The 288358-nt window shown below is 46.6% G+C and overlaps 1 protein-coding gene across 3 annotated transcripts; it reads right to left on the minus strand.

The window, feature by feature from the left end:
• Positions 1 to 27963: 27963 nt before the first annotated feature.
• On the minus strand, positions 27964 to 190612 carry TICRR (TOPBP1 interacting checkpoint and replication regulator). 3 transcript variants are annotated; one of them, XM_077263474.1, is made up of 22 exons: positions 190465 to 190612; positions 188366 to 188612; positions 167987 to 168219; positions 159033 to 159264; positions 148407 to 148536; positions 139344 to 139477; positions 138033 to 138218; positions 137565 to 137716; positions 137381 to 137478; positions 137209 to 137302; positions 136863 to 136942; positions 134547 to 134780; positions 134376 to 134460; positions 133980 to 134061; positions 107546 to 107686; positions 99439 to 99529; positions 92585 to 92646; positions 92154 to 92288; positions 91937 to 92067; positions 62201 to 64268; positions 61995 to 62114; positions 27964 to 28570 (listed from the first exon to the last, which is right to left on the minus strand). In XM_077263474.1, the coding sequence occupies exons 2-22, from the start codon at positions 188610 to 188612 to the stop codon at positions 28428 to 28430; spliced, it is 4878 nt and encodes a 1625-aa protein (XP_077119589.1). In that variant the 5' UTR covers positions 190465 to 190612; the 3' UTR covers positions 27964 to 28427. The 3 variants fall into 3 exon arrangements, with proteins under 3 accessions (XP_077119589.1, XP_077119588.1, XP_077119587.1); XM_077263473.1 differs by having other exon boundaries at positions 148407 to 148533; positions 189750 to 190509; XM_077263472.1 differs by having other exon boundaries at positions 189750 to 190509.
• Positions 190613 to 288358: the final 97746 nt, after the last annotated feature.

Below are 288358 nucleotides of genomic sequence, written 5' to 3' on the forward strand. Positions count from 1 at the left end.
TCCGCTTTGCACTGACGAGGGGCAGCACCCCAAAACACAGTGTCTGCAAATTGAGATTCTGGTTTGGCTATTATTCTAAGTCATGTGACAAGGCTCGTTAAAGGGTCGACATTGACTGTTCGGATTGCTACTTCCAATAGGTGGCACTAGAGTTCTAGTCCTCTTCCTCTCTGAAGAGATAATTTGCTATCTGGATTCTGAAACTGAAAACCTTCTGCAAAGTGAATGAAAGTGTCTGAAACCTCATACACACAATGTAAAAAGAAAAATGTAATGCACAACCTGTAGGGTAAAGAAAATCACAGAAATGAAAAGCTTGTCAACATTTCTGCTTGCCCTCAGTGAAGGAATAGGTTTGAAAACAAGAATCTGTCAAGTGATCAGGTCCATCTGAGATATCTCTTGCAGCCATCATCAGGACCAGTCGTAACCATTCAAAACCATAAAAGAAAGTTTTCTTTCACTGACAGTTGAAAGGTACATAACTTGTATTAGTGTTTGCAATAAATTAAAATTAAAAATTCTAAAAATACTTTCCAGTCTTGCAATCTAAGCCCAGGACTGAGGTTCAATCCAGATCACCCATGATGCCATTTCTCCATGGTCTTTAATGATGACACATCACAACCCGTTTTCCTCCAGTCATCTATTATGTTCTCACAAACAGTATGCCTATCTAAATTCACATCTTCTGTGTACTGTGTGAGGGAGCTGTATCTTCCAAATTATAATAACACATTGGTGGACATAATGGAAGAGCTATATAAAAAGTAGACTAATGATATATTAATGCTAAAAACCAGTACTACTGCACCACTTCCACTGGCAAAGGGCAATAAAATGGATAGTAAGTCAAATCTTCATAGAGGAAAGAGTATAAAGTTACAGAACTTCTATAGCTTACCTTTGCACAATAACATTGAGGTACCCAACAAGTGTTTGCCCCCTCCAGATGTCCCCTAACTATATATATTCACTACATTTTAGTGGTTTCTGATTTTATCACCTTGACAGGAGTCTTGCACATGCAGGGTCAGGACTATCAGTGTTTTCGTTTTGTTACAGAATTTGATTAAAGGGTTGTTACCATCTTAGTACACTATCACTATCACCTCTCCACAGGATCGGTCATAACTTGCTGATCACTAGAGGTTCTCCCATCGCTGCAATCACTGCTAATCCCATATATGGTACTTTCATGAGTCCAATTTAAATGGAAATATGGCCAAGCATGTGTGCAACTACTCCATTGTGCAGTAGCATGTTTTCTGTTAAAATAAGGGAGTTATAGGATACTAAAAACTGCTTTTCCCCCACACCCCCAGCATCTCCTGTGATGTGTGTGCCCAAGTGATATACACTCACCGGCCACTTTATTAGGTACACCATGCTAGTAACGGGTTGGACCCCTTTTGCCTTCAGAACTGCCTCAATTCTTCGTGGCATAGATTCAACAAGGTGCTGGAAGCATTCCTCAGAGATTTTGGTCCATACTGACATGATGGCATCACACAGTTGCCGCAGATTTGTCGGCTGCACATCCCAAAGATGCTCCATACAAGGCAGGATGGATCCATGCTTTCATGTTGTTTACGCCAAATTCTGACCCTACCATCCGAATGTCGCAGCAGAAATCGAGACTCATCAGACCAAGCAACGTTTTTCCAATCTTCTACTGTCCAATTTCGATGAGCTTGTACAAATTGTAGCCTCAGTTTCCTGTTCTTAGCTGAAAGGAGTGGTACCCGGTGTGGTCTTCTGCTGCTGTAGCCCATCTGCCTCAAAGTTCGACGCACTGTGCGTTCAGAGATGCTCTTAGGCCTACCTTGGTTGTAACGGGTGGCGATTTGAGTCACTGTTGCCTTTCTATCAGCTCGAACCAGTCTGCCCATTCTCCTCTGACCTCTGGCATCAACAAGGCATTTCCGCCCACAGAACTGCCGCTCACTGGATTTTTTTTCTTTTTCGGACCATTCTCTGTAAACCCTAGAGATGGTTGTGCGTGAAAATCCCAGTAGATCAGCAGTTTCTGAAATACTCAGACCAGCCCTTATGGCACCAACAACCATGCCACGTTCAAAGGCACTGAAATCACCTTTCTTCCCCATACTGATGCTCGGTTTGAACTGCAGGAGATTGTCTTGACCATGTCTACATGCCTAAATGCACTGAGTTGCCGCCATGTGATTGGCTGATTAGAAATTAAGTGTTAACAAGAAGTTGGACAGGTGTACCTAATAAAGTGGCCAGTGAGTGTATGTGCCCTAACTTATCCTGTGATGTATGTGCCCTATCCCCTCTGTGATGTATATGTCCCCAGTGTCTAATGTGATGTGTGTACCCCAGCTTATCCTGTGATGTATGTTCCTCAGCATCTCCTGGTGTGCATATGTCCCAGTGTCTCCTGTGATGTACAGTGGATAAGGAAAGTATTCAGACCCATTTAAAATTTTCACTCTTTGTTTCATTGAAGCCATTTGGTAAATTAAAAAAATTCATTTTTTCTCATTAATGTACTCTGCACCCCATCTTCCTTGCAGATCCTCTCCAGTTCCATTAGGTTGGATGGTGAACGTTGGTGGACAACCATTTTCAGATCTCTCCAGAGATGCACAATCGAGTTTAGGTCAGGCCTCTGGCTGGGCCAGTAAAGAATTGTCACAGAGTTGTTCTGAAGTCACTCCTTTGCTATTTTAGCTGTGTGCTTAGCGTCATTGTCTTGTTGGAAGGTGAACCTTCGGCCAAGTCTGAGGTCCAGAACACTCTGGAAGAGGTTTTCATCCAGGATATCTCTGTACTTGGCCGCATTCATGTTTCCTTCAATGGCAACCTGTCGTCCTGTCCCTGCAGCTGAAAAACACCCCCATAGCATAATGCTGCCACCACCATATTTCACTGTTGGGATTGTATTGGGCAGATGATGAGCAGTGCCTAGTTTTCTCCACACATACCGCTTAGAATTATCACCAAAAAGTTCTATCTTTGTCTCATCAGACCAGAGACTCTTATTTCTCATAGTCTGGGAGTCCTTCATGTGTTTATAGCAAATTTTATGCGGCCTTTCATATGTCTTGCACTGAGCAGAGGCTTCCATTGGGCCTCTCTGCCATAAAGACCTGACTGGCTGAGGGCTGCAGTGATAGTTGACTTTGTGAAACTTTCTTCCATCTCCCTACTGTATCTCTGGAGCTCAGCCACAGTGATCTTGGGGTTCTTCTTTACCTCTCTCAGAAAGGCTCTTTTACCACAACTGCTCAGTTTGGCTGGACAGCCAGGTCTAGGAAGACTTCTGGTGGTACCAAACTTCATCCATTTTAGGATTATGGAGGCCACTGTGCTCTTAGGAGCCATGAGTACTGCAGAAATTCTGTTGTAACCTTGGCCAGATCTGTGCCTTGCCACAATTCTGTCTCTGAGCTTCTTGGCCAGTTCTTTTGCCCTCATGATTCTCATTTGGTCTGACATGCACTGTGAGCTCTTAGGCTAGGGTCACATTGCGTTAGGGCAATCCGTTAAGCGCATAGCGCTAGCGGGTTGCGCTAACGCAATGCTTCCCTAGGGTCCGCGTTCGGTGTCCCCGCTAGCGCAGATCCCCAATCTGCACTAGCGAGGAACGGACCTCGAGCGCGCCGCGGACGCTGCAAGCAGCGTCCGAGGTCCGTCACTCAAATGACGCGACTTCGCTAGCGCCCGCCCAATGTGGGCGGGCGCTAGCGACGCGCTCACCATTACAGGCTATGGCGGCGTTAACGGACTACGTTAACACCGCGTTATGCCGCGGTGTAACGTAGTCCGTTAAACGCGGTCACATAACGCAATGTGACCCTAGCCTTATATAGACAGGTGTGTGCCTTTCCAAATCAAGTCATATTAGTTTAATTAAACCCAGCTGGACTCCAATGAAGGAGTAGAACCATCTCAAGGAGGATCACAAGGAAATGGACAGCATGTGACTTAAATATGAGTGCCTGAGCAAAGGGTCTGAATACTTATGACCATGTGATATTTCAGAGTGTACATTAATGTGAAAAAATTAACTTTTTTTAATTTACCAAATGGCTGCAATGAAACAAAGAGTGAAAAATTTAAATTGGTCTGAATACTTCCCGTACCCCCTGTATATGCTCCAGTGTCTCCTGTGATGTATACACTCCAAACATCTTCTGTGATGTATATACTGCAGCCCAGTGTCTCCTACGTGCTGTATATGCTGCAGTCCCCCAGTGTTTCCTTATCACATCACAAGTTCTGTAAAGAGAAGCAGCTCCAGCCGTCACATTAGGTGTGAGTTAATTAAATGTTTGACCAAATGCAGCTGGATAAATTTCAAGTTGATCATTTTGTACGACCCTGAATATAAATATCCAAATTGTCTTTGGCTGTAAAAAGGTTCCCCATCCCTGCACTAAAAGATCCTCTAGTAAATAATGGTTTATACTCCTATTCATCTACTTTGGGCAGCACGGCGGCTCAGCGGTTAGCACTGTTGTTTTGCAGCTCTGGGGTACTAGGTTCAAATCCCACCAAAGACATCATATGCAAGGAGTTTGTATGTTCTCCCCGTGTTTGTGTGGGTTTCCTCTCGGTACCCTAGTGCTCTCCCACGATTTAATGACATAATGGGGACAGTGATGATAGTATCTGTAAAACACTGCAGAATATGATGGTGCTAAGCATAATAAATTATACCTGTCAGTGTAAGCAGTCTGCGTCAATAACATATTTTGCACGTTTTTATAAAAAAAATTCCTGTGTAAAAATTGGTTATCCTTGTTTTAAAGAGAAGTGATGTACATGGCTTACTTCCGGAATGGTGTTAGATATACAGTGGTATACAGTGATTCTAGTGTTTAGTTTCTCAATGGCGAAGCTTCACTTTTACTAGACCTCAATTCAGATATTAAAAACAAATCCCAAGCTCCTTAGACACTGGCTGTAAATCAGCTCTGTTAATAAAAGGTCCCTCTTGTTCACCAGAATTAACCTTTGTTTCTTTTCGTGTAAGTAGTTTATGGAAAACTGTTACCCAAGAAACATGTGAGCTTTAAACCATAGGCCGGTGAGTGCTCCGCACTGTGCTTAACCCTGTACTGGATGTGATGTAACTGTAATAGCACACTAATCAGCACTGCCCTCCGCGGGGGTCCTAGACACGTTTTATTGCTGTGGTCCACTGACACTATCACTATAGAAAACATCCTAATGGGATCTGAGGTATAATGTTGAATGGCCACTGAAGGGTCCGCTAACTTTGCAAAAGTTGATAGAATAGGCAAATATAAGAGAACTTTATTAAATATCTTATGAAAAAACAATGTTTTTCTTCATTTAACTTCAATTATTAGCCACTTCTCCAACCTGCCACCATCCACTCCAAAAAAATGCTAGGTTCTGTTTTGCGCAAAACAACATGAACTGACAGTTCACTGAGGTATCAGATTACTGCTGCCTATTGAAGCCAATAGAGAGGGAAATGTGGAGGAGGAGGAAGGATGGAGGAGGAAGGCAGGAGCACAGTAACAGTATTGATGTGTAGTATCCTCTATGCTGCTGGTACTTCTGAACATATAATGCATAGAGGCAGTGTCAGATTGGGGTACCAAGGGCCCACCAGTAACATTGACTTTGGGGGGGGCTCACTTTTCACCTGCATACGTATATTACACTATATTCATAAATTTACCTATATCTCTATGTAATAATAAACTGGGTAGTTTGGTTAATTAATGATGAGATGCTGCTTTTTTTCTGTACAGAGAGAATCAAGTGAATTATACCAAGTACTTACTATACAGTGGGGTTGGGGCCCACATCTGCACAGGGGCCCACCAGGGATTTCCCCTGTTACCCTGTGGGCCAGTCCGAGCCTGCATAGAGGCAGGAGAGGAAGCTCCGAGGCCAGGTATGATAACAAACTTCTACCCTGCTATAGTTGCTCCTCTGAAGGGGATATTTGTATACCAGCACATACATGTTAGTTATTCCCTACCAATAACGGCAAATATCTCCCAGTTCTCTGCACTGTATAGTACGATGTGTACTATTGATATCATATAGCTATATTGTATATAGTGTATGAGGTTGTGAACACTAGATCTCCGACAACGCTATACATAAGTGAATCATTGTGCTAGTTGCAGGATAGATCTAGTGTTTGCCATCATATGGCATGATCGGTTCCTGAAAAAATGATTGAAGTGAAATACTGCATTAAATATGGCTAAGACTTGTAATGACGCAGATGTAATTTTCACTGGGGTAAAGCCCATGGAGCTGGGGACATTCAAATTAAATATGTAAATGCTCCAATCATGCATACAATTTGGAACAGGCAGGCGTCCAACAAAATGATCTGCTTATTCAGGGACAACAGCCGGCAGCGTCATGTAATTAAAGGGCAAAGTCGGGAATCTTGTTCTGTGATTTCACAGAGATTTGAAAACAAAATGGAGCATTGAGCAGCACAGAGCGGCTTTGTTTCTTGTCCGCTTCTCTGGGATTTGTCTGCTTTTGTTCAGGCCTCTCTTGTCTATTTGCTTAACCTCTGAAGGAGTGACACAAATCAGCAGCTCATTGAGTTCTTCAGGAATAGACTGAAGAACTCACTGATTGGGCAATGAAAATCTAGAGAAGCCTTCTAGAAGCACAGGAGATCGGGGGTAAATCATATGTGCATTATTGGGGAGGTGTGATATAATGGTGTGTGATAAAATATGGAACTGAGCGGCTCAGCAATCTACTAAAAGAGGAAGCAGTAAACACATACAGCTGGGAAAATTAGTATTTGATACACTGCCGATTTTGCAAGTATTCCCACCTACAAAGAATGGAGAGGTCTGTAATTTTTATCGTAGGTACACTTCAACTGTGAGAGACAGAATCTAAAAATAAAAACCAGAAATCACATTGAATGATTTTTAAATAATTAATTTGCATTTATTGCATGAAATAAGTATTTGATCATCTACCAACCAACAAGAATTCTGGCTCTCACAGACCTGTTAGCTTTTCTTTTAGAAGCCCTCCTACTCTGCACTCATTACCTCTATTAATTGCACCTGTTTGAACTCATTACCTATATAAGAGACACCTGTCCACACATTCAATCACACTCCAACCTCTCCACCATGGCCAAGACCAAAGAGCTGTCTAAGGACGCCAGAGACAAAATTGTAGACCTGCACAAGGCTGGGATGGGCTACAGGACAATAGGCAAGCAGCTTGGTGAGAAGGCAACAACTGTTGGCGCAATTATTAGAAACGGAAGAAACACAAGATGGCTGTCAATCTTCCTCGGTCTGGGGCTCCATGCATGATTGTGGGGCAAGGAGGATTATAAGAAAGATCAGGAATCAGCTAAGAACTGCATGGGAGGACCTGGTCAGTGCCTGAAGAGAGCCGGGACCACAGTCTCAAATATTACCGTTAGGCCGGGCTCACACTTGGGAGTGCAATGAGAAAAACTCGCACGAGTCTCTCGCATCAATACCCGGCACTGCCGCCGGCACTTTGAATGGAGCGTTCAGCTGCATAGAACTACATGCAGCCGCACGCTCTCGTCTCGAGTGCCGGCGGCAGCGCCTGGTGTTGATGCGCGAGTTTCTCGCATTGCACACACAAGTGTGACCCTTAGTAATACACAACGTCATAGATTAAAATAGCAAGTCACACCTGCTCACAACAGCAAATGTCCAGACCTATTTGAATTCGCCAATGACCATCGGGATAATCAGGAAGAGGCATGGGAGTAGGTTATGTGGTCAGATGATACCAAAATAGAATCGTGAATCCTGGTGGGGGAAACATCATACTTTTGGGGGTGCTTTTCTGCAAAGGGGACAGGACGACTGCACCATATTTATTGAAGGGAGGATGGATGGGGTCATACAGTGGGTACGAAAAGTATTCAGACCCCTTTCAATTTTTCACTCTTTGTTTCATTGCAGCCATTTGGTAAATTCAAAAAAGTTCATTTTTCTCATTAATGTACTCCCTGCACCCCATCTTGACTGAAAAAAACAGAAATGTAGTAATTTTTTGCAAATTTATTAAAAAAGAAAAACTGAAATATCACATGGTCATAAGTATTCAGACCCTTTGCTCAGTATTGAGTAGAAGCACCCTTTTGAGCTAGTACAGCCCTGAGTCTTCTTGGGAATGATACAAGTTTTTCACACCTGGATTTGGGGATCCTCTGCCATTCTTCCTTGCATTTCCTCTCCAGTTCCGTCAGGTTGGATGGTGAACATTGGTGGACAGCCATTTTCAGGTCTCACCAGAGATGCTCAATTGGGTTTAGGTCAGGGCTCTGGCTGGACCAGTCAAAAATGGTCAGAGTTGTTCTGAAGCCAGTCCTTTGTTCTTTAAGCTGTGTGCTTAGGGTCATTGTCTTGTTGAAAAGTGAACCTTCAGCCAAGTCTGAAGTCCAGAGCACTCTGGAAGTGGTTTTCATGCAGGATATCCCTGTACTTGGCCGCATTTATGTTTCCTTCAATGACAACCAGTCGACCTGTCCCTGCAGCTGAAAAACACCCCCATAGCATGATGCTACCACCACATTTCACTGTTGGGATTGTGTTGGGAAGGTGATGAGCAGTGCCTGGCATTCTCTAAACATACCGCTTAGAATTATCACCAAAAAGGTCTATTTTCGTCTCTCATAACAATCTCTGGTCTGGGAGTCCTTCATGTGTTTTTTAGCAAACTCTATGCAGGCTTTCATATGTCTTGCACTGAGGAGAGGCCTGACTGGTGTAGGGCTGCATTGATAGTTGACTTTGTGGAACTTTCTCCCATCTCCCTACTGGATCTCTGGAACTCAGCCACAGTGATCTTGGGGTTCTTCTTTACCTGTCTCACCAAGGCTCTTCTCCCACGATTGCTTAGTTTGGCTGGACAGCCGGGTCTAGGAAGACTTCTGGTGGTCCCAAACTTCTTCCTTTTAAGGATTATGGAGGCCATATGTGCTTTTTGGGATTGTATTGGGCAGGTGATGAGCAGTGCCTAGTTTTCTCCACACATACCGCTTAGAATTATCACCAAAAAGTTCTATCTTTGTCTCATCAGACTCTTATTTCTCATAGTCTGGGAGTCCTTCATGTGTTTATAGCAAATTTTATGCGGCCTTTCATATGTCTTCCACTGAGCAGAGGCTTCCATTGGGCCTCTCTGCCATAAAGACCTGACTGGCTGAGGGCTGCAGTCATAGTTGACTTTGTGGAACTTTCTCCCATCTCCCTACTGTATCTCTGGAGCTCAGCCACAGTGATCTTGGGGTTCTTCTTTACCTCTCTCAGAAAGGCTCTTTTACCACAACTGCTCAGTTTGGCTGGACAGCCAGGTCTAGGAAGACTTCTGGTGGTACCAAACTTCATCCATTTTAGGATTATGGAGGCCACTGTGCTCTTAGGAACCTTGAGTACTGCAGAAATTCTGTTGTAACCTTGGCCAGATCTGTGCCTTGCCACAATTCTGTCTCTCAGCAAATTGGCCAGTTCCTTTGACCTCATGATTCTCATTTGGTCTGACATGCACTGTGAGCTGTGGTCTTAGGCTACTTTCACACTAGCGTCGGGAAAGACCCGTCGCTGTGCGTCGGGCCGACGTTCCCGACGCTAGCGTGGTCTCCGCCGCACAACGGGGGCAGCGGATGTATTTTTCCAACGCATCCGCTGCCCCATTGTGAGGTGCGGGGAAGTGCGGGGAGGTGGGGGCGGAGTTCCGGCCGCGCATGCGCGGTCGGAAAAAGCGGACCGTCGGGAGCAAAAAACGTTACATGTAAGGTTTTTTTCTCCCGACGGTCCGCTAACACACGCCCAAGCGTCGCAAAACGGACGTGACGTTTGGCAATGCGTCGCTAATGTTAGTCTATGACGAAAAAACGTATCCAGCAAGAACTTTTGCTGGATGCGTATTTTCGGCAAAACGACGCATTTGCGACGTATTGCAGTTAACGCTAGTGTGAAAGTAGCCTTACATAGACAGGTGTGTGCCTTTCCAAATCAAGTCCTATCAGTTTAATTAAATACAGCTGGACTCCAATGAAGGAGAAGAACCATCTCAAGGAGGATCACAAGGAAATGGACAGTATGTGACAAATGAGTTTCTGAGCAAAGGGTCTGAATACTTATGACCATGTGATATTCCAGTTTTTCTTTTTTATTACATTTCCAAAAATTCTACATTTCTGTTTTTTCAGTCAAGGTGAGGTGCAGAGTGTACATTAATGTGACAAAAATGAACTTTTTTGAATTTACCAAATGGCTGCAATAAAACAAAGAATGAAAAATTTAAAGGGGTATGAATACTTTCCGTACCCACTGTATATTGCAAGATTTTGGCCAACAACCTCCTTTCCTCAGTAAGAGCATTGAAGATGGGTCGTTGATGGGTCTTCCAGCTTGACAATGACCCGAAACACACAGCCGAGTCTCCATGCCTAGAGTCGCACAAGTGTTCTCTGTATGGTCATCCGTGTGTAATGCGTTTGCAATGTGATGATGCGATTTTCTCGCACCTATGCATCTGTATGACATCCGTATGGCTTTATATTTCTCACTGCTTTTCCCCATTGAATTTAATGGCTCAATGGGCTGAAATGAAGAAAATGTGTGCGTATTTCTCGCAAGTCACATGGATGGTCTGTGTGGTTGTTCAATTTTTTTCTCGCACCCATAGACTTGCATTGGTGAGACTCGGATGATATACGTGTAAAATCGCAGCATGCCTAAGAAAAAATATGGTGATGTGAGCTTCCCCCATAGATTAAGACTGGTCCGAGTGCTATGCAATGTTTTCTTGCACTCGTCTATATTCTACGGTAGTGTGACCCTGGCCTAAGAAGCATTTCAAGGTCCTGGAGTAGCCTAGCTAGGCTCCAGACAGGAAACCAATAAAAAAATCTTTGGATGTACTGTACAACTCCTGGCAAAAATTATGGAATCACCGGCCTTGGAGGATGTTCATTCAGTTGTTTAATTTTGTAGAAAAAAGCAGATCACAGACATGGCACAAAACTAAAGTAATTTCAAATGGCAACTTTCTGGCTTTAAGAAACACTAAAGAAATCAAGAACAAAAAATGTGGTAGTCACTAATGGTTACTTTTTTTAACTAAGCATAGGGAAAAAATTATGGAATCACGAAAAACAAACAAACAAAAATCCAAAACATCACTAGTATTTTGATATAGTGAATACACCGGCGCTCCGGAAGATGTTAAGCGTAGAGATAAGGGAAGCTGCTCGTGCCTAGACGGCTACTGTGCCAAGCCTGTCGCATATAAAGGGAAAACTTAATGTTATAAGAATTAGGTCACCGCGCTACCCTACTACTGGATAGTGGGCTGAATAAACTGAAACAATAAATAATTCCCACATAAAAAATGGAATAAGCACTTACTGTGTAGCTGTGGTGCCGGTGCTATGTCTGTGGGGGCGTTGTAACGTGGTGGAGTGCTGGGTAGAATGGAACAGCTGCTCCTCTGTGTGACCAAAGATGAAGGTCCGATCGGCGGCATGGAATGGCAGGGCTGCGGGGAGCGTCCTCCCCTGTAGGTGCCTTAGCCACCACGCACGCCGGAGAATTGAACAAGCGGCGTCCCAGCCAAGGGCGCCGCTACGCTGCAGCGGGGAGTAGGGGGGCGTGGTCTGGGTGACGTCACCCGGAGCTGCGAGGAGTGAGCAGGAGACGGATGCCGTGCAGGGCCTCTTTTGCCTACGCGTTTCGAAGGTCGCTGGACGTTCTTCGTCAGGGCTAGAGGTCCCAGCTGTCTGCTGCTCTATATATAGAAAGAGCCCCGCCCATTGTTAATAGAAAAAATGCGTGTGTGTGTCTCTGAACGTGTCTGAATGTAAGTGTGTCACAGAAAAGCCCCCAAAGAGAGAGGCTACAGAATTATTTGAAACTAGTAAAGTGCCTTAGAAATAGGTTGCCTGTACTCCTTTGGATAAATATGGGCATAATAATAGCCTTAAAAAATATCTTTTATTAAATTACTTTAAAAAAGGGAAGAATGTTATAAAAACCAATTAGATGAGAAGCAAATAATTTTGTACATATGTATGTCTAATTATTTAAAAAAAAAATTATTATTTCTAAAAAGTTTTATTTATATATAAGACCCTAATAGTAAAAAAAGGGGGAAATGGTGACCACAGACTCATAGTGGCCACCCAGGGGCAAATTAGGAAGGGAAATAAGGGAAAAAAAGGGGGAAAGAAGGAGGGGGGAAAGGAAAGAGACGTTACTAAAATTTCATACATAAATAAATGGCTATTTAAAAGCATAAAGCTCTAATTCATGGTTAAGACCCCTAGGGGCCAAGCTATCCAACATAGCGGTGGATTTTTATGTTGGATAGCTTGGCTATCTTCATCTTTGGTCACACGGAGGAGCAGCTGATCCATTCTACCCAGCGCTACACCACGTTACAACGCCCCCACAGACATAGCACCGGCACCACAGCTACACAGTAAGTGCTTATTCCATTTTTTATGTGGGAATTATTCATTGTTTCAGTTTATTCAGCCCACTATCCAGTAGTAGGGTAGCGCGGTGACCTAATTCTTATATCACTAGTATTTTGATGTACCACCTCTGGCTTTTATAACAGCTTGCAGTCTCTGAGGCATGGACTTAATGAGTGTCAAACAGTACTCTTCATCAATCTGGCTCCAGCTTTCTCTGATTGCTGTTGCCAGATCAGCTTTGCAGGTTGGAGCCTTGTCATGGACCATTTTCTTCAACTTCCACCAAAGATTTTCAATTGGATTGAGATCCAGACTATTTGCAGGCCATGACATTGACCTTACGTGTCTTTTTTTCAAGGAATGTTTTCACAGTTTTTGCTCTATGGCAGGATGCATTATCATCTTGAAAAAGGTTTTCATCATCCCCAAACATCCTTTCAATTGATGGGATAAGAAAAGTGTCCAAAATATCAACATAAATTTGTGCATTTATTGAAGATGTAATGACAGCCATCTCTGTTGTGAATTCCGTTCTCGGGCTCCCTCCTGTGGTCGTGAATGGTACTTTGGTGAGTTCTGTCCTTGGACACCCTCTGGTGGCTTTGAGTGGAACTGCTGATCTTTGAGGTTGGCTTTCTCAGCTGCCCTCGTTTATTGCTGCTGCTGGCTTCCCTATTTAACTCTGCCCAGGTCGTTAGTCCATGCCAGCTGTCAATGTCTCAGTACTGGTTCAGATCTCTCTTGGAATTCTCAGATGACCTGACTACTCCAGCAGAAGCTAAGTCCTTGCTAGTCATTTGCTGTGCATTGGTTTTTTGAATATATTTTTCAGTACATGTTATGTTTCAGTCCAGACTGCTATTATGATATTTCCTTGCTAGCTGGAAGCTCTGGGGGTGCAGAGCTGCACCTCCACACCGTGAGTCGGTGTGGAGGTCTTTTTGCACACTCTGCGTGGTTTTTGTAGTTTTTTGTACTGACCGCATAGTTCCCTTTCCTATCCTCTGTCTTTCTAGAGAAGATTCGGCCTCCTTTGCTAAAATCTGTTTCATTCCTTTGTTTGTCACTTCCCTCTTAACTCACAGTTAATATTTGTGGGGGTCTACCTTTACTTTGGGGAATTTCTCTGAGGCAAGGTAGGCTGCTATTTCTATCTTTAGGGGTAGTTAGCTCTTAGGCTGTGAAGAGGCGTCTAGGGAGTGTTAGGTACGCTCCACGGCTATTTCTAGTGTGTTTGATAGGATTAGGGATTGCGGTCAGTAGAGTTACCACTTCCTCAGAGCTTGTCCCAGGTTTTCTGTTTTAACCATCAGTTCACTTCGGGTGCTCCTAACCACCAGGTCATAACACATCTCCCCAGTGCCTTTACCTGACATGCAGCCCCATATCATCAATGACTGTGGAAATTTGCATGTTCTCTTCAGGCAGTCATCTTTATAAATCTCATTGGAACGGCACCAAACAAAAGTTCCAGCATCATCACCTTGCCCAATACAGATTCGTGATTCTTCACTGAATATGACTTTCATCCAGTCATCCACAGTCCACAATTGCTTTTCCTTAGCCCATTGTAACCTTGGTTTTTTTCTGTTTAGGTGTTAATGATGGCTTTCGTTTAGCTTTTCTGTATGTAAATCCCATTTCCTTTAGGCGATTTCTTATAGTTAGGTCACAGACGTTGACTCCAGTTTCCACCCATTCGTTCCTCCACTTGTTTTGTTGTGCATTTCCTGTTTTGGAGACATATTGCTTTAAGTTTCCGGTCTTGACGCTTTGAAGCCTTCCTTGGCCTACCAGTATGTTTGCCTTTAACAACCTTCCCATGTTGTTTATATTTGGTCCAGATTTTAGACACAACTGACTGAACAACCAACATCTTTTGCAACATTGCGTGAAGATTTAAATTTTTGCCGCCTCAGCTGCATGATTTTCGGCTGCTGGACAGCCTGAATATATGTGGGGATTCGCTAACAAACAGGCATTTCGCACATGTATTCAGACTGTCCAGCAGCTGCAAATCAAGCAGCTGAGGCAACGAATACTAAATCTCCGAGCACGCCAAAACACTCGGTGGACACCCGGGAAAACCCAAGCAACGAGTATACTCGCTCATCACTAGTAGGAAGTTATAAGGGTTAAAAGTTGACCAGCAATTTCTCATTTTTAAAATAATAAGATCGATTCGCACTTAAACCTCTTGTTCTACTATGAGAACGTATAGAATCTCCACATGGTTTGATTTTTGGTAGGGTTTTTTTTTTTTTTTAACGGTAGGGGCAATGATGTTTTTCCCAGATTGCTTGCTTTTTTTTTTTATACGCGAACCTAGGGACTGTAGGAATCTACTCGCCTAGGATTTTATCATCTTTTAATATGTCCCAATTTTTTTTTACTATTTTGGATAAAATGTAGGAATTGGAGTTGGACGGCAATTCTAACTAATGCTTGCACCTTTACATGCTGATTCTTTATGTGAACTGTGACATATGGGACATTAACTAACTAACATCCACTTTTGGCAGTTCATTGACTGTTACTAACTTTGGGACTATTTACGGCATGCTATCTCTGAGTCTTTTAACCTTATGTGGATAACTTACTGCACTCTGCATATAATCATTTAATTTATTTATTTATACATTACCACCCTGGTTGCTACTTCTAAAGGTCCACAAGTTTAGTCTAACCATGTTGTGTTTCTAAACGTTCTCCTAGTAGGTCAAGAGGTTTAAGCGCAAATCTATCTTATTATTTTAATCACTTCAAAGTGACAATTGTGTGGCAATTGTCTTTTTTTTTGCTGCTAGACCCTTGTGCATATCAGTGCCACTGTATTTAGCCAAATTTCTCATTTTTCAAACAAAATTTACAAAACCATTTTTTTTTTTAGAGACCACATCCCATTTGAAGTGACTTTGAGGGGCCTATATGACAGAAAATATCCAACAACGACACTATTCTAAAAACGGCACCCCTCAAGGTGTTCAAAACCACATTCAGGAAGTTTTTTAACCCTTCAGGTGCTTCATAGGAACTGAAGCAATGTGGAAAGAAAAAATGAATATTTAACTTTTAACCCACAAAATTTTACTTTAGACCCAATTTTTTTAATATATTTACAAGGGTCACAGGAGAAAATGGACCACAACATTTTTCATGCAATTTATCTTAAGCCCCAAATTTTGCATTTTCACAAAGGTAACAGGAGAAACGGCACAGTACAATTTGTTGTACAATTTCTCCTGAGTATGCGGATACCCAACATATAGAGGAAAACTACTTTTTGTGCACATGGCAGGGCTCTGAAGGGAAGGATCACCATTTCACTTTTGAATGCAAAATTTGGTATAGTTAGCAAACTCCATAGAAAAACAAAATGGAGCAACCAACAGCTAACCAGGTTGGGAAATTCCCAGAATAGCAGTGCGGTGCACGGAGAGTTCAGGCTGGTTTCCTGAGTAAATGAACAGTGAAAAAAAAAGGGAAAATCCAGCAACTGCAAAAGCCATATAAAACATCACATTTATTAGTGGATTTAAAACATGAAAAGGAAAAATTTAAAAAATTGATTAGAGCTAGTGTAGCTGAAAACGCGTCGACCGTTATGTTTTTATTTTCCTTTTCATGTTTTAAATCTAATAAATGTGATGTTTTATGACTTTTGCGATTGCTAAGTGGAAAAAATGGGAAAATCCAGCAAACTCCATGTCAGGTTTGGAAACTAAACACCGGAAATCCAACACAAGTGATGCCATTTTGGAAGCTAGACCCCTCAAGGAATTTATCTAGACATCTGGCGAGTACTTTGATCCCTCAGAAGTTTATAACGTTGATTTGCGAAAATGAAAAAATACATTTTCCCGCAAAAATGTCCTAAATTTTTCATTTTCACAAAAGTAACAAGAGCAAAGTGGACCCTACAATTTGTTGTACAATTTCTCCTAAATTCTTGGATACCCTATATGTGGTTGAAAACTACTTTTGAAGCACAGTACTAAACTCAGAAGGTAAGAAGCGCCATATTGGAGATCAGATATTGCTGGAGTGGTTTGAGGGTCTTATGTCACATTGGCAGAGTCCCTAAGGTATCAAATCAGCAGAAACCCCTCATAAGTCCTTTTACAAACTATACCTCTCAATGAATTCATCTAGTGGTTCAGTGAGCATGTTGACACCACATGTGCCTCACAGAAATGTATACCATTGGGTGGTAAAGAAAGAATAATTACATTTTTACAGCTAAAATGTTGTTGTAGCCCCAAACAATTCAATTTTAAAAAGGCTAGTAGGAAAAAATGGAACTCTCAGTTTGTTGCGCAATTTCTCATGATTACAAACAATACCCTACATGTAATCGGCAACTACTTTTGAGGCACAGTGCAAAACTCAGGTGAAGGAGCACCATAATTTAGTGCAGATTTTACTGTTATGGTTTGTAGGTACCATGGCTCACTGGGAGAATCCATGAGGTACCAGTACACAAACAGCATTGGGCAGTCATGAAAAAAATATTACATTTTTACCCCCCAAATTTTGCTTTAGTCCCTGATTTTACATTTTCATAAGGAAAAATGGGTAAAAATAGCACCAAAATTTGTCCCACAATTTCTGCTGAACATAGAAATACCCTATATGTGGCTGTACAGTACTATTTATCCACATGCTGAATCTTGGGAGGGACGGAGTGCTATTTGAGATTTTCCCAGAATAGTTTACAGACTCTTTATACAGAGCCCCTAAGTCCTAGAAGAGCCGAATCCCCCAAGTTACCCCATTTTGGAAAGTATACCCCTTTGAGAAATTATTATGAAACCTCTGGGGGATCCTTTCACTATAATGAGGCAGCAGAGTTAGGCTGAAGTCACACTAGAGAGGAATACGGACGTATGAGAGGTGCAAAAACAACACATTGCACACGGACCGATGTTTCTCTATGGGACAGCTCCTATCTGCTGTATATTTCTTGGCCGTATTTTACAAGCTGAGAAAATTGCAGCATGCTGCGTTTGTCAGCATATTGCGCAAAAAGTCCACCAATGACTGTCTATGGGGGCGAGAAAAATACGGATGACACACGGACCATGCATGTGACTTGCGAGAAATACGCACCGGTGTTCTATAGAAAAGCTGGCAATTCAGTGCGGTGTACAGTAAAATCATACTGACAGGTTAGAATAGAATAGATAGAATAAATGTCTACACATAGAATAGGTATATACCTCAGCACCGGAGCCCGCATCTAATACAGGGACACTGGAGATATTGGGTTAATCTGCACCTAAATACCATTACAATGCTGCATGGGTACCTTGCTGAAAGTCTTAGTTACTTACCGTTAATGGTATTGTTCGGAGACCATGACAGCACCAATGAGAGAGGATCCGCTCTTCAGGAACAGGAAATCTACAGATACAAAAGGGCGGCACCTCTCCCACGCATCAGTTGGATTACAGAGCTCTAGAGGACCACCAAGGTTAATGGCAAATTATGTACAATACTCTAACGACTGACTATTTCTCACAAGTGAACCATATAAGATTAAGAAGTGCACATCCAAAGTGAAAAAAGGGAGGGAATCTAAGGGTGCTGCCATGGGCTCCAAAAAATACCGTTAACAGTACGTAACAGACTTTATTTGGTTGCCCATGACAGCACCAACGAGAGAATTACAGAGAAGTATTAACTACTTAGGGAGGGATTACAGCCTGCAGTACCCTTATACTGAAGGAGAGGTCTGAAGAAGCACCCAAGTCTAACTTATAATAGGGTTGGGGAGGAAAGAAGGAAGGAGTATTTCCTGTGACCTGTGAAAACTGGTAGCTAACTTAGGCAAGTTGGCTGGCTCCGGCCTAAGTACTACCCTATCATCTTGGAACTGTGTATATGGCGGGAGTCTAGATAGCGCATGGATGTCACTTACCCTCCGCACTGATGTTAATGCCACCAGGAAGGCTACCTTAAGGGAGAGTATCTTCACAGAGGCTGATGAAATGGGCTCAAAAGGGGCTTCCCTCATGACCGTGAGTACTAAGTTTAAATCCCACAGCATGAACCTTTCTCTACGTATGGGCCTGGGCCTACCTACTGCTTTAACAAACCTGCTGACCCAGGAGTTACTAGCGATATCGCAACAAAATAGGGCCCCCAGCGCTGACACTTGTACCTTAAGGGTACTGGTGGAAAGACCCATGTCTAGACCTTTCTGAAGAAACTCCAAGATTTGAGCTATTGGAACCCCCTCCTTGGCTCTAAATTCTGTGGTATATAAAAATCTTTTCCAGGTCCTAGCATAGATCCTGGTTGTAATCTCCTTTCTACTTTTAAGAAGGGTAGTTATCAAGTTTGGGGAAAAGCCTCTATCCCTCAGTAATGTCCTTTCAAACTCCACGCCGTCAGATGGAAACCCGCCACCTGTTTATGGTAAACTAGGCCCTGGGAGAGGAGATCCAGAACCTCCGGCAGCACCCATGGATCGGACACAGACATGGTCCGGAGACATGAGAACCATGCCCTCCTGGGCCAAAAAGGGGTGATCACTATTACTCTTGCTTTGTCCTTCCCGATTTTCCTCACCACTAGATGTAGCAGAAATAAGGGGGAAAGGCATAAGCCAGACTGAAGTCCCACTTTATCAGGAAGGCATCTACTGCCAGTGGGCCTTCTCTGGGATCCAGAGAACAGAATTGTCTCACTTTCCTATTCCTCCTTGTAGCAAAGAGGTCTATGTCAGGCCGACACCACCTCCACACAATCTGGTCAAAGATGGTATTCTTTAGTGACCATTTCCTCTGCCTTAGCAGGTTGCGGTTTAAAATGTCTGCTCTGGCATTGTCTTTTGCTTTTATGTGTAGTGCTGTCAAAGATAGAAAATGCTGTTCTGCTAACTGGAATAGATGTTCTGTTGCTTCCAATCGAGGTCTGGAACGAGTCCCACCTTGGTGGTTGATATAGGCCACTGCCACCTAAATTTTTGGAAAGGACTCTCACGTGATGACCCTGCAGATATACAAGGAGTCTTTTAACTGCCAGTTCTACTGCTGTTAATTCCTTCAGGTTAGAAGAACCCTCTATCTCATGGTGATCCCATAGACCCTGGACCATGACTTCACCCATATGAACCCCTCCCAATCAAAAGAGCTTGTGTCCATGGTGGCTACACGGGTTATGTTATTCTCCCAAGGAATCCCCCTGGACAGGTTACCACGGTCTAGCCACCATCTAAGGGATTTTATAGAAGCCCAGGGCTTCTATCATTCAATAAGAAGTCTCTTTGCAAAGTTCTTGTATAAAACTGTGGCCACTGGACCGCAGGGATGCAAGATGATAGGGAACCCAACAGGGACATGGCCTTTCTGAGGGACATGGTAAGGTTGTTAAAAGCCTTCAGAACCTGTTGACGAAGACGAAACAACTTGTCGGGTGGCAGACGACAGTCCTGTTTTCCGGAGTCCAAAATTAGGCCCAAAAACTGCTGCACTCTCAAGGGCAATAACCGCGATTTTTCATTATTCAGTAGCCACCCCAAGCGTTCAAGAACGGACATTGCCCTCTCTAACTGAAATAGACAATGGTCTGCTGATCTACCTATAATAAGGAAGTCATCTAGGTAGGGAATGATGAGGATGTTGGATTCACGTAGGTAGGACATAACTTCAGCTAAAATTTTGTAAATACACGAGGAGCAACAGCAAGGCCAAAGGGAAGGGCCTTAAACTGGAAGTGACGGACTGAACCTCCCATGGAAATTGCCACTTTAAGGAAACGCTGATGAGCTACATGAATGGGTACATGATAGCAAGCATCCCTTAGATCTAATACTACCATAAAACAGTTTTCAAACATCAATTTTATTGCTGAACCAATTGATTCCATCTTAAAGGGACGTATTATCAGAAATGTATTGAGGGCTTTAAGATTAATGATGGTTCTGAAGGAACCGTCCGTCTTACGAACCAAAATTAGTGGGGAGTAGAATCCTCCACCTTTCTCTGCCTCTGGAATCTCTATCAGGACCTCTTTATGACATAGCTCACGGATCGCTGGCTCCAGGGCAATCTGCTCTGAGGAAGAAGACCGGAAGGGAGTAATCCTGAACTTATCCTGTGGGATACAAGGAAATTCTAACTGGAGTCCCAATGATATCAGACTCAGAATCCAATTACTATTAGAGATTTGTGACCAGGCTGGGTAGAAGGCCTCTAGCCTACCCCCCACGGGCACCGATAGTCATTGGGATGGCTTCTTATGCTCCCGTGAAGAGCCTCCAAACATAAACCACGTACCTTTTCTCTTTCTTTCATCCCACTTAACTTGTTCCCTGGAAGGTCTCCTACGATTGAACCTTCTCCTACTGAAAGGATGTCTGTAGGAAGGCGTCGGTAAGCTGGGGAACTTATCATCCCCTGCTTTCTCTAAAAGCTCATCTAGGACTTGACCAAAAAGGTACTCTCCCTCACATGGGATGGAGCAGAGTCTGGACATGGCCTGGGTATACTCGGCCAGCATTTTAACCATAATGCCCTCTGAGCCACGTTGGACAGTCCTGCTGCCCTAGTTGCCATCCTTACAGAGTCTGCTGAGGCGTCAGCTAGGAAAGCTGCAGCCCCCTGAATTATTGGTAAGGCATTCAAGATAAACTCCCGCAGGTCTCCTTTCCTTCAACTGAGACTCCAGTTGATCCAGCCAGACCATCATGGACCTAGCTGTACAAGTGGAGGACACTGCCGGCCTCAGGTAGCCAGCTTACATTTCCCATGCCCCTTTACGGAAAGTTTCCGCTTTTTTGTCTAGAGGGTCCTTCAAGGAACCCTGGTCCTCAAAAGGTAGGGAACATTTTTTTGAAGCCTTAGCCACTGCCGCATCAAGCTTTGGGGCCTTATCCCATCTATTCACCATGGGATCCTCAAAGGGATACCTTCGTTAAAATGCCGGAGGGAAGGAGCCCCTTTTTTCCACCGTTTTCCATTCTCGATTGACCGGGCTCTGACTTTTACTATTCAGCGGAAAGGACCTGGGCTTCCTTGGATCCAATCCACCAAACATTAAGTCCTGCACAGAATGCTCCGGCCTGGAATCTGCCACCCCCATAGTGGACCTGACCGCTTTTATCAATTTGTTCATGCGGTCTAAGGGAATGCAGAAACAGCCAGAGTCCTCCTCTGAAGAAGAAGGAGAAGGCCCCGAGGAATATTTATCCCTCCTAAGGCCAGCAGAGGAATCTGAATCAGTAAAACTTGCTCTACTTCCACTCCCCTTCCTCTTGGAACTCTCTCCCTGAGATAGGGACTTTGAGGACTCCTTCACCTCCATCCTAATAATCTCCCTCAGGCTTGTGGTGAAGTCAGGAGGTTTTTTCCGCTACCTGTAGGAAGGGGAAACATGAGGCACTGCTGCTGTACACCGTGTGCTGTACACAAGGCTGACAATCTTTTCGGGTAAGAGTCTGGCTGGGAGGATCTGCAGAGGGCACATTCCTTGTGTAGATTATCATCTCTAGAGGACTAGTAAACCTCCTGCCAGGTAGTCCTCCATATTTATGAGTTCTGTATAACTCCGCCCCCACCACTGATTGTGCATATGCAGAAATCTGCCAGTGTACAGAAAAAGTTGCCAATCATTGGTGGGGGCGGGATTATATAGAGCTCAGAATTTAGGGAACTGCTAGCTGTGAAGCAGATAAATCAAGGATTTTATCATAATGACAGCAAACAGCTCAGTAAATAGCACATCGTTGGAATCAGGGTCTCTGCCACTACATCATTCTGCTCTCAGAAGCAAAAACCTGTTGACCGATTCCCTTTAACAGTGGATGCAATTCAAAAATAGGTAATCAGATAAAGATATGATGAAACAATTCTTACAGATTTTTTAAAGAGATATAGAGATTTGTGGGATTTATTCTATCAAGAGTATGGATCTTAGAGTAAGTTGTAAATGTTCAGGGCAGACATATCAAAATGTAAAAAAAGAAAGTATTTAATTAGTAAGCCTCTAAACAAATAGCCACACTGCCCCCTAGTGGCATACAAAATACCTGCTGTTTTAAAGTAACAAGACTGCAATTCATGGCATCTACAGTGGTTAATCTAGGAAAAAAAATGTATGTAATATATCCCCAAAAAATGCATGGATTAAGAACAGAACAATCTTTCAGAATAGAATATAGAGAAGTTTTCAGGACTGGCAGGCTGGCTCCAAAAGGAAACCCCAACTATGTCTGCAATCCAGAGGTTTCAAATTGCTTGGCGTCTCTGACCTGGAACAGTCAGTGCAAAATCTGGATACAGAATTTCAGAAATGGTCTTGGCTAAATAAGAGTGTGTGTTTCCCTCACAACGTACATCTGTAACACTGGTCCTTAATATATGCAAAGAGAAAAGTGTGATAGATGGAAGCGCTCCAGTCCACAAAGATGAATTCATACCTAGACCAGACCACAGAGTACTTCAAGCCTCCTAGAAAATATTTGGCCAAAGGGCTCAAGAAAGCGCTTTTACAAGGCCTATTACTGGCATTACCATAGACTCAGACATGACCTGTACATTTATATCAAACTTCCAGATCTACTCGACTAGCAATGAAACACTGCACACGGTTACGTCTCTTCTGCTGACAGGGAAAAGGAAGACAAAATATACAGAATTATGCCCTCCTATAGGGTCCAGCTGTACAAACGGCAGCAGCTCTTTACAGCTCCGTGGGGTGATGTAACAAATATGGACACTTTCCATTTAAACAACTGTAAAATATAAAAAATTACTAATTATTTTATAATGATTAGACTTCGAACACTTATTGAGGTATTTAATAGGTTATCAAGGATTAGAAACTCAGGAAAGTAACACCATTCTATATTGTAGAAAAAAAAAAAAAAAAAAAAGGGCATAGCCAATATTTAAAAAACTAAAGAAAAAGCCTTGGGACTTAATTATACACCTACAATTACCCAAGCACAAAACACATGGCCAAATAAAAATAAAAAATATATTTCATTACTAGTACAGTCTCTGGAACAGCTCGGTATGCAAAATAGTAGAGTGGTCAACTAGTAGCCTACAGGATGTGATCGCAGAACAGTGCCCACAGGGCAAATTCCCAGCAGATTATATTGTATTAAAGGGTTTGGCCACTACTGGACAACCCCTTAACTCCCATAGCCCCCCCCCCCCCCCCACATATACAGATACACCCCTTTGAAAAGTAAGATTTTAATCCCACATGACACAAGAACATTAATCTTGACCATATTCCCAACTCCATTAGATGAAGTTCAACCACAAACTTGGCAGAAACCTCCCACCATGCTTCACTGTTGTCAGCATTCATCAGCGAATAAACTGTTTGAACCTGTTGCTGTTGCTAGTTCCTATATTTTTCATGCATACAGTAGTTGAGTCATTTGGTGGGGTTTCAATTTCAAAGGCATAGCTTTGACTGCAATTCCTCCACGAAGACCATTTCTGGTCTGGTGTGGCCCGACTTCTTCAAACAATAGATGGGTGTAGCTGGGAACCAATAGGTTGCTGCCATTTCTGAGACGATGTCACTGCAGCACATCTGATTTTGAAGGGAAGTATAAAGTATGACATCTGCTGAACCAAGTTTCCTTGTTCGCCCACGTGTATGGTCTTCAATGTTGCCCATTTTATCGATTCTTCTTCAAAAGAGCTTTAACAGTGCATCCTAAAACTCCAGATTGCTTTAAAAATCTTTGTAAGGAAGACATTTCTGATGCATCTTGTTGATTGACTCAGTCATTCCATGGTGTATGACCTATGACATGAAACGGTCTTTTACAACCTCGCCTTTGTAGCAGAGTTTGACTGTTCTTCGCCCAGTTTTAATCCTCTAACAGCTGTTTGTGTTAATTACTGTTTCAACCTTTATATACAAATGTTGATCATTATCACCAACTTGGTATAATTGACTGTAGTCCTACAAAATCCCTGACTTTGGGTAATTGTACCTAGAATTGATGCTGTTTTGAAGGCAAATTGATATTATTGATTTAGATTTTTCTTTTTGTTCATTCACTTTACATTTTGGTAATAAATAAAAACTATTACAACTTATAGTTTTTAAAATATTCTAACTTTTCCACAATTCACAAATTTTGCAAAGTACAGTATATGAACCTCTTCCGTTACAGATGGCGAACAGAAATGGCATTAGTGAAGAGGAAAAACAAACAAAAAACCTCAGGAGATCATGCAAACCAAAAACAACAAAATGCATTTACGAAAAAGGTGCCTAAAACATGTAGATTACAGACAGATTGACGACTGATCGTTTCCAGCTCCTAGGTTGATGTCAAATAAAATGTTGTTTGTGCCGACCTTGAATGTATTGAACCATGTACCTCTGCTCTGTATGGTGTTAAGGCTGCATTAAACCGTATAGGAGAACTATAACAGTGTTTCTCAACTCCAGTCCTCAAGACCCACCAACAGGTCATGTTTTCAGCATTTCCTTACTACTGCATAGGTGATGGAATTAATGCTTGAGCAGGTGATGAAATTGTCACCTGTGCAATACTAAGGAAATCCTGAAAACATGACCTGTTGGAGGGTCTTGAGTTGAGAAACACTGCACTATAAGAACATACCAACTCCTGGCCAGGGGCTGAAGCTTATGATAAGAGTATACAGATGAAATAGCAGGATCTCACAGAGGAACTTACCACACGAAAGGCACTAAAGGATGCAAGTTAATTATACCGTATGTAGGGGGCTTGTGAAATTCTACATCTGCAGGATATCTATCCATTCATCTCCCCTCAGGGCTCTGGCTAGGAACTTCCTGTGCTTGGCCGATGCAAGTTCTTGGTTCCTTTTGAGTTGTGTAAAAAAAAAAAAAAAAAAAATCAGATAGCTGACATACGCATGTTCTGTGTGCAGTTTGTTTATTTTCTTGCTTTTCTTATTAGCTTAGATTGGCAAGTCTCGTCCGATATACATGGCCACTCGCAGTATGCGGAGATTCTTTCCTTAGCCCAATCACAGCTGAGTAAAAACTTGCAGTTCAGCACTGGCTCATAGAATAACATTGGTCAGAGTGAAATGCAATTTTTTTTCTGCATTGCACTCATCCGCTTTATACGTCAATGTTAACAAACCCTTATGTTAAGATTATACAGAAGAAACAGCAGGGGCTCACGTCCGATACCGGAGGTAACACAGGAAGTCCAGTGCTTCCTCCAACGTTGCGGATTCCATCATTAAACGCCTTTGGAGACTTGTTCGGAGTCTTGATAGGCTTTCAGCAGCAGCCACTCCTGACCTGCGCTGCACTCCACGAGACCCAGTAGCTCTCCACAGCGGTGACATCAGTAACACTCGGTCACCGAGTCACGTTTTTTTGCCTGTTTTTTTCTATTATTATTACTGGGTCAGTAATGAAGGGGGGGGGGGGGGGGGGGGATGTCTGATCGACACCTCTCCATTAGTGATGAGCGCGTATACTCTTTGCCCGGGTTTTCCGGAGCACGCTCGGGTGATCTCCGAGTATTGGTTAGTGTGACTTTTGACAAATCACAGCAGACATCAACCCAAAGCCCCACTGCAATTGGTAAGAGGTGGGCAAAGCGCCAGAATTGGTGCATCTAATCTGAGGGCCAGTATTTTTAGGCTGGTAAGGGCCCAATAACCAGGGACCTTCCCTGCCTTATAATTTCATCTGCTTTATCTTCCCTGGTTTCATAAAATGTTACTTCATTTATTTGGTTAAATAAGCCTAAAAAAACCCCCTATAAAATAAACTCCACGTGAAAGGCACTAAAGGGTGCAAGATTATAATATGTAGAGGGCTTGGGAATCTGCAGGATATCTATATCTAATATCTTTATAGAAGATTGATTTATTAGTTTTGTAAACTAGCTTTAAAGCACGACTCAAGTGGTTTTATTTTTTACAGCGCCGTAGTGGTGCCTTAAAAGTAAGCCCCCTACCCCGTTCTTTCACTCACCTTCTGGTGACTTCACCTTTTACTGTCGCTGCACCAGTCTCGTGACGCCATCTTGTGCCTGTAAGTTCTGACCGGCCGCAAGTCAGAAGTTACATCACAAGAGATCAATGTAACTCAAAGAACCAGGGTCTCCTAGATTTGTATTGAAAAGTGACCTCCGATGGACTCCATGAAACACTAGAGCTGCCCGCAGGTCACAATTCGCCGGAGACCGACACTGAAGGTGGCAGCAGGGAATTACATTTAAAACACCACTCTGACGGTGCAATTAGAAAAAAGAAAATGCACACTCGCATGACATATGGAATGACATACGCAAGACCCTCGTCTAACTTTTCAGGATGAATTCAGCTTTATGCAAATTTTCAGCTGCGTTTTCCAGTACCAGCAAAGTCTGAGATTAGAAAAATCTCATGCACACAGCTTGATTTTTTGTCATCAGTATCTTGTGCTTTCCTTGTTTTTTTGCACAATGGATATTGTCACTTTCAGCGTTTTTCACCCATTGAAATTAATAGGTGGTGAAAAAACGCAGAAAAATCCCGCAAAATAGGACTTATTTTTCTTCAACACTAAACCTTATCAGGATGCACAAGAGACATCTAGCATGCCAAAAATCAAAGCAAAAAATACACCCAAAAAATGCAAGGAAAACATGCTTTTTTCTGTATCTTTCCTGCAGAGAGATCAGGTTTTGCTGCAGAAAAAAAGGCTGAAAAAAATGCCTATTATGAACTTACCCTAAAGAACTCTGCATTTTTGATACAACATATGATATAAGTAATGGGATTCTCAACAGCAAAGTATTACACCAAATCATCAACAAACCCTCCAGACACTCCATATCTTTTAAACAATGTCAGACTTGAGAACCGTAATAGCTTGTCTATGTACCTCAGAACCAGATGTCACAATCTCAGACATATTTACCAGGATGTGTCCATGATGACGATCGCTCCACCTGTCCGCTGGTTTGATGGTGATGTCGCCATCAGAGACATTTTTGAGTTTTTGCATGAAAGAGGTTTTAGTGATCACCTTGGGGGATTTGCACACATCTTTCAGAGATAAATAGATATATTAAAGAACATCTTCAAGCGCCTAGAACAACATGTATGGAAAAAAAGAAAAAATGATTCTGGCTCGATTTTGAATTGGTCAACATAGCCTAACAATCTATAGTTTTTTTTAATTTTATTGGTCTTTCATAAATAGTTTGTTTCTGCACAATCCAGTGTCTTGCCTGATGCCATATGCCCAATTTCTGACCCACTCTCTATTGCAGTGTATTATAGTACCATTTTCATGGTTCGGCAGCATCACCTGAAAAAGCAAAGCCAGTTCCAACTCTGTTTTATGTCTCAGCCCTCAATATTCTCCCAAATAAGGGATCATAAGTAGAGCCATAAAAGTGTTATGATAACTGTGTGACCAAAAGTTGTTTTTTCATTATCAGTAACAGTGTATGTGACAGCAACATTACAAAATCAGCATTTTTCCACATTTACTCGATATAGAAGGAGAAGACAGCATTATTGAAATGATAGTTTATTGTTACAAAAGTACCTTGTTAAAAGTATTTTCATCCCAAAAGGGTACTGTTACCATATGAACACTGCTTTATACAACCTACAGATTTGACAAAAAACACAACAGAAAAGTCCACATACATACACACACATACATATATACAAGTACTCAGTAAACGCTATGGTTTAAAAAAGTGTAAACAGAAGAGAAAGAAGCCTCTGCAAAAAGGAGGGCGTTATTCCTGAGCATTAGATTGCATTCTTGTATGATGACTGGTCATGTGCAGGTTAACTTCCAGTGAGTTCTGGCACCATATACCTGGCCCTCTGAGTGATCATTTGGTCAGTAGCCATTGCATACTCATGGCCAACCTATCTACCTAGTCTAACCTCTGAAGTCCCCCATTTTATGACTTAATGCCCACTATTAAATAACGCTGAAGATTTACTGGGAAAATAAATGCATGTCAAGTTATGAGCTTTTTCCTTGTATATGCTCGGCTGACGGGACGCTTTGCAGATACTTGGCTGAAAGGAGAAGAGTCCTCCATGTTGATAGAGAGATAGTCTGGTGTTTTAACTTCTGGGGTACTATTTTGGGAGTCACAATCTGTAGAAACAAAACAAATATGATACAGAGTTAGAATTAAAGAAGCTGGAAAGACAAGGGGTACAATGTGAAAAAACATGCAGAAAAAGAGGTCTTCCCATAGTGTGGGAAGGCTCTCCAGGCCCCAATCTCAAATACTGGCACTCCCAAATCTTGGTACAACTGCGAAGCCAAGCCACTCCCAGGCTAGACTTCATAGGAGACCAACACTTATATGACACTGTAGTATTGAAGTTTACAAATCAAGTGATCAAAGGTTCAAGTCCCTGAAAGATCTAAAAAAAATAAAAGCAAAAAATAACATTTTTAAAAAAATTTAATCACACTATTTTCTCCAGCTTAAAAATACAACAATACAATTTAGTATTGTAACATCTGTAAACGTCCAATCAATATACAAACGTAATTTGTCAGGGTGAGCAGACTTTAATTATACCAATTTGGGGTACATGCAAAAGCTTGGTTCACTTTTTATTGAATTTTTACGAAGGTGAGATTTGAAAAAAATATTCTGGTAATTTTTTTCTCTTTAGAAGGTGTTCACCATATGGATTAATTAATTAGTTATATATTTTGATGTATCTGACTTTTACTTGAACCAGTGATCATCTAATAGCTTGTACTATAAATGGGAAAAGTATCGATCTCCAATGGAGTTCACAACCTGCGCTACACATCAGTATCAAAATACAATGATTGAGGCTTTCAGCAAACCCTCAGCCACCATAGAAACCCACTGGTGACCTACTATTATATGAAGGGAGGCCATGGGAGAAAGTGTGTGAGACATAGCAACTGCTCCATTTAACCCCTTCCCGACCTTTGACGCCACGTAGGCGTCATGAAAGTCGGTGCCAATCCGACCCATGACGCCTATGTGGCGTCATGGAATGATCGCGTCCCTGCAGTTAGGGTGAAAGGGTTAACTCCAATTTCACCCGATCTGCAGGGACAGGGGGAGTGGTACTTCAGCCCAGGGGGGGTGGCTTCACCCCCTCGTGGCTACGATCGCTCTGATTGGCTGTTGAAAGTGAAACAGCCAATCAGAGCGATTTGTAATATTTCACTATGAAAACTGGTGAAATATTACAATCCAGCGATGGCCGATGCTGCAATATCATCGGCCATGGCTGGAAACACTGGTCTGCACCCCCCCACCGCCACCTCCCCAGTCCTCCATCCTGTGCTCCGCTCCCCTCCGTCCTCCTGTCCGCTCCCTCGTCCTCCTGTCCGCTCCCCCCCCTCATACTTACCGAGCTTCCCGGTGTCCGTCCGTCTTCTCCACGGGCGCCGCCATCTTCCAAAATGGCGAGCGCATGCGCAGTGCGCCCGCCGAATCTGCCGGCCGATTCGTTCCAGCTACATTTTGATCACTGTGATAAAACCTATCACAGTGATCAAAATAAAAAAAAATAGTAAATGACCCCCCCCTTTATCACCCCCATACGTAGGGACAATAATAAAATAAAGAAAATATTTTTTTTTTCCACTAGGGTTAGAACTAGGGTAAGAACTAGGGGTAGGGTTAGGGTTAGAACTAGGGTTAGCGTTAGAATTAGGCTATGTGCACACGGTGCGGATTTGGCTGCGGATTCGTAGCAGTGTTCCATCAGGTTTACAGTACCTTCCGCTGTGCCCATGGCGCGGAAAATACAGCGCGGAAATGCTGCGTTGTATTTTCCGCAGCATGTTAATTCTTTGTGCGGATTCCGCAGCGTTTTACACCTGTTCCTCAATAGGAATCCGCAGGTGAAATCTGCATAAAAAACACTGGAAATCCGTGGTAAATCCGCAGGTAAAACGCAGTGCCTTTTACCTGCGGATTTTTCAAAAATGGTGCGGAAAAATCTCACACGAATCCGCAACGTGGGCACATAGCCTTAGGGTTGGAATTAGAGTTAGGGTTGGGATTAGGGCTAGGGTTGGAAATAGGGTTAAGAATAGGCTTGTCGTTAGGGTTATGGTTAGGGGTGTGTTGGGGTTAAAGTTGTGGTTAGGGTTGGGGTTAGAGTTAGGGTTGTGGTTAGAAGTGTGTTGGGGTTAGGGTTGTGATTAGGGTTATGGCTAGAGTTGGGATTAGGGTTAGGGGTGTGTTGGGGTTAGTGTTGGAGTTAGAATTGAGGGGTTTCCACTGTTTAGGCACATCAGGGGTCTCCAAACGCAACATGGCGCCACTATTGATTCCAGCCAATCTTGCGTTCAAAAAGTCAAATGGTGCTCCCTCCCTTCCGAGCCCTGACGTGCACCCAAACAGTGGTTTACCCCCACATATGGGGTACCAGCATACTCAGGACAAACTGGGCAACAACTATTGGGGTCCAATTTCTCCTGTTACCCTTGCGAAAATAAAAAATTGCTTGCTAATACATAATTTTTGAGGAAAAAAATTATTTTTTATTTTCACGGCTCTGCGTTATAAACTTCTGTGAAGCACTTGGGGGTTCAAAGTGCTCACCACACATCTAGATAAGTTTCTTGGGGGGTCTAGTTTCCAAAATAGGGTCACTTTGGGGGGGGTTTCTACTGTTTAGGCACATCAGGGGCTCCGCAAACGCAACATGGCACCCATAGACCATTCCATCAAAGTCTGCATTTCAAAACGTCACTACTTCCTTTCCGAGCCCCGACGTGTGCCCAAGCAGTGGTTTACCCCCACATATGGGGTATCAGTGTACTCAAGACAAACTGGGTAACAACTATTGGGGTCCAATTTCTCCTGTTACCCTTGTGAAAATAAAAAATTGCTTGCTAAAACATCATTTTTGAGGAAAGAAAAATGATTTTTTATTTTCACGGCTCTGCGTTATAAACTTCTGTGAAGCACTTGGGGGTTCAAAGTGCTCACCACACATCTAGATAAGTTCCTTTGGGGGTCTAGTTTCCAAAATGGGGTCATTTGTGGGGAGTTTCTACTGTTTAGGCACATCAGGGGGCTCTGCAAACGCAACGTGACGCCCGCAGAGCATTCCATCAAAGTCTGCATTTCAAAACGTCACTACTTCTCTTCCGAACCCCGACGTGTGCCCAAACAGTGGTTCACCCCCACATATGGGGTATCAGCGTACTCAGGAGAAACTGGACAACAACTTTTGGGGTCCAATTTCTCCTGTTACCCTTGGGAAAATAAAAAATTTGTGAGCTAAAAAATCATTCTTGAGAAAAGAAAAATTATTTTTTATTTTCATGGCTCTGCGTTATAAACGTCTGTGAAGCACGTGGGGGTTCAAAGTGCTCACCACACATCTAGATTAGTTCCTTGGGAGGTCTAGTTTCCAAAATGGGGTCACTTGTGGGGGAGCTCCAATGTTTAGGCACACAGGGGCTCTCCAAACGTGACATGGTGTCCGCTAATGATTGGAGCTAATTTTCCATTCAAAAAGCCAAATGGCGTGCCTTCCCTTCCGAGCCCTGCCGTGCACCCAAACAGTGGTTTACCCCCACATATGGGGTATTATCGTACTCAGGACAAACTGGACAACAACATTTGTGGTCCAATTTCTCCTGTTACCCTTGGGAAAATAAAAAATTCCAGGCTAAAAATCATTTTTGAGGAAAGAAAAATTATTTTTTATTTTCACGGCTCTGCGTTATAAACGTCTGTGAAGCACGTGGGGGTTCAAAGTGCTCACCACACATCTAGATTAGTTCCTTGGGAGGTCTAGTTTCCAAAATGGGGTCACTTGTGGGGGAGCTCCAATGTTTAGGCACACAGGGGCTCTCCAAACGCGACATGGTGTCCGCCAACGATTAGAGCTAATTTTCCATTCAAAAAGTCAAATGGCGCGCCTTCCCTTCCGAGCCTTGCCGTGCACCCAAACAGTGGTTTACCCCCACATATGAGATATCGGCATACTCAGGAGAAATTGCCCAACAAATTTTAGGATCCATTTTATCCTGTTGCCCATGTGAAAATGAAAAAATTTATATGTGGGGTTTACCCCCACATATGAGGTATCATTGTACTCAGGACAAATTGGACAACAACGTTCTTGGTCCAGTTTCTCCTTTTACCCTTGGGAAAATAAAAAAATTGTTGCAAAAATTTCATTTTTGTGACTAAAAAGTTAAATGTTCATTTTTTCCTTCCATGTTGCTTCTGCTGCTGGGAAACACCTGAAGGGTTAATAAACTTCTTTAATGTGGTTTTGAGCACCTTGAGGGGTGCAGTTTTTAGAATGGTGTCACTTTTGGGTATTTTCAGCTATATAGAACCCTCAAACTGACTTCAAATGTGAGGTGGTCCCTTAAAAAAAAAATGGTTTTGTAAATTTTGTTGTAAAAATGAGAAATCACTGGTCAAATTTTAACCCTTGCAACTTCCTAGCAAAAAAAAAAATTTGTTTCCAAAATTGTGCTGATGTTAAGTAGACATGTGGGAAATGTTATTTATTAACTATTTTGTGTCACATAACTCTCTGGTTTAACAGAATAAAAATTAAAAATGTGAAAATTGCAAAATTTTCAAAATTTTCGTTTTTTTTCACAAATAAACTCAGAAATTATCGACCTAAATTTACCACTAACATGAAGCCCAATAAGTCACGAAAAAACAATCTCAGAACCGCTAGGATCCGTTGAAGCGTTCCTGAGTTATTACCTCAAAGGGACACTGGTCAGAATTGCAAAAAACGGCCAGGTCATTAAGATCAAAATAGGCTGGGTCATGAAGGGGTTAAATGCCGCAGTCAGTGATTGCCACAGCCACGGCTGTTTAACGCCGGGCAACATAGCCGGCCTCTACAACATATGGGGGGAGCCCAGCTCATGAGACTCTTTATACTTACACCACCTCATCCTCAAGTTGTGGTATATACCGTACATGAACTGGGGCAGCTCTGCATGGTGAGACACAGCCATTACACAATACACAGCAGGGGAACAGTTGTAAAGATCATCTCAGAAAGGGAACATTTTTTTTTTTTTTAAATCACATCCAATTGTAAAAGAGGGATTTTTGGCACTCACTGTAAAATCTCTTTCTTGGAGCATTCATGGGAAGGGGGGGAGGGGGAGGAGAACACAGGTAACCATGGGTGTACTGAGTGTGAGACCACAGTCAAGGCCTGCTTGGTGAAAACCCAGGATGGAAGCAAGGTAAAAAGACATAGGGACAGAACAGTTGTCTTCACTCCACCAAAAAAAAGGCCTGATCTGAATGACCTGATGGGAAAAAACAGCCTCCTTCAGGACTGCAGCCTCAACGGCCATGTCATTAAGGTCAGAGACTGAACTCTGGTGGAAGAGGGGGCCTTGTGAGAGAAGATCTAACATAGTAACAGTTATTAAGGTTGAAGGAAGACTTTAAAGGGAACCTGTCACCACGTTTTTGGAAGATGGGATAAAAATAGCGTTAAATAGGGGCAGAGGTGGGCGTTACATTAGTGTGTGTGTTATGCGTTTATTACCCACCTAAGTTGCCGAAATAACTTTGCAAAGTCTCCGTTTTCGCCTGTCAATCAGGCTGGTCAGGTCGCATGGGCGTTGTCTTCCCCCAGATTTGGCGTAGTTTTCCGTTGGTGGCGTAGTGGTGTGCGCATGCCCAAAGTCCGGAATCCTCTTCCAGGGGATTTAAAAAAGCGCGGTGTTCGTTATTGCATTGGTGATCGGTGGGCGCGGCCATCTTCCTTTGGCCGCGCGTGCGCAGAAGCGGCGCTCTGCTGGCCGCGGCTTCAGGAAAATGGCCGCCGCGATATCCATCTGCGCACGCGCGGCATCCCGCGGCCATTTTCCTGAAGCCGCGGCCAGCAGAGCGCCGCTTCTGCGCACGCGCGGCCAAAGGAAGATGGCCGCGCCCACCGATCACCAATGCAATAACGAACACCGCGCTATTTTAAATCCCCTGGAAGAGGATTCCGGACTTTGGGCATGCGCACACCACTACGCCACCAACGGAAAACTACGCCAAATCTGGGTGAAGACACCACGCCCATGTGACCTGACCAGCCTGATTGACAGGCGAAAACGGAGACTTTGCAAAGTTATTTCGGCAACTTAGGTGGGTAATAAACGCATAACACACACACTAATGTAACGCCCACCTCTGCCCCTATTTAACGCTATTTTTATCCCATCTTCCAAAAACGTGGTGACAGGTTCCCTTTAAGTCCATCTAGTTCAACCCATATCCTAACCTAACATGCCCTAACATGTTGATCCAGAGGAAGGCAAAAAAAAAAAACCATGCGGCAAAGAGTAAGCTCCACACTGGGGGAAAAAAATTCCTTCCCAACACCACATACGGCAATCAGACTAATTCCCTGGATCAACGCCCTAACAAGGAATCTAGTATATATAACCTGTAACATTATACTTTTCAAGAAAGGCATCCAGTCCCCTCTTAAATTTAAGTAATGAATCACTCATTACAACATCATATGGCAGAGAGTTCCATAGTCTCACTGCTCTTACAGTAAAGAATCCGCGTCTGTTATGCTTAAACCTTCTTTCCTCCAGACGTAGAGGATGCCCCCTTGTCCCTGTCTCATGTCTACGATTAAAAAGATCATCAGAAAGGTCTTTGTACTGTCCCCTCATATATTTATACAATAACATAAGATCACCCCTTAGCCTTCGTTTTTCCAAACTAAATAGCCCCAAGTGTAATAATCTATCTTGGTATTGCAGACCCCCCAGTCCTCTAATAACCTTGGTCGCTCTTCTCTGCACCCGCTCCAGTTCAGCTATGTCTTTCTTATACACCGGAGACCAGAACTGTGCACAGTATTCTAAGTGTGGTCGAACTAGTGACTTGTATAGAGGCAAAATTATGTTCTCCTCATGAGCATCTATGCCTCTTTTAATGCATCTCATTATTTTATTTGCCTTTGTAGCAGCTGCCTGACACTGGCCACTGAATATGAGTTTGTCATCCACCCATACACCCAGGTCCTTTTCATTGACGGTTTTACCCAGAGTTTTAGAATTAAGCACATAATTATACATCTTATTACTTCTACCCAAGTGCATGACCTTACATTTATCCCCATTAAAGCTCATTTGCCATTTATCAGCCCAAGCTTCTAGTCCATCCCTGAGCCAGCTCTTAACCCACTTACACATATTTTCCTCTATCCCCATTATTCTCATTTTATGTATCAACAAATTTTGAAAAGTCCATATACACTACGTCCACTGGGCTCCCTTGGTCCAGTCCGGAACTTACCTCTTCATAGAAGCTGATCAAATTAGTCTGACAGGAACGGTCCCTAGTAAACCCGTGCTGATACTGGGTCATGAGGTTATTCCTCTTCAGATACTCCAGCATAGCATCCCTTAGAACGCCCTCCAGGTTTTTACCCACAGTAGTGGTTAAGCTTACTGGTCTATAATTTCCGAGTTCAGTTTTTGTCCCCTTTTTGAATATTGGCACCACATTTGCTATACGCCAGTCCAGTGGTACAGACCCTATTATGGACTCTTTATAGATTAAAAATAATGGTCTATCAATGACTGTACTTAATTCCTGCAGTACTCTGGGGTGTATCCCATCCGGGCCCAGAGATTTGTCAATTTTAGTGATTTTTAGATGCCGACGTAACTCCTGCTGGGTTAAGCAGGTGACATTTAGGCCATGTGCACACGTTCAGTATTTTTCGAGTTTTTTTCGCGGTTTTTCACTATAAAAATGTGATAAAAACGCGAAAAAAAACGCTAACATATGCCTCCTATTATTAACAGTGTATTCCGCATTGCAGAAAAAAAAGCAACATGTTCATTAAAAATGCGGAATTGCGGTGATTCCGCACACCTAGGAGTGCATTGATCTGCTTACATCCCGCACGGGGCTGTGCACACCATGCGGGAAGTAAGCAGATTATATGCGGTTGGTACCCAGGGTGGAGGAGAGGAGACTCTCCTCCACGGACTGGGCACCATATAATTGGTCAAAAAAAAAAAGAATTAAAATAAAAAATAGTCATATACTCACCTTCGATGGCCCCCGGAGTGTTCCCGCCTCTCACCGCTGCATGCTGTCGCTTCGGTTCCTATAGATGGTGTGGGTCAGGACCTGCGATGACGTCGCTGTCTTGTGATTGGTCATGTGACCGCTCACGTGACCGCGACGTCATCGAAGGTCCTGAACCACACCATCTATAGGAATGGACGCCGCTGAGGATATCGGCTGTCTGCAGAGGGTGAGTATAACCATTTTTTAATTTTTTTTATTATTTTTAAACATTCTATCTTTTACTATAGATGCTGCATAAGCAGCATCTATAGTAAAAAGTTGGTCACACTTGTCAAACACTATGTTTGACAAGTGTGACCAACCTGTCAGTCAGTTTTCCAAGCGATGCTACAGATCGCTTGAAAAACTTAGCATTCTGCAAGCTAATTACGCTTGCAAAATGCTAAAAAAGACGCGAAAAAAACGGGAAAAAAAACGCAAAAAAAAAAATGCGGATTTCTTGCAGAAAATTTCCGGTTTTCTTCAGGAAATTTCTGCAAGAAATCCTGACGTGTGCACATACCCTCAATGGGGAATTTTTGTTATCACTAGTCATTTTGTCTGCCATGGAATTTTCTTGTGTAAATACTGATGAAAAAAGTCATTTAGCATATTGGCTTTTTCCTCATCCACCATTTCACCCAGACTATTTTTAAGGGGGCCAACACTATCATTTTTTAGTTTCTTATTATTTACGTAGTTAAAGAATATTTTGGGATTATTTTTACTCTCTCTAGCAATGAGTCTCTCTGTCTCAATCTTTGCTGCCTTGATTTGCTTTTTACAGAATTTATTTAATTTTTTGTATTTATTTAATGCCTCATCACTACCTACTTCCTTTAATTCTCTAAATGCTGTCACTTATTGTGCCCCTTACAGCTCTATTTAGCCATATTGGTTTCCTCCTGTTTCTAGTATGTTTATTCCCATACAGTATATACTGTGCACAGGTCCTATCCAGGATGCTTATAAACGTCTCCCATTTTCTTTGTGTAATTTTATGTCTCAGGATATCGTCCCAGTTAATTGCACTAAGATCATCTCTCATCCGTTGGAAATTTGCCCTCCTGAAGTTTAGGGTCCTTGTAACCCCTCTACTACACATCTTATTAAAGGAGACATGAAAACTTATTATTTTGTGATCACTATTCCCCAAGTGACCCCCAATCCTTATATTTGATATGCGGTCTGACCTGTTGGTCGGAATAGTACATCAGCTGGCAGATCCCCCGCTTTGAGGTGGGCTCCGGCGGTGAACCCACCTCAAAGCCGCGACATGTCAGCTGTTTTGTACAGCTGACATGTGCGCGCAATGAGTGCGAGCGGAATCGCGATCCGCCCGCGCCCATTAACTAGTTAAATGCCGCCGTCAAGCGCTGACAGCGGCATTTAACTAGCGCTCCCGGCCGCACGGTCAGAAGTGCTCGCACCGCTGACCCCCGTCACATGATCGGGGGTCAGCGGTGCATTGCCATAACAACCAGAGGTCTCCTTGAGACCTCTATGGTTGTTGATGGCCGATTGCTTTGAGCGCCACCCTGTGGTCGGCGCTCAAAGTACACCTGCCTTTCTGCTATATAGAGGTGATCTGTACTTCACCTCTATGTAGCAGAGGCGATCGTGTAGTGCATGCTTCTAGCCTCCTATGGAGGCTATTGAAGGATGCCAAAATTTAAAAAAAAAAAGTGTTTAAAAATATAAAAAAAATAAAAATATATTAAAGTTCAAATCACCCCCCTTTCGCCCCAATCAAAATAAAACAATAAAAAATAAATCAAACCTACACATATTTGGTATTGCCGCGTTCAGAATCGCCCGATCTATCAATAAAAACAAAGGATTAACCTGATCGCTAAATGGCGTAGCGAGAAAAAAAATCAAAACGCCAAAATACGTTTTTTGGTCGCCGCGACATTGCATTAAAATGTAATAACGGGCGATCAAAAAAACGTATCTGCAAAATGGTATCAATAAAAACGCCAGCTTGGCACGCAAAAAATAAGCCCTCACTCAACCCCAGATCACAAAAATTGGAGACGCTACAGGTATCGGAAAATCACGCTTTTTTTTTCTTTCTTTTTTTAGCAAAGTTTGGAATTTTTCTTTACCACTTAGATAAAAAATAACCTAGACATGTTTGGTGTCTATGAACTCAAAATGACCTGGAGAATCATGATGGCATGTTAGTTTTAGCATTTGGTGAACTTAGCAAAAAAGCCAAACAAAAAACAAGTGTGAGATTGCACTTTTTTGCAATTCCATCACACTTGGAATTTTTTTCCCGTTTTCTGTTACAGGGCATGGTAAAACCAATGTTATCGTTCAAAAGTACAACTTATTCCGCAAAAAATAAGCCCTCACATGGCCATATTGACAGAAAAATAAAAAAGTTATGGCTCTGGGAAGGAGGGGAGCAAAAACCGAAAACGAAAAAAGCTCCGTGGGTGAAGGGGTTAATATTAGGTCTAGCAGTGCCCCCCTTCTTGTTGGGTCCTGAACCAGTTGTGAAAGGTAATTGTCTCTCATAGTTGTCAAAAACTGATTACCTTTGCTGGAACTGCAGATTTCTGTTCACCAATCTATTTCAGGGTAGTTGAAGTCCCCCATAATAATGACTTCTCCTTGAGTCGCAGCCCCATCTATTTGCTTTATGAGGATATTCTCCGTTGCTTCCATTATTTTTGGAGACTTAAGGTACCGTTACACTAAACGACTTACCAAAGATCACGACCAGAGATACGACCTGGCCGTGATCGTTGGTAAGTCGTTGTGTGGTCGCTGGGGAGCTGTCACACAGACAGCTCTCTCCAGCGACCAACGATCAGGGGAACGACTTCGGCATCGTTGAAACTGTCTTCAACGATGCCGAAGTCCCCCTGCAGCACCCGGGTAAACATCGGGTTACTAAGTGCAGGGCCGCGGTTGATAACCCGATATTTACCCTGGTTACCATTGTAAAAGTAAAAAAAAAAACAAAAAACACTACATACTCACATTCTGATGTCGGTCACGTCCCCCACAGGGTTAATGCACGGCTTATGCACGCGCTGCTGCCGAGAGCTTCCCTGCACTGAATGTCTCAGCGCCGGCAGTAACAGCGGTGACGTCACCGCTGTGCTCTGCTTTACGGCCGGCGCTGACAGTCAACCCTGTGGACGCCGGGGGACGTGACAGACATCAGAATGTGAGTATGTAGTGGTTTTTTTTTTTTAACTTTTACAATGGTAACCAGGGTAAATATCGGGTTACTAAGCGCGGCCCTGCACTTAGTAACCAGATATTTACCCTGGTTACAAGTGAACACATCGCTGGACCGGCGTCACACACGCCGATCCAGCGATGACAGCGGGTGATCAGTGACCAAAAAAAGGTCCTGATCATTCCCATCGACCAACGGTCTCCCAGCAGGGGCCTGATCGTTGGTCGCTGTCACACATAACGAGATCGTTAGCGGGATCGTTGCTTACGTCACCAAAAGCGTGACGTTGCAACGATGATCGTTAACGATATCGTTATGTGTGACTCAGCCTTTATAACAAACCCCTATCAGTAATTTATTATTTTTTCCCCCTCCCCTTATCTCCACTCACAGGGACTCTACATTTTCATTAGATTCACCTATATTATCACGCCGGATGGGTTTTAAGGATGATTTTACATATAGACACACACCTCCCCCAAACTTATCCGTTCGGTCATTTCTGAACAGACTATAGCTCTGCAAGTTAACAGCCCAGTCAAGGCTCTCATCCAGCCATGTCTCAGATATCCTCACCATGTCATAATTATGCTCCAACAACATTAATTCTAATTCGTCCATTTTGTTGGCAAAGCTTCTGGCATTAGTATACATACATTTTATGTATCTCTCTGTACCTCTATTCTTTCTTAAATTATTAATTGATCTAACCCCACCCCCCATGCCACCGCTACCCCCAACTTCCTTATTTGTGCCCAGGTCTCTATCTGCACTATCTTCCCCTTCTATAAAATGAATACCCTCCTTCCATTCCTTAGTTTAAACACTCCTCCAACCTTCTAGCCATTTTCTCCCCTAGCACAGCTGCACCTTCCTCATTGAGGTGCAGCCCGTCCCTAGCGTAGAGCCTGTAGCCAACTGAGAAGTCGGCCCAGGAACCCAAACCCCTCCTTCCTACACCAATTTTTGAGCCACTTATTAACCTCCCTAATCTCCCGTTACCTCTCTGGCGTGGCACGTGGTACAGACAGAATTTCGGAAAATACCACGTTGGAGGTCCTTGCTTTCAGCTTGCAGCCTAATTCCCTGAAATCATCTTTAAGGACCTTCCACCTACCTCTAACTTTGTCATTTGTGCCAATGTGCACCATGACCGCTGGGTCCTCACCAGCCCCTCCCAGTAATCTGTCCACCCGATCAGCGATGTGTCGGACTCGAGCGCCAGGTAGGCAGCACACCGTCCGACGATCCCTGTCTTTGTGACAGATTGCCCTATCTGTTCCCCTAATAATTGAGTCCCCCACTACCAGCACCTGTCTGGCCTGCCCTGCTCTCCTATTTCCCTCCTTACTGGAGCAGTCACTCCTCCGGCTTTCAGAGGACATGCCTGGCTGCAGCAGTGCTACCCCTGTACTGGCACCCCCCTCATCTGCCAACTTAGCAAACTTATTGGGGTGTGCCAGATCAGGACTAGCCTCCCTGGCACTCTTCCCTCTACCCGGCCTTCTGTCACCCAGCTAGCTGCCTCAGTGTCCTGCAGTTCCATCCTACCATCCCCCCCCCTCATCTATCCCATTGAGCGTCTGCTCAGTGAGCAGAAGACTCCTCTCCATATTGTCAATGGATCTCAGTGTTGCCAGCTGCACATTTAGATTCAAAATCTGGGTTTCCAAATGCACAACGTGCTCACATCTCGCACAGCAGTATGCACCCTCGACCGGCTGATCAAGGACTGCATACATGAGGCAAGATGTGCACTGGATGTCATTAACAATAGTGGAGCACATTTTCTAATGGGGATTGCCCCAGACAGAAACGTTAAATAAAAAATAAATACAAAGTATTAATAAAACACAGACAGCAATTCCTCCCTTGGAAACTCCCTGAATCCAAAGTCACTGAATCACAAGTCACACTTACCGCCGTTCACACTTAAGGTACCGTCACATTAAGCGACGCTGCAGCGATATAGGCAACGATGCCGATCGCTGCAGCGTCGCTGTGTGGTCGCTGGAGAGCTGTCACACAGACAGCTCTCCAACGACCAATGATGCCGAAGTCCCCGGGTAACCAGGGTAAACATCGGGTTACTAAGCGCAGGGCCGCGCTTAGTAACCCGATGTTTACCCTGGTTACCAGTGTAAATGTAAAAAAAACCAAACAGTACATACTTACATTCCGGTGTCTGTCCCCTCGCCGTCAGCTTCCCGCACTGTCTCAGCGCCGGCCGGCCGTAAAGCAGAGCGGTGACGTCACCGCTGTGCTTTACGGCCGGCCGGCGCACACAGTCGCACTGTGGGAAGCTGACGGCGAGGGGACAGACACCGGAACGTAAGTATGTACTGTTTTTTTTTTTTTTTTATATATTTACAATGGTAACCAGGGTAAACATCGGGTTACTAAGCGCGGCCATGCGCTTAGTAACCCGATGTTTACCCTGGTTACCAGTGAAGACATCGCTGGATTGGTGTCACACACACCGATCCAGCGATGTCAGCGGGTGATCCAGCGACGAAATAAAGTTCTGGCCTTTCTGCTCCGACCAGCGATGTCACAGCGGGATCCTGATCGCGGCTGCGTGTCAAACACAACGATATTGCTATCCAGGACGCTGCAACGTCATGAATCGCTATCGTTATCGTTGTTAAGTCGCTCAGTGTGAAGGTACCTTTACCCTTAGGTCACACACTCAGCTCGTTCACACTCGCTAAGCTGAAGATTTTAAGATTTTTTTTTCTCTATCCCCTCAGCAGCAATCCACCTTGCTGTTCAATGCACTTCCAAAAAGGACTTGAGCCTCAACCAGCTGCCCCTTATAAACCCTTGATTATGAGCCCCCACCCTAAATTTACCTTGCGAATATAGCTACTCCCAATTCAGCAACTCACACCAATTCACACAGGTATTTGTTAAAGGTTTTCCAAATACCTCTTCACTGAATCACAAGTCACATTTACCACCGTTCACACTTACGCTCAAGGTCACACTCGGCTCGTTCACACTCGCTAAGCTGAAGATTTAAAGATTTTTTTTTTTTCCCCCTCTTTCCCCTCAGCAGCAATCCACCTTGCTGTTCAATGCACTTCTGGACGGTCTGGAAGCCTCCAGGGGGCGTCAATGAGCATATTCACTAGCTCCGTATACCAGGCCCTTCTCGGCCAGTCTGGAGCTACCAGGATTATGGGAATCCGTTCCGCCTTTATCTTTTTCACGACTCTCAGGGTACCGTCACACAGTGGCATTTTTATCGCTACGACGGCACAATTCGTCACGTTCTAGCGATATCGTTACGATCTCGCAGTGTCTGACACGCTACTGCGATCAGACACCCTGCTGAGAATCGTACGTCGTAGCACATCGTTTGAAACTTTCTTTCGTCGCTGGATCTCCCGCTGTCATCGCTGGATCGTTGTGTGTGACAGCGATCCAGCGATGCGTTCGCTGGTAACCAGGGTAAACATCGGGTTACTAAGCGCAGGGCCGCGCTTAGTAACCCGATGTTTACCCTGGTTACCAGCGTAAAAGTAAAAAAAAAAAAAAACGTACATACTCACCATCTGATGTCCGTCAGGTCCCTTGCCGTCTGCTTCCCGCACTGACTGACTGCCGGCCGGAAAGTGAGAGCAGATCACAGCGGTGACGTCACTGCTGCGCTCTGCTCTCACTGTACGGCTGCACTCAGTCAGAGCAGGAAGCAGACGGCAAGGGACCTGACGGACATCAGATGGTCAGTATGTACTGTTTGTTTTTTTTTACTTTTACTCTGGTAACCACGGTAAACATCGGGTTACTAAGCGTGGCCCTGCGCTTAGTAACCCGATGTTTACCCTGGTTACCAGCGAACCTCGGCATCGTTGGTCGCTGGAGAGCGGTCTGTGTGACAGCTCCCCAGCGACCACACGACTTACCAACGATCACGGCCAGGTCGTATCGCAGGTCGTGATCGTTGGTAAATCGTATAGTGAGACGGTACCCTTAGAATCAAGGGGAGAGGCGGAAAAAGATAAAGCAGCTGGAATTGGGACCATGGGATTACTAGGGCATAGTAACCGATGGCTAGTGGATCTCGGGACCTGGTAACGAACTGAGGCACCTTGTGGTTCATTCGTGACGCCATCAGGTCGACGTCCGGAATACCCCATCTTTGGCATATCTGCTCGAAGACAGCGGAACTTAGAGACCACTCGCCCGATGTGAGACCCTGATGACTCAGAAAATCGGCTGCCCAATTGTCCACCCCCCGGTATATGCACGGCTGATATGGCGGGAACGTGACGCTGCATGTCCCACCTTGATGGTTTATGTAAGCCACGGACTTGACTGGATACGGACCGGATGACCTGCGAGGCAGGTGTGCCATTGGCGAAGGGCAAAGAAAATTGCCCTGATCTCCAGGAGACTGATGGGGGGAGCGGCTTCTTGGGAGTTCCAGCGACCCTGTGCTGTGAGATGAAGAAAAACTGCTCCCCATCCGAGGAGACTGGCGTCGGTGGTGATGACCCACCAGAAGAGATGTGGAGATAAGCATCCTGAATCTCCAGAGTAGAGAAATTCCCCTGGCTCCATGGAGGCGATTCACGAAGGCAGGGACTCCATCTTGAAATGACAGATCCAAATGTGACTGTTCAATCACTTGAGGTCCAGAATCGGATGGAGAGACTCGTCTTTCTTCGGGACTATGAAGAGATTCGAGTAGAACCCTGATAAACGCTTGTGAAAGGGAACGGGTATGATTACTCCTGTGCGTAGCAGGGAAGAGATGACTTGCTACGCAAGGACCTGAGCTGGGAGTCTTGGCAGATGAGACTGGAAGAAACGTCTTTCTGGGGGTTAAGAAAAGTCAATTTTGTAACCTGAAGTCACAATCTTCCTGAGCCAGGCGTAGTCAACCACCGAAAACCAGACATCCCGGAAGAGAAGAAGCTGGTCTCCCACTCTGGAGAGATTCCCGGGTGGGGGTGACCCATCACGTCGAGGAAAACCTGTTCGAGCGAGACCCTGAGGGCTTGGAAAAGCGACCCTTCAGACCAGGGGGGGGGGGAAATCTTTTCTGCCAAGGGCCATTTGGATATTTATACCATCCTTTGGGGGCTGTACAAACTCTGCCCACAAAGTACATTCTGACTCTGGCACTGGTGTCAGGACGTAATCTTTCATTGCATGCCCTTCAGTGTTCAGTAGTGAACACTGTGTGTGTGCGCTAACAGAGCAAGAAGAAATTAATGAGCTGGTGACAATTAAAATACAGCTCCCTGCCCAAGAATGGAGCCCCTGAAAATCTGCTTGTGGGCCTGATAAAAGGTCAACGAGGGCTGTAAATGGTCCTGAGCTTCCCCACCCCTGCTTTAGATGCCAGTGAGGAGCTGGTTTGAAGGATGGATTCCTCCTGTCACTTTGGGCAGAAGAGAAGTCCTGCTGGGAGGAAGTCCCTGAAGGAGAGAAGGGCCAAAAGTAATGAAATTTGAGCAATCTCTTACTATTGAAAGGACGTTTAGGTTTAGACTGGGAAAGGGAAGTGCTCATGCCACCGGTAGCATCAGATTATTTAATCCAGCTTGGATCGAAACAGTCTAGAGCCTTGGAAGGAGAGGTTAGTGAGGGACTTTTTAGATGGTAAATCTGCATTCCAGGCTTTCAACCAGAGAATGTGGCGTATGGCAACAATGTTTCTGGTAGCCCGGGTGGAACAACTGGCCTCGTCCAAGGAAGCGGTCAGGAGATATTTGCCAGCATGGACAATCTGGTCTGCCAACTCATCCGGTGACGCTGCCGCTAGGATACCCTGACTAAGCATTCTTGCCCAGGCAGGACTTTGCTATCCAGGTGGAGGCAAGAATGGGACAGAGGGAGGCGCCGGATGTTTTAAAGGCTGACTTAGGCAGATTGAATCCTATCAGAGGAGTCCTTGAGAGATGCTGCGTCCGGCAGACAAAACTGTCTTGAAAGACAGACGTGAAACCGGCGGATCAACATAAGGGGACTGTCCATTTACTGTCAAGGTCCGGACTAAAAGGATAAAGAAGGTCTGTTTCCTTCCCGGGAAGCGCTTTTCAGGGTGTGCCAAGTGCTTCAAATTCCCTGTGGTTGGAAAAGGTCCGTGAAGGACGTTTCACTAATTTGAAGGAAACTGAGTGCTCCTGGGCAGGGGCCTCGTCCTCTTGCAGATTAAGAGTTTGGCAAATCGCCAAGATAAGGCTATTGACCATATTCGGCAATTTTGAGTTCTGGGCCGAATCAGACTCAGACACTGAATGGGAATCCACATCAGACCCAAAAGATGCCTCAGAAGAGGGGGTATGGGATAAGGAAGGCATCCTAGAGGATGCAGAAGGGCCCGGGGAACTGGAAAGAGCCAGCTTCCTTGACTTTGTACCCAATGGGTACCTGTGAATGTCGTGGTCAGGTGCACGCAAATCACCTTGAGAGGCGTACGGAACACAGATGGTGGTGGACAGGTGTGGCGGTCGCTCTAGGATCTGGACCAGGGACTGTGACATATTTGACCGATTGGGACATAGCAACAGTCCACTCTAAAGGAAGGGGTGTGCTCTCATCCTGGGTGGTTCCTCTGGTAAAGACATGGTAGAAGGACTGCAGGACTGAGAAAGGAGAGGGTTGGCCTGAAGACCATTTCTTCTTGCAGAAGACATAGGCGTAATGAATAATAGTAGGCTTAGAAGGACAAAATGAAACCTCTCTTGGGTTGGGCATAAGTTGAGCGCCTTAGTGATACTGCTGTGGAGGGCTATATAGGAGAGCGCATAAAAGGAGAAGGCTAAGCCTACCCGAAGTCAGCAACAACCAGCAGATGACTGTTTGGCTGGCTGTGTTCCTCTGTTTGCAGGTGTCCGCAGGTCAGATGCAGAGAGCGCAGGATATGGCAGTGTATCAGACAGGCACTTCAAGCCACTGAGGCACAAGCCCTGATAGAGCATCGGCTGTGCTCTGTTACAGCAAGTAGTATGCACTGCGGTGGGCGTGGCTGATCTGCCGGCAGGTGAAAAATGAAAGTAAGCCTCCGACTGGCTGACCCGCCAGGGGCGTGTACAGCCAGGAAGAGGAAGCTCCATGATAGGAGCAAAAGCATGCCGAGAAGATGTGTGCTGAGATTTGGGGGGCGTGGCCCGGTCTGAGCAGAAATAGAGTAAAGAAGCGAGTTCTATCGGGCCGAAAGGGCATGCGATTTGAAAAGACCAGCTGAATTGCTGGGAAGAGCTGAGAAAAAAGGGGTGTGGCCACAAAGACTGAGACTGGCCAGGAAAATGTCTACTGCTGTACAGGATCACCCTATGCACTAAAAGCCACCCTGTCCTGTGCGGTGGGAGTTGGAAGGATTGTAATCCCTCCTAGCCCAGTAAAGTGCAGCTGCAGGGAAAAGGGGGAACATACATGCAAGGTGAGACCTGATCCCTCTTCACCGATGAGGATGCTTTCAGGAGCCCTCGGGTGGATGAGGGTCACTGGGATGAAAGATTCTCTTTCCTGCATCATCCCCAGATGGTGCCGAAGACAGCGTCAACCCCTTACAAGGGGGAAGGCCACCACCAGTGACCACCGTCTTCCTCCCAGCCCTCTCTGAGGAGAGGGGTGGGGTGGGGAAAAGGCCAGGACCAGCCACTGGTAATCACCATGAAGTACCTATGAAAGGTGACAGGGGATCAGGTCCTGCCTTACAGGTCCAAGAGTGGGCGATGTGGGTGACACCACAGTGCTCTCTGTCGCATAAGTACAGGAAAACAAGGTGAGAAATTACACCTCATTACCCTAAGGAAGAAGAACCTGAAAAACAAAGATAAAAAGATTAATAAAACACAACAGGTGACCTGAAAGAGAAAATGCGGATCTGGGATCAGATCCACGTCTGCCTCCTACTGACACCAAGCTAAAACTGAGGCGCTTTGTGCCAGTTGGTGGGTGCATACTGCTGAGAAGGAGCTATTTTCCTTTTTTGCCTGGTGTCAGCTTCCTAGCAACAGCACCATACACCCATGGTTACCTGTGGTCCCCAATGAAGCGCTAAAGAAAAGGAGATTTTTGTGTACTCACCGTAAAATCCTTTTCTCCGAGACGATCATTGGGGGACACAGGACCATGGGTGTTATGCTGCTGCCACTAGGAGGACACTAAGTAAACACAGAAAGAATAGCTCCTCCCCTGCAGTATACACCCTCCTGCTGGCTCTCAGTGAACCAGTTCGGTAACAAAGCAGTAGGAGCTTAATATTTAACAAGAATGAACTATGTAAAAAACCAAGTTAACTTAACAAAAACCAAAGCCAATAGGCTAACAGGGTGGGTGCTGTGTCCCCCAATGATTGGCTCGGAGAAAAGGATTTTATGGCGAGTACACAAAAATCTCCTTTTCTCCTACGCCTCATTGGGGGACACAGGACCATGGGACGTCCTAAAGCAGTCCCTGGGTGGGAAACAACTGCAATTGCTACTTGCACCCACAAGTTACAGATGCGTCACAGCCGCCTGCAAAATTCGTCTGCGGACGGTAGCATCTGCCGAGTCCTGAGAGTGAATATGGTAATGTTTTGTAAAGGTATGCAGGCTGGACCAAGTCGCAGCCTTACAAACTTGTGCTGCCTAAGCTTGGTGCCGGATGGCCCAAGACGCACCCACTGACCGAGTGGAGTGAGCCTTAGTCCCTGCTGGGACAGGAAGACCTCTGACTCGGTAGGACTCCTGAATAGCCGAACGGATCCATTTGGCTATTGTCGACTTGGAAGCGGGAAACCCTTTCCTCGGTCCTTCCGGGGGCACGAATAGGGCATCTGACTTGCGGAAAGACGCTGTCCGCGAGATGTATCTCCTAAGAGCTCTCACTAAATCCAGTGTGAAGGGCCTTCTCGATGCGATGGACTGGTGCCGGACAGAGTGAGGGTACGACAATCTGCTCATTGAGATGAAAAGAGGATACAACTTTTGGTAGAAAAGACGGGGATGTCCTCAAAACCACCTTATCCTGATGAAAATTCAGGAACAAACTTGAGAGGACAGAGCCGCCAGCTCGGAGACTCATCCGATAGAGGTGACCGCAACTAGAAAAGCAACTTTCCATGAAAGGAGAGACAGGGAAACCTCCTGTAGAGGTTCGAAAGGAGCCTGTTGCAAAACTCCGAGGACCAGATTGAGATCCCATGGTTCCAACGGCATCCTATAGGGGGGCGCCCGATGGGAGACTCCCTGAATAAACATCTTGACCTGTAATCTGTTGGCAATCCTGCGTTGGAAGAGAACAGACAGGGCTGAGATCTGCTCCTTGAGAGAACTAAGGGCGAGACCCAAGTCCAACCCGTTTGTAAGAACTCGAGAATGGAAGGGATGGAAAAATGTAGAGAACGTCCTCGGTCGCTACACCATGAAAAGAAAATCTTCCAAGTGCGATGATAGATACGCATAGACGTAGGCTTTCTAGCGTTGATCATGGTAGCTATGACTTCTGGAGAGAAACCTGCCTGGGTTAGGACCCAGGACTCAACAGCCATGCCGTCAAACACAGGGCCTCTGAGTTCTGGTGGTAAAAGGGGCCTTGAGATAGCGGTAATCGCCAGGGAATGTCGGCAACTAGTTGAACTAGTTCCACGTACCACGCCCGGCGCAGCCAATCTGGCGCAATCAGGATTACCGGTACCCTCTCCGCTCTGATTTTCTTGATGACTCTCGGTGAGGGAGGAAGCGGGGGAAATATGTACGGAAGCCGAAAATGATGCCACGGGAGTACAAGAGCGTCTGCCCCGATGGCTGCCGGATCGTGGGACCGAGCCATGAAGTCGGGAACCTTGGAATTCAGCCGTGAGGCCATCAGATCCACGTCCAGGGTTCCCCAAAGACAGCAGATCTGGTGGAAGATCTCCGGATGGAGAGACCACTCCCCGGAGTCGAGGCATTGCCGACTGAGGAAGTCTGCCTCCCAATTATCCACTCCCGGGATGTGAACCGCAGAGATCATTGAGCGTTTTTCCTCGGCCCATCGGAGGATGTGGCCTACCTCTGTCATGGCCGCTCTGCTGGGGGTTCCCCCTTGGCTGTTGATGTATGCCACTGCAGTGGCGTTGTCGGACTGAATCCTGATTGGGCGACCTGCTAGGAAGGGATGAAACTGGAGAAGTGCCAGCCTGATCGCCCGGATTTCCAAGATGTTGATTGGAAGGCGTGATTCCTGGGGGGGACCAGCGGCCCTGAGCAGTGTGATGAAGGACCAGCGGCCCTGAGCAGTGTGATGAAGGAACACCGCTCCCCAGCCTAGAAGACTGGCGTCTGTCGTCACAACCAGCCAGTGTACTGGAAGAAAAGACTTCCCTTGATTCAGGGAGGAGTTCAATGTCCACCACCTGAGAGACTGACTCGCTGGAGATGGAGGAACCGACGGTCTAGGGAGAACGGGTTCCTGTCCCAAACAGCCAGGAGGGCATGCTGTAGAGGATGGAGGTGTAGTTGGGCAAATGGAACCGCCTCCATAGCTGCTACCATCCTGCCGAGGACTCTCATACTGAAGCGCAGAGAGTGAGAGCGAGGCTGAGAGAGCTTCTCGCTGTAAGACAGATCTTTTCCGGGGGAAGAAGGACCAATCCTCGGGACGAGTCGAATATCATTCCTAGAAAGGAAATTCGCTGAGCCAGTACTGGGGAAGATCTTTTTAAGTTTATCTTCCAACCCAGGTGAGAAAGGGTATCTATTGTGATGGCCACGGCTTCCTTGCAGGAGCGGAAAGAGGGGCCTTTGTTGAGGATATCGTCTAAATACGGGAGCGCCACCACTCCTCGGGTGTGGAGTATGGCCACGGCAGCCGCCATGACCGTGGTGAATACCCTGGGAGCGGTGGCGAGGCCGAAGGGCAGAGCAACGAATTGGAAGTGATCTTCCTGAACTGCGAAGCGAAGAAACCTTTGGTGAGAAGGTAAAATAGGAATGTGGAGGTATGCATCGTGGATGTCTATAGACGCCAGGAACTCGCCTTTTTCCATGGAGGCGATGACAGAACGAAGCGATTCCATCCGGAACCGTCATACCCTGACAAACCTGTTCAGCAGTTTTAGGTCCAGTATGGGCCGTACTGTACCGTCGTTCTTTGGAACAATGAAGAGGTTTGAATAAAAACCTTGAAACCTTTCAATTTGAGGGACCGGAATAATAACTCCGTCTTTTCTCAGAGAGCTTATAGCTTTGAAGAACTCTGGGATATTTGGACTCGATGGGCTTCTGCCCTGTGAATCGTTTATCTGGACGGATCCTGTGAGTTTCAACAATTTGCTTAAACTCGGGATGAGTGGCGAACACTGTGAGCTCGTTTGGTCCTCTTAAAGGACACGGCATGATCCGTTTTAGATACGAGTTCCTCCTCAAGTCTCAAAGCCTTATTCACTGACTCAATTATAGAGTCGAGAGTCTCCTGATCGTGATGAAATTCCTGATCTAGGGACGTATCAGAATCGTCCTCTGAAACAGGTTCTCTACTAGCCCCAATGGAAGGGGAGCGAGAAATGGAGCTCTCAGAACCCGAAAACTGTTGATGGTCTGGGGATATGGCATGAGTCCTTTTCCTGGAAGAGTGAGAACTCCTTGGCAAGGTACGACCCCTGGAGTACGAGGGGTTCTGACCATCGGAAGCGTCGTCCGTATTAGTGCCCTGGTTAGAGGAAGGGTATCGGAACGAGTCTAACACTTTTGCCAGGGATGCCATAGACCGGGCAAGGGAGGTAGCCCACTCAGGGGGACTAGGCTCACTGGGTTCAGTAGCAGCAACAGGTGGTTCTTGAGCCGTCACCGGTTTACAAGCTGTCCATAATGCAGAAAAATACAGTGTGGGTTTTCCCAGACTTTTTGTGAGGCTTTGGTTGAGACATAGTAAAGCCTGGAGGAAAGCGCTTACTAGCAGGGGAAGGGTTAAGCTATGTGTCTGCAGCTTACCCAGGTCCTGTGTCTTGAGTCCCCAGGGCAGGTCCGCAGTGTAGGCAGAGAAAAACGCTAGTCCTGAGGGCTGTGATAGGAAACGCTGGAGCAGTGCTGCAGCATGAGGGCTGTGGGTGTCCCTAGATGGCCACCGAGACCAGGAAGTGGGAGCTCATCACAGGGAACGAGAAGCGCCAGATAAAGTGGGTGGGGCTAACTGCCGGTGGGCGTGGCCAAAACTCCGGCCTGAATTGAGGGACATTTTTTTTTCTCTGTGGTTGCGGCCTGCAGCGCCGCGACCGCTATTAGCGCCATCATTAGCTGCACTCCTTCGTTGGGTTGCCGCACTAAGGACCACCCACGGACACAGGCTTAAGGTGCAGACCTCCCATACCCCGGGGACCAGGACCCCCCAGCGCCTCGGCCCCCGCAGTGTACTCACGGTAGATGCGGTGGGCCGGTGCTCAATCCACCGTCGCCATAGTCAGGGAGGGGGTGGACAGCTTCTGCCGCCATGCGTCATCCGCTGTATCAGTGGTGATATATAAAACCAAAAAACGGAGTAAACCAGTCTCACAGAACATGATAAAATATACAAAATACTTTATTACAAAAAATCACAACAACAAAAATAAACACATTTCCAGTAAGCGGTATCATAGCAAATACAAAAGGAGATTTCAAGGAGAAGACATGCAGGAAAACTGAGCAGTCTCCAGGGAAGCTAGTACATCCAAAAGAGGTTGCATGGGAATAGTGAATAATTATTTTTCGAAAAAGCTAGGCGGCGAAACGCGCGTCAAGGGGCAGCTGAGCACCTCGGGGAGCCATCCGTTCATATTATGAGTAAGCTCATGGGAATGATTGTTTAACCTTTCTGATTTGAGGTAACAATGGAGTGTTTTATCTCCATATGTTGGTATTGACATGAATATTTATTCACTATTCCCATGCAACCTCTTTTGGATGTACTAGCTTCCCTGGAGACTGCTCAGTTTTCCTGCATGTCTTCTCCTTGAAATCTCCTTTTGTATTTGCTATGATACCGCTTACTGGAAATATGTGTTTATTTTTGTTGTTGTGATTTTTTGTAATAATAAAGCATTTTGTATATTTTATCACGTTCTGTGAGACTGGTTTACTCCATTTTTTGGTTTTATATGTTCTTTGGAGTTGTCCTTATAACCCGGGATATTTGGGTAATATTAGGAAGGGGGTGATACGAGTGTTCTCTCGACCCCATCTGTTTAATACGCTTATTGGTTATTGTTTGGATATATCAGTGGTGATGCAGAGGTGGGCTGCACGGACCCCATATATATCATGTCCGGCTATGCACCTGGCTCCAGGAGAGGTAGATGGAGGGCTACTCCATGTGGTCGCCTGCTATGGAGGGGGAGATCGGAACGCGAAGGAACCGTCGCCCGTAAGGTGAGCTCAGGGCTGGCATCCAACGTTGCAGGAAAGGATACGAGAGGAACGCTCCACGTACTTGCTTGTTGATGGTTCGGGGGAGATCGGAGCCTAGAAAGGTCGTCCCCATTCGCTCCGTTAAAGGAAAAAATAGAACAAAAAATCAAAAATTACAATAAAAATGGTGGGGTCTGAAACAGACCCAAGTGCCTCCTACAGAAACTAAGCAAGAACTGGTTCACTGAGAGCCAGCAGGAGGGTGTATACTGCAGGGGAGGAGCTATTCTTTCTGTGTTTACTTAGTGTCCTCCTAGTGGCAGCAGCATAACACCCATGGTCCTGTGTCCCCCAATGAGGCGTAGGAGAAACTTAATTTTGTTCCAAGATCTATAAAAGTCTACTTTGAGATGCATCAATGAAGATACCTGCTGCCAAGTATGTGGTCTCCAAAGACTGTTCCTTGGTCTCTGGCAACATTCACTTCTCTGATGAAGTGTTACCTTTTGCATGCAACACATTTACGGGAGATTCTGCTGTCTATCTGTGCAGGTGCTGGATGCATGTAGTTATGGTTCAGTACATTCAGAGGTGGATGTAACCAAAAACAGCAGATTGTCGATCATATGCTCGCCACACGTTAAGGTGCATTTACAATACATGATTATGGTGAATGAAGGATCTCATGATAATTGTGCAGTCTTTCCTCGTTTATCAGGCGATTGGCAAATTCTCATTCTTTGCAGGAAATAATATTTTGGTTTTCCTAAAAAGGAGATTTTTGTGTACTCACCGTAAAATCTTTCTCTTAGCCTCTAATTGGGGGACACAGGACCATGGGTGTTTTGCTGCTGTCCACTAGGAGGCGACACTATGCATAATCTGAAAAAGATTAACTGTGGCTCCTCCTCTGCAGTATACACCCCTGGACGGCATCAGCCTTCTCCAGTTTTGTGCAAAAGCAGTGTGCAAAAGCAGTAGGAGGAACGTAACATGAATAACATAATTATGCCTGTAAGAAGGCAACTATGTACGAGCTCAAGAAAACAATATGAGAACTCAACAGTTACAACGGCCCGGAAAGGGCAACAGGGTGGGAGCTGTGTCCCCCAATTAGAGGCTAAGAGAAAGATTTTACGGTGAGTACACAAAAATCTCCTTTACTCTGTCGCCTCATTGGGGGACACAGGACCATGGGACATCCTAAAGCAGTCCCTGGGTGGGAAGCAATGTACGAATATTGTGCAGACAGGCCCCTATATTTAGGGCACCGCCGGCTGCAGGACACATCTACCCAGGCTCGCGTCCGCTGAGGACTGGGTATGAACCCTGTAGTGTTTAGTAAACGTGTGTAGGCTAGTCCAAGTGGCCGCCTTACACACCCAGGAGGCCGTGTAGAGTGTGCCGTAATACCGGCTAGAAGAGGAGAATTCTTAAGGCGGTAGGCCTCTTGTATGGTGGATTTGATCCACCTGGCAAGGGTAGCTTTTGGAAGCTGGCAGACCCTTGTGGCCGCCTTCCGGAAGGAGGAAAAAGAGAATCAGACCTCCGGAAGGACGCAGTCCTAGACACGTATATACGCAATCAAGCGTATGCAGAGCCTTCTCCACTCTATGAACCGGGACCGGACAAAGGGATGGTAGTGAAATTTCCTCATTGAGGTGGAAGTTGGACACAACCTTCGGAAGGAAGGATGGGACCGTACGAAGAACTACCTTGTCCTGGTGAAAAACCATGAAGGGCTGTCTGCAGGAGAGTGCTGTCAGTTCAGACACCCTGCGTAGCGAGGTGATTGCCACCAGGAAAACCACCTTCTGGGAGAGAAGGCGGATCGGGACCTCCTTAAGGGGTTCGAAGGGTGGTTCCTGCAATGCTGTCAGGACCAGGTTGAGGTCCCACGTTTCTAGTGGTCGTCTGTAGGGGGGAACCAATCGGGAAACCCCCTGAAGAAAAGTCCTTACTTGCAGCTTGGTAGCAATGCGCCTTTGAAGAAGCACTGAGAAGGCTGACACCTGGCTCTTAAGCGAGCATAATGACAGCCTGGCCTCCAGACCCGACTGGAGAAAACCAAGTACTTTGGGTAGGGAATAAGGGAGTGGGATCTGGCCACGAGATTCGCACCAGGTAAAGAAAGCTTTCCAGGTACGGTAATAAATCTTGGCAGACGCTGGCTTCCGTGCCCTGATCATGGTTCCAATGACGTCCGGCGAGAGCCCTGCCTGGGTTAGAACCCAGGTCTCAAGAGCCACGCAGTCAAATTGAGAGCCCCTGAGTTCTGGTGGTAGAACGGGCCTTGTGATAGAAGGTCGTGGCGGTCGGGGAGACGCCAAGGGGCGTCTGCTGTAAGTTGTACGATGTCGGCGTACCATGTACGTCTGGGCCAGTCCGGTGCAATTAGGATGGTTGGAACTCCCTCTTGTTTGATCTTCCTCACCACTCTGGATATCAGGGGGAGAGGTGGAAAAATGTACAGAAGCAGGACTGGACTGGGTCCAGTCCTGAACCAGAGCATCTGCTCCGAGCGACCGCGGGTCGTGTGTTCTGGCCATGAAGTTGGAGACCTTGGCATTGAAGTGGGATGCCATTAGGTCCACATCCGGGGTCCCCCAGCGATGGCAGATCTGGCAAAAAAATTTGGGATGGAGAGACCACTCTCCTGAGTCTATTTCTTGTCGGCTGAGGAAGTCTGCTTCCCAATTGTCCCCACCCGGAATGTGGACCGCCGAGAGAACCGAGCCTGTGTCCCCCACCCAGTGGAGGATGAGTGACACTTCTCGCATCACCTGGGTACTGCGGGTCCCCCCTTGGTGATTCACATATGCCACAGTGGTGGCATTGTCCGATTGTATTCTGATGTGAGGCTGCCAGTAAGTGATGGAAGGCCTTCAATGCCAGGAGGATGGCACGAAATACCAGGATGTTGATGGGCATGGTCGCTTCCACTGGGGACCACTTGCCCTGTGCCCTGTGGTGTACGTGCACTGCACCCCAACCCGTCAGGCTCGCATCGGTGGTCAGAACCTTCCGCTGACCTGTGAGAAAAGGAATTCCCCTTTGCTAGCGAGGTTGGCTTGAGCCACCAGTGCAGGGACCTCTTGGTTGACGTTAGCCGAAACTCCCTTTCGAAAGGGATTACTGTCCCAGGACTTGGGAATGGCTAGTTGGAGAGGCCTGAGGTGAAACTGGGCCAAATTGGGACCGCTTCTATTGATTGCTGCCCCCATCCTGCCGAGGACTCATGGCAAACCAGAGAAATCGAGGGGGTTTGCAGAGAAGGATGCGAACTCCTAGGCCGAGAGCCAGTGCCTTGTTCCTGGGAAAGAGCACTAGACCCCTGGAGGTGTTGTATAGCATTCCCAGGAAGGTCAGAGACTGACTCAGGGTTGGTGATGACCTTTGTAGGTTGACTAACCAGCCCATGCGACTCAGTGTCGATTGTGATTGAGACGCTGAGCTCGCAGTCCTTGAAGGTAGGAGCCTTGATGAGTAGATCATCCAGGTATGGAACGACTACTATGCCTCTGGAGTGCAGGACGTCCATGGTGGCTGCCATGACCTTGGTAAACACCCTTGGAGCCGTGGCGAGTCCGAACGGAGGAGCCGCGAACTGGTAGTGGTCCTGGTCGATTGCGAACCTGAGAAAACTCTGACGAGCAGGTGCAATTGGTATATGCAGGTATGCGTCTTGTATTTCTATGAAGGCGAGATATTCTCCCTTCTCCATGGACGCAATGATGGACCGAAGAGGACTCCAGCAGAAGTGACGAACCCGTACATATTTGTTGAGTTGTTTTAGGTCCAGTATGGGCCGTACGCTGCCTCCTTTCTTGTGGACTTCGAATAGATGGGAGTAGAACCCTCGGAAGTGCCCGGCCGTGGGAACCGGTACTATGACTCCTGCTTGAAGAAGCGAGGGAACCGCTTGGTGGAAGGCACGAGCCTTGGCTGGCGGTTTTGGGGGAACAGAGAGGAAGACTCGGTTCGGTGGGTTGGAGGTTGAACTCTATCTTGTATCCGGAAGACACTAGTTCCCTGACCCACCTGTCTTCTATAGTAGGCATCAAGACTTGCTGGAAGAGCAAAGTCGGCCACCTACGGGTGGGATGTCTTCCAGGGTCCGTGAGTCATTAGGAGGAAAAAAGAAAAAAAAAATCTGAAGTTTACCTCCTTTGGGCTTTGACTGGCCTGCTTTTAACTGCCAGGTCTCGTCCGACCTTTGCGTCGACCATGAGTTGTCCCTGTGTGGTGAACGGTTACGATTTTGTGTTGGACGTGAGACGGGCCAGCCCGAGGAATTCTGAAGGAGTCGGAATCGGTTTTGTTACACTTCTTGTAAGTGCGTATAGGTTTCAGTTGAGGGAGAGAGGTACTCTTACCCCCGGTGGCATTGGATATCATTGTGTCCACCTTTTCACCGAAAAGTCACCCACTGAGATACGGGAGGTGCGTGAGGGACTTCTTTGAGGCTGCATCCGCTTTCCATTCCGCAGCCAGAGGATACACTGAATCGTGATGGTGTTTGATGCTATCCCAGCTATGCCCCTTGCTGAATCCAGAGCTGCATGAAGCATGTAATCTGCTACAACTGCTATTTGAACCGCTTGGTCCGACAGCTCAGGAGCAGATGCTTGGAGGCCAGCTTGTAAATTTTTTAGGCCCAAGCCAGTATGGCCTTGGCAGCCCAAACTGAAGCGAACACGGGAGTCAGGGAGGCCCCTGCCGCCTCGAAAATTGAACGAGCCATGCGTTCTAACTGCCGGTCTGCTGCGTCCCTGAGGGTTGACCTATCTGGCAGTGAAAAGGAGAGTCTGTGCTAGTCTAGAGACTGGGGGGTCCACTTCGGGTGGATCTGTCCATTCCTGGGTGTCCTTCTGTGGGAAAGCGTACCTTGCCTCCAGATATTTGCGATTAGCGTATTTCTCAGGTTGTGAGAGCCGCTCTATAAGGATCGCTTTAAACTCTGGGTGGTTAGAGAAAACCTTAGGCGGTTTCAGAGGTCCTACAAAGGAAATCCTCTGGTGGCAGATTAGAAATGTCCAGCACCTGATGGATGGAAGAGATTATGTCCTCGACTAGCGCTGTATTGCTAGGGGGGGATTGGGATCAGGGACTCCTCCGTTTCCCTGTCTGAGTCAGAGTCGCAGATGCCTTCCGAATCCTGTGTATCACTGAGGCGTCCCCTGCTGGGTGAGCTGGGGAGGAGGCCTTCTCTGGTTGGGGATTGCGGAGATCTGCATTGTCTGCCCCTGGAAGGGGACGGTCTAGATGACTTGGAACTACGGTGTCTCTCCCTAGAAGGGGATGACCGTGTGCTATGGGATGACGCAGATGGACTTGACCTATGGGTCCGCTTGCGTGCTGACCTAGACGTGGATGTGCCAGGTCGTTCTGTTCCTCAAGCTCTCCCTCTGCTGGGTAACGGTCATAGCCGAGGCATGACTCTGCAGAGCCTGAAGCAATGTGGAGGTTAGGTTATCTATAGACTGCGTCATAGATTGCGACCTCTGGGTGACCCATTCCGGCGTTAGACACCGAGGCATTGGCAGGGGCTTCTTGGGGCTCTGACGCAGTAGTCTGGATGCAGTCCTGGCAGTGCGTTACGTGCTGCCACTGGGGAGAGCGGTCCTGCAGGCTGTACAGAATGCATAATAGCAGTCCTGCCTGGTTCTCTTGGACCTTGAGCCCGGCATAGTGCACAGGGTGCAGAAGGGCTGGCTGCAAAGGACCTTACAGGGGTAGAGAAACCTATAGAGGAGCCTTATAGGTAATATGGATTCACAGCCTGAGTAAAACAACCCAGCTGTGATCTTACCCCACCAGTATGCCCCTAGGTCCAGCGCCGAAGATTCACAGTCTTGTGCCCCCGGAGACTGGCTGGCCAGGTCCTGCTGACCGGGAGATGCAGGGTTAATCCTTGCTGCAGTAGAAATGGCCGCCGAGGAGAAGAGGCAGGGGGAGAAGGGGGCGGAGAGCTGAGAAAAAGGCGGCAAAGCTGTGTAAAAACGCGCCCTTTCTGTCTCGATCCGCCCCCTCTATGACACTGTAGAGTGTCATGTTCGTCATCGGGGGGGCGGGCCGGGGGGTGGTGAGGAGGCGGTGGCTTCAGCTAGGCGGAAGCCGGGGCCTAAATTAGATGCCTGATGCCCAGAAGGGCTCCAGGCCGGCGCGAAAGTCCGGGAGGGGGTCGCATCTGAACCGGACCCCCCCGGATTTAAAGGCAGGATAGCGGTGGGGCTGTAAGCGGAAGGGGGGGCCTGGTGAGGGGTCCCCCTGAGGCAGTATAGAGCTGGTGCTGCCGCAGAGACAGGGGCACAGGGAGCCCTGTGTCTGTATGTGCCATGCCTGCCTGCACTCCCCCCGGCCCCAACAGGAGCCTGCAGCTGGGCTGGGGTCCCTGGATGCAGGCACAGAGTGCTGGCCCATTGCTGGGAGCTGTAGAATGCTGCCTGTACAGGCCCTACCTGAGGCGTCTCAACCTAATACCGCCAGAGGGGGATTAGGGAGGGTGCTGTTGTCACCTTCAGGGGCCTTTATCCTCGCCTCGACCTCAACCCAGAAACCAAAAGGAATTGGGGAAGGAGGGGGGGTCTCGACTTCGAACCAGCACCCCAGGGACTGGGGAAGGAGCAACATGGGGAATAGCCATCTCTACTTCAACCGGGCACCCCGTAATAGGGGGCCGAAGAAGGAGCCATTCCGGGAGTCTTGCAGGAGACCCTCTTTTCTTAATCTGTAATCCGTCGGAAAAAAACGGAGTAAAAGAAAAAATCTTAGGTGTGCCTCCTTTGCGACACTAAGCAAAAACTGGAGAAGGCTGATGCGGAACAGGGGTATATACTGCAGAGGAGGAGCCACAGTTAATCTTTTTCAGATTATGCATAGTGTCGCCTCCTAGTGGACAGCAGCATAACACCCATGGTCCTGTGTACCCCAATGAGGCGACAGAGTAAGATAATAGTTCTTGGCAGCAGATCGTTCTGTGTACACAGAACTTGTGATGCTGAGAACAATAGCCGCCTGTACACATTGAGCAATTACATATCGTTTAGGGAATATCTAAGTCAGAGCTCACATTTGCGTTCGGGGGCTTTGCGTAGGGCTGGGCATGTCCTCCATTAAGCCCCGCCTACTTCTGCATGCGTACCTATCTTAACACTGGGTTTTGACACGCCACCCGTCCGCACAAAACGCAACTTGTTGCGTTCCTTTGTGGTCGGGTCAAAACAACGCATCTGCAAGTCCTGAATACCCAATGTTAAAGTTAGGTACGCAGGACACATGCAAAAGTATGCGGAGATAGGCGGGGCTTAACGGAGGACGTACGCAGCCCTCCGCAAAGCCCCCGAACGCTAATGTGAACTTAGCCTAAATCGTGGTTGGCCTTGTAAACAACCTATTAAAACGACTGCTGACCGGCAAAAATGTTACGCTTAACACTGCACATTGCACAGTAAAAATGCAGCTTTAGATCTTACAGATAGAGACCGACTTGTGTAATGTTAACCAGACCAAAGGCGGCCAGCAGAGGCCTTATATTTCACAGCATCAAAAGAAAACAATATTTCCATAAGGGACAGTTACACGCTACCTTGATAAAAAAATACTTAATTTTATTTTTTATATACGCCCTATACAGTAACAAAAAAAAAAAAAAATAGTCGAAAAATTGCAGTTTTTGATGTGGTTTATTAGTCAAAAACGAATAGTGGATCCTAAAAGTAAACACAAATTATACAAATTATATATATATTTATTTAAACCTCATCGATTTAGCAAAAATACACATCAAAACTTCAGTGTCAGAATAGTCTCATTGATCCATATAGATAGATAAAAATACGAACGGCTACTCATCAGGGTTTTGGACCAGTGTTTGGTCAGTGTCAGTTTTTACAGCAGAAAAAAACAAACAAAACTAAAAATGTCCACAGCTCCATCTATCTATATAATCGTCTAAGGGTCACTTCCATCTGTTTGTCTGTTACGGAAATCCTGCGTTGCTGATTGGTCGCGGCAGCCCGCGACCAATCAGCGACGGGCACAGTCTGGCCGCGAATTCTCCCTTCCCTACTCCCGTCCAGTCAGTGCCCCCTCCATACTGCCCTCCAGTCAGTGCCCCCTCCATACTGCCCTCCAGTCAGTGCCCCCATAGCGGTTTAGCAGTCCATTAAACGGACTGCATTACACCGCGGCATAACGCAGTCCGTTAACGCTGCTATTAACCCCGTGTGACCAACTTTTTACTATTGATGCTGCCTATGCAGCATCAATAGTAAAAAGATCTAATGTTAAAAAATAATTAAAAAAAAAATTAAAAATCATTATATTCTCACCTTCCGGCGCCTTTCCAGCTCCTCGCGACGCTCCGGTCCCAAGAATGCATTGCGGCAGTGACCGGAGATGACGTAGGGGTCTCGCGAGACCGCTACATCATCACGTGTTATTGCTGCAATGCATTCTTGGGACCGGAGCGTCACGAGGAGCATCGCTAAATGCCTGGGCTGGATCCGGGGGCTGCAGGAAGGTGAGTATACAACTATTTTTTACTTTAATTCTTTTTTTTTTTTAACAGGAATATGGTGCCCACATTGCTATATACTGCGCTGCGGGCTGCGCTATTTACTGCGCGGGCTGCGCTATATGCTGCGCGGGCTGCGCTATATGCTGCGCTATATACTGCGCTATATACTGCGCGGGCTGCGCTATATACTGCGCGGGCTGCGCTATATACTGCGTGAGCTGCGCTATATATTGCGTGAGCTGCGCTATATACTACTATACATATTCTAGAATACAAGATGCGTTCGAATCGGGCCACCATCTAGTAGATTATAATAGATAAGTGGTCTATCCATAAAAAACCCTGATACAACACGTGACTCAAGGATGTCTGAATGAAGCCTAAAGCAAATATGAAACCACGTCCCATTCTTGTGCCAGCCATGTCTCAGGGAACCAATTAATGCTCACCTTGCTTCTCTCTCTTGGATAAGGGCGTTTTCCCCTTAAACAACATTGGTGACTGTGTTAGGGCCAAAAGTCCACTTGAAGACAAAGAATTTCTCACTACCTTGTTTGGTGAGGTGAAAGCTGAAAAACAATCAAATTGCAACAAATTATAATTTTTTTTTTTATATCCAAAAAGTGCAGTAGATGGGACTAGAACAATAATTTACCAGCAATATTGAAGACATCATCTTCACAAGAACTTTCCTGCGACAGGCTCATATCGGATGACGGCACACATTCTTCCATGTTCTCACAGGGAGCACTCAATGTGCAGGATCGCTTAGAACTTGGTTCTTCTTTTGTGGGAGACATGAAATTGAAGCTCCGCTTTCTGGATTTAAATGACATAGCCCCAATATCAGTCCTACCTTTCCATTCTAAGACCGGGGACTGCTCGAGAAGCCTGGAAACGCCATCTACTATGAGGTCTCCAAAGGGGGAGGCCTTATTTATGTCATGTTCTTGGCTACCTTCATCTCTGGATGGAGCACTGCATGAATAATCCGGATTCTTCTCTTGCCTGAGTAGATGCGACTTCATAGGAAAAGCTTTTTTCTTCCGGGGCCAATTATTAATTACATCACTGCCATTTTTATCCTTGTACTTTGGTGATGGAGTCCATGGGCTTACAGCTTCTGCCTGTGAAGGAGAAGCAGTACTCGATGAGCTCCTTTTTGGTGTGTAAGTATGGCAGATTAATGTCTGCAGTCCACTTTTTCCAGGTGTATTGTGGGAAGATCTTAGGCAAGGGGAGGAACAAGCAGGTTCCAACTTCATAGCATGCTTATTACACCACATCTCCCCAAAAGGGCTTTCATTTCCTTTTTTACTCTGAGATCTATTTGGAGATTTTGGTAAGGTACCCAAATCAACCGTAGAACTGGAGTCAGTCCTTTTAAAACGCAGCTTGGGTAACCCAGACGCTTGCATCTCAAGTTCAACTTCATATACAGGAGGAGGGTTGAGCTTCCTCTGACTTTTTGGAGTTGTAAACTTTGCAGGAATTTGCGGGGTTCCAAGACGTGCTGCCGCTTCTCTTTGTCTCCTATCCACAGTACATCGGAGTCCATATGGTGATGTACACGTTAGATCTCCCCCACCCTTAGGTGTCGTTGGCAAGTGGTTCATTAAACCCCCATCAGAAGATTTTCTCTTGTATAAGACCTTCATTTTTAGGTCACAGCTTTCGGATGGCACAACCTTCGCTTCAGTTATATCAATACTTTCATCTGTTTGAGAGCTATTTATAACAGACTCTGTGCCCTCAGAGCTCTCCAAAGACGACATGTCTAACCTTTCACACAAAACAATAGGTTCACGTTTGCCACCAGGCGACAGGATTTTGTGTATAGAAGAGCGGGTTATACTTGGAGACATGATCTTGGAAACATTATATGTTTTATCCAATATGGATGTAGAAGGTGATTCTAGTTTCACTCGACCTTTATCTGCTTCCTTAGGGGGTTTACTGTTTGAGTGACAAAGGAATTGGCAAGGATCTGAATTTTCCTGAGCACAACCAAGTCCATCATCATTAAGGATGGATTTCCTGGGAGTTTTTAGTGTTGGTAGACAAGGGATCATAGACTGAATACCTGAAGTTTTTCTTGGGGAGAAGAAAGTTACCTTTTTAGGAGTACATTCTACTGCAAGAGCTAACAGGTCTGCACCATTTTTTAATCGTTTCTTTGGTGTTTCAGACACTTTTTGTGGAGTTTGAAGTAAATACCTGGATGGTGCAACACACTGCATGCTTGACATCTGTAACCTGGGAGATTTCCTGGGTGTGCAAGTTGAATGTGATACCCTTGTCGGTGTGTTAGCGCTTGCACTTGGAGTTTTCTGTGGGCTTCTTAAAAATTCATCCTGATATACAGCTGCTACCTCCTTCCGAGGTGTAAACGGATGCCTTATAGATTTTACTGGTGAAATCACACACATACTTGGCGAGCCTCTCCTGCTAGGGGTTGTCTGAGCTAAACACTCGCTTCTTCTTTCAACAGATTTAGAAGGGGTCTTTTCCTCCATTTTAGATGGTGAGAAAAACACGCTTAAGTCTTTAGCTGTGCTTTTTTTCTCGGCCGACGATTTGGAAGGAGTTTTAGGTGTGCACGCTGGAGAGCGGGGTGTTCGAGGAGACCTTCGCAGCAATATGTTGGCTTCATTAAGCTGCTCACAACCTGGTACAGATTTCTGCCTTTTCTTTGGAGTAAACATCTTAGACTTTTCGAATATCTAGAAAAACAATAAATAGGTAAGTACTTGTTTGCAGCAACATTAAAAAAAGATGTGAAAAGTAAAAACTTGCATCTTTTGGCAGATAACTATTGTGTCAATTCTTGATATCTAATCTGGTCCTCTGATTAAATTGTGGATACTTATGTTTAAAATTAGCTGTGTTTTATAGTTGATTTTACGTTCATTAAATAAGGATTTTTTACTCCCTGTAAAATACCTTTCTCATTTTCATTGGAGGACACTGTAATCATTGCATAGTCTTCTGCCACTATTAGGGCTCCTACTCATTTGCGCGAGACTCGGAGGAGTCTCGCATGTTAATACTCGGCGCTGCTGCTGGCACTCAGATTGGAGCGTGCGGCCGCATAGGAATACATGCAGCCACACGCTCCGCTCCTGAGTGTGGGGTGCAGTGCCGGGTATTGACGTGGGAGACTCATCCGAGTCTTGCGCAAGTGAGTAGGAGCCCTTAACGGAACTAACTGAAAATTGGCTCCTCCCTGGCAGACTGTACTTCACATGCTAGCACCAGTCTCCTCAGTTTAGGCAAACAGTGAGAGAAAGTCACAGAAATTAAAACATTTAAAGAAAAATTATGCACGCCCGACAGGGCAACTAAGGGTCGGAGCTGTGTCCCCCATTGAAGACTACGAGAAAGTGATTTTACAATGACTAAAAAATAAAAATACTTATTTCTCCTTATTTAGAGACACCACAACTGTGGGGCATCCCAAAACTGTCCTTAAGGTATTAAAAACGTAAACATTATACAGTTAGAGAACGTTTTCCACCGTTACTCAAGCATTTGCTGCCAGCAGTATCTTCCACCCCAGATTTTCATCTGCTGAAGAAAAGGTGTGGACCCTGTAAAACTTGAAAAGGAATACATTGATGAGCAAATGGCTGCTTTACAGAGCTGAAAGGTCAATACCTGGTGAAGAACTGCCTGGGAAGCTCTTGCAGTCCACACAGAGTGCAACCTAACAATGAAAGGGGGAGCAAAGCTGCCAGAGCTTACCGGGATGACCTGAAGGCATCCGAGAAGAGCTTTGAGAGACAGGTAGAGCTGCACAGCTTCTAGCTACATCCACTTATGTGAGAACCTCTCACAAAGTATCTAAAGAAGAGAGTAATCATCTCACGAAAGTGAAAAAAGCAGAGAGTTCCACTAAAGCGAAAGGAGAGAGCAGAACACACAAATGTTCTGTCCTCAAAAAAGAGAAAAATCCCCCCCCCCCCCAAAACTGGGGAAATCTGTCTGCGTAGAGCAAAAGGGAGAGGAGCGAAAAATGGATGGACCCTTAGAGGTTTCACCGGCTCCCAGGGAATAATATGGGAGCCAAGAGCTTTCCCAGCCCGGGTAGGCAGTCATGACCTCTGGCCTATAAGATAAAATAGGCTAGACCAGGGAAGCCAAGGCAGGAACTTGGAGTCTGTCTTAGTTCAATCCAGACCTGCAAAAAGTAAAAAAGTATATTGCTTTATGAGCACTGCCCATAGGTTCTTATCTATGAAACAGGTGCTAAATTAAATGGCAGTATAGCGACCTTATAGGGCCCTTAAACCTAGTCAGACAACCCTAATGTGAAAGTAAACTAAATGACCAAAAACTAAATTGGGTATAAGAACAAGCCTGGGAAAGATCTGTCTGGATAATATGGGAGGTGTGTGTGGGCATCTATCACAATGAACAGGAGTTCTGGACTCATACTAGAGAACCCTAAGCAAACCAGCATTCAAAATACTCACTCCAGGCTGGGAAAGAAGATTACTCTTATTATGGAAAGGCCAAGATTCCTCAGATGTGGAAAGGCACCTACTGGGGAAAACTATTGTAGGCGGTAGGCTACTTGGGAGACCCTTAGAAGCCCCAGATCTCCACATGCCCTGGAGATCCAGAAAATGTATCAGAAGTCGATCATTTGAAGGACTTGCCTTAACCTCCAAATGAGACAGAGGAGCCAGACTTAGCCAGTGCACCCCTAGAGGTGAAAAGATGCTAACACCGCTAGACTTTGTCACCCAGACTTCAAGGACTATAGGTGAAAAAGGCATGGATAAGGTGGAGACCGAGACAGCATAAAGTATGAAAAAAAAAAAAGTACTGAACTAACAGTTTCAAAAGGAGGACTCAAAAGCCACTCAATACATCTAAAAAGTACCGCCCTACTCAGGAAGAAGCCATCCTGGTGTATCCTGATTAATGGTCTATCGGCTGAAAAAGGCTAGATGAATGTAAGCCACCTGTACCCCACACTGCCCAAGAAAGAGATTTGTTGGGTAAGTCCGTAACCCCCGATTCTAGAATTAGAAGTTAATGTCCCTTATAAAGGCTGAAATCAATAAAAAGGGAGCCCCCGTGCTTCATTGTAAGGACTGGAGCTAGGCTATTTGGACTGCTTAAAGGGGGTTGTCTGGTCCAAATCGATGTTTGCAGTCACTCAGCAGTGTGGGTGCAGACTTACAGTGGGTACTGAAAGTATTCAGACCCCTTTAAATTTTTCACTCTGTTTCATTGCAGCCATTTGGTAAATTCAAAAAAGTTCATTTTTTTCCCGTTACTGTACACTCTGCACTCCATCTTGACTGAAAAAAACAAATGTAGAAATTTTTGCAAATTTATTAAAAAAGAAAAACTGAAATATCACATGGTCATAAGTATTCAGATCCTTTGCTCAGACACTCCTATTTAAGTCACATGCTGTCCATTTCCTTGTGATCCTCCTTGAAATGGTTCTACTCCTTCATTGGAGTCCAGCTGTGTTTAATTAAACTGATAGGACTTGATTTGTAAAGGTACACACCTGTCTATATAAGACCTCACAGCTCACAGTGCATGTCAGACCAAATGAGAATCATGAGGTCAAAGGAACTGGCGAAGGGGGGCGTGGCTATGGAGTGAGAAGAAGAACGCGTTCTGGGAGAGCTCCCTAATATCCTATCACCATCCTGCCCATTAGACCCCTTTATAATCTATATCCTACTGCTGCCGAGACCCCTGGAGGCATAGAGGCTGCTGGCCCCTGGAGAGGGCTGAGGCGGTGACAGGAGAGTGCCGGCGAGGGAAGAAGATGAGCGGTGCGTTGAGCCCCGCGTCTGGCGGCAGCCATCTTCCGGGAGGACGCTCCACTTACAGACAGCGCGGTGCTGTGGATAACTGCGGCTGGAATCCCTCCCTGATCCCCCGGGAAGCACTGGGCGCCTGCAGGTGAGAGCTGCGGGACCCTGGCCCGACGGGAAAGAAGAGGAACGTATAACGGCGGTTGGGGCGGCGGCCATTACTGAAGCGCGCGCTCCTGCAGCAGAGGGCGCGGCGCAGCTCCTCATTATCACAGCTCGGCTGAGAAACAAATACCTGCTCTCCACAGACTAAGGGGCAGCGCGGTGTGAGCTCTGAAAAATTGAGCCCCGCGCTCCCCTATTAGCCATAGCTCGGCCAGCTGTACCTCCAATTAGAGATTTCTTAGGCCCCCTCACTGCTATCACCGCTGCTTAAGATATTCCCTACTGCAGGGACTACGATTAAACTTTCAGCCTACACTTCCTGATAGTACATCAGTGCGTCTCCTGGTCATAGAGGCTCTCAACAACGCCGTATACTATATACAACAGCCCTGGTGTGGCCGCGGGACACTGTTGCAGATCTGATTTAGACCACCTTGCTGTGTCACTTACCTGTTAATCATGCAACGTGCAAAAAATACGTCTGCAGCTGACAAGCTAAAAGAGTTTGCTAGGAGTGATGCCCAGGACAGTACAAGATCTCTTAGGAATAACTCTTCACAAGCCCAGCGGGGGAAAAATCGTCTTTCTGATAATATTGATGAGGTTGAGCAAGATGAACTGACTCTTAAGCAAGCATCTGCACAATTAATGCAAGCTATATCTCTGACTAGAACGTCCCTATCTGAACAAATAGAGGACGTGAACACTGAGGTGGGGCGTCTGAGGCTAGACATGCAAGCTATGAAGGGACGTATGGCGGAAGTGGAGACAAGGGTGTCTCAGGTAGAAGACACCATTAAACCTATGGAGGCCAAATTGGCAAAAGTTGCTGGCTCCACGAACGCCTGGAAACAAAAGGCTGATGACCTAGAAAACAGAATGAGTCGAAACAACATTCGCATCATAGGCCTGCCGGAACGTACAGAAGGCCAGCAGCCTGAAAAATTCCTGGAGGATTGGCTTAAATCCTCGTTGGGAGATACATTTTCTCCAATGTTATCGGTGGAAAGAGCCAATAGAGTCCCCACCAAGTCTCTTCCTCCTGGAGCTCCACCCAGACCTTTCCTGGCACGTATCCTTAACTGTAAGGACAGAGATGCTATCCTGCGGCTGGCACGACAAAAGAGTCCCATCAAGTTCAACGATGCTACAATCTAGATATTCCCAGACTTCTCCGTTGAGCTCCAGAAACAACGAGCAAGATTTGTAGATGTTAAGAAGCAACTCAGAGATAAGAACATTATCTACTCCATGATTTACCCGGCGCGCCTCCGGGTTGTCAGCAACGGCTCCTCCCTGTTCTTCACTGACCCGTCAGAGGCAGCAGACTGGCTGCGTTCCCGTGGGATGTCTAATGGAACAGAACCCTGATGTGTTCCCGGCTAATTTACGGCTACTCAATTGTTAAATTGGAGCTCTCCCTGCGAGCGCTCAACATACCAACAATACCGGACGCTGGAGTCAGCGGGGGTATCCCCAGGCTTACTTGAGGATGGGAGCGTTGAATTATGCTCCTGGATTGTTCAGTTCTTGTTAAGTTTTTTCTTCTTCTTGCTAGAATTAACTAGTCTCAGTAGGTATTTAGGTAAAAGCCGCCTCTGAAACTGCTATAACTTCCTATGCGTAATCAGTGGACATCTCTTACCATCAATGCATACCATGTCTTTAATGGGTGAATATGGGATCTGAGTTGATATGTATGACATGGAACATACGGGGTATTAAATCACCCCGGAATAAAATTAAGGTGTTTTCTCAAATCAGGCGATATCATCCTCATATCGTGGCCCTGGTGGAGACGCATCTGACCAGGGATACGGCCAGAGGTGTACAGAAACCGTGGGTACAATGGTATGCTCACGCGTTTCACACTAGCTACTCGAGAGGGGTATCATTATTAATACACAGAGATGTCCGATGGGAGGCCCGGACGACTCGGCGGGATATGGAGGGACGTTTTGTTTTTGTCCATGCATTAACTCCCGCGAATGTGTCATATTATGTATCTATAACCCCCCTCCGGCTAATACTTCAATACATAAGATGGCAATGAGCTTTGCGTTAAATTACCCAGACGCGAATGTGATTTGTATGGGTGACTTCAACTTAGTTATGGACAGTGGTCTTGATAGAATGAGATTGGGAGATGGGTCGCCTGGGGAACCTTTGTCCTCTCTCCCTTCCTCGGCCCCGACTCAGCTGGCACTATTCATGGAAAATAGCGGCTGGATAGACCTATAGAGGATGCGTCTGGGGAGAGGGTATACACCTGCCACTAATCCACTAGAAGCTCCCTCTCTCGCATAGATTATATCTTCGGGTCCGGCGACTTAGTGTAGTGGGTGGATAGTGTGGAACACGGCAATAGAGGAACCTCAGACCACAGCCCGATTACACTTAAACTCGTGTTTGGGAAATTGAATAATGGTAGAGTATGGAAATTGAATCCCTTTTGGCTTAAACTAATAGATTCAGATGATAGGACAGTTGATCAGTTGAACTGCTACATTCAGTCCCACTCAGAACTTCAAAATATTAATTTATTTTGGGATACACTTAAGGCATATCTAAGGGGCTGTCTGTCTTCTACGATCTCTTATATCAAAAGGGTAACATCAAGGGAGGACGATGAGGTTGAGCAACGTTTGAGAAATGCTGAGGCCGCATATACATCTGACCAGACTAATGATAATATGGTTGAGTGGTTGACTCTGCAAAGATTATACACCCAACACTTAGACACCAAGTCTAAGCGTAAGCTGTTTTTTACGCGACAATCGTACTTTGAAATGGGGAATCAGGCGGGAAAATTTTTGGCCTACTTGGTGCGTCAACACAACACATCTAACATGATAATACAAATTCGCTCACCAGACGGCTCACTAAACTCCACCACTGAGGAAATACTTCAATGTTTTTATAACTATTATAAAGGGTTGTATGAATCTAAGAGCGGTTTCAGTGTTTCCGATTGTTTAGGATATTTGTCCGATATAACATTCCCTACACGGAGTTCCACCCAGCAGGCCTTTATGGACGCTGAATTTACCCTGGAAGAAGTGGAGCAAGCTATAACAGATATGGCCTCTGGAAGAGCCCCTGGGCCGGATGGCTTTCCTGTGGAGTTGTATAGGAGATACCGGGAGTAACTGTCTCCGCTTTTATTGAAAGTATTTAAAAAGATATGGAAGGGAGGGTGTTTACCCGATACTTTTTATGAGGCACATATTATCGTACTTAAAAAGGAGGGGAAAAATCCCTTGGAGTGCAGATCCTATCGTACCATATCGCTGGTAAACGTGGATTATAAGATCTTTGCTAAGATACTGGCTACCAGGTTGAACTCCATCATATTAGATATTGTACATCCAGATCAAACTGGCTTTATGCCTGGTAAGGGCACCTCTATAAATATTAGGCGGGTTCAGTCGGTGATTCAATATAGCTCTTTATTGCCAGATAATAGCTGGGCACTAGCATCGCTAGACGCAGCCAAGGCGTTCGACTCTCTTGAATGGCCCTTTCTGTCCGCTTGCCTGCAGAAATATGGCTTTGGGGAAAATTTTTTGAAATTGGTTGGTGTGTTGTATTTGAAACCTAAGGCCCGTATAATTGTTAACGGCTCCATTTCTGAACCATTTTCACTATATAGGGGAACCCGTCAAGGGTGCCCCCTCTCCCCAGCCTTATTTGCTCTAGCAATAGAGGCATTAGCTGTACGTTTACGTTCTACCCCCGGTATTGATGGTATTAAAATAGCGGACCGCACTGACATCATTGGTTTATATGCTGATGACATGATAGTATTCATGGATAGGGCAGAAGAAACGTTGCCATGGGTAATTGCTACCAGATAAATTTAGTGGGTTCTCAGGCCTATATATTAATTGGGATAAATCTGCCCTATTACCTCTAACTCAGCTCCCAGCACCTAATCTTAATACTCTCTCTTCATTGCCCATAGTGTCTAAATTCAAGTACTTGGGTATTTATATGTCCCAATGCAGTGGGTGGGATCTGCAACTCAATGTTCTCCCCCTGCTGGAATACGCTAAATTGAAATTTACATCTTGGAGTAAACTTCCATTGTCTGTAGCAGGCCGCATTAATCTCATAAAAATGATTTTGCTCCCTAAATTCAACTACTGTCTTCAACATAGTGCAGTAATTGTACCAAAATTCTTTTTCACCAACTTAAATTCCCATGTTGCCTCATTCGTGTGGGGGAAAAGCAGGCCCAAGCTTAAACTGACTACTTTGCAAAGACCTAAACAAGGGGGAGGAGCGGCATTGCCAGATTTCTTTTTATATTATCTGGCGGGACAGGCTAAAGCATTATGTAAATGGATGCCTCATAATTATCTCCCTAACTCTGAAAGCCACTTAGTTAGCTCTGTCGGTGCTAAATGTCTGCTGGGTCTTCTGGAATTGGAAAAAATAAATGCTCCCCGTCTATTACCTATGATCCGATTGGTGCGATCCACTTGGAAGAAAATTAAAAAAGTTACTGGATTTGGGGACATTGTAGCCGAGATGCCCCTATGGGATAATGGTTATTTCCCGATGTTTGTGAATCACCCATCTACAAATTTTTGGGTTTCCTACGGGGTCCTTTTGGTGGGAGATTTATATGATCAAGGGGTTTTTATGTCCTTTGAGCAGCTGCAAGCTAAATATGATCTTCCAAGGTCTCAATTTTTTCGATACCTGCATCTCAGATCTGCCATTCAGTCATTTGTCAGGAATGTGTGAATAAACCGTAACATCTCATCTTTACCCCTGATAGGTATTCTTAAGTCGCAGGGACCTCAGGGTCTTATCTCGTCCCTATACACGTATCTGCTATCAACGGGAACGAACTCGGTTATAGATTCGATGAGAGGCAAATGGGAGGGGCTTATCCCTGATATGCAAAACGAGGAATGGGAGGATATTTTGGAATCCCCCCTCAAAGTTTCCCCATCGGTCAATAATAAGATGACCCAGTTATATATAATCCACCAGTCATACTTGACTCCATTGAGACTTTTCCGGATGGGTCGATACTCATCATCAGAATGTTTGCATTGCCACTCACCCGACGCTGATTTTATACACATGATATGGCAGTGCCCCATTGTTTTTCACTAATGGAGGGGGGTAACGTCACTATTAACTTCAATACTGTCAATTCCGATTCCTCTTGAACCCTTAGTTTGCCTGTTTGGAGTGTGGGACGAGGAGGCTTGGGAACATTATGCGGGGATTTTTCTGCGAGAAACACTTTTTTTTAGCACGAAAGTTGTTAACTTTGCGGTGGATGGGGAACTCACCCCCCTCCGTTAGGTCCTGGATCGAGTTGGTGAATGCAGTTGTCCCCTATGAGTGCACTCTTTATCAAAACAGGGGTTGCCCGGGTAAGTTCAACAAAATCTGGGATAGATGGAACGCCTCCCATCTCACTCTGTGACTTGACTAATTGATAGTGACGTGGTCTATCTGATCCTTGGTTCTGCAAGTATTGCACAATGGGAAAAAAATATTCAGCTATTGTTAAAGGGCGGCTTAGTAGTTCTGGAGGCTTAGTTTGTTTGTAGTTTAAGAACCTTATGAAAAGCAACTTTCCATGAAAGGAAAGACAGGGAAACCTCCTGTAGAGGTTCGAAAGGAGCCTGTTGCAAAACTCCGAGGACCAGATTAAGATCCCATGGTTCCAAAGGCATCTTATAGGGCGGCGCCCGATGGGAGACTCCCTGAATAAACGTCTTGACCTGTAATCTGTTGGCAATCCCGCTGTCATGTCGGATGCTGTTCAGACCAGGTCGTTCGACAGACAGCGGTAATTCCGCTTTTGACCACTATTCTATCTAGCTGTTCCGGTGTTAATTTACCTGATCCTCGGATTGGAAGCTGGGCCATGCCCATTGCCTTTAAATAGTTCTCCTGATCATTGGGCGTCGCCGTTTATAGCTTCTGTCTTGTGCATTGTTATCTCGGTCTGGAGTGGAGAGCTGGTTGTTGGAGATTCGTTGCTGGTGGTGTATTTTCCTTAGTCTTATTTACTCCTACCTATATTTGTATTTATTTTATATTTATTTATAGTGTATTCCTGAGTGACTGCGGCGTGGTGTATATTTTCCTTTATCCTTGTCTGTGCTAACTGTGGGTATTGGTGTATTACCTCTTCACTGGGTGGTGGGCGGAGGTTTCAGCCTAGGGTTGAAACAGGAGACAGGGTGAGGTTCGAGGCCTGGACATGCACACCATCAGTATAAACTCCAGGTAGAGGGTCAGTCAGGATTTCCCTAGTCTGAGGGAAATTGCAGGGGCCCGGGTTATTAGCTCTCGCTCACCTAGTCTCCCCGTGACACCTGCGTTGGAAGAGAACAGACAGGGCTGAGATTTGCCCCTTGAGAGAACTAAGGGCGAGACCCAAGTCCAAACTCGTTTGTAAGAACTCGAGAATGGAAGGGATGGAAAAATGTAGGAGAACGTCCTCGGTCGCTACACCATGAAAAGAAAATCTTCCAAGTGTGATGATAGATACGCATAGACGTAGGCTTTCTAGCGTTGATCATGGTAGCTATGACTTCTGGAGAGAAACCTGCCTGGGTTAGGACCCAGGACTCAACGGCCATGCCGTCAAACACAGGGCCTCTGAGTTCTGGTGGTAAAAGGGGCCTTGAGTTAGCGGTAATCGCCAGGGAACGTCGGCAACTAGATGAACTAGTTCCGCGTACCACGCCCGGCGCGGCCAATCTGGCGCAATCAGGATTACCGGTACCCTCTCTGCTCTGATTTTCTTGATGACTCTCGGTAGGAAAGGAAGCGGGGGAAATATGTACGGAAGCCGAAAATGATGCCACGGGAGTACAAGAGCGTCTGTCCCGATGGCTGCCGGATCGTGGGACCGAGCCATGAAGTCGGGAACCTTGGAATTCAGCCGTGAGGCTATCAGATCCACGTCCAGGGTTCCCCAAAGACAGCAGATCTGGTGGAAGATCTCCGGATGGAGAGACCACGCCCCGAAGTCGAGGCATTGCCGACTGAGGAAGTCTGCCTTCCAATTGTCCACTCCCGGGATGTGAACCGCAGAGATCATTGAGCGGTTTTCCTCGGCCCATCAGAGGATGTGGCCTACCTCGGTCATGGCCGCCCTGCTGCGGGTTCCCCCTTGGCGGTTGATGTATGCCACTGCAGTGGCGTTGTCGGACTGAATCCTGATTGGGCGACCTGCTAGGAAGGGATGGAACTGGAGAAGTGCCAGCCTGATAGCCCGGATTTCCAAGATGTTGATTGGAAGGCGTGATTCCTGGGGGGACCAGCGGCCCTGAGCAGTGTGATGTAGGAACACCGATCCCCAGCCTAGAAGACTGGTGTCTGTCGTCACAACCAGCCAGTGTACTGGAAGAAAAGACTTCCCTTGATTCAGGGATGATTTCAATGTCCACCACCTGAGACACTGTCTGACTCGCTGGGGAAGGAGGAACCGACTGTCTAGGGAGAACGGGTTCCTGTCCCAAACAGCCAGGAGGGCATGCTGTAGAGGACGGAGGTGTAGTTGGGCAAATGGAACCGCCTCCATAGCTGCTACCATCCTGCCGAGGACTCTCATACTGAAGCGCAGAGAGTGAGAGCGAGGCTGAGAGAGCTTCTGAGCTTCTCGCTATAAGACAGATCTTTTCCGGGGTAAGAAGAACCAACCCCCGGGAAGAGTCTAGCATCATTCCTAGAAAGGAAATTCGCTGAGCCGGTACTAGGGAAGATTTTTTGAAGTTTATCTTCCAACCCAGGCAAGAAAGGGTATCTAATGTGATGGCCACGGCTTCCTTGCAGAAGCGGAAAGAGGGGCCTTTGATGAGTATATCGTCTAAATACGGGAGCGCCACCACTCCTCGGGTGTGGAGTATGGCAACGGCAGCCGCCATGATCTTGGTGAATACCCTGGGAGCGGTGGCGAGGCCGAAGGGCAGAGCAACGAATTGGAAGTGATCTTCCTGAACTGCGAAGAAAAGAAACCTTTGGTGAGAAGGTAAAATAGGAATGTGGATGTATGCATCCTGGATGTCTATAGACGCCAGGAACTCGCCTTTTTCCATGGAGGCGATGACAGAACGAAGCGATTCCATCCGGAACCGTCTTACCCGGACAAACCTGTTCAGCAGTTTTAGGTCCAGAATGGGCCGTTCTGTACCGTCCTTCTTTGGAACAATGAAGAGGTTTGAATAAAAACCTTGAAACCTTTCGCTTTGAGGGACCGGAATAATAATTCCGTCTTTTCTCAGAGAGCTTATAGCTTTGAAGAACTGATGCTTTTGCCCTGGGAGGAGAAGACAGGAAAAAAAGGTTTGGAGGATGAGATAAGAGATCTATCTTGGATCTGGAGGACACTAGATCGCGGACCCACTCGTCGTGAACGACCGAGAGCCACGCGGCACTGAAGGAAAGCAGGCGGCCGCCTACTTTGAGGGTGTCCCCCGGATACCGCAGGGAGTCATTGTGTGGAAGGTCTGCCCGTTCTGGCGCCTCTGGATCCCGGCTGCCTTGGCCTGCCTCTCCATGAAGGGAAAGGCTTAAAAGAGGCCTGTGAACCTCTGTCTCCACTTTGTGCCCGGCCGGAACCGGGAGATGTGGAAGTGGAGGACCAGCTTGAGTTGTAAGAAAAAAAAATAAAAATAATAAAAAAAAAAAAAAAAAATATCGGGAACGAGCCTGTGGTTGCAGGTTCCGAAAGGGCTGAGAGGGTCTCTGTTGTGGAAGAAATTTACTCTTCCCTCCAGTGGCGTCAGAAATTAACTGGTCGAGCTTTTCGCCAAAAAGGCGACCGCTCTGATATGGGAGAGAAGTCAATTGACTTTTTGGAAGTAGAATCCGCACGCCAGTCCCTGAGTCATAAGGACCTCCGGATGGTGATGGCATTTGCTGCTGCTTGAGAAGCGCAGTCAGCGGCATCCAGGGACGCGGTCACTACAAAATCTCCAGCTCTGGCTATCTGAGTAGCGAGGTCTGCTATCTCGGGGGGAAGATTGGTATCCAGTACTGCTGAAGACAAGACCTCAGCCCAGTGGGTCATGGCCTTAGCCACCCACGTAGCGGCAAAAGATGGAAAGAGTGCGGCCGCTGAGACTTCAAAGGCTGAACGCGCCATATTGTCAATCTGACGATCGGTTGGATTTGTGATAGAGGCGCCCTCCGAGGAGGATAAAACAGATTTGGTAGCCAGGCGCGATACCGGATGATCTACTGGGGGAGATTGTGACCAATCTTTTCTTAGATCCTGGGCAAAGGGACTCCATGGGCTTCTGCCCTGTGAATCATTTATCTGGACGGATCCTGTGAGATTCAACAATTTGCTTAAACTCAGGATGAGTGACGAACACTGTGAGCTCGTTTGGTCCTCTTAAAGGACACGGCATGAACCGTATTAGATAAGGGTTCCTTCTCAAGTATCAAAGCCTTATTCACTGACTCAATTATAGAGTCGAGAGTCTCCTGATCGTGATGAAATTCCTGATCTAGGGACGTATCAGAATCGTCCTCTGAAACAGGTTCTCTACTAGCCCCAATGGAAGGGGAGCGAGAAATGGAGCTCTCAGAACCCGAAAACCGTTGATGGTCTGGGGATATGGCATGAGTCCTTTTCCTGGAAGAGTAAGAACTCCTTGACAAGGTATGACCCCTGGAGTGCGAGGGGTTCTGACCATCGGAAGCATCGTCTGTATTAGTGCCCTGGTTAGAGGAAGGGTCTCGGAACGAGTCTAACGCTTTTGCCAGGGATGCCATAGACCGGGTAAGGGAGGTAGCCCACTCAGGGGGACTAGGCTCACTGGGTTCAGTAGCAGCAACAGGTGGTTCCTGAGCCGTCACAGGTTCACAAGCTGTGCATAATGCAGTATTGTGACCCCGGGGTAATGATACCTTACAAGAGGTACATGCAGCGAAAAATACAGTGTGGGTTTTCCCAGACTTTTTGTGAGGCTTTGGTTGAGACATAGTAAAGCCTGGAGGAAATCGCTTATGTTACGTGTTACGAAACCACTCACCACCCAGAATATATTGTGCAGTTATATGTATGAATAATAGGTTCCATGTGAGATGCATCAGCCCACAGGCTGCGCCCCTGGGCAGAGGGGACAAGATATCCCCCTTCTGTCCTCCCCCCACCTTTGTAATTCCCACAGTAAATATCGGCAGGCTCCGGCCCCCTGCAGCTATTGTAATGTATGTCTGGCCTGCTGCTTTTCTATTGGCCTGCCCTCTGTATCTGTGTAATATATTTTGTGTCCTGTGAAAAAAGTGTTGAGACTGAAAATACGTGGAGAAGCCGTCAGCTTTTATATGCTCTCATGTAATCAAGGAATTCCAGCCAGCGTCCTTCATTCAGACTCCAGCCAAAGCAAAGTGGACCTCCTGAAAAACGGGGTGGTACTGAAAGAGGTACGCCAGCTTGGTAGACCCCGTTACAGCTTACTAGCAGGGGAAGGGTTAAGCTATGTGTCTGCAGCTTACCCAGGTCCTGTGTCTTGAGTCCCCAGGGCAGGTCCGCAGTGTAGGCAGAGAAAAACGCTAGTCCTGAGGGCTGTGATAGGAAACGCTGGAGCAGTGCTGCAGCATGAGGGCTGTGGGTGTCCTAAGATGGCCGCCGAGACCAGGAAGTGGGAGCTCATCACAGGGAACGAGAAGCGCCAGAAAAAGTGGGTGGGGCTAACTGCCGGTGGGTGTGGCCAAAACTCCGGCCTGAATTGAGGGAAAATTATTTTTTTTTTCTTCTGCGGTTGCGGCCTGGAGCGCCGTGACCGCTATTAGCGCCATCATTAGCTGCACTCCTTTGTGGGGTTGCCGCACTAAGGACCACCCACGGACACAGGCTTAAGGTGCGGACCTCCCATACCCCGGGGACCAGGATCCCCCAGCGCCTCGGCCCCCACAGTGTACTCACGGTAGATGCGGTGGGTCGGTGCTCAATCCACCGTCGCCATAGTCAGGGAGGGGGTGGACAGCTTCTGCCGCCATGCGTCATCCGCTATATCAGTGGTGATGCAGAGGGGGGCTGCACGGACGCCATATATATCATGTCTGGCTATGCACCTGGCTCCAGGAGAGGTAGATGGAGGGCTACTCCATGTGGTCGCCTGCTATGGAGGGGGGAGATCGGAACGCGAAGGAACCATCGCCCGTAAGGTGAGCTCAGGGCTGGCATCCAACGTTGCAGGAAAGGATACGGGAGGAATGCTCCACGTACTTGCCTGTTGATGGTTCGGGGGAGGTCGGAGCCTAGGAAGGATCCGTTGCCCCCATTCGCTCCGTTAAAGGAAAAAATAGAACAAAAAATCAAAAATTTAAATAAAAACGGTGGTGTCTGAAACAGACCCAAGTGCCTCCTACAGACACTAAGCAAGAACTGGTTCACTGAGAGCCAGCAGGAGGGTGTATACTGCAGGGGAGGAGGTATTCTTTCTGTGTTTACTTAGTGTCCTCCTAGTGGCACCAGCATAACACCATGGTCCTGTGTCCCCCAATGAGGCGTAGGAGAAATTAACTTTTTTTTTCTTTTTTAGATTTATTTATAACCGTCTGCAAACAAGATAAGAATCAGTAACATACATAGCATATAAAGACAGACAAAGAAGGGCATAACAATATCCAGAAAGTGTAGCTTGAAAGATTCAAAAGAAGACAGGGTTATTCAGTATTATCAATCCCGACCCCCCCCCCCAGGCACGTTTGAAACCCTGCAGGTTTAATTAAGTAAGCCTAATAGATGTGTTACCAGATATAAGCTCTCTCATATACCAATAGGTGAATTGAAAGCAACCATGAAATGCTTGAGGAACTGATAGTGGCTGCAGATCAATAAAGGAGGAACATGTGAGGAAAAAATGTTCCGTATGACTTTCTTTATGAACTATGGACTCAATCCAATCCATTTTAAACAAATATGTTACCTTTGAAGATATTAGATTTAGTGAAGGGGTTGCGTCCAGTGCCCACAGATGCAGAATACTCTTGGGGGTAGGCACCGCCAAATAGTTAAAACACGTCGTTGTGGAGCAGAGAGTCCGAGTAGTTGATCCCGTGGGAAAATATTAAATAACGCCCATTCCGGAGAAAATGTAGAGCGAATGCTGAAGATGTTTGTGAGATGGCGAAGAAGCATATCCCAAACCTCCTGTATCTTCGGACAATCCCAGAGACAATGAAAGAGGTCAGCTGGAGAGTGTAAACATTTGGAACAAGAGGAATTAGCCGATAGAGACATCCTAGATTTGACCTCTGGGGAAATGTAAGCCCTATGGAAAATCATGAGGGCCATAGTTGAGTAGCTGTCATATGGCAATAAAGAGTTTAAACGTAGAGTGGCTTTCAAAAGATCAGTCAGTCTATAATTAGATAGTTGTGATACCCATCTGCCTGGGCCTGGTGAAGAATCTGACCATGAAATAGAAGGTTTGATTGATTTATAGATAAGATTTAGCGAATAAATTCCTGCACGAGCGCCAAGGGAGATCAGATGGAGAGGACAAGTTCTGACACTGTCTGGTATGCCTCGGAAGACAGAGTCAACGTAATGCTTAATCTGAGTGGCAATAAAAATATTACCCACTAAGATTGGATATTTGGAGAAAATACCCTCCGGAGAAAGAAGACATTGAGTAGTTGTCAGAAGATCACAGACCAGTCTGCACCCTCTCTCCTCAGCACTCGGTAAATTGGGGGTGGTCTGCCTTGTAGAAAGAAAGGGTTACCTTGAAAGGGAAGGAAAACTGAGGTATAAGGGTCTAGTCCACTGATCCTTCTAGCATGACGCCATGCAAATACCACGGATCATAGCAGAGGATTATCCCTGATTGCAGCGGGAACTCTATTTTGTTGTAAATGGAGCAAGGCAGGAAGACTGATCGGTCTAGACATTGCTTCATCTAATGGGGTGTTTGTAAATTTAGTATGGGCCCAAATCCAATCAAGAGAATGTCTGAAAATGACTGCAACGCTATACAATCTTAAATTTGGAAAATGGAGGCCCCCCCCAAAGATTTAGCCTGTTGCAATTTAAAAATACTGATCCTAGATCTCCCCCTCGAACCCCATATAAATTGTCGAAAAATCTTAGTTAGGAGTTGAACATCAGCTTTAGATAAAATAGGTAGCATTTGTAAAGGGAAGAGTATTTTAGGGAAGAGTATTTTAGGGAAGGAAACCATTTTAGTAAGGTGAGCTTTACCCGCGAAAGATAATTTAAAAGACGTCCAAGATTGTATTTCCCGAGTAATGGCAGATATTAAGGGTCGGATATTAAGTTGGTAAATAGTATGTTGGTTGGAGGGTAGAAGAATACTAAGATATCGTAAAGAGCCATGCCCCCACTGAAATGGAAAAGGAAAGGGCCTCCTTTGTCGAACATCCCTGAAGATCGCTAAAGCCTTGGATTTGTTAAAATTTATGAAGAATCCCGAGATTTCTCCAAACTCATGGAAAGCCTCCATTATGAAAGGAATGGACTCCTTAGGATTGGCTATCATGAGTAATATGTCGGCGAATGCCAAGAACTTGAGTGTAAGGTGGCCTATAACAATTCCCTCAAAGGAAGGAATCATCTCCAGATATCTAAGTAGAGGGTCTAGAGCAATATTGAACAATAAGGGGGATAAAGGACATCCCTGCCTCGTACCTCTGAAAATTGAGAAAGGGGATGACTGAATACCATGGAGCCAAATTGAGGACCGAGGAATGGTGTAAATCGTCCAGATAAAATTGAAACCGGAAAATCCAAACATTCTGTATTTAAGAGTTCGGATGAGGTGGGACCAAGATACCCGGTCAAAAGCCTTATCGGCGTCAAGGCCAACTAAGATGTTTCTTTTAGCTTTGGTTTGATGACTATGAATAACAGCGGCTAATGCCATGATGGATCGGCCATGGACAAAGCCCGTTTGGGATGTGGTGAGAATATTAGGAAGTACAGTTTGTAATCTGTTGGCCATAATGTTGGTGAGTAATTTGAAATCTACGTTTAAAAGTGAGATTGGGCGGTACGAGGCAGGGAGAAGGAGGTCTTTACCCGGCTTTGGTAGTAATGAAAGGCTCGCTTCATTGAAGCGGTCAGGCAGGGAACTTGAATCTATATGATTAAAAAGAGAGGTAAGGTGGTGTATGAGTAATGGTCGGAATATTTTATAGAATTCTGCTAAGTAACCGTCTGGGCCAGGGGCTTTAAGCAATTTAAGAGACTGGATGACCAATCCAACTTCCCCAGGAGAGATAGGTTTATTTAAAATTTCTCTTTGAGAGATGGAAAGTTTTGGTGGATCAACCTTGTGAAGGAAATTATAGCCTTCTTCCTGAGAATCGTTGGGTGGGCCATAGAGATCTGCATAAAAATCTCTGAAAACCGCGCATATTTGAACTGGGTCACAGATAATGAGACCATTAGGATGTTTGATGTTGGTGATTTTAGTAGCCATTTTGAAGGGTTTCGTTAGTGATGCCAAAAAGGCACCCAGGTTTATTGCCCCAACGAAAGAAGTGGTTACGTTGGTAGGCAAGTTGGTTATGAGCTTGTTCATGCAGTAAGGTGTCTAGATTATGTTTAGCAGTGAGGTAAGCCTCCTTGGATGAGGAGGTATTGTGTAGCTGAAAATCTCTATAGATTTGAGAAAATGAACTTTTTTGAACTTACCAAATGGCTGCAATGAAATGAAGAGTGAACAATTTAAAGGGGTCTGAATACTTTCAGAACCCACTGTATGAATCCCCCCACCCTCAGCGAACGCACTATGCGCTGCATGGATTTGCCGGTTTCTGAGCCGGACTGGAGGGTACATATAAGGTGTACATATTCCTGGCTATTGGGCATGGTCTCAACCCCGGTCCTGGTATGCATGGCCCCCATCAGAAAACATAAAAAAACAAACCATTACACTTACCTTCCCGGTGCTCCCTCACAGCGTCTTGCTCCGAATGCCAGCAGCTGCTTTATGCTTGTAAGCAGCGCATGGCAGGGACAGCACGCGTTGCTTGCAAGCTGAAGAGCAGCTGTCGGAATACTGCTCTGCACTCCGGGACTGTGTGCACAGAGAGCGGTGAGTCTTCATTGCTCTTCAGTAGTAGTGCGCACAGTGTCAGCCGCCAGCTTCCTGCTGCTGCCAGCAGTCATGTGTGCCGCTACTTAAAAGAAATTAATATTCACCTCTCTCCATACCCAGAGAGGTAAATATTCATTTGTCTTAAGAACCGGCACACGTGACAGCCGGCAGCTGCAGGAAGGCTCTCTGCCATGCGCTGCTTACAAGCATAAAACAGCTGCTGGCATCGGAGCAGGACGTTGCGAGGGAGCCCCGGGAAAGTAAGTGTAATGTTTTTGCTTTTTTTAAAATGTTTTTTGATGGGGACATGCATACCAGGACCGGGCTGGGGGCCAATCATACCAGAATAGGGATGGGGCCATGTATATTAGGAGAAGATGGGGGCTATACATACTAGGAGAAGATGGGGGCCATGCATACTAGGAGAAGGGGGCCATAAATACTAGGACAAGATGGGGGCCACGCACACTAGGACAAGATGGGGGCCACGCACACTAGGACAAGATGGGGGCCACGCACACTAGGACAAGATGGGGGCCACGCACACTAGGACAAGATGGGGGCCACGCACACTAGGACAAGATGGGGGCCACGCACACTAGGACAAGATGGGGGCCACGCACACTAGGACAAGATGGGGGCCACGCACACTAGAACAAGATGGGGGCCACGCACACTAGGACAAGATGGGGGCCACGCACACTAGGACAAGATGGGGGCCACGCACACTAGGACAAGATGGGGGCCACGCACACTAGGACAAGATGGGGGCCACGCACACTAGGACAAGATGGGGGCCACGCACACTAGGACAAGATGGGGGCCACGCACACTAGGACAAGATGGGGGCCACGCACACTAGGACAAGATGGGGGCCACGCACACTAGGACAAGATGGGGGCCACGCACACTAGGACAAGATGGGGGCCACGCACACTAGGACAAGATGGGGGCCACGCACACTAGGACAAGATGGGGGCCACGCACACTAGGACAAGATGGGGGCCACGCACACTAGGACAAGATGGGGGCCACGCACACTAGGACAAGATGGGGGCCACGCACACTAGGACAAGATGGGGGCCACGCACACTAGGACAAGATGGGGGCCACGCACACTAGGACAAGATGGGGGCCACGCACACTAGGACAAGATGGGGGCCACGCACACTAGGACAAGATGGGGGCCACGCACACTAGGACAAGATGGGGGCCATGCATACCAGGATAGGGATGGGGCGGCCATACATAATGGGACAAGATGGGGGCATGCATACTAAGATAGAGAGGAGGGGGCCATGCACATCAGGATAGGGATGAGGAGGCCATGCATACCAAGGATAGGGATGAGTAGGCCATGCATACCAGAATAGGGATGAGGAGGCCATGCATACCAGGATAGGGATGAGGAGGCCATGGATACCAGGATAGGGATGAAGGATCCATGCATACCAGGGTAGGTATGAGGGGGCCATGTATACCAGGGTGGGGAAGAGGGGGCAATATGTATCAGGATGGGGATGCAGGGACCATATAAACCAGGATAGAGAGGTTGGGGCCATTCATACCAGGGTAGGGATGAGGGGTCCATGTGCATCAAGAGAATTGTTTTTGCATCACCAAATTTTGAGAGATATAATTTTCCATATTCTGGCCCACAGTTATGTGAGGTCTTGTTTTTTGCAGGACGAGTTGACGTTTTTATTGGTACCATTTTCGGGCACATGACATTTTTTGATCGCTTTTAATTCCGATTTTTGGGAGGGAGAATAAACAAAAACCAGCAACTCATAAATTTCTTTTTTTGGAGGGGGAATTTACACCGTTCCACGTGCAGTAAAATTGATAAAGCAGTTTTATTATTCGGGTCAGAATGATGACAGCGATACCTCATTTATATCATTTTATATGTTTTGGTGCTTTTATACAATAAAAACTTTTATAAAAAAATAATTATTTTTGCATCCCTGTATTCTAAGAGCGATAACTATTTTTCCAGTGATGGAGCTATATGGCGGCTTGTTTTTTTGAGGGACAAGATGACGTTTTCAGCGGTACCACGTTTATTTATATCCGTCCTTTTGATCGCGTGTTATTCCACTTTTTGTTCGGCGGTATGATAAAGCATTTTTTTTTGGCTTTTTTTAAAATGGTGTTCACTAAAGGGGTTAACTAGTGGGACAGTTTTATAGGTCTGGTCGTTACAGACGCGGCGATACCAAATATGTGTACTTTTATTATTAAATTTTTTTTATTCAAATATTTATTTATTGATGGAATAAATATTGAATTTTCATTATTTTTTTTATATTTTTACAATTATTTAAAAACATTTTACATTTCATTCTTATTTTTACACTTTGTCTCACTATGGGACAATCATTTTCTGCAGGATGATCGCTTCTATAGCATGCATAACTGCATGCCATAGAAGCTGTCAGCTCTGCAGCTTCTGTACACTGACGCAGAGACTTCCTCAGGTGTGGAGACCCGGATGTCTCCATGGCAGTGATCAGGACCCCACAGCATGTCGCGGTGTCTCTGATCCAAAGGCAGAGGGACTGTCATGTTTGATCGCAGTGTTCCAGGGATTAAAGTGACGGGAGCGGTCCGTGATCCTGGCAATTCGTGCCTGATGTCAGCTGTGAGAATCAGCTGACACCCGGCCGAGATCAGCCGTGCTCCCCCCCGCGAGCGAGGCTGATTGCCTGTGACGTACTATCCCGTCCATGGGCAAACGGGCCCAGGGCACATGGACAGGTTAGTACATCTGATGTCAGAAAGGGGTTAAGTACAGAATTGACAACATTTTTTGCTTCAATTTTATTTCCCCAATTTCCTTCTCTAAAACCTAGGTGCGTCTTATGGTCCGGTGCGTCTTATGGTCTGAAAAAAAATACAGTAGTTCACTCTGCTTGCAATGTCAATATATGAGTTTAACTTTTTGCATTAAAACACAGAAATAAATTAACTTTTTGATATTCTAATTTTGTGAGAAGCACTTGTACGTAGCTAAACTATCTTGAAGAAGCTTGAGACTGTAGCTGGAAGTTGGGCATTCCTAGACTCAATCTTCTGCTCCATGCAAACACACGCTAAGGTGAGCAGGAGTCCACAAAGCTAAAAGATCAACGTCCCGGTACCTGATCGCTGACTTTGTCAAGGTAAATGGTCTAGCTGTACAAGCGTGAGAGGATACTGACTGAACAATACAGCCTGCACTCTCTGCTGTTAACTGGGTGAAACAGTGCATAATTACACCCTGAAGAGCCTGGTGCTAGCAGGCAAGGTACAGTTTGTTGGGGAGGAGGCAATATTCAATTAATAACATAATTAGTGTCAGCTCCCAGGTGGAAGCAGACTATGCCACGGTTACTGTGTTCCCCAATAAGACGAATGAGAAAACAGGATTTTCGGTTGCTTACCGTAAAATCTGTTTCTCGGAGCCTTCATTGGGGGACACAGGAACCATGGGTGTATGCTGCTGCCACTAGGAGGCTGACACTATGCAAATAAAAAAGCTAGCTCCTCCTCTGCAGTGTACACCCTACCGACAGAAAGTAGGATATTCAGTTAGTGAGAAAGCAGTAGGAGAAGCAACGTGTAAACGAGAAAGAATAATATTATAATAATAATAATCTTCATTTATACAGCGCCAACAAACTTAAGCAGCGCTTTACAGTCTAAAAGTTTCAAACACTCAGAGCGTTCAAAGAACACAAACGTTAACTGTATAACACAATAAACAGAGCTGTTCAACTTGGGAGGGTGCTGTGTCCCCCAATAAAGGCTCCGAGAAACAGATTTTACGGTAAGCAACCAAAAATCCTGTTTTCTCTATCGCCTCTCATTGGGGGACACAGGAAACATGGGACGTCCCAAAGCAGTCCCTGGGGTGGGAACAGCAGAAAAAAAACTCCATTCAGGTCGGAGGAATCACCACTGCCGCCTGCAAGATCCTTCCGCCTAGGCTGGTAACTGTCGAAGCGCAGGTATGGAGTTTATATCCCTTTGGAAAAGAGTGAACGGAACACCAGGTTGCCGCCTAGCAAAGTTGTAGGGCGGATGTCCTATGGTGTACTGCCCAGGAGGCGCCCATTGCCCGGGGCAGAGTGAGTCTTAATACCAGGAGGAATCACTCTGTTCTTGACCCGGTGAGCCTCCAGAATGGCAGGTCTGATCCAGAGAACAGTCGTAACCTTGGAGGCCGGCAGGCCTCTTGGCGTATCGTCTGGAATGACAAAAAGACAGTCAGTCTTCCTAAAGAAGGCGGTCCTAGACAAATAGATCCTCACCGCCAAGACCAGGTCTAGCCTGTTCAGCGAACGCCCCAGAGCAGGACAAAGGTGGGAAGGACGATCTAATTGAAGAAAAAGGAGGACACCGTCCTGAGAAGAAAAGGCGGCGAAGGCCGTAAAACTACCTTATCCTGGTGAAGAACCAAGAAATGGGGAGACAGGAGAGAGCCACCAACTCCGAGGCGCGCCTAATGGAGGTGATGGTCACCAGAAACGCCACCTTGCGGGACAGGACAGTGAGGCCTCATGGGGAGGTTCAAGGGGGGAACCCCACTGAGCCTCCAGAACAAGACCGAGGTCCCAGGGCTCCGCGGGAGTCTGGTACGGGAGAGCCGCATGCGCCACTCCTTGAAGAAAAGTAATGATCTGAGAACGGGACGTATGTAAATCTTTGTACCGTGATAGCCAGTAGCTAAGGACCTCTGAAAGGGACTTCAGAAAAAGGATGGAAAAGGTTGCTATCTGACCTTTCAGAGAACTAAGGGCAAGACCAGCATCAAGTTCTGCCTAGAGAAAACAGCCAAAATGGAAGGTTTCAACAACAAAGCTGTTAACTTGAGCCACCAAGAACTCTGCGGCAGATGGGTCCCTGGTACAGAAGATCCGACCAGACTGGGGGCCTCCAGTGGGAGTCCACGAGACGATGGACGATCTCAGCGAACCAGAACCTTCTGGGCCAATGTGGTGCGGTCAGAATGACCGGCACCCCCTCCGCATTGATCTTCAACAGCCAGGGAAGAACAAATTGCGACCCAGGAATGGTCAAAGTATCGGTATCCACAACAAGAGGATCACGGACTTGGAAACAAACGGTGGAACTTTCCTACGGAAACGGGCCGCCAGGAGATCCGTGTCCGGAGTTCCTCATCAAAGGAAAAATTGAAGGAAGACCTCCTGAAGCAGGAACCCCTGTCCTGCCGCAAGGCCGTCGCGGCAGAGAAAACACTGCGGCCTAGTAATCAACGCCAAAGATATGCACTGCAGATAGTGCAGAAACCGTCGCCTCTGCCCAGAGGAGGATATTGGATACCTCCGCCATTGCCAAGAGACTGATTCCCTCCCTGGCGATTGACATAAGCCACAGCTGAGGCATTGGACGTCTGGATTCTGACTGGCAGACCTCTGAGAAGCCTTTCCCAGAGACTCAGGGATAGAAGAAAGGCCCCTATCTCAAGGGTATCGATCGGCGGAGAGGACTCTTGCTCTGACCAACGCCCCCTTCAATGACAGATGGTGAGAAACGCACCCCAGCGGGAAGGCTGGTAACCGTCGTCACCACCTGCCTTGGGAGGACCGGACCTGGGGAATGAGAGGGGATGACAGCCACCAGTTGAGAGGCTATTAGAATCCGTCGAATTGGAGGATCCAGAGACAGTACAGACGTGTCCCACTGAGGAATGGGCTGCTGAATTGGTCTCAAGTGGAACAGCGCAAAAGAGAACGCTTACGGAGCTGTCACCATGCATCACAGGAACGTCGTAGCTGAACGGAAGGAAGGCAGCCGAGGACCCTGCAGAGAGCGAACTCCGTATGGAGAATTGCCCGCTTCTCAAGAAGAAAAAAAAACCCCGGCGGTGTCGAACAACATGCCTAAGAGGACGAGACGCTGACTCGGAACAAGACAAGACTTTGTTCTGTTGGCCAGCCACCAGAAACAGGACCGGGAGTCGAGGATGATGGTCAGACTCTTCTGGGCCTGAGACTTGATGAGGATGACTTCAAGGTATTGAATGAGCACTAGGCCCCTGATCCTAAAGGAAAATCAGGACATGGAGCAAGGCATCTAGGATATCCATGGAGCACAGGAATTCCTGTGGATCCATGGAAGCCAGGACTGAACAGAGGAACTTCATCCTGAAATGCCGCAGGCGGAGCCTTCTGTTCACTAACTTCAGAGACAAAAATGGGCCGAACAGCGCCGCTCTTCTTCGGCACTACAAGCAGGTTTGAATAGAAACCTGTGAAGCGTACCTGCTCTGGAACGGAAACAATAACCTCCGAACAAAGAAAGAAGGCAATGGACGCAAAGAAACCTGAGATCAGAGGAGGATTTTTAGAGGTCGGGAGCAATTCCGGGACGCGAAGCGAACCGTATCTTGTATCCGGAGGATACCACCTCCTTGATCTAAGCGTCCTCCACCGAAGCCAGCCAAACATCCCTCAAAAAAAACAGGAGATACCCGCCCAAACTGGAAGAAACGCTGGGCCGTTGGCACGAGTTATGCCGAGGAAGATCTGCCAGGTCTAGGCCTGGTGGACCAACCATGGGAGTTGCGGGAACGCCGGGAAGGGATAGGCGTAACGGAAGCCTTTTCTCTAGCCAGACGAGATCGCAGTCTGTGTTAGCTAGAGGAATCTTCCGACGCCACAAAACAGCGAATTAATCATTTGTTCCAGCATGTAGAGAGACAGGCCCCCTGGAAGGGGAGGCCGGTAAGCGACTTCTTGAAGACAAGTCCGCCTGCTGCGTCAGATGGCCACCATATTGCTGGACACGTGCACAAGCCGCGCATCTAGGGAGGCAGATACCAAATATTTCCCTGCATAGGAAATTTGGTCCGTCAGGTCAGCTAGCTCCCCCGGAGGGGCTCCAGCCAGGGTGCTCTTACAAGGCTGTTTGGTCCATCTATCTATGGTCCCTGAGGCCCAGGTAGAGGCAATGACCGAAGCACAAAGTAGAAGCAGCCGTTTCAAAGGCTAATTTATCCAGCGGATCTATAATTGTATCCTTTGAACCTATGCCAAGTTGGCAGACAGTCTGGGAGCTGAATTGCCGAGGAATCAGTCCAGTTAGCGATGAGCTCAGGAGAGAAGGAATATAGGATGCCGAGACGCTTCCCTGTCTGAAAGCATCTGGTATGGCTCGCATTTCCCCTGGTAAGTACCACTACAAATTCAGTGTGTGGGGCAAAGACCTTGGAAGGTGGTTTGACCGTCTAAACGAAAACCGCCTATTCTGCGGGTTCCGTAGAGGTATCCATGATGCTTAGGGTCTGGTTGATCGCATCTGAAACTTCCTCTGCAAACTTGACCAAGGAAGTCCGTTTCTCTCTCTCTCTAGAGAGAGAGAGAGAGAGAGAGAGAGAGAGAGAGAGAGAGAGAGAGAGAGGAGGGTCAGGAAGAGGGATCTCACTGGTCCAGACCAGAGAGCAAGATGGAGCGGGAAAGAAAGTTGTCAGACGTCCATGGGGCTGATGGTGGACGTCCTGGTCTCCTCCAACCGACAGGCTCTGGAGGGCGAGTGGGTGGGGAATGGAGCTGGGACCGAACCTCTAAGCACGCTTGTGTGCTAGGATCATGGTCCTGCTGTCGGATCAATGAGGATACGGGGTGGCGGTACATGCCGTACTCATAGTCCATAATGTGGGACTACAGGTGTGACTGTTCACCTGTATCCCTTCTTGTGGCCTGAGATGAACAAGGCTAGTCGGAAAATCCTGTGACCCACTAGCCATCGCGGTCAGTCACGGACACCAAGGGCGTGACATCCTGGTGAGGTCTGCCCCAGACTGAGACAGAAGGAAAGCCCACCCAGGGATAATCAAGGGTCTCGGTCTCACCCTTGGTAGGGACTCCTGGACAGGGAGTTGCTGCAGCTGACAAGAGGAAGCAGGAGGACGGGAATGCTCTCCTTATAGGATTAGGCCTGGGAGCAGACCCACTAAATGATGCCTGAAGGTTAGGGGAACAGGAGAGGGGAGTAATAGACTGCATAGCAGAGTTACTCACAGTAATACTAGAGTCCTGTAGACTGCTCCCGGCTGTAGCTGCGACCGGCATCATGGCACAGGTCCAGGGCACCAGCGATGAGACGGCAACCTAAGGGGGATGCAGGGGACCCCGCACGGAGAAAGCGTGTGCTGGCCGATGGTAACCGTTGAAAGGGCGCTGGAACGTGCGCCCTGCTGCGATATAGCGGCAAGCAGCGGCATAGAAGTCATGTGCCCGGGAGCACCAAGATGGCGCCGGTGGGCGGGGAGTAAAGAGATTGTCGGGCGGGAGAAAGTCCGCCCGAAAAAAAAAAAAACGGAAGTGGAGGAGCGCGGTACCGGAAGTAGGCCCCGGCAGAAGCCGGGACCTAAATTAGAGGACGGTGCCGCCGGAAAAGAGACTGCGGCTCCGGAGCAGTGCGCCGCAGAGCAGCGCGGAAGCCTGCCAGGGCCGCCAGAGGGAACGCAATTGCCAGGGTCGCCGCCAGATATAGGAGGAGACGCCGCCTTGCAGCGCCGAAGCCCGTAGGAAGTAAGTAGCGCGGCAGCCTGCCAAGGCCGCCGCGCAGGCACTGCATTGCAGCCGCAGGGGGAAGTGGTGCCCCTGTAAGAGGTGACATTGCGGCCGAACAGAGCGGCCTCAGGGATGAAGGGGATAGGAAGAGGGAAGCGCGGCAGCCTTTACCGCGCGAGATAAGCTAGACTAGGGGCCCCTAGGATCCCTATTAAAATTATTTCAGCGCCGCCATAGAGGGTCGTGCAGCGCGCCTGTAGGAACTTCTACTCCCCCACACTGTGAGGGTGGGCAGGGAAGGATCTGGGGGATATAGGGAAATACTCACCTAAACATCCCACGTCGTCCGCTACTAACCTGAGGGGAATGAGACGTCCACGGAGCTGTGATGGACGTCCTCGTCTCCTCCAACCGAAAGGCTCTGGTGGGCGAGTGGGGTGGGGGACGGAGCCAGGACCGGACTTCTAAGCACGCTTGTGTGCTAGGCTCTTGGTCCTGGAGAGGGATCTATGAGGATACGGGGTGGCAGTACACGCCGTACTCATAGTTCGCATTGTGGGACTACAGGTGTGACTGTTCACCCTGTATCCCTCCGGAAAATCTGAAAAGAAACGACGCACATTAAGGTAGATAAGGGTCTAGTGAAAGCCCCGTTGTCCACCTCCTACTGACACTAAACGAAACTGAATATCCTACTTCCTGTCGGTAGGGTGTACACTGCAGAGGAGAAGCTAGCTTTTTTATTTGCATAGTGTCAGCCTCCTAGTGGCAGCAGCATACACCCATGGTTCCTGTGTCCCCCAATGAGAGGCGATAGAGAAACTGTATTTTTTTTTAGAATTAAAAAAAACACTACCTCATTGGTACTAGGAACGGTTTCAGCCAACAGTTTTCTTCTTGCTCGACGTGTTGGCAGACTAGTGAGCCCATAAACTTCTCCAAACAGCAAACGTTTAGGGGTTTTAGCCTCCGGCTGAGTTGCATTGCCTACAAATAAAATGTTGCATCCATAGACTTAGTGCATTTCATCAAACGCACACACCATACAACCAAAAATTGTCCACCATTCTGACCTCCAATGTGCGTTTGCTGGGTGGCAGAGTGGACCCTCTCCAGATTACGGGATATTAGCTGTGATGAGTAGAAAGAAGAGTTTCTCCTTGTTATTGTCAGCTGCTTAATACGCGGGCTTCTCCGTACTTCAAGCTCTAAAGACATTAAGTCAACAATTAGCAAAGTCTATACAGATTTTATTCCTTTTGTTTAGAATTCTCATTAGTTTCTCATCTACCATTTTAAAAAATGAACACTGCACACAAGTCACAAATTGAAAACTATATAAAACATATCTGCTACCGGAGTTCACTAGTTTAAAAAATCAATAGCTTTAGATATTACAGCTCCAGATCCGCCCTGAAAGCACATTAGTAATGGCTAGTCTTATTGCATGTAATAGCTCACACCAGTACTGTGGTACTGAGGATGGTCGCAGAACAACACTTACCTCCTAAATCCTTTTGCGGAGATTCTTCAACAATACTAACATTTGATGGAGATTCACGGCATCTGAAAATATAAGGACAAGCTTCAAAAAACTTGGGGTCAAAAAAGAGGGATTTTTGTGTACTCACCGTAAAATCCTTTTCTCCGAGCCAATCATTGGGGGACACAGACCGTGGGTGTTATGCTGCTTGCCACTAGGACGACACTAAGTGATACAAAGAAAGTTAGCTCCTCCCCTGCAGTATACACCCTCCTGCTGGCCCTCAGCTAACCAGTTCGGTGCAAAAAGCAGTAGGAGATCAGTAACATATTAGCTTACAGCATGTCATTATTATATATGAGAGTATAGCATATCGGATTATAAAAACAAGCATAAGCCAATACCAGGGTGGGAGCTGTGTCCCCCAATGATTGGCTCGGAGAAAAGGATTTTACGGTGAGTACACAAAAATCCCTCTTTCTCCTTCGCCTCATTGGGGGACACAGACCGTGGGACGTACCAAAGCAGTCCCTGGGTGGGGACAACGTCAGATCAGGCCCTGTGTAACTGCTACTTACAAGTGCGCCACCGCGGCCTGCAGAGTCCGCCTGCCCAGAGTCACATCTGTGGAAGTCTGGGAATTATAATGCTTCAAGAATGCATGCGGACTGGACGAATCCGCAAGCTTACAGGCGTGTCTTGTCGACGCCTGGTGCCTAGAACCCACGATAGGCTGTCATCTAACACGGAAGGACTCCTGGATGGTGAAAGGAATACACCAGGCTAAATGACCGATGAAGACGGCCAAACCCTTCCTGTAAACGTCAGGAAGCCTTCCTCTTGCCGTTAGGAAACCCAAGATACAGTGTCCAACCTTCGGAAGGACGCCGTCCTCAAGACGTACCTACTCAAAGCACTCGCTTCGTTCGGAATATGGGGAACTCATTCCATTTTGTGGACTGGTGCCAAAAGAGATGAGGGAAGAACTATGCCCTCATGACAGTAGTAATACAATACCACCTTGGTAACTAGGGACGGGGAAGACCTGAGGACAACCTTGCCTTGAAGGAAGTAAGGGAAAAAAGTCTGAAAAGACCCGTTAGCACCGAAGACTCGTCAGGATGAGGATATCGCCGAGAAAAAAGGGGGGGACCTTCCTTAATAGAATAGATCCCAATGATCTAACGGTATGCAATAGGGAAAAACTACATGTGAAAACATCCTGCGAGGTGGTCCCTACTTGCAGTTTTGTTGCAGAAAGACAGAAAGCTATCAGCTCCGCAAGCGAACTGACGTGGTCAGTGCGGATTTCCGAGGATCACTGGGGCCCTTTCTGCTTCTGAAAAGCTTTCGGAAGTGGAAACTGGTACCACGGAATAACCAGAGCATGCAGTGCGATGGCTCTTGGATCTCGAGGCCGAACAACAAACTCGAGTACACAGGCGGTCAGGACGCCATCCGAACTACAACTGTAGAGCTCCAGTGAAGGCGGGTCTGATGGAAGACTTCCGGGTGAAGTTGCCACTCACTTGAGGTGAAACCCTGACGGCTAAATATGTTCGCAGCCCAGAATTCTACTCCTGGGATATGTACTGCCAAGATCACCGAGTGATAGATCTCGGCCCATGTGAGGTACCTTGGCCATGGTGCTTGAACGTGGGTACTCGCTAGATGATTGACGTATGACACAGCCGTGGGTTGTCCAATTGAAATCGGATGGGTTGACCCGCCATAAGGTAGTGGACCTACTATAGGACTACCTTTGAGATCTCCAGAGCAATGATCGGGAGAAGAGGACTGGCATTGGAAGTTACTAGTAACCATGGAACTGGGAGAAAAAACCCTGGATGAAGAAGGAGCTCAGAGACTATCGTCTGAAAGGCTGCTTGACTTGCTGAAAACTAACGGAGCGAAGGAAACTGCTTCCATTGTCGTCTCCGTTTTTTTTTAACCCTCCCAGCAAATCGAATGAAATGAGGGGATGAGTGAGCAAGAGCGCGAGCTCCCTGTTGAAAAACCATGACCTTGTCTGGAGGGAAAAAAGTACCGGATCATCCTCAAAAAGGATATCTGCTGGGCTGGAAATGAGAAGTTGTCTAAGTCTAGCCACCAGCCCAGGTGAGAGGGTATCACAAGTGATATAGACGACTTAGCGTAGTCCTGCAAGGGCGGGTAAACAGTCGGCCAAACAGGGCAGGACGGCCACGCCTCTAGGTGCAAGATGACAGCCGCCATGACCCCTGCGAACACTCTGGGTGCGGTAGCAAGGCCGAAGGACAAGGTCGTGACTTAAATGCTGTTCACAAATGGAAAAGCATAGGAATTTTTGAAGAGGTTAGGCATCCCGATGTCGATGGATGCCAGAAACTGCACCTTTTTTGTTGGAAGTAATGGCTGAGCGGAGGAACTCCATTCGAAGAACCACCTTGTGAAAAAATTGTTAGAAGTTTGAGGTCCGGGATCGGTCCTACTTCTCGTTCCCCTTTTAGGAACCAAGATCCCTTAGATCTAGACTGTCCTGGACAACCCTTTCACTGTTGGTCGGGGCTGTAGGAACGTACGATCCTTCGTTAGTCTCCCGCTCAAAAATTTGATTGACCAGCTGAACTGTCTTCAGGAAAGGGGTACTGGTGTGAATCAAAGTAGTTAAGGTCTCCAGGCAGGAGATCGTTGCTCTAGCAATCCATGCGGCGGCTAGGGAGGGTAGAGGGCTGGACCCGTAGCCGCAAAACGGAACAAACCAGATTTGCTATTTGACAGATCGTGGCATTTTTAATTGAGGACATATCGGGCAGGGATACTGGTAGGTAAACCACAGGAGATTGTACCCGGTTAATCTGCCGAGTGGAAGAATGCGCCGCTGCTTCCAGCAGGTCATTGCAGAGTTAAAAATTAGGAGCCTCGATCCACCATCCTCTTAACAGGGAAGTGGAGAGGGAACATTCGCCTTCTTGCATCTTCTGTTAAATAGTGGTGATGCAGAGGGGGGTGCTCAGACGCCCGAAAAAGGGTGCCTCTGTACATCCACAGAGTTCAGGTCTCCGGGTGGACAGGACAGGTTGTCTGGCGTTAGGCCTGGATGCAGAAAAGGATACCTGGAAGCGACCTTCATGTGCCCGTCTGTTGATGGTGTGGGGAGACCGGCGCCCTTTAAAGTGCCTGTCACCCTTAAAAATCAGACCAGGCATAGCGTCCCACGTAGAGGCTTCTATCCAGTGAATCGCATATCCGGACTGGATGGCAAAAGCTCTACGAGGGAGTTTAGACTGAGGGAACTAGTTACACTGGGATAAACTTCAGCGGAAGAGGGCTCCTCATTTATGACCAGTTTCGGATTGGTCATGTGCCTTTAAGACCAGGGAATACTGGTCGTGTGCCTTTAAGACCAGGAAATACTGGTCCCGTGCCTTTAAGACCAGGAAATACTGGTCCCGTGCCTTTAAGACCCCGGAATTCTGGTCACGCACCTTTAAGACCAGGGAATTCTGGTCACGCTCCTTTAAAAACAGGGAATACTGGTCACGCGCCTTTAAGACCAGGGAATACTGGTCACACGCCTTTAAGACCAGGGAATACTGGTCATGTACCCTTAAGACCAGGGAATACTGGTCACGTGCCTTTAAGACCAGGGAATACTGGTCACGTGCCTTTAAGACCAGAGAATACTGGTCACGTGCCTTTAAGACCAGGAATACTGGTCATGCGGGTGTAGGTAAAATCTCGCAGCGAGCGAGAAGCGCCAATTTAGGGGGCGGAGCCACAGGCACGACGTGGGCGGAGCCTCGAGACTTCCATGAATAGGCCCAAGCCGGGGCGGAAATTTCTGCAGCCGGCGCCAGCGTAGAAGTGAGGGGTGGTCACGCCCGTTGCTCGAGAAAATTGAGAGCTTTCGTGCCAGGCGAAAAACGCCAGGAAAAAAGGCAGAGCCGCCTTAAGGCGCCACAGTGTGCTTCTGGGGTGCGGCCTACACATCGGCCGAAGCCGGGAGCTAAATTTTGTAGCCGGCTGGAGCGTTACCTCAAGGAGGTGGGCCACAGGGAAGCCTGAGACTGTCTGTGAATATCCCACTGCAGAAGCCCATCGCTGCCAGGATCTACTCACCAACGGTGCGCGTCCCGGCATGGAGCCGCCGCGGATGTCGGGTATTGCAGCATGGATGGGCGTTACCTCAGGTGCAGAGAGAGGGGATAAACCTCAATCCATCATCCCTTTTGTTAGGGTGGTGGAGAGGAACCGTCCGCCTCCTTGTGCCATCCGGAGAGGGGCTTCTGTACATCCACGAAGTTCAGCCCATCGGGACCGTGGAGGCACCTTCGCCCCTGAAGGGGATTTCAACTGCGGCCTAGTCCGGCTGAAAAAGCCGGGGACTAAATTTATGGAGCCTGCCGGTGGAGCGCGTCGGCGGGCCGCGCGCCGAATGATTGCCGCTGGCGTACCGGCCAGTGGCACTCCCAGGACCGCATCTTCCACGCAGGCAGCGTGAGGAAGAATGGCCCCCGAGAACTGCAGGGTGCCTCTCGTCCCAGACGAGAAGCGCCGATATAGGGGGCGGGGTTACGGCCATGGGAGGGATCTGCCCACTGCGGCCTACTCCAGCTGAAAAAGCCGGGGACTAAATTTCCGGCCTGCCTGGCGATGCGCGGCGGCCGCAACGGAGCGACGCTAACCGCCTCAGTTCCCCGACCGCCGGCGCCTCTCCCCAGGGACTCTGCCGCAAGTACCGCCGGCGCCTGCCCCATAGAGGCCACTGCGGCCTACTCCGGCTGAAAAGCCGGGGAATAAATTTCTGGCCTGCCCGGCGGTGTGCGGCGGCGCGGCCGCAAAGCGATCCGGAGCGCAGGAGGGGAACTCCTGATGTACTCACAGTCCGGTAATGCAGGTCCCCCTGTCCCTGCGCGCTCCATCCAAACTGTCATCCTCTTCTTTAATCCCTTTTGTGCAACGCCATGTGATGTGGGCCTTGTATGTGAGGCCCCCGGAGAGGAACATTAGAGCAGGCTCCAAGTACTCGCCGTCTTGCAGGGGGAAGGGAGATCGGGACCAAAGGTGGAAGCCCGTCGCCCCAGTAAAAATTGGCGTGCTCCAGCGTCGCAGGAGAGGGACGGGGAGGTATACTCACCGTGCTCGCCTGTTGCTGGTTTGGGGGAGAGCGGGCCCTATAAAAGGGATCCGTCGCCCCCTTCACTCCGTTGAATAAAAAATAAAAATTTACAGAAAAATAAAAATTAAAATAAGAAAGTTGGGGTCTGAAAACAGACCCAAGTGCCTCCTACAGACACTAAGCAAGAACTGGTTAGCTGAGGGCCAGCAGGAGGGTGTATACTGCAGGGGAGGAGCAAACTTTCTTTGTATCACTTAGTGTCCTCCTAGTGGCAGCAGCATAACACCCACGGTCTGTGTCCCCCAATGAGGCGAAGGAGAAAAGAAATGGATATAAACTATTGTTTGTTTTTTTTTACTTTGCAGAAGGCTTTCTAGAAGAGTTTGGAGAGAGTGTGGGATTTTTCTCCCATTCATCCAGAACAGCATTTATGGGTCAAACACCGATGTTATAATTGGGGGCTTGGCTCACAAACTCTTTTATAGTTCATCACAAAGGTTTCTGAGGGGTTTGAAGTCAGGGCCCTAAGTTTGATGATGAAAAACTGGTCTGTCCGCACAAGCCCAACTATGTCTTTATGAATCTTGCTTTGTGCACTCGGAATTCAGGAATGCTGGACCTGAAAAGGGTGTTCCTTAAACTAGGGGTTATTTCCACAATTGCATTAATTTTCGCAAAGTAACAAATAAATACTCCTCATTAGCTCCAGGATAGGTAATCAGTAGCAGATCATTGGTAGTCCTTCTCCCAGCCCCTACAGTGGCAGACCTCCATTGATCTACTGTTGATGATCTATCCTGTAGAGAGGGTAATAAAATGCCTATGCCAGGACAACCCCTAAAATTTATACTGGCACAAATGAGTAAATATATGCGTGTACATTATTATAGGATCACACAGATTTTGGGAATAACCCTTTAAATTTTCTCTTTAATGGAACTAAGGCCTAAATAGCATCATTCCTCCTCCACTAAGCTTTACAGGTGGCACAATGCAGATAGCCAGGCAACATTCTACTGGCATTCACTGAACTGGGCAGCCCGTGGAAGAAGCCCATGTGATACACGCATCGGGGCAGCGTGTGCGGCATCACAGGGCAGCGGATGGGTAACAGCAACCATGATGTGTGATTCTTGTACTACTTCAGTCAGTGACACGTTTGTATACTTTAACCTTACACTAGAGATAGAGATGACAATATCTACACTGACAGTCTCAGGAGCCTCACTGGTCTACTTTATATACTATTGTCACTTTACGGGTTTGACTATTGAGCTCTAATCTTATATGCTGTACCTGTGGTGTTACACATGACTTTCTTGTTGCACCTGTTTCCCTACTTGAATAACTCATAACTTGTTATTGACAAGGATATTATTGTTATAGAAATCCCTTTTATATATTGAGCTAAATAAAAATACTTGTTTTTTTATGTGAACTTTTGATCAGGGTCATTTGGATGTTTTGGGTTGTCATGATTTACAAAAAAGAAAAACAGTAGTTTGACAATAAATGGCTTCACCCAACCACTAACCATGAGTGGAGAAAAAATGTTGGTGTTATTCACATTCTCTGAAAAAAAGCCAAGAAAGCAGACGTTCTGCTAGGGTTCTCATGTACAGCACCATGGAATCAATGGTGCTATATAAATAAATAATAATAAGTATGTAAGCTTTTGAGCACAACTGTATAAAAGAAGGAACTGGGAAAATACCTACTGATGAAAACAAGAAAGAAGGGGGTGGGAGAAAAACATGTACCACCCAACACTCACCGGCCTTTAATCTGCTTGTAAAGAAGTCTGTTGGACATTTGCTTGTGTGCAGGCGTTTCTGTCACTTTCTTTGTCAGTAGCTTATAATGATCTAGTAAATGGGAAAGCAGCAATCACACAGTTATGGAATCTGCTTATTGTTAAGGGGAGAACAACAAACAAAACTAAGCTCAATTGAAGTGGTTGTCCAGGATTTGGGAGACTTGGCCAGTTACTTCTAGAGTCAGCATCACATCTGTCCAAGAGTTCTGTTGGGTATTACTGCTCAGCTCCACTGAAATTAACGGGGCTGCTGACTTTTGGACATTTGTGGTGTGCTTGGAGAAGAAAGTGGTCATGTTTTTCCTACCTTGGACAACTCCTTTCTCTAGAGCAGTGATTTTCAACCAGTGTTCCGCGGCACACTAGTGTGCGGGACACATGGTCGGGTGTGCCGTGGGGAAAGTTCCCCAAACTATGCTTTAACCCTTTCTACCCTTTCAATTTGCGCTGCCTGGCACAAGCATCTCAGTCAGTGCAGGGCCAGGCACACATAGGGGTTAAAGACACAGCCAGCCAGCGTGACATTGTGGGCGGAGAGTTCTCCTGCTCTACTCTCCTGGCTGCAAGCAGTGCTGAACTTATCAGGCACAGGCAGATTCCCAGAGCTGCTACCGGCACCTGAGTGACTGCCATGCTATCATTATCGTTGTATGTTCTGACAGTCTACTCTGGGTGACCTGGGGCGGCTGCAGCTGAGATATATATATATATATATATATATATATATATATATATATATATATATATATATATATATATATATATATATATATATATATATATATATATATATATATATATATATATATATATATATAGTTAGGTCCATATATATTTGGACAGACACAACCTTTTTCTAATTTTGGTTATAGACATTACCACAATGAATTTTAAACAAAACAATTCAGATGCAGTTGAAGTTCAGACTTTCAGCTTTCATTTGAGGGTATCCACATTAAAATTGGATGAAGGGTTTAGGAGCTTCCGCTCCTTAACATGTGCCACCCTGTTTTTAAAGGGACCAAAAGTAATTGGACAATTGACTCCAAGGCTATTTCATGGACAGTTGTGGGCAATCCCTTCATTATGTCATTCTGAATTAAGCAGATAAAAGGCCTGGAGTTGATTTGAGGTGTGGTGCTTGCATTTGGAAGGTTTTGCTGTGAAGAAAACATGCGGTCAAAGGAGCTCTCCATGCAGGTGAAACAAGCCATCCTTAAGCTGCGAAAACAGAAAAAAACCCATCTGAAAAATTGCTACAATATTAGGAGTGGCAAAATCTACAGTTTGGTACATCCTGAGAAAGAAAGAAAGCACTGGTGAACTCATCAATGCAAAAAGACCTGGGTGCCCACGGAAGACAACAGCGGTGGATGATCGCAGAATAATCTCCATGGTGAAGAGAAACCCCTTCACAACAGCCAACCAAGTGACCAACACTCTCCCGGAGGTCGGCGTATCAATATCCAAATCTACCATAAAAAGAAGACTGCATGAAAGTAAATACAGAGGGTTCACTGCACGGTGCAAGCCACTCATAAGCATCAAGAATAAAAAAGGCTCTTCTGGACTTTGCTAAAAAACATCTAAAAAAGCCAGCACAGTTCTGGAAGAACATTCTTTGGACAGATGAAACCAAGATCAACCTCTACCAGAATGATGGAAAGAGAAAAGTATGGCGAAGGCGTGGTACAGCTCATGATCCAAAGCATACCACATCATCTGTAAAACACTGCAGAGGCAATGTGATGGCTTGGGCATGCATGGCTGCCAGTGGCACTGGGTCACTAGTGTTTATTGATGATGTGACACAGGACAGAAGCAGCCGAATGTATTCTGAGGTATTCAGAGACTTACTGTGTGCTCAGATCCAGCCAAATGCAGCCAAACTGGTTGGTTGTCGTTTCATACTACAGATGGACAATGACCCAAAACATAAAGCCAATGCAACTCAGGAGTTTATTAAAGCAAAGAAGTGGAATATTCTTGAATGGCCAAGTCAGTCACCTGATCTGAACCCAATTGAGCATGCATTTCACTTGTTATAGACTAAACTTCAGACAGAAAGGCCCATAAACAAACAGCAACTGAAAACCACTGCAGTGAAGGCCTGGCAGAGCATCAAAAAGGAGGAAACACAGCGTCTGGTGATGTCCATGAGTTCAAGACTTCAGGCAGTCATTGCCAACAAAGGATTTTCAACCAAGTACTAGAAATGAACATTTTATTTACAATTATTTAATCTGTCCAATTACTTTTGGTCCCTTTAAAAACAGGGTGGCACATATTAAGGAGCTGAAACTCCTAAACCCTTCATCCAATTTTAATGTGGATACCCTCAAATGAAAGCTGAAAGTCTGAACTTCAACTGCATCTGAATCGTTTTGTTTAAAATTTATTGTGGTAATGTCTAGAACCAAAATTAGAATAATGTTGTCTCTGTCCAAATATATATGGACCTAACTGTATATATATATATATATATACATACACTACAGCAGCCGCCCAGCCCAGGCCCCCAGCACAGCCTGTATAGATACAGTGTATATAATATATATACAGGACAGGTGCTGGGGGCCTGTTCTGGGCGGCTGTTGAAGTATATACACTGCACAGTACCTCTCCTCCTGTATATATACACAGCACAGTACCACTCCTCCTGTCCTGTATATATACACTGCACAGTACCACTCCTTCTGTCCTGTATATATACACTGCACAGTACCACTCCTTCTGTCCTGTATATATACACTGCACAGTACCACTCCTCCTGTCCTGTATATATACACTGCACAGTACCACTCCTCCTGTCCTGTATATATACACTGAACAGTACCACTCCTTCTGTCCTGTATATATACACTGCACAGTACCACTCCTCCTGTCCTGTATATATACACTGCACAGTACCACTCCTTCTGTCCTGTATATATACACTGCACAGTACCACTCCTCCTGTCCTGTATATATACACTGCACAGTACCACTCCTCCTGTCCTGTATATATACACTGCACAGTACCACTCCTCCTGTCCTGTATATATACACTGCACAGTACCTCTCCCCCTGTATATATACACCGCACAGTACCTCTCCCCTGTATATATACACCGCACAGTACCTCTCCCCTGTATATATACACCGCACAGTACCTCTCCCCCTGTATATATACACTGCACAGTACCTCTCCCCTGTATATATACACCGCACAGTACCTCTCCCCTGTATATATACACCGCACAATACCTCTCCCCCTGTATATATACACCGCACAGTACCTCTCCCCTGTATATATACACCGCACAGTACCTCTCCCCTGTATATATACACTGCACAGTACCTCTCCCCTGTATATATACACTGCACAGTACCTCTCCCCTGTATATATACACTGCACAGTACCTCTCCTCCTGTATATATACACCGCACAGTACCTCTCCCCTGTATATATACCACACAGTACCTCTCCTCCTGTATATATACACTGCACAGCACCTCTCCCCTGTATATATACACAGCACAGTACCTCTCCCCTGTATATATACACCGCACAGTACCTCTCCTCTGTATATATACACTGCACAGTACCACTCCAAGGAGTTCCCCATTCTGGCCAACAAAGCTATTTTGACATTGCTCCCATTTTCGACCACATATCTATGTGAGCTGGGCTTCTCAAGCTTGACTGCGATAAAAACTAAAAACAAGGAGAGACTGAGAACTGTTGAGGAAGAGCTTTGTGTGTGTCAATCCACCATTCCTGCCAGGATATCCCTTTTGTGTTTATCGAAACAGGCCCAGGTTTCACACTGAGTGAGTATAAATACATTTAGAATCTATATTATTAACTATATGTAGAATATGTACTGTTTTAGTGTCATTTTGTGCCATTTTGGTTGGTGGTGTGCCCCGGGATTTTTTAAGTATAAAAAGTGTGCCGCGGCTCAAAAAAGGTTGAAAATCACTGCTGTATATATACACTGCACAGTACCACTCCTCCTGTATATATACACTGCACAGTACCACTCCTCCTGCCCTGTATATATACACTGCACAGTACCACTCCTCCTGCCCTGTATATATACACTGCACAGTACCTCTCCCCTGTATATATACACTGCACAGTACCACTCCTCCTGTCCTGTATATATACACTGCACAGTACCACTCCTCCTGTACTGTATATATACACTGCACAGTACCACTCCTCCTGTCCTGTATATATACACTGCACAGTACCACTCCTCCTGTCCTGTATATATACACTGCACAGTACCACTCCTCCTGTCCTGTATATATACACTGCACAGTACCACTCCTCCTGTCCTGTATATATACACTGCACAGTACCACTCCTCCTGCCCTGTATATATACACTGCACAGTACCACTCCTCCTGCCCTGTATATATACACTGCACAGTACCACTCCTCCTGCCCTGTATATATACACTGCACAGTACCTCTCCTCCTGTCCTGTATATATACACTGCACAGTACCTCTCCCCTGTATATATACACTGCACAGTACCACTCCTCCTGTCCTGTATATATACACTGCACAGTACAACTCCTCCTGTCCTGTATATATACACTCACCGGCCACTTTATTAGGTACACCATGCTAGTAACGGGTTGGACCCCCTTTTGCCTTCAGAACTGCCTCAATTCTTCGTGGCATAGATTCAACAAGGTGCTGGAAGCATTCCTCAGAGATTTTGGTCCATATTGACATGATGGCATCACACAGTTGCCGCAGATTTGTCGGTTGCACATCCCAAAGATGCTCCATACAAGGCAGGATGGCTCCATGCTTTCATGTTGTTTACGTCAAATTCTGACCCTACCATCCGAATGTCGCAGCAGAAATCGAGACTCATCAGACCAAGCAACGTTTTTCCAATCTTCTACTGTCCAATTTCGATGAGCTTGTGCAAATTGTAGCCTCAGTTTCCTGTTCTTAGCTGAAAGGAGTGGTACCCGGTGTGGTCTTCTGCTGCTGTAGCCCATCTGCCTCAAAGTTCGACGCACTGTGCGTTCAGAGATGCTCTTAGGCCTACCTTGGTTGTAACGGGTGGCGATTTGAGTCACTGTTGCCTTTCTATCAGCTCGAACCAGTCTGCCCATTCTCCTCTGACCTCTGGCATCAACAAGGCATTTCCGCCCACAGAACTGCCACTCACTGAATTTTTTTTCTTTTTCGGACCATTCTCTGTAAACCCTAGAGATGGTTGTGCGTGAAAATCCCAGTAGATCAGCAGTTTCTGAAATACTCAGACCAGCCCTTCTGGCACCAACAACCATGCCACGTTCAAAGGCACTCAAATCACCTTTCTTCCCCATACTGATGCTCGGTTTGAACTGCAGGAGATTGTCTTGACCATGTCTACATGCCTAAATGCACTGAGTTGCCGCCATGTGATTGGCTGATTAGAAATTAAGTGTTAACAAGAAGTTGGACAGGTGTACCTAATAAAGTGGCCAGTGAGTGTACACTGCACAGTACCTCTCCTCCTGTCCTGTATATATACACTGCACAGTACCACTCCTCCTGCCCTGTATATATACACTGCACAGTACCACTCCTCCTGCCCTGTATATATACACTGCACAGTACCTCTCCTCCTGTCCTGTATATATACACTGCACAGTACCTCTCCCCTGTATATATACACTGCACAGTACCACTCCTCCTGTCCTGTATATATACACTGCACAGTACAACTCCTCCTGTCCTGTATATATACACTGCACAGTACCTCTCCTCCTGTCCTGTATATATACACTGCACAGTACCTCTCCCCTGTATATATACACTGCACAGTACCACTCCTCCTGTCCTGTATATATACACTGCACAGTACCACTCCTCCTGTCCTGTATATATACACTACACAGTACCACTCCTGTCCTGTATATATACACTGCACAGTACCTCTCCTCCTGTCCTGTATATATACACTGCACAGTACCACTCTTCCTGTCCTGTATATATACACTGCACAGTACCACTCCTCCTGCCCTGTATATATACACTGCACAGTACCACTCCTCCTGCCCTGTATATACACTGCACAGTACCTCTCCTCCTGTCCTATATATATATATACACTGCACAGTACCACTTCTCCTGTCCTGTATATATACACTGCACAGTACCACTCCTCCTGTCCTGTATATATACACTGCACAGTACCTCTCCTCCTGTCCTGTATATATACACTGCACAGTACCTCTCCCCTGTATATATACACTGCACAGCACCTCTCCCCTGTATATATACACCGCACAGTACCTCTCCCCTGTATATATACACCGCACAGTACCACTCCCCTGTATATATACACTGCACAGTACCTCTCCTCTGTATATATATACCACACAGTACCTCTCCCCTGTATATATACCACACAGTACCTCTCCTCCTGTATATATACACTGCACAGCACCTCTCCCCTGTATATATACACCGCACAGTACCTCTCCCCCTGTATATATACACTGCACAGTACCTCTCCCCTGTATATATACACCGCACAGTACCTCTCCCCTGTATATATACACACCGCACAATACCTCTCCCCCTGTATATATACACCGCACAGTACCTCTCCCCTGTATATATACACCGCACAGTACCTCTCCCCTGTATATATACACTGCACAGTACCTCTCCCCTGTATATATACACTGCACAGTACCTCTCCTCCTGTATATATACACCGCACAGTACCTCTCCCCTGTATATATACCACACAGTACCTCTCCTCCTGTATATATACACTGCACAGCACCTCTCCCCTGTATATATACACAGCACAGTACCTCTCCCCTGTATATATACACCGCACAGTACCTCTCCTCTGTATATATACACTGCACAGTACCACTCCAAGGAGTTCCCCATTCTGGCCAACAAAGCAATTTTGACATTGCTCCCATTTTCGACCACATATCTATGTGAGCTGGGCTTCTCAAGCTTGACTGCGATAAAAACAAAACAGGGAGAGACGGAGAACTGTTGAGGAAGAGCTTTGTGTGTGTCTTTCCACCATTCCTGCCAGGATATCCCTTTTGTGTTTATCGAAACAGGCCCAGGTTTCACACTGAGTGAGTATAAATACATTTAGAATCTATATTATTAACTATATGTAGAATATGTACTGTTTTAGTGTCATTTTGTGCCATTTTGGTTGGTGGTGTGCCCCGGGATTTTTTAAGTATAAAAAGTGTGCCGCGGCTCAAAAAAGGTTGAAAATCACTGAACTAGAGTATATTTACACTACATTATTTGCACTTCTACTTGAAATTTTTATTGTTCAATTGTTATTTTATAAAGGAGGAATAAAGCAGCAGCCAATTGTCACCTACGGTGCCAATACAGCGATGTTGGAGCCTGGTCTCTCAGGGCTTGTGTGACGTTCTTGTGGCAGAAGAGTACTGCAGCCAATCAGCGACTGCTTCACTCAGGTCCTTTGGGCAGAACTGACCTTTGGCGGAAGACAGAGCAGCTCTCACTTCTTCTGGGTGTCAGTTTCATCAGAAGGAAGTGCGAGTGAAGCGGCCACTGATTGGCATAGGAACGTGAGCCCAGAGATCGCAGGAGCAGTTCCGGCACCCGAGGCGAGTATAGACTGTTCTTTTACACAGGGGAATATAGCAATCAAGGTGTTGTTTCAGTGATGAACATCCCTTTTAACCAGTATCAGGAATTCATGTGTTTTCAATCCTTGATTATTCATGCCGTACATTGTTCACATAAATAACCGTTGTAGGCTAGATTGTGAAAAGGAGAAAGCTCAGCCATGGTTTAGGACCAAATTTTGACAGCATGCATTCCTATCACTATCTCAGTAAGGCCATGTACACACACTGAGAAATATGACAGGACTTTGGTGCAGAATCAATGCTAATCTAATTTGGCTAATGCATGTATGCATGCACATGATAATGTTTAGTCGAAAAGCAAGTTCAGCAGCAGATTATAAAAGTCTACGGTTTATTTTCCATGTAAACATACCCTTAATTAATTATAACAGAAATGACACAAATATCTTGTAAAGTCACCTGTAGTGCCATCATGACTTTTGCTTCGCTTATGCTTCAGACCCTCCACTGCAGATACAGACTGACTTCGTGGCATCTTACTGCCTCTCCTTGTGGAAGAGCGATTCTCTTGAACAAATAAATTTCTTCTTGCTTTTGTGGCTAACACAGGTGAAAAAATAAATTGCACATAGAACATTGTGTATGTATATAAATATATACAACATATACATACACTAAAATATATTCACAGACACGGCCCAAAGTGTGGGCACTCTTGAAATTGTTCCAGAAAATGAAGTATTTCTCCCAGAAAATTATTGCAATTACACAGGGTTTTGTTATACACATTTATTTTCTGTGTGTATTGGAACACAAAAAAGCAGAGGAAACAAAATGCAAATTGGACACCATTTCACACAAAACCCCCATAATGGGCCAGGCAAAATTGTTGGCACCTTTCCAAAATTGTGGTTGTTTCAAGCATGTGATGCTCATTGAAACTCACCTGTGCCAAGTGACAGGTGTGGACAATATGAAATAGGGATTTTTGTGTACTCACTGTAAAATCCTTTTCTCTGAGCCAATCATTGGGGAACACAGGACCATGGGTGTTATGCTGCTGCCACAAGGAGGATACTAAGTGAACATAGAAAGATTAGCTCCTCCCCTGCAGTATACACCCTCCTGCTGGCTCTAATTGAACCAGTTCGGAAACAAAGCAGTAGAAGCTTAACCATTAACAAGAATAAAGTATGACAAAAACAGGTTTGCCCCTGACACGGTAGGACTCCTGAATAGCCGAGTGAATCCACTTGGCTATTGTGGCCTTTGAAGCGGCTAGGTCCTTCCTATGCCCCTCCGGAAGCATGAATAGGGCATCTGAATTGCAGAAAGACGCCGCCCGAGAGACGTATCTCCTAAGAGCTCTCACTAGATCCAGAGTGTGAAAAGCCTTCTCAATACGATGTACTGGTGCCGGACTGAGTGAGGGCAAAAACAATATCCTCGTTGAGATGGAAGGAAGAGACAACTTTTGGTAGAAAAGACGGAGATGTTCTCAGAACCACCTTGTCTTGATGGAAAATCAGGAACGGAGCTCGGCAGGACAGGGTCGCCAACTCCGAGACCCGTCTGATTGACGTGACCGACTAGGAAAGCTACTTTCCAAGAAAGAAAAGTTAGCGAAACGTCCTGCAGCGGTTCGAAAGGGACCTCCTATAAAAACCCCGAGGACCAAATCAAGATCCCATGTTCCAACGGCATTTTATAGGGAGGCATCACATGGGAAACTCCCTGAATGAATGTCTTCACCTGTAATTTGATGGCAATCCTGAGTTGGAACAAAATAGATAAGGCTGAAATCTGTCCCTTGAGTGAGCTAAGCGCGAGACCTGACTCCAATCCAGTCTGCAGGAATTCCAAGATGGAAGGAATGGAAAACTCAAGAGGAGAGCGTCCACGGTCCTTGCACCATGAGAAGGTGGTCTTCCAGGTGCGACGATAAATGCGCAGACGCAGGTTTCCTAGCACTCCACCTAGCATGGTGGAGATCACTTGAGAGAATCCTGCTTGAGCTAGAACCCAGGATCCAACTGCCACGCCGTTAAACACAGGACCCCGGAGTTCTGGTGGTAAATAGGGCCCTGGGAAAGCAGATCTGGGCGATCCGGCAGTCGCCAAGGAACGTCGGCGACGAGTTGAACCATATTCGCGTACCACGCCTGGCACGACCAGGATCACTGGCACACCCTTCTGCCCTGATCTTCTTGATGACCCTTGGAAGTAAGGGGAGCGGGGGAAATATATACGGAAGCCGAAATGGATACCACGGCAGAAGCAGTGCATCCGCTCCGATAGCTACTGGGTCGTGGGACCGAGATATGAACTCAGGAACTATTGTGTTTAGCCTTGAGGCCATCAGTTTCACATCCGGAGTCCCCCAGCGATGACAAATATTCTGAAAGACCTCTGGATGAAGAGACCATTCTCTACACCTGGGATGTGAACCGCTGATATGGCTGAGCGGTTCCTCTCGGCCCAAAGAAGAATGTGATGTGACCTACTTCGTGCATGGCCAACCTGCTGCGGGTGCCACCCCTAATGGTTGATGTACACAACAGCCGTGGCGTTGTCGGATTGGATCCTGATGGGACGACCTGCCAGGATATGATGAAAACGCAGAAGGGCTAACTTGATTGCCCGTAACTCCAAAATGTTGATCGGCAGAAGTGACTCTCGAGAAGACCAGCATCCCTGTGCGATGTGATGGCGGAAAACTGCACCCCAGCACAGAAGACTGGCGAAGGTGGTCACCACCAGCTGACCCTACTGGAAGGAAGGACTTCCCCTGATCCAGTGAAGACTTCAGTGTCCACCACCTGAGGGTCTGCCTGACTCGCAGACGAAATAGACGGTCGAGAGAGAACGGGTTCCTGTCCCAAGCTGTCAGAAGTGCATGTTGCAAAGGGCAGAGGTGCAGCTGCGCAAAAGGAACCACCTCTATCGCTGCCACCATATGGACGAGAATCCCCATACTGAATCGTATGGAGTGAGGGAAAGCGAGGGAGAGCATCCGTGCTCCCTGTTGTAAGGCTAAGACCTTTTCTGGAGGGAGAATTACCAACACACAGAAAGTGTCCAGGATTATTCCCAAGAAGGAAATCTGCTGAGCTGACACTGGTGTATCCACCGTGATACTCACGCACTCCTCGCAGGCCCGAAAAGACGGTCCTTTGATGAGCAGATCGCCCAGGTATTGAAGCACCACCACACCCCGAGCGTGAAGAATGGCCATGACCTCCGCCATGACCTTGGTGAAGACTCAGGGGGCAGTGGCGAGGCCGAAGGGCAATGCTACAAACTGGAAGTGGTCCCCACCAACCGCGAAGAGTAGAAATCTTTGGTGGGGAGGAAAAATCGAGATGTGAAGGTAAGCATCTTGGATGTTGATGGATGCTAAGAACTCCCCTTTCTCCATTGAGGCAACAACTGAGCGGAGGGACTCCATTCTGAAACGTCGCACTCTGACAAATTTGTTTACCAATTTTAGGTCCAGTATGGGTCGCACTGTTCCGTCCTTCTTCGGAACCACAAATAAGTTCGAGTAAAAACCCTTGAACATTTCGTCTTGAGGGACCGGAATAATGACTCAGTCTTTTCGGAGCGCCTCTAAGGCTCTGAAAAAGGCTATTGCCTTTGTTTTGGGAGAAGCTAGGAAAAAAATGTGTTGGGGGAGGGGAAGAAAACTATTTTGTATCCGGAGGACACCAGTTCTCTGACCCACTCGTCGTGAATGACCGAGAGCCAGGCTTGGAGGAACGAAAGTAGACGGCCGCCTACTTTGTCGGTGCCCACTGTATACCGCAACAGTCATTGTGTAGAGGATCTATACAATGACTCGTTACGGTATACAGTGGGCACCGACAAAGTAGGCGGCCGTCTACTGCTGAGAAAGTCTACTATCTGGTTCTCTGAACCTTTTAGATGTACCGCCGTGATGGACTTCACTGTGCCTTCCGCCCAAGAGAATATTGATTCCGCTAGTCCCTGGAGGTGACGGTGCCTCGGACCTCCCTGATGAAGAAGAAAGGATACCGTGGTCGAGTTGTCTGAGAAGATTCTGATGTGATGCCCCTGCATCTCGTTTTGGCACCTTTTTAGTGCTTCCCAAACCGCTGAGTTCTCTGTAATGGGAGGAACTGTTGCGTACCGATGATGGCCATGTTCCCTGAAGGTAATGTCCTATGTGGGCTCCCCGGCCTCTTAAGCTTGCATCGGTGGTTATATTTACGCATGGAGATACTCTCCAAGGTTTCCCTTTTTTGAGGTTTTTTATGTTGACCCACCATGAGAGGGACTGTTTTACCTCGCTGGGTAACCACATTTTGTTGTCTAATGAACTTTTCTTTCCATTCCATACCGAAAGAACTTCTCGTTGAAGCGTTCTGGAGTGAAACTGGCTCCATTGTACGCTGGGGATACATGAGGTCATTAATCCTAGAACCCTCATGGCTTTCCTGATGGAAATGTATTTTCGTTTTCTTAATGTTTGAAGTTCTTTTTTGATTGACCGTTGTTTTTGGTCTGGTAGGAATGAGTATTCCAGTCCGGAATCTAGTAGCACTCCCAGAAATATTTCTGTGTTTCTGGTTTGAGACTCGACTTTTTTGAATTTATTATCCACCCCAGACACTTCAGGAGTGATATGGTAATTTTTAAGGATTCTTCCATTTGTTGAGATGAATCTGCTAATCAGCAACAGATCGTCCAGGTATGGCACGATGAGAACTTCATTTTCTCTTAGATGAGCCATGACCTCTGTCATGAGCTTTGTGAATATCCTTGGGGCAGAGGCGAGACCGAATGGTAGACACTGAAACTGGAAATGAAGTATCTTCTTGCGGCTTCTTATTGCAAACCTGAGGAATCTTTGATGTGAGGGCTGGATGGGCACATGATAGTATGCATGTTTGAGATCTAGCGTGCACATTACAGAGTTCTTTTTTATTAACGGTATGATCGATCTGAGAGATTCCATCTTGAAGTGTTTGTAAGCCACCCATTTGTTTAATGGTCTTAAGTTTATTATTGTACGGTATTCTCCGCTTGGTTTTTTTTTAATGGAGAATAGACTGGAGTAATGACCTTGAAACCGCTGGTGATGGGGTACTGGAATTATGACCTGCAGCTCTAAGAGTTCTTGTATGTCTGTTAGCAGCCTTTGATGTACTGCTGACGACTCTGTGCGTGTCAAACAAGTACCTTTTGGGGGGTAGATGAGTAAATGTTATTTTGTACCCCTGTGCAACTGTAGAATCCACTGATTCTGAGTAATGTTCTGCCATCCCTCTAGGAAGTATTGTAGTCTTCCTCCTATATTGTTGGCGTCATTGTTTGCTGGGTCCTGATGACTGGTCTCGAAAGGAACCTCTTCATGTGCCCCCTTTAGGGTAGTCATCTGCCGGACTTCCCTTTCCCTCTGTAGTCCTGCCTTGGGTGGGAGCGAGTTTTCCGAAAGAATTGCGTCTTCTTTGGCTTTTTTTCGGGAAAGCCTTTTTTCTTGTCAGATGCTTTCTCGAGCAGCTCATCCAAGACTGGACCAAAAACATGAGATCCTGAGAATGGAATCGAACACAGTTTGTTTTTTTATTGAGTATCTCCCATCCAAGATCTCAGCCACAAGGCCCGTCTTGCCGCATTTGACAGTGCGTTATTCCTGGCAGCAAATCGCACCGACTCCGCTGAAGCATCCGCCATGAAATCAGTCGCCATTTTCAGTACTGAGAGAGATTTCAAAATTTCTTCCCTGGGAGTCCTGTCTTTAATATGACCTTCCAGCTCGTCTACCCAGAGACTCATGGACCTTGCTACAGAGGTGGCCGCTATGTTTGTTTTCATAATGGCGGCTGACGACTCCTATGCATTTTTAAGGAGATCTTCTGACCTTTTATCCATTTGGTATTTTAACCCTGACGAGTCTTCAAAAGGAATAGCTGTTTTCCTTGAGACTTTAGCTACCGGAATATCAATTTTTGGAACAGATTCCCAGACTTTAGTTTCTTCCGGATCAAAGGGAAGATGGTACTTGAAGTCCCTCGGGACTACTAGCTTTTTCCCCCACATCTTCCCATTCTTCCAGTATCGTCGCTGTTATATGGTTGTTGACTGGAAATACTTTATTTCTGCGGGTTCTCAGGCCCCCGAACATCTTGTCCTGAACCGATAATGGTTCAGTCGAGTCTTCTATTTTCATAGTGCTCCTAACTGCTTTTAGTAGCACATCTGTGTTTTCGGACGAGAACATGTATCTTTTGCGTTCTTCCGGAAAAACAACCGAGGAATTGCCCCCTTCATCAGAGTCTGGATTGGAATATCCTGAAACCTCTCCTTCAGAACTTAAGTCCATATCCCATCTGGGCCTCTTAGGGTGAGGAGACTAGGGTGGCACCAATGTTGATTGTTGATACTGTGGCCTGGACGTCGTCTCTAATCATGGTTTTAATATTAGTTACTAACGAAGCTTGGTCGTCTTTTAGTAGTTTAGCGATGCACACTTCGCATAACTTCTTATTATAACCATCTGGGAGCTTGGTGGTACATAATGGACATCTGATAGTCCTTTTCTCAGCGGCAGACCGTTTGGGAATGTCCTTGTCCTAAAAACATGTAAAGGAAAACCCTGTAGCTACGGATCTAAAAGTCCCGCTAGATACTTCCCCACCACGACTACTCACATGGTCCATGGGCAGCTCTATAAGGATTGGACGTCTGGACAACTAGCACCTTCCATCTTACTAAGTCAAGTGTGCTGTCAGTTGTCCGTCATTAACTAGTCAGTCTTACCCGACTTCAAGACATCTGATTCGTCCTCCTTCCGAGCTCAGCTGCTGGCATCTATGGTGATTGCAGGTCCCCAGCTGTACTGCGTATGCGCTAAGTGGAACGCACGCCGACCAGCTCGGGACCCTGCTCCTGGCGCCCTGATCCCTGTGCCATCCTGTTTCGGCCTTCCGTTTCGCCGTAGTATCCCTGCGCACCCGGAAATCAGGCCACGCCCCCCGTAAGTCTTCATCAGCGACCTCCGACCCGGAGTGCCGGACCGGAAGTTCGGGGAACGCCGCCGGCGGAGCCTGCGGGAACAGCGCCGGACACCGCAGCAGCAGCCGCTGCCTCAGAGCCCCTTTGCAAAGGGATGAGGCAGCCAAACGTGAGGGAGCACACAGCTCTACCTTGTCGCGGAGGGACCTCCATCGGTATCCTGCGACTTGAGGAGTCCTGCATGTGGAGTCTGCTTCCACGAGACTCCCGCGGCCAGAGCCCCCTCCAGGAGGAAAAAGACCGCCCTCGGGAGCGCCTGCTCTACCGAAACCTGACTCCGGCATCACGTAAATCTGATCTCTTGTGGAGAACTCTCTCCTGCGTCTGTCCCTGATAGGGACAGGAAAAACACTGAAGGGTGGAGGTGGGGCTATTTAACCTCTTCTGTGTTCCTGTCCCCATCAAGGAATGAAGGGCAACCTCCTGGTGGTGCTGTCAGGAGGGACGACCTGGAAATAAGAGTTTTCTTCCCCTCCCCCAACAGGTTTTTTCCTAGCTTCTCCTCCCAAAACAAAGGCAACAGCCATTTTCAGAGCCTTAGAGGCACTCCAAAGAGACCGAGTCATTATTCCGGTCCCTCAAGACGAAAGGTTGAAGGGTTTTTACTCGAACCTATTTGTGGTTCCGAAGAAGGATGGAACAGTGCGACCCATACTGGACCTAAAATTGTTAAACAAATGGAAGAAAACAAAGAGGAAATTTACCGTATATACTCGAGTATAAGCCGACCCGAGTATAAGCCGAGACCCCTAATTTTGCCACAAAAAACTGGGAAAAAACTTAATGACTCGAGTATAAACCTAGGGCGGAAAATGCAGCAGCTACCGGTAAATGTCTAAAATAAAAATAGATACCAATAAAAGTAAAATTAATTGAGACATCAGTAGGTTAAGTGTTTTTGAATATCCATAGTGAATCAGGAGCCCCATATAATGCTCCATACAGTTCATGATGGGCCCCATAAGTTGCTCCAAACAAAATACGCCCCATATAATGCTCCATACAGTTTATGATGGGCCCCATAAGATGCTCCATATAATGCTGCACAAATGTTGATTATGACCCCATAAGATGCTCAGTACAGACATTTGCCCCATACAATGCTGCACAAATGCTGATTATGGCCCCTATAAGATGCTCCATAGACACATTTGCCTTGTATAATGTTCCACAAATGCTGATTATGGCCCCATAAGATGATCCATAGAGATATTTGCCCCATATAATGCTGCACATGGCCCCATAAGATGCTCCATAGAAATATTTGCCCCGTATAATGCTGCACAAATGCTGATTATGGCCCCATAAGATGCTCCATACACATTTGCCCCATATGCTGTTTCGGCCATAAAAAAAAAAAAAAAAAAAAATCACACTCACCTCTCGTTGCTCAGGCCCACGGCATTTGCTATAGTTACCTGTCCGCGTTCCACCGCCGAGCGCTGCTGGGTCTTCAGCGTCCTCTGCACTGACTGTTCAGGCAGAGGGCGGCGCGCACACTAATCGCGTCATTGCGCCCTCTGACCTGAGCGTCACTACAGAGGACAAGGAAGACGGAGTGGCGCCCAGTGATGGAACGAGGGACAGGTGAATATCGCGCACTGCCCCCGTCATACTCAGCTGCTCCTGGCGCGGTCCCTGGTTCTCCGGGCGCTGACAGCTTCTTCCTGTATTGAGCGGTCACATGGTACCGCTCATTACAGTAATGAATATGCGGCTCCACCCCTATGGGAGTGGAGTCGGGTCCATATTCATTACTGTAATGAGCGGTACCAAGTGACCGCTCAACGCTGGAAGAAGCTGTCAGCACCCAGAGAACCAGGGACGTGCAGGGACCGTGTCAGGAGCAGGTGAGTATTATTAGACAGCTGCTGCTCCCCCTACCCTACCGACCCCTGGGAATGACTAGTATAAGCCGAGAGGGGCAATTTCAGCCTGAAAGCCTGTAGATTGTGAGCCTCATCGGGGACAGCGATAATGTGTGCAAAACTGTAAAGCGCTGAGGAATATGTTGGCGCTATATAAAGCGATTATTATTGTTATAGAACTGGAGAGTTCTGAACTGGCTAGCAATGAGTCTGGACCTGCTATTGGGATAAGGCACCCTTCAATTACTGTATTAGAGACCTGGAACAGATTGCAAAAGGAGAGGTGATCGAAAATTCCAGTTGAGAGGTGTAAGAAGCTCATTGATCGTTCTAAGAAGCGATTGATTGCAGTTATTTATTCCAAAAGGGTGTGCAACAAAAGTGGAGGGTTAAATCACCTTAGGAAAAGGTCCTATTAATTTATTGTGTTAAACTACACTTAGAATCCAAAAACAGAATCCAAAAATTGCCTAAACGCAACAAGACTCAAAAACACAATTTTCGCTGAATTAAATATTGTGATGTTTATTCATAATTATAACATATATTAAATCATAATTTAAACAGTAAAAATCTCCAATGTAGAAAAAAGGAACGGATACATACACATGACAACAGTTTGAAAACCTATATGTGAGTCAAAAATTTCCAATATAAATATATAAAGATTTAAATAATTCACCCCTATCTCTGAGAGTCCACCCCAGCGTCACGCCCCCTGAGGAAGTGTTACGAAACGCGCGTCGGGGTTCAGGAACGGTGGCACGGACATCAGACTATTATGTGAGTAATAATCCCCCTTTTTTTGACTGTCTGAGTTTTTGACTTATAGTGCCTGGGTCAGTGATTAAGAAAGCACCGAGCACTTTATATATACATGCTGATGGCAGTAAAATGAGTTTGGATCTCGGTATAGGATCCATGGCATATTAATAATAGGCAGTTACTCAATTGAAACTGCTGGGGTGGACTCTCAGAGATAGGGGTGAATTATTTAAATCTTTATATATTTATATTGGAAATTTTTGACTCACATATAGGTTTTCAAACTGTTGTCATGTGTATGTATCCGCTCCTTTTTTCTACATTGGAGATTTTTACTGTTTAAATTATGATTTAATATATGTTATAATTATGAATAAACATCACAATATTTAATTCAGCGAAAATTGTGTTTTTGAGTCTTGTTGCGTTTAGGCAATTTTTGGATTCTGTTTTTGGATTCTAAAAGTGGAGGGTGCCAACAATTTTGCCTGGCTTATTTTTGGGGTTCTATGTCAAATTATGTCCATTTTGCCTTTTTCATGGCTGATTTTTGGATTGTTCCAAAGCACACAAAGGAAATACACGTGAATAACAAAACATGTGTAATTGCAATAATTTCCTGGGAGAAATACTTCAAATTTCCCAACAATTTCAAAGGTGACAACAATTTCTGCCATGACCGTGTCTATATTTTGTAAATATGGTACTTGCCGGCTACTATTTTATGGAAGTTGGGAAGTCTGCTTATGTTTAAAGGGAATCTATCACCACATTTGACCTATCTAAACTATTAATATGGGCATACAGGATATAGAATGCTGAAAGCAGTCCTACCGGTATATCTCATATCAGATGTCTTGTTGCTGAGAAATGAAATCATATTTTATCACTTTATATAAGTGACCTCTTCCAGGCTCCGAGGCCGATGGTGCCTGGAATATAACTGTCTACATAAAGGGGGTTCCCAGTGTGAGACAAGTAACAGAACAGGAGAAAGAGGGATTTTTTGGTACTTACTGTAAAATCTCTTTCTTGGAGCCTTCATTGGGGGACACAGATAACCGTGGGTGTATGCTGCTGTTGCTAGGAGGCTGACACTATGCAAAAAAGGAAAAGAACAATAGCTCCTCCCCGGCAGTATACACCCACCGACAGGCACTGAGCACCTCAGTTGGTGAAAAAAGCAGTAGGAGAAACAACCATAACTGAGAACACATGAGCACCAACTCAATCAGGACTTGTAGGCCCGAACACGGTACCAGGAACGAATAACCAGGGAGGGTGCTGTGTCCCCCAATGAAGGCTCCAAGAAAGATTTTACGGTAAGTACCAGAAAATCCCTCTTTATCGCTTCTTTGGGGGACACAGATAACCGTGGGACGTCCAAAAACAGTCCCAGAAAATGGTGGGTAGAAAGGAAATGAGAAAAGGGCTCAGGTCGTCTGGTGTGCGACCGCCGCCTGCAGTACCTTCCTACCAAATTCTGCATCTGACGAGGCCTGGGTATGAACCCTGTAGAACCTCGTGAACGTATGCAAAGACAACCAGGTTGCAGCCTTGCAAACCTGCAAAGCGGAGGCTTGGTGACGAACAGCCCAGGAAGCACCGACAGCTCTGGTGAAGTGGGCCCGTACCCCAGGAGGGGCCTGTGTCTCTTAAGCGCGGTAGGATTCCATTATAGCAGAACGAATCCAGCGAGAAATTGTGGATTTGGACGCTTGAAGGCCTTTCCGGCGACCCTCAGCAATGACAGTCGGATTTGCGAAAATGGGCAGTTCTAGAGAGATAGATCCGAACGGCCCTGACAACGTCAAGTTTGTGAAGAGACTTCTCCAAGGGGTGAACAGGAGAAGGGCAAAAAGAAGGAAGAATGATATCCTCATTGATGTGGAAAGTGGAAACCACCTTGGGAAGAAACTCGGGGACAGGTCTGAGAACGACCTTGTCCTGATGGAGAATCAGGAACGGGGAGCGGCAGGATAATGCTGCCAACTCGGAAATCCTTCTAATTTAAGTGATGGCAATGAGGAAGGCCACCTTCCAGGAAAGAAAGGAAAGGGAGACGCCCTGAAGAGGTTGAAAACGAACGGTCTGAAGGGCACTGAGAACCAAATTGAGGTCCCAAGGTACCAGCGGAGGACGAAAAAAAGGAGCACGATGAGCAACTCCTTGCAGAAAAGGTCTTTACTTGAGAGATGGAAGCCATGTCCCTTTGGAAAAGAATGGACAAGGCGGAAACTTGACCCTTTAGGGTACTGACGGACAAACCTGAGCCGAGACCCGCCTGCAGGAAACCCAGAAAGTCCGGAAGGGAAAAAATAATCGGAAAGACGTCGTCGTGTGTCTCGCACCACCGGAAGAAAGCCTTCCAGTACCTGTGGTAAATACGAGAAGAAGCCGGCTTCCTGGCTCTGATCATGGTCTGTATGACCTGATGAGAAAAACCAGACTCCCTCAGAACCGCGGCCTCAACAGCCATGCCGTTAAATGCAGGGACTGAGAACTCTGGTGGAAGAGTGGGCCCTGTGAGAGAAGATCTGGGCGGTCTGGGAGTCTCCAAGGGGTGTCCACGAGCATGTTGACGAGCTCCGCGTTCCAGGGGCGCCTTGGCCAGTCTGGAGCTATGAGTATGACCGGAATCCCCTCTAACTTTATCTTCTTTTACTACCCTTGGGATCAAGGGGAGAGGGGGAAACAGGTAAGGAAACAGAAACTGCGACCATGGGATTACCAGGGTGTCGTGGCCGATGGCCAGAGGGTCCTGGGTTCTGGCCACGAATAGAGGGACCTTGTGGTTCATCCGAGACGCCATAAGGTCGACATCTGGGGTGCCCCAACGAAGACAAATCTGGTCGAAGACTGAGGGATAGAGAGACCACTCGCCCGCCGCCAGGCCCTGGCGGCTGAGGAAGTCGGCTGCCCAATTTTTGACCCCCGGAATGTGGACGGCTGAAATGGCCGGAACTTGACGTTCCGCCCAACGAAGTATCTTTGCTGCTTCTGCCATTACCTGACTGCTGTGCGTCCCGCCCTGGTGGTTTAAGTACGCCACAGCCGTGGCGTTGTCCGACTGGATGCGGACGGGACTACCCGCCAGGAGTGATTGCCAGTGGAGTAGGGCAAGGAAGATTGCTCTGATCTCCAGTAAGTTGATGGGAAGAAAAGCCTCCTGGGGGTCCAGCCACTTGCGCTGTGAGATGTCGGAAGACCGCTCCCCAGCCAAGCAGGCTGGCATCTGTGGTGCTGACCTGCCACTGAAGCGGACGGAAAGACCTCCCTCTGAGGAACGATGAAGACAGGGTCCACCAGGTCAGAGACTGCCGAACTTGCCGAGGCAGACGAATGGGGCGGTCCAGTGAGGTTGTGGTTCTGTTCCAAGTGGAGAGAAGAAACAGTTGGAGGGGACAGGTGTGGAATTGGGCAAAGGGAATGGCCTCCATGGAGGCAACCATCTTTCCAAGGACTGCCATGCAGAACCGAAGTGAGCGAGGAGTTGGGTCTTTGAGAGATCGGGCTGCCTTGCAGAGACCGGAGAACTTGTCCAGCGGGAGGAAGACCCAAGCCAAGTTCGTGTCGAATTCCATGCCCAGGAAGGACAGGCGCTGGGAGGGAATCAGAGAGGACTTGTCCCGGTTGATGATCCAGCCGAGGCGAGTCAGAGTGTCCAGAGAGTACTGGAGGCTTCGCGCACAGTCTCGATGAGATGAACCCTTGATCAAAAGATAGTCCAGGCAGGGGATGATGAGCATCCCCTGGAACGAAGGATGGTCATGACCGCCGCCATGATCTTGGTGAAGACCCTGGGGGCCGACGCCAGGCCGAACGGGAGGGCCGTGAATTGGTAGTGCTCTTCCTGGATAGCAAACCGAAGGTACCTCTGGTGCCATACGCAGATAGGAACATGAAGGTATACATCTTGAATGTCCACAGAGCACAGGAACTCCCCGGGTTCCATGTCGGCAATCACAGACCGCAAGGACTCCATCCTGAAGTGGCGGAGTCGAACATGGCGGTTCAAAAACTTGAGATCCAGAATTGGGCGAAGGGAACCGTCCTTCTTGGGGACTACAAAGAGGTTCGAGTAGAACCCCGAAAACCGCTCGTTTGAAGGGACAGGCACGACTACACCAGCTGCGACCAGGGAAGAGACGGCCGGAAGAGACGGCCTGAAGAAAACCGGGCAGTTGGGACGGTTGCTTTGGTGGACGAGAGAGGAAGAAAGGATTATCTGGAAGGGAAGAAAATTCGATCTTGTAACTGGAGGCAACGATCTCACTGACCCAGGCGTCGCTGACTACCGACAACCAGACGTCCTGGAAGGAAAAAAGTCTGCCTCCCACCCTGGAAAGGATTCCAGGTGGGGGCGACCCGTCACTTGGAACGAAATCTATCGGAATGGGAGCCAAGGACCTGAAAGGTTGGCTCCTAGTTCTCCATCTTGGGGCTGGCTTGTAAGAGGGTCTCCTCCGCTCACCTTAAGCGGAGGGTCGCTCCTGCTGGGAAGAGGAGTCCGAGGTCCGAAATTGGCGAAAGTGCCTAAAAGGCCTAGGGCCCTTTTTGTTGAAGAAACGTCTTGGTCTAGACTGAGGGAGGGAAGTACTTTTTCCTCCCGTGGCATCAGAAATGATCTGGTCTAACCGAGAGCCAAAGAGTCTGGAACCCTGAAAGGCTAGGTTGGTGAGAGACTTCTTAGAAGTTGTATATGCGCTTCATGCTTTGAGCCAAAGAATGCGGCGTATAGCAATGATGTTCCTACTTGCCCTTGCGGAGCAGGCCGCTGCATCCAAGGAGGCAGCCAAAAGGTATTTGCCCGCATGGCCAATCTGGTCCGCCAAATCAGCCAGTTCCTGTGGGGAAGCCGAAGCCAAAATGCCTCGTCGAAGAATCTTGTAAAGACAAACTACGGAACGAGGCGCACTGCTAAAATGCAAGCAACTCTACAGAAAACAAATAAATGTAATACGGGGTGCAAGCGAGTGATAAAATAAACAAGTAGTGCCAGCAAAAAGACAAGTATCACTCCAAGAATGCACACAACGCAAAAAATGAAAACATGATGTATGGAAAAACACAGGATTTTATTAACACACCACAATAAAACATACTTAACCCCTTCACCCCGCGGCCCTTTTTCGTTTTTGTGTTTTCGTTTTTCACTCCCCTCCTTCCCAGAGCCATAACTTTTTTATTTTTCTGTCAATATGGCCATGTGAGGGCTTATTTTTTGCGGGACGAGTTGTACTTTTGAACGACATCATTGGTTTTACCATGTCGTGTACTAGAAAACGGGAAAAAAATTCCAAGTGCGGTGAAATTGCAAAAAGAGTGCAATCCCACACTTGTTTTTTGTTTGTTTTTTTTGCTAGGTTCATTAAATGCTAAAACTATCCTGCCATTATGATTCTCTAGGTCATTACGAGTTCATAGACACCTAACATGTCTAGGTTATTTTTTATCTAAATGGTGAAAAAAAATTCCAAACTTTGCTTAAAAAAATAAAATAAAAAAAAATGCCATTTTCCGATACCCGTAGCGTCTCCATTTTTCGTGATCTGGGGTCGGGTGAGGGCTTATTTTTTGCGTGCCGAGCTGGCGTTTTTAATGATAGCATTTTGGTTCAGATACGTTCTTTTGATCGCCCGTTATTGCATTTTAACGCAATGTCGCGGCGACCAAAAAAACGTAATTCTGGCGTTTCGGATTTTTTTTCTCGCTACGCTGTTTAGCGATCAGGTTAATGCTTTTTTTTAATTGATAGATCGGGTGATTCTGAACGCGGCGATACCAAATATGTGTAGGTTTTTTTTTTTTTTTATTGTTTTATTTAGGATGGGGCGAAAGGGGGGTGATTTAAACTTTTATATTTTTAATATTTTTTTCACATTTTTAAAAACATTTTTTTTTCCACTTTTGCCATGCTTCAATAGCCTCCATGGGAGGCTAGAAGCAGGCACAGCCCGATCGGCTCTGCTACATAACAGCGATCATCAGATCGCTGTTATGTAGCAGAATTGCAGGTGTGCTGTGAGCGCCGACCACAGGGGGGCGCTCACAGCTACCTGCGATCAGTAACCATAGAGGTCTCAAGGACCTCTATGGTTACCATCCTAATGCATCGCCGACCTCCGATCATGTGACGGGGGTCGGCGATGACGTCAGATCCGGCCGCCCGGCCGGATGCGGTAGTTAAATGCCGCTGTCTGCGTTTGACAGCGGCATTTAACAGGTTAATAGCGGCGGGTGAATAGCGATTTCACCCGCCGCTATTGCGCGCACATGTCAGCTGTACAAAACAGCTGACATGTCGCGACTTTGATGTGGGCTCAGCGCCGGAGCCCACATCAAAGGGGGAGACACTGCATGCGCAGTACTAGTACGGCGCATGTCGTGAAGGGGTTAAAAACTGTGAGCAAAGAGCCCCATCCATGTAAATATATACAAACACGATACAATAGTACATATAACCTAAAGTACATGTAATGATCAACAATAGTTTAAAGCCTGCCTGCACCCAAGACTGAGTGAAAACCATATGAGGTAAGCAAGAAAGGCACCAAGCTATCCAATATGCAGTTGGAAAACCTAACACCTGCCTGAACACATATGCGGCTCATAGGACACTGGTATGGGTCTGGAAAAACCAGCTGCAAAATAACGCCCCAGAGCACAAGAAGTAGACACAGGGCAAAAAATAAAATAGCTGCCAGACAATGCTGAGATGGAACTTTACCAGGCACGATAAATCCGTGGAGCGGCAGGCAGATAGACTGGACAGGGACCAATGCAGCCCAACGCGTATCGCCCTTCAGAAGAGGGCTTCGTCAGGGGAAGTGTTTTGACGTGTATCCTAAACCCTGTATAAATACCACCCAAATAATGAGAAACACGGCACATATGTGACAGAGGCGGCGCCGCCGGCCGCACATGCGCACAACAGCGCAGAACCGTAAAAAGAAAAACTTACCGCCCAGCCATACGGGGAAGCGGAAGGGAGTGACCGCTGGTAGTATATGCGGTGAGAGCCCACAGCGCAGGCGCGAGAGCGCCAGAAGCCCTGCTTTAATGCGCTCACTAACTGGACATGCGCAGAAGAGCGCTAATGTATGAGAAGAGAACAATACATTGCTCAGCCGAGCAAAGAAAGAGACAGGGAGTAACCGCTGTCAGTGTGAACAGCAGGGACAAGCCCATATGCGTGCGATCAAGGGGAACCAGCTGCAAAAGTGCAATAGCGCCAAGAGCCCCATTAAAATGCCCCCACTGGAGCTGAATGTCCAGACAGGGAAGAGATCCATAAATAGATAAACACCAGACAGGAGCCTTGGTGATATAAGTCATGGTAGATAGGGCCAAGGAAAGGGATGGATGGTAATAACCCCAAAATTGTGTATGGCCGAAAGGTGATCAGCCCCAAGGCAAATAAATATACACAAGGGAAAGGAAAAAGGGGGTAAAAAACAACAAAAATGCACAGTTGGCCAGATAGAAAAATAAGAAAGGAAGGGAGATCCCAATTGCCAAGGAATATTAAACCACATGACAGCCAACCCCCAGGGGACATGCATGCAAACATGCACATGTGATGGACAGCCAGCACACACACACACACCTAACCATGCCATATATGCAAACAAACATGCAACCATGATAAACACAAAGTAAAGAAAAAAATTATATATAGAGAAATTTTAACCATAATCTTTATTAAGTAAATAACGATACAGCAAGACTGGTGTATGAATATGTGCTGTATGCATGGACTGTTGGCTGTGCAAAGGGCAAGCCCGGAAAATTGGTAATGATGTCCATACAAGAACATCAATGATGGAAGTCATATCCACCCATAAGGACAGAGACCTGTATAATGCATAAGGAGACCTCAAAGCCCAGTAGAAGGTACGTACATAAGGCAAAAAGGATGGAAGGGATATAAATACTAGTCCATCCTAACCCTATATCTCCTGGGCAGCAAGGATGAAAACCAGCAAAATGCTGGCTTGCCTGGTGTCCAAAATACCGTAAGATATAATAAAAAAGTAAAAGACCCAACCCTATCCCAATGTCCCATGAGCCGGAAATAACTGTGATACATGTACAATCCATAGGCCATACACAGAATCTGCAAGCAAACCCTTAATCCTAGTACCATACCAAACCATATAATTACAAGAAGATATAGTGAATAAAATACCCCTTGTATAGCCAATACCGGCAATAAATATAAGGTGCCGTGCATTAGGGCAATCAGGTCAGAACTGTAAAAAACGAGCGAGTCCAGATGCACATATAAAGAGCGCAGATTATCCCATAGAAGGAGACCCAAAGCAATTCCACTGAAACAAGGAAAATCCATTTTGTCCAGAGAAAGAAAGTAATTCCCACATAGATGGAATGTGCCCAAAGTCCGTAGAAAATGACTCCAGAAATAGGCCGAAGGTCCAGAACCATCCAGTCCGTAGATATAATGGACAAAAGGAAGGGAAGTCAGAACGAAATTCATCCAAGGAAGCCCGTAAATAAAAGCTCTTCGTTGAGACCTGTTGGAGCAACAGAAGACAAGTTAAAGATCCAACGGGATTCGCAGCGTAGCAAGGACGGTTTGAGCGGGCCCCCCGTTGGAAGTCCGGACATATTCCAGGCCGACCACCCTAGTGTTAGCTACACTACCCGCATGATGGATAAGAAAGTGGGCCGCCACCGGGGTGAGGACTTTGCCTTTAGCAGAATTATTGGAGGCCAGATTGATTGTGGAGAAGTGCTTCTGCACTCTCCGACGCAACTCCTGCGAGGTTTGACCCACGTATATGAGCTGGCATGGGCAAATGAGAGCGTAAACAACGCACGTGGTCTTACAATTAACATATGACAAAAGTCTATGCCGGCTACCATCCCTAGGGTGAACAAAAAAGTCCCTTGTGGCCCCCATATGTGGGCAGACACTACAACCCCCACAGGCAAACGAACCTCTGAGTTTGATACCTCGATTGGTACTCACAGTCTGCCTCCTGTAGTGGCTCCTAGATAACATATCCCTAAAGTTAGGAGCCCGTCTGGCAACCAACAAGGGTTGTGCACTGACCACATCTGCGGTATGGAGGTCCGTAGTAAGAATATCCCAGTGCCTGTGTAATATTGCCTTGAGGTCACCCCAGTTGTTGTTATAACCCGTAATAAACCTAGGTTTGTCCTCACGTACCTTGATAGACGCTGGTAATAAAGAATCCTGGGTATGAAGTCTTGCTCGTTGGAATGCCTTTGAAATGCTTCTATGTGGATAATGCCTGTCCTTAAAACGATCCCTGAGACTTCGTGCTTCCATTCGAAAGTCCATATCGGACGTGCAAGTCCTTCTGATTCTTAGAAATTGGCCTATGGGCACTCCATCCCGAGTATGTCGTGGATGGAAACTTCTGTAGTCCAAAAGGCTATTTGTGGCCGTCGGTTTCCGGAACAACCTGGTAGAGATGGAGCCGCCCTCCTCAATCCTGATCTGTAGGTCGAGATACGTGGCTACGGAGGATGACATAGAGTACGTAAGTAGAATGTTATGCATATTTACGTTCAAAGACTCAATATAACTCCTGCAATCCTCCATAGTGCCCACCCAAACAAAGAAAACATCGTCGATATAACGTGACCAATGGGCAATTCTATTCCTGAAAGTGGGTGATGGGTAGACCACCGTCGCCTCCCACCATCCCAAAAACAGGTTTGCCAGAGCAGGTGCACATCTGGCACCCATGGCCACGCCCGACGTTTGTAGGTAATATGTCCTGTCGAACAAAAAAAAATTGTGCCTCAGGATGAAATTGAGCAAGTCCACCACTAAAGAGTCGTGCATGCGATCCGAATGTGCCACCATATCCAGGAAATATAGGACCGCCGTTATGCCATCTTCGTGGCTAATGTTTGAATACAGCGACTCGACATCACATGTGACCAAAATGGCCCCTGGCGGAAGCTTCAAGGAGCGACAGATGTTAATAAAGTGTGCCGAGTCTTTAACAAAAGATGGTAAGCTCTTAACCAATGGTTGCAGGAAGTGGTCCACATAGATGCAAGCTTTCTCACACAGGCTGCCGATGCTGGCCACAATGGGCCGGCCCGGTGGCCTGTGGATGTCCTTGTGGACTTTAGGCAGCATATAAAAAGTTGCCGTGATGGGACATTCAACCCACAGGAACCGAAATTCCTGGTGATTTATTATGCCGAGGTCCCTGGCCATCTCCATTTGGAGAGGGCCAGGGACCTCGGCATAATAAATCACCAGGAATTTCGGTTCCTGTGGGTTGAATGTCCCATCACGGCAACTTTTTATATGCTGCCTAAAGTCCACAAGGACATCCACAGGCCACCGGGCCGGCCCATTGTGGCCAGCATCGGCAGCCTGTGTGAGAAAGCTTGCATCTATGTGGACCACTTCCTGCAACCATTGGTTAAGAGCTTACCATCTTTTGTTAAAGACTCGGCACACTTTATTAACATCTGTCGCTCCTTGAAGCTTCCGCCAGGGGCCATTTTGGTCACATGTGATGTCGAGTCGCTGTATTCAAACATTAGCCACGAAGATGGCATAACGGCGGTCCTATATTTCCTGGATATGGTGGAATATTCGGATCGCATGCACGACTCTTTAGTGGTGGACTTGCTCAATTTCATCCTGAGGCACAATTATTTTTTGTTCGACAGGACATATTACCTACAAACGTCGGGCGTGGCCATGGGTGCCAGATGTGCACCTGCTCTGGCAAACCTGTTTTTGGGATGGTGGGAGGCGACGGTGGTCTACCCATCACCCACTTTCAGGAATAGAATTGCCCATTGGTCACGTTATATCGACGATGTTTTCTTTGTTTGGGTGGGCACTATGGAGGATTGCAGGAGTTATATTGAGTCTTTGAACGTAAATATGCATAACATTCTACTTACGTACTCTATGTCATCCTCCGTAGCCACGTATCTCGACCTACAGATCAGGATTGAGGAGGGCGGCTCCATCTCTACCAGGTTGTTCCGGAAACCGACGGCCACAAATAGCCTTTTGGACTACAGAAGTTTCCATCCACGACATACTCGGGATGGAGTGCCCATAGGCCAATTTCTAAGAATCAGAAGGAATTGCACGTCCGATATGGACTTTCGAATGGAAGCACGAAGTCTCACGGATCGCTTTAAGGACAGGCATTATCCACATAGAAGCATTTCAAAGGCATTCCAACGAGCAAGACTTCATACCCAGGATTCTTTATTACCAGCGTCTATCAAGGTACGTGAGGACAAACCTAGGTTTATTACGGGTTATAACAACAACTGGGGTGACCTCAAGGCAATATTACACAGGCACTGGGATATTCTTACTACGGACCTCCATACCGCAGATGTGGTCAGTGCACAACCCTTGTTGGTTGCCAGACGGGCTCCTAACTTTAGGGATATGTTATCTAGGAGCCACTACAGGAGGCAGACTGTGAGTACCAATCGAGGTATCAAACTCAGAGGTTCGTTTGCCTGTGGGGGTTGTAGTGTCTGCCCACATATGGGGGCCACAAGGGACTTTTTTGTTCACCCTAGGGATGGTAGCCGGCATAGACTTTTGTCATATGTTAATTGTAAGACCACGTGCGTTGTTTACGCTCTCATTTGCCCATGCCAGCTCATATACGTGGGTCAAACCTCGCAGGAGTTGCGTCGGAGAGTGCAGAAGCACTTCTCCACAATCAATCTGGCCTCCAATGATTCTGCTAAAGGCAAAGTCCTCACCCCGGTGGCGGCCCACTTTCTTATCCATCATGCGGGTAGTGTAGCTAACACTAGGGTGGTCGGCCTGGAACATGTCCGGACTTCCAACAGGGGGGGCCCGCTCAAACCGTCCTTGCTACGCTGCGAATCCCGTTGGATCTTTAACTTGTCTTCTGTTGCTCCAACAGGTCTCAACGAAGAGCTTTTATTTACGGGCTTCCTTGGATGAATTTCGTTCTGACTTCCCTTCCTTTTGTCCATTATATCTACGGACTGGATGGTTCTGGACCTTCGGCCTATTTCTGGAGTCATTTTCTACGGACTTTGGGCACATTCCATCTATGTGGGAATTACTTTCTTTCTCTGGACAAAATGGTTTTTCCTTGTTTCAGTGGAATTGCTTTGGGTCTCCTTCTATGGGATAATCTGCGCTCTTTATATGTGCATCTGGACTCGCTCGTTTTTTACAGTTCTGACCTGATTGCCCTAATGCACGGCACCTTATATTTATTGCCGGTATTGGCTATACAAGGGGTATTTTATTCACTATATCCTCTTGTAATTATATGGTTTGGTATGGTACTAGGATTAGGGGTTTGCTTGCAGATTCTGTGTATGGCCTATGGATTGTACATGTATCACAGTTATTTCCGGCTCATGGGACATTGGGATAGGGTTGGGTCTTTTACTTTTTTATTATATCTTACGGTATTTTGGACACCAGGCAAGCCAGCATTTTGCTGGTTTTCATCCTTGCTGCCCAGGAGATATAGGGTTAGGATGGACTAGTATTTATATCCCTTCCATCCTTTTTGCCTTATGTACGTACCTTCTACTGGGCTTTGAGGTCTCCTTATGCATTATACAGGTCTCTGTCCTTATGGGTGGATATGACTTCCATCATTGATGTTCTTGTATGGACATCATTACCAATTTTCCGGGCTTGCCCTTTGCACAGCCAACAGTCCATGCATACAGCACATATTCATACACCAGTCTTGCTGTATCGTTTTTTACTTAATAAAGATTATGGTTAAAATTTCTCTATATATAATTTTTTTCTTTACTTTGTCTGTGTTTATCATGGTTGCATGTTTGTTTGCATATATGGCATGGTTAGGTGTGTGTGTGTGTGTGTGTGTGTGTGTGTGTGTGTGTGTGTGTGTGTGTGTGTGTGTGTGTGTGTGTGTGCTGGCTGTCCATCACATGTGCATGTTTGCATGCATGTCCCCTGGGGGTTGGCTGTCATGTGGTTTAATATTCCTTGGCAATTGGGATCTCCCTTCCTTTCTTATTTTTCTATCTGGCCAACTGTGCATTTTTGTTGTTTTTTACCCCCTTTTTCCTTTCCCTTGTGTATATTTATTTGCCTTGGGGCTGATCACCTTTCGGCCATACACAATTTTGGGGTTATTACCATCCATCCCTTTCCTTGGCCCTATCTACCATGACTTATATCACCAAGGCTCCTGTCTGGTGTTTATCTATTTATGGATCTCTTCCCTGTCTGGACATTCAGCTCCTGTGGGGGCATTTTAATGGGGCTCTTGGCGCTATTGCACTTTTGCAGCTGGTTCCCCTTGATCGCACGCATATGGGCTTGTCCCTGCTGTTCACACTGACGGGGGTTACTCCCTGTCTCTTTCTTTGCTCGGCTGAGCAATGTATTGTTCTCTTCTCATACATTAGCGCTCTTCTGCACATGTCCAGTTAGTGAGCGCATTAAAGCAGGGCTTCTGGCGCTCTCGCGCCTGCGCTGTGGGCTCTCACCGCATATACTACCAGCGGTCACTCCCTTCCGCTTCCCCGTATGGCTGGGCGGTAAGTTTTTCTTTTTACGGTTCTGCGCTGTTGTGCGCATGTGCGGCTGGCGGCGCCGCCTCTCTGTCACATATGTGCCGTGTTTCTCATTATTTGGGTGGTATTTATACAGGGTTTAGGATACACGTCAAAACACTTCCCCTGACGAAGCCCTCTTCTGAAGGGCGATACGCGTTGGGCTGCATTGGTCCCTGTCCAGTCTGCCTGCCGCTCCACGGATTTATCGTGCCTGGTAAAGTTCCATCTCAGCATTGTCTGGCAGCTATTTTATTTTTTGCCCTGTGTCTACTTCTTGTGCTCTGGGGCGTTATTTTGCAGCTGGTTTTTCCAGACCCATACCAGTGTCCTATGAGCCGCATATGTGTTCAGGCAGGTGTTAGGTTTTCCAACTGCATATTGGATAGCTTGGTGCCTTTCTTGCTTACCTCATATGGTTTTCACTCAGTCTTGGGTGCAGGCAGGCTTTAAACTATTGTTGATCATTACATGTACTTTAGGTTATATGTACTATTGTATCGTGTTTGTATATATTTACATGGATGGGGCTCTTTGCTCACAGTTTTTAAGTATGTTTTATTGTGGTGTGTTAATAAAATCCTGTGTTTTTCCATATATCATGTTTTCATTTTTTGCGTGGTGTGCATTCTTGGAGTGATACTTGTCTTTTTGCTGGCACTACTCGTCGAAGAATCTTGGCCCAGGCGGAAATGGCCTTTGCCACCCAGGTGGAAGCGAAACTGGGGCAGGTGGAGGCAAAACTGGGGCAGAGGGAAGCACCTGATGCCTCGAAAGCTGACTTGACTAGAGTCTCAATTTGTCTGTCTGTAGCGTCTTTAAGAGACGCACCGTCTGGTAAGGACAGGACCGTCTTGGATGAAAGACGGGAAACCGGCGGGTCCACCTTTGGAGTTTCAGCCCATTTGGCAAGAAGGTCGTCACTAAAAGGGTATAATACGTCCAGGTGTTTTCTACCTGGGAAGCGCTTCTCAGGATGTTCCCAGTGCTTAGACAGGGTAGACTCAAATTCCTCGTGATTGGGAAAGGAGCGAGAAGGACGCTTGACCCGTTTGAAGGAGACAGAAGGATTCTGTGAGGGAACCTCGACCTGATTAAGTTTAAGAGTTTGAGAGATAGCCAAGATAAGACTATGTACAATAGCCTGCATGCCAGACGTCTGGTCTGAGTCAGACCCGGAATCTATGTCCGACCCAAGGTCCTCCTCGGAAGAGGGGAATTGGGAAGAGGTGAGCAGCTTGGGAACTGCTGAGGGACCCGGAGAGTTGGAAGAGGAGCCAGACAGAGACCTCTTTCTAGAACTGCCGGTGTGTTCTTCTGAGGGTCGATATCAGGTGCGTGCGACTCGCCATGAGAGATGGTCGGAGCACTGGTGGCTGTAGATAAATGTGGAAGTCGTTCAAGAGCCTGGACCAGAGATTGGGATATTTTAGTCAAGTCAGAGACTGACAGACATAGCAAAAGCCCACTCTGGGGGAGGGGGAGTGCACTCATCCCGAGATTCGGAAGCTTCCTGTGGGGCAGACATGGTTGGCGGACTGCAGGATTGGCAGAAGGGTGACGACTGTCCGGCTGACCACTTTTTCTTGCAGCGTGAGCAAGCGTAATGAATGATGGTGGGTTTGGAAACAGAAGCCCCAATAGAGTTGGACATATGTAGGCTGTGAGCTTATAGTAAGAAAAAAGGTTGGAAAGCGCTGCCTGTGTAAGTCTAAACTACTGCAGCACTGCCTCCGGAGTTTGATATACTGCAGGGGAGGGTTGCTAGGGTAGGGATGAAAGCCTACCGTACAGGAAGGAAAGAGCTGCAGCCGAGCCAGTATCTGTGCCCCCCGAGCGGTGTAGCGTCCGGATAGGAAGAAGAATCCAAGATGGAGGAGGAATAGAGGCCTCGTGGGGAAGGGGGGAGTGGTTAAGCGCACAGCCAATGACCGGGAAGAGAGAGAAACCCCTGATAGGTCCAGCAGAAGGAGGGGGCGTGTGAGCTGTATTAAAATATCGCTGGGCGCCAAGAAAGCGCAGGCGATTAGGAGGCGTGGCCAACCGGCCCAAACTGAGGGAAAGTGAAAGTAAAAAGGGAAGCCACGGCGCTGAAGGGAGACAAGTGGATAGTGATTCGCTAGAGCCTGCGCGCGAAGACATCCATGGAATAGACGGCAGGGCAGTGCAGCGCAGACAGGTCCAGGGGAGGGCAGGGAGCCAGCGTGGAAATGGTGCATAATACAAACACAATCCCCTTCCCCCGGTATATCTTCATTACCTTGATCTTCAGCGCTGTATGGTAAGGGTCGTCCACGGGCCCAAGGGAAGGCAGGGACGCTGGAGAGTAGAACCCTCTTCCAGGAGACGGAATCAACCCCCTTAGGGAAAAGGAGGGGAGGTCACCGCTGGTGACTACCGTCTCCCTCTTCGCCCTCTCCAAGGAGAGGGGTGAGGAGGAAATTCGGCAAGGACCGGCCACCAAACTCACCCTGAGGCACCAATGAAGGTGCAGGGGAAAAATGTCCTGCCAGCAGGCCTGAGTGTTGCGATGTGGGTGACACCACACTGCTCGCTCAGCCACTAATAATGGGAAGGCAGAGTGAATTAACACCCTGATTCCCTAAAAGTTGAACCTGAAAAACAAAATAAATAATTAGTAAAACACAACAAACCTGCGAAAGCAAAAAATGATTAGCTGCGGATCTGGGAGATCCAGGTCCGCCTCCTACAGACACTAAGCACAAACTGAGGTGCTCAGTGCCTGTCGGTGGGTGTATACTGCCGGGGAGGAGCTATTTTTCTTTTCCTTTTTTGCATAGTGTCAGCCTCCTAGCAGCAGCAGCATACACTCACGGTTATCTGTGTCCCCCAATGAAGCGATAAAGAAATTAAATTTGTATTTTTCCAACAACTACTGCAGCTGCAGTTCTGCTGTATTGTAACAGTATTGCAACCCTGTCTGCCTGTGAGCTGGAACCTGCAGATGAGTCAGGTATAATCACACCCAGCTCTGCAGCGAGATCAGGAGAGAGGCCATTACACATCACACTGGTAACCATGTCACACCATACTAGCAACTCCCCCTTATGTTTAAAACAAGCTCTGGAGGCAGAGTTATCTCCAGTCACCATCCTCCCAGGAGCCTGGCAGAGGTCACTTATATAAAGTGATGAAAGATGATTTCTCAGCAACAGCACATCTGATATGAGACATACAGGGAGGACTCTTCAGTTTTACAAAAAGAGTCCAACAATGTTGTAGATACAGGCACTTCTACCTATTATAATTTTCACCTTTTCGATTTAATAAGGGTCGAATACAGAAGAGATCGTTTTAAAAAAATTATTTTATTAGAACAAATTTAAAACCATACAAAAAGCAAAAACATGTCACAGAAAGGTATATTTCTGTGACATGTTTTTGCTTTTTGTATGGTTTTAAATTTGTTCTAATAAAATAATTTTTTTAAAACGATCTCTTCTGTATTCGACCCTTATTGGATCGAAAAGGTGAAAATTAGGGAGGACTCTTCAGCAGTCTATAACTTGTATGCCCATATCGATAGTTTAGGTAGGATAAATTTGGTGACAGATTCAATTTAAAGATTTCAATTACAGACACATTTTTATTACTTAGTGTATGAAATTTTAAGTGCAACTCCTTACCTTCACCATCTTTCCGGTTGTGCGCTGGTAAAGGCAACTTTAATCTTTCAACCAATACCACAAGATTAGTGTTTAAGCTCTCCTAAGACACAAAGAAGCATTCTTTTAGAAAACTGACATAATGTAGCCAGATTATAGACGTCACACTTTTATATAGACCGCTACAAACTAAAATAAGCCACTGGGGAACCATAAACAAACAAAAAACAAAACAATAATTTACTCCTAAAGCAGCAAGTGCTTTCATAGAGCTCTTGCTGTGAAAGGTTTACCACTTTTAACGTGTTGTTAGAGAACTCTCTATCAGCAGACAATGCAGTTTTCAATATAAAATATGGAACCCTTACTTCAAAATATAGAGTATTTTCAGGAAAGCTATGTAATTGTAGTTCTTACCTTAAGTGGCTTCTTTGGAAGTTCAATCTGCCGCAAACCCTGCGAGGACTCTGCTATACTTCTGTGTCTTGCCATTGTGCTTGTTCTTTGGAAACAAGTAAGACAATCATGCAGGTTCACGTTACAAATTACACTATATTTCCCACCACAATGGATTTGATAAAAACCTACCTCCTTTTTTTAGCTGATCTACTTCGGAGTTTTTCAAGCTGATCCTCCTCATTTTCTGCCAGAGGCACACTTGGTACCCTAGAGACAGAGGGCTGGGAATACATGGGAGTTTGCCCATCTAGTATAAAAGAATTATCCCCATCTGCAGGAAGAACGGATTTCAACTCTTCTGGAATCTGTGTCCCAAGACTAAAATAGATGTCTGCCAAGATTTGGGGTATGCTTCTTATGTACCTATAGATAGAAGTCAAATACAAAAAAGTTGCTATAAATTTGGGCTTGCAAATTTGTAACAAAGTACCGTATTTTCCGGCGTATAAGACGACTTTTTAACCCCCGAAAATCTTCTTAAAAGTCGGGGGTCGTCTTATACGCCGGGAATCGACTTGTACGCCGGTGTATATGGTGGGTGGGGAGGGGGAGTGATCCTGATGACGAGGGGGCGTCTCACAGGAAAGTGAGTAATCCCCATTACCTTATCCTAGCGGTGCAGCGTGGGGGTGTCAGTGCTGGGAGCGGCGGCGGCTGCTGTGTTCTGGTGCGGCGGCTCCTCTTCTGTGTGGGGCCTCTGTGCTGTGAGGTGGCGGCGGCAGCGGCGTATCTTTATCCAGTTGGGGCTCCTCCGGCATCTCCTTAGCCCTGGAGGCCCCGCCGCAACTCCATCGGTGCAATGTGGTGGCCTCCGGGAAAATGGCCGCTGCTCAGATTCAGATCTCGTGTCCCGAGATTTCGGGACTAGATCTGAATCTGAGCAGCGGCCATTTTCCCGGAGGCCACCGCATCGCACCTATTGAGCTGCCTCCGGGAAAATGGCCGCTGCATTGCACTCATGGAGTTGCGGCGGGGCCTCCAGGGCTAAGGAGATGCCGGAGGAGCCCCAACTGGATAAAGATATGCCGCCGCCACCGCCACCGCCACCGCACAGCACAGAGGCCCCACACAGAAGAGGAGCCGCCGCACCAGAGCACAGCAGCCGCCGCACCAGAGCACAGCAGCCGCCGCCACTCCCAGCACTGAGACCCCCACGCTGCACCGCTACGATAAGGTAATGGGGGATACTCACTTTCCTGTGAGATGCCCCCTCGTCATCAGGATCACTCTCCCCCCCCCCCCCCCCCAAAAGGCACATATTCACCGGCCCTATAAGACGACATAGGGTGTATAAGAAGACCCCCGACTTTTAAGAAGATTTTATATTTTAACTGGTAAAGTTGGGGGGTCGTCTTATACGCCCAGTCGTCTTATACGCCGGAAAATACGGTACCGTAATTGCTTGTTCAACATTAACCGTGTTACCACTGGACACTTGTGTAGAGTGAATCTATGTAACAAAGTGAGAAACTGTAGTTTTTGGCTCAAACAATGCACAATAATCTGATGTACCTGATTTTTAGCTGCCAAGCTGCTGGAAATTGATCCAAAAAGTATGCATGTATAGAAGACCACCGCTCAGGGCATTTCTTCACTAAATGCTTTATGTCATGCTTTGGTAATATGGGTTAAATGTATCATGACAACACTGTATTTGGTATATAAAAACAAAACAAAAAAAAAACCCAGCAAAACCATATAGTGATGATATGCCCTTGTAGCAACCTTTCAAGAAAGACAGACTTCAAGTTGCAGTTCCAGGTGGAGTAATATATGCAGAAGACAGTTATTGGTGCCGGCTCATTTCTTCCGCTGTATGGTTCACAGATGAAAAGTTTGACAGTTTACAATGAGAGAGAGAAAAAAAGAGAGAAAGAAAGAAAGAGAAAAAAAAAAAAAAAAAGATTGCCCAGTATGAATGAGCAAAGACAGACTCCAGTTTTTCTGTTTGCACAGGTGATTAAGAGATAATCATAAGCTCAATGGAGAGCAGATGATAAAGGAAATGTAATAAATATTTTCTGCTATTTTGACAAGTGAAAGAGCTGTCAGAGCCAGTGGTCTCAATGAAAAATGCTAACTGTGTAGTGAAAATAAATCTGCCGTTAAAGGATATTCCCATCTTGCACATTTCTGGCATATTCTCATAGTATGCTGTAAATGTATAATAGATGCAGATCCCAATAATAGGCCCCACACCTACCTCAAGAACTGGCACCCATTGCGTGCAGAGTTCAGTAGAGTGGTGGAAGGAATTCCCATAAATAGGAATGGGAATTGTGACCACATCAGGGCCCCGTTACGGACACAGATGCAAGTCCCATTGGAGAAACTTCCAACTACTATACCTTTAGGGATAGCTTATAAATATAACAAACGTACAAGTTGGGAATTCTTCTTTAATGACATAAAAGAAATTAGGTGCATTGTAAGTGAAGCACATACTCTGTCAAGACTCCTGCCAAAAATCTGGTCAAATACGAGGGATCTTCTGTCAGTGAAATAATTCGGAGCATATCCGTAATCTAAAACAAAAGAATGAAAAGAAATGAACTTGCAAACACAACTGAATACGCAAGTACAATGGAGGAGGAACTGACACTCTTTTTTCTATTACAATATATAAAAAAACCCTCTCCCTCCAACTCTATATGGAAAGAAGTAGCAGGAGACCCCCTTTTTATATTCTCCATATGTTCATTGTGTCATAAAAGGAAAGGTCAAATTGGGACAGACTTTCAGTTCCAAGCCAAGTAATGCACAGGACAAAGCACATTTATTTCATCATTACCTCTTCCACAACTTGCTCCAGTTCATCCTCATTAGTTTGTATAGCAGGACATTGCACACAGATCTCCAGTCTTAGTAATGCCTGAATCTGACATCTACAATAAAGCCACATGGGTAATAACAGAAAAATGCTTTGCACGCAGCTGAACAGTGAGAACAGACCAGACACTTACTCTCTAAGCTTCGCCACTTTATGTGGATTTTGCCCATACAGCTGTCTTATCATTTTACTGGTCTTCAGCAGAAGCCTCACTTTGTCCAGGCAGTCCGTCTGTAAAATATAAGAAACAAGCTGCACACAACCACAACTTCATCCGCAATCAGAGAGGAGAAGGCCAACTATAATCTTATACTCACCTCTATCTGATTACTGCTGGCTGATTTCAAGAAGGACTTAATGGTGGTTAAAGAATTTCTGACATATGACAACAATGAATCCTCTTCGCCGGACACCATTTTATCGTAGTCTTCTATTAGATAAGTATGGAGCTCCTCTTCGGATTTGAAAGCTGTAAGAAAAAAGAAAAATCTTACTACATAAAAAACCTGAACTCATTGTGTTGATTGAACTTTTACATATACAAGATACCAAATTTAAGAAGGTTATTGAGCTACCCCACACTTCTACCATTGTAGATGTTCCCAAAGGAAATAAATATGGAGGTGCCACTGCTCCTAATACCGGAAAATGGCCACATGTCATATTAATAAGCAATATTCATATTAACTGTATGCCTGCTCATACAGCTGCCACAATGTACGAACAACAAAAGAATTATCAATTGTACAGCATTTTCAATATGGCCTCCAGAAAGAGTTGCTCACCTGCCGGCTTCCCTGCCTTCCCTTCAGGCTTGTCTGAGGATATTCTCTTCGCTTGGGAACTTTTCTCAGCAGGAGCACTTTCTGGTGGCAACTTCTGAGCCTTTGAATTTAATCTGGCAACATTTAACATTTGCAGTGCACGAGGCATGGACTTCATTTTCTGTCTCACAGGAGTACAAGGAAGACCTGAATAAGTACCAAAACTAAATCAACTTCTGCTCAGCCAATAGTCAGGATCTAAGTCACATTGTAACAGATGGTACCCAGTAAGATATACAAGATTACAGCGGTATCTGCTTAAGAAGTAAAGCAATTCTCATCTATGACAACCTCAATGTCAAACGTCTGATCGATGCAGGTGCACAGAGTTTCTGTGTAGCGGTGGGGCCAACATCTATCACATAATTATGGCATAGCCTTTGAATATACTATAAATGTACAAGATGGGAGAACCCCTTCATATGAAGACGCCTTTTAGTAAATACATTTAACCAGGGTGGATTGATTTAAATCACGCCGATTTAAATCATGATTTAAATCACGATTTAAATCAAAAGATTTTTTTCTATTTAAATCGGATCGATTTAAATCATGATTTTAATCATGATTTAAATCACTGATTTAAATCAAAAGGTTTTTTTTAATATAAATCACGATTAAAATGAGAAGTGAGAGCAGTGCGCATGTGCGCCCATAGTTACACGGACGAAACTAGGGTCAACGATCTAACGCCAGGGTGAGGGGGGGACCCCAAAGTAAGTAAAAATCTTTTTTGTTTTACTATATGGCAATAGGTAGGTGTTTAAAAGCAGCATGTCTTAATTGTATAAACTATTAATAGCCTCCACATTTTGTTCATACTGCCCCTTTAATTCCACACTTCTAGCTTGGTTTCACTTTTGGTTTAGTTTCTTTTTCCATTCAGTTGACATGCCCAAACTTGTTGGATAGTCAGCATCCTACAGAAACCTCTGGAAGAGCATGGCATTGTGAATGTTACACATATACAGCCTTTATTCTACTGAGTTAAACAACTCAGCTTTATCTCATGATGGAAGAACCTTTGGATGGTAAAATATTTTCCTCAAAAAGCAGTTTATTGAAAAAAATCCGATTTAAATCAAAAAAATCCGATTTAAATCAAAAAAATCCGATTTTTTTGATTTTTTTAAAAAAACATTGATTTTTATCCACCCTGCATTTAACAGACACTCAGCCAATTGCCATAGGTCGGACATCTCTAACGGCCAGCTGATGGGTGAAGTCCTGCATTAAATGCCAGCAGTTGAAATGAATGTGACCAGAGCTTACGCTTCTTTTGGTATTCCCCCTGTAGTGTAGAGACAAATTCATCAGTTTTCTGCTGGTAGAGCTCAGATAGGTAATGCGTAATTTCTTCATCACTTTTCTGGTCTTCTTGATCAAAAGTCGCTGCACTTATCAGCCTGGAATCAAAAAGAAAGTGTGTTACTTGAGAACTGTTAGGGTACCGTCTCACAAAACGATTTACCAACGATCACGACCAGCGATACGACCTGGCCGTGATTGTTGGTAAGTCGTTGCGTGGTCGCTGGAGAGCTGTCACACAGACAGCTCTCCAGCGACCAACGATGCCGAGGTCCCCGGGTAACCAGGGTAAACATCGGGTTACTAAGCGCAGAGCCGCGCTTAGTAACCCGATGTTTACCCTGGTTACTGTCGTAAATGTAAAAAAAACCAGTACATACTCACATTCCGGTGTCCGTCAGGTCCCTTGCCGTCTGCTTCCCGCACTGACTGACTCCTGGCCGTAAAGTGAAAGCAGATCACAGCGGTGACGTCACCGCTGTGCTGTGCTTTCACTTTACGGCCGGGAGTCAGTCAGTGCGGGAAGCAGACGGCAAGGGACCTGACGGACACCGGAATGTGAGTATGTACTGTTTGGTTTTTTTTACATTTACGACGGTAACCAGGGTAAACATCGGGTTACTAAGCGCGGCCCTGCGCTTAGTAACCCGATGTTTACCCTGGTTACAAGCGAACGCATCGTTGGATCGGTGTCACACACACCGATCCAACGATGACAGCGGGAGATCCAGCGACGAAAGAAAGTTCCAAACGATCTGCTACGACGTACGATTCTCAGCAGGGTCCCTGATCGCTGCTGCGTGTCAGACACAGCGATATCGTATGGATATCGCTGGAACGTCACGGATCGTGCCGTCGTAGCGACAAAAGTGCCACTGTGAGACGGTACCCTTAGGGTATATGTACACGTAGAAAGGTGCTCTGCGGATTTACCGCGTTTTTTATGTGGAATTTGAGCGGATTCCACCTGCGAATTCCTATAGAGGAGCAGGTGTAAACCGCAGCGGAATCTGCACAAAGAATTGACATGCTGCGGAATGTAACCAGCAGCGTTTCCACGCATTTTTTTCCGCAGCATGGGCACTGCGGACTGCGGTTTCCATAGGTTTACATTGTACTGTAAACGCATGGAAAGCTGCTGCGGACCCGCAGCTGCAGATAAGCAACGTGTGCACATAGCCTTAACACTTAAGGTACCTTCACACGAAACGACTTTGTAACGATATCGCTAGCGATCCGTGACGTTGCAGCGTCCTCGCTAGCGATATCGTTTTGTTTGACACGCAGCAGCGATCAGGATCCTGCTGTGATTTCGCTGGTCGCTGAATAAAGTCCAGAACTTTATTTGGTCGTCCGATCGCCGTGTATCGTTGTGTTTGAAAGCAAAAGCAACGATACCAGCGATATTTTACACTGGTAACCAGGGTAAACATCGGGTTACCAAGCGCAGGGCCGCGCTTAGTAACCCGATGTTTACCCTGGTTACCAGCGTAAAAGTAAAAAAAACAAACAGTACATGCTCACCTGCGCGTCCCCCAGCGTCTGCTTCCTGACACTGACATGTAGCTCAGCCTTAATTATCCATATTACCCCCCTTACATTGAACGTACCAGTATATTTAATGTCAGTGACCTGTGTTTGGTGTGGACTCAGAAGCAGAGCCTGCACCACAACCAGGGATGCTGGCGTTATTAACCAGTCAGCATCTGGTCGTAACAGCAGTCAATCGAAGATGGCAATAACCCTTTAAATTATGCCATCAATCTGACAGCGTCATTTAAGCTGGTCCTTTACATGTGTCTATTGGCACCCCGTGTTTGCGTCATGGACAGCCAATGGATTGCCATGATAGCCAGAGACATGCTGCAGGCCCTTGTAGCTACCATGCCCAATTGTGTGAAGCCCAGCCAGTTGAACTTCTTATGAGACCATGACTTTATATACTGCAATACAATACTAATGCAGCATATAGAACAAGTGACCTGAAAATAGCTGGTTGAAATCCCCCCAAAGAGATGTATTTTTTTTAAATCACTTACCTTATCCAACTTTGATACCAAAAATACGGCTTTTTGTGTACTCACCATAAAATCCTTTTCTCCGAGCCACTCATTGGGGGACATAGGATCATGGGTTTATGCTGCTGCCACTAGGAGGCTGACTAAATACAAAAAGTTAGCTCCTCCTCTGCAGTATACACCGCCCACTGGCTCTGGATAGAACCAGTTCAGTGACCAAGCAGGAGATTAACAAAAATTAACCGTAGGTACAACATGTCAAAACTATAACACATCATAGGCAACAGGCCAAAAGGGTGTGTGCTGTGTCCCTGCTTGCAAGAAACGTCTACCCAGGCTCGCGTCTGCAGATGCCCAAGTATGGACATCATAATGCTTTGATAAAGTGTGCAGGCTAGACCAGGTCACGGCTTTGCAAACCTGCTCCGCAGATGCTAGATACTGAATGGCCCACGAAGCACCTACCGACCGAGTGGAGTGTGCCTTGATCATCGCTGGAATCGGCTTGCCTCTGACGCGGTAAGCTTCTTGAATAGCTTACCAAAATCATCTGCTATTGTCGACTTAGAAGCGGCCAATCCCTTCCAGTGTCCCGCCAGGAGCACGAACCGGGCATCCGTCTGGTGAAAAGGTGCCGTCCTAGATACGTACTTCCTAAGAGCGCTCACAAGATCTAAGGAATGAAGAGCCTTTTTTACTCGGTGAACCGGAGCAGAACAAAAAGAGGGAAGCACGATCTCCTCATTAAGGTGAAAAGAAAACACCACCTTAGGAAGGAAGGAGGGAGATGGTCTGAGGACCACCTTGTCACAGTGAAAAACCAGAAATGAAGCTCGACAATATAGAGCAGCTAACTCCGAGACTCTTCTGATCGAAGTAATCGCTACAAGGAAGGCAACCTTCCATGAAAGATGAGATAGGGAGATGTCCTGCAATGGCTCAAAGGGAGACTATTGTAGGACACCCAGGAACAAATTAAGGTCCCAGACGTCTAGAGGCGCTCTATAGGGAGGTACCATGTTGGGAGACTCCCTGAATGAACGTTTTCACCTGGGGTTTGGAAGCGATCTTACGCTGGAGCAGGACGGACAAGGCAGAGACCTGCCCTTTGAGGGAACTCGGAGCTAGACCCAAGTCCAGACCGGACTGAAGAAATTCCAAAATGGTGGGAATGTTCAAATTGAGCGGAGCTCTGCTTCTGCTCCAGTTAAAGATTTTCCAGATCCGATGATAGATACGCACCGACACCAGCTTTCGAGCATTGATCATGGTGGAAACTACTTTGCGGGGAAAAACCCGCTTGAGTCAGAACCCAGGATTCAACGGCCAAGCCGTCAAACAGAGGGCCCTTGAGTTCTGGTGGTAAATCGGACCCTGAGAAAGCAGATCCGGCCAATCTGGGAGTACCCAAGGGATGCCTGTTGCCAGTCCAGGGCAATGAGAAATCACCGGTACCCCCTACGCCTTGACCTTCCTGATGACCTTCGGAATCAAAAGTAAGGGGGGAAACAGATAAGGAAGACTGAAGCGACTCCAGGGGAGGACCAGCGAGTCCACCCCGATGGCTCTCGGTCCCGGGATCGGGCCACAAACTCTGGTACCTTGGCATTGAACCAAGAAGCCATAATGTCTAACGTCCTGAGTCCCCCAGCGAAGGCAGATCTGCTGGAAAATTTCCTAATGGAGAGACCACTCTCCCGAGGCGAGGCCCCGACGACTGAAGAAATCTGGAGCCCAATTTTCCATTCCTGGAATGTGAACGGCCAATATGACAGAGTGGTTCCCTTCGGCCCAGCGAAGGATGTGTTCCACCTCGCGCATTGCTGTGAGTGCCCCCTTGATGATGTAGGCCACAGTGGTGGCACTGCCCGACTGGATACGGATGGGGCGGCCTGCTAGGAGACAATGGAACCAACGCAGGGACAGCCAAATCGCTCAGATCTCCAGGACCCTTGGCAGTGTGATGACGAAAAACAGCTCCCCAGCCGAGGAGACTGGCGTCGGTCATGACCACCAGCCAGTGGACCAGGAAATAGGACTTCCCTTGAAGGAGGGAGGACCGGAGAGTCCACCACTGGAGTGTCTGCTTGACCCGAGGGGTCAGTTGACATGGACGATCGAGGGATGCTGCAGGGGCCGAAGCTGGAGATGCAGCATGCGAGAAGCGCCATGCAGGTGGGCGGGACTGCCGGAGTTACACGCGGAAGGGGGGTGGGATTACCAGCTTGCGGTCTAGCAAGGGCCAAAGCCAGGGACTAAATTAGCGGTGGCCAACCGGAAATGACCGCAGGGCCTACTTAAAAATATAATAAGAAGCAATAATAGGTAGGTTTGTCACCATTCTAGGGGTGCAGCTTTTTTTCTTTTTCTTTTTACAAACTTTCATCTCCCATAAAATGAAGCAGCAGTGCAAAGCCGGTCTTCTGCTTCATACGTTCTTTATGTGGCTGCAGAGAAAAGAAGGATTTGTTAACCACAAAATCTTTTTCTTGGAGCCTTCATTGGGGACACAGGTAACCATGTGTGTATGATGCCGTCACAAGGAGGCTGACATTAGGCAAAAATAGAAATAGCTTCTCCCCAGGAGTATACACCCACAGACTGGCACAAAGCGTGTCAGTCAGTGAAAAAGCAGTAGGAGAAACAACAACAAGAACTATATACGGGTCCAACGGAGGCTCCCAAACCCAATATAGGCACAAAAAAAGGTAAAAGTTGGGTGCTGTGTCCCGCAATGAAGGCACCAAAAAATATTTTCCGGTGAGTACCAAAAATCCTATTTCACTTCACTGGGGGGACACGGGTAACCATGGGACGTCCTGAAACAATTTTAAGGGAGGGAGCAGAATAACTTGCTCAAATCAGGTTCAGAGGCGGGCAACTGATGCCTGCAGCACCTTCTTACCTAGGCCGTCATAATAGTAATAATCTTTATTTATAAGATCACACGAAGCATAGTATATGTTCCCTGTAGAATCTTGCAAAATTATGGAGAGAGGACTAGATAGTGGCCTTACAAATCTGTGTTGCGGAAGCTTGGTGGTGAACTCCCGAGTGGAATGAGCCTGCACTCCCGGAGGGGGTGGCTTGTCTTTAAGCCTCTAGAATAGCCAAACAGATCTTGCGAGCGATAGATTTGGAGGCAGGGAGACCATTCCAGCGACCCTCAGTAATGACGAACAAGGAGTACAATTGTCTGAGCACAGTGATCTGAAAGTTCAAGTTGTGGAAAGACCATTCCAGGTGATGAACAGGAGACTGGCAGAAGGACAATATCCTTGTTGATATGGAAAGGGAAAACCAGCTTAGGAAGGAAGGAGGACAATGGACGAAGAACCACCTTATCTTGGTGAAAAACAAGGAAGGGGGGGGGGTGTGTGTGTGTGGGGGGGGGGGGAAACAGCAAAATAGATACGCCAACTCAGACCCGTTTAATGGAAGTGATCGCAACCAAAAAAAAGGCGACCTTCCAGGAGAGAAGAGCGTATGAGATATCCTGGATGGGTTCGGTGGGGGATCCTTGAAGAATTTCCAAAACTAGGTTAAGGGTCCCACAAATCAATTGGGGGGGGGGGGAGGAGTTTTTTTTCGGGGCGAGATATTGTGGCACTAGCTGAGCCACACCCTGAAGGAAGGTCCTGACCAGGGGGCGAGATGCCAGACTTCGCTGGAACAGGATTGAAAGTGCCGAGACCTGCTCCTTGAGGGTACCAAGACAAACCAGACTAGTACTGACTGCCAAAAAGCTAACATAGATGGAAGTGAAAAAGAGATGGGCGCTGTGTGTCTGTCTTCACACCAGTGAAAGAAGGCTTTCCAGGACCGATGATACATGCGTGAAGACGAGGGATTCCTTGCCTTCATCATGGTCTGAATGACCTGGGGAAAGAAGCCTGCCTTTCTCAGAACTGCAGCTTCAACGGACATGCCATTAAATTGAGAGACCGAGAATTCTGGTGGAAGAGGGGACCCTGAGAGTAGATCTGGTCAAACTGGAAGCTTCCATGGAATGTCTGACAGCTGGTTGACAAACTCTGCATACCAGGATCTTCTTGGCCAATCTGGGGCCACCAGAATGACTGGAACTCCTGCCTTGCTCTTGGACAAGTCTGGGAATCAGGGGAAGGGATGGAAAATGGTACAAAAGTTGAAACTGACCATGGAATGACCAGGGCATCGAAATTGATTGCCAGTGGGTCACGAGAATGGCCACGAACTAAGGCACCTGATTTATCAGAGTTACCATCAGTTCGACATTGGGAGTGCCCCACCTCTGGCAGATTTGTTCAAACACCGATGGTTTGAGGGACCATTCGCCCGAGGAGAGACCTTGACTTAGGAAGTCGGCGGCCCAATTGTCCACACCTGGAATGTGGACGGCTGAGAACGCTGGTACTTTCTGTTTGGCCCAGGCCAGAATCTGTGAGACCTCTAGCATGACAGACTGGTTGCATGTCCCGCCCTGGTGATTTATGTATGCTGTCGGATTGAATTGCACTGGTCGTTCTGACAGAAGGTCCTGCTAGTGGGGAAGAAAAAGGTAAATGGCTCTAATTTCTAATAGGTTGATGGGAATGGAAGCTTCCCGGTAATTCCAACTACCATGGACTGTGTGATGAATGAAAATCGCAACCCATCAGAGATGACTGGTGTCCGTCGTGACAACTTGCCCACAAGAAAATGCACGCTGGAGACCTCGCGTGCCGATTGGATGGAGCTCACAAAAGAGGCGGAAACCAGACCCGGCCTGAAATGAGATCAGTGCTCCCATAGGCCAGAACAGGAACACAAGACGTTGCGTGCTATAGGCTGGTGCGCATGTGGGGGGTGGAGTTTGGAGTGGCCTAGGCTATCCTATTAAGAGGGAAACCGAAGAAAAAGAGCACGATCCCTCGCTTCCCAAATGGCTCGCTCGCACGCACAAGGGAGTGGGGCATGACTAAGGTCGAAGAGGGCCCAAGGAGAGACAGGAATAAACTTTTACTGAACCCACATCAGTGCATCTAAAGATGCTCGCTGGAGGGGACAACTGCGATGTCCACCTCTTTGTGGTGCCTCCCCGCTGTTAGAAGAGGGACTGTGGAGAAAGGAAGGGTACTTCTTTAGGCAGGGCCCCTACTCCTCCTTCTCCATCCGTTGGATGACATCAGGAACACCAGGTGGTGTGTCCTCCTTGACACACAGTCATGGTCCCGACGGTGCAGAAAACTGTAGACCATGAGTAGGGGAGGGCCCTTGAGAAGTGTCCCCCATCTTTCTACCGGCATCGCTCCTAGGAGTGGGGCTGCTGTGGGGAACAGGCAAGGACCAGCAGTCACGATCCACCCTAAGATACGCTTGAAATGTCAGGGGGAAAGGTCCTGCCTCACAGAGTGGACGGCACCACACTGTTCTCTCTGTCACTATTTTGGGAAAACAGGGTTGTTACACCCTGTTAACCTGAAGAGCAGAATCTGAAAAACAAAGCATTAAGATTAAATGACACACAACAAAGTTACCTAAAGAAAAAAAAACGGATCTGAAATCAGATCCGGGTCTGCCTCCTACTGACACTAAGCTAAAACGGACAAGCTTTGTGTCAGTCGCTGGGTGTATACTGCTGAGGAGGAGCTAATTCTTTTTATTTGCCTAGTGTCAGCCTCCTAGTGAAAGCAGCATACATCCATGTTTACCTGTGTCCCCCAATGAAGCGACAAAAAGCCAAGCACAGTGCTCAGCAGCCCCATAGAGATGAATGGAGCAACGAACGATTGCATCATTAATTGCTACACTGTTTCAGAGACGTGAACTAGCACATTACTAGTCAAGGAGGTGGGTGCTGCTGGCTTCTCCTTGCCCAGTTCTGCTCGCTTGAGAAGTCTCTCCCAATGTGTGTACAGAGAAAGACCTGTTGGTAAGGAGGATATTCACACGCCCATGTGACATCCTAGGGTTGTCCATTTTTCTCGCTCACTGCACTGACCCATACAGTTTGATGTGTGTATGGCTCAATGAGTTTTACAACTAGATCCATGTAAGTCAAAGCACATCGTCTTCTCATCAGTTTTGCGGATCAGACTCAGCATTTAGAGTCTTTGGGGAGCGATGTTAATCAGAGGACAGATAGATGACATTTGTACATCAGTTTCAATCCTAGTTTCATCCATTTTTAACGAATATGTTGTTAAGAGCCAATACATAAAGTTCAGTTCACATGCATCAGAAAAGAAAGAAGAAGAAAAATAGGAGCAACTATAGGGTGACACCTGAGAGAAAAATCAGTCAGTTTCTCTTGGATGGAAACACAAAAATGTGTGAATGAAGCCTTGAGCATAGCTAGGACCTTGATCCTGGCTCCTTTTTCTCTGAAATGCCACAGCATTACATAATAAAATACATCAATTATTTGTAATGATGGAGCCAGTGTGAGTTCCTCTGCCCATGGTTCAGGCAGAAGGACTCACTTGACAGGTTCCCATTTCCTTGTAATAGATTTCATTGAATATAACAGTGTCTGATACAGTTTAATTATTTATTTCTTTAAATAAGAACCTCAATGTAAGCAAGAAAGGTCTTCTCAGACTATGAACTTGAATTCCCTGTAAATATTACTGGAATGTCGATTTATTTAACGGACGGTTCCATTAATAACTCTGAACTTCAGATACCATTTGGACAAGTCGTGCCCAGATGAGAACATTTTGGCCAGCACAAGGCTCTCACGTCACAGTGGGATGAGAGCCATTTGTCAGTCCTGCAATCTGGAAGCAATGTCCTACCATTTCAGTATTGGCTCAGCCAGTATGTGATGCTCTGCCTAGAGGGTCTCCCTAGAAACGCCTAGTAAACTGAATGCTTAACAGATTAAGTAGATTCTAAAATAATTTACTAATGCTAAAGTATAAAGGCGTTATCTAGAAACCAATCCTAGGTATGTGGAACAGCGCTATAGAGATGTCAAGCACTGATTTCAAATAGTCACACTGATAGAGGAAACAAAATATTGGACTGGATCTGGTAGCCCCCTTACCTGAACGATTCCATGAGATTAGCGCTGGCGCCACACATTCCAGATAACGGGTACCATCTTTCAATAGTAGAGGATCCCCAGTGACTACTTTGAGACAGTTCTTGATTAATCCACTCTGGCATTAAGACTTCTGAAGAAAAGTGAGAATTGCATTAATATTAGATCTGCAAACAAATCCTAAGATACAGACACAATTTTCTTAATTATTTTAAATCGCGTGGGCGGCACCTTCGGGTTGCGGCCTACACACGGCTGCAAACCGGGGGCTAAATTTCACGGCGGTGCCGGAGTTACTGGTTTGCGGCCTAGTACAGGCCGAAGCAGGGAGATAAATTACCAGTGCCCGGCCGGGAGTTACCAGCTTGTGAAAGGGACCAAGGGCCGCGACGTGCTGTGGGGGGCCCCGGACTTCACTGCCTGAAAGTGGAAGGAACGCTGTGGGAGCCCCCCCCCAACATGAGGGCCGCGACATGCTGCAGGAGCTCCCCCCCCCCTAGATCCTGAACTCCCCGCCGGAGCTGGAGGAGGAAAGGGAGAGCTGGCACTCTGCTTGCAGGAGCAACTCAGGGCAGCAATGTGGACGGTGCAGGAACCCTCAAGCCACCGTCCCCCTTTTGCAGGTGAGGTGAAGAGGGACCCATCCAGCTCCTTGCAGCACTGTTGTTCAATCAGTGGTAGTGCAGTGGGAGCAGCACGGGCGCCACTGGGGGCCTCTGCGTATCCTAAGGGTTCACTCCCCTAGGATTTCACAGGGCTATGTCCAGCTGTAGCCTGGCTCAGAAGGGGGCACATGGAGGCGCCACTAGATGTTCCCGTCTATTGCTGGTGCGGGGAGATCAGCGCCCTGAAGGGAACCGTCGCCCCTAGTACAGCTCAGGCCTGGCACCCCACGTCACAGGAGAGGATACGGGGAGGCGACACTCGCCTTGCTCGCCTGTTGGTTGGGGGAGATCGGCCACTTGAAAGGGTTCGCCGCCCCAGTCTTCCTCGTGAAAAGATTTAAAAAGTAAAAAGTTGAAAAATAAAAATAAAATTAAAAAGTATTGTCTGAATAGCAGATCCCATTGTGCCTCCTACGGACACTAAGCATGAACTGGTTCTCAGAGCCAGCACGGGTGTGTATACTGCAGGAGGAGGAGCTAACTTTCTTTGTATTAACTTAGTGTCAGCCGCCTCCTAGCAACAGCGAATGAGAAACACCTCATAGGAATGTTTCCTGATGGTAAACTAATCAAATTTGTAGATGATGCAAAGCTAGGAGGGATAGCTAACACTAATAAGGGTAAGCTCTCACTAGGCATTTTTTCACTTTTTATTCTGCAGCTGCACACAAAAAAAAAAAAAAAAAAAGGGATGTTTTCCTTGTTTTTTCTGCTGTGGTTTAAAGGGAACTTGTCACCCCCAGAATGGAAGTTGAGCTAAACCCACCGGCATCAGGGGCTTATCTACAGCATTCTGGAATGCTGTAGATAAGCCCGCGATGTATCCTGACAGATGAGAAAAAGAGGTTAGATTATACTCACCCAGGGGCGGTCCGGTCCCGCTGCGGTCGGGTCCGATAGGCGTCGCAGTCCGGTCTGGGGCCTCCCATCTTCTTACGATGACCTCTTCTTGTCTTCATGCTGTGGCTCCGGCGCAGGCTTACTTTGTCTGCCCTGTTGAGGGCAGAGCAAAGTACTGCAGGTGCTGGGCCTCTCTGACCTTTCCCGGCCCCTGCGCACTGCCGTACTTTGCTCTGACCTCAACAGGGTAGACAAAGTACGCCTGCGCAGGAGCCGCAGCATGAAGACAAGAAGAGGACGTCATCGCATGAAGATGGAAGGCTCCGGACCGGACCGCAACACCCATTGGATTGGACCGCCCGTGTGAGTATAATCTAACCTCTTTTTCTCATCTTTCAGGTTACATCGGGGGCTTATCTACAGCATTACAGAATGCTGTAGAGAAGCCCCTGATGGCAGTGGGCTTAGCTCAACTTCCATTTTGGGGGTGACAGGTTCCCTTTAAGGCATGCTAGATTTGTCTCTTGTGCAAGTCCTATTCAAAAAAATCAGGTTTTGGCACACAAAAAAAAAAAAACACTGCAAAACCTGATACCTGCATTTTTGGTGAGTTTTTCAGCGTTTTTCTTTACCACCCACTCATTTCACTGGGTGATAAATGCTGAAAAAGTAACATGCTCCATTGTGCAAAAAACCATGCAAAGCACAAAGTCCTGATGACAAAAAAAAAAACAAAAAACAAAGTGTGTGCTTTAGATTTCTGAAATCTCAGACTTTGCTGGTACTGTAAAACACACATGAAAATATGCAAACAAACAAAAAAACACTGCAAAAAAATGCCTAGTGTGAACTTAGCCAAAAGATTCAAAAGGATCTAGATAAGCTTGAACAATAGGCAGCGACTAATAAAACGGTATTTAACAGGGAGAAATGCAAGATTCTACATCTGGGTAAGAAAAAAAAAAATACATCTACAGAATGGGAGGAATAGAACTAAGCAACAGCAAGTGTAAAATAGACTTTGGTATACGAATAGATCACAGACTGCACATGAGTCAGCAAGCACTGTGATGCAGCAGCAAAAAAGACAAACAGTTCTAGGATGTATTAAGAGAAGCATAGCGTCTAGATCACATGAAGTAATTATCCCCCTCTACTCCTTCTTGATCAGGCGGAATCAGAAATGCTGTGTCCAGTTCTGGACACCACATTTAAAAAAAAAAAAAAAAAAAAAAAAAAAGACATTGAAAAACTGAAGCAAGTTCAGAGAAGAGTTACCAGGATTGTAAGGGGACTGTAAACTATGTCCTATGAGGAATGGTTAAAAGGATCTGGGAATATTTAGCTTACAAAGAAGGCCAAGAAGAGACTTAATAGCTGTTTACAAATATCAGAAAGGCTGTCACAATGTAGAGGGATCATCATTTTCATTTGCACATGGAAACACAAGCAGCAATGGAATAAAATCGAAAGGGATACAGATTAGATATTAGAAAAAAAAAAAAGGAGATTTTTGTGTACTCACCGTAAAATCTCTTTCTCTTAGCCTCTAATTGGGGGACACAGGACCATGGGTGTTATGCTGCTGTCCACTAGGAGGCGACACTATGCATAATCTGAAAAAGATTAACTGTGGCTCCTCCTGTGCAGTATACACCCCTGGACGGCATCAGCCTTCTCCAGTTTTGTGCAAAAGCAGTAGGAGGAACGTAACATGAATAACATAATTATGCCTGTAAGAAGGCAACTATGTAAAATGAATAACATAATTATGCCTGTAAGAAGGCAACTATGTAAAATGAATAACAATTATGCCTGTAAGAAGGCAACTATGTAAAATGAATAACATAATTATGCCTGTAAGAAGGTAACTATGTACGAGCTCAAGAAAACAATATGAGAACTCAACAGTTACAATGGCCCGGAAAGGGCAACAGGGTGGGAGCTGTGTCCCCCAATTAGAGGCTAAGAGAAAGAGATTTTACGGTGAGTACACAAAAATCTCCTTTACTCTGTCGCCTCATTGGGGGACACAGGACCATGGGACGTTCCTAAAGCAGTCCCTGGGTGGGAAGCAATGGACGAATATTGTGCAGACAGGCCCCTATACTTAGGGCACCGCCGCCTGCAGGACACATCTACCCAGGCTCGCGTCCCCTGAACTGGGTATGAACCCTGTAGTGTTTAGTAAACGTGTGTAAGCTAGTCCAAGTGGCCGCCTTACACACTTGTGCCGAAGCCTGGTGCCGAATGGCCCAGGAGGCCCCTACCGCCCATGTAGAGTGTGCCGGCTGGAAGGGGAGAATTCTTAAGGCGGTAGGCCTCTTGTATGGTGGATTTGATCCACCTGGCAAGGGTAGCTTTGGAAGCTGGCAGACCCTTGTGGCCGCCTTCCGGAAGGAGGAAAAGAGAATCAGACCTCCGGAAGGACGCAGTCCTAGACACGTATATACGCAATGCCCTGACAAGGTTAAGCGTATGCAGAGCCTTCTCCACTCTATGAACCGGAACCGGATAAAGGGATGGTAGTGAAATTCTCATTAAGGTGGAAGTCGGACACAACCTTTGGAAGGAAGGATGGGACCGTACGAAGAACTACTTTGTCCTGGTGGAAAGCCAGGAAGGGCCGTCTGCAGGAGAGTGCTGTCAGTTCAGACACCCTGCGTAGCGAGGTGATTGCCACCAGGAAAACCACCTTCTGGGAAAGAAGGCGGAGCGGGACCTCCTTAAGGGGTTCGAAGGGTGGTTCCTGCAATGCTGTCAGGACCAGGTTGAGGTCCCACGTTTCTAGTGGTCGTCTGTAGGGGGGAACCCATCGGGAAACCCCCTGAAGGAAAGTCCTTACTTGCGGCTTGGTAGCAATGCGCCTTTGAAAAAGCACTGAGAGGGCTGACACCTGGCTCTTAAGCGAGCCCAATGACAGCCTGGCCTCCAGACCCGATTGGAGAAAACCAAGTACTTTGGGTAGGAAATAAGGGAGTGGAATCTGGCCACGAGATTCGCACCAGGTAAAGAAAGCTTTCCAGGTACGGTAATAAATCTTGGCAGAGGCTGGTTTCCGTGCTCTGATCATGGTTCCAATGACGTCCGTCGAGAGCCCTGCCTGGGTTAGAACCCAAGTCTCAAGGGCCACGCCGTCAAATTGAGAGCCCCCGAGTTCTGGTGGTAGAACGGGCCTTGTGATAGAAGATCGTGGCGGTCGGGGAGACGCCAGGGGGCGTCTGCTGTGAGTTGTACGACTACGATGTCGGCGTACCATGTGCGTCTGGGCCAGTCCGGTACAATTAGGATGGTTGGAACTCCCTCTTGTTTGATCTTCCTCACCACTCTGTATATCAGGGGAAGAGGTGGAAAAATATACAGAAGCTGGAACTGGGTCCAGTCCTGAACCAGAGCATCTGCTCCGAGCGACCGCGGATCGTGTGTTCTGGCCATGAAGTTGGAGACCTTGGCATTGAAGTGGGATGCCATTAGGTCCACATCCGGGGTCCCCCAGCGGAGACAGATCTGTTGAAAAATTTCGGGATGGAGAGACCACTCTCCCGAGTCTATTCCTTGTCGGCTGAGGAAGCCTGCTTCCCAGTTGTCCACACCCGGAATGTGGACCGCCGAAAGAACTGACCCTGTGTCCTCCGCCCAGCGGAGGATGTGTGACACTTCTCGCATCGCCTGGGTACTGCGTGTCCCCCCTTGCTGATTCACATATGCCACAGCCGTGGCATTGTCCAACTGTATTCTGATGTGAGAGGCTGCCAGTAAGTGATGGAAGGCCCTCAATGCCAGAAGGATGGCACGAATTTCCAGGATGTTGATGGGCATGGTCGCTTCCACTGGGGACCACTTGCCCTGTGGTGTAGGTGCACCGCACCCCAACCAGTCAGGCTCGCGCCGGTGGTCAGAACCTTCCATTGACCTGTGAGAAAGGATTTCCCCTTTGCTAGCGAGGTTGGCTTGAGCCACCAGTGCAGGAACCTCCTGGTTGACAACGTTAGCTGGAACTCCCTGTCGAGAGAAAAGGGATTCCTGTCCCAGGACTTGAGAATGGCTAGTTGGAGAGGTCTGAGGTGAAACTGGGCAAATAGGACAGCTTCTATTGCTGCTGCCATCTTGCCGAGGACTCTCATGGCAAACCGGAGAGATCGAGGGGGTTTGCGGAGGAGGGTGCGAACTGCTAGTCGGAGAGCCAGTGCCTTGTCCTTGGGAAGGAGCACTAGACCCCTGGAGGTGTTGAATAACATTCCCAGGAAGGTCAGGGACTGACTCGGGGTTGGTGATGACTTTTGTAGGTTGATTAACCAGCCCATGCGACAGAGTATCGGTTGTGATTGAGACGCTGAGCTCGCAGTCCTTGAAGGTGGGAGCCTTGATGAGTAGATCGTCCAGGTATGGAACGACTACTATGCCTCTGGAGTGCAGGACGTCCATGGTGGCTGCCATGACCTTGGTGAACACTCTGGGAGCCGTGGCGAGTCCGAAAGGGAGAGCCACGAATTGGTAGTGGTTCTGGCCTATTGCGAACCTGAGAAACCTCTGATGGGCCGGTGCAATGGGTATATGCAGGTATGCGTCTTGTATGTCTATCTATTCTCCCTTCTCCATGGACGCAATGATGGACAGAAGGGACTCCATGCGGAAATGACGGACCCGCACATATTTGTTGAGCTGTTTTAGGTCTAGTATGGGCCGTACGCTGCCTCCTTTCTTGGGAACTACGAACAGATTGGAGTAGAACCCTCGGAAGCGGTCGGTCGTGGGTACCGGTACTAGGACTCCTGCTTGAAAAAGCGAGGAGACCGCTTGGTGGTAGGCACGAGCCTTGGCTTGGCGGTCCGGTGGGTTGGAGGTGAAGTCTATTTTGTATCCGGAAGACACTAGTTCCATGACCCACCTGTCTTCTGTAATAGGCAGCCAGACTTGATGAAAGAGTAAAAGTCGGCCGCCTACTGGTGTGGTGTCTTCCAGAGTCCGTGAGTCATGATGAGGAGAAAGTCTGAGATTTTCCTCCTCTGGCCTTAGGCTGGCCTGCTTTTGACTGCCAGGTCTTGTCCGACCTTTGCGTCGATCGTGAGTTGTCCCTGCGTGGGGAACGGTTACGATTTTGTGCTGGACGCGAGACGGACCAGCCGGAGGAATTCCGAAAGGATCGGAATCGAGTCTGGTTACGCTTCTTGTAAGTGCGTTTAGGTTTCAGTTGGGGAAGAGAAGTACTCTTACCCCCGGTGGCGTTGGATATCATAGTGTCCAACTGTTCACCGAAAAGTCTCCCACTGAGGTAGGGGAGGTGCGTGAGGGACTTCTTTGAGGCTGCGTCCGCTTTCCATTCCCGCAGCCAGAGGATACGCCGAATCGTGATGGCGTTTGATGCTATCCCCGCTACTCCTCTTGCTGAATCCAGAGCTGCATGGAGCATGTATTCTGCTACAACTGCTATTTGAACCGCTTGGTCCGACAGCTCAGGAGCGGATGCTTGGAGAGCTTGTAAATTCTTTGCCCAGGCCAGAATGGCCTTGGCAGCCCAAACTGAGGCGAACGCGGGAGCCAGGGATGCCCCTGCTGCCTCGAAAATTGAACGAGCCATGCGTTCTACCTGCCGGTCTGCTGCGTCCCTGAGGGTTGAGCTATCCGGCAGTGAAAGGAGGGTCTGTGCAGCTAGCCTAGAGACTGGGGGGTCCACTTCAGGTGGATCTGTCCATTCCTTGGTGTCCTTCTGTGGGAAGGGGTACCTCGCCTCCAGATATTTGCGATTAGCGAATTTTTTCTCAGGCTGTGAGAGCTGCTTTTTAAGGATCACCTTAAACTCTGGGTGGTTAGAGAAAACCTTAGGCGGCTTCAGAGGTCCTTCAAAGGAAATCTTATGTTCTGGGGCCTCTGGTGGCGGATCAGAAATGTCCAGCACCCGATGGATGGATGAAATTATGTCCTCAACTACCGCTGTATTGCTAGGAGGGATTGGGATCAGGGACCCCTCCGTTTCTCTGTCTGAGTCAGAGTCGCAGATGCCTTCCGAATCCTGTGTATCACTGAGGCGTCCCCTGCTGAGTGGGCTGGGGAGGCGGCCTTCTCTGGTCGGGGATTGCGGAGATCAGCATTGTCTGTCCCTGGAATGGGACGGTCTAGATGACCTGGAGCTACGGTGTCTCTCCCTAGAGGGGGATGACCGTGTGCTATGAGATGACGCAGATGGACTTGATCTATGGGTCCGCTTGCGTCCTGACCTAGACGTGGATGTGCCAGGGTCATCTTGTTCCTGAGTCAAGCTCTCCCTTTGCTGGGTAACGGTCATAGCCGGGGCATGACCCTGCAGAGCCTGAAGCAATGTGGAGGTTAGGTTATCTACAGACTGCGTCATAGATTGCGATATCTGAGTAGCCCATTCCGGCGTGGCATTAGACACCGAGGCATTGGCAGGGGCTTCTTGGGGCTCTGACACATTAGTTTGTATACAGTTCTGACAATGCGGGTACGTGCTACTACTGGGGAAAGCGGTCCCGCAGGCTGTGCAGAATGCATAATAGCAGTTCTGCCTGGTTCTCTTGGACCTTGAGCCCGGCATAGTGCACAGAGTGCAGAAGTGCTTCCAGCAGAGGACCTTACAGGGGTAGAGAAACCTATAGGGGAGCCTTATAGGTAATATGGATTCACAGCTGAGTAAAAAACCCAGCTGTGATCTTACCCCACCAGTGTGCCTCTAGGTCCAGCGCCGAAGATCCACAGTCCTGCGCCCCCCGGAGACTGGCTGCCTGGTCCTGCAGACCGGGAGATGCAGGGTTAATCTGCAGCCGAAAATGGCTGCTGAGACAGAGAGGAAAGGAGGAGAAGCGGGCGGAGAGCTGGAAAAAGGCGGCAAGGCTGTGTAAAAACGCGCCCTTTCTGTCTCGAGTGTCATATTTGTCATCCGGGGGGCGGGCCGGGGGGCGGAGAGGAGGCGGCAGCTTCAGCTAGGCCGAAGCCGGGGCCTAAATTAGATGCCTGAGGCCCAGAAGGGCTCCAGGCCGGCGCGAAAGTCTGGGAGGGGGTCGGATCTGAACCGGACCCCTCCGGATTTAAAGTCAGGATGGCGGTGGGGCTATAAGCGGAAGGGGGAGCCCGGTAGGGGTCTCCCTGAGGCAGTATAGAGCTGGTGCTGCCGCGGAGACAGGGGCGCAGGGAGCCCTGTGTCTGTATGTCCCATGCCTGCCTGCACTCCCCCCGGCCCCAACAGGAGCTCGCAGCTGGGCTGGGGTCCCTGGATGCAGGCGCAGTGTGCTGGCCCATTGCTGGGAGCTGTAGAATGCTGCCTGTACAGGCCCTACCTGAGGTGTCTCAACCTAATACCCCCAGAGGGGGATAGGGAGGGTGCTGTTGTCACCTTCAGGGGCCTTTATCCTCGCCTTGACCATCAACCCAGAAACCAAAAGGAATTGGGGAAGGAGGGGGGGGGTCTCGACTTCGAACCAGCACCCGAGGGACTGGGGAAGGAGCAACATGGGGAATAGCCATCTCTACTTCAATCGGGCACCCCGTAATAGGGGGCCGAGGAAGGAGCCATGCCTGGAGTCTCACAGGAGACCCTCTTTTCTTCATCTGTAATCCCGTCGGAAAAAACGGAGTAAAAATCTTTCAGGTGTGCCTCCTATGCGACACTAAGCAAAAACTGGAGAAGGCTGATGCCGTCCAGGGGTGTATACTGCACAGGAGGAGCCACAGTTAATCTTTTTCAGATTATGCATAGTGTCGCCTCCTAGTGGACAGCAGCATAACACCCATGGTCCTGTGTCCCCCAATGAGGCGACAGAGTAAATTGACAGTGAGGGTGATCAATGAGTGGAACAGGCTGAAACAAGAGGTGGCGTGTTCTCTTTAAATGTAAGTCTTCAAACAGAGGATGGACAGGCATATGTCTTGAGATAATTTAGTGAATCCTGCATTGAGGAGGGGTTGGACACGATGACCATGATGGCCACTGTTAAAACATAAAAATACCGTACTCACTTCCCGTGCTGGCACCGTTCCAGCAATAGCCTTCCTGGGGCTCACATTAGCCATGCGACCAATAGGAGCTGGCATCATTGTTACCGCCTTCGGACGTTTAAGTAATCTAGAGGCAGTGAGCGGCCAGCCGCAGCTCTCACTACCTCTTGATAGCTTAAAGTCCAAAGGCGGGACATTGATAACAGCACCGACTGGGCGCATAGCTCACGTGAAAAAACCTCACGTGAGCCCCTGGAACACGAGTGCCGACACCGCTGGCAAAATGCTGGCATCAGAGATGGAGTATAGAGGTTTTTAATTTAACAGTGGCGAACATTCAGATTGAGAAGGGGTTGCCCTAGTAGTGGACAACCCCTTTAAGGATCCAATGGGACTACACAGTACAATATGAAGTGTTTAAAGGGAACCTGTCACCCCGAAAATCGAAGATGAGCTAAGCCCACCAGCATCAGGGGGCTTATCTACAGCATTCTGTAATGATGTAGATAAGCCCCCGATGTATCCTGAAAGATGAGAAAAAGAGGTTAGATTATACTCACCTGGGGGGGCGGTCCGGTCCGATGGGCGTCGCGGTCCGGGGCCTCCCATCTTCTTACGATGATGTCCTCTTCTTGGCTTCACACTGCGGCTCCGGCGTACTTTATCTTCCCTGTTGAGGGCAGAGCAAAGTTCTGCAGTGCGCAGGCGCTGGGCCTCTCTGACCTTTCCCGGGACCTGCGCACTGCAGTACTTTGCTCTGCCCTCAACAGGGAAGATAAAGTACGCAGGAGCCGCAGCGTGAAGACAAGAAGAGGACGTCATTGTAAGAAGATGGCCCGGACCGCGACGCCCATCGGACCGGACCGCAGCGGGACCGCCCCTGGGTGAGTATAATCTAACCTCTTTTTCTCATCTTTTAGAATACATCGGGGGCTTATCTACAGCATTGCAGAATGCTGTAGATAAGCCCCTGATGCTGGTGGGCTTAGCTCATCTTCGATTTTGGGGGTGACAGGTTCCCTTTAATGGCTGGAAAATGACACAATCAACAAGAAAAAAAACACATTCCACAGCATTAGAAGCCAAGGTGTATTGGCCAACAAAATCCCAGTATATGCCTGCCCCAAATTACACGAGGAATATAAGCATTACATAAGAAAATGAAACTGATTACCGGGGGATGTAGTGTTTTCTTTAGCACTAAAAACATGACTAAGAACAGAGTTTACAATGTCAGGGAGATCAGAAGAAACATCTTCAATTTCTTTCATAGTTTTATGTTGGATTCTGTTGAGATCAACGGACTGATAATTGCAGATCACATTAAGACAAGCAGCATTTTCAGAAATGGGGGAGAGGATGCCCGTTCTGGGAATTGAATCTTCACCAAAAGATACATCAGCAACCTAGTGGAGAAAAGAAAATTTGTGAAAATTGATAAAAATAGAACATATTGACACTCTGGATAGTGTTTTTGCAGACTCATTTTAACTGTAAACTCCATTACTGGCCAGATATTTTGAGAAACTCCCGAGTTAAAACACAGAACTAAAGAAAAGCTGCTACAAAGAGAATCATGCACAAAAGATTAAAAATGGTCCTCAGATCATGCTTTCACCAGGAAGAATTAAGCAAGTATATGTCAATGAAAGCAAACACTCAATCCTGCCAACCAAAGTGGATGAGAAATCAGTTTTAAGCCTTTACTACACACAGGTAGGCTCAGACAAGATGAGCTTGCAGCCTCAGGCAACGGTCTGACATGTTTTTAAGGGGTAGCATTTTGCCTCCTTAGGAGTGGCGTTCAGCTGCTTCTCAGAAGTTCTCCAATCCAGTTCTGGAACGGAGTTGATTCTGAGAACAGTTCCTAGCTTTCTGCATTCACTTGTATTTGCATCTAGAGGCACAGATACAACTGAAGATACGAGTGCCAGCGCTACAGGGGCAGAAGCAATGGAGTGAGGATGTTACAGCTATGCTGTAGAGTCCATAGAGGAGCCATAGACACAAGGGGCTTTGATGGTGGGAGGGTGTGGGGCTGAGGGCAAGTTATGGAGGGCCGTGGAACAGAGTGCAAAGTGAGAAAAGTGTTAGAAGGGGCATAGTGTAAAGAGCTCAGCGTGGGGGAGACACTGAAGATGGGGATAATGTAGAGGGAGTAGAGTGGTCAGTTAGTATGGAGATAAGACGGTGTGTAGTAAACAGTGGAGAGGGAACTCAGAAGATTTCAGTTCATTGTTTTTATGGTTAAAAGACAAATTCATAACTTTTAACCTATAAACCAGGGCTGTGGAGTCGGGAGTTGCCCATTTTAGTGGAGTTGGAATAAAATGGACCATGTGCGATCAACATCAGAGGAGAGAAAAATGAAATGGCAAATCAGACTTTTTTTGCGGTCACCGTTACGCGGTTAATAACGGCAATCTCAACACAACCGGCCCGAACCGACCCCGACTCGGGGGGGGGAGCTATACACTTTTTCCACCCTTAACTACCGCCGTTAAAAGGCAAATCGGTGGTCATTAAGGGGTTAATCTATTTTCAGTTTTGAGTTAATGATATGCTCGTGCTCCGGGCAGCCTGTGGGAGGTCTTCATGTGGTGCTCTGATTAGGTATTCATAATGCAGACCGCTGACAGGTCACTGATCCCTCAGTGGCGCGCCCCATAGCTAACGTAATGAATATATACATACATACTGCAAAAAAAAGCAAAAAAAAAAACAAAACAAAAAAAACACCTTTCTGCAGGCAGGCACCAGTCGTGGCTCCTGCGCTGCAGCATAAATGGCATGTGTACTGCGTTAATAAATGTGCTTGAGGTTATTTGAAAATAAAAAAATGAAAGAGGGATTTTTGGTTCTTACCATAAAATCTCTTTCTTGGAGCCTTCATTGGGGGCACAGGTAACCATGGGTGTATGCTGCTGTCACTAGGAGGCTGACGCTATGCAAATAAGTAGCTCCTCCCCGGCAGTATACACCCTCCGACAGGCACCAGGCAACTTAGTTGGTGCAAAAGCAGTAGTAGGAACAGGTAATATAAAAACTCAACCTATGTACCAACCCACAACAACTGCACGTTAGCCAACACGGTACAACTTCAAGGGAGGGTGCGGTGTCCCCCAATGAAGGCTCCAAGAAAGATTTTACGGTAAGAACCAAAAATCCCTCTTTCTTTCTCGCTTCATTGGGGGACACAGGTAACCATGGGACGTCCAAAAGCAGTCCCTAGGGCCGGTATTCTGCAGAAAAAGAGGAGTTAGGTGAGAAACCGCCGCCTGTAGTATCCTCCTACCCAGGCTCACGTCCGCAGAGGCCTGAGTATGCACCTTGTAGAATTTGACAAAGGTGTGAATGGATGACCACGTTGCGGCCTTGCAAACCTGCGAGGCTGAAGCTTGGTGACGAACTGCTCAGGAAGCTTCCAGTGCCCGGGTAGAGTGAGCTTTCACCCCCCAAAGGGAGCTGTTTGTCTTCGACACGGTATGCCTCCAGAACCGCCGAACGGATCCAACGAGCAATTGTGGACTTGGAGGCGGGGAGCCCCTTTCGACGCCCATCCGAGACGACGAACAGAGGATCGGCCTGACGAAAAGAGGCAGTTCTGGCGAGGTAAATCCGGATAGCCCTGACCACATCCAACTTGTGAAGAGATTTCTCCAAGGGATGAACCGGGGAAGGGCAAAAGGAAGGGAGGACAATGTCCTCATTGATGTGAAAAGATGAGACTACCTTCGGTAAGAAGGAAGGAACCGGACGAAGAACCACTTTGTCCTGATGTAGGACTAGAAAGGGAGAACGACAGGATAATGCCGGTAGCTCTTCTAGTGGAGGTGATGGCGACCAAGAAGGCTACCTTCCAGGATAGAAGTGAGAAGGAAACATCCTGAAGCGGTTCAAAGGGGGCACGCTGGAGGGCGTCTAAGACGAGGTTGAGATCCCAAGGCTCGACAGGAGAACGATAAAGGGGAGCTATATGAGCGACCCCCTGGATGAAGGTCCTCACCTGAGGCAGGGAGGCCAGGTCTCTTTGAAAAAGAACGGATAGAGCGGAGATCTGACCCTTCAAAGTGCTAAGGGAAAGACCCGAATCTAGACCCGTTTGAAGGAAGCTGAGAAGGGAAGGAAGGGAAAAGGTCATAGGAAACAGATTGTTGTCCTGACACCACCGGAAAAAGGCCTTCCAACATCTGTGGTAAATACCCGAGGAAGCTGGTTTTCTCGCTCTTATCATAGTCAGGATGACGCTATGAGAAAAACCTGCGTTCTTCTGGCAAATCTGGCTGAAGATTGCGGGAAGAAGAGACCACTCGCCTGCCACGATGCCCTGGCGACTTAGAAAGTCAGCTTCCCAATTGTCCACCCCTGGGATGTGGACGGCTGACAGAGAGGGAACGTGACCCTCCGCCAACGGAGAATTCTTATCACTTCAGTCATGACTTGACCGCTGCGAGTCCCTCCCTGATGGTTTATGTATGCCACGGCCGTGGCGTTGTCTGACTGAATGCGAACCGGCTTTCCCGAGAGGAGAGACTCCCAGCGGATGAGGGCTAGGAAAATGGCTCTGATTTCCAAGAGGTTGATAGGGAAGCACGACTCCTGAGCAGTCCAGCAGCCCTGGGCTGTGAGATGGAGAAAGACCGCTCCCCAACCCTGAAAACTGGCGTCGGTGGTGATCACCTGCCAGCGGGGAGGGAGAAATGACCTCCCACGCAGAATGGAGGTGGACAGCGTCCACCAAGAGAGACTGCTTCACCTTGGAAGAGAGGCGAAACGGATGGTCCAGGGAAAGGGGGTTCCTGTCCCAGAAAGACAGAAGGGCCAGCTGGAGGGGACGAGAGTGGAACTGAGCATAGGGGACCGCTTCCATAGAAGTGACCATCTTCCCCAGAACCCTCATGGCGAGACGGAGGGACAGAGGGTTCGGACCCTTTAGCGCTCTGACACCCCGGCGAAGAGAAAGAAACTTCTCCTTGGGGAGGAAGACCTGAGCCCGAAAGGTGTCGAATTCCATGCCTAGGAACTCCAGACGCTGGGTTGGAATCAAGGAAGACTTCTGGTAGTTGATTATCCAGCCGAGGCGAACTAGCGTGTCCAGAGTAAGCTGGAGGCTCTGGCTGCAATCCCGACGGGATGAGCCCTTGATCAAGAGGTCGTCGAGGTATGGGATTACCAAAATCCCTTTTAAGCGGAGAATGGCTATGACCGCTGCCATGACCTTCGTAAAGACCCTGGGGGCGGACGCCAGCCCAAAAAGGAGGGCCGTGAACTGGTAATGGTGCTCTTGGATCGCGAACCGGAGGAACCTCTGATGCTGTACGCAAATCGGAACGTGAAGGTACGCATCCCGAATGTCCACGGAGCACAGAAACTCTCCCGGTTCCATGGACGCGATCACCGAGCGCAGAGATTCCATTCTGAAGTGCCGAATCCGTAGATGGTGGTTCAATCGCTTGAGATCCAAAATCGGATGGAGAGAGCCGTCCTTTTTTGGAACCACGAACAGGTTTGAGTAAAAACCCGAAAACCGCTCGCGAAAAGGCACTGGAACTACGACTCCCGAGGCGAGGAGCGAATCGACGAAATGAAGTATTTCCAGGTGGGGGCGACCCGCCATTTATTAGAAAACCTGTGGCCCCGATATCCAGACGATTTTGTGGGGTGGCTCTTAGCTCTCCAGCGCGGCGGAGGCCTGAAGGAAGGTTTTCTTCGGTCCCCTTGTGAGGAGGAACGGTCCAGGTTGGGGTTTCCTGAGGAGGTAAAGGACCGAAAGGACTGGGGACCCCTCCTGTTGAAGGGACGTTTCGGTTTGGACTGGGGTAAGGAGGTACTCTTACCTCCCCGTAGCATCCGAGATCATTTGATCTAGTTGCATGCCGAAGAGTCTGGAACCCTGGAAGGGCAGACCAGTGAGTGATTTCTTAGAGGCGGGGTCAGCGTTCCACGCCTTTAGCCAGAGAATCCGGCGAATGGCCACAATGTTGCCGTTAGCCCTGGTGGAGCAGGCTGCTGCATCAAGGGAGGCATTCATGAGGTATTTTCCTGCCAGAGAAATCTGATCCGCCAAATCGGACAGTTTCTCAGCAGGGGCAGAAGCTAAAATGCCCCTGCGCATGGTCTTGACCCAGGCTGAAACAGCCTTGGCTACCCATGACGAGGCGAAAGTAGGGCAAAGGGAGGCTCCGGAAGCCTCAAATGCCGACTGCCAGAGCCTTGATCTGTCTGTCCGTGAGGTCCTTAAGGGAAGCCGCGTCCAGGATAGACAGAACTGTTTGTGAGGATAGCCTGGACACAGGCGGGTCGACCTTAGGAGACTCGGACCATTTGGAGACCAGGTCAGAGTGGGTATAATTCGTCTAGCCGTTTCCTGCCAGGGAAACGCTTACCAGGGTTTTCCCAGTGAGTGGAGGTAGTGTGGTCAAACTCCCTGTGATTAGGAAAAACCCTAGAGGGGCGTTTAATCCGTTTAAACGCAACGGAGACGTCCTGAGAGCTTGCCTCATCCTCCTTAAGATCAAGCGTCTGAATGATAGCTGAAATAAGGCTATCGACCATCTCCTGTGTTCCGGAAGTCTGATCTGCATCCGAGTCAGATTCCAACTGAGAGGTTACGTCAGACCCGAGGTCCGCCTGTGAGGAAGGGGAACGGGCAGCAAGGGGAATCCCAGATGTAGTCCGGGGAACTGGAGGAGGATCTAGATAAGGTCCTTTTTCTGTCTCTTTTGTCCGGTCTGCCTCTGAGGGTCTTGGACAGGTGCGAGCGAATCGCCGTGTGAGGAGTTCGTGGCACTGGTGGCATTAGAGAGTAGCGGGATACGTTCAAGTGCCTGGACCAGGGACTGAGACACCTTAGTCAGGTCAGACACTGATTGAGACATCGCAACAGCCCACTCCGGGGGAGTGAGGGTGCACTCATCCCGGGACCTAGGAGCTTCCAGGGGAGCTGACATAGTGGGAGGAACGCAGGAAGGGCAGAAAGGGGAAGACTGACCTGAGGCCCACTTTTTCTTGCAGATAGCGCAGGTGTAATGGATGGCCATAGTGGCAAAGGCCGGAGTGGGGTCGGACATAGGTGGATATTACCTTGTACAAAAGAGGAGGAATACTGCCGGGAGTAGAGCAGTAGTGCTGAGCCGACAGCGGTATTCGCAGAAGTCTGTGATCCCTCAGGATTCTGTGCCCCCAGCATGTGACAGGAAGCAGGAAGGCAGAAAAAAAGCGCGAAGACAGCGTGACGCTGTGAGCATATACAAGCGCTATGGGGGAGAAGCCTAAGGAACGCCCCCAAGCGCTGAGTTCCCGGCCGCAATAATGCCAGCCACCACAAGAGGGCGCGCAAGCGCCGAATGCAGGAGAAGAAAGCCGGGAGAGATAGAAAAAAAATGGCGGGCGCGCGTTCCCGCAGTTTGAATAAAGAGGAGGGAAATAGCCGGCGTCGCTGACCGTGATCGATTGCCCTGAAAACTGTAGCCCCCCTCATACAAGGGACCTTGATAAGGGAATGAAACATCCAGCAGGGTAAGATCAGGGAGATCGGATTGCCGGGCGGGGTAACGATTGTTAATTGAAGGCTCCCTACCTGGAGAAGAGGAATGCATCAGGATCCCCTAGAGGGTCCAGGAAGAAGTCCTCCTTCCCGCGCCGCTAGCCCCGGCGCAGAAGACCCCTAACCAGGGGGAGAGGGTCACTAGAAGTGACCGCCGTCTTCCTCTCAGCCCTCTCCGAGGAGAGGGATGAAGAGGGGAAACGGGCAGGACTGGCCACCGAGAAGAAGGTCACCCTGAACACCCGAAAGGGTGACAGGGGACGAAGTCTTGCCCAGCGGGTCCGACAGGGTGCGATGTGGGTGATACCACACTACTCTCTTGGTCGCTCAAAGTTGGGAAAACAGGGTGAGAAAAAAAACTGCACCCTCTTACCCTGAAGAAAGAGACTGAAAAAGAAAGGGAAAAAGGTTAATACACACAACAAATCCCTGTAAAAGAAAATGCGGATCTGGTGTTAGATCCAGGTCCGCCTCCTACAGACACTAAGCAAAAACTGAGTTGCCTGGTGCCTGTCGGAGGGTGTATACTGCCGGGGAGGAGCTACTTCTTATTTGCATAGTGTCAGCCTCCTAGTGACAGCAGCATACACCCATGGTTACCTGTGTCCCCCAATGAAGCGAGAAAGAAAGACATTTTAAAATGGCGGCTGCGCAGTAGCAGCTATCGGTGTATTATAGAGGTGATCTGATCGCTGCTATTGCGCAGGCGGCGCCATCTTGCTAATGAAAAAAAAAAATTCCTCCTCAAAGAGGCCCCAACTGAGCAAATAGTCTTGTGTTGGTGGGCACCACCAGCCAAAAGCTGCTATTGGGCAGGCGTCGCTATCTTGGAGTAGTTTTTCTGATTCTCTAGGAAGATGTCGCCGCCGGCACCTGCGCGATAGGAGCTATAGGACCACCTCTATATACACCGATAGTTGCTGCTGCACAGGTGCCATTTTCAAATTGATTTTTTTTTTTTTAGATTATCAACTTCTACCATAATTATACACATGTGATTATGCTGCAAAGCCGGAGCCACAGCTTTTTTTCACTATGTATATATAATATTCATTATGTAAACTAGGGGGCAGGTCAGTGAGGGATCGGTGACCTGTCAGCAGTCTGCATTATGAATTCCTAATCAGAGCACCACATGAAGACCCCCACACAGGCCGCCCCCGAGCACGGTTATATCATTAACTCAAAACTGGAAGTAAAGAGTAAACAACAACCACAAGACGGATTTCATCAACCAATGTATCATTGTAATCAGTACAACGGCGATGACCTGACCCTGTCTGTAGGTTACTGGGCACAATCCTGCTGACAAGATTCCTTTCCAGACTAGTGTGTGCCATACAGGAAGACAGCAGTGGGGGTGTGAACAGCTCCTCAACAGACTTAGTATGATACCTAGGACAACATGCAGAATGCTGACGGAGTATATTGCAAACTGTCAGCATTCTGCACCCTAGGAACACATACAAATTATACAGGAACCCCTTCAACCCCCCCCCCCCCCCCTCCCCCTCAAGCCAGTTTTCACCTTCATGACCATGCAATTTTTACAATTCCGACCACTGTCACTTTATGTGGTAATAACCTCTGGAACGCCTCAACGGATCCCTGTCATTCTGAGAATGTTTTTTCGTGACACATTGCACTTCATGTTAGTGGTAAAATTTATTATATAACTGACGTTTACTTGTGAAAAAAATAGGTGAAATTTGGCAAAAATTTAGCAAATTTCAAACTTTAAATTTTTATGCCCTTAAATCAGAAAGTTATGTCACAAAATAGTTAAATAATATTTCCCACATGTCTACTTTACATCAGCACAATTTTTGAAACAATCTTTTTTGTTAGGAAGTTATAATGGTTAAAAGTTGACCAGCGATTTCTAATTTTTCAAAACAAAATTACACCACCATTTTTATTATAGAGACCACATCACATTTGAACAAACTATGAGGGGTCTGTATGACAGAATATACCCAAAAGCGACCCCATTCTAAAAACTGCGCACCTGCAAGTACTCAAAACCATATTCAAGAAGTTTAACCCTTTTGATGCTTCACAGGAATTAATGGAATGTGGAAGGAGAAAAAAAAACAAACCAAAAAACGAACATTTACATTTTTCCGCATACATTTTAATTTAGACCCAATTTTTTTTTCTTACTTTCACAATGGTAATAAGAAAACAGATCCCAAAAAAATGTTGTACGTTTCTCATGAGTACGCAGATACCCCGTATGTGGGGGAAAATTACTTTTTGGTGCACGACGGCTCAAAAAGGGAAGGAGCGCCATTGGACTTCTGGAGCGCAAAATTGACTGGAATCATTAGCAAACACCATATTATGTTTGGAGAGCCCCTGATGTGCCCAAACAGTGAAATTCCCCCACAAGGGTCTCCATTTTGGAAGCTAGACCCAGCAAGGAATTTAGATGTGTGATGAGCACCTTGAACCCACAGAATCGGGGTAGCAGCAGGCTACATGCAGGTGAGCATTTCTTTTATTCTACAGCATTTCTTTTTCATATTTCTAATTAGGTGGCTAGAAAATGATATTAAACATAAGGAAAGTTTTTACTTTACCAAGAGCAGTCCATCTGACAATGTTGTATCCAGAAGCTGTTTAAAGTGCAGGCAGGAGGAATGGCCACTGCTAGGGTGGAGTAGCCAACTTTCCATTGTTAGTGGCCCAACCTGATTTTGATTCCAGTTTTGCACGGTGCCTTTTAATTGGATGGTCAATAAATTACTAATAAGCTTATTTTGAGTAGATGATATTGGTTCCAAGGTGACTGCACATTCCCAATGTTTTACATCTGAAAGAAAGCAAGAGGCGTCACATTATTAACTCTTCTTCAGAAAACTAATCAGAAAATAACCTTGTTTAAATCGGGTTTGTGAGTAAAACAAATTTTGGGCAATGTTTCTTTTACATATGCCAAGGTGTACTAAAGGGAATCCGTTACTAGGTTCTCGCTATGTTATCTGAGAACAGAATGATGACGGGACCGAGACCCTGAATCCAGTGAAGTCACTGACTGTCTAAAAATGAGAGAAAGCAGACCAATCGCTGTTTTCTCTGCTGCAGATCCGCCAGTTCTCTGCATGCTGATTGGCAGCTGTGTGCACTGTACATTCATACAAAGCTGCCAATCAGTGGTGGGGCGGGGTTACAAAGAGCTGGAAGACTAGGAGGCAGACATAAAACACTGATTGAAACCGCAACACAGACTAGTAAGCAGGGCTGTGGAGTCTGTATCCATTTTGGTGGCGTCGGTAATCGAAAATAAATAAATTGGGTTCATTCGTTCAGTGCAGTAAATTTTTTCGTAAGAATTTGGGAAAGTTATGAAATGTCTTCTGTTCCTGATCTAAGGATCTAGACTTAGTTGAGATGAATCTGTGCTGGACTTTATATACATGGTCAGTAGTGACCACTGCTTTGGAGTCAGAAGTCAGGCAAATTGAGAAGTCGGAGGTTTGGCTTACCGCCTCCAAAGCCCTCCTAGTAAGTGACACATCGTGGGAATCAGGGTCTCAGCCCCTGCATCATGCTCCTTTCAAATTACATAGAAAAAAAAAAAAAAAAAAAAGCTGGTGACAAATTCCCTTTAAAAATAAAAATTTTGCAACTTTCACGGTGGGTGCTGGGACGCTGACCCCACTTCCCCTGCCTTCATAATCTTTGCACAGGCTATTTAGATGCTTCAATATCAAAGATGGAGTTCAGGTTTATTACAGTCATGTACTTGGGGTTTCCTGATACCACAAATTAGAGTATGACTCGAAGATTACTTATTTTAATAAAAAGTCATGGAATGGGGAAATAAATATTTTAAAAAAATACATGCATCAAAAAAAAATAAAAAAATAAAAATCTTATTTTAAACAATAGGTCATTTTCTAAAGATTTCTTTTTATTATTTTTAGGGATTCACACATCAGAATTTCATCAGTATTTTGCATCAGTGTTGGTGCACCAAAACAAGGAGAGGAACTGACAGACATTTAATTGTATGAACATATATTTTTAGGGTACTGTCACACAGTGCAATTTTGATCGCTACGACGGCACGATTCGTGACGTTGCAGCGTCGTATGATTATCGCTCCAGCGTCGTAGACTGCGGTCACACTTTGCAATCACGGCGCTGGAGCGATGCCGAAGTCCCCGGGTAACCAGGGTAAACATCGGGTTACTAAGCGCAGGGCCGCGCTTAGTAACCCGATGTTTACCGTGGTTACCAGCGTAAAAGTAAAAAAAAAAAAAACCGTACATACTCACCATCTGATGTCCGTCAGGTCCCTTGCCGTCTGCTTCCCGCTCTGAGTGCCGCCGTACAGTGAGAGCACAGCACAGCAGTGACGTCACCGCTGTGATCTGCTCTCACTTTCCGGCCGGCAGACAGTCAGAGCGGGAAGCGGACGGCAAGGGACCTGATGGACATCAGATGGTGAGTATGTACGGTTTTTTTTTTTTACTTTTACGCTGGTAACCACGGTAAACATCGGGTTACTAAGCGCGGCCCTGCGCTTAGTAACCCGATGTTTACCCTGGTTACCAGCGAACGCATCGCTGGATCGCTGTCACACACACCGATCCAGCGATGACAGCGGGAGATCCAGCGACGAAAGAAAGTTTCAAACGATCTGCTACGACGTACGATTCTCAGCAGGGTCCCTGATCGCAGTAGCGTGTGAGACACTGCAAGATCGTAACGATATCGCTAGAACGTCACGAATCGTGCCGTCGTAGCGATCAAAATTGCACTGTGTGACAGTACCCTAACATCATATAAGAATAAATAAACAATAAACAGAGATTGAAAAGAACAAAGGAACAGAAATCAGAGTCGGATATCAAAGTTTTCTATGTATGCAATAACATTGTCATTTCCAGTGTAGAAATCATTCTTGTCACAAGTATAAGATCTGAGGGGACATTCCTCGACAATGTGCTGAACTGTTTGACGGTCAGCTCCACAGTCACAGGCAGGAGAGTCAGATTTTCCCCACTGATGCATAAGGTCTGCACAGACACCAAAGTTTGTTCTGATACGATTTAAAGTGACCCAGGTTTTCCTTGGTAGATTGAAGCCTGGTGGTGGATTTTGTAAGTGAGGAAGCGTTTGAGGCTCACCATCTACTGCACTGACCCAAAGTTAACGCCATTACTCATCTAAATTGAAATCATGTTCATACAGGGTAATTAGGATGGGTGGACGTCTTGATATCAGTCGCTGTATTTGAACATCTTGGATATTGTGATGTATTGGTAGATTTTCATTATTCACTACTTTGGTGTTTTCTTTAAAGGGAACCTGTCACCCCCAAAATGGAAGGTGAGCTAAGCCCTAAAGGCCCCGTCACACATAGCGAGATCGCTAGCGAGATCGCTGCTGAGTCACAAGTTTTGTGACGAAACAGCGACCTCAGTAGCGATCTCGCTATGTGTGACACGTACCAGCGATCAGGCCCCTGCTGCGAGATCGCTGGTCGTGTCGGAATGGCCTGGACCTTTTTTTGGTCGTTAAGGTCCCGCTGACATCGCTGAATCGGTGTGTGTGACACCGATCCAGCGATGTCTTCACTGGTAACCAGGGTAAACATCGGGTTACTAAGCGCAGGGCCGCGCTTAGTAACCCGATGTTTACCCTGGTTACCAGCGTAAATGTAAAAAAAAACAAACCGTACATACTCACCCTCTGATGTCCGTCAGGTCCCTTGCCGTCTGCTTCCCACACTGACTGAGCGCCGCAAAGTGAAAGTACAGCACAGCGGTGACGTCACCGCTGCGCTCTGCTCTCACTGTACGGCGGCACTCAGTCAGTGTGGGAAGCAGACGGCAAGGGACCTGACGGACATCAGATGGTGAGTATGTACTGTTTGTTTTTTTTGGTAACCAGGGTAAACATCGGGTTACTAAGCGCGGCCCTGCGCTTAGTAACCCGATGTTTACCCTGGTTACCCGGGTGCTGCAGGGGGACTTCGGCATCGTTGAAGACAGTTTCAACGATGCCGAAGTCGTTCCCCTGATCGTTAGTCGCTGGAGAGAGCTGTCTGTGTGACAGCTCCCCAGCGACCACACAACGACTTGCCAACGATCACGGCCAGGTCGTATCGCTGGTCGTGATCGTTGGTAAATCGCTATGTGTGACGGGGCCTTAAGGCATCAGGGGCTTATCTACAGCATTCTGGAATGCTGTAGATAAGCCCCTGATGTATCCTGAAAGATGAGAAAAAGAGGTTAGATTATACTCACCTGGGCGGGCGGTCCGATCCGATAGCCATCGCGGTCCGGGGCCTCCCATCTTCTTACGATGACGTCCTCTTGTTTTCACGCTGCAGCTCCTGCGCAGGTGTACTTTGTCTGCCCTGTTGAGGGCAGAGCAAAGTACTGCAGTGTGCAGGCGCTGGGCCTCTCTGACCTTTTCCGGCGCCTGCGTGAAAACAAGAAGAGGACGTCATCGTGAGAAGATAAGAGGCCCCGGTCCGCAACGCCCATCGGACTGAACCGCAGCGGGACCGCCCCTGGGTGAGTAATCTAACCTCTTTCAGGATACATCGGGAGCTTATCTACAGCATTACAGAATGCTGTAGATAAGCCCCTGATGCCGGTGGGCTTAGCTCACCTTCGATTTTGGAGGTGACAGGTTCCCTTTAAGTAGGAGCTTTTGTCTTCTCCGATTTGCAGGTGCGATAAGGCTCAAGACAGGTAACCAGTGGACAGGCGTAGGTTTGATAGCACCAGATATTATGTGCATAGAGTTGTTCAGCTGATTGTCGATTGCATGCACATGAACAACTATTCAGCCATACTGGAGCACAATATTCTGCAGCAAAGTACACCAAGGCAAGTGTAAACGTTCTCAAGATAGGTGTTGAGGAACTCCAGGAGGAACCGCAGAGTTTCTGAATAATATTGCGTGCTTTCAGTTTCTGTGCTGTCTTATCCAAGTGAGATTTGAAGGTTAGGCTTCCATCAAGGATTATGCCTAAATACTTGGGATTGAAGTTGTGTTTGACAAGATGACCTTCAAAGTGTACTTTGAGTTCAGTCTTAGCACTTGCGTCATGTAAATGAAAGCAACATACTTCCGTTTTTGATGGATTGGGCTTTAGCCTCCATTGTCGAAAATACTTTCCCATTACACCAAAATCTTCTGTTAGAACCTCCTGTGCTTCCTCCATTGTTTTGCCCACTGTAGCAAGTGCCCAGTCATCGGAGTAACCAAATTTCCGTGATATTGCGTCAGGAATGTCAGCTAGGTACAAAGCAAACAGGAGAGGTGCCAGCACTGATCCCTGGGCCAAACCATTGTTTAAGGTTTACTTACAACTGGTTAAATCTCCCATGATAAGCTGAAAGGATCGATTTGCAATCATATTACTCAAGAGGTACATCATTTTCTTACATGGAATCACCTTCAGAAACTTATATAGAAGTCCTTCCCTCCACACAGTGTCATTTGCAGCAGGAAGATCGATGAACGCCACTGAAACTTTCTTGTTCTTTTGAAATTCAGCTTCAATTAAAGTTGTCAAGGCTAAAACTTGGTCACTGCAGTTTCGAGCAGGTCTAAATAAAGAAAAAACCTAGCACTCAACTGATGCTTATGTGCAAATTTTATTGTAGTACCCAAAAACGTTTCGGTCCCTCAAGCGGACCTTCATCAGTTACGTACTAAACTGAAGCTCGGGCATAAGAGACAATATTGTCTCAGGGCACTTGTACCTGCAGCGTCTTGGCAGAACGCTGTACTGGACAGAAAGCATCAGTTGAGTGCTAGGTTTTTTTCTTTATTTGGATTAAGGTGTGGGAACCTACCTTAGCACCATTTGACCAGTAGTGCACACGCTATTTTCTTCGAGCAGGTCTAAAGCCGGCTTGCTCTACAGTTATTGAGTCGAAAATCTTTAAATTGATCTGGTTATAGATTAAGCGTTATAACAGCTTATATAGGCAACTCAATAACGCAATGGGTCTATAGCTTGATGGATTATCTTCAGGCTTCACATGTTTTAACAATGCAATGATTTTGGCGTGTTAATTTACTGGGGACTGCAACGTTAGTCCGCCTCCACGTGGTGCACCCTGGGTAATGCTAAAGGACTAAATCTTGATGACCAAACAATCAAAACTACATCTAGATCTCCTGGTCAATATATTTCACATCATATTTGATTATCAAAGAAAAAAGGAGATTTTTGTGTACTCACCGTAAAATCTCTTTCTCTTAGCCTCTAATTGAGGGACACAGGACCATGGGTGTTATGCTGCTGTCCACTAGGAGGCGACACTATGCATAATCTGAAAAAGATTAACTGTGGCTCCTCCTGTGCATTATACACCCCTGGACGGCATCAGCCTTCTCCAGTTTTGTGCAAAAGCAGTAGGAGGAACGTAACATGAATAACATAATTATGCCTGTAAGAAGGCAACTATGTACGAGCTCAAGAAACAATATGAGAACTCAACAGTTACAACAGCCCGGAAAGGGCAACAGGGTGGGAGCTGTGTCCCCCAATTAGAGGCTAAGAGAAAGATTTTATGGTGAGTACACAAAAATCTCCTTTACTCTGTCGCCTCATTGGGGGACACAGGACCATGGGACGTCCTAAAGCAGTCCCTGGGTGGGAAGCAATGGACGAATATTGTGCAGACAGGCCCGTACACTTAGGGCACCGCCGCCTGCAGGACACGTCTACCCAGGCTCGCGTCCGCTGAGGACTGGGTATGAACCCTGTAGTGTTTAGTAAATGTGTGTAAGCTAGTCCAAGTGGCCGCCTTACACACTTGTTGTGCCGAAGCCTGGTGCCGAATGGCCCAGGAGGCCCCTACCGCCCGTGTAGAGTGTGCCGTAATACCGGCTGGAAGAGGAGAATTCTTAAGGCGGTACGCCTCTTGTATGGTGGATTTGATCCACCTGGCAAGAGTAGCTTTGGAAGCTGGCATACCCTTGTGGCCGCCTTCCGGAAGGAGGAAAAGAGAATCAGACCTCCGGAAGGATGCAGTCCTAGACAAGTATATATGCAAAGGCCTGACAAGGTCAAGCGTATGCAGAGTCTTCTCCACTCTATGAACCGGAACCGGACAAAGGGATGGTAGAGAAATTTCCTCATTGAGGTGGAAGTCAGACCAACCCTCGGAAGGAAGGATGGGACCGTACGAAGAACTACCTTGTCCTGGTGAATACCAGGAAAGGCCATCTGCAGGAGAGTGCTGTCAGTTCAGACACCCTGCGTAGTGAGGTGATTGCCACCAGGAAAAACCACCTTCTGGGAGAGAAAGGCGGAGCGGGACCTCCTTAAGGGGTTCGAAGGGTGGTTCCTGCAATGCTGTCAGGACCAGGTTGAGGTCCCACGTTTCTAGTGGTCGTCTGTAGGGGGGAACCAATCGGGAAACCCCCTGAAGGAAAGTCCTTACTTGCGGCTTGGTAGCAATGCGCTTTTGGAAAAGCACTGAGAGGGCTGACACCTGGCTCTTAAGCGAGCCCAATGACAGCCTGGCCTCCAGACCCGCTTGGAGAAACCCAAGAACTTTGGGTAGGGAATAAGGGAGTGGGATCTGGCCACGAGATTCGCACCAGGTAAAGAAAACTTTCCAGGTACGGTAATAAATCTTGGCAGAGGCTGGTTTCCGTGCTCTGATCATGGTTCCAATGACATCTGCCGAGAGCCCTGCCTGGGTTAGAACCCAGGTCTCAAGGGCCACGCCGTCAAATTGAGATCCCCTGAGTTCTGGTGGTAGAACGGCCCTTGTGATAGAAGATCGTGGCGGTCGGGGAGACGCCAGGAAGCGTCTGCTGTGAGTTGTACGATGTCGGCGTACCATGTACGTCTGGGCCAGTCCGGTGCAATGAGGATGGTTGGAACTCCCTCTTGTTTGATCTTCCTCACCACTCTGGATATCAGGGGGAGAGGTGGAAAAATATACAGAAGCTGGAACTGGGTCCAGTCCTGAACCAGAGCGTCTGCTCCGAGCGACCGCAGATCGTGTGTTCTGGCAATGAAGTTGGAGACCTTGGCATTGAAATGAGATGCCATTAGGTCCACATCCGGGGTCCCCCAGCGGAGACAGATCTGTTGAAAAATTTCGGGATGGAGAGACCACTCTCCCGAGTCTATTCCTTGTCGGCTGAGGAAGCCTGCTTCCCAGTTATCCACACCCGGAATGTGGACCGCCGAAAGAACCGACCCTGTGTCCTCCGCCCAGCGGAGGACATGTGACACTTCCCGCATCGCCTGGGTACTGCGGGTCCCCCCTTGATGATTCACATATGCCACAGCCGTGGCATTGTCCGACTGTATCCTGATGTGAGAGGCTGCCAGTAAGTGATGGAAGGCCCTCAATGCCAGTAGGATGGCACGAATTTCCAGGATGTTGATGGGCATGGTCGCTTCCGCTGGGGACCACTTGCCCTGTGCCCTGTGGTGTAGGTGCACCGCACCCCAACCCGTCAGGCTCGCGTCGGTGGTCAGGACCTTCCATTGACCTGAGAGAAAGGATTTCCCCTTTGCTAGCGAGGTTGGCTTGAGCCACCAGTGCAGGGACCTCCTGGTTGACGACGTTAGCTGGAACTCGCTGTCGAGAGAAAAGGGATACCTGTCCCAGGACTTGAGAATGGCTAGTTGGAGAGGTCTGAGGTGAAACTGGGCAAATGGGACAGCTTCTATTGCCGCTGCCATCTTGCCGAGGACTCTCATGGCAAACCGGAGAGATCGAGGGGGTTTGCGGAGGAGGGTGCGAACTGCTAGTCGGAGAGCCAGTGCCTTGTCCTTGGGAAGGAGCACTAGACCCCTGGAGGTGTTGAATAACATTCCCAGGAAGGTCAGGGACTGACTCGGGGTTGGTGATGACACTTGTAGGTTGATTAACCAGCCCATGCGACTGAGAGTATCGGTTGTGATTGAGACGCTGAGCTCGCAGTCCTTGAAGGTGGGAGCCTTGATGAGTAGATCATCCAGGTATGGAACGACTACTATGCCTCTGGAGTGCAGGACGTCCATGGTGGCTGCCATGACCTTGGTGAACACTCTGGGAGCCGTGGCGAGTCCAAAGGGGAAAGCCACGAATTGGTAGTGGTCCTGGCCTATTGCGAACCTGAGAAACCTCTGATGGGCAGGTGCAATGGGTATATGCAGGTATGCGTCTTGTATGTCTATCTATTCTCCCTTCTCCATGGACGCAATGATGGACCGAAGGGACTCCATGCGGAAATGACGGACCCGTACATATTTGTTGAGCTGTTTTAGGTCTAGTATGGGCCGTACGCTGCCTCCTTTCTTGGGAACTTAGAACAGATTGGAGTAGAACCCTCGGAAGCGGTCGGTCATGGGTACCGGTACTATGACTCCTGATTGACAAAGCGAGGAGACCGCTTGGTGGTAGGCTCGAGCCTTGGCTGGCGGTTTTGGGGGGACAGAGAGGAAGAACCGGTCCGGTGGGTTGGAGGTGAAGTCTATTTTGTATCCGGAAGACACTAGTTCCGTGACCCACCTGTCTTCTGTAATAGGCAGCCAGACTTGATGAAAGAGCAAAAGTCGGCCGCCTACTGGTGTGGTGTAATCCGGAGTCCGTGAGTCATGAGGAGGAGAAAGTCTGAGATTTTCCTCCTCTGGGCTTAGACTGGCCTGCTTTTGACTGCCAGGTCTTGTCCGACCTTTGCGTCGATCGTGAGTTGTCCCTGCGTGGGGAACGGTTACGATTTTGTACTGGACGTGAGACGGACCAGCCGGAGGAATTCCGAAAGGATCGGAATCGAGTCTGGTTACGCTTCTTGTAAGTGCGTTTAGGTTTCAGTTGGGGAAGAGAAGTACTCTTACCCCCTGTGGCGTTGGATATCATAGTGTCCAACTGTTCACCGAAAAGTCTCCCACTGAGGTAGGGGAGGTGCGTGAGGGACTTCTTTGAGGCTGCGTCCGCTTTCCATTCCCGCAGCCAGAGGATACGCCGAATCGTGATGGCGTTTGATGCTATCCCCGCGACTCCCCTTGCTGAATCCAGAGCTGCATGGAGCATGTGATCTGCTACAACAGCAATTTGAACCGCTTGGTCCGACAGTTCAGGAGCGGATGCTTGGAGAGCTTGTAAATTGTTTGCCCAGGCCAGGATGGCCTTGGCAGCCCAAACTGAGGCGAACGCGGGAGCCAGGGATGCCCCTGCTGCCTCGAAAATTGAACGAGCCATGCGTTCTACCTGCCGGTCTGCTGCGTCCCTTAGGGTTGAGCTATCTGGCAGTGAAAGGAGGGTCTGTGCTGCTAGCCTGGAGACTGGGGGATCCACTTCAGGTGGATCTGTCCATTCCTTGGTGTCCTTCTGTGGGAAGGGGTACCTCGCCTCCAGATATTTGCGATTAGCGAATTTTTTCTCAGGCTGTGAGAGCTGCTTTTTAAGGATCACCTTAAACTCTGGGTGGTTAGAGAAAACCTTAGGCGGCTTCAGAGGTCCTTCAAAGGAAATCTGATGTTCTGGGGCCTCTGGTGGCGGATCATAAATGTCCAGCACCCGATGGATGGACGATATTATGTCCTCAACTAGCGCTGTATTGCTAGGAGGGATTGGGATCAGGGACCCCTCCGTTTCTCTGTCTGAGTCAAGAGTCGCAGATGCCTTCCGAATCCTGTGTATCACTGAGGCGTCCCCTGCTGGGTGAGCTGGGGAGGAGGCCTTCTCTGGTTGGGGATTGCGGAGATCTGCATTGTCTGTCCCTGGAATGGGACGGTCTAGATGACCTGGAGCAACGGTGTCTCTCCCTAGAGGGGGATGACCGTGTGCTATGGGATGACGCAGATGGACTTGATCTATGGATCCGCTTGCGTCGTGACCTAGACGTGGATGTGCCAGGGTCATCTTGTTCCTGAGTCAAGCTCTCCCTTTACTGGGTAACGGTCATAGCCGGGGCATGACCCTGCAGAGCCTGAAGCAATGTGGAGGTTAGGTTATCTACAGACTGCGTCATAGATTGCGATATCTGAGTAGCCCATTCCGGTGTGGCATTAGACACCGAGGCATTGGCAGGGGCTTCTTGAGGCTGTGACACAGTAGTTTGTATACAGTTCTGACAATGCGGGTACGTGCTACTACTGGGGAGAGCGGTCCCGCAGGCTGTGCAGAATGCATAATAGCAGTTCTGCCTGGTTCTCTTAGACCTTGAGCCCGGCATAGTGCACAGAGTGCAGAAGTGCTGCCAGCAGATGGACCTTACAGGGGTAGAGAACCTACAGGGGAGCCTTATAGGTAATATGGATTCACAGCTGAGTAAAGATAACCCAGCTGTGATCTTACCCCACCAGTGTACCCCTAGGTCCAGCGCCGAAAATCCACAGTCCTGTGCCCCCCGGAGACTGGCTGCCTGGTCCTGCAGACCGGGAGATGCAGGGTTAATCTGCAGCCGAAAATGGCTGCAGAGACAGAGGAGAGAGGAGGAGAAGGGGGCGGAGAGCTGGAAAAAGGCGGCAAGGCTATAAAAAACCCGCCCTTTCTGTCTCAATCCGCCCCTTGTATGACACTGTAGAGTGTCATATTTGTCATCCGGGGGGCGGGCCGGGGGGCGGAGAGGAGGCTGCTGCTTCAGCTAGGCCGAAGCCGGGGCCTAAATTAGATGCCTGAGGCCCAGAAGGGCTCCAGGCCGGCGCGAAAGTCCGGGAGGGGGTCGGATCTGAACCGGACCCCTCCGGATTTGAAGGCAGGATGGCGGTGGGGCTATAAGCGGAAGGGGGAGCCCGGCTGGGGTCCCCCTGAGGCAGTATAGAGCTGGTGCTGCCGCAGAGACAGGGACGCAGGGAGCCCTGTGTCTGTATGTGCCATGCCTGCCTGCACTCCCCCCGGCCCCAACAGGAGCCCGCAGCTGGGCTGGGGTCCCTGGATGCAGGCGCAGTATGCTGGCCCATTGCTGGGAGCTGTAGGATGCTGCCTGTACAGGCCCTACCTGAGGTGTCTCAACCTAATACCCCCAGAGGGGGATAGGGAGGGTGCTGTTGTCACCTTCAGGGGCCTTTATCCTCGCCTTGACCTCAACCCAGAAACCAAAAGGAATTGGGGAAGGAGGGGGGGGGGGGGGTCTCGACTTCGAACCAGCACACGAGGGACTGGGGAAGGAGCAACATGGGGAATAGCCATCTCTACTTCAACTGGGCACCCCATAATAGGGGGCCGAGGAAGGAGCCATGCCGGGAGTCTCACAGGAGACCCTCTTTTCGTCATCTGTAATCCCGTCGGAAAACGGGAAACGGAGTAAAAATCTTTAGGTGTGCCTCCTTTGCGACACTAAGCAAAAACTGGAGAAGGCTGATGCCGTCCAGGGGTGTATACTGCACAGGAGGAGCCACAGTTAATCTTTTTCAGATTATGCATAGTGTCGCCTCCTAGTGGACAGCAGCATAACACCCATGGTCCTGTGTCCCCCAATGAGGCGACAGAGTAACAATAAATGAAAGATTGACACCGGTTCTGTTTTTGGAGACTCCTGGTTTTGGCATACAATACTGATCTAATACTTGTCAAAATTACTGATGTGTGAATAGAGCCTTAAAGGGAACCTGTCACCCCCCCCCAGTCGTGTCAAACTAAAAGAGCCACCTTGTGCAGCAGTAATGCTGCATTCTGACAAGGTGGCTCTTTTAGTTCTGGGTGCTGTAACTAGAGAAATAATCAGTTTTTTAATTTGTCAGAAATACCTGGTCTTCAGTCAAGGAGGCCGGCGTTTCCACCTGCTTTAGACGCCACACAGCTGTCACTCACATGTTCTTGGCGCCGGGCGCCGCCTCCTCCCCACCGCTGTTTTGAAAATAGCTGGCGCCTGCGCTCTTTTCCCCTGCCTGGTGCAGGCACAGTGAGCGCTGCCCGTCTTTCCTCATATGCAGCCCAGCTGACTGCGCCTGCGCGGCCGCCCTGCTTGTGAATCCCAGCCCCGCAATGTGAATAAATCATAAGTCACTGCGGGGCTGGGAATCACAAGCAGGGCGGCCGCACCAGGCAGGGGAAAAGAGCGCAGGCGCCGGCTATTTTCAAAACAGTGGTGAGGAGGCGGCGGCGCCCAGAAGATGTGAGTGACAGCTGTGTGGCGTCTAAAGCAGGGGGAAACGCCGGCCTCCTTGACTGAAGACCAGGTATTTCTGACAAATTAAAAAACTGATTATTTCTCTAGTTACAGCACCCAGAACTAAAAGAGCCACCTTGTCAGAATGCAGCATTACTGCTGCACAAGGTGGCTCTTTTAGTTTATAACGGCTGGAGGGGAGGGTGACAGGTTCCCTTTAAAGAGGTTGGCCTGAAATGGTAAGCCCTGTCTATATGGAACATTCATCGGTATGAATGCAAGAGATGTGAAAGGACCCGGTATAAGGATAGCTTCTGTTCTATGAAAGACAGAAAAATTAGAAGGACAAAAGCGCTCCCTGCATGAACCTGTAAGGGTATGTGTCCACGTTCAAGTTTGCTTCAGGCTTTGGTCAGGATTTTATGCAGGTAAAATCCTGACCAAAAATGCACCTGAGGCCACTGGCAGGTCACCGGCGGTGTTCCTGCGTGTTTTGCTCATTGTAGCGACATGCTGCGTTCTGAAAAAATGCAACGCATGTGCGTTTTTGCGGGAAAAACGCATGCGTTTTTTAATGCACAGTGGAGAAGGGATTTCATTAAATCCCCTCCACTATGCTGTAACATCTGGACGCTGCGTTTTTGACGCTGCGGCTCAGCGCTACGTCAAAAACGCAGCGTTTCCTGAACGTGGACACATACCCTAACAGACAGACCTCGATGAGCACAACGCCGCTCACCTGGGCTAGTTGTGCTGAGCAGGCATAATACAAGGGCTGGATTGGATCAACCATAGGCTGCTGCACCGACTGCCGGTTCTGAATACAGAACTGATAAAGATCGGGCACTGCCGCAGATTGAGGCAGCAATTCCAGATAAAATTCTGACTTTATTGGACTGCGCGTTTCGGGGATGATTCATCCCCTTCCTCAGGTACAATCACGCAGGATGCCATCCCTGACTCCTTCAGCTTATAATCCACCTCTCGGGATCTGCTCCCTGCTCACTTAGGATCAGCAGCCAGACTGAAAGCTTCTCCACTGCTGTGGTGTTGGAAAAGCCGCAGCTCAGCTGCTGCACTGAGCCAAGATACCAGGAGGAAATTAACTTTTCTTCTCCCGGCAGCCTTTGGCTTCAAGTCATAGGCACAAATTCAGTCACTGCTCAGTATATCGTGATCAGTGGCTGTAACCACGCCCTGGCACTGACTGACAGCGGGTTCAGTACTGATGCACTGCTGAATTGACTTAACCCCTAAAAAAGGCTTCTGAAACTCAAAGGGAACCTGTTAGACTTTAGCCCTCCCCCACTAATCATTTATATTACATTGTAGCTCTTTAAAAGACCATCAATTACATTATAACACCAAAGCATTGCACCAGTAAGATGTTGCGTTCTACAGCTGATTCTGGAAGTGCATTGTGAAGTGACGACACACTTTTCGTTTCTCAGCCTCATTCACCAGCCGATTGACAGACAAGTTGTTTGCCCTGGAACATCGACCTGTCAATCAGCCAATGGAGGGTGCTGCTAGTTTGGGAAGTCAGCAGTAGCTAAGGGAGTGTAAGTGCATCGTCCCACCCCAAAGCACTTCCAGGCTGAACACCCCTTCTCAACATTTTCATTTTTTCCTTCTTTCCTTTCAATGGCCATAACAATTTTACTTTTTTGTCCACATAGATGTATGAGGGCTTGTTTTTTTGTGGAACGAGTTTATTTTTTTTTTAATGATGCCATACATTTTATCAAATACTGTACATTAAGACAGAAAAGAAGAAGTCAAAAGTGCAATGAATCTGAAAAAAAAAAAAACCTGCAATTTTGACATTTTGGGGGATTTGTTTTTACGGCATACAGTGCGTGAAAAAATGACCTGGCAGTATGTTTCTACTCATCAGAACGATTGCGGTGATAGCAAACTTGTAGAGTCTTGCAAGCCATTTGCTTATTTTCATGTTGTCTAACTAGAGAAATTAATTAACTCCAGAACAACAATTTAATATAAAGTACAATGTGTTGGATGGGGAGAATCCGGCCAGGGACTGCATCGGAGTCATCTCCTATCCCTAATATTTTCTCTGAAATGCTGAGCCATTATTTGCAGCCAGGTACTGATACAACTTTGGATAGAAATGATCGACTGACAGATTCCCCGTCAGCATTTATTGGGCTGATGGAACATAGGGCCCCATGCAGTATGAAAAACTGATCTTTTCTGTTACCATAAAAACTAATTAAAATGTCTGATGACAAGATAAATGTTTTTTTTGTTGTGATACGTTTGACTAACACGGGAAACCCCAAAAATAGATCCAAAAACTTATTGTGAACAATTAAAATGATAGAACAACACAATCACCTAACAATTTAAAAGTGCACTCTAGGTTCACCCTGCAATAAGGGCCCCTATCTTTGCACCTGCCTACCAGCGGAGGTTGGCACCCTAGTTGTATCTGTGTGATAATGGCGCCCCTGCTCCTCAGCAGCTGACCCCAACTGCCCTGGATATCCCTGTGGATAAGTGAAAGCAATCACACACTGTACGAGATGAACAGGAGGAAAATTAAGGCAAACTGGCAACCGGAACTCAGGGTGTAGGTTGGCAAGTGCCAATGAGGTGAGTGAACCATTGGGCATCAGATACTGGTAGATGATCAAAGACCAACATTACCCCCACTAGGCTGTCTCCTGTCAAAAAATAGCCTTCCTGCCAGCAAAGGTTAGCACCCTTACTTGACAGCGGATATGGCATCCACACTCAATAATGGCTGATGCTGGGAGTCCCTAGGATAAATATACAACCCCCAGGACAGTGTAGCCAGATAGAGGCAGAAAACTGGGGCCCCATGATGAAAAGCACCCACTCACAACCAAAAATAAAAAAACAAGCATATAAAGGACAGCATATAAAGGAACATAAAATTATAAAAATAAAGCTGACAGCACAGGTGGGGGGTACTTACCAGATTACTAAGCTTGCGACCTCGACACGTTTCACCACATATGGCTCATCAGGAGGCGAGATGAATGGATGCTGCATGGTTCTGGTCTATGCTCATTTATTTATTCCCATTTTATTTACCGTATCTAGTCTAAATCACAGACATATCTAATCTTCAGAGGCATACTAGCAATATCTACACAATTGAGGACAGTCTTAATCATAGTCTCTGTTATCAGTACCAGAACATTTGTCTAGCTAACGGAGCCAAGGAGAACTGTTTCAGTAGAGATATAATACTGCACACATACACCTTTCTTTCTCACCTGCCTATTCATCATCTTCCTCACCCCCTGCCACTACAGGGCCCAATAGGGTGAGCAGGGCGAGCCATCGACGAGCAGGGGCGCCACTGCGCAGGTCTAGGGTGCCAACCTCCGCAAGTAGGCAGGTTGAGATAGGCCAGTTTAGGGGTAGGCACCCCCCTGGTTGTTTTTTCTTTCTGTGGTGTTGGGGTTATGTCAATTAATTAATGCATTTAGGTTTTTTATTGAGATTAAATAAAGGTTAAAAAAAATTTAATAATAGGGGTGGATTTCTGTGAGATAAATACTAATAATCCCTTTGATTCAATTACGTGTAAGCTACATTAAAGGGTTTTGGTACCTCCACAATACTATAAATTAAGCAAACCAAGCTCCTTGGTCCGCCTGGAAAATGGTGACCGCAAACTGAACCATTTGTAGGTCTGCACAGTGAAGTGACCTGTGTCTTATAGTAAGTGGTTAGCACTGCAGCCTTGCAGCGCTGGAGTCCTATTCTATTCCCACCCAGGACAACATCTGCAAAGAGTTTGTATGTTCTCTCAGTGTTTGCGTGGGTTTCCCCCGGGTACTCCGGTTTCCTCCCACATTCCAAAGACATACTGATAGGGAATTTAGATTGTGAGCCCCATTGGGGACAGCGATGATAATGTCTGTAAAGCGCTGCGGAATATGTTAGCGCTATATAAAAATAAAGATTATTATTATGTGCCATCATGGTAATTAGTTATAGGCTGTAGTCACAGGAAACAGGTATATGACATGACCTCATTCAGCCCTGAGGGGGCCAAAGAACCCATCTGAAAGATCCAACCACATATTCCGAAGTGACCTGTGAGTTACCATAAGATTGTACTGACATGACTATGTATTATGCAGTTTTTTTTCTTGGGGCCAACATAGTTATGCGATGATTTATTTTTATCAGCTCTCATTTTAATCATGATTCTATATATTTTCAATGATTTTGCATGTGTTCTCATTTATGTGGATATTTAATCCCCATATCCACAGTTACCCTACAATCATGACCTGCTCCTCGTTTTTTTATCGAATCACATAGCATACCAGGTCCTAGGATGCAGACTAACATTTCCTCCCCCCTACCAGCGCACTGCGCTGGAAAGCATTAGGCCTAGGATGACTCGCTCCTAGGGGAGGACAGTGTGCCTCCCAACATGTGGAACGCAGCTCTCCCACATGAGCACAGGGCGCATAATTCCATCACCTGACCACAGTTGTCGGAAACACCAGTCCGCATGTGCACCCAGCCCGGCTTCTTGCCACCTGACTGCAGTATCCAGTGACCTTACTCTGTGTGAGACAGCTGTGCGCCTCAGAGAGGCGGTTCCCAGAGTTCAAAGCAGCCCTTCCCGCATTCAACACAGGTTGGCATCGATGGATCCGGAGGCCTTATCATTGCTCCTGGAGGCGGCACCTTCTAGAACGTCAGCAGAAGGTCTCCATTGCATTCCACTCTGCAACGCACGCTGACCCTGCTGGTGTCACACTTCCCCGGGTTCATCATTTCCAGTACCACACCATGGGATCCGTAGGTACTGTGTGACACGGGTCAGTAAGGGCAGTGTGCAGACCTACAAATGGTTCAGTTTGCGGGCACCATTTTCCGGTGGACCAAGGAGCTTGGTCTGCTAACTTTATAGTATTGGGGAGGTATCCACACAGGGGACACTAGTTCAATTGCATCTATCATGTTTCCTCCCCTACATCTCAGGACCAACTTCCTGTGGAGTGAGTTCCTTAGGACAGTGATTTTCAACCAGTGTTCCGCGGCACACTAGTGTGCCGGGACACATGGTCGGGTGTGCCGCGGGGAAAGTTCCCCAAACTATGCTTTAACCCTTTCTACCCTTTCAATTTGCGCTGCCTGGCACAAGCATCTCAGTCAGTGCAGGGCCAGGCACACATAGGGGTTAAGGACACAGCCAGCCAGCGTGACATTGTGGGCGGAGAGTTCTCCTGCTCTACTCTCCTGGCTGCAAGCAGTGCTGAACTTATCAGGCACAGGCAGATTCCCGGAGCTGCTACCGGCACCTGAGTGAGTGCTATGCTATCATTATCGTTGTATGTTCTGACAGTCTACTCTGGGTGACCTGGGGCGGCCATGGGCTGGGCGGCTGCAGCTGACATATTATATATATATATATATATATATATATATATATACACATACATACACTACAGCAGCCGCCCAGCCCAGGCCCCCAGCACAGCCTGTATAGATACAGTGTATATAATATATATACAGGACAGGTGCTGGGGGCCTGGGCTGGGCGGCTGTTGAAGTATATACACTGCACAGTACCTCTCCCCTGTATATATACACCACACAGTACCTCTCCTCCTGTATATATACACTGCACAGTACCACTCCTCCTGTATATATACACTGCACAGTACCTCTCCCCTGTATATATACACTGCACAGTACCTCTCCTCCTGTATATATACACTGCACAGTACCTCTCCCCTGTATATATACACCACACAGTACCTCTCCTCCTGTATATATACACTGCACAGTACCACTCCTCCTGTATATATACACTGCACAGTACCACTCCTCCTGTCCTGTATATATACACTGCACAGTACCACTCCTCCTGTCCTGTATATATACACTGCACAGTACCACTCCTCCTGTATATATACACTGCACAGTACCACTCCTCCTGTATATATACACCACACAGTACCTCTCCTCCTGTATATATACACTGCACAGTACCACTCCTCCTGTATATATACACTGCACAGTACCACTCCTCCTGTCCTGTATATATACACTGCACAGTACCACTCCTCCTGTCCTGTATATATACACTGCACAGTACCACTCCTCCTGTCCTGTGTATATATACACTGCACAGTACCACTCCTCCTGTCCTGTATATATACACTGCACAGTACCACTCCTCCTGTATATATACACTGCACAGTACCACTCCTCCTGTATATATACACTGCACAGTACCACTCCTCCTGTATATATACACTGCACAGTACCACTCCTCCTGTATATATACACTGCACAGTACCACTCCTCCTGTCCTGTATATATACACTGCACAGTACCACTCCTCCTGTCCTGTATATATACACTGCACAGTACCACTCCTCCTGTCCTGTATATATACACTGCACAGTACCACTCCTCCTGTCCTGTATATATACACTGCACAGTACCGCTCCTCCTGTCCTGTATATATACACTGCACAGTACCACTCCTCCTGTATATATACACTGCACAGTACCGCTCCTCCTGTCCTGTATATATACACTGCACAGTACCACTCCTCCTGTATATATACACTGCACAGTACCGCTCCTCCTGTCCTGTATATATACACTGCACAGTACCACTCATCCTGTATATATACACTGCACAGTACCGCTCCTCCTGTCCTGTATATATACACTGCACAGTACCACTCCTCCTGTATATATACACTGCACAGTACCACTCCTCCTGTATATATACACTGCACAGTACCACTCCTCCTGTATATATACACTGCACAGTACCACTCCTCCTGTATATATACACTGCACAGTACCACTCCTCCTGTATATATACACTGCACAGTACCACTCCTCCTGTATATATACACTGCACAGTACCACTCCTCCTGTCCTGTATATATACACTGCACAGTACCACTCCTCCTGTATATATACACTGCACAGTACCACTCCAAGGAGTTCCCCATTCTGGCCAACAAAGCTATTTTGACATTGCTCCCATTTTCGACCACATATCTATGTGAGCTGGGCTTCTCAAGCTTGACTGCGATAAAAACAAAACAGGGAGAGACGGAGAACTGTTGAGGAAGAGCTTTGTGTGTGTCTTTCCACCATTCCTGCCAGGATATCCCTTTTGTGTTTATCGAAACAGGCCCAGGTTTCACACTGAGTGAGTATAAATACATTTAGAATCTATATTATTAACTATATGTAGAATATGTACTGTTTTAGTGTCATTTTGTGCCATTTTGGTTGGTGGTGTGCCCCGGGATTTTTTAAGTATAAAAAGTGTGCCGCGGCTCAAAAAAGGTTGAAAATCACTGCCTTAGGATACCACCTGGATATAAATAAATGAGCATAGACCAGCACCATGCAGCATCAATTCATCTCGCCTCCTGATGAGCCGTATGTGGTGAAACCAGGGCTGTGGAGTCAGAGCCCATTTTGGTGGAGTCTGAGTTGGAGTCATGGAAACTGTGGAGTTGGAGTCAGAGGTTTGGCTTACCGACTCCACAGCCCTCGGTGAAACGCATAGAGGTTGTAAGCTACTCATCTAATAAGGTGTTATCTGAGCATGCTCGTGTGCTATCAGCATTCTAGCACATCGAAGATACTCTATGTTCAAGTCCCCGCTGCTGCACGTCTTGTGGTCATTCAACAGCCGCAACACATGCAGGGATTGCCTAACAAACAGACAATTCCTGCATGTGCGGCAGCTGTCGAACAGCCACGAGATGTGCAGCAACAGCGAATCGAACATAGTATTCAAGCACACCAAAGATATTCTATTGGCACATGAGCATGCTCAGATAACACCTCACTCAGAGCGCGCTCACTTATTTATTAGTGATTGGTATTTTTGCAGCCAGGCAATACAAACTAGAGTGACTTACCAGCTGTCATGAAGGTCACCACTGCATCCTGCTGTGGAAACCAGGATCTGTACTCCAGCTCACTGGTGAAAAGTGAACACAGCACAGAATCAAAGGGAATATTCACAGGCGCTCTGCAGGAGGAGAACTCTGCTGCTTGCGGGAACGAAGATTCCAGTAAACACTCAGATGGGATTATCTTGCCACCAACATGCTGCACTACTTCCACCATTGTCCAGTAGCCAAAATTATCACAAGTTTGCCACATCTAGAAACAAAAGGGAATAATTAACTTCTATTAAAGATTACACATTTTGTTGGAACAAACATGATGTCAAAAAAGCAAGTTCTCCAGCACCAGTCACTTCTGCATCAGAAAGTAGGTGGTTTGGATGACGTTGCTTAGGCAGATGCACGACGATCGTTAATGCCTCCTCACAAGTATCTACTGATGCAACATCATCAGGACCATTCAGCTCCCGATGTGGTGACAGAAGGCCATGTTAAAGGGAACCTAAAATATCTGGCCACCTGTGTTGCCCATTTGCCTAGGCAGGAGTGCAGTGCTCGCAGGCTCTCCTGTAGAGCTTGTAAGCACTGCTGTGAATATGGTTGTTCATTGTAGGGCACCTTCAGCTCTTGATTATGACCAGTTTCAGTATCACTTAACTCTTCCCATGCAGCAGGGGTCACTGCTGCCAGAGCGAGCTCAGCTTTGGAGAGCAACTACCATACTGCTCGTGTGAAATGCCAGTCAAGCTCTTTTTCAAGTTGAGAATAACTTTAAAGGGATTGTCTGTGGCTGAACTGTTGATGACCTAGTCATTGGATAGATAATCAAAACGAGATCACTGGTGACCTGACAGCTCCGCTGAAATCCTCTCCAGCAGCAGACGGCCACTATATGTATGGGCTGCTGTGCTCCACTCCGTACACTACATTGGTCACCCAGTCCATTCTGTGGACAGCATGGCGAGAGTAGGTGAGCAGAATGATACATGGGTTTGTGGGACAAGATTCAGCACAGCTTATATATTACTCATTGACTCCTTGCTGTGTGTATGGGTCCAGTGGGCGGAGCTACTAGTGATTGACCGTCATCTCTGCATACAGGGAAGACACCGATTAGCACCGCCCACTGGACTCCTGTGTGTACAAACACCAGAGATTCCCAAGGAATAAAATGCAAGATTTACAGAAACGTTTCCCAAAAACAGTATCAATCTGATCTCTTCCTCCCGCGCTCCAAATTCCGGCCCGCCAAGTCCCATCACAGACCCATGGTGGCTCCTGCAGGCTGGAGATAATCTGTGGCTTCTAGCCGTGAAATGCCCCACACACAGACAGTCCCTGGGGTCCGCACCCAGCTCATGTGGCACTACAACTCCCAGCAGGCCCCTCTCACCTGTGCCCAGTCGGCCGTGTCCAGCCAGTACAGGGTGACCCTCCTGTGGGCGAGCATGTGGTGCAGCCCCCGGGACAGCAGCTGGTCCATCACGTGCTGGCGGCCGGTGTCGCCCCCGGTGAAGTGTGAGAGCTGCTCCCGGGAGTGGGGGCAGGGGGCCAGGACGAACACCGCACTCCTGCAGCCGGAGCCGGCCGCCATCTCTGACGGGGAGTCCGGGGGCTCCTCCGCGGCCCGCAGCCGTCCTCCCCGGCGGGCCCTCACCACCGCGGGCTTGGCTGGAGACGTGATGTCCGGCCGGTCCCACTGGAAGTCTGACAAGGTCTCCATGAGCGCGGTGTGTGTGAGGGCGGCGGGGGGCGCCCCGGAGCTGCGGCTGGGCCCTGCCCGCTGCCAGCACGCCTCCAGCTCCTCCTCAAACTCGGCCCAGCTGCGGGAGGCCAGCTCTCGGAGGTCGGAGCGCCGCGGCGGCCTGCAACGGCCCCCCAGCGAGTTTAGGAAGCGGTAACTCCAGCGGACCTGGCCGAGGCCCGCCCGGCACGTCAGGAAGTTCAGCAGCCGCAGCGCCAGCAGCGTCACCCGGTCCTTCAGTCCCAAGTCCGCGGCGTCTACCAGTAACACCACATTGTAAGACTCCGCCATTCCTGACCGCCTCGGCCGGGTCAGCGCGCCGCGGCCACCGACTCCGCCATCTTTCTCTATCCTTCTCACTCACAGCGATCAAACTGGCCGCGCGTTAGGCTAACGTTCGCGCTGATTGGACAGGAGCACGGCATAGTCGCTCCTGATTGGTCAAATCCGTCCGTAGCGTTAACGTGCGTGAACAGGAAGCACACTCCTGACGGAAGTTTTCTTTGACCGTTGCTGATTGGTTAGAATGAATGACACTCTTCATCCTGCTGCTGTCTGATTGGCTACTGCTCATTTAAACATTTAAAGGGTTGAATGATTTGATATTGTCACCGGAAGAGGCGGGGCCTATAACTTTTATTACTATTGTGCTGAGCCTGTGTGAGACTTTTAGGCTTATAGTGTTGGCTGAGACACCGCTCCTGGTTTTGTCTTATAAATACTGAGCTAAACTACTGACTAAATCCTGAACGTGTCCTCACCATGAAGGTGCGATATCGCACTCCAATTAATAATTATGTGGGTGCACGCCTGAAGTATCGGAAAAAGAATTTGCTTTTTGGTAGTAAATCCACCTTTAGGCTGTGTGCACACGTTGAGTTAATGGATGCAGAATTTTCTGCATCTCTTGGCAGGAAAAATTCACATTTTTTATGCATTTTTGCTGGTTTTTTTTACTGATTTGAGTGAAGTCAGTGGTGAAAAACGCACAGTGAACTGATAGGGTATGTTTCCACGTTAAGTAAACGCTGTGAGTTTGACGCTGCGCAGCGCTGCAGCGTCAAACACGCAGCGTCCAGATGTTCCAGCATAGTGGAGGGGATTTGATGAAATCCCATCTCCACTATGCGTGGAAACCCGCACGCGGCGGCCCTGCGACTCCGGACATGCTGCGCGTCTTTTCAGATCGCAGCATGTCCGTACACCTTGCGGGGACGCAGCGTCCCTGCAAGGCATATCACAGGGCCCTATGGGAGAGCGCGATCATCCCGGATGTGAAGAGTTAACACATCCGGCATGATCGCGTCCCAGAAAGGGGGCGGGGCTTAGCGCCGAGCGGCTTTGCCGCTGCGGCGATACCGCTGCCCATCCGTAACGTGGAAACATACCCATACGCTGCAGGTTATTTTCTGCACCAAATCCGCCTGTGCATGACACTCCAGGTTTCTCATTTGCTTTGCTGGCATCAGGATTCCTCCAGGTTTTTCTAGCAAAATCTGCATTGTGTGCACAAGTCCTAAAGGGGCACGTCGGCTATTTTTTTTTTTTTGTGCCCGCTGTTGGTAATCAGTTTTGGAGTGCATTCCTTTACTTAGAGGGAATCTGTCAATGATTTTGGGCCTGTAAACTGCCGCCACCATCATCAGGGGCTTATCTACAGCATTCTGTAATGCTGTAGATAAGCCCCCGATGTAACCTGAAAGATGAGAAAAACAAGTTATATTATACTCACCTGGTCCGATGGGCGTTGCTGTCTGGGGCCGGCGCCTCCCATCTTCATGCGATGACGTCCTCTTTTTTGCTTCCTGTCGCTGCTCCTGCTCAGGCATAGTTATCTGCCCTGTTGAGGGCAGAGCAAAGTACTGAAGTGCGCAGGTGCCGGGAAAGCTCAGAGAGGACCGTATGAAGATGGGAAGTACCTGACCGCGACGCCCATCAGACCGGACACATGAAAATTGTTATTCCAGACAAATCCAATGGCTTTTCAAAAAAGCCATATTCTCACTCCACGACAATGAAATGGAAGAGACTCTGTTCTAAGATTATTTCAAAGGGGTGCAAAACATCAGACATTAGTCACAAAGTTCGGTAGATAAAATGTACTCTCCCAATAGTTGGCGATGCAATCAGGACACTAGAACTCTACCCCATATCTGGTTGGCATGCCCCAAAATTCAACCACTTCGAGGAAAAAAAACAACATACAGTATATGGAAATGACTCAGAAAATTAACGTAAATCTCACATCCAAATTATGTTTTTTCAATCCAGATTTTTCACTGAAATTTTTCAATAAAAAAATCATCCATATCTCACTTTATCAATGTCACAAAAATCCTCATAGCAAGACAATGGAAAGATGCAGACCCACCATTTACCTTACCATGGATCAACTAGCTCAACACTATCTCTATATTAGGAGAACTTAGAATATCCAGGATGAGAAATTCCTTGAACTATGGAACAAATGGACTAAATATCAAAATTTAATCACTATTGAAACTGTTCTAAAATAAATTATTACAATATTTGTATACTTGATTATTTTTTTCCAGTCATCTTAAACATTGTTCTCATTAATAGAAATGTTTGTCCCTATACATCCTTAAACCCACAGCTCAGGTATATATTTATATTTACTTGTTTATATAGTGTTATTAATTTTACAGCGCTTTATAGACATCATCATTGTCCCCATCGGGGCTCACAATCTAAACTTCTTATGTCTTTAAAGTGTCCCCAAAACACAGGGAGAACATACTAAATCCTTGTGGATGTTGTTTAGGCAAGAGATGAACCCAGGACCCCAGCACAGAAAGTGCTATATACTGAGACTGATCCACCACGCTGCCTAAATACACATATATATTTTATATGTATATATATATATATATATATATATATATATATATATATATATATATACACACACACATACATTGTTCAAAAAAATAACACTAAAATCCCACATCCTAGATATCACAATGAAAAATTCCAGTTGTAAATCTTTATTCATTACATAGTGGAATGTGTTGAGAACAATAAAACCTAAAATGATCAACGTAAGTCACAACTAATATCCCACAGAGGTCTGGAGTTCGAATGATGCTCAAAATCAAAGTGGAAAATGAAGTTACAGGCTGATCCAACTTCAGTGGAATTGCCTCAAGACAAGCAAATGATGTTCAGTAGTGTGTGTGGCCTCCACGTGCCTGTATGATCTACCTACAACGCCTGGGCATGCTCCTGATGAGGCGGCGGGTGGTCTGAGGGATCTCCTCCCAGACTGGGACGAAAGCATCTGCCAACTCCTGGACAGTCTGTGGTGCAACGTGACGTTGGTGGATGGTGCGAGACATGATGTCTCAGATGTGTTCAATCGGATTCAGGTCTGGGGAACAGGCGGGCCAGTCCATAGCTTCAATGCCTTCATCTTGCAGGAACTGCTGACACACTCCAGCCACATGAGGTCTGGCATTGTCCTGCATTAGGAGGAACCCAGGGCCAACCGCACCAGAATATGGGCTCATAAAGGGTCTGAGGATCTCATTTCGGTACCTAATGGCAGTAGGCTACCTCTGGCGAGCACATGGAGGGCTGTGCGACCCTCCAAAGAAATGCCACCTCTCACCATTACTGACCCACTGCCAAATCAGTCATGCTGAAGGATGTTGCAGGCAGCAGATCGCTCTCCACGGTGTCTCCAGACTCTGTCACATCTGTCACATGTGCTCAGTGTGAACCTGCTTTTATCTGTGAAGAGTACAGGGCACCAGTGGTGAATTTGCCAATCCTGGTGTTCTGTGGCAAATGCCAAGCGTCCTGCACGGTGTTGGGCTGTGAGCACAACCCCCATCTGTGGATGTCGGGCACTCAGACCATCTTCATGGAGTCGGTTTCTAACTGTTTGTGCAGACATATGCACATTTGTGGCCTGCTGGAGGTCATTTTGCAGGGCTCTGGCAGTGCTCCTCCTGTTCCTCCTTGCACAAAGGCTGAGGTAGCGGTCCTGGTGCTGGGTTGTTGCCCTCCTACGGCCCCCTCCACGTCTCCTGGTGTACTGGCATGTCTCCTGGTAGCGCCTCCAGCCTCTGGACACAACGCTGACAGACACAGCAAACCTTCTTGCCACAGCTTGCATATTGATGTGCCATCCTGGATGAGCTGCACTACCTGAGCCACTTGTGTGGGTTGTAGAGTCCGTCTCATACTACACGAGTGTGAAAGCACAACCAACATTCAAGTTACCAAAGCATCAGCCAGAAAGCATTGGTACTGAGATGTGGTCTGTGGTCCCCACCTGCAGAACCACTCCTTTATTGAGTATGTCTTGATAATTGCCAATAATTTCCATCTGTTGTCTGTTCCATTTGCACAACAGCATGTGAAATTGATTGTCAGTGTTGCTTCCTAAGTGGACAGTTTGATTTCACAGAAGTTTGATTTGCTTGGAGTTATATTCTGTTGTTTAAGTGTTCCCTTTATTTTTTTGAGCAGTGTGTATAATTTCCAGAGGCAGAGATATATTTAGGGTATGTTTCCACATTCAGGAAACGCTGCGGGTACAGCCGCAGCGTCCAAATGTTATAGTGGAGGGGATTTTATGAAATCTCACCTCCACTATGTGTTCAAACACGCAGGGGGCAGACCTGCATAATCGGACATGCAGCGCATCTTTCTAGACTGCAGCATGTCTATTTATCTTCCGGAGATGCTCCGTCTCCGCAAGATAAATAACACAGTTCTATGAATAGGATGCAGTGATTCCGCATGGTTCAATGAACACATGCGGAATCACCACGCGTACAAAAGGGGGCAGCGCTTTGGGCGGAGCTATGTCCTCTCCACAGTGTTTCCTGAACGTGGAAACCTAGCCTTACTCTCACTCACTCTATCTGGGGGCAATCATTGCCAGTGCTGCTGCCGTGTGTGCTACAGGCAAATCTATACTATATTGTCCAGAAAAGAGGCAGAGATATATTTATACATCCCCACTCACTCTATCTGGGTCCAGGGAGCAAACGTGTGTGTGTGTGCCTGCGTGCATGCATGCGTGCGCGCGCTCTAGGCATATCTATAATATATAATGTCCAGAGGCAGAGGTATATATATACAACACCCCTGCTCACTCTGTGAGCAAACATTGTCTGCTGCTGTGTGTGTGCTCCAGGCAAATCTATAATATATATTGACCAGAGGCAGAGATATATTTATACACCCCTACTCACTCTATCTGGGTCCAGGGAGCAAACATTGCCTGCTGCTGTGTGTTCTCCAGGCAAATCTATAAGGCTACTTTCACACTAGCGTCGGGCAGGATGCGTTTTTTCTCCATAGACTTTTATTAGTGACGCATTGCACCACAGTGCCACATGTCGCAACCGTCGTGCGACGGTTGCGTCGTGCTATGGCGGACCATCGGACGTGTCCGCCATTTTCGACCGCGCATGCGTGACCTAAACTCCGCCCCCTCCTCCCTGGACCTTACAATGGGGCAGCGAAAGTGTCGTAAGACTGCTTCCGCTGCCCATGTCGGGCATTTTTTTCACAGTATGCGTCGGTACGTCGGGCCGACGCTAGTGTGAAAGCAGCCTAATATATAAATGTCCAGACCAGAGGCAGAGATATATTTCTACAACACTATCTATCTGGGTCCGACTCCTGGGAGCAAACATCAAACATTCCAGAGCTGCTGCTGCTGTGTGTGTGCTCCAGCCTCCAGGCAGGAACGAGGCTGAGGAGTGTGAGGGAAGTGGTGAGTCACTGACAGAGCCTTGCAGCAGGAGCGAGATCATGTTTACTTACGTTACTGTACTGCCCTGCGAGTCCAAGGCCAGGCCAGCAATGTGTGTCCCAGGGTCGGGAGACAGGGCGCCGCCGTTCCACCTCAGCCCCGGTAAGTGGACTGGTAACTTAGGGAACACTCACCTTCCGGGCACGAGTTAGTCTGTGAGCAGAGGCGCGCACTCACCAATGTCACTGTGCCTCAGCAGGGAGTAGGGAGAGCCGTCACCAGCACCACGTGTTCTGACTGCCGCTCTGCCGCCCCCTGTCTTCAGGGATGGACGCACCGCTGGACTTCAAAAATAATTAAAAAAAAGAACATGCTCAGGTGCCGCCCCCCTCCCCCCGCATCCTGGTGCCCTAGGCACATGCCCTCAAGTGCCTAGTGGCAAATACTGAACTGTCTGTGCCCCTCAGCTATGTGCCCCCTGTGATCTCTGTGCCCCCCAGCTATGTGCCCCAATATGATCTCTGTGCCCCCAACTATATGCCCCTCTGTGATCTCTGTGACCCCCAGATATGTGCCCCCATGTGATCTCTGTGGCCTCCTGTGATCTATGGCCCCAGCTATGTGCCCCTCGTGATCACTGTGCCCCATAGCTATATGTGCCCGTGATCCCTGTGCCCCCTGTGACTTCTGTGCCCCCCAGCTATGTGCCCTCTGTGATCTCTGTTCCCCTATGATCTCTCTGCCCCCTCAGCTATATGCCCCCCTGTGATTTCTGTACCCTTTAGCTATATGCCCCCCTGTGATCTCTGTGCCCCCCAGCTTTGTGAACCCCTGTCATCTCTGTGGCTACCAGCTTTGTGCCCCCTTGTGATCTATGTGCCCCCTGTGATCCCTGTGCCCCCCTGCTATGTATTCCCTATGATATTTGTGCTCCCATGTGATCTCTGTGCCCCATGTGATTTCTGTCTTCTCCAGTTATGCGCCCCCTGTGATCTTCATGCCACCCCCCCGGTGATCTCTATGTCCCCACGGTGATCTATGTGCCTGCCCGGAGATGCTGTCAGCCCCAGGTCCAATGTGCAGCATTGATGCCGAGTCTGAAGAGGAGTAAAGACAGTGCGGGTGTAAGAAGAGGCGCCGGACCGGGGGTACCTTTCTTGCGCCGGGTCTGGAACTGTCAGGACTGACTCCTTTATTGTCTGGGGGAAAGCTTAGAAACCCAGACCGACCTTTGCACTGGACAGCAGGGGGCGTAATTAGCATAAAAGGCAGAGAGCACCCGAAAAGGAGAGGAGACTTGGCGGGAACACGCAGCAGGGGAAGTTTGGTGCTCCATCCTATGAGCACCGTGTCAGTGCAGGCCCACACTTCATTATCCCTGCTGCGACTTACAGAGACTGTGACCGGAGAACTGTGTTCTACCCGGTGGCTCCCACGACATCAGGTACGCAATGCTGCGGGCCAGTAGAGAACGCGCGCTAAGAAACCCTGGGTGACTTACTGAGAACTGTACCCTTTCTCACCTGCCTATTTCTGCCGAGCTGCGTTAAGCCCTGGCAGTGTAGAAGACCGCTCTTCACCCTTAATCCACATCCTGAACTCCGTGCGAGACGTCAAGGACCCATCGCCACCTCCAGGAACCAGGTCATCAATGCCTGCAGGAAGACACCGGATTCATCACGTGCTACCGCGTTGGCACCACCATTAGAACCTAAGACTCTGCAATCAGGAAGCCGTCAGACTGATAAGTTTACTCTTTATGAACAGTTGTTAAATTTTAGCCCCCGTAACCTCCCTCAGCACACCTATTGTGCTCCTATCACCTGCCATACCACTGCCTCTATTTTCCCCTCCCTGCATGGAGTATACCCCTGTATCAGTAAAGCTAATCTTAACCCTCGTTCTGCCTCCTGTCCATTATTGCATCCCGCAACCTGCTCACACGGCTGTGCACTGGTAAGAGCTCCAGCAGGAGCAGGAAATTAAACGGATTGAGTTTAGTTTTGAGAGAGGTATGGATGGGAGCAGGGCCGTATTTAGAGTTTCTGCTGCCCAAGGAACTTTGAGTGCTGCCTCCCCCATTGGCGAGTATGACACTATCGGCAGTGACTTTGCCATAAATCGCTGATGTGAAAGTTGCCTTTTGCAGCAGATCCGGCAGTTTTCCCACATCTGCTGCGTAACGGATCAGTGCGTTCAGCCTCATTCATTCCCTATGGGACTTGCAGACATGTGCGGCACTTGCGGTTTTGCAGCGATCCGGCAAATGCGGTACTTACAGCAATGGAAAAAAAACACTGCTAGCAGTGTTTTTTTGTCTCACCGCAAGTGCAGAACCGCAAGTGCTGCACATGTCCGCAAGTAGCCATCACTACCTGTCCCTGCACCTTGCTAACTCATCCCTCTCTGACCTAAAACTGCACTATAAAGCTTTAGAAAAACAATTTATTAACTGACATATTCCTATGATAATGAGGGCTCCAGGCTACGACGTAGACTGGGATGGGCAGTCTCCGGGTCTCCATCCTCTCTGTGCTGTGCACACCCTCAGTCCCTGCCTCACTGCCTGTGCACAGACATCCCTCCACCGGATCCGGTAATTGCCGCTCGCAGTAGCATACCGGCAGAGGTGTATCTAGGTTTTCTGGCACCAGGGGCAAGAATTCATTTTGGCGCCCCCCCCCCCATTAAGGTCATATGCGATTTGCACACTTAGTAATGTACCGACGAACCGCTCTCCCTAATGCTCTCAATGTTCAGTGAAAAACTGAGAGAAGCAGGAAGAGAAGCTCGTTGTCACAGGACCACAAGTATGAAAATCACATATGAGTGAAGTGTCCATGTGATGACTGCTGGAACCTGCAGAGCAGAAGCCTGACATCGCAGCTTCTGAATTCTCACAACTAATGCCCTGCACACTTTTAGGATTCTGCTTTGCCGGTGGTCAGTCATGTCAGCACAAGCATGTGATTTGTATACTTCTGACCACATTCCGACTAGACGTGCCCAGCCTCACTCAGTTCATTTTCATTGAGTGAGGCCACACATGTCTAGTCAGCATGTGACCACATGAATGTAAATCGCCGGCACGAGAGAATCCTGACAGCATGCAGTGCGCACTGTGAGAATTCAGAAGTCAGCAGTCACAAAGAATGACTGCAGACTCATTACAAACCTGGACATCCCCTTTAATGCTCCTAATGTAAATAAAAACATGAGAGTTAGATAGTCAGTATCACAAATAACATTTACATCCAGGTACCTTATAGATGACATTGTCTCTGGAGCCGATCTCCTTCTTTTCTTCATCTTGTCCAGACCCCATGATGAGTTTTCTCATCCACAGCCGTCTCTGCAGCCGCTCTTTTGCAGAAAATCTCAACATGATGCCCTTAAAGATACAAGTGTCATTATAATGCTCCTGAATAAAAAAATGCCCCTACTATATTGTCTGCACAAAATATGACCCCCACATTGTCTCTCTTATGGTACATACTCTTCACACTGACCTCTCCTTTCCATACCGGTCTGCCTCTTCACACTGTCCACTCATACTGTGTCCCCCTATAGGGCCCAGTATTTATACTGTACTCTCATATCACACTTCTCCCTCCTTGGTATACTGTCCTGTCCTGGCTATGCCCTTACACTGTCCTCCCATGCTGCGAACCCACTACTCAGTTTCTATTCTGTGCCTACTCACTTATGTCCCCCCATACTGTCTCCTCACACTATTCCCCTCCTCATACAGTCTCCTCTCACATCCCTACTGTTCACCATACTGTCTCCTCATATATTTACCCCCTTACTTTCTATACTGCCTGCTCACCTGACTCCCCATACTGTGTCTGCACACATCCCATCACCCTCACTCCCCATACTCTGTCCATACATTTTTCACATCGCTACTCATACTGTGACAACATACTGTACATTCCCCCGTCGCTCCCCATACTGTCTGCACCCATCCCCCATACTGTTTCCTCATATATGCCCCTCATTCCCCCGTACTGTTTCCTCATATATGCCCCCATTCCCCCATACTGTTTCCTCATACATGCCCCTCATTCCCCTGTACTGTTTCCTCATATATGCCCCCATTCCCCCATACTGTTTCCTCATACATGTCCCCCATTGCCCAGTACTGTCTCCTCATACATGTCCCTCATTCCCCCGTACTGTTTCCTCATACATGCCCCTCATTCCCCCAGTACTGTTTCCTCATACATGCCCCCCATTGCCCAGTACTGTTTCCGCATACATGCCCCCCATTCCCCTAGTACTGTTTCCTTATACATGTCCCCCATTCCCCCGTACTGTTTCCTTATACATGTCCCCAATTCCCCCGTACTGTTTCCCCATCTCCCCCTTTGCTCTTCACTTTGTATCCTCAAATCTCCTCACACACATTAAATCCCCCCATCCCCACTACAAATCTCCCCACACACAATAAATAACCCCATCTCCACTCCAAATCTCACCCCACACATAAAAAACCCTCATTCCCACTCAAATTCTCCACACATAATAAATCCCCCCATCCCCACTCAAATTGTCCCCCCCCCCGTGCACTTAATCTTCAGTGTCTTCTGCTCCACTGGAGCACTTACCACCAGTGTTCGCCTCTGCAGTGAGAGTGAACAACGTCAGCAGCGTGATCACATGATCTGATCATGCTGCTCACGTCGCTCTGACTGGCAGTCAGAGCCTCAATTGTACTCACTTCTGTAAGATGCGAGTACAATTGATCCCTGGGCAGGGGCGGACACTGACAGCTTAGGACCCCTGTGCAAGAACTGTGTCTGGGCCCCCTTCTTTTATGGCAACAAAGCTACATATATATATATTCGAGTATAAGCCGACCCAAGTATAAGCGGAAGTATCTAATTTTGCCACAGAAACTGGGTAAGCTTATTGACTCGAGTAGAAACCGGGTATGTATTGCCCCCTCATTCCTATCCCGGTATGTGTAGTTCCCCCCGTCCTGTTCTGCTCTTTGCGGCTCCCCCTGTTGTATGCATGTCTCCCCTGTCCCATCTTGTATGCATGGCTCTGCTCCCCCTTCTCCCATCCTCATATGCATGGCTCTGCTCCCCATCCACGTATGCATGGCTCTGCTCCCCCCTCCTCCCATCCAGGGCCGTATTTGCCACTAGGGATGTGAGGGCACGTGCCTAGGGTGGCAGGATGCGGGGGGCGGCACCTGAGCAAAGTTTTTTTTATTTATCAATCGGCACCTGCCCGCCCACCCACCATCCCCCCTCACTCCCTCCCCACTCCCCCACTCCTACCCTCCTCGAAGACGACATACTCACCTTCCTCCAGCAGTGCTCCCCCTCCTCCCATCCTTGTATGCGTAGCTCTGCTCCCCCTCCTCCCATCCTTGTATGCGTGGCTCTGCTTCCCCCTCCTCCCATCCTTGTATGCGTGGCTCTGCTCCCCCCTCCTCCCATCCTTGAATGCGTGGCTCCACTTCCCCCTCCCATCTTGTATGCGTGGCTCTGCTCCCCCCTCCTCCCATCCTTGTATGTGTGGCTCCACTTGCCCCCCTCCCATCTTGTATGTGTGGCTCTGCTCCCCCCTCCTCCCATCCTTGTATGCGTGGCTCTGCTTCCCCTTCCTCCCATCCTTGTATGCGTGTGTAATAATTATAGGGGATAACTCAGGAGACTCTTTGCGTGGAACAAGACAACTATAGGACACAGTTTTATAAGTGGTAAAGTCTATTATCACACGGTGATTCAAACAGGTGCAGAGAGAAACTCAAGTCCACAACACTTGGTGTAAATATTAAACACAGCTTAGCAGTCTATAGGAACCTTCAGAGGAAAATGCAATCACACAGAAAGTCTATGAAGCACAAATATTCTTGAGGATACTTGACATGAATAAGTCCTTGCTTAGTCCAAAACACAGATAGATATGCTTATAAAGCAGTTCAAATAATATCTTAGCTCAACCAGGGAGGCCTGGGTAATAGTCTCAGGTTCTTGCAGAGCAGCAAACAGCTTACATGTCCAGCAAATGCAGATGGAAGTAAACACGAGCAGCAGATGAAGGAGTATTACTGGAACTGGTGTATGCAGCAGGAACTCAGAGCAGAGTAGCAGGATCACCCCACAGGTTCACAGGAGCAGGTATATAGCCAGGGAGTCACCAGGGTCTGGAGCTGGATGCAAATCCAAACTGAAGAAAAGGACGACGCCACACCAGATAGTGAAAAGCAGCTCACAAATTTATTCTGCCTCCTGCTGCAACGTTTCGGTCCGAAGACCTTTGTCAAGCCCTTCGGACCAAAACGTTGCCGCAGGAGGCAGAATAAATATGTGAGCTGCTTTTCACTATCTGATGTGGCGCTGTCCTTTTCTTCAGTTTGGATTTGGATGTTCTATCTGGGATGGACCCCCTGGTGAGGATGTGCGCCCTGATGTCCATAAAGACTATATAATTATAGGGTGCCGCTTTACTGCTTTTTTTCGTAACTGGAGCTGGATGCAAGGCAGAATACTCTAGCACAGACTGAAGGCTGGGGTGGAGTTTTATAGCAGGAAGACACAGTGCACATGAGACCAAAGACACCAGCTTGGAAAAGGGCAGTAATGCACAAAAGGTAATAAAAAATGTTCAGAGTCCTGACATTACTCCCTCCTTAGAAGCGGCCTCAGGACGATCCTGGACCTGGTTTCTCAGGGAATCTCTGATGAAAACGAGAAATCTTCTGTTGGGCATTGGTGTTTTCCACCGGTTCCCAAGAGTCTTCCTCAGGGAGATATCCCTGCCATCTTATCAAATCCTCAACCACAAATTGTTCTTGCCCATCAATCACCACAGGCTGCGGAGGTGGCAGAACACATCCCAGGAAGGTATTAGGAGATACAGGCTTTAGTAAAGGTACATGAAAAACTGGGTGTACCTTCATAGTCCTAGGCAGCTTCAGCCAGCAGGCCACAGAGCTCACAATACCGTTGATCTTGAAAGGGCCAATGAATTTCTGTCCAAGTTTTTGTGAAGGAACGTTTAACTTCAGATTCTTAGTTGCTAACCACACGGAATCTCCTACCTTGAACATGGGTGCAGGTTTACGGAATCTATCAGCCGATCTCTTATAACGTTCTTGAGCTGTGGTCAGGGATTCCTTCAGAACCTCCACATTTTGCCTCATCAAAGTCAGCCTTTCCTCCACTGCCGGTACCGGAGAATTAATTGGAGACCTAGGTAAGATACACTGATGATAACCCAGATTGGCAAAGAAAGGTGTAAATTTAGTGGAGGCGCTCTGAGAATTGTTATATGAAAATTCGGCTAACGGCAGCAACTCCAACCAATCATCCTGGAGATGGCTGACATAGCATCTTAGATATTGTTCCAGCGTCTGGTTGGTACGCTCAGTCTGACCATTTGTCTGGGGATGGTAAGCGGAAGAGAGAAAGACATTAATATTGAGTGCAGAGCAAAACCCCTTCCAGAATCTTGAAGTGAAATGTACTCCACCGTCAGAGATGATCTCATCCGGAACCCCATGCAACCAAAAGACATTCTGTATAACCAAGTTCACTGTATCTTTAGCTGAGGGGAGGCCGGTGCACGGAACAAAATGAGCAGCTTTAGTCAGGCGATCAACTATCACCATGATTGTATTCATGCCCCCCGATGTAGGCAGCTCCACAATAAAGTCCATTGATATAGACCCCCAAGGGCGGGACGGAACAGGTAATGGTTGTAGAAGACCCGTAGGTGCCACATGAGGAGTCTTGTAATGAGCACATACCTCGCAAGAGAGAACATAGTCCTTGGTATCCTTCAGGCAAGTTGGCCACCAGAAGAATCGGCTCAGGAACTCTTGTGTCTTCTGTACCCCCCTGTGACCAGCCAACTTGGAGTCATGTACCAACTTGAGGATCTGCAGACGGACGACCTCAGGGACGTAGATACGTCGATCTCTGAACCACATGCCACCCTTAAAGACAAGATTAATATCCACAGGTGGGTTGGCCAGAAATACATCACCGTCATAGGCCTCCCTGCACTCCGTCCACAAGTCCTGATCGTGGATAACTCCGATGAAATTGGCATCAGATAGAATGGTCTTGGACGGGGCTCCAGGTACGGAATCAGCACCATGGATTCGGGATAAAGCACCAGCCTTCCCATTACGAGAACCTGGACGGTACGAGATAAAAAAGTTAAATTGATTTAAAAATAAGTTCCAACGAGCCTGACGAGGAGAAAGACATCTAGCGGATCTAAGGAACTCTAAATTGCGATGGTCAGTTAGCACTATGATCTGTTGTGCAGCTCCTTGCAGATGATGCCTCCATTCTTTGAAAGCCGCAATGATAGCCAGCAATTCCTTGTCTCCCACTTCGTAATTCTTCTCTGCTGAGGTTAGTCTACGGGAAAAGAAAGCACAAGGATGTAGTGGACCCTTCTCTCCAGTTCTTTGGGAGAGAATAGCCCCCAAAGCATTATCAGAAGCGTCCACCTCCACAATGAAAGAAAGTGTTGGATCTGGGTGTATCAACAGCGGTGCTGATGTGAAACAGATCTTAAGCCGATCAAAAGCTTCTTGAGCCTGTGATGACCACTTAAAGGGCTTTTCCTTCTTTGTCAAGGAAGTAATGGGACGGACAATATCAGAAAAATTTCGAATGAAGCGTCTGTAGAAATTTGCAAAACCAATAAAACGTTGGACCTCCTTAACGTTCTTGGGTACCGGCCAGTCAAGGATAGCCTGAATCTTACCAGATTCCATGTTCAGACCCTGGGGAGAGATGATATAACCTAAGAACTGTATCTCAGAACGATGGAACTCGCATTTCTCCGGCTTAATATACAGATGGTTCTCTTTCAGACTTCTTAAAACAGTTTTGACATGTTCTTCATGTTCCTGTAGAGAGTCAGAAAAGATTAGTATATCGTCCAAATAGATCACCACAAATTGGTCCAACAAATCTCTGAAAATGTCATTAGCAAGGTGTTGAAACGTTGCAGGGGTGTTACAAAGCCCGAAGGGCATCACAAGATATTCAAAGTGTCCATACCGGCATCTGAATGCAGTCTTCCACTCATCCCCTGGACGAATACGCACCAAATTATAAGCCCCATGAAGATCCAGTTTAGAGAACACCTTAGCACGGCGGACTCTTTCCGGTAATTCGGGAATCAGAGGCAAAGGGTAACGGTTTCGTACGGTTACCTTATTGAGTTTAAGGCTTGAAGCTCAGGTGCCTCCAAAGGGTATACATTACCAAAAGGAATAGCTGCCCCAGGAAGCAACTCAATGGGACAGTCATAATGCCTGTGTGGAGGAAGCTGATCTGCGTTCTTCTTTTCACAGATGTCAGAGAACTCTTTATATGCTGGAGGTAAAGAAAATACCTGTACATGTGGTTCCGTAGCCGTGGACTCAGGGACAGCTTCTGTTAACGCTGAGTTGCTCCTTGTTGGAAAGACAATCTCCTTGGTCTCCCAGTTGATAATTGGGTTCTGAGAACGCAACCAAGGAATGCCTAAAATCACAGGAAAATGAGAAGAAATTTGCAAGAAAGAAAGTTGCTCATGATGATTAGGCTCCAACAAAATTTCAAGGGGTACGGTCTCCTGATCCACAGGCCCAAAGATTAAAGGTGACCCATCCACTTTTGCCATGGTAATTGGAGAGGCTCTTTGCTGAATTTCAATACCATGTTCCTTGGCAAATGCAATATCCATGAAATTGCCACCTGCACCAGAGTCGATCATAGCTGCACTGGAAATCCACTGTCCTGAACACAGGATCTTAATAGGGAGAGAACAGTGAGAGTTCTTTTCCTTAAGCTCCTTGGGGGGTAAAGTCATAGAAAGTGAATGGAATACAGCGTTTAAAGGCAGGCTACATTCAGAGATGTCAGATTCATCATCACAGTTGTCATACTCCCCCACTGCTGCTAGCACCTTGTTAGGCCGTCTGGGACATTTAGGACAATTGATCAAGAAGTGGTCAGACTGGCCACAGTAGAAACATAAACTTTCACGAAGGCGATGCTCCCAGCACTTATTGATCTCGCGCCTCTGAACGGAATCAATTTGCATGGGCACCTCCTCCACCTCCCGAGATGTTTTATCTGCAGGCTCTTTGGAAGGAAGTGAAAAGTTAGAAATACGGTTATATGCAGCAAACTTCTGCCTACGCTCAGTAAGGCAAATTTCAATGATCACACAAAGCTGAATAAATGTCTCTAGCTCTTGTGGTGACTCAGAGCGAGCTAGTTCATCTTTTACAATACTAGACAGACCCCTTTTAAAAATAGGCAATTGTGCATAACTATCCCAATTGGTATCTACCGCTAATCTGAATTCAGTAGCATACTTGATAACAGAACGTTTAGCCTGGCGTAAAGACAATAAAGCAGATTCAGCGGTTGCACGGCGATTAGGATCAAACATTAATGCCATAGTGGCCAAGAAATCATCCAAGTTATTTAACCGTGGGTCACGAAACTCAATCATCGGATTCGCCCAGGCGAGCGCTCGTGCAGTCAGCAGCATTATTACACACAATACTTTGGATCTATCATTAGGAAAACGGTCAGCATGCACATCAAAATATAGCATGCATTGATTCACAAAGCCACGAAATTTGTTGCGATCACCATTAAATCTGAATGGGTCAACTTAGGTTGGCTAGCTGGTGGCGGTTGCCCAGAGGGAAAAGTCGCTTGTGCAGCTATTTGCGTGCTTATGTCCTGAATAGCCCGTCCATACTGGGACTCTATGCCAGCAAGTTTGTTTTCCTGGGCTGCCATGCGGGTGCTTAAGTCCTGCAAAGTCTCTCCAAACACTTGTTGATTGTGTTCAAAGCTTCCAAACTTCTTTTGCAGACCTTCCACATCTTTCTGCTGTGATCTAATTATGGAAAACACCTGCTCTAATCTGCTCTTTGCAGTCATTGTTCCAGCAGTCTCCTTTTTTTTTAGGCTAGAGTATCCTGTAATAATTATAGGGGATAACTCAGGAGACTCTTTGCGTGGAACAAGACAACTATAGGACACAGTTTTATAAGTGGTAAAGTCTATATTATCACACGGTGATTCAAACAGGTGCAGAGAGAAACTCAAGTCCACAACACTTGGTGTAAATATTAAACGCAGCTTAGCAGTCTATAGGAACCTTCAGAGGAAAATGCAATCACGCAGAAAGTCTATGAAGCACAATTATTCTTGAGGATACTTAACACGAATAAGTCCTTGCTTAGTCCAAAACACAGATAGATATGCTTATAAGGCAGTTCAAATAATATCTTAGCTCAACCAGGGAGGCCTGGGTAATAGTATCAGGTTCTTGCAGAGCAGCAAACAGCTTACATGTCCAGCAAATGCAGATGGAAGTAAACACGAGCAGCAGATGAAGGAGTATTACTGGAACTGGTGTATGCAGCAGGAACTCAGAGCAGAGTAGCAGGATCACCCCACAGGTTCACAGGAGCAGGTATATAGCCAGGGCGTCACCAGGGTCTGGAGCTGGATGCAAGGCAGAATACTCTAGCACAGACTGAAGGCTGGGGTGGAGTTTTATAGCAGGAAGACACAGTGCACATGAGACCAAAGACGCCATCTTGGTAAAAAGGGCAGTAATGCACAAAAGGTAATAAAAAATGTTCAGAGTCCTGACAGCGTGGTTCTGCTCCCCCCTCCTCCCTTCCTTGTATGCGTGGCTCCGCTTCCCTCCCTCCCATCTTATATGCGTGGCTCCCCCGTCATCCTTCGTTCTCCTTCATCCTCCCCCAACCTCCTTCTCCTCCCCCGGCCATCATACTCACCCTCCTCGGTCATGAATATGAGTCCATATTCATCACCTTAATGAGCGGTACCACGTGACCGCTGTGAGCACCACAGGACAGTCTGCTGGCGCTGAGGACGATGGAGCTGCAGTCACTGCTGGACGAGAGTGAGTATGTCATCTTCGAGGAGGGTAGGACGGGGGAGTGCGGAGGGAGTGAGGGGGGATGGTGGGTGGGCCGGCAGGTGCCGGTTTATAAAAAAAAAAGCCTTGCTCAGGTGCCGCCCCCGCATTCTGCCGCCCTAGGCACGTGCCCTCATGTGCCTAGTGGCAAATACAACCCTGGATGGGAGGCTGCTTTATTCAGAGGGAGTCTGTATCTGTGTGTGTGTGTGTGTGTATGTTTGTATATATTTTGCAGAGGGGCCGTGTGTATTTTGTAAAGGGTCAGTGTGTGTGTGTGTGTGTGTGTGTGTGTATTTTGCAGAGGGGCAGTGTGTGTGTGTATGTTTTACAGAGGGACAGTGTGTATATATACTGTATATATTTTGCAGAGGGGCTGTGTGTGTGTGTATTTTGAAGAGGGGTAGTGTGTGTGTGTGTGTGTAAGTGGGAGTATTTTGCAGGTCTTCTGTGATGTGATGTTAAATTGCCGTATTAGCACTTTCTGATAAATAAGTGGGTTTTGGGTTGCCGTTTCGGCACTCGGTTTCTAAAAGGTTCGCCATCACTGCTATATAGATACGGTAATAGAACTATGTGTAGTATATACAGTATATATATATAGTAATAGAACCATGTGTACAATATAGATACGGTAATAGAACCAAGGTTACTATATACAGTACATATAGTAATAGCCATGTGTATGATATAGATATGCATTGCTGCCACTAGGAATTTCGTGGCCCCTTGAGACTCCACCCAGGCTCCACCCCACCCCCGTCTCCACCCCTCGAACTGTCCACAGCCCCACAGCTCTCTCGTGGAAAAACTCCACTTCTCACCAATCACACATTAACAGTTCCCATCACCAGATCACACATATAACCAGCAGCCTTTGTTTTGGTTAAAAGATTTTTTAAGCTGCCACGACGACACGATAGACTCTTTTGGCCGGGCCCTACTCTACTCTAACCTATTAAACATTTGGTAAAATATGCAATACAATTTAGGTGTATTTTAAATTTTTTTAAATGACCAATAATATCACACACAAGGGACAAATACCACCGTACCATGACCAGACACCCTATTACCACCACATAGTGACCTATAATACCACATATAAAGAACAAATACCACCATACCATGTCCAGACCACATATTAAAACCACAATTACCGAATAGTATCACATACAAGGGACAAATACCACCATACCATGACCAGACCACATATTATCACCACATGGTGACCAATAATACCACATACAAGAAACAAATACTACCACACCATGTCCGGACAACATATTACCACCACATAGTGACTGAATACTACAATACTGATCAGTAATAAAAAAAACACAATACTAATATCACCATATGTGCCATTATACACAGGAGATCTGTACTTATAGTATGCAGTGTCAGTGTAAAGGTAATACAGTGATCACTGGTGACATTGTACACAGGACCGCTGTTTATACTATACAGTGTGTAGTATCAGTGTATAGGTAACACACTGTCTCACCAGTGACGCCTCTAGGTGAAGTCTTTCATCTTCTTCCAGCACAGATCGACGTCACTTATTCCAGCCAGGGCTCGTCTCTGCAGGAAATAACACAGATAGCTAGAGCACCGCTTGCAAAACACATTACTTATTTTTTTCCCAACTTCTACACTACACCAAATGAAGAAAAAAGACAACATAATTTCACTCTGCACAGTAACAGGACTGCCTCCCCATTTAAAACAGTATACTCAAAAAATAAAATAAATACATGACTGCAGTAATAATATCCCTTAATTAGCCACTATGGTAATAATATCCCCCATCCTGGCCCTCGTGTGTCTCATTCCTGGCTTCAGCCATTTGTTCTCCCATCCTCTCCTCATGAGTATCCATTCTGCCCCCATGTGATGCCCCCATCCTGCCCCACCTGTCCCATGATCCTGCCACAACTGTCCCAATATCATGCCCCATCTGTCCCATGATCGTGCCTCATCTGTCCCATTATCCTGCCCCATGAACCTGCACCATCTGTCTCCATCCTGCCCCATGATCCTGCCCCATCTGTCTCCATCCTGCCCGATCTGTCACCATCCCTGTTATGGACCTGGTGGTTAGGTGCACCTGGAATGACCTGATGGTTAAACTAAAAGACAGGACAAGCTCTGGGAAGTGGGAACTCTGCTGACCGCAATCCTAATCCTATAACACACACACTAGAAATAGCTGTGGAGCGTACCTAACTCTCCCTAGACGCCTCTTCACAGCCTAAGAGCTAACTACCCCTAAAGATAGGAAAATAAGCCTTTCCTTGCCTCAGAGAAATTCCCCAAAGGTAAAGGCAGCCCCCCACATATATTAACTGTGAGTTAAGAGGAAAGTCACAAACACAGGGATGAAACAGGTTTCAGCAAAGGAGGCCAGACTTACTAAACAGACTGAGGATAGGAAAGGGATCTATGCGGTCAGCACAAAAATCTACAAAAAGCCACGCAGAGTGTGCAAAAAGACCCCTGCACCGACTCACGGTGCGGAGGTGCCACTCTGCAACCCAGAGCTTCCAGCTAGCAAGGCAATATCATGTTAGCAAGCAGGACTAGAACTTAGCAAGTACAAAGAAATATATTCAGTACACAATGAACAACAAATGAACTAGCAGGGACTTAGCTTCTGCTGGAGTAGACAGGTCATCAGAAAGATCCGAGAGAGATCTGAACCAGTACAGATACATTGACAGCTGGCATGGAGTAACGATCTGAGTGGAGTTAAATAGAGAAGCCAACCTAGCCGCAAACGAGGGCAGCTGAGGAAGCAACCTCAGAACCCGCAGTTCCACTCACAGCCACCAGAGGGAGTCCACGGACAGAACTCGCCGAAGTACCATTCATGACCACAGGAGGGAGTTCGAGAACGGAATTCACAACAGTACCCCCCCCTTGAGGAGGGGTTACCGAACCCTCACCAGAGCCCCCGGGCCGATCAGGACGAGCCAAATGAAAGGCACGAACCAACTCGGCCGCATGGACATCGGAGGAAAAACCCAGGAATTATCCTCCTGACAATAGCCCTTCCATTTGACCAGGTACTGAAGTTTCCGTCTCAAAATACGAGAATCTAAAATCTTCTCCACCACATACTCCAACTCCCCCTCGACCAACACCGGAGCAGGAGGGTCAACGGAGGGAACCATAGGCGCCAGATATCTCCGCATCAACGACCTATGGAACACATTATGGATGGCAAAAGAAGCTGGAAGGGCCAAACGAAACGACACAGGATTGAGAATTTCAGAAATCTTATAAGGACCAATGATACGAGGCTTACACTTAGGAGAAGAAACCTTCATAGGGACATGACGAGATGACAACCAAACCAAATCCCCAACACGAAGTCGGGGACCAACACAGCAACGGCGGTTGGCGAAACGTTGAGCCTTCTCCTGGGACAATGTCAAATTATCCACTACATGAGTCCAAATTTGCTGCAACCTGTCCACCACAGAATCCACACCAGGACAGTCCGAAGGCTCAACCTGCCCTGAAGAAAAACGAGGATGAAAACCAGAATTACAAAAAAAAGGCGAAACCAAAGTAGCCGAACTGGCCCGATTATTAAGGGCGAACTCAGCCAATGGCAAGAAGGTCACCCAATCATCCTGATCAGCAGAAACAAAGCATCTCAGATAGGTCTCCAAAGTCTGATTAGTTCGTTCGGTTTGGCCATTTGTCTGAGGATGGAAAGCCGAAGAAAAAGACAAATCAATGCCCATCTTCGCACAAAAGGACCGCCAAAACCTTGAAACAAACTGGGAACCTCTGTCCGACACGATGTTCTCCGGAATGCCATGCAAACGAACCACATGCTGGAAAAATAGTGGAACCAAATCAGAGGAGGAAGGTAATTTAAGGCAAGGGTACCAAATGGACCATCTTAGAGAAGCGATCACAAACCACCCAGATGACCGACATCCTTTGAGAGACAGGGAGATCTGAAATAAAATCCATGGAAACATGCGTCCAAGGCCTTTTCGGGACTGGCAAGGGCAAAAGTAACCCACTGGCACAAGAACAGCAGGGCTTGGCCCGAGCACAAGTCCCACAGGACTGCACAAAAGAACGCACATCCCGCGACAAGGAAGGCCACCAAAAGGACCTAGCCACCAAATCTCTGGTACCAAAAATCCCAGGATGACCAGCCAACACCGAACAATGAACCTCAGAGATAACTCTACTAGTCCATCTATCAGGGACAAACAGTTTCTCTGCTGGACAACGGTCAGGTCTATCAGCCTGAAACTCCTGCAGCACCCGCTGCAAATCAGGTGAGATGGCAGACAGAATTACCCCCTCTTTGAGAATACCAGCCGGCTCAGGAACTCCCGGGGAGTCAGGCACAAAACTCCTTGAAAGGGCATTGGCCTTCACATTCTTAGAACCCGGAAGGTATGAAACCACAAAATTGAAACGGGAGAAAAACAGCAACCATCGAGCCTGTCTAGGATTCAACCGCTTAGGAGACTCGAGATAAGTCAGATTCTTGTGATCCGTTAAGACCACTACGCGATGCTTGGCTCCCTCAAGCCAATGTTGCCACTCCTCGAACGCCCACTTCATAGCCAACAACTCCCGATTGCCAACATCATAACTACACTCAGCAGGCGAAAACTTTCTAGAAAAGAAAGCACATGGCTTCATCACAGAGCCATCAGAACATCTTTGAGACAAAACAGCCCCTGCTCCAATCTCAGAAGCATCAACCTCGACCTGAAAAGGGAGCGAAACATCTGGCTGACACAACACAAGGGCCAAAGAGAAACGACGTTTCAACTCCCGAAAAGCCTCAACGGCCACAGAGGACCAATTCACCACATCAGCACCTTTCTTGGTCAAATCAGTCAACGGTTTAACAACACTAGAAAAATTAGCGATGAAGCGACGGTAAAAATTAGCAAAGCCCAGGAATTTCTGAAGGCTCTTCACAGATGTAGGCTGAGTCCAATCATAAATGGCCTGAACTTTAACAGGATCCATCTCGATAGTAGAAGGGGAAAAAATGAAGCCCAAAAAGGAAACCTTCTGAACTCCGAAGAGACATTTAGACCCCTTCACAAACAAAGAATTAGCACGAAGGACCTGGAACACCATTCTGACCTGCTTCACATGAGACTCCCAATCATCTGAAAAGACCAAAATATCATCCAAATATACAATAATGAATCTATCCAAATACTTTCGGAAGATGTCATGCATAAAGGACTGAAACACAGATGGAGCATTAGAAAGCCCGAATGGCATCACCAGGTACTCAAAATGGCCCTCGGGCGTATTAAATGCTGTTTTCCATTCATCGCCCTGTTTAATACGCACAAGATTATGTTTAATCTCTTTTATTAAAGTATTAAAATAGTACAACATATCACAAATACAAACATACATATAGACTAAAGTAGTTACAAAACTTCTCCAAAATAGTACGTGTTTTTTACTTCACGCAAATATGGTATCATCACAGAATCATATTTATTAGTTATTGCTGTATATGTTCCTTGCTCAACTCTTCTATTCTTTCTTAGCATCTCGTATTGTCCACCACCTGTTGCCCCATTTCGATAATTATTTCGCTAAGCGGAAGTCTATTTCCAATTGCTATATTTATCCATAGAATCCGCCCAATATATCATTTATCCCTGACTGCAGCTTGCTTATGGTATAACGTCAGACTTAAAGGAAAGATAAGAAGAAAAGAGGAAAAAGAAAGGAAAAATGAGAAGGGGAAAGGAAGGATCATGCCTCCGCAGCCCTCTGAAACCAGCCCAGGAAAGCCGAGGAGAAACCTCACTGCCGGGAAAGTACCTCCCATTTCTCCATGAGAGCCCCGAAACTCCCAGAGTCCCTAAATAAAATCCAGGGTTGCCATGTCCGCAAGTACCTAGAGTTATCACCCAAAGCCTGTGCAAACAATTCCTCCATATGGTGGATATGTGAGAATTCTGTTAACCATTCAATCATGGACGGAATTTTCGTTGTACGCCAATGTCTAGGTATAACCATGCGGGCTGCCGTCAAGCAAAACCTCAGGAGACTACTTTTTTGTTTGGCTATTGGTCCCGGTAGCATGGACAAGATGGCCATGTGCGGAGTAAGATTTATATCCTCTCCTGATATTTTATTGTAAGTCGAGAATACTTCTCCCCAGAAACTCTTTATCCCTGGACACTGCCACCAAATATGGAACAAAGTTCCCCTTGCGTTCCCACAGCGCCAGCACCCATCCGCCACCGAGGGGAATATGGCATGCAACCTCACAGGATATTGGTACCATCTAGTAAGAATTTTGAAATTCTTCTCTTGGGCATGGCTGGCCGGAGACATCCCATGAGCGCAGCGGTATGCCGATGTGATTTCCCTCTCAGTAAATGTGCATCCCATTTCCGCCTCCCACGCTCTAATATATCCCGGGATAACTGTTGAAGTCTCCTCGTTTAGTAATTTGTACACAAGAGAAATCTGATGCGATGGGGGTGTCTGCTGGGCAAATATCCTCTCAAACTGTGTCAGAGAAGGTGGTGGTACTTCTCCACCAGAAATTCGTCTGACAAATGATTTTAATTGTTCATACTCTAACCAAGATAGTGTACGAGTAGGACATTCGTCTTGTAGCTCGTTGAGAGAGGAAAGACCCTTCTGCGATATTATTTGATATATTCTTTGATTGGATTCCACCCTCCATCCCAAAAACCTCTCGCAGTGAAGGCCTGGTGGAAAATCAGGATTAGCGAATATAGGAGACAATGGGACAGTTGTGCTCATTAATTTTTTCTTATATTTTAGCATGTCCCAACTCTTAAGGATCTCGCCAGCCATCATATCCCGACAACCCTCCCCTATTTTCTCTTTATTTCTGGTCACTATCCACGGTAAATTCCGCAATGGAACTAGGTACCCCTCCTGTTCCAGTCCAACCCATTGTTTGGTCTCCCGTCTATAATGCCAATCAAAAAGATGGATCAATTGTGAGGCCTGGTGGTATGTCTTTAAGTCTGGAAGTCCCGCCCCCCCTTGTGATTTAGGTCTCGTCAATGTTCTGTAACTCAGCCTAGATCTGTTCTGACGCCATATAAAATGTATTAGAGCTGACTTAATAGTCTTAAAAAAACTTCGAGGTGGTGTGATCGGTACCGTCTGGAACACATAAAGGAACCGGGGAAGCACATCCATCTTGAATGTGTTTATGCGGCCAAACCACGAAATCATTTTTTGATCATACTTTTTTAGATCCCTTATAGTTTTATTCAGTAGGGTTTCGTAGTTTAGTGTGTATAGTTTATTTAGATCTGAGGGGACCTGTATGCCCAAGTATTTAATGGTGCCAGCCTGCCATTTGAATGGGAAATTCTCCTTTGCCCTATCCACATCTCCCGATGGCAAAGTAATATTAAGTGCCTCAGTTTTGGTGTAGTTTATCTTAAAATTACTGACCTCTCCGTACTTTTTGAATTCAGACATTAATGCATCTGTCGGAGAGCTGATTGAAGGAAGCTCCACCTCACTCGGTCAAACGCCTTTTCGGCGTCCACCGATATCAGTCCCAGGTGCTTCCGGTAGGTCCTGGCATGAGCAATCAAAGATATAGTCTTCAACACTCCATCACGTGCCTCTCTTCCCTGAACGAAACCCACTTGGTCTGAATGTATGATATATGGTAATAGGGGTGCAAGTCTGTTGGCCAGGATCTTCGCGAATAATTTCATGTCTATATTGATCAGAGAAATTGGTCTATAGTTAGAGACCACTGTTGGATCTTTTCCCGGTTTTGGCAATACTGTGATATAGGCCGCCAGAGATTGATGCGTAAACCCTGAGGACTCAGAAATGGAGTTATAAGTCCTTGTCATGTGTGGTGTTAACTGTTCTCTGAAGAGTTTATAAAAGTGGGGGCGGAAACCCATCAGGGCCAGGGCTCTTCCCGTTTGGAGTATTTTTTATGGCCTCATCCACCTCTTGTGTCGATATGTCTGCCTCTAGCTCATCTGTTATCTCTGTGGAAAGTCTAGGAAGTGGCGTGTCTGCTACATATTTATCTATTTTAGCCTGTATGTCCCCGGCGTGATTAACCGAGTGCATACCCTCCAAGTTATATAGCTTCTGATAGTATTCTCGTATTGTTTCTAGAATCTCCCCTGGGTCGTGAGTCTCCATTCCCGTACGTTTCTGAATTTTTGGAATGTAAGTCGTCTGAGTCCTAGGATGTAATAATCGAGCTAGGGGGCGGTCGCATTTATTGGCCTTATGATAAAGGAGACTTTTAAAATTATTTCTGAATTTCAGCGATTGCTCATTTAATAAGTTTCTAAGGGTCTCCCTATGTTTAATTAATTCCCCTAGTATTACCGGTGACATAGTATTTTTATGTTTTTGCTCCAATACATATATACTATCCATTAATTCTTTTGTTTTTTCCAATCTTTGTTTTTTAAGACGGGATCCGTGTTTTACCAGGATTCCATGAAGCACGCATTTTAGGGTCTCCCATTTCACCGGGGTCGAGGTGTCATCGTTTGCGTGATCTGACCAAAACTGTTCTATTGTCTTTTTTATGTCTGTCGTGCAATTCAAGTCTTTCATCAAATTGTCATTCAATCTCCAAGTCCAGGGACGGTCCACTACATCTGGTGGGGAAATGTCTAAGAACACCGGGGCATGATCCGACCATAAGAAGCTACCAATGGACGGTTGGGGGCGCCAGGATAGGGCATGATGGCTGACAAGAAAAAAGTCAATTCGGCTATAGGAATCATGAGAACTGGAATAGTACGTATAATCTCTACCTCCAGGATTATGTGCTCTCCAAATGTCCACCAGCTGCATCCCATGGATAGATTGTTTCAAAAGGGACAATTGCCTAGTGATTCCTCTCACATTTCGTGTTGAGGTATCCATTCGTGGGTCAAGGGTGATGCAGCGCCCCAGAGTTCTGGTCGTTGCAGTACTGTGGCTCTGCCGCTAAGGGGAGCCATGGTACGTTCGATGGCACCGAAGGAGTTCCTCCAATCAGGTATCACAGACACCAATATGTTTCACAGCTGGGCCTCCGGGGGGAGCTAAGGGTGCTATTCATTAGGCCACTCCCCACCATAGTGGGAAAACTGGGGGTCAGGCAGAAAGTTAGAGAGAACGCTGACGGGATTGAACGGAGCAACACCCTGTGGCAGGGGGTGTTGTGAAGGGAGAGACTGTAGGGTCTCTGCCAGGGGTGGGATCCTGGCAGAGGCTTGGCATTGAAAGAACGTAACGGGTCCGCGCAGGCTCCTGGAAGCGGCGGGACTCAAGGAAAGGACTAGAAGCGAGACAGATTGTGCTGAGTGAGAAACGAGATCAAGCAGAAGGAGAATACCAGCAGGGGTTGTGCTGAAAGAGGCAGCACCTTGCTGAGGCGCAATACCGGTGGCCGGAACGCCGAGGGAGTGGATTAGAATACAGCTTCAAGCCATACTCCAAACAGCGGCAGGACAGTCGGTCTCAGGCTGGCTGTCTACCACATATCACCTATGAAGTCTTGGGGGGCAATTGCGGGAGAGGGGCGTCTCTAGGGTCCCGGAAGAACTCCAGGCCTACCTGACAAACGGGTGCCATTCCAACCTGAATACAGGGAAGGGGTGGATTACAGAGGAACATCAAATCGAGTTGTGAGGGAACTTAAGAAACAGACACAACCGTTGTGGGGTCACTTTCCGTGAGCACAGCAGGGAAGGACTACAACACATAGCGCTAGAAGGAAGGCACAGATTTCCACCTGAGAGGAGGGCTCTGGAGGTGCCATTGGACCGGCCGGACTTGCGCAGCCTGGTGAACCGTATTCTGGACTGAGGACTCAGAGATCTCCAGTAAAGAGGTAAAGAGACTGCAAACTGGTGTCCTCGTTATTTACCGCGACTTACACCCCACAACCGCACCGTTACATCGCTACCATTACTACCACCTATTGCACCGGACGTTCCCCACTGACGGACAGGGCCACGGACCGGGTCTAGCCACCGTGACAACCCCCAGAGCAGAGACTCAGAGGCCCGGCTCCGGGTACCCCTCGGCCCTGCGGCGGTGTGGGGGCGCTCCAACTTGGCGTCACGAACAGGATCCACTTAAGCCTGAAGAATCAGGTCATGTGTGCCTAGAGACTGTGATTTACTGTGCTTGGACTGAACTTTATTGCAAGACTGTGTGCTGTGCCAGTTGCCGCCAAAATCCGCCGCCATTGCAGCGCTGAGGAGAGCGCAGGAAGAGAAGAGGGGCGTGGAGTGGGCGTAGACGAGCTGGAGAGCGCGAAGAATAATGGCCGCCCAGTCTAAATATTTCTGTGCAGTGAGGACGTGTCCGTCAGCAGCAGAAATCCACCTCCTAATCCTTAATGGGGGGCGGAGGCAGAGAAAACGAAACTGCTCACGCAGGAGAGAGCGGGAAAAAGACCAGGAAGCGACCCACGTGGAGGACGCTATGGCCAGCAGCTCCGAACCCGACAGCGGGGTTGAAGTGGAAGTCTCCCCTGACTACCCGGATGAGCCCCGCAGCCTGTCCTCCGTGGATAACACCAAATTCCTGAAAGCCGAGATGGAGGATTTATATCACCGGCTCCTCCAACTGAATGTGAGAGTCCAGGCCCCGCATCAGGCGGTGCCGGCAGCGGGTTCTCGGATTTCGGAGGAATCAGCGGGACCTGTTGCGGAAGGTGGATTCGTACCAGTGGGTGAGTCCGCCGATCCTGCCCCACCAGTTGAGGGTGTGTTAGTGGGTCCCGTAGCAGCACCACCTCTCCCGGGGACCCATAGACTTCAGCGCCTGTTACCATGGGAGGAAGCCACGGGCATGGAACACCGTATGCGAGCCCCTATCACCCCTACTCCCTTGCCGTGTGAGGTCAGCGCGGAGTGCACGGTGTGCCGCTGGGTGAACCCTGGATCCAATCTCATGGGGTTCCCAGGGGTGGAGACCCAGAAGGGAGAAATGGTACAGGCCCTAAGCTGGGAAGAATATCAGACCCAGCTGGAACAGCGGTGGCGAGAGGAAGAGAAAGCACATCAGGCTAAACGGGAGGCCTACCATCAAAAAGATTTGGCAGTCAAGGACCGGGCCCGTAAGGACCCCACCACTCACCAGGCCCCGCGCAGGCAGGGCATCGTCACTGTCTTTAAACTCCAAGGAGGCTGGGGCTTCATTAAAGAACCGGGGCTATACGCGGAGGTCTTTGTTAACCGACGGGATGTCGAGTCACACCTTAGAGAGGGTCACCCCGATCGAGACCTCTATCCGGGAGACAGTGTTACTTACACCCGGCATTTTGGGGAAAAAGGGTGGTTCGCCCTGAACGTCTATAAGAAAGAGAAACCAGCCCCTGTAGCCAAAGTGCCACCGTGTGACCGACCTGTAACCACCCTGGTCGCCTCCACCTGCCCAACCACAGAACTAGCGATCTGCCGCCCGATCGCCGCAACCACCGTAGTGGCTAAAGAAGTTCCTCTGCGGGCGATCAATGTCCCTGATGTACCAGCACAAAGAGAAGTGGGGACACAGACCTTTATCGCCGCGCACGACCTGGTCGTGCAACAGACCCGAACCCATGGGGTGTATCTGGCTGCGGGAGTGGACCTGAAACCTGAATTGCAGGGGTCCGCCCACCAGGTAGCGCTTCATGGAAACTTCTGAAAGAAGAGTCACTTTCTGAAAATGTAAATAGTTACTGTTTGTCTTTTGTTCTTTTGAGTTGCTGCTAAACCCGCCCAGGGTTAATGGATCCCTCTGTTGACCCGGGATCCTCTTTGTTTGTTTTTCTTTTCCTAAATTTTTGCACAAGTTTAAAGAACTGCAGAAATCATGGACTGTGCATGATTCGAACTTTCCTTGTAAATAGTTTGCACCTTCTTAAAGGTGCTCCCTACTGGTTTTAGCCAAAGACACTTTGCGAAGATATTTGCCCTATTTGTTTGAGCCAAAGACACTTTGTGAAGATACCTTTCCTACCGGTTCTAGTTAAAGACACTTTGCGAAGATACCATGCTGGAACCTTTGCATGGGCCGGTAGGCTGAGAAGACGAGCTACCTTAGAAAGACTTGGTCTCCTCTTAAAGGGGATGTGAGAAACTGAACTTGAGAGAGATACTGTTGCAGAACAGTAATGCCATAATGATGCCTTGAAAAGAAATGTAACTGTTTTACATGCTAAGTTATATGTGTTGAATTTGTTGAAATGTCTAAATAATGTTTTGCAGAAAGAAAAGATGCAGAGAGCCCGTAGGGGTAGAGATAGAGGTCTGCATAGTTGAAAGTAAGCAAAGTAATAATGAAGGTGAGGATAGAAGGTAAACCCCGCGTCCCCATTGAAAGTTACTTTGTTACTAAGGACAGAGAGTGAACCCGTAGGGGTTAGAGAGTGAGTCCTTAAAGGAGCCGAGTAGAGCTGGCTCAGAGTTCTTTAAACGAAAGGAATGTTATGTCTATACCATGTATAGTAGAGAAAGGCAGTAGGCCCTGGATGAACAGGGCGGTCCTGTAAAAGAAAGGAGAGGCAGTAGGTCTGGTGCCATAGGGACAGGCGGTCCTGCAGGTTCAAAGTAGGAGAATGTGAAGTTACCTTACCCTGTAATGTGATTATAGGAAGGCCTTTGGTAAACTAAGAGTGTATGTTTCTTAAAGGCAATGTTAATTTATTGTTCCAGAATTTGCACTAAGTAGAATACCCGGTTGGGTAACAGGAGTTATGTATAGCCTGTAATTTATAAAGTTGACTATGTTTGTAACGTTAAAAGTGTCCTCACCTCCCATAAAGGGAAGCCTGTTCAAGTATACTTATCGTTTTGCACTCAACAAAATTGTATGTCTTTTTGCTAATCTGTATTGTTGTTTTTCTTCCCAGTCCCGGAGTACTGTGTTTAACCAGGGGGGAGTGCAGCGCCCCAGAGTTCTGGTCGTTGCAGTACTGTGGCTCTGCCGCTAAGGGGAGCCATGGTACGTTCGATGGCACCGAAGGAGTTCCTCCAATCAGGTATCACAGACACCAATATGTTTCACAGCTGGGCCTCTGGGGGGAGCTAAGGGTGCTATTCATTAGGCCACTCCCCACCATAGTGGGAAAACTGGGGGTCAGGCAGAAAGTTAGAGAGAACGCTGACGGGATTGAACGGAGCAACACCCTGTGGCAGGGGGTGTTGTGAAGGGATAGACTGTAGGGTCTCTGCCAGGGGTGGGATCCTGGCAGAGGCTTGGCATTGAAAGAACGTAACGGGTCCGCGCAGGCTCCTGGAAGCGGCGGGACTCAAGGAAAGGACTAGAAGCGAGACAGATTGTGCTGAGTGAGAAACGAGATCAAGCAGAAGGAGAATACCAGCAGGGGTTGTGCTGAAAGAGGCAGCACCTTGCTGAGGCGCAATACCGGTGGCCGGAACGCCGAGGGAGTGGATTAGAATACAGCTTCAAGCCATACTCCAAACAGCGGCAGGACAGTCGGTCTCAGGCTGGCTGTCTACCACATATCACCTATGAAGTCTTGGGGGGCAATTGCGGGAGAGGGGCGTCTCTAGGGTCCCGGAAGAACTCCAGGCCTACCTGACAAACGGGTGCCATTCCAACCTGAATACAGGGAAGGGGTGGATTACAGAGGAACATCAAATCGAGTTGTGAGGGAACTTAAGAAACAGACACAACCGTTGTGGGGTCACTTTCCGTGAGCACAGCAGGGAAGGACTACAACACATAGCGCTAGAAGGAAGGCACAGATTTCCACCTGAGAGGAGGGCTCTGGAGGTGCCATTGGACCGGCCGGACTTGCGCAGCCTGGTGAACCGTATTCTGGACTGAGGACTCAGAGATCTCCAGTAAAGAGGTAAAGAGACTGCAAACTGGTGTCCTCGTTATTTACCGCGACTTACACCCCACAACCGCACCGTTACATCGCTACCATTACTACCACCTATTGCACCGGACGTTCCCCACTGACGGACAGGGCCACGGACCGGGTCTAGCCACCGTGACAACCCCCAGAGCAGAGACTCAGAGGCCCGGCTCCGGGTACCCCTCGGCCCTGCGGCGGTGTGGGGGCGCTCCAGTGAGATTGAAGTCCCCCCCTATCACCATCACCCCCTCAGCAAATTCCGCTACTCTCCTTAGGAAACCCCGGCCAGCCCTGGCCTGATTTTTGTTTGGGGCATACCACCCCGCAATAGTGTAGAGGGTTGTATGAATCCTAACTTTTAATAGTAGGTACCTGCCTTCTGGATCCGCATATGTGTCCTCAACTGTGTGCTGGAGGGACTTGTGGATCGCAATAGACACCCCCCTTGAACGACTTTCGGGGCAAGCGCTATGGAACCAAGTCGTGAAGTATCGGTCCTTGATAGTAGGGATATTGGTTTTTTTAAAATGAGTCTCCTGAAGTATAAGTATTTGTACCTTAAGCTTATGCATTCCATATAGGATTTGTGACCTTTTCTGAGGCGTGTTAAATCCCCTGGTATTCAGGGATCCCATAGTGATCTTTGGGTGCATTGTTGTCTGAGTCGTGCCTTCTCTCTCCCTACTGAGAGGGCCGCGGAGGCTAAAGTAGATCTAATTTATCAAAGAAATAGAGATAGTGAATAGAAAAGGTAGATAATTAGACACGTATTCAGTTTATTGCTAAATCAGGGTCAATATCTATCGAAACGTAGTACGTCTTTGAAGCCTGAAGTGGTGTGCTCTACGTAAAGGTACCGTCACATTAAGCGACGCTGCAGCGATAGCGACAACGATGCCGATCGCTGCAGCGTCGCTGTTTGATCGCTGGGGAGCTGTCATACAGACCGCTCTCCAGCGACCAACGATGCCGAGGTCCCCGGGTAACCAGGGTAAACATCGGGTTGCTAAGCGCAGGGCCGCGCTTAGTAACCCGATGTTTACCCTGGTTACCAGCGTAAAAGTAAAAAAAAACAGTACATACTCACCCAGCGTCCCCCAGCTTCTGCTTCCTGACACTGACTGAGCTCCGGCCCTAACAGCACAGCGGCTTTCACTTTCACTTTAGGGACGGCGCTCAGTCAGTGTCAGGAAGCAGACGCTGGGGGAGGTATGACGCTGGGTGAGTATGTACTGTTTGTTTTTTTTACTTTTACGCTGGTAACCAGGGTAAACATCGGGTTACTAAGCGCGGCCCTGTGCTTGGTAACCCGATGTTTACCCTGGTTACCAGTGTAAAACATCGCTGGTATCGTTGCTTTTGGTGTCAAACACAACGATACACGGCGATCGGACGACCAAATAAAGTTCTGGACTTTATTCAGCGACCAGCGACATCACAGCAGGATCCTGATCGCTGCTGCGTGTCAAACTAAACGATATCGCTAGCGAGGACACTGCAACGTCACGGATCGCTAGCGATATCGTTTAGTGTGACGGTACCTTAAGATGCCTTCTTATACCCTAAAATATGTGGTGGAGAAATGTGTTAACCGCCAATGCCGTTCAACGGGTTATGGCTTCTCCGTAGGGTCATAAGCTATGTGCGATATGGAGTGAGACTCCCTCCTCCGACACAACCATCAGTAACCTCTCCTCAACTGAGGGGAATAAATGTTAACTTTAAATTGACTTAACCGGAACCTGTCATATAGCGAGGTAGGGCCAGAGTATGGTTTACCGTCTTTGTTCTAATGCCATTCACATCTCCCAATTCTCCCTCATGCCCCAAATGAAAGCTACGCCAGACTTAAAAATAATGCAGGGGTGCAGGATATCAACGACGATTCAATGAGTTGTTATAAAATACTATCTACATACTATAATATAAACCAAAAACCAACCATCTTCCACGACAGTCGTGAACTTATCATCCGCTTGGACTACCACAGTGGGGCAGAACAATGGCACAATATGTAGCACCCCTAGTGGGGGAGAAAAAAAAAAAAAAAAACCCAAGAGAGGGGGGGAGAAGGGAAAAGGGGGAAGGGTGGAGAAAGAAAGGGGGGGAGGGAAGAAGGGAAAAGGGGGAAAGAGGAGGGGGGAAGGGGAGGAGGAAGGGGAAAAGGGAGGGAAGGGGAAAAAGGGAAGGGGGCATCGTTCTCTTGATTCCCATTAAATTCCTGTGGAAAGCGTCTGCCTTCTTTTTCCATGCGCTGTCTATCTTGAAGTCCTTGCGGAATCAATAACGGTCGTTGCTATGCAAGATATTCCACTCCATGGCACCAATCAAATGTTAGTGAACTGGAGTGTGGACATCCATCTGTGCTCCTGATCCTCATGAAAATGAAACCATATATATCCCGCAAACCCTTTCCCCCACCCAAACAGGCAGTCATGGAACCCATTCTGTCATGATCCTAACTTCATGGTTCTCTCCCTTCTTCGTTACCTCTGGGATCACGCCCTTCTCTATCCATTCTTCTGCCTGCTCTCCTCTGCCTTTGAGGGAAAAATTGCCTGGGAGGGTCTGCTCCTCTGTACTGTAATGGCAGAGAAGGCCATTCTGTGATTTCCACCCTTGGGATGTTAAGCGCCGCCGAAAAAGTAGGGATGCCGTTCGGATGAGTCAGCAGGTGAACCCTGCCTTCTTTTTGGACACGTAGGCGGAACGGAAACCCCCAAGTGTATGATATATCATGCTGGCGTAAAATGTCTAGTAACGGGCGGAGAGCTTTCCTCCTCTGCAGAGTCCACCGAGATAGATCAGGCAATAGCTGGATTCTGGTATCTTTGTATTTTATGGCGTTCTCTATTCTTGCCTTGGACATCACTTCATCCTTTATTTGGTATCTATGCACCCGGCATATCACATCACGTGGAGGAGCCTGGTTTTGAGGTCTTTGACCCAACGCCCTATGAGCCCGGTCTAGTTCAAGGGGTGACTCCTGTGGACGCTGCAGAACAGAGTTAAATACTTGCTGCAGTGCGCCTCTTATGTCTTTGGGTGCCACTGTTTCTGGTAATCCTCGAACCCTAATATTGTTCCGCCTTCCCCTATTTTCGGCATCATCAAGCATATCTGCCAGCATTTGAGTATGATAGGATTGTTCTGCAAGCGTCTCATCCTGAGCATCTAATCTGGCCGTCAGAGCCGCAATAGCTTGGTCATGTACATTAACCCTTTCATTGCACTGTTGTATCTCATCCCTCAGGGTTGATAATTCTGCCTTATACGATGTCTCTAGGCGGATCACATATTGTTCCATGTCCTGTCTGGTGGGCATATCACGTAGTCTAGCATTCAACAAACCCATATCGAGTCCTGGGATCAATTGTGTGTTATATCCAAAGCCCTGTGAGTTATATGCAGGACAGCAGAGAGAGTGCATTATCTGTGGGGCCTGAGTTTGTGTGAGGCAACCCTCCTGAACTGGTTGGCCTCCCCCTACAACCACAACATCAGGGGCTATAACGTGCCTGGAGGATTCAGAGCTGCTTCTGGGGTAGGGGGACGCAGGGCTCTGAGATGGACCTTCATTGTAATTCATTTCACAATCTTCTTCTTCTGTCCTATGCACTTCCCCATCGTCCTGTGTCTCTCCTGTCATTGCCAGCGCTGACCCCTGCTCTCCTCCCTCTCCTCCCTCCTGTGGCCCCCTCCCCTCCCCAGCTCCATCTTGAAGCACTGCTGGTAATGATTTATGTCCTCCCTCACATTTCCCAGTGCCAGAAGCAGCATCTCCACTGTGTCTCACCTCCTGTGTCACTGACCCGTCGGAGCTGCTTCTCGCCCCTGCTTCTGCTGTGTCAGCGTCTGTTACAGCGTCTGCTGTCTCCTTCTCATCCACTGTCGCCATGTTTCTTAGGCCTTCTCCTCTGTCTGGACCGACCAGGAATTTTGTTATCTGTTGAGCTGCGGGCTCCTCTGCCACCGAGGGGGCCCCCCCGTATCCCTTCTTCTTTTTGGGACCCATGGTAGTGCTCTTGGGATCCGGAATCGTGCTCTGATATGGTATTTAGTCGGTCTTATGGAGGGAGCTCCTCTGCCTGCTTCCTCACTCCACCGCTGTCATGCCACGCCCCCCAATACGCACAAGATTATACACCCCTCGAAGATCTATCTTGGTGAACCAACTAGCCCCCTTAATCCGAGCAAACAAATCAGACAGTAGAGGCAAAGGGTACTGAAATTTGACCGTGATTTTATTGAGAAGGCGGTAATCTATACAAGGTCTCAGAGAACCATCCTTCTTGGCCACAAAAAAGAACCCTGCTCCCAACGGTGACGACGACGGGCGAATATGCCCTTTCTCCAAGGACTCCTTTATATAACTCCGCATAGCGGCGTGTTCCGGCACAGATAAATTGAAAAGCCGTCCCTTAGGAAATTTACTACCAGGAATCAAATTAATAGCACAATCAAAATCCCTATGAGGAGGTAGGGCACTGGATTTGGGCTCATCAAATACATCTCGGTAATCCGACAAAAACTCAGGGACTTCAGAAGGAGTAGAAGGAGAAATTGACAATAATGGAACGTCACCATGTACCCCTTGACAACCCCAACTGGACACAGACATCGATTTCCAATCCAATACTGGATTATGGACCTGTTGCAATGGCAAACCCAACACGACCACATCATGCAAATTATGCAACACCAAAAAGCGAATATCTTCCTGATGTGCAGGAGCCATGCACATGGTCAACTGAGTCCAGTACTGAGGTTTATTCTTGGCCAAAGGTGTAGCATCAATTCCCCTTAATGGAATAGGATACTGCAAGGGCTCCAAGAAAAAACCACAGCGCCTGGCAAACTCCAAGTCCATCAAATTCAGGGCAGCGCCTGAGTCCACAAATGCCATAACAGAGTAGGATGACAAAGAGCAAATCAGAGTAACGGACAAAAGTAATTTAGGCTGTACAGTACCAATGGTGACAGACCTAGCGAACCGCTTAGTGCGCTTAGGACAATCAGAGATAGCATGAGTGGAGTCACCACAGTAAAAACACAGCCCATTCTGACGTCTGTGTTCTTGCCGTTCAGCTCTGGTCAAAGTCCTATCACATTGCATAGGCTCAGGCCTCTGCTCAGAGGATACCGCCAAATGGCACACAACCTTGCGTTCACGCAAGCGACGATCGATCTAAATGGCCAAGGACATTGATTCATTCAGACCAGCAGGCGTAGGAAACCCCACCATAACATCCTTAAGGGCTTCAGAAGGACCTTTTCTGAAAATTGCTGCAAGGGCACACTCATTCCACTGAGTAAGCACAGACCACTTTCTGAACTTCTGACAATATACCTCCGCTTCATCCTGACCCTGACACAAAGCCAGCAAGATTTTCTCTGCCTGATCCACAGAGTTAGGTTCGTCATAAAGCAATCCAAGCGCCAGAAAAACGCATCTACATTAAGCAATGCAGGATCTCCTGGCGCAAGGGAGAATGCCCAGTCTTGAGGGTCGCCACGTAACAAAGAAATAATGATTTTTACTTGCTGAATGGGGTCACCAGAGGAGCGGGGTTTCAAAGCAAGAAACAGTCTACAATTATTTTTGAAATTCAGAAATTTAGATCTATCCCCAGAAAACAAATCAGGAATTGGAATTCTAGGCTCTAACATAGGATTCTGAACTACATAATCTTGAATGTTTTGTACCCTTGCAGTGAGTTGATCAACACAAGAGGACAGAACTTGAATGTCCATATCTACACCTGAGTCCTGAACCACCCAGAGGTTAAGGGGAAAAGAAAGACAAAACACACTGCAGAGAAAAAAAAATGGTCTCAGAAATTCTCTTATCCCTCTATTGAGATGCATTAACACTTTGTTGGCCAGCTGTACTGTTAATGGACCTGGTGGTTAGGTGCACCTGGAATGACCTGATGGTTAAACTAAAAGACAGGACAAGCTCTGGGAAGTGGGAACTCTGCTGACCGCAATCCTAATCCTATAACACACACACTAGAAATAGCTGTGGAGCGTACCTAACTCTCCCTAGACGCCTCTTCACAGCCTAAGAGCTAACTACCCCTAAAGATAGGAAAATAAGCCTTTCCTTGCCTCAGAGAAATTCCCCAAAGGTAAAGGCAGCCCCCCACATATATTAACTGTGAGTTAAGAGGAAAGTCACAAACACAGGGATGAAACAGGTTTCAGCAAAGGAGGCCAGACTTACTAAACAGACTGAGGATAGGAAAGGGATCTATGCGGTCAGCACAAAAATCTACAAAAAGCCACGCAGAGTGTGCAAAAAGACCCCTGCACCGACTCACGGTGCGGAGGTGCCACTCTGCAACCCAGAGCTTCCAGCTAGCAAGGCAATATCATGTTAGCAAGCTGGACTAGAACTTAGCAAGTACAAAGAAATATATTCAGTACACAATGAACAACAAATGAACTAGCAGGGACTTAGCTTCTGCTGGAGTAGACAGGTCATCAGAAAGATCCGAGAGAGATCTGAACCAGTACAGATACATTGACAGCTGGCATGGAGTAACGATCTGAGTGGAGTTAAATAGAGAAGCCAACCTAGCCGCAAACGAGGGCAGCTGAGGAAGCAACCTCAGAACCAGCAGTTCCACTCACAGCCACCAGAGGGAGTCCACGGACAGAACTCGCCGAAGTACCATTCATGACCACAGGAGGGAGTTTGAGAACGGAATTCACAACACATCCCGCACCATGTCTTCAATCATGCCCCCTGTGTCTCCAATCCTGCCCCATCTTTCATCCTGCCAACATGTCTCCAATCCTGCCCCATGTCTTTCATCCTGCCACCATGTCTCCAATCCTGCCCCCATATCTTTCATTTTGCCCCTGTGTCCCCATTCTTGCCCCATTTCTCCATTCTGCCCCCTGTGTCTCCATTCTGCCCCCTGTGTTTCTATTCTTGCCCCGTGTCTCCATTCTTGCCCCGTGTCTCCATTCTTGCTCCTGTGTCTCCATTCTTGCCCTGTGTCTCCATTTTGCCCCCTGTGTCTCCATTCTTGCCCCGTGTCTCCATTCTGCCCCATGACTCCATTCTGCCCCGTGTCTCCAATCCTGGCCCGTGTCTCCAATCCTGCCCCCGTGTTTTCATTCTGCCCCGTGTCTCCATTCTTCCCTTGTGTCTCCATTCTTCCCCTGTGTCTCCATTCTTGCCCCGTGTCTCCATTTTTCCCCTGTGTCTCCATTCTGCCCCCTGTATCTCCATTCTTGCCCCGTGTCTCCATTCTTGCCCCGTGTCTCCATTCTTCCCCTGTGTCTCCATTCTTTTCCTGTGTCTCCATTCTTGCCCCATGTCTTCATTCTTCCCCTGTGTTTCCATTCTTGCCCCCTGTGTCTCCATTCTGCCCCGTGTCTCCAATCCTGCCCCGTGTCTCCAATTATACCTCTATCTTTCAACCTGCCCCCTGTGTCTCCATTCTTGCCCCGTGTCTCCATTCTGCCCCCTGTGTCTCCATTCTGCCCCCTGTGTCTCCATTCTGCCCCTTGTCTTCCTTCTTGCCCCATGTCTCCATTCTTGCCCCGTGTCTCTATTCTTGCCCCGCATCTCCATTCTTCCCCTGTGTTTCCATTCTTGCACCCTGTGTCTCCATTCTGCCTCGTGTCTCCAATCATGCTCTGTGTCTCCAATCTTACCTCTACCTTTCACCCTGCCCCTTGTATCTCCATTCTTGCCCCATGTCTCCATTCTTGCCCCGTGTCTCCATTCTTGCCCTGTGTCTCCATTCTTCCCCTGTTTCTCCATTCTTGCCCCGTGTCTCCATTCTTGCTCCTGTGTCTCCACTCTTGCCCTGTGTCTCCATTTTTCCCCCTGTGTCTCCATTCTTGCCCCCTGTGTCTGCATTCTGCCCCGTGTCTCCATTCTGCCGCTGTGTCTCCATTCTGCCCCGTGTCTCCATTCTGCCCCGTGTCTCCATTCTGCCCCATGTCTCCATTCTGTCCCGTGTCGCCAATCCTGCCCTGTGTCTCCAATTTTGCCCCCTGTCTCCATTCTTGCCCCGTGTTTTCATTCTGCCCCGTGTCTCCATTCTTCCCCTGTGTCTCCATTCTTCCCTTGTCTCCATTCTTGCCCCGTGTCTCCATTCTTCCCCTGTGTCTCCATTCTGCCCCCTGTGTCTCCATTCTTGCCCCGTCTCTCCATTCTGCCCCATGTCTCCATTCTTCCCCTGTGTCTCCTGTTATGGACCTGGTGGTTAGGAGCACCCGGAATGACCTGATGAGTAAACTAGAAATCGGAACAAGCTCTGGGAAAGTGGGAACTCTGCTGACCGCAAACACTACTCCTGTCACACACACTAGAAATAGCCGTGGAGCGTACCTAACTCTCCCTAGACGCCTCTTCACAGCCTAAGAGCTAACTACCCCTAAAGATAGAAATAGAAGCCTAACCTTGCCTCAGAGAAATTCCCCAAAGGTAAAAGCAGCCCCCCACATATATTGACTGTGAGTTAAGAGGAAAGTCACAAACACAGGAATGAAACAGGTTTTAGCAAAGGAGGCCAGACTTCACTAATTTAGTCAGAGGATAGAAAAGGGAACTATGCGGTCAGCACAAAAGACTACAAAAACCATGCAGAGTAAGCAAAAAGACTCCCCACACCGACTCACGGTGTGGAGGTGCCACTCTGCACCCCAGAGCTTCCAGCTAGCAAGGGAATATCATGATAGCAAGCTAGACTAGAAATAGCAGTACTAAGAAATATATTCAGGAAGCAGTAACAAAAAATGAACTAGAAAAGACTTAGCTTCTGCTGGAGTAGACAGGTCCTCAGAGAAGTCCAAGAGAGATCTGAACCAATACTGAACCATTGACAGCTGGCATGAAGTAACGATCTGAGTGGAGTTAAATAGGGAAGCCAGCAAGCAATAAACGAGAGCAGCTGACAAAGCCAACCTCAGTGACCAGCAGTTCCGCTCAAAGCCACCAGAGGGAGTCCAAGAGCAGAACTAACCAAAGTACCATTCATGACCACAGGAGGGAGTCCGAGAACGGAATTCACAACAGTACCCCCCCCCCTTGAGGAGGGGTCACCGAACCCTCACCAGGTCCCCCAGGCCGATCAGGACGAGCCAAATGAAAGGCACGAACCAAATCGGCAGCGTGGACATCGGAAGCTACAACCCAGGAATTATCCTCCTGACCATAGCCCTTCCACTTAACCAGGTACTGAAGCTTCCGTCTCGAAATACGAGAATCCAAAATTTTTTCCACCACATACTCCAACTCCCCCTCAACCAACACCGGGGCAGGAGGATCAACGGAGGGAACCATAGGCGCCACGTACCTCCGCAACAACGACCTATGGAACACATTATGGATGGCAAAAGAAGCTGGAAGGACCAAACGAAATGACACAGGGTTAAGAATTTCAGAAATCTTATAAGGACCAATGAAACGAGGCTTAAACTTAGGAGAAGAAACCTTCATAGGAACATAACGAAAAGACAACCAAACCAAATCCCCAACGCGAAGTCGGGGACCAACACAACGACGGCGGTTAGCGAAATGTTGAGCCTTCTCCTGGGACAACGTCAGATTGTCCACTACGTGAGTCCAAATTTGCTGTAACCTGTCCACCACAGAATCCACACCAGGACAGTCAGAAGGCTCAACCTGCCCCGAAGAAAAATGAGGATGAAAACCAGAATTGCAAAAAAAAGGCGAAACCAAAGTAACCGAACTAGCCCGATTATTAAGGGCGAACTCAGCCAATGGCAAGAAGGTCACCCAATCATCCTGATCAGCAGAAACAAAGCATCTCAGATAGGTTTCCAAAGTCTGGTTGGTTCGTTCGGTTTGGCCATTTGTTTGAGGATGGAAAGCCGAAGAAAAAGACAAATCAATGCCCATCTTAGCACAAAAGGACTGCCAAAACCTAGAGACAAACTGGGAACCTCTGTCCGACACAATGTTCTCCGGAATGCCATGCAAACGAACCACATGTTGAAAAAATAATGGCACCAAATCAGAGGAGGAAGGTAATTTAGGCAAGGGTACCAAATGGACCATCTTAGAAAAGCGATCACAAACCACCCAGATGACAGACATCCTCTGAGAGACAGGAAGATCTGAAATAAAATCCATGGAAACATGCGTCCAAGGCCTTTTCGGGACTGGCAAGGGCAAAAGCAACCCACTGGCACGAGAACAGCAGGGCTTAGCCCGAGCACAAGTCCCACAGGACTGCACAAAAGAACGCACATCCCGCGACAAGGAAGGCCACCAAAAGGACCTAGCCACCAAATCTCTGGTCCCAAAAATCCCAGGATGACCAGCCAACACTGAGCAATGAACCTCAGAAATAACTCTGCTAGTCCATCTATCAGGGACAAACAGTTTCTCCGCTGGACAACGGTCAGGTCTATCAGCCTGAAACTCCTGCAGCACCCGCCGCAAATCAGGGGAGATGGCAGACAGAATTACCCCCTCTTTGAGAATACCAGCCGGCTCAGGAACTCCCGGGGAGTCAGGCACAAAACTCCTTGAAAGGGCATTGGCCTTCACATTCTTAGAACCCGGAAGGTATGAAACCACAAAATTGAAACGGGAGAAAAACAGCGACCATCGAGCCTGTCTAGGATTCAACCGCTTAGCAGACTCGAGATAAGTCAGATTCTTGTGATCCGTTAAGACCACTACGCGATGCTTGGCTCCCTCAAGCCAATGTCGCCACTCCTCGAACGCCCACTTCATAGCCAACAACTCCCGATTGCCAACATCATAACTACACTCAGCAGGCGAAAACTTTCTAGAAAAGAAAGCACATGGCTTCATCACAGAGCCATCAGAACATCTTTGAGACAAAACAGCCCCTGCTCCAATCTCAGAAGCATCAACCTCGACCTGAAAAGAGAGCGAAACATCTGGCTGACACAACACAGGGGCCGAAGAGAAACGACGTTTCAACTCCCGAAAAGCCTCAACGGCCGCAGAGGACCAATTCACCACATCAGCACCTTTCTTGGTCAAATCAGTCAACGGTTTAACAACACTAGAAAAATTAGCGATGAAGCAACGGTAAAAATTAGCAAAGCCCAGGAATTTCTGAAGGCTCTTCACAGATGTAGGCTGAGTCCAATCATAAATGGCCTGAACTTTAACAGGATCCATCTCGATAGTAGAAGGGGAAAAAATGAAGCCCAAAAAGGAAACCTTCTGAACTCCGAAGAGACATTTAGACCCCTTCACAAACAAAGAATTAGCACGAAGGACCTGGAACACCATTCTGACCTGCTTCACATGAGACTCCCAATCATCTGAAAAGACCAAAATATCATCCAAATATACAATAATGAATCTATCCAAATATTTTCGGAAGATGTCATGCATAAAGGACTGAAACACAGATGGAGCATTAGAAAGCCCGAATGGCATCACCAGGTACTCAAAATGGCCCTCGGGCGTATTAAATGCTGTTTTCCATTCATCGCCCTGTTTAATACGCACAAGATTATACACCCCTCGAAGATCTATCTTGGTGAACCAACTAGCCCCCTTAATCCGAGCAAACAAATCAGACAGTAGAGGCAAAGGGTACTGAAATTTGACCGTGATTTTATTGAGAAGGCGGTAATCTATACAAGGTCTCAGAGAACCATCCTTCTTGGCCATAAAAAAGAACCCTGCTCCCAACGGTGACGACGACGGGCGAATATGCCCTTTCTCCAAGGACTCCTTTATATAACTCCGCATAGCGGCGTGTTCCGGCACAGATAAATTGAAAAGCCGTCCCTTAGGAAATTTACTACCAGGAATCAAATTAATAGCACAATCAAAATCCCTATGAGGAGGTAGGGCACTGGATTTGGGCTCATCAAATACATCTCGGTAATCCGACAAAAACTCAGGGACTTCAGAAGGAGTAGAAGGAGAAATTGACAATAATGGAACGTCACCATGTACCCCTTGACAACCCCAACTGGACACAGACATCGATTTCCAATCCAATACTGGATTATGGACCTGTTGCCATGGCAAACCCAACACGACCACATCATGCAAATTATGCAACACCAAAAAGTGAATATCTTCCTGATGTGCAGGAGCCATGCACATGGTCAACTGAGTCCAGTACTGAGGTTTATTCTTGGCCAAAGGTGTAGCATCAATTCCCCTTAATGGAATAGGATACTGCAAGGGCTCCAAGAAAAAACCACAGCGCCTGGCAAACTCCAAGTCCATCAAATTCAGGGCAGCGCCTGAGTCCACAAATGCCATAACAGAGTAGGATGACAAAGAGCAAATCAGAGTAACGGACAAAAGTAATTTAGGCTGTACAGTACCAATGGTGACAGACCTAGCGAACCGCTTAGTGCGCTTAGGACAATCAGAGATAGCATGAGTGGAGTCACCACAGTAAAAACACAGCCCATTCTGACGTCTGTGTTCTTGCCGTTCAGCTCTGGTCAAAGTCCTATCACATTGCATAGGCTCAGGCCTCTGCTCAGAGGATACCGCCAAATGGCACACAACCTTGCGTTCACGCAAGCGACGATCGATCTGAATGGCCAAGGACATTGATTCATTCAGACCAGCAGGCGTAGGAAACCCCACCATAACATCCTTAAGGGCTTCAGAAAGACCTTTTCTGAAAATTGCTGCAAGGGCACACTCATTCCACTGAGTAAGCACAGACCACTTTCTGAACTTCTGACAATATACCTCCGCTTCATCCTGACCCTGACACAAAGCCAGCAAGATTTTCTCTGCCTGATCCACAGAGTTAGGTTCGTCATAAAGCAATCCAAGCGCCAGAAAAACGCATCTACATTAAGCAATGCAGGATCTCCTGGCGCAAGGGAGAATGCCCAGTCTTGAGGGTCGCCACGTAACAAAGAAATAATGATTTTTACTTGCTGAATGGGGTCACCAGAGGAGCGGGGTTTCAAAGCAAGAAACAGTCTACAATTATTTTTGAAATTCAGAAATTTAGATCTATCCCCAGAAAACAAATCAGGAATTGGAATTCTAGGCTCTAACATAGGATTCTGAACTACATAATCTTGAATGTTTTGTACCCTTGCAGTGAGTTGATCAACACAAGAGGACAGAACTTGAATGTCCATATCTACACCTGAGTCCTGAACCACCCAGAGGTTAAGGGGAAAAGAAAGACAAAACACACTGCAGAGAAAAAAAAATGGTCTCAGAAATTCTCTTATCCCTCTATTGAGATGCATTAACACTTTGTTGGCCAGCTGTACTGTTAATGGACCTGGTGGTTAGGTGCACCTGGAATGACCTGATGGTTAAACTAAAAGACAGGACAAGCTCTGGGAAGTGGGAACTCTGCTGACCGCAATCCTAATCCTATAACACACACACTAGAAATAGCTGTGGAGCGTACCTAACTCTCCCTAGATGCCTCTTCACAGCCTAAGAGCTAACTACCCCTAAAGATAGGAAAATAGGTCTCCATTCTTGCCCCGTGTCTCCATTTTTCCCCTGTGTCTCCATTCTGCCCCCTGTATCTCCATTCTTGCCCCGTGTCTCCATTCTTGCCCTGTGTCTTCATTCTTGCCCCGTGTCTCCATTCTTCCCCTGTGTCTCCATTCTTTCCTGTGTCTCCATTCTTGCCCCATGTCTTCATTCTTCCCCTGTGTTTCCATTCTTGCCCCCTGTGTCTCCATTCTGCCCCGTGTCTCCAATCCTGCCCCGTGTCTCCAATTATACCTCTATCTTTCAACCTGCCCCCTGTGTCTCCATTGTTGCCCCGTGTCTCCATTCTGCCCCCTGTGTCTCCATTCTGCCCCCTGTGTCTCCATTCTGCCCCTTGTCTTCCTTCTTGCCCCATGTCTCCATTCTTGCCCCGTGTCTCTATTCTTGCCCCGCATCTCCATTCTTCCCCTGTGTTTCCATTCTTGCCCCCTGTGTCTCCATTCTGGCTCGTGTCTCCAATCATGCTCTGTGTTTCCAATCTTACCTCTACCTTTCACCCTGCCCCTTGTATCTCCATTCTTGCCCCATGTCTCCATTCTTACCCCGTGTCTCCATTCTTGCCCTGTGTCTCCATTCTTCCCCTGTTTCTCCATTCTTGCCCCGTGTCTCCATTCTTGCTCCTGTGTCTCCACTCTTGCCCTGTGTCTCCATTTTTCCCCCTGTGTCTCCATTCTTGCCCCCTGTGTCTGCATTCTGCCCCGTGTCTCCATTCTGCCGCTGTGTCTCCATTCTGCCCCGTGTCTCCATTCTGCCCCGTGTCTCCATTCTGCCCCATGTCTCCATTCTGTCCCGTGTCTCCAATCCTGCCCCGTGTCTCCAATTTTGCCCCCTGTCTCCATTCTTGCCCCGTGTTTTCATTCTGCCCCGTGTCTCCATTCTTCCCCTGTGTCTCCATTCTTCCCTTGTCTCCATTCTTGCCCCGTGTCTCCATTCTTCCCCTGTGTCTCCATTCTGCCCCCTGTGTCTCCATTCTTGCCCCGTCTCTCCATTCTTCCCCTGTGTCTCCTGTTATGGACCTGGTGGTTAGGAGCACCCGGAATGACCTGATGAGTAAACTAGAAATCGGAACAAGCTCTGGGAAAGTGGGAACTCTGCTGACCGCAAACACTACTCCTGTCACACACACTAGAAATAGCCGTGGAGCGTACCTAACTCTCCCTAGACGCCTCTTCACAGCCTAAGAGCTAACTACCCCTAAAGATAGAAATAGAAGCCTAACCTTGCCTCAGAGAAATTCCCCAAAGGTAAAGGCAGCCCCCCACATATATTGACTGTGAGTTAAGAGGAAAGTCACAAACACAGGAATGAAACAGGTTTTAGCAAAGGAGGCCAGACTTCACTAATTTAGTCAGAGGATAGAAAAGGGAACTATGCGGTCAGCACAAAAGACTACAAAAACCACGCAGAGTAAGCAAAAAGACTCCCCACACCGACTCATGGTGTGAAGGTGCCACTCTGCACCCCAGAGCTTCCAGCTAGCAAGGGAATATCATGATAGCAAGCTAGACTAGAAATAGCAGTACTAAGAAATATATTCAGGAAGCAGTAACAAAAAATGAACTAGAAAAGACTTAGCTTCTGCTGGAGTAGACAGGTCCTCAGAGAAGTCCAAGAGAGATCTGAACCAATACTGAACCATTGACAGCTGGCATGAAGTAACGATCTGAGTGGAGTTAAATAGGGAAGCCAGCAAGCAATAAACGAGAGCAGCTGACAAAGCCAACCTCAGTGACCAGCAGTTCCGCTCAAAGCCACCAGAGGGAGTCCAAGAGCAGAACTAACCAAAGTACCATTCATGACCACAGGAGGGAGTCCGAGAACGGAATTCACAACAGTCTCCATTCTTCTCCTGTGTCTCCATTCTTGCCACATGTCTTCATTCTTTCCCTGTGTTTCCATTCTTGCCCCCTGTGTTTCCATTCTGCCCCGTGTCTCCAATCCTGCCCCGTGTCTCCAATCATACCTCTATCTTTCACCCTGCCCCCGGATGCAGGGTTCAGTAAATCCTGCCGCTGGGTCCCGATCAGCAGAAGAGACGGGGCCCGATGTGGGCCCCCTCTGCTGACCGGCCCCCATACGCCAGTCAGGGCAGTAATGCCTTGATGGCGGCCCTGTAGATATGGTAATATAACCATGTGTACTATATAGATATGGTAATAGATCCTAATGTATGATATACGGTGGGTACGGAAAGCATTCATACCCCTTTAAATTTTTCACTCTGTTTCATTGCAGCCAGTTGGTAAATTCAAAATAGTTCATTTTTTTCTCATTAATGTAGACTCTGCACCCCATCTTGACTAAAAAAAACCAGAAATGTAGTAATTTTTGCAAATGTATTAAAAAAGAAAATCTGAAATATCACATGGTCATAAGTATTCAGACCCTTTTCTCAGTATTGAGTAGAAGCACCCTTTTGAGCTAGTACAACCATGAGTCTTCTTGGGAATGATGCAGCAAGTTTTTCACACCTGCATTTGGGTAGCCTCTGCCATTCTTCTTTGCAGATCCTCTACAGTTCTGTCAGGTTGGGTGGTGAACGTTGGTGGACAGCCATTTTCAGGTCTCTCCAGAGATGCTCAATTGGGTTTAGGTCAGGGCTCTGGCTGGGCCAGTCAAGAATGGTGACAGAGTTGTTCTGAAGCTACTCCTTTGTTATTTTAGCTGTGTTCTTAGGATCATTGTCTTGTTGGAAGGTGAACCTTCGGCCAAGGCTGAGGTCCAGAACACTCTAGAAGATCTTTTCATCCAGGATATCTCTGTACTTGGTCGCATTCATGTTTCCTTCAATGACAACCAGTCTTCTTGTCCCTGCAGCTGAAAAACACCCCCATAGCATGATGCTGCCACTACCATGTTTCACTGTTGGGATTGTATTGGGCAGATGATGAGCAGTGCCTGGTTTTCTCCCCACATACCGCTTAGAATTATCATCAAAAAGGTCTATCTTCATCTCATCAGACCAGAGAATCTTATTTCTCATAGTCTGGGAGTCCTTCATGTGTTTTTTAGCAAACTCTATGCAGGCTTTCATATGTCTTGCACTGAGGAGAGGCTTCCATTGGGCCACTCTGCCATAAATAACCCTCAAAAAATATTCATCAGACCAAAAAAGAATATTGAACAAAACAATATTTAATTTTTATTAAACAAAAAAATCACAATTATATCACCATAAAAATTATTTAATATATATGAAATCTTTATTGACAATCAGCAAGATAAAATATTGAAAACAATAAAACAGATTTTTTTAGAAAAAAAAGATTTATTTAAAAGAAGATACCAATATAACATATAAAAATGTGTACATATATCTCCTATGAATGCGGTTTGTGGAGATTAGAATTATATCAAAACCTATGTGTGCGCAGTGTAGGGCATACCCAAACTGATTGGTACAGATATATATATAATATAATTATATAAATATATATATTAAATAATATTACATTTGATAATAAAATTAAAATTAATTGGCAGCAACCAGTGTAAAAAATATATAAATATATGAAAAAATAAAAAATAAGTAGATAAAGTAATCCAGTGATAAACACTATAAGTAAGTGTACATATTCATGATTCAATTTAATTTAATAATAATAGTGCCACAGTGTAACATATCAAACTGGCTAAAAAATATTCAAAAATTAATAACCAAAACTAAATTCAATGTGCAATTAACAGTGACAAGGTGCAAAAGTACAAAAGGTGTATACTTAATCACAATTACTGCCAAAATGAAGTGCCACCAAAAATTAGTATAGTATACCAACCAGTATTAGGACGCCACTACCCCGCACACACCACACTCCAACAATCGTTTCGCTTGCCACTTCGTCAGGGAGAGACTCCCTGATGAAGCGGCAAGCGAAACGATCGTTGGAGTGTGGTGTGTGCGGGGTAGTGGCGTCCTAATACTGGTTGGTATACTATACTAATTTTTGGTGGCACTTCATTTTGGCAGTAATTGTGATTAAGTATACACCTTCTGTACTTTTGCACCTTGTCACTGTTATTGCACATTGAATTTAGTTTTGGTTATTAATTTTTGAATATTGTTTAGCCAGCTTGATATGTTACACTGTGGCACTATTATTATTAAATTAAATTGAATCATGAATATATACACTTACTTATAGTGTTTATCACTAGATTACTTTATCTACTTATTTTTTATTTTTTATCATATATTTATATATTTTTTACACTGGTTGCTTCCAATTAATTTTAATTTTATTATTAAATTTAATATTATTTAATATATATATTTATATAATTATATTATATATATCTGTACCAATCAGTTTGGGTATGCCCTACCCTGCGCACACATAGGTTTTGATATAATTCTAATCTCCACAAACCGCATTCATAGGAGATATATGTACACATTTTTATATGTTATATTGGTATCTTCTTTTAAATAAATCTTTTTTATATAAAAAAAATCCGTTTTATTGTTTTCAATATTTTATCTTGTTGATTGTCAATAAAGATTTCATATATATTAAATAATTTTTATGGTGATATAATTGTGATTGTATTTGTTTAATAAAAATTAAATATTGTTTTGTTCAATATTCTTTTTTGGTCTGATGAATATTTTTTGAGGGTTATATATTTTAAGTTATATTCATTGACTATGTAAGGTCATTATTTCTGGTATTTCTTTTCGATATAGGATTTCACTCTGCCATAAAGGCTTGACTGGTGGAGGGCTGCAGTGATAGTTGACTGTGTGGAACTTTCTCCCATCTCCCTACTGCATCTCTGGAGCTCAGCCACAGTTATCTTGGGGTTCTTCTTTAACTCTCTCACCAAGGCTATTCTCCCACAATTGCTCAGTTTGGCTGGACAGCCAGTCTAGGAAGACTTCTGGTGGTCCCAAACTTCTTCCATTTAAGGATTATGGAGGCCACTGTGGTCTTAGGAACCTTGAGTATTGCAGAAATTCTGTTGCAACCTTGGCCAGATCTGTAGCTTGCCACAATTCTGTCTCTGAGCTACTTGGCCAGTTCCTTTGACCTCATGATTCTCATTTGGCCTGACATGCACTGTGAGCTGTGAGGTCTTATATAGACAGGTGTGTGCCTTTTCAAATCAAGTCCTATCAGTTTAATTAAATACAGCTGGAATCCAATGAAGGAGTAGAACCATCTCAAGGAGGATCACAAGGAAATGGACAGCATGTGACTTAAATATGAGTGTCTGAGCAAAGGGTCTAAATACTTATGACCATGTGATATTTCAGTTTTTGTTTTTTATTAAATTTGCAAAAATTTGTACATTTCTGTTTTTTTTTCAGTTAAGATGGGGTGCAGAGTGTACATTAATGTGAAAAAATGAAGTTTTTTGAATTTACCAAATGGCTGCAATGAAACAAAGAATGAACAATTTAAAGTGGTATGAATACTTTCTGTACCCACTGTAGATATGGTGATAGAACCAAGGTTACTATATAGATATAATATAACCATGTGTACGATATACAGGTGCATCTCACAAATTTAGAATATCATCAAAAAGTTATTATAAACAGAGTGATCTATTTCAAGTGTTTATTTCTGTTAATGTTGATGATTTTGGCTTACAGCCAATGAAAACCCAAAAGTCATTATCTCAGTACATTAGAATACTTTATAACACCAGTTTGAAAAAATGATTTTAACATCCGAAATGTTGCCCTACTGAAATGTATGTTCAGTAAATGCACTTAATACTTGGTCGGGGCTCCTTTGGCATCAATTATTGCATCAATGCGGCATGGCATGGAGGCGATCAGCCTGTGACACTACTGATGTGTTATGTAAGCCCAGGTTGCTTTGATAGCACCCTTCAGCTTGTCTGCATTGTGGAGTCTGGTGTCTCTCATCTTCCTCTTGACAATACCCCATAGATTCTCTCTGGGGTTAAGGTCAGACGAGTTTGCTGGCCAATCAAGCACAGTGATACTGTTGTTTTTAAACCAGGTATTGGTACTTTTGGCAGTGTGGACAGGTGCCAAGTCCTGCTGGAGAATGAAATTTTAATCTTCAAAAAGCTTGTCGGTAGAGGGAAGCATGAAGTGCTCTAAAATTTCCTGTTGACTGCTGCGCTGACTTTGGTCTTGATAAAACACAGTGTACCTTCACCAGCAGATGACATGGCTCCCCAAACCATCACTGATTGTGGAAACTTCATGCTAGACCTCAAGCAGCTTGGATTTTCTGTCTCTCCACTCTTCCTCCAGACTCTGGGACCTTGATTTCCAAGGTCTAGTGTAAAGTATCCACAATCAGTGATGGTTTGGAGGCTATGTCATAGAGTAATAGAGTCAAGTTTACTATATAGAAACTAATAGAACCAAGTTTACTTTATAGAAACTGTATTAGAACTATGTGTACTATATAGGTATTAGTATTACTGATACTTTATTTTCCCTGGAGATAAGCAGAACTATTTAGCAGCTCCTTATCTCGTCTTTATCTATTGAAATGTTGCATATGCCCGATCAAGCATTTTAAGAGGGAATCTGGACAAAGGATCATTTGACAAACATCTATCCAGTGTCTACGGCTGTTATTAAATCTGGCAATAGAACGTGATTAAACAATTTTACGCAAATTGTTTAGTAAATAAATACTGACATTTTGATCATACTTACCACATTTCTTTTGGCACTATTACACAAGTGTACGTGCGCTAAAATCTATTCAAGACCATGAAAAAATGTCAGCTATGTAGTTGTACTGTTACAGTGCTAATTCCTTCGATCCTTTGATTGAGATGTGCAATGATTGCTAAGTTTCCAGATATCTAAAAATAATTAAACATAATAAATAATTAGTTCAGCCAGTGGAGGTCATGTTACACTAGCCAGTCATGTCGTTTATTTCCTTTTCTTAAAATACTTAGTTGGAACCCATTTGATGTTCATTGAAAAGCCGCGATTTTAATAAAAGACACAATTTATGTAAAAGCTATCTTAATGATCTAAATAAATGCTGAGCCATTTTAGTATAAAGTAAAACCACAGTTTAATGTAAGCTATCCACAATTGTGCAAATCACGTCGAATGACAGCGTCTGGACAAGCTGTCAAGGCAAGGAACTGGCAGCAATATTACCGATTCCTTTGTTTTCTAAATTGGATCAAATTAACCATTCAGTTGAAGAGCATGTGACTTTGTATTAAATATAATTTGTAGAAATCTGGCTGTCAATTAGCTAACAGAGACAAGTGAAATTTAAAATTTTGCATTACAAGATATAACTGGCTATATGTTTCAATTTTTGGCAGCAAACAACCATTTTTTCAAGCAAATAAGGTTTTTATTGAAAGTTTTTCTAATTATAACAACTTATATACTAAATGGAAAGGATAGTGGATTGTAGATAATATCTGTCAGCACGTTAGGGTAGGAAACGCAAGTGTGAAAAGGGAAACGAAAAACAATCTAAAATATTGGAAAAACAAAATCAAACAAACAATGTCATGCTGAGATATAATAATACAGTACACTCCAAAAGAAAACTTCAAAGTCCGTTACGAAAATAAAGAAATGCAGTTTTCTATTTGATATGAATGGAATAGAACAATCCAATAAGTTGTTCTTTTTGATCCTGTCTGGTATTGTTATGACTTGTCTTGATCTTTAGGTTGCATCGAGGGATTTGGAAGGAAAAGTATTGTTCCAAAATTTCCATCTTTGAGAGTTATAAAAAGAAGGTGTTATCGCTTGTGAGAGTTCAAAAACCTTATGGGTGGAAACTCTTTCAAGAATATCTGAGATAGAAACAGCCTCTAGCTGCTTCCATTTGGTAATAATTAGTGATGAGCGAGTATACTCGCTGCTCAAGATTTCCTGAGCACGCTTGGGTGTCCTCCGAGTATCTTTTAGTGCTCGGAGATTTAGTTTTCTTCGCCACAGCTGAATGATTTACATCTGTTAGCCAGCTTGATTACATGTGGGGATTCCCTAGCAACCAGGCAACCCCCACATGTACTTATGCTGGCTAACAGATGTAAATCATTCAGCTGCGGCGAAGAAAACTAAATCTCCGAGCACTAAAAAATACTCGGAGGACACCCGAGCGTGCTCGGGAAATCTCGAGCAACGAGTATACTCGCTCATCACTAGTAACAATGTTTTGGTAAGTAGAAATGTGTGTATTATGGTAGGTCTAGTATTTAGAGGAATATTATCTAACTCTGTAGAAAATACGACCAGTTGTGCCCACATTTATAATGGTGTGTGGCTAACTTTGGATAAAAGGACAAAGACCTACTTCCATAGCAGGAGAATTGAAAGGCATTCCCAAAATATGTGAAAAACAGGTGTCCAAGTTATCTCTGCAGTTCCTCCAACAAAGTTTAGATTGTGTAGGGAAAACAAAATAATTTCATGGGAGTATGGTACCAGTACCATGTCGATATTAACTTGAAATTAAATTCATGTATATTTGTACTAGTTGTAGCACAATAAATCCAGATTAATTCTTTAATCCAGTTGTCTGTATTGATTTTTTTTATGTAAATCATTTTCCCAGTTAGTAATATTTTCTTTATCAAAATTCATATATTCATTAAACAAAGAACATAAAATGCTTGATTTTCAGTAGCTGAATTTTGGGGAGAACTTAAAAAGGAGAGATATTTTGTTGAGTGGAATAAAAGCGGCAGAAGTTTTTTAGAATAGTATTTCCGGATTTCTAGAAAGTTAAAAAATTCAGTATCTGGAATGTTATATTTTTCTATGAGATCGAGATATGTGATAAAGGAGCTCTTTTCTTTGTTTAGAAGTTAGAGATTTTGGCCCAAATTAATAGGTTTAAATTTGGCATAGAAATGTCAAAATAAAAAAAAGGAATAGAGTCAAGAGCTATCTCTTGAATATCGCTTTTTAAGACTTTTGCTAGGTTATAATAATCTTTATATTAATCTTTGTTTTTATATAGCGCTAACATATTCCGCAGCGCTTTACAGTTTTGCACACATTATCATCACTGTCCCCGATGGGGCTCACAATCTAAATACCCTATCAGTATGTCTTTGGAATGTGGGAGGAAACCAGAGAACCCGGAGGAAACCCAAGCAAACACGTGAGAACATACAAACTCCTTGCAGGTTTTTCCATGCTATAATTGTATCAATAATTATAGCCATGTTTGGAGGACTTAAAGATGGGTCAAGAGTTGAGAAATTAAGGGTACACTCACACTAGCGTATAACAAATCAGTTTGATTCTCTTCTCGAAAAGTGGGACGAGTGTAATCTTTATGGTATTTTTGTATGTAATATGAGTTCAATGTGATTGTGTGGTTATTTTCTCGCATGTCATGCATATGATATGCGCACGCAATCCGTGTGCAAGCCGTTTTTATTTTACCAGTTTCTCCATGTATAATAATATTTTATGTAACTGTAGGGCATGTTTCATTGTTAAAAATACTATAAAAGCACACTTGCAATGGTCTGACGTGAGAGCATGTATATATATTTCTGTGATATCCCCTTAGTATATTCTTCTTGCTGCTGATTGTCATATATCTCTCAGCATATATATGCCCTATAATTACTCCTTTAACCAGACTGAGCATGTAGTTTTTACCTGGGTGCTGTCCAGAGAGGTTGTTGTAAGGTACACACTCATTGTTGATCCCAGGAGGCGGCGCCCAGTATGGGTCCATCTTTTTCTTAGGCACTGGCTCACAAGAGCCCTCTTCCAGCATCTGTACTGGGAGCTAAGCAAGCATCCACCAGGTCCCTGAGGATGTGGTTGATGATGTCCCAATTCCTAGCCCTGTCCCACATTTTGTCACTGGACACCTTGATCTGTTGCTCATCAAAGTGCGAGACTTATTTGCTAATTAATTTGGAACAACAGAGGCATCAGGTCACTTTCAAGACTGTTATATTGCACTGTCTTTCTGATGTTTGTTATGTAGAATAATAAAAATGTATTATGTGAAACCATTATAAATTTCTGTGTGGACCCCATCTGCTCCTCTGACCTTAAAAATCAAAATAGACATGTTCTTATCAAACCACTCCGCCGACACAACACCTTTACCATTACAGTGGGAAGCATTTAAATCTGTTATTAGAGGCATATTAAACACGGCTCATGCATTAAAAAAGAAAAAACATTAACATTTCAGAGCTCCTGAAACAGATAGCTTCCCTTGAAACAGCGCATTAGAACAACCTTTCTTCCACAACGCTAGCGGAGTTTACAAAACTCAGAGAAGACCATAGAGCCTTACTCAACGAAAAATATTTAAAATATGGAAATCATTTCAAGAGAATCCTCTATAATTATTCTGATAAATGCAGTTGCCCTCTTTCATGACTTATCATCCTCACAGCCAAACCTCTTACATCCCTAAGCTACAACAACAGGGAGGTAAAGAAACGTATGATCCTACGGAAATTCTGAGTTTAATGGGAGCGTACTATTCTAAATTATACAACATAAAGGGGAAATTGGCGTACTTGGATCCCCAGATATTACAAAGTTCCATTGACAGTTACATTCATGAGACAGCTCTTCCCACAATTGATTCAGAAAATCAGAAACGATTGTACAATTGGAAAATCAATTCTTGGAAAAGGAGATTGCTGGTGCGATTAGAGACACTCCATTATGGAAAAGTCCTGGTCCGTATGGTTTTTCATCATTATTCTATAAATCATATAGAGAGCAACTTGCCCCATTTCTCAATAGAGTGTTTAATGCATTATCGATTTCTTACCCGTTCGCTCCACAATCCCTCGAGGCTCACATTACAGTAATCCCGAAACCAGGGAAAGACTCCTCACTAGTTTCTAATTACCGTCCAATATCTTTACTGAATATTGATATTAAATTGTACCCCAAAATACTAGCGAACAGATTAGCACTGGTGATGAGCGAGCACTAAAATGCTTGAGTGCTCGTTGCTCGGGTCGAGCAGATTGGAATACTCAGGTACTCGGCCAGAACAACGAGCCCAATGTAAGTCTATAGGAGACCCGAGTATTTTTACCGCGATCCCCCCGGGGGTCCTTTTAAGGTCTAGAAACATCTGAAAATGATGGAAACACTGCTCAAGTGACATGGGGACATCATGGGGATCGCCCCTGGAAGCATTCCTGAGTCCTAGTTCACAGCTTTAATCAATTTTTTTCAGAGATTCATGCAATTTTTCCCTACCCCAGACCGAAAATTTCTTCTCCCACTTAGGCTTAGTTCACACGCAGCGTTTTTGAAACATTTTTCAACTTTAACATTGCTTTTAACCACTACAAATGCATTCACTGGGAAATGTCAATGTAATATTTAACAACCCTAGCTGGCCATGTGGTGTGTGACACATAAGCAGACCCATCTTGTTTCATTTATGAAGGAGGGACTCTTAAAGTCACAGAGCTTATTTTTACTGGTGCATCAGGCAGCATTAATCTTCTTAAAGGGCCATTATGAAACAGTGGGTCTCCTAAGCTGTTGTAGCCTATGCTGTGAGTGGATGGGCTAAGAATTATGACGCACCCCAATACCCCTGTCATAAGATGTCCAGGGGGCACGCCTGAAAAAGTGTTGCATTGAATTCAAGGCCTGCCCTGCTACCAATTCATATGCACCCCAATAAGCCTTTGAACCCACATACTGGATGGGCCCATGAAAATCCACTTCACACTATGCATTTTCTACTCCGTACTCCTTTGTTTTACACATTGGCAGCAAGCCAGCCCTGCTGCATAGTCAGTCATATGCACCCCATTATGCCTTGGAACCCACATACTGGATGGGCCCATGAAAATCCACTTCACAATATGCATTTTGTGCTCCATACTCCTTTGTTTTACACATTGGCAGCAAGGCCAGCCCTGCTGCATAGTCATTCATATGCACCCCATTACACCTTGGAACCCACATACTGGATGGGCCCATGAAAATCCACTCGTATTTTTTAATGGTATGATGGTTCCCTCTTTGCACAATTATTTACAGGAAAATTTGGCAATTTTATTTGCCATGTTTTTAACACTAATGTTCAGATACAGCTTTAAAAAAGGTTAATACTTGCAATACAACGCAATTTTATTGCAAACCACAAAATTCAAGGAATAGTATGATTGAATAGTGTGAGTGCATACACTTTTGTATATGTTAACATACACAGGTTAATAAGTACATATAAAGATTAAATAAATATAGTGATTACGTATATTGTTTTATACATTGGCAGGAAGGCGAGCCCTGCTGCATAGTCATATGCACCCCATTAGGTCTTGGAACCCACATACTGGATGGGCCCATGAAAATCCACTTAACCCCTTAAGCCCGTATGACGTACTATACCGTCGAGGTGGGGTGGGCCTTAATTCCCGGTGACGGTATAGTACGTCATACGCGATCGGCTGCGCTCACGGGGGGAGCGCGGCCGATCGCGGCCGGGTGTCGGCTGCATATCGCAGCTGACATCTGGCACTATGTGCCAGGAGCGGTCACGGACCGCCCCCGGCACATTAACCCCCGGCACACCGCGATCAAACATGATCGCGGTGTACCGGCGGTACAGGGAAGCATCGCGCAGGGAGGGGGCTCCCTGCGGGCTTCCCTGAGACGATCGGTACAAGGTGATGTACTCACCTCGTACCGAACGTCTTCTCCCTGCAGGCCCCGGATCCAAAATGGCCGAGGGGCTGTATCCGGGTCCTGCAGGGAGCACTTCCGGGTCGGAGCAGGCTGCAGATGAAAGCTGCATGTATGATCGCCGATCTGATAGAGTGCTGTGCACACTATCAGATCTGCGATCTGTGATGTCCCCCCCTGGGACAAAGTAAAAAAGTAAAAAAAAAAATTTCCACATGTGTAAAAAAAAAAAAAAAAAATCCTAAATAAATAATAATAATAAAAAAATATTATTCCCATAAATACATTTCTTTATCTAAAAAAAACAAACAAAAACAATAAAAGTACACATATTTAGTATCGCCGCGTCCGTAACGACCCAACCTATAAAACTGGCCCACTCGTTAACCCCTTCAGTAAACACCGTAAGAAAAAAAAAAAAAAACGAGGCAAAAAACAACGCTTTATTACCATACCGCCGAACAAAAAGTGGAATAACACGCGATCAAAAAGACGGATATAAATAACCATGGTACCGCTGAAAACGTCATCTTGTCCCGCAAAAAACGAGCTGCCATACAGCATCATCAGCAAAAAAATAAAAAAGTTATAGTCCTCAGAATAAAGCGATGCCAAAATAATTATTTTTTCTATAAAATAGTTTTTATCGTATAAAAGCGTCAAAACATAAAAAAATGATATAAATGAGGTATCGCTGTAATCGTACTGACCCGACGAATAAAACTGCTTTATCAATTTTACCAAGCACAGAACGGTATAAACGCCTCTCCCAAAAGAAATTCATGAATAGCTGGTTTTTGGTTATTCTGCCTCACAAAAATCGGAATAAAAAGTGATAAAAAATGGTCACGTGTCCGAAAATGTTACCAATAAAAACGTCAACTCGTCCCGCAAAAAAAAAAAGACCTCACATGACTCTGTGGGCCAAAATGTGGAAAAATTATAGGTCTCAAAATGTGGAGACGCAAAAACTTTTTTGCTATAAAAAGCGTCTTTTAGTCTGGTTTCACACTTGCGTTTTTATCTGCATGCGTTTTTTTAAAAAACCGCATGTGTGAAAAAATGCATGTAAACGCGGTAAAACGCATGCGTTTTTATAGAAAAACACAAGAAAACAAGAAAAAAACAAAAAACCCTAACCTACCCCTAACCCTACCCCTAACCTGAAATACGTGGCACTGAAATACGTGACACTGAAATATACGTTTATATACGTATATACGTATATAAGTGCCACGATATTTCAGTGGCCACGTATTTAAGTGCCACGTATTTAAGTGCCACGTATTTACGTGCCACGTATTTACGTGCCACGTATTTACGTGCCACGTATTTTTCAGTGCCTGAAATACGTGGCACTGAAATACGTGGCACTGAAATATCGTGGCACTGAAATATCGTGGCACTAAAATATCGTGGCACTGAAGTATTTACGTGCCACGTATTTTTCAGTGCCTGAAATACGTGGCACTGAAATACGTGGCACTGAAATACGTGGCACTGAAATATCGTGGCACTGAAATACGTGGCACTTAAATACGTGGCACTTAAATACGTGGCTCTTAAATACGTGGCTCTTAAATACGTGGCTCTTAAATACGTGGCACTTATATACGTGGCACTTATGACTGTCAGAAAATGTTCAGTAAACGGTTAGGGGTGAGGTTAGGGGTAGGGTTTCAGGTAGAATTGGGGAGTTTCCACTGTTCAGGCACATCAGGGGCTCTCCAAACGCGACATGGCGTCCAATCTCAATTCCAGCCAATTCTGCGTTGAAAAAGTAAAACAGTGCTCCTTCCCTTCCGAGCTCTCCCGTGCGTCCAAAAAGGGGTTTACCCCAACATATGGGGTATCAGCGTACTAGGGACAAATTGAACAACAACTTCTGGGGTCCAAGTTCTCTTGTTATCCTTGGGAAAATAAAAATTTGGGGGGCTAAAAATCATTTTTGTGGGGAAAAAATATGTTTTATTTTCACGGCTCTGCGTTGTAAACTGTAGTGAAACACTTGGGGGTTCAAAGTTCTCACAACACATCTAGATAAGTTCCTTGGGAGGTCTAGTTTCCAATATGGGGTCACTTGTGGGGGGTTTGTACTATTTGGGTACATCAGGGGCTCTGCAAATGCAACGTGACGCCTGCAGACCAATCCATTTAAGTCTGCATTCCAAATGGCGCTCCTTCCCTTCCGAGCTCTATCATGCGCCCAAACAGTGGTTCCCCCCCACATAGGGGGTATCAGCGTACTCAGGACAAATTGGACAACAACTTTTAGGGTCCAATTTATCCTGATACCCTTGTGAAAATACAAAACTGGGGGCTAAAAAATCATTTTTGTGAAAAAAAAAAATAATTTTTATTTTCACGGCTCTGCGTTATAAACTGTAGTGAAACACTTGGGGGTTCAAAGTTCTCACAACACATCTAGATAAGTTCCTTGGGGCGTCTAGTTTCCAATATGGGGTCACTTGTGGGGGGTTTGTACTGTTTGGGTACATCAGGGGCTCTGCAAATGCAACGTGACGCCTGCAGACCAATCCATTTAAGTCTGCATTCCAAATGGCGCTCCTTCCCTTCCGAGCTCTGTCATGCGCCCAAACAGTGGTTCCCCCCCACATAGGGGGTATCAGCGTACTCAGGACAAATTGGACAACAACTTTTAGGGTCCAATTTATCCTGATACCCTTGTGAAAATACAAAACTGGGGGCTAAATTTCATTTTTGTGAAAAAAAAAAAAAATTATTTTCACGGCTCTGCATTATAAACTGTAGTGAAACACTTGGGGGTTCAAAGTTCTCACAACACATCTATATAAGTTCCTTGGGGGGTCTAGTTTCCAATATGGGGTCACTTGTGGGGGGTTTGTACTGTTTGGGTACATCAGGGGCTCTGCAAATGCAACGTGATGCCTGCAGACCAATCCATTTAAGTCTGCATTCCAAATGGCGCTCCTTCCCTTCCGAGCTCTGTCATGCGCCCAAACAGTGGTCCCCCCCCACAAATGGGGTATCAGCGTACTCCAGACAAATTGGACAACAACTTTTGGGGTCCAATTTATCCTGATACCCTTGTGAAAATACAAAACTGGGGGCTAAAAAATCATTTTTGTGAAAAAAAAAATAATTTTTATTTTCACGGCTCTGCGTTATAAACTGTAGTGAAACACTTGGGGGTTCAAAGCTCTCAAAACACATCTAGATAAGTTCCTTAGGGGGTCTACTTTCCAAAATGGTGTCACTTGTGGGGGGGTTTAATGTTTAGGCACATCAGGGGCTCTCCAAACGCAACATGGCATCCCATCTTAATTCCAGTCAATTTTGCATTGAAAAGTAAAATAGCGCTTCTTCCCTTCTGAGCTCTGCTATGCGCCCAAACAATGGTTTACACCCACATATGGGGTATCGTCGTACTCAGGACAAATTGCACAACAACTTTTGTGGTCTAATTTCTTCTCTTACCCTTGGGGAAATAAAAAAATGGGGGTGAAAAGATCATTTTTGTGAAAAAATATGATTTTTTATTTTTACGGCTCTGCATTATAAACTTCTGTGAAGCACTTGTTGGGTCAAAGTGCTCAACACACATCTAGATAAGTTCCTTAAGGGGTCTACTTTCCAAAATGGTGTCACTCGTGGGGGGTTTCAATGTTTAGGCACATTAGGGGCTCTCCAAACGCAACATGGCGTCCCATCTCAATTCCAGTCAATTTTGCATTGAAAAGTCAAATGGCGCTCCTTCCCTTCTGAGCTCTGCCCTGCGCCCAAACAATGGTTTACACCCACATATGGGGTATCAGTGTACTCAGGACAAATTGTACAACAATTTTTGGGGTCCAATTTCTTCTCTTACCCTTGGGAAAATAAAAAATTGGGGGTGAAAAGATCATTTTTGTGAAAAAATATGATTTTTTTATTTTTACGGCTCTGCATTATAAACTTCTGTAAAGCACTTGTTGGGTCAAAGTGCTCACCACACATCTAGATAAGTTCCTTAGGGGGTCTACTTTCCAAAATGGTGTCACTTGTTAGGGGTTTCAATGTTTAGGCACATCAAGGGCTCTCTAAATGCAACATGGCGTCCCATTTCAATTCCAGTCAATTTTGCATTGAAAAGTCAAATGGCGCTCCTTCCCTTCCGAACTCTGCCCTGCGCCCAAACAATGGTTTACACCCACATATGGGGTATCAGCGTACTCAGGACAAATTGCACAACAATTTTTGGGGTCCAATTTCTTCTCTCACACTTGGGAAAATAAAAAATTGGGGGTGAAAAGATCATTTTTGTGAAAAAATATGATTTTTTATTTTTACGGCTCTGCATTATAAACTTCTGTAAAGCACTTGTTGGGTCAAAGTGCTCACCACACATCTAGATAAGTTCCTTAGGGGGTCTACTTTCCAAAATGGTGTCACTTGTTAGGGGTTTCAATGTTTAGGCACATCAGGGGCTCTCCAAATGCAACATGGCGTCCCATCTCAATTCCAGTCAATTTTGCATTGAAAAGTCAAATGGCGCTCCTTTGCTTCCAAGCTCTGCCATGCGCCCAAACTGTGGTTTACCCCCACATATGGGGTATCAGCGTACTCAGGACAAATTGTACAACAACTTTTGGGGTCTATTTTCTCCTGTTACCCTTGGTAAAATAAAACAAATTGGAGCTGAAATAATTTTTGTGTGAAAAAAAGTTAAATGTTCATTTTTATTTAAACATTCCAAAAATTCCTGTGAAACACCTGAAGGGTTAATAAACTTCTTGAAAGTGGTTTTGAGTACCTTGAGGGGTGCAGTTTTTAGAATGGTGTCACACTTGGGTATTTTCTATCATATAGACCCGTCAAAATGACTTCAAATGAGATGTGGTCCCTAAAAAAAAATGGTGTTGTAAAAATGAGAAATTGCTGGTCAACTTTTAACCCTTATAACTCCGTCACAAAAAAAAATTTTGGTTCCAAAATTGTGCTGATGTAAAGTAGACATGTGGGAAATGTTATTTATTAAGTATTTTGTGTGACATATGTCTGTGATTTAAGGGCATAAAAATTCAAATTTGGAAAATTGCGAAATTTTCAAAATTTTTGCCAAATATTCGTTTTTTTCACAAATAAACGCAAGTTATATCGAAGAAATTTTACCACTATCATGAAGTACAATATGTCTCGAGAAAACAATGTCAGAATCGCCAAGATCCGTTGAAGCGTTCCAGAGTTATAACCTCATAAAGGGACAGTGGTCAGAATTGTAAAAATTGGCCTGGTCATTAACGTGCAAACCACCCTCGGGGCTTAAGGGGTTAAGAATATGCACTTTGTACTCCCGTACTCCTTTGAGTTACACATTGGCAGCAAGGCCAGCCCTGTTGCATAGTCAGTCATATGCACCCCTTTACGCCTTGGAACCCACATACTGGATGGGCCCATGAAAATCCACTTCACAATATGAATTTTGTACTCCATACTCCTTTGTTTTACACATTGGCAGCAAGGCCAGCCCTGCTGCATAGTCATTGATATGCACCCCATTACACCTTGGAACCCACATACTGGATGGGCCCATGAAAATCCACTTCACAATATGCATTTTGTGCTCCATACTCCTTTGTTTTACACATTGGCAGCAAGGCCAGCCCTGCTGCATAGTCATTCATATGCACCCCATTACACCTTGGAACCCACATACTGGATGGGCCCATGAAAATCCACTTCACAATATGAATTTTGTACTCCGTACTCCTTTTTTTTAGTCAGTCATATGCACCCCATTATGCCTTTGAACCCACATACTGGATGGGCCCATGAAAATCCACTCGTATTTTTTAATGGTATGATGGTTCCCTCTTTGCACAATTATTTACAGGAAAATTTGGCAATTTTATTTGCCATGTTTTTAACACTAATGTTCAGATACAGCTTTAAAAAAGGTTAATACTTGCAATACAACGCAATTTTATTGCAAACCACAAAATTCAAGGAATAGTATGATTGAATAGTGTGAGTGCATACACTTTTGTAGATGTTAACATACACAGGTTAATAAGTACATATAAAGATTAAATAAATATAGTGATTACGTATATATGAAGATTAACTACATACAGTATACTTAGATCATCACCAAGAGGCTTTTAAACATCATCCATCTGGGAGATTACCTACACTGCATGGGCGTCCCCAATTATGCAGAAATCAGCACATTGTACATGTACAGGCACCCCAGTTTTGGCATCTATCTTAGTCACGTTTCTCTGGTCTTATATAGTGATGTACACTATGTAGTAACTCTAGTTTCACCTAGACCTTCAAGTGGCCACTTTTCAAGGTTGGATGAAACTGAGATATCATGGACTCATCAGACGAGGGGCCATAAACCCCTAGAAAATAAAAGCCACAAGGATTTAGATCAAACCACCACCGGCATAGTTTCAGTAAACCTTAACATTTTACAATGACAAACAGCAAACATATAGAGGCTTAGAACTGTTTGTGAAGTGAATAAACAAACATTTATCAAGATTTTGTCACTATGAGCATTGTCTGTCACATCTGTAAATGTTTTACAAGAAATGCAGCTATGTGATTGTCTGAATGCATTGGGTATACAGTATGTAAATCTTGGTTACAAATCGCTATTTGTATATTCGCCATTTGTACATTTAAGGCAGCCAAAGTTATGGCTCTCAAGGAGAGAAACTAATATAGTGGACAAAGCTATATTTTTAATGAACTACTGAGCCAAACTAACAGCATTGCTTTATCAAATTTATATAAAGTGTGTCCAATGTGAGCAACCAGGCAACACAAAAAGGAGCTTTTTAAGGGAGCTCTTTATGGTACACAAATGTTATGAAGTCTTTGCCAACAAGGATGTGGTTTCACCAATGTGGGGTACCTTTTTTAAAAATATACTAGTGCCATCGCAGGCCTAATGTCCAAAATTTACCGGCCTATAACAGTACAAAGCACTTTCACCCTGGTGATCTAGTGGCAGTCAAACAAGAGACATTGAAGGAGACAGGGTTAAGAAGTAAGCCCAATGTAGTGGTGTGTGTCTCTGAAACTTGTAATACAGTGCATGAGCTGCCAAACAATTCCCCAATGGGGGTATCTTTTTTAAAAATAGACTAGTGCCATCACAGCACCCTTGCCCAAAATGCACCGTACAGAGCACGTCCACCCTGGTGATCTTGTGGCAGGTGAAGGACACATTGCAGGAGACAGAGCTAAGATGTAGGCCCAATGTAAAGTAGTGGTCAATTCCCCAATGTGGGGCCCTTTCTTTACAAATTAAAATAGTGCCATCACAGCCCCCTTGCCCAAAATGCAACTTACAGAGCACGTCCACCCTGGTGATCCAGTGGCAGGTGAAGGACACACTGCAGGAGACAGAGTTAAGAAGTAGGCCCAATGTAATGTAGTGGACAATTCCCCAATGTGGGGTCCTTTCTTTACAAATTAAAATAGTGCAATCACAGCCCCCTTGCCCAAAATGCACCGTACAGAGCACGTTCACCCTAGTGATCTAGTGGCAGGTAAAGCACACAATGCAGGAGACAGAGTTAAGAAGTAGACCCAATGTAGCGGTGTGTGTCTCTAAAACTTGTAATGCAGTGCATGAGCTGCCAAACAATTCCCCAATGGGGGTACCTTTTTTAAAAATAGACTAGTGCTATCACAGCCCCCTTGCCCAAAATTCACCGGCCTATAACTGTACTGAGCATGTTCACCCTGGTCATCTAGTGGCAGTTAAAGGACACATTGCAGGAGACAGAGTTAAGAAGTAGGCCCAATGTAATGTAATGCCCAATTCCCCAATGTGAGGACCTTTCTTTACACATTAAAATAGTTCCATCAGCCCCCTTGCCCAAAATGCACAGTACAGGGCACATCCACCCTGGTGATCTAGTGGCAGTTAAAGGACACAATGCAGGAGACAGAGTTAAGAAATAGGCCCAATGTAGTGGTGTGTGTCACTGAGACTTAAAATGGAGTGCATGTGCTGCCAAACAATTCTGCAATGGGGGTACCTTTTTTTAAAAACAGACTAGTGCCATCGCAGACCCCTTGCCCAAACTTCACCGGCCTATAACAGTTCAAAGCACGTTCACCCTGGTGATCTAGTGGCAGTTAAACAAGAGACATTACAGGAGACAGAGTTAAGAAGTAAGCCCAATGTAGTGGTGTGGGTCACTGAGACTTAAAATGGAGTGCATGAGCTGCCAAACAATTCCCCAATGGGGGTACATTTTTTAAAAATAGACTAGTGCCATCGCAGGCCCCTTGCTCAAAATTCACCGGCTTATAACAGTACTGAGCACGTACACCCTGCCCATCTAGTGGCAGCAAAAGGACACATTGCAGGAGACAGACTTAAGAAGTAGGCCCAATGTAATGTAATGCCCAATTCCCCAATGTGGGGTCCTGTTTTTACTAAATAAAATAGTGCCTTCACAGCCCCCGTGCCCCAAATTTACCGGCCTATAACAGTACAGAGCACACTCACCCTGGTCATCTAGTGGTTCTGGATGATGAGGATGAGGATAACGAGGAGGATAACAACAAACAGATCAAATGTGGAAGCGTATACCCATGTGTGCTTGTGAGGAGGTGCATGAGAATACACCTCCCCAAAAGAGAGAATGTATTTGAGGTTATGTTTCACTGTTTTCACTTGGTGGTATACAGTAGTCTTTCCCAATCCAGCCCTTGTTCATTTTTATAAGAGTCAGCCTGTCAGCATTTTCAGTTGACAGGCGGATGCGCTTGTCTGTTAAAATTCCACCAGCGGCACTAAAAACCCGCTCTGACAGAACGAGAGCAGCAGGGCAGGCCAGGATCTCCAAGGCGTAGAGACAGTTCATGCCATGTGTCCAGCTTGGATACCCAATAGTTAAAAGGCACAGAGGAATCACAGAGGATGCTTGTACGATCAGCAAGGTACTCCCTCAGCATCTTCCCAAACATTGCACTTCTTGTGACAGCACCCCTTGCCTCTGTGCCAGCACAATAGGAGTGTCTGAGAAAAATGTCCCAAAACTTTGCCATTGTTCCCCTGCCTGAGCTAGATTGTACTTCTGTCTCTCTCGCTTGGACTCCTTCGTTGTACAACAAACTCTGACGTCTGCTGCCAGCGTTCTCAGATGGGAATTTTTTTATTAATTCCGCTACAATGGCCCTCTGGTACTGCAACATTTTAGTACACCTGTCTGCCTCTGGAAGAAGAGATTGAAAGTTCTCCTTGTAGCATGGGTCTAGAAGTGTCACCAACCAGTAATGAATGTCACTGAAAATGTTAATAATGCGAGGGTCACGGGAAACGCAGCACAACATAAAGTCAGCCATGCGTGCCAGACTGCTAACAGGCAAGACTTCTGTGTCCTCACCAACAGGATGACTGACCATGCTGTCCTCCTCCTCCTCCTCATCCTCCTCCTCCCTGTCCTCAGGCTATACAAGCACAACAGACGGTATGACATCTGTGCTTATAGTACCGTCTATAGCGCTTGAAAGTAGCTCCTGTTCTTCCTCCTCCTCCTCTTCCTCATTGTCTACCAATCCATATTGGGACTACATGAGGCTGGGTTGAGTGTAATCACCCTGTATGGTTCCTTGCTCCATGTCCTCATGCTCCACCTGCAATGCATCCTCTTTTATTGTGAGCAGAAAGGTTTTCAGAATGCAAAGAAGTGGGATGGTGATGCTAATTATGGTGTCATCACCTCTCACCATCTTGGTGTAGCTCTCAAAATCTTTGAGGATGGTACATATGTCTGACATAAATGTCCACTCCTGAGTTCTTATGTGTCTGACCTGAAATTCGACGGCCTTGTTGATGCTGGTAGTCAACAACTGCCCTCTTCTGCTCACAAATCCTTTCCAACATATGCACCAGTCAGTGAGCTGGAAGATGCAAAAGCTGCTGAAGCACGGCAAGGGCGGCTGAAGCTGTAGCTGACTTTCTAAATTGGGCAGACAGGTGGCGTACTTTCACTAGCAGATCTGGCCATTGTCATACGCGACCATGCCTGGCTATAGGTTCAGTGGTGTCATCCAAATATCTGACTGCTCTTTCAGCGCTGTCTACAACTTTTCAGCATTGTGTGGTTTGTCACCTAAGCAGATTAGCTTCAGCACAGCCTGTTTCTGCTTGGCTGAGGCAATGCTGCAGTGCTTCTAGCTTCTAACTGATGTGCTCATTTCAGAGATGGAGGCTGAAGAGGAGGAGGAGGAGGTGGTGCAGGAGCAGTAGACTGTGGGGGCAACCCTGATTGACGTAGGGCCCGCAATCCTCTGTTTCGGGAGGATGTGTTCCATCCCAAGGTCTGACTGGGTCCCGGCTTCCACTATATTAACCCAGTGTGCCATCAGTGAGATGTACCATCCCTGCCCACAAGCACTTATCCATGTGTCCGTGGTTAGGTGGACCTTCCCAGTAACAGCATTGTTGAGGGCACGGGTAATATTGTGGGACACGTGCTGGTGTAATGCTGGTACAGCACACCAGGAGAAATAGTAGTGACTGGGGCACGAGTACCTTGGGACGGCTGCTGCCATCAGGTTGCGGAAAGCTTCCGTCTCAACTAGCATAAAAAGCAATATTTTGAGCGCCAGCAGACGAGAAATGTTAGAATTTAGTACTGTGGCCTGTGGGGCGTTGGCTGCATATTTCCGCTTGCGTTCCAATGACTGGGGTATAGACAACTGAAGGCTGTGCTGGGACAAGGACATGAACGGGCTTGATGATGGTGCTGGTTGACTGAGGGCAACAACAGGTGCAGGGCACGAGGCATCTTCACATGCACCATGGACTGGGAAATGGCTTCTACGCAAAACAGTGGAAAAAGCAGTGGTGTCACCTGCAGACAGAGTTCCTTGAGCCTATGGTTCGGCGCACAAAGTTGGGTGCTTTGCTGCCATGTGCCTGATCTTGCTGGTGGTGGTCAGGTTGGTAGTTTTGCTACCCCTGCTGATGCGGGCATGGCTAGTGCTGCAAATGGCCTGTTTGGGGTTATCGTCAGAGTCTTTAAAAAGTAACCAGACTCAGGAATATCTAACAGTTGGAATGGCAACTTCTATCATGTTGGTGTTATGGGAAATGGATGCACGCCTTCTGTCTGTGGCCACCACACTGCTTCCTGCCTGTTGGGTTGCTATGCCTCCTTCACCATGTGTGCTCCTGTCCTCGCTCTGCATGTCCTCCTGCCAGGTTGGGTTAATTACTATGTCATCCACCACCTCGTCTTCCACATCCACACCCTGCTCCTCCTCCTGACTTTCTGGCAATTGTGTCTCATCATCATCCACCTCTTGTGACCCTTTCCCATCATCGCCTTCATGTGAACGTGGCTGCTCATATCTTTGGGCATTGCTACATGCAATGTCACCTTGCCCCACTTCAAGTTGACCATCCGAGAGTCCGGAATCTTTAAAGGGAAAGCTGAACAGCTCTTGGAAGTGTCCAAGTGTGGGATTAGTTGTCTCAGGGCACACAGCATGGTGGGAGGAAGGAGGATCAGGGTGAGTAATATGAGATCCACACTCACAGCTACTCAGACTTGACCGTGGGGAAGATGTGGTGGTGGTGTTGCCTAAGTGACTGGAAGCGTTATCTCCGCTATCAACCAACAACCGTTTCACACTGCTCTGGATTCAATAGTGGTATGCTGCGGTCCCCTAGAAACTGGGACATGAAGGTCGAGCAAGAAGATGTGGGTCTTTGTTGTGGCCCACTTTCAGCTTGGCCACGGCTTCATCCTCTGCATGCATCACGTCCACTTCCCCGTCCCTTGCCCCTTGCCTTGCCCATTTTAAATGGACTACTGAAAGATTTTAAAAGTTCAATACAAATGTATTAATTTTGAGAAAACATATGTGATTAGTATGCCTGAAAAGCGAGTATTTGGAGACCACAGATAGATTGGGCTTCTGAGTGAGATAACAGACTGTTTCAATATGTGGCTTGGATTTTGCTAAATTTTTTTAACCACAAAACACTCTATAGACCAAGTGTAGCAGACCAAAACCTAGAATGTATGCCTGCAAAGCAAGGATTTGGACACCACAGATAGACTGGACGTCTGACAGAGATAACAGACTGTTTCAATATGTGGCCTTTTTTTAACCACAAAATACTGTATAGACAAAGTGTAGCAGACAAAAACCTGGAATGTATGCCTGCAAAGCAAGGATTTGGAAACCACAGATAGACCAGGCATCTGACTGCGATAACAGACTGTTTCAATATGTGGGCTGTATTTTTTTAACTACAAAATACTGTAGAGACCAAGGGTAGCAGACCAAAAAGTGGAATGTATGCCTGAAAAGCAAGGATTTGGATGCCACAGATAAACCAGGCATCTGATGGAGATAACAGACTGCTTCAATATGTGGCCTGTATTTTTTAACGACCAAATACTGTATAGACTAAGGACAGCAGACCAAAAAGCGGAATATAGGCCTGAAAAGCAAGGATTTGGAGGCCACAGATAAACCAGGCATCTGACGGAGATAATAGACTGTTTCAATATGTGGCCTGTATTTTTTTTACATTTTTTTAACCTCTAAATACTGTATAGACCTAGGGTAGCAGACAAAAAACTGGAATGTAGGCCTGAAAAGCAAGGATTTGAACATTACAGATAGACAAGGCGTCTGACTGCGATAACAGACTGTTTCAATATGTGGGCTGTATTTTTTTAACCACCAAATACTGTAGAGACCAAGGATAGCAGACCAAAAAGTGGAATGTATGCCTGAAAAGCAAGGATTTAGACACCACAGATACACCAGGCATCTGACGGAGATAACAGACTGTTTCAATATGTGGCCTGTATTTTTTTTTTTTAACCTCAAAATACTGTATAGATCTAGGGTAGCAGACAAAAAACTGGAATGTAGGCCTGAAAAGCAAGGATTTGGACACCACAGATAGACAAGGCGTCTGACTGAGATAACAGACTGTTTCAATATGTGGGCTGTATTTTTTTAACTACCAAATACTGTAGAGACCAAGGATAGCAGATCAAAAAGTGGAATGTATGCCTGAAAAGCAAGGATTTGGTCACCACAGATAGACCGGGCATCTGACTGAGATAACAGACTGTTTCAATGTCTGGGCTGTATTTTTTTAACCACCAAATACTGTATAGACCATGGATAGCAGACCAAAAAGCGGAATGTATGCCTGAAAAGCAAGGATTTGGACACCACAGATAGACCAGGCATCTGACGGAGATAACAGACTGTTTCAATATGTGGCCTGTATTTTTTTTACATTTTTTTAACCACAAAATACTGTATATACCAAGGATAGCAGACAAAAAAAAATGTGATGTATGCATGCAAAGCAAAGATTTGGACACCACAGATACACCAGGCGTCTGACGGAGATAACAGACTGTTTCAATATGTGGCCTGTATTTTTTTTAACCACAAAATACTGTATAGACCAAGGATAGCAGACAAAAAAAATGTGATGTATGCATGCAAAGCAAAGATTTGGACACCACAGATATACCAGGCATCTGACGGAGATAACAGACTTTCAATATGTGGCCTGTATTTTTTAGAAAATCTTTTTAACTACAAAATACTGTGTAGACCAAGGCTAGCAGACAAAAAATGCAATGTATACCTGCAAAGCAAGGATTTGGAAACCACAGATACACCAGGCGACTGACGGAGATAACAGACTGTTTCAATATGTGGCCTGTTTTTTTGTTTTTTTTTTTTCATTTTTTTAACCACAAAATACTGTATAGACCAAGGCTATCAGACAAAAAAATGTAATAGAACAAATAGAGGAGAAAATCCAGCTTCCAAAAATATCAAAATTTATTAAAGATAAAATCCAAAGTCCAAAAACATGGTTCACAGGAGAAGAAATAGCAGCAAGCTACATGTTTCGAACAATAAGTTCTTTTTCAAAGCTTTGAAAAAGAACTTATTGTTCGAAACATGTAGCTTGCTGCTATTTCTTCTCCTGTGAACCATGTTTTTGGACTTTGGATTTTATCTTTAATAAATTTTGATATTTTTGGAAGCTGGATTTTCTCCTCTATTTGTTCTATTGCCTCACGTGAAGACTGCACGTCATCCGGGCTTCCCCACAACAAATGCCTAGTAGGTGAGCTGGTTTTGTCTCAAAAAAATGTAATGTATGCCTGGAAAGCAAGGATTTGGGCACCACAGATACACCGTGCGTCTGACAGAGATAACAGACTGTTTCAATATGTGGCCTGTTTTTTGTTAATTATTTTTAACCACAAAATACTGTATAGAACAAGGGTAACAGACAGACAAAAAAGTGGTATGTATGCCTGAAAAGCAAGAATTTGTAGACCACAGATAGAACAGGCGTCAGACGGAGATAACAGACTGATGAATATGTGACCTTGATTTTTTTCGGCCCACCAAAATTGTATTAACCCCTTCACCCCCAAGGGTGGTTTCCACGTTAATGACCAGGCCAATTTTTACAATTCTGACCACTGTCCATTTATGAGGCTATAACTCTGGAACGCTTTGACGGATCTTGGCGATTCTGACATTGTTTTCTCGTGACATATTGTACTTCATGTTAGTGGTAAAATTTATTCGATATAACTTGCGTTTATTTGTGAAAAAAATGGAAATTTGGCGAAAATTTTGAAAATTTTGCAATTTTCCAACTTTGAATTTTTATGCCCTTAAATCACAGACATATGTCACGCAAAATACTTAATAAGTAACATTTCCCACATGTCTACTTTACATCAGTACAATTTTGGAACCAAAATTTTTTTTTGTGACGGAGTTATAAGGGTTAAAAGTTGACCAGCAATTTCTCATTTTTACAACACCATTTTTTTTTAGGGACCACATCTCATTTGAAGTCATTTTGAGGGGTCTATATGATAGAAAATACTCAAGTGTGACACCATTCTAAAAACTGCACCCCTCAAGGTGCTCAAAACCACATTCAAGAAGTTTATTAACCCTTCAGGTGTTTCACAGGAATTTTTGGAATGTTTAAATAAAAATGAACATTTAACTTTTTTTCACACACAATTTATTTCAGCTCCAATTTGTTTTATTTTACCAAGGGTAACAGGAGAAAATGGACCCCCAAAGTTGTTGTACAATTTGTCCTGAGTACGCTGATACCCCATATGTGAGGGTAAACCACTGTTTGGGCGTATGGCAGAGCTCGGAAGGAAAGGAGCGCCATTTGACTTTTCAATGCAAAATTAACTGGAATTGAGATGGGACGCCATGTTGCGTTTGGAGAGCCCCTGATGTGCCTAAACACTGAAACCCCCTACAAGTGACACCATTTTGGAAAGTAGACCCCCTAAGGAACTTATCTTGATGTGTGGTGAGCACTTTGACCCACCAAGTGCTTCACAGAAGTTTATAATGCAGAGCCGTAAAAATAAAAAATCATATTTTTTCACAAAAATGATCTTTTCGCCCCCAATTTTTTATTTTCCCAAGGGTAAGAGAAGAAATTGGACCCCAAAAAATGTTGTGCAATTTGTCCTGAGTACGCTGATACCCCATATGTGGGTGTAAACCATTGTTTGGGCGCATGGCAGAGCTTGGAAGGGAAGGAGCGCCATTTGACTTTTCAATGCAAAATTGACTGGAATTGAGATGGGACGCCATGTTGCGTTTGGAGAGCCCCTGATGTGCCTAAACATTGAAACTCCCTACAAGTGACACCATTTTGGAAAGTAGACCCCCTAAGGAACTTATCTAGATGTGTGGTGAGCACTTTGACCCACCAAGTGCTTCACAGAAGTTTATAATGCAGAGCCGTAAAAATAAAAAATCATATTTTTTCACAAAAATGATCTTTTTGCCCCCAATTTTTTATTTTCCCAAGGGTAAGAGAAGAAATTGGACCCCAAAAAATGTTGTGCAATTTGTCCTGAGTACGCTGATACCCCATATGTGGGTGTAAACCATTGTTTGGGCGCATGGCAGAGCTTGGAAGGGAAGGAGCGCCATTTGACTTTTCAATGCAAAATTGACTGGAATTGAGATGGGACGCCATGTTGCGTTTGGAGAGCCCCTGATGTGCCTAAACATTGAAACTCCCTACAAGTGACACCATTTTGGAAAGTAGACCCCCTAAGGAACTTATCTAGATGTGTGGTGAGCACTTTGACCCACCAAGTGCTTCACAGAAGTTTATAATGCAGAGCCGTAAAAATAAAAAATCATATTTTTTCACAAAAATTATCTTTTTGCCCCCAATTTTTTATTTTCCCAAGGGTAAGAGAAGAAATTGGACCCCAAAAAATGTTGTGCAATTTGTCCTGAGTATGCTGATACCCCATATGTGGGTGTAAACCATTGTTTGGGCGCATGGCAGAGCTTGGAAGGGAAGGAGCGCCATTTGACTTTTCAATGCAAAATTGACTGGAATTGAGATGGGACGCCATGTTGCGTTTGGAGAGCCCCTGATGTGCCTAAACATTGAAACTCCCTACAAGTGACACCATTTTGGAAAGTAGACCCCCTAAGGAACTTATCTAGATGTGTTTTGAGAGCTTTGAACCCCCAAGTGTTTCACTACAGATTATAACGCAGAGCCGTGAAAATAATTTTTATTTTTTTTCTCAAAAATGATTTTTTAGCACCCAGCTTTGTATTTTTACAAGGGTAACAGAATAAATTGGACCCCAAAATTTGTTTTCCAATTTGTCCTGAGTACGCTGATACCCCATATGTGGGGGGGAACCACTGTTTGGGCGCATGACAGAGCTCGGAAGGGAAGGAGCGCCATTTGGAATGCAGACTTAAATGGATTGGTCAGCAGCCATCACGTTGCATTTGCAGAGCCCCTGATGTACCCAAACAGTACAAACCCCCCACAAGTGACCCCATATTGGAAACTAGACCTCCCAAGGAACTTATCTAGATGTGTTTTGAGAACTTTGAACCCCCAAGTGTTTCACTAAAGTTTATAGCGCAAAGCCGTGAAAATAAAAATTCCTTTTTTTTTTCACAAAAATGATTTTTTAGCCCCCAGTTTTGTATTTTCACAAGGGTAACAAGATAAATTAGACCCCAAAAGTTGTTGTCCAATTTGTCCTGAGTACGCTGATACCCCATATGTGGGGGGGAACCACTGTTTGGGTGCATGACAGAGCTCGGAAGGGAAGGAGCGCCATTTGGAATGCAGCCTTAAATGGATTGGTCTGCAGGCGTCACGTTGCATTTGCAGAGCCCCTGATGTACCCAAACAGTACAAACCCCCCACAAGTGACCCCATATTGGAAACTAGACCTCCCAAGGAACTTATCTAGATGTGTTGTGAGAACTTTGAACCCCCAAGTGTTTCACTACAGTTTATAACGCAGAGCCGTGAAAATAAAACATCTTTTTTTTTCCCACAAAAATGATTTTTAGCCCCCCAAATTTTTATTTTCCTAAGGATAACAAGAGAACTTGGACCCCAGAAGTTGTTGTTCAATTTGTCCCGAGTACGCTGATAACACATATGTTGGGGTAAACCCCTTTTTGGGCGCACGGGAGAGCTCGGAAGGGAAGGAGCACTGTTTTACTTTTTCAACGCAGAATTGGCTGGAATTGAGATTGGACGCCATGTCGCGCTTGGAGAGCCCCTGATGTGCCTGGACAGTGGAAACTCCCCAATTCTACCTGAAACCCTAACCCAAACACACCCCTAACCCTAATCCCAACGGTAACCCTAACCACACCCCTAGCCCTGACACACCCATAATTCTAATCCCAACCCTAATCCAAACGTAAATGTAATCCAAACCCTAACTTTAGCCCCAACCCTAACTTTAGCCCCAACCCTAACTTTACCTCCAACCCTAGCCCTAACCCTAACCCTAACCCTACCCCTAACCCTAACCCTAAACGTGACTGAAATACGTGGCACTGAAATACGTGGCACTGAAATACGTGGCACTGAAATACGTGGCACTGAAATACGTGGCACTGAAATACGTGATACGTGGCACTTAAATACGTGGCACTGAAACACGTGGCACTGAAATACGTGATACGTGGCACTGAAATACGTGGCACTGAAATACGTGGCACTATGACTGTCAGAAAATGTTCATTAAACGGTTAGGGGTGAGGTTAGGGGTAGAGTTAGGGTTAGGGTTTGGATCCCTTTATCACCTTGATGGTGGTGGGTGGCTTTTCAGTGTGTTTTCTGGTTTTTTTCGAAAAAATGCATGCGTTTTTAACGCAAACAAACGTATGTGCTTAAAAACGCAAGAAAATACTGCAGGTTGTATTTCTGAAAATGAACGCATGCAGAAAAAAAACGCATGCGTTTGAAAACGCGACCAAACGCGTACAAAAAAACCGCATGCGTTTTCAATGTTAAATATAGGGAAAAAACGCATGCGTTTTTTTGTGCAAAAAACACTGCAGACAAAAACGCAAGTGTGAAACCAGCGACGCTTTTTATAGCAAAAAAGTTTTTGCGTCTCCACATTTTGAGACCTATAATTTTTCCACATTTTGCTCCACAGAGTCATGTGAGGTCTTGTTTTTTGCGGGACGAGTTGAAGTTTTTATTGGTAACATTTTCGGACACGTGACCGTTTTTGATCGCTTTTTATTCCGATTTTTGTGAGGCAGAATGACCAAAAACCAGCTATTCATGAATTTCTTTTGGGGGAGGCGTTTATACCGTTCTGCGTTTGGTAAAATTGATAAAGCAGTTTTATTCTTCGGGTCAGTACGATTACAGCGATATCTCATTTATATCATTTTTTTATGTTTTGGCGCTTTTATACGATAAAAACTAAAATATAGAAAAAATAATTATTTTGGTATCACTTTGTTCTCAGGACTATAACTTTTTTATTTTTTTGCTGATGATGCTGTATCGTGGCTTGTTTTTTGCGGGACAAGATGACGTTTTCAGCGGTACCATGGATATTTATATCAGTCTTTTTGATCGCGTGTTATTCCACTTTTTGTTCGGCGGTATGGTAATAAAGCGTTGTTTTTTGCCTCGTTTTTTTTTTTTTTTTCTTACGGTGTTTACTGAAGGGGTTAACTAGTGGGGCAGTTTTATAGGTTGGGTCGTTACGGACGCGGCGATACTAAATATGTGTACTTTTATTGTTTTGTTTTTTTTATTTAGATAAAGAAATGTATTTATGGGAATAATATATATATTTTTTTTATTATTTATTTAGGAATTTTTTTTTTTTTTTTTTTTACACATGTGGAAAAATTTTTTTTTTACTTTTTTACTTTGTCCCAGGGGGGGACATCACAGATCATTGATCTGGCAGTGTGCACAGCACTCTGCCAGATCGACGATCTGCTGTGCAGGGCTGCAGGCTTACCAAGTGTCTGCTCTGAGCAGACACTCGGTAAGCCACCTCCTTCCCTGCAGGACCCGGATGCCGCGGCCATCTTGGATCCGGGACCTGCAGCCAGGAAGGAGGTAGGAGACCCTCGCAGCAACGCGATCACATCGCGTTGCTCCGGGGGTCTCAGGGAAGCCCGCAGGGAGCCCCCTCCCTGCGCGATGCTTCCCTATACCGCCGGTACACTGCGATCATGTTTGATCGCGGTGTGCCGGGGGTTAATGTGCCGGGGGCGGTCCATGACCGCTCCTGGCACATAGTGCCGGATGTCAGCTGCGATATGCAGCTGACACCCGGCCGCGATCGGCCGCGCTCCCCCCGTGAGCGCCGCTGATCGGTGATGACGTACTATCCCGTCGGCGGTCATACGGGCCCACCCCACCTCGACGGGATAGTACGTCAAATGTCGGGAAGGGGTTAATAAGTAGGCTATGACACTAAAAAAAAAATTGGAGTACTAAAATTGTAAAATACTTAGCTCAATGATATGCGATGCGTGTGGCGTACAAATCACAGTGATAAATATAAGAACTGTAGCTAAATATTTTTGGGCTAGCTACAAATGTTTTGGGCAGTAAACTGGTGTCCAAAAATGTTGTAAGGCACTCCAAAAAATAATATAGTACCAAAAAAAGGCCAGAATTTTCTGCGCACTCACATCTGATGCCTAGCACAAAACAAATTTTTTTAAATTGTTAGATTTTTACGCTCTTGCATTGAAATGACCTGGCTGTAGTCTGCAGTGTGACTAAGGAAATCATGTAGAAAAAAGAGGGCTATGGATTGCTTTCTAATAAAATTAGCAGGTAAAAAAAAAAACCTAGTCACGAATAACTGCAGCTACGTACATATAAAATACACAGCAGCAGACAGTAATGGAGCTTTTTGAGGTATGCAGTGAGATCTAGATACTCACATACAGTGCCTGCAGGCCTTGCACTGATGTGGATATGTGCACATAGACTCCCCTGCCTACCTAGCGCTGCAATCTATGTACCCCCAAATTAGCCCTAAAAAGGACTGTTGGTTTCTCAGGATTTGTAAATTGAACACTAGTAGACCCACACTAACTAATAAAAGTAAGAATCTGACCCTATCTCAGCAGCAGCTCTCCCTACACTAGCTGAGTCCGGAGCAGAATGCGCCGAGCAGGGCGACGCCAGATCTCTTATAGATCTGGTGATGACGCTGTGAGGCCAGCCAATCACTGTAATACCACAACAAAGATGCCTGCGGTATTGCAGTGCATGGCAGATAATTCCTGCATGCTGATTGGCGCTCTAAAAAGGGCCAAAATTAAAAGGAGGAGACCCGAGCTCCCGCCGAATAATCCCAGAAAGACTCTGTGCTCACCGAGTACACTGAGCAGTGATACTCGGGCGAGTAACGAGTATTGGCGAGCACGTTTGCTCATCAATATTTAGTGCCACTGATGGTGGAGCACAAAACATTATACTGAGAGCAATTTGGCCATGACCCCCCTGCATACCCCCCAACTTTTGAAGATGGGAAAGAGGGACAAAGTTTGCGGCGCCACACATGGCCACACATGATACTCCATACTGTATAATGACCGCACATGATGCTCCATACTGTATAATGACCGCACATGATGCTCCATACTGTATAATGACCGCACATGATGCTCCATACTGTATAATGACCGCACATGATGCTCCATACTGTATAATGACCGCACATGATGCTCCATACCGTATGATGACCACACATGATGCTCCATACCGTATAATGACCGCACATGATGCTCCATACTGTATATTGGCTGCACATGATGCTCCATACTGTATATTGGCTGCACATGATGCTTCATACTGTATAATGGCCACACAGTGCTCCATACTGTATAATGACCACACATGATGCTCCATACCGTATGATGACCACACATGATGCTCCATACTGTATATTGGCTGCACATGATGCTCCATACTGTATAACGACCGCACATGATGCTCCATACATACTGTATAATGACTGCACATGATGCTCCATACTGTTTAATGACTGCACATGTTGCTCCATACTGTATATTGGCTGTACATGATGCTCCATACTGTATAATGGCCACACATGATACTCCATACTGAATAATGACCGCACATGATGCTCCATACTGTATAATGACCGCACATGATGCTCCATACTGTATAATGGCCGCACATGATGCTCCATACTGTATAATGACAGCACATGATGCTCCATACTGTATAATGACCGCACATAATGCTCCATACTGTATATTGGCTGCACATGGTGCTCCATACTGTATAATGGCCACACAGTGCTCCATACTGTATAATGACCACACATGATGCTCCATACTGTATGATGACCACACATGATGCTCCATACTGTATAATGACCGCACATGATGCTCCATACTGTATAATGACTGCACAATTTGCTCCATACTGTATAATGACTGCACATGATGCTCCATACTGTATATTGGCTGCACATGATGCTCCATACTGTATAATGACCGCACATGATGCTCCATACTGTATAATGATCGCACATGATGCTCCATACTGTATAATGACCACACATGATGCTCCATACTGTATAATGACAGCGCATGATGCTCCATACTGTATAATGACTGCACATGATGCTCCATACTGTATATTGGCTGCACATGATGCTCCATACTGTAAAATGACCGCACATGATGCTCCATACTGTATAATGACCGCACATGATGCTCCATACTGTATAATGATCGCACATGATGCTCCATACTGTATAATGACCACACATGATGCTCCATACTGTATAATGACAGCACATGATGCTCCATACTGTATAATGACCGCACATGATGCTCCATACCCTATATTGGCCGCACATGATGCTCCATACTGTATAATGGCCACACAGTGCTCTATACTGTATAATGACCGCACATGATGCTCCATACCCTATATTGGCTGTACATGATGCTCCATACTGTATAATGGCCACACAAGATACTCCATACTGTATAATGACCGCACATGATGCTCCATACTGTATAATGACCGCACATGATGCTCCATACTGTATAATGACCGCACATGATGCTCCATACTGTATATTGGCCGCACATGATGCTCCATACTGTATAATGGCCACACAGTGCTCTATACTGTATAATGACCACACATGATGCTCCATACTGTATAATGACAGCACATGATGCTCCATACTGTATAATGACCGCACATGATGCTCCATACTGTATATTGGCCGCACATGATGCTCCATACTGTATAATGGCCACACAGTGCTCTATACTGTATAATGACCACACATGATGCTCCATACTGTATAATGACAGCACATGATGCTCCATACTGTATAATGACCGCACATGATGCTCCATACCGTATATTGGCCGCACATGATGCTCCATAATGTATAATGGCCACACAGTGCTCTATACTGTATAATGACCACACATGATGCTCCATACTGTATGATGACCACACATGATGCTCCATGCTGTATATTGGCTGTACATGATGCTCCATACTGTATAATGGCCACACATGATACTCCATACTGTATAATGACCGCACATGATGCTCCATACTGTATAATGACCGCACATGATGCTCCATACTGTATAATGGCCCCACATGATGCTCAATACTGTATAATGACCACACATGATGCTCCATACTGTATAATGGCCCCACATGATTTTCCATACTGTATAATGACCACACATGATGCTCCATACTGTATAATGACCGCATATGATGCTCCATACTGTATAATGACTGCATATGATGCTCCATACTGTATAATGGCCGCACATGATGCTCCATACTGTATAATGACCGCACATTATGCTCCATACTGTATAATAACTGTACAAGATGCTCCATACTGTATAATGGCCGCACATGATGCTCCATACTGTATAATGACCGCACATGATGCTCCATACTGTATAATGGCCGCACATGATACTTCGTACCATATAATGGCCACACATAGCTACTCCTACACGTGGCTGCGCTCCGTACACTTTGCACACACGGCTCCACTCCGTACACACGCGCTCCGTTCCATACACCTCGTACACATTCAGCTCCGCTCCATACACCTTGTACACATTCAGCTCCACTCCATACATCTCATACACACACGGCTCTGCTCCGTACACCTCGTACACATTCAGCTCCGCTCCATACACCTCATACACACACGGCTCCACTCCATACACCTCATACACACACGGCTCCGCTTCATACACCTCATACACACACGGCTCTGCTCCATACACCTCGCACACACACGGCTCCTCTCCATACACCTCGCACACACACGGCTCCGCTCCATACACCTCGCACACACACAGCTCTGCTCCATACACCTCGCACACACACGGCTCTGCTCCATACACCTCGCACACACACAGCTCCGCTCCATACACCTCGTACCCACACGGCTCCGCTCCATACACCTCGTCCTCGTACACACGGCTCCGCTCCATACACCTCGTACACACACGGCTCCGCTCCATACACCTCGTACATACACGGCTCCGCTCCATACGCCTCATACATACACAGCTCCGCTCCATACACCTCGTACACACACAGCTCTGCTCCATACACCTCGTACACACACGGCTCTGCTACATCCAGCTTGTACACACATTGCTCCGCTCCATACACCTCGCACACACACACAGCTCCGCTCTATACACCTCGTACACACACGGCTCCGCTCCATACACCTCGCACACACACACGGCTCTGCTACATCCACACTGTACACCTCCTGACCCCACACAAGGCATTACTTACTTACCTCATCATCGTGCAGCACCATGTGGCAACCAGCACAGCCGAGTCCTGCAATCCACGGACGGAGGTCCCGATCATGTGACCCCTGACTCCTCCCCTCCTGTGACCTCATCACAGGTCCTGTGCGCAGAAAGCAGGCAGCCATATGGAAGGGTAAGGGCCCGGGCATGGCTTACCACAAGGGGGCGTGTCGGCTTCTTCTCACTCCTGTCTGCGGGATCAGAGCGTCCCGTGCGGGGCAAAGGCTCAAAACCGGGACAGTCCCGCACAATGAGGGACGGTTGGGAGCTATCCCCCTGGAGCCATGGGCCCCCCTGGAGCCGTGGGCCCGGGAGGAAGCCCAGATTACCCTCCTTATAATCACCTATGAAAGTGACTTCAGATAATCCTCTCAAACCTGGACAACCCCATTAATAAATGAATAGAGATTTTAGACTGCAATTTTTTTTATACATGGTTGGCTTGCCTGGTTTTGAGTACGCATTTGTTGATTTTTTTTTACAGTGTAATAGAAACTACACAATGAAAATCATGGAAGCAGCAATTTCTCTGTAATATTTTATCTTTCCAGTAGGTGGCAGAAAGAGATTTAAAGTCATGTCGTTTCATCATCAGGAGTCTCTTTTCTTAACATACAGACTGGTTTCACTACCGCACATTGTACACTTAGCTCTTTGGCTAAACTCCTTCATGATCTTTGTTTCATATCAATCTTTCTTGTATGACTGCTGTTTTAAAGTAATACATAATCTTTTCAATTTCTAATTTTTTATTTAATATAAACAGAGGAGGATAACAGTGGTCAGAAAACATAGCAAACAGTATATGCAGAATTGCAGGACAATGTAAAGAATATACCGTTGAAGGTGCTTCTCACAAAATTAGAATATCATCAAAAAGTTAATTTCAGTTCTTCAATACAAAAAGTGAAACTCATATATTATATAGAGTCATTACAGAGTGATCTATTTCAAGTGTTTATTTCTGTTAATGTTGATGATTATGGCTTACAGCCCATGAAATCCCAATCTACTCTGGAACTCTCTACCCCAACATATCAGACTCCAAAAGGAACCTGATTCCCACCTCTTCCGACAAGCCTTCAACCTGCAGTAACCACCGATAGACCAAACGGCTGCACGACCAGCTCTACCCTCGCCTACTGTATCCTCACCCATCCATTGTAGATTGTGAGCCCTCGCGGCAGGGTCCTCTCTCCTCCTGTACCAGTCATGACGTGTATTGTTTAAGATTTATGTACTTGTTTTTTATTATCATAGACAACGGTCACCCAAATAGGTAGCCAAAACGAAGAGATCCAGAATAGAGTAAATTAAAGCTTTTATTGAAAAAATTGTAAAATGCATAAAAAATGCCCAAGCACCATAACATAAGGTGGAAGGCTAAGTGCAGTACATTTAACCATAATATCAAATGCACGGTAGTAATTCCATAATCAGATGTAAACCGTGTAATTACTGCACGAGCCTGTTCACACACGGTAATATTGCATATCATGCATTTTTATGCGCTAATGTGACCTGCTGAAACCGCAATATTGGATATTTTTTGCAATCTAATATATAATTGCCTAGAATACTACTTCCTGCAATTTGTGCCAACTTCCGTGGCTTTGTCCGGAGCTAATGTCCGGAGATAATGTCCGGAGTTAATGTCCGGAGCTAATGTCCGGAGATAAGTGACGTCACCAGTGTCCTACACCCAGGCAGAGCACAGTGGCCCCAGGCAGCATATGGGGCCCAAGGCAGAGCACAGGGGCCCCAGGCAGAGCACAGTGGCCCCAGGCAGAGCACAGGGGCCCCAGGCAGCATATGGGGCCCCAGGCAGAGCACAGTGGCCCCAGGCAGAGCACAGGGGCCCCAGGCAGCACACGGGGATGGGGCCCCAGGCAGAGCACAGTGGTCCCAGGCAGAGCACAGGGGCCCCAGGCAGCATATGGGGCCCCAGGCAGAGCACAGTGGCCCCAGGCAGAACATGGGGCCCCAGGCAGAGCACAGGGGCTCCAGGCAGAGCACAGGGGCCCCAGGCAGCACACGGGGATGGGGCCCCAGGCAGAGCACAGTGGTCCCAGGCAGAGCACAGGGGCCCCAGGCAGCATATGGGGCCCCAGGCAGAGCACAGTGGCCCCAGGCAGAACATGGGGCCCCAGGCAGAGCACAGGGGCTCCAGGCAGAGCACAGGGGCCCCAGGCAGCATATGGGGCCCCAGGCAGAGCACAGGGGCCCCAGGCAGCATATGGGGCCCCAGGCAGACCACAGGGGCCCCAGGCAGCATATGGGGCCCTAGGCAGAGCACAGTGGCCCCAGGCAGAGCACAGGGGCCCCAGGCAGCATATGGGGACCCAGTTAGAGCACAGTGGCCCCAGGCAGAGCACAGGGGCCCCAGGCAGCATATGGGGCCCCAGGCAGAGCACAGGGGCCCCAGGCAGCATATGGGGCCCCAGTTAGAGCACAGTGGCCCAGGCAGAACATGGGGCCCCAGGCAGAGCACAGGGGCCCCAGGCAGCACACGGGGCCCCAGGCAGAGCACAGGGGCCCCAGGCAGCATATGGGGCCCCAGGCAGAGCACAGGGGCCCCAGGCAGCATATGGGGCCCCAAGAAGAGCACAGAGGCCCCAGGCATAGCACAGGGGCCCCAGGCAGCATATGGGGCCCCAGGCAGAGCACAGGGGCCCCAGGCAGCATATGGGGCCCCAGACAGAGCACAGTGGCCCCAGGCAGAGCACAGGGGCCCCAGGCAGCATATGGGGCCCCAGGCAGAGCACAGTGGTCCCAGGCAGAGCACAGGGGCCCCAGGCAGCATATGGGGCCCCAGGCAGAGCACAGTGGCCCCAGGCAGAACATGGGGCCCCAGGCAGAGCACAGGGGCTCCGTGTGCCCCAGGCAGAGCACAGGGGCCCCAGGCAGAGCACAGGGGCCCCAGGCAGCATATGGGGCCCCAGGCAGAGCACAGGGGCCCCAGGCAGCATATGGGGCCCCAGGCAGAGCACAGTGGCCCCAGGCAGAGCACAGGGGCCCCAGGCAGCATATGGGGCCCCAGGCAGAGCACAGGAGCCCCAGGCAGCATATGGGGCCCCAGGCAGAGCACAGTGGCCCCAGGCAGCATATGGGGCCCCAGGCAGAGCACAGTGGTCCCAGGCAGAGCACAGGGGCCCCAGGCAGCATATGGGGCCCCAGGCAGAGCACAGTGGCCCCAGGCAGAACATGGGGCCCCAGGCAGAGCACAGGGGCCCCAGGCAGCACACGGGGCCCCAGGCAGAGCACAGGGGCCCCAGGCAGCATATGGGGCCCCAGGCAGAGCACAGTGGTCCCAGGCAGAGCACAGGGGCCCCAGGCAGCATATGGGGCCCCAGTTAGAGCACAGTGGCCCAGGCAGAACATGGGGCCCCAGGCAGAGCACGGGGGCCCCAGGCAGCACACGGGGCCCCAGGCAGAGCACAGGGGCCCCAGGCAGCATATGGGGCCCCAGGCAGAGCACAGGGGCCCCAGGCATAGCACAGGGGCCCCAGGCAGCATATGGGGCCCCAGGCAGAGCACAGGGGCCCCAGGCAGCATATGGGGCCCCAGGCAGAGCACAGTGGCCCCAGGCAGAGCACAGGGGCCCCAGGCAGCATATGGGGCCCCAGGCAGAGCACAGTGGTCCCAGGCAGAGCACAGGGGCCCCAGGCAGAACATGGGGCCCCAGGCAGAGCACAGGGGCTCCGTGTGCCCCAGGCAGAACATGGGGCCCCAGGCAGAGCACAGGGGCCCCAGGCAGAGCACAGGGGCCCCAGGCAGCATATGGGGCCCCAGGCAGAGCACAGGGGCCCCAGGCAGCATATGGGGCCCCAGGCAGAGCACAGTGGCCCCAGGCAGAGCACAGGGGCCCCAGGCAGCATATGGGGCCCCAGTTAGAGCACAGTGGCCCCAGGCAGAGCACAGGGGCCCCAGGCAGCATATGGGGCCCCAGTTAGAGCACAGTGGCCCAGGCAGAACATGGGGCCCCAGGCAGAGCACAGGGGCCCCAGGCAGCACACTGGGCCCCAGGCAGAGCACAGGGGCCCCAGGCAGCATATGGGGCCCCAGGCAGAGCACAGGGGCCCCAGGCAGCATATGGGGCCCCAGGCAGAGCACAGTGGCCCCAGGCAGAGCACAGGGGCCCCAGGCAGCATATGGGGCCCCAGGCAGAGCACAGTGGCCCCACACAGAGCACAGGGGCCCCAGGCAGCATATGGGGCCCCAGGCAGAGCACAGTGGTCCCAGGCAGAGCACAGGGGCCCCAGGCAGCATATGGTGCCCCAGGCAGAGCACAGTGGCCCCAGGCAGAACATGGGGCCCCAGGCAGAGCACAGGGGCTCCGTGTGCCCCAGGCAGAACATGGGGCCCCAGGCAGAGCACAGGGGCCCCAGGCAGAGCACAGGGGCCCCAGGCAGCATATGGGGCCCCAGGCAGAGCACAGGGGCCCCAGGCAGCATATGGGGCCCCAGGCAGAGCACAGTGGCCCCAGGCAGAGCACAGGGGCCCCAGGCAGCATATGGGGCCCCAGGCAGAGCACAGTGGCCCCAGGCAGAGCACAGGGGCCCCAGGCAGCATATGGGGCCCCAGGCAGAGCACAGTGGTCCCAGGCAGAGCACAGGGGCCCCAGGCAGCATATGGTGCCCCAGGCAGAGCACAGTGGCCCCAGGCAGAACATGGGGCCCCAGGCAGAGCACAGGGGCTCCGTGTGCCCCAGGCAGAACATGGGGCCCCAGGCAGAGCACAGGGGCCCCAGGCAGAGCACAGGGGCCCCAGGCAGCATATGGGGCCCCAGGCAGAGCACAGGGGCCCCAGGCAGCATATGGGGCCCCAGGCAGAGCACAGTGGCCCCAGGCAGAGCACAGGGGCCCCAGGCAGCATATGGGGCCCCAGGCAGAGCACAGTGGCCCCAGGCAGAGCACAGGGGCCCCAGGCAGCATATGGGGCCCCAGGCAGAGCACAGGAGCCCCAGGCAGCATATGGGGCCCCAGGCAGAGCACAGCGATATTTTGGACCACTGTGCGGTGTTTCAGACCCCCTGTGTGATGTCTGGGGCCCTGTTCTTAAGTATATTAAAGATTAAAGTAACGTATATTAAAGTATATTATAGATCAAATTTGACACTTTTATGAGCACCATTGAGTGATATACTCAAGAATGACATAATTTTTCAACATTTTATGGTTTCAAACTGTAAACACTCAGAGTTTTTTTAACTTCAACCAGAAAACCTTAACGGTTCATAAAAAACTTGACTGTTCAGGATATGATAAAAGTCATAGTATTCTGAATCTTTAACTTATAAAGATACCTTTACATGGGGTGATTATTGGTTCCAGAGAGGCTTTCGGCCGATAATTGTACACATGGCTGGTGACAGGACAATACAATATAAACGTTCAAAGGTAAACACTGATAACATTAAAATCTAATATATAATTGCCTAGAATACTACTTCCGGCAATTTGTGCCAACTTCCGTGGCTTTGTCCGGAGATAATGTCCGGAGATAAGTGACGTCACCAGCGTCCTACACCTGCTCAGGGTGGACAAAGATATATGCCTTCGTGGTGCGCGGCACTTTTCTGATTGGTTGCCGCCTGCCGCGAGCGACCAATCAGAAATGTGCCGTACTGTGACACACTCCGCCCGCCATTTTGGTGTGATTTTTGAATTTTTACCTCACAGCAAGTTTGTACTGCGTGGAGGCGGTCCCAGTGACGTCGCTCTTCAAGCTCCTGCCGAATTTCGTCAAAAAAATGATAATACCATTTACCAAAACTATATATATTTAGTTGTGAAGTGGTTCAGTGACATTTTCACACCAATTTTGAACTTTTGTTTGGTGTTTTCTCCATATACTGCCTATTATTCACTGACTGTTATACTGAGAGACTGCCGTTTATTAACCTCTTCTTTGCCACACTGGGTATATTGTTCTATTATTTGCCACATAAGGACATTGTCCATTATTGCCCAGCAATTTCTCTGCAATATAAACTGCCTATTTATTAATATCTGCATTCCTGCAAAGAACTATTGCCTATCATTAACTGGCTATTTTCCTACTACCTGACACTGCCTCTTATTAACCTGTTGTTTGCCACCACCACGTTTAAAGCTGTTTAGCTTAGCCAACATGAGCTCTAATAGTAAGGATACTAATGACACACAGCCCAAAGCTGCTGATGGCGCACGTAAGATTAGGTCTGATATAAAGTATACTAATAATGCAGAGCAAAAAGACACCGATGCCGCATGTAAGCGCAAACAGCGTGCTAACAAGAGTACAGAGGATAGATGCAAGCGCCTGGACACTGTTAAGTATACTAATGACACAGAGTCCAAAGCTGCTGATGGCGCACGTAAGATCAGGTCTGATATAAAGTATGGTAATGATGCAGAGCGAAAAGCCGCCGATGCCGCACGTAAGCGCAAACAGCGTGTTAACAAGAGTACAGAGGATAGATGCAAGTGCCTGGATACTGTTAAGTATACTAATGACACAGAGCCCAAAGCTGCTGATGGCGCACGTAAGATCAGGTCTGATATAAAGTATGGTAATGATGCAGAGCGAAAAGCCGCCGATGCCGCACGTAAGCGCAAACAGCGTGTTAACAAGAGTACAGAGGATAGATGCAAGCGCCTGGATACTGTTAAGTATACTAATGACACAGAGTCCAAAGATGCTGATGGCGCACGTAAGATCAGGTCTGATATAAAGTATGGTAATGATGCAGAGCGAAAAGCCGCCGATGCCGCACGTAAGCGCAAACAGCGTGCTAACAAGAGTACAGAGGAGAGATGCAAGCGCCTGGACACTGTTAAGTATACTAATGACACAGAGCCCAAAGCTGCTGATGGCGCACGTAACATCAGTTCTGATAATAAGTATACCAATGACCCAGAGCGAAAAGCCGCTGATGCTGCACGTAAGCGTAAACAGCGTGCTAACAAGAGTACAGAGGATAGATGCAAGCGCCTGGACACTGTTAAGTATACTAATGACACAGAGCCCAAAGCTGCTGATGGCGCACGTAACATCAGGTCTGATAATAAGTATACCAATGACGCACAGCGAAAAGACACCGATGCCGCACGTAAGCGCAAACAGCGTGCTAACAAGAGTACAGAGGATAGATGCAAGCGCCTGGACACTGTTAAGTATACTAATGACACAGAGCCCAAAGCTGCTGATGGCGCACGTAACATCAGGTCTGATAATAAGTATACCAATGACGCAGAGCGAAAAGCCGCCGATGCCGCACGTAAGCGCAAACAGCGTGCTAACGAGACTACAGAGGACAGACACAAGCGCCTGGACACTGTTAATGCTGCTTGCAATAAACGCATTGCTAATGAGTCTTTTGAGGACAAAACTAATCGATTAAGTAATAAAGCTGCTGCTGCACGCTCTCAACGTTGAAAACATAATATTTCCACGTCCTCAGTTATAGATTCTGCCCACAATACAGCTTCTTTGTCTCCATTCATAGAATGTGTGCAGCCTGAAGCTCCTTTAACCGTTGGTAAATCTGCACGTAAGCGTAAACACTGTCCTACTTACACTCCAAATGATAAACGCCGTCGCCTGCACACCGTTAAGTCTGCTTATAAGACATGCTTCACACCTGACTCTTCTAAGGCAACAAACAAACCATTACCAAATGCAGCTGGTGCACGCCGTGAACGGCGCAAAAAAACCTCCATATTAATAAACCCTGACCACGATACACCTTCCAACTCCTCAGTGATTGAATCTGTGGACAGTGAAGATCCTCTACCAGGTCCACGTTTTATATATGTTGGCTTACAGAAACATTCCAATGCTCCGTTACCACAACCTGTACCTCAACATCCTACAGGTTTTACTAATGATGACAGTACCATAGTAGAACACTCCTGTGGTCCTATGAACTATTTATGTGAACATTGTCAAGCATTACATTTTAATGCTGAGATACCAGCAGATAAAAATTTTACTCTGTGTTGTCACAAGAGTAAAGTGCATATACCTATACCCCAATATCCCGAGGTCTTTAAACGATTGCTGACAGGGGAGAGTGAGTTCAGTAAGAATCTCATGGAAAATATTCGTAGTATTAACAGCTCATTTGCTTTCGCCTCCATGGGTGCCAATATATCCCCTCCACCTGGACATGGCCCTTACTGTTTCCGTATACATGGACAAATATATCATCGTACTGGAACCCTACATCCCAGTGATGATCAAGTTCCAGCTTATGCCCAACTGTATATTTTGGATACCGCTACCGCGAATGAACAACGTTTAAACTGTGAACAAAATCAAAAATGTCATCCCACTTTGATGAGTATAATTGCTCTTCAGTTAGACAATGTGAATCCCTTTGTTGCTGCCTACAAAATGTTACGAGATGTGGAACATGAAGAACATCTTAAAGCTGAAGCTAATGGCACTCTTATGCCAAATATCATCATGGCCCTTAAACAAGATCGGAATCAAGACCCTCGCCGATATAATAATCCAACTGTCAATGAAGTTGCTGTCGTATTTGAAAATGACAATGGAGAGCCACCATTTAATCGTGATATTTTAATACATTTACAACCGGACCCCAAAAATCCTTTGGCGCCAAGAACACAACAGGTCAGCATTCTACACAGTAATTTAGATGCTTTACTCTATCCTTTATTTTTCCCTTACGGAGACCAGGGCTGGCATGATGGCCTCAAGCAACAAGGGCAAAGTCCACGCAGAGTTACACAACTGCAATATTACTGCTATGTGCTGTCTGTCCGTAATCAGTTTAATCCACTCCTGAATGGTGGCAAACTCACTCAGCAGTACTTAGTGGATGCTTATGTGAAAATCGAGGCAAATCGCCTAAATTATATCCGTCAACACCAAAAGGATTTAAAAGTAGAGGATTATTGTGTACTCCAGGAACATCTCCAGAAAAAATCCATTGAGAAGGGCATCCCCATTGGAAAAACGGTCATTTTACCATCTTCGTTTGAAGGCAGTCCCAGGAATATGCAGCAGCGGTACCAGGATGCCATGGCTATTGTGACTAAATATGGTCGTCCTGATCTATTCATCACCATGACCTGTAATCCGAAATGGAATGAGATTACTGAGAATTTGGAACCTTGGCAGCGTGTGGAACATAGACCTGATTTGGTGGCACGTGTTTTCAAAATAAAACTGGAAGCACTCTTAAAAGACATTAACAACGGATTATTTGGGAAAGTTTGCGCTATGGTTCATGTAATTGAATTTCAAAAACGTGGCCTTCCACACGCTCACATTTTGATTATTATGGACAGCAACTCCAAATTAAGGACTGAGGAGGACATAGACAATACAGTGTGGGCTGAAATTCCCAATCCTACCCACTACCCTCACCTCCATAAAATTGTTCTCCAACATATGATTCATGGTCCGTGTGGAGAACACAACCCAAATTCTCCCTGTATGGATCTGGGGAAGTGTACAAAAGGTTTCCCTAAAGATTTGCAACCAAGAACCATCATAGCTAAGGACACCTATCCTACTTATCGCAGACACTTTGGCCCATCTTTTCAACACCATTCTAACATGATTGACAATTCGTGGGTGGTTCCATATAATCCGTTCCTGCTATTAAAATACAAGTGTCATATAAATGTCGAAGTTTGTGGTTCCATTCAGGCTGTGAAATATTTATTTAAATACGTCTACAAAGGACATGATAAAGCCAATCTTGAAATCTGCCAGACTAACATCCAACATGATGAAACACACCAATTCATGGATTCAAGATATGTCAGTGCACCAGAGGCAGCTTGGCGAATATTCTCATATCCAATGCATAAACAATCTCATAGCATCATTCGCCTTGCTGTACTTCTACCGCAGTCTCAGCCACTCTATTTTCATGAGGATAACTCTATTGGAAACATCAAACAAAAGCTCCATCAAAATTCTACACTTATGGCCTACTTCAAGCTTAATCAGAACGACTATCATGCTCATATTTATTTATACCGTGAAATTCCCGAAAACTATGTTTGGAAAGAAGGTTCTTGGGAAGTTAGAAAGCGAGCAGGTGGTTCTGTGATTGGACGAATGTATACTGTCAGTGTGAAAGACCAAGAACGCTACTATTTAAGATTGTTATTGTTACATGTGAAAGGTGCAACCAGTTTTGACAGCATAAAAACTGTACACGGAGTCACACATGAAACCTTTAAAGATGCGGCATTAGCTCTTGGCTTACTATTTGATGATAGGCTGTGGAGAAATACATTACTTGATGCCAGTATTCTCAACATGCCAGCACAGCTACGTGACATGTTTGCCTACATTTGTATTTTTGGTCCTCCAGCTAAACCTCGGGACTTATGGGATGAATTTAAGGAACACATTGTAGAAGACTACTGCCATGCATACCACTCCGACACTCTGGAGTGTGTCAATTGTGAAGGCTATGCTATGACAGATGTCCAACATGTTCTTAAAGCTCATGGCAAAACTTATACTGATTTTAATTTGCCACGTCCAGTCAAGAAACAACACCTCCTCCCACAGTATGATAAAGATTATGAGTTATCAGCAGCTGCTGAAATGAAAGCTACTCTAAATGAGGACCAACTTTTTGCTTTTGATGCTATCACTCAAGCTTTAGAAGACACTAATTCTACAGCAAAGTGTTTTTTCCTTGATGGTCCTGGTGGCAGCGGAAAAACGTACCTATATCATCTACTCCTACATCAGCTAAGAGGACAAGGAGACATTGTGTCACCTGCTGCCACTACTGGAATTGCCGCCAACTTGCTACAAGGTGGACGAACCATTCATTCTCTTTATGGGATTCCAATTCCTGTGAATGAAACATCTGTTTCCAGGATTAAGAATGATACCGATGCAGCAAAAGATTTGCACAGCACTAAACTTTTTATTATTGATGAGTGCACAATGCTATCCAAATATGCATTGCATGTCATTGATAGAGTTTTACGTGATGTCATGACAACAGATGTAGCTCACAAAGAAAAAACACCGTTTGGAGGTAAAGTGATTGTTTTTGGAGGCGACTTTAGACAATGTCTTCCTGTCATCCCTCATGGGACAAGAACTGATGTTGTAGAGAGCTGTATAAAATATTCACAACACTGGCAACATTTTACTCGCCTGCCACTTATTAACAACATGCGCTCCATTGATCCTCACTACAGCAGTTGGTTGCTTCAACTGGGAAATGGTGAACTATCTAATGAACATAATCTTGGAGATGATGTAATTGAAATTCCTCCAGACATGGTATGCACTGGCTGTTTAATAATTGAAATTTTTGGAGATAATCTTTGTATTGATGTGAATGACACCGAAAGCATAAATACAGCTGCATCCCATGCAATTTTATGTCCAAAAAATGAGGACGTTGAGAAAGTCAATTCCCAAGTCATGGATTTATTGATAGGTGACTATACTGAATATATCAGTGATGATTCCATCGATCCTGATGAAGCTGATGACCTCGATCAATACCCACTTGAGTTTTTGAATTCACTAACACCAACTGGAATGCCTTCACATCGGCTGAAACTTAAAATTGGCACCATTGTCATGTTATTACGTAATCTGAACACGAACAAAGGTCTCTGCAATGGTACGCGGCTCATTGTCACTGCCTTACATGCCAATATCATACTGGCTAAAGTAATTAGTGGGTCAGCAGCAGGAAATGTGGTATTCATTTCACGAATTGATTTGTGTCCATCAGAGACTGGATTACCTTTTAAATTAAGACGGAGACAATTTCCCATCAAGCCCGCATTTGCAATGACCATAAATAAATCTCAAGGCCAGACCCTCCATCGAGTTGGCATTTATCTACCAGAACCTGCTTTTGCCCATGGTCAATTGTATGTTGCTTTTTCCAGGGTGAAGCAATGTAGTAATGTGAGGGTTAAAGTGGTTAATACACCACTTCAAGGACAATTATTGGCTGATAGTACTAAAGTCTTCACACGTAATATTGTGTACAAAAATATTTTAGTTTAAAGTTACTTTTCTTTTTTTTCATTATTCAGTTTTTCTAATAACATAGACAGCAATAGGTAAATTCTATGTATAGAGATAAGGAAAAAAAACAAAAACAAAAAAAAATTAGTGTAGCCATAGACATATAGATTTTAAGTACTTATGTAGGAAATACGTATATAACATACGTACTCATTAGCATATAGGGTTAATAACTCTATATCATATCTACATAAATTTAGAAATATGATATATCAATACATATTTTTATAGGTAAGTAGAACACACATTAAGTACAAGATGTAAGATGTGTATCATCCAAATGCCTGTATTTGGTGATAGGAACCTGTATTTGAAGCTCCAGCAGTATAGCTGCTGAGAGATTTCATTTTGTTTTTAAAAAGGGTGAGGTTTTTGTGAACAGGTAAGAGATGGGTGGGATGGCTGTTCACACACATCTCTATCTCCAGGTGTGTTCTGTACATAGAAATAGATATATAGATAGGTACATATTTAGATAGATAGGGAAAGAATAGAGATTTTGCTTTCACATCAACATTTTTCTGCTATTTGAAAGAATTTATGGTGGAAAAAAGGCTATTTCTGCACTTCCTGCCTAAGGGCTGACCCACGCCACTCTTGCTGTAAGTTGCATGCAATGTATACGGAATTTGTACTTCACTTGCGGCAGGTGCGGCACATGTGGTTTCTGCAGTTTTCGCCACAAAATCTCCACTTACCAGTGTTTTTGTTGTGGCTGCATTTAATGCAATTGCCGAAGCCGCGTTTGCCGCATTTACTGCAAGTTAACTCCAAGCTTCATCTACATTGCATGGCACTTGCTGAAAGTGTGTTGTAGGTCAGTTCTTTGGTGCCAAGTGTGGAAGTTGTATTGTTTTTAACATTACTTCTGCAAATATCAGAAACATGCAGATGTGAAAGAGGTCTGAGTATTAAGAAATAGGAATCAGTTAGTTAGGACCCATCAGTTCAAAGGCTACCGTGACGTGGTTGATGGGCATGTTTATATTAGCCCATCGGTGTACTATGAACGTTGATTTCTTAAAATTTAAAAACTTCGGTAAAAATAAACACAAAAAATTTGGGTACACAAAAAGGCTTTTATTTCTGTTGTACCTATTAGAATTATTTAAAATGAAGGCTTAGCTAAGCCCAAGAGATGATTAAAAACGTTTCATACCAACCCATCAGATGTAAAATTACTGTGAAAATACCTGATGGGCACACAAGTATGCGCCAGTATGGGTACTAAGAGCCCTTCCACATAATAATGAAATATTTTAAAATGTCATAGAACATACCAATATACATAGTTATTGATACATATTATTTATTATTTACATTATTGTTCTTAAGCAAAGAACCGTTGTTGTGGCATTTGCCACAACACGCAAAGTTGTTGTCTGATGTCTTTCATCACTCCCCTCATAAGCATGTTCATGGATCCTGTGTAACTGTACCTTAAATAACAAGAATTGTCAAGAGCTGGTGAGTGCAGCCATTTTTTGTTCTTTCTTACTATTATTTATTAATTGTATTATTCTTACATTTGAATAAATAAAGTATATATGGATTCTAGACTCCCGATTCTTTAGAATCGGGCTGCCATCTAGTCTCATATAGTCCGGTACACCTCTAGCTGCCTCAGCATGCCCATAATACATAAATTACCAATATATAGATTCCAGATTTTATAATGATATCTACCTGTAATCAGCACAGCGTTCCACCTCACCCCTGAGGTGGAACGCTGTGCTGATTGCAGGTAGATATCATTATAAAATCTGGAATTTATATATTGGTAATTTATGTATTATGGGCATGCTGAGTCAGCTAGAGGTGTACCGGACTATATGAGATTATGGAATTACTACCGTGCATTTGATATTATGGTTAAATGTACTGCACTTAGCCTTCCACCTTATGTTATGGTGCTTGGGCATTTTTTATGCATTTTACAATTTTTTCAATAAAAGCTTTAATTTACTCTATTCTGGATCTCTTCGTTTTGGCTACCTATGTGGGTGACCGTTGTCTATGGTGTATTTAGAAGTGCCGGTTGTAGTATCTGGACTTTGGTGATTAGATTGTTTTTTATTATGTACACCCCTCCGCACAAGTAAAGTACCATGGAATAAATTAAGCTATAATAATATATAATAATAATAATACTACTTTATATGAGGAAATGTGGAGACATCATACTGCATATTGGGGTGATCATCATACTTTATATAGGCCAGCACGGTGGCTCATTGGTTAGCACTGTAGCCTTGTCGCGCTGGGGTCCTTGGTTCAAATCCTAGCAAGGACAACATCTGTAGGAAGTTTGTATGTTTGTGGTTCTGTGGGTTATTTCAGTTTTCTCCTATGCTCCAAAGACAGAATTTACAGTAGATTGTGAGTCACAATGAGGTCTGTAAAGTGCTGTAGATATTATCTATATATATAATTGTCTAAGGGGCACTTCCGTCTGTTTGTCTGTCTGTCATGGAAATCCTGTGTCGCTGATTGGTGACGGGCACAGCCCGGCCGAGAATTAATCCCTCCCTACTTCCGTCCAGTGAGTGCCCGGCGCCCGCTCCATACTCCCCTCCAGTCAGCGCTCACACAGGGTTAATGGACCGCGTTATGCCGCAGTGTAACGCACTCCGTTAACGCTGCTATTAACCCTGTGTGACCAACTTTTTACTATTGATGCTGCCTATGCAGCATCAATAGTAAAAAAAATCTAATGTTAAAAATAATAAAAAAACAAAAAACCTGCTAGACCGCTAAGTCATCTGGGTAATTTCGCAATGCATCTCTGGGAACGGAATCTGGCGTCAGCCGCGCGCGCATCAGGACAGCTTCTCTGGACACCGGAGGGTGAGTATATAACTATTTATTATTTTAATTATTATTTTTTAACAGGGATATGGTGCCCACACTGCTATATACTACGTGGGCTGTGTTGTATACTGCGTGGCTGCTATATACTACGTGGGCAGTGTTATATGCTGCGTGGGCTGTGTTATATACTGCGTGGGCTGTGCTATGTATTACATGGGCTGTGTTATATACTGCATGGCTGCTATATACTACGTGGGCAGTGCTATATACTACGTGGGCAGTGCTATATACTATGTGGTCTGTGTTATATACTACGTGGCTGCTATATACTACGTGGGCAGTGTTATATACTATGTGGGCAGTGTTATATACTGCGTGGGCTGTGTTATATACTGCGTGGCCACTGTTATATACTGCGTGGCCACTGTTATATACTGTGTGGCCTGTGTTATATACTGCGTGGCCTGTGTTGTATACTGCATGGCCTGTGTTATATACTGAATGCCCTGTGTTATATACTGCGTGGCTGTGTTAAATATTGCGTGGCCTGTGCTATATATTACGTGGGCTGTGTTATATACTGCATGGGCTGTGCTAAATATTACGTGGGCTGTGTTATATATTGCGTGGGCTGTGTTATATACTGCATGGGCCGTGTTATATACTGCATGAGCTGTGTTATATACTGCGTGAGCTGTGTTATATACTGCGTGGGCTGTGTTATACACTGCATGTGCTGTATTATATACTGCGTGGGCTGTGTTATATACTGAGTGGGCTGTGTTATATACTGAGTGGGCTGTGTTATATACTGCATGAGCTGTGTTATATACTGCGTGGGCTGTGTTATATACTGCGTGGGCTGTGTTATATACTGCGTGGCTGCTATATATTACATGGGCTGTGTTATATACTGCGTGGCTGCTATATACTACATGGGCAGTGCTATATACTACGTGGGCAGTGCTATATATTACGTGGTCTGTGTTATATACTACTTGGCTGCTATATACTATGTAGGCAGTGTTATATACTATGTGGGCAGTGTTATATACTGCGTGGGCTGTGGTATATACTGCGTTGCCACTGTTATATACTGCGTGGCCACTGTTATATACTGCGTGGCCTGTGTTATATACTGCATGGCCTGTGTTATATACTGCGTGGCCTGTTATGATCCGGTGACCCTGGAGCCGCATGAGCCTATCTCTGGAGTAGGTGGTACCTGTACTGACCGCAATCCTAATACTGACACTGCAACTAGAAGTAGCCGTGGGATGTACCTAACCAGGCCTAGACACCTCGACACAGCCGGAGGACTAAATACCCCTAAAGATGGAAATGGGAAATCCTATCTTGCCTCAGAGCAGAGCCCCAAAGGATAGGCAGCCCCCCACAAATATTGACTGTGAGTTTAAGAGGAAATACGTACACAGGCAGAAAAAACAGAGTTTAGCAAAAGAGGCCCTTCTAGCTAGATAGAAAGGATAGGACAGAGTTCTAAGCGGTCAGTATTAAAACACTAGAAAATTCCACAGCAGAAAATACTATATACTACATCTAACTAAAGACATAGGATGTACAG

The sequence above is a fragment of the Ranitomeya variabilis genome, chromosome 5 (genome assembly GCF_051348905.1).
Source record: "Ranitomeya variabilis isolate aRanVar5 chromosome 5, aRanVar5.hap1, whole genome shotgun sequence".
NCBI lineage: Eukaryota > Metazoa > Chordata > Amphibia > Anura > Dendrobatidae > Ranitomeya > Ranitomeya variabilis.

Coding starts and splice junctions, on each gene's coding strand:
- TICRR (XM_077263472.1), bottom strand. CDS start 190,391: ATGGCGGAGTCTTACAATGTGGTGTTACTGGTAGACGCCGCGGACTTG. Junction 159,265..167,986: donor TGTCAGATGGACTGCTCTTG/GTAAAGTAAAAA, acceptor TTTCTCCACTAG/GTTGCTGATGTATCTTTTGG. Junction 134,062..134,375: donor TTCCAAAGAAGCCACTTAAG/GTAAGAACTACA, acceptor TTTGTGTCTTAG/GAGAGCTTAAACACTAATCT.